The sequence below is a fragment of the Thunnus albacares genome, chromosome 23 (assembly GCF_914725855.1).
Source record: "Thunnus albacares chromosome 23, fThuAlb1.1, whole genome shotgun sequence".
NCBI lineage: Eukaryota > Metazoa > Chordata > Actinopteri > Scombriformes > Scombridae > Thunnus > Thunnus albacares.
The window spans coordinates 12,868,306-13,079,705 of NC_058128.1; the positions used below are offsets into that span (position 1 = coordinate 12,868,306).

The window sequence follows — 211,400 nt, forward strand, 5'->3', positions numbered from 1 at the left end:
TTTACAAGCCAATTTTAAAAGTCTACTTCACTGTCCTAACAGTAACAAATTCCATCTGGAAATGACACAATTTAATGTATTTGGGGTTTCTTAGCTTTTGAAAACTCCAGACTGACTTTATTGGGTGCAGTTTGTCAGTTGTCAGGATGGCCGAGCGGTCTAAGGCGCCAGACTCAAGGCTTGACTCCTTCCTGAGCAAAAGGGACTTCTGGTCTCCACATGGAGGCGTGGGTTCAAATCCCACTCCTGACAAAACGTTTACTTGCTGGTTTTTCATCCCTGTCGTTGGATATCTCTAACTCTGTTTCAGTGCAAAGCAGTTTCTTCTTGGTTATGTACATGTAGGAGTCTACAGATTGCAAAAATCATCCACAGATTTATAAGTTATACAACTAACTAAAGTAGCTGTACAACAATACATCAGCTGCACAGTTGAGCTTTATTGAGCTGATTTAAAGCAGACTAAAATGAGCTCTTTCTTACTAGTTTTGAGACAACATGAAGCAACTAAGTTGGTACACAGTGCCATAGATACCTGGAGCATCAGAGCATCAGCATCAGGAGCATCTGATCTGTCAGCACTGCTGCTACATAATTTAATGTGTCAAGGAAAAAATCTTAATATTTAGTAAACAGAAATCGAACTGGTCAAAAGACAGACACAGGAGTCAAAGTCACATAAGTGCTCTTAAGAGCCTATTCGCATAGGACTAAAACTTACCAAAATAGCATTTTTTGAAAGGATTTCATGATTTTTTAGTATTTGTGGCTTCTGTTACAGAAAGAAGCCCCTTGTGTATTCAGAGAAGGAGCTTTGGGAGAGGATTAGTGGTTAGAAAAGTTCAACAGACAACTCGGAGACGCTCGCGTACTTGTATGTACAACTTGTATGACATTTACTTTTTTTTTGTCTTTTTACCAACTCGCTTCACACGCAGCTCCGCACATGGCATTGTCGAGATTTAGAAGTTGTGTGCGTCGGCTCTTCTGCAAGCCTCTTTGACCTACAGTTACCCATAACACCCTTCTCTGCACATGTTTGCAGAGACATTTACGTTTATCTACAGAGAAGCATAATTCCAGCTTCAATGAAAGAAAGAGTCACATTAGGGCTGACAGAGAAATAACTGCAATGTGATGCTACATTCAAAGTTGAGAATGATAGTAAATACCATAGAACTTGTAAGTTGTTCACATGTAGCTTATAACATCCAGACTGACTTTGGTGTGCTTCAGTTTTCAGTTGTCAGGATGGCCGAGCGGTCTAAGGCGCCAGACTCAAGGCTTGACTCCTTCCTGAGCAAAAGGGACTTCTGGTCTCCACATGGAGGCGTGGGTTCAAATCCCACTCCTGACAAAATGTTTACTCGCAAGTTTCAGCTTGAATATTCGTATTGGCCTACAGACTTCAGAAAACATGAAAGCAGCTCAGATTGCCAGAGGTTATATAACCACTACAGTGGATTTAATTAACTCTGCCGCTCTATAATAGAGAGATTCACTTAACTGATATTTAATATTTTTGTTCTTTGATTCATCTGCCTATAATTTCAGATCTATGTGTAGTTTCTAAGATGCTTGTGTCTTTGTAATTATGAATAAAGCCTCTTGATAAAAGAATGTGGTTTTAACTAGAAATTTGTCATGTTATAATGAGCAACCAACATATAATTTCAAGTCGGTAATGTTTGCTTTGTCGCAGTGACAAATCTTGCTGTTGCTGTTGATTTAACGTTTTGAATTCACTTGAACAATTAGTAAAAAGTTATGAAGGAAAAAAATGAAAAATAAACATATAGCTAAACAGGTCTTTGTCATGTTCACTGTACTTGACATAATTCAGATGTGTGGCCCGGCTAGCTCAGTCGGTAGAGCATGAGACTCTTAATCTCAGGGTCGTGGGTTCGAGCCCCACGTTGGGCGCTGCAGCTTTATGTTTATCTATAGAGAAGCATAATTCCAGCTTCAATGAAAGAAAGAGTCACATTAGGGCTGACAGAGAAATAACTGCAATGTGATGCTACATTCAAAGTTGAGAATGATAGTAAATAATTGTTGTTATAAATTAGCCTGAAAACTTGTAAGTTGTTCACATGTGGCTTGTAACATCTAGACTGACCTTGGTGTGCTTCAGTTCTCAGTTGTCAGGATGGCCGAGCGGTCTAAGGCGCCAGACTCAAGGCTTGACTCCTTCCTGAGCAAAAGGGACTTCTGGTCTCCACATGGAGGCGTGGGTTCAAATCCCACTCCTGACAAAATGTTTACTCAAGTTTCAGCTTGAATATTCATATTGGCCTACAGACTTCAAAAGTCATGAAAGCAGATGAGCTTGTTGTCAGTTATATAAGCACTACGTTGGATTTAATCAACTCTGCTGCTCTATAATAGAGAGATTCACTTAACTAACATGATAATATTTTTCTCTTTATAAAAGAATGTGGTTTTAACCAGAAATCTGTCACGTTATAATAAGCAACCAACATATAATTTCAAGTCTGTAACGTTTGCTTTGTCACAGTGACAAATCTCGCAGTCGCTGTTGATTTAACATTTTAAATTCACTTGAACAATTAGTAATAAGTTACGAAGAAAAAAAATCAAAAACAAACAAAATAGCTAAACAGGTCTGTGTCATGTTCACTATACTTGACATAGTTGGACTATATGGCCCAGCTAGCTCAGTCGGTGGAGCATGACACTCTTAATCTCAAGGTCGCGGGATCGAGCCCCACGTTAGGCGCTGGATTTTTAGATGTTATAGTGGAGGAGAAATGTTAGAGTGTGAATCCCTGTCATACTATCATGGTATTAAAGTTAGATCCACCAGATAGCTACCAGGGGTAATTATGGACTAACATCACTACAGAGAAAGAGGGAGATGCAGCTGTGAAAGTTGACAATTAAACAGTTATGCATTGCCTGCAAAGCCAAGTATACTTCTGACAAAGTTTGTTTGAAAGGAGAGGTTGATGTCTAACCAGCCAGGGTGATACTTTGAATTGTCACATGAACAGATAATGAGACGGGCAAAGGTTGAGTGCAGGGGCAAAGGGAAGAAATTGTATGCAGTAAAAGTATATCAGGTTCATTGTCTCCTATTGTGAATAGTCTACGTTATCAATAAGCTTTCCACTTAAGTTGTTTTTAAATGTTTTAGCTGTCTAATTGTGGAGCAATTAATGGATTATGTGATGGGGTCGTTTTAGTTTGGGGTAGGATTTACCAGGGCTTCTGTGTGTTGTCAGTGTAATCCTGTTTATCCAGGGTGTGTGTGTGTGTGTGTGTGAGCATAGTGGGGAGTTTGTAGTTGGACGGGGCACAGAGTTACGTCAACAGCTGCCATCAGCAAGGTCAGAGCCTTGTGTGTGTGTGTGTCTGTGTGTGTGTGTCTGTGTGTGTGTGTGTGTGTGTGTATAGGAGAGACAGTCTGGAGACACAGTAACATCTTCAGCTGTTGCCTGAGTTGTAAAAGACTCATTATCACTCACTCACTACTGTCTCTCTATCCTTCTTTCTTTGTCCTTCATTTTCTTTCTGGAAACTGTGTCAAAATTCTTTCTCCGTTAACGAAGAAATTTTTAGATCTTTAGTCTTGCCTTGTCTTTTTGTTTTTTTTCTTTCATTCTTGTAATTATCCAAGTTCCTGAAACTAATAATTCCTGATTTTCCTTTTTTCCCCACTGTGTCTGCAGTAATCACAGTGCCACACTGAATCAGCTGCTTATGAATTCTCTCTCTGTCTCTCTCTTTGAGCCGTGGAGCCTGAAGGTCTAACCTCGAGTTGAACTTACATACATTTGTGTGTGTCAGTGTGTGTGTGTGTTTGTGTGTGTGTGTGTGTGTGAGAGAGAGAGAGAGAGAGAGAGAGAGAGAGTGTGCGTGTGTGTCAGTGCTGTGAACCCTCACCTCTGACCCTCATTGCATACCTGTCTGAACTTATAGCTCAACCTCTCAACACTCAAACTCTATCTATCTATCTATCTGTCTGTCTATCTATCTATCTATCTATCTATCTACTGTCTATCTATCATCTATCTATCTATCTATCTATCTATCTATCTATCTATCTAGCTTGTTGTCTCTATTCTTTCTCTCTCTCTCTCTCTCTCTCTCTCTCTCTCTCTGAGGCCCCAGTGCCTAAGGCCGGATGTAAGGGTCATTAAAGGAGCTGTGTGTGTGTGTGTGTGTGTTTGTGTTTGTGCACTTACTAAAATCGAGGGCATTGGCCCTTCCTACACTGACTAAAAAGGAAATACCAAATTACTGAGGGCATCTCTGTCTCTCTCTCTCGCTCTCTCTCTGTCTCTCTCTCTCTCTCTCTCTCTCTCTCTCTCTCTCTCTCTCACTTATCTCATCCATGTTTCATATGATCTTTTTGTCAGTTTTGTCAAAAAGATCATCAATTTAAACATAAATTGATAATATATGTGATATACATAACTATAACCATACATTGCCACTGTTTGTATGGACACATGCTATATCGATCATATGGTTATTGATTGGATGCAAACATACAATATATATGAATAACATGTATTATACATGATAACTGTCTTAATCACTGATCCTTTCAAATATTTACATACACAGTGACATACAGATGGGTGACACATGGAAATAGGCATAGGCAGCTCCTTATTTTCCAAGTTTCTGAATTTTATTGAAGAGATAAACATAATTCTTCCAAATGATATTCTCTCTGTGGGAGTTTCGATGATGGTGATGTAGAGCACAGAAGAGCTAAAAAACAGGTGTTCCACTGTGTTGAGATCAGCTGATAGTGAAGGTATTTTCTTCAATTTGTCAACTGTTGCATATCACCCTCATATATGAAGGTATACATTAACATGTCCAGTGTGTAAGTGATGGCTGTTTCATCCACCTGGCTGGATCGCCTTTATGTTAAGCATCACAAAAAAAAAATAATAATAATAATCTGATAATACATGATGCTGTATATTTGATGTTTTGTCCTCATTTGGATTCTATTTCCAGTGTCACAATTGTGAAGGGTCACCTTGGTGGCTTGTCAGATTTTTAAATGCATACATTTGTATGCTGTTCCTTGAAAATGTTAATGCTTTTGTTCCCACTTGAGCCGTGGTGAAAGACTTACAGATATCTTACTGGGTTCTGAGCTGGCAGATTCCCAGAATGTCTTACATGGAAAATTGACTCTGGCTGCTGTTCTCTAATAATGACTGCACAGAAAACTTTGCTTTGGGAAAGGAGCCAAAACTCATGTGACTGTGCAGCTTTTAGCACCATCTTCTTTTTATAATGATTTTGATTAAAAACAGTATCAATAACATGTAGTATTGTAGAAACTGTATACATGTGAATACCATATCAAAGCTGCCAAGATATAAAATGCATCATAAACAAATTATTCAGGTTATTTACAGTATTTACCTCTTTTAGGACAATCTTGTAGCACTAAATGACAAAGATGAACAGCAGAGATGCACATCGGATATAAAGAAAAATTGTTTTAAAAAAGAGAAGGACTGAAGGGAAGGCAGGCTGATAGAAAGAAGCGAGACAGAGACAGCAAGCAACTAGAGAAGAAAAAAAGATATGTGTTTGTGTGCGTGTGTGTGTGCGTGTGTGTGTGTGTGTGTGTGTGTGTGTGTGTGTGTGTGTGTGTGTTGGAGGTGTGCCAGGGAGCCTGCCAGCCAGCCAGGCTGAGCTGGAGGGCCCCTGCTGGGGGTGGAGGGTTCAGGCGAGCCCCCTGCCTCCACCGGCCTACTGGAGCATGCTGGGAAAGAGAGGGGGAGATGGAGGGGGGGAGGAAGGGAGAGAGACCCCGAGAGAGAACAGGAAGAGAAGGAGGGATAGAAGGAAAGAGGTGGAGACAGACAGACAGCCATGAGCACGAGAAGAGGAGGAGGTGATGTTGATGCAGAGAGAGAGGTAGAGGAGGTAAACCCAGAGCTGGAATGTGAGAGGAATGTCGGGAATGGAGGAGTTTTCCTCTGGCTGGAAAGAGAAAAGAAGAGAAAGAGAGAGGAGGAGGAGGAGGAGGAGGAGGAGGAGGAGGAGGAGGAGGAGTGGGGATCCTTGAGTCCTAAGGCGCAGCAAAACACTCCTCTAATTTATTCCCTCCCTCCTTTCTTCCTTCACTTTCACTCCTCCTCTGTAAACGCTCCACAGATCCAGATGTGTTAAGCGACTTTTTCACCAGCACTGAGATCTGTTACAGATATTACTGTAATAACACTGATCATTCTCTTCTTCTTCTCTTGCGTCATTTACCCGCACAAACATAAATACTCATGAAAACATGTGGCTTATCTCTCATTTCTACATGATTTCAATTTACCATTGTCTTTCCTTGTACTTTTTTTTACATTTACATGCATTGCATTTAAAGAATGTAGCCAGAGTGACTCTAAATCTACCAGCCTTCCTGGATTTCTCTCTTTTAAATTACTTTGTAAAACTGGTACCTCAAAGATGTTAAGCTGTAGTGTGAACAGGGTCAAGCTTTTTGAGTGAATACCTGCCTGCAGAGACAGACTGTCTGCCTTCCTGTGTGCGTTTGTGCGTGTGTGTGTGTGTGTGTGTGTGTGTGTGTGTGTGTGTGTGTGTGCGTGTGTGTGTGTGTGTGTGTGTGTGTGTGTGTGTGTTGGAGGTGTGCCAGGGAGCCTGCCAGCCAGCTAGGCTGAGCTGGAGGGCCCCTGCTGGGGGTGGAGGGCTTAGGCGAGCCCCCTGCCTTCGTTGGCCTACTGGAGCATGCTGGGTGTATGGGTGGTCAATACTAAGGTATGTAAAGAGAGAGTGTGTGTGTGTGTGTATGTTGTCTCACATTTCTTTCCTGTGATATTTCTACAGCTACCTCTCACACCTTCTTCACATTCAACACCTTTCTCTTCTTCTCTCTCTCTCTCTTGTTGACGTAAAGCTCTACATGCTCTCATCTACTCGTATTTCCTTTTTTGCTCTCTCTCTCTTCATTTTCTCTCTCTTTGTTTGACTGTTACTTGATTGATGCATTGGTTTATGAGAAACATTATTTCCGAAGCAACAAATGTTAAGATGTAATGTTACAGTTCACACAAGCACATGTAGGTAAAAATACTTAACTTAATTTAATAAGCAAAAAAATCCCACTTCATCCCACATCATATAACCACACAGTCATCATGAAAGACTTTCTACATGCTTATGCTTTTAAATGTATCAATCATTCTTCATCAGGAGATGGAGTTGCTCAGTTGTTCAGTTGCCAAGAAACTGTAGATTTTCAAATTTCACATTATTCTGTACTTCTTTTGGTTTCATAATTAATTAATTAATTGGTTTAAAAGCTCAGCTTGACGGAAATCTGATGATGAAGATCGTGTAATATGGTCAAAAGCTCCAGAGCAGGATCTGTCAAGCTCAATCTTTAGGTTCATCCGGCTTTGCCATACAGAGAGCAATGATGAAGCAAATGATGAAGCCAAACTTACTGTGATACAGTGACTTTATTGTACCTGGTTAAGTGATGAAAGGGCAGCATGACAGTACAGAATGTCTCTGTAAATCAAGTACAGATATAAAGGTTGATTGACCCATTTAGAATTATATGCAAAAACATCCTTTAATGTTTAAATTTAAGGTTAAATATGGTACAACCATGGGCATTAAAAATCGAGTCATCTGCATAGAAAATGGCCATTAAAAATTAGATATGTTGATTTATGTTATTTATATATACAGTAATGTGGTGGTTCACAAGGGGTCTCTCAGGGGTTGTTAAATGACTATTGGTGTAGGAAATACACAAAATATGATAATTTTTTGGGACTTTGCTATAATCTCTGCATATTTCTAATGAAATACCTTGTAAGGCCTCTAAAGATTATTCAAATGAAAGAAAGTGAGAATGGAAAATCACTCTTTAATTGAACTGCTCACAACTCATGGACGTGTAACCTGTGACGAGGGGACATAAGGCATAATATGAGGTACATAGCAGTGGACCACATCCGTCACACTGAAAAATGTTAAATAATATGATCAGTGACTGGAGGCCATAGTTTACCCATTTTTTCCACTACCTCCTGAGTAATATAACATATAAATAATGTATTCAAGGACATACTACATTAGTTGGCTTGAAAACATGTCTTTAGCTTTTTCAGATTCTTTCTCTACTCGGTTACATGTACTGATATAAATATAGTAAGTATGTAATATATGTTCTCTAAGTCAATACTTTGACTGTTAAATCACTACCTTACTACCTTGCAGTTATCTTCGACTGTTGTAAGTCATAATCCAATAAGCATGACCTACCAATCTCATTTATTATTGAAGCACATGAGTGTTTTTCTCAGCCTTTTTTATTTGTCTATTTTTTCTCTTTTTGTACCTCTTCATATCTGTATTTTCCTGTTTTTCTTTCTCTTTTGTTCTTTTCTGTTCACATATTGGCATGACGGTAAAGCAGTATTGCCAAAGCTTCTAAACACAGTGGGAAATCTCTGTTTCTTCCTCAACCTCGCTCTCTGGGGGATTGGTGAGACATTCTCTTATTTGTCCTGTTTTTTTTTTGTTTTTTTATCTTTGTATGTAGCCGCTCGGGTGTTATATGTGGGTTTCTGCATGTGCGTGTACCTGTATGTGTGTGTATGTTACATGTGCAGAATTGGCAAAACAAAAGGCCCAGCATGTCTCCCCCGCTTCCATGTCTCCAATCACTGCCTCTCTCATCCTGACAACAATCCTTTTAGGAGGAAAGAGGAAGAGGGGCACAGGGATGGAGGAAAGGGAGGGAGGGAGAGACCATGGGAAGATGGAGGAGTGGAGGGAGCTGAAAAGAGCAAAAGAGAAAAAGGAAGAAAAAGGAAAAGAAGGAGGGAAGTAGGATTAGTAATAGAAGATGGAAGTAAAGGAGCTAGGTGGGGAGAAGACGAGATAAGAGACAGGGGGAGAGGAGGTGACGGGGGAGGTCACGAGTGTCAAGTGTCACATTTACACATGTATAGGGGGAGAGGAGAGAGGAGGACGTGGGGGAGGGAGGGGGGAGGTCACAAAGGTAGACTAGCACTGTATGTGGTGACAGGACAGCGTTACCACAAAAATCAATAGGCCTGTCTGTACTGTGTCTGTGTCTGTGTGTGTGTGTGTGTGTGTGTGTGTGTGTGTGTGTGTGTGTGTGTGTGTGTGTGTGTGGCCAGTGAGTCCCAGCTGTAATTGAAGTCCCGTGTCAGCGCCATAGTAACACAGACTATGGGATGTTCAGTAAATGTATTAACATACTTTCACCTCTCTAACACAGAGCTCTTTGTTCTGTGTGTTTCATGTCTCTCGTTCCTCTTTTGTTTTTTATCTTTTTTTTTTCCAACAGGCATTCACGGTGTTGCCCTCGTTTTTACACACAAAAAGCAACAGAAGTAATTGTATGAAGGATGAAAAAAGAAAGGGAAGTTCAAAGCCTACATGCTTCCTCATAGGTTGTCCGTTTTTGAAAGTTACAACAAGTTGTTAGATACCGGTGTCGGAAAGCTGAGGGACAGTGGAGAATGCTTTTTCATTCCCCATCATTCCCTCTACAGAGGACACTTAACATTTTCTCATTGTTAGATCACAGATTGATCCTTTTTGGCCAAATAGTCCTCGAAACCAAGGAGCCCCAGGTACTCAAAGTCCCTCTTGCTCAAACAGTTTAGCATTATCACCACATCTGAAGTACTGCAAAGATTAGGCAAATTAGACTAATAATACATGGATAAGCAGTGACTTTGTGTGAGTCATTGTGTTGTTCTTTGTAATTTACTGTTGTGTGACGGTCTGATGTTTAACTGGATGTGGAAAAGTAGATGTGCAGCAGAAAGGGTGGAAACAGAGTTTGGGGTCAAGATGCTTGCCCCGTTGCAGCAACAATCTGCAGAGTGTTTTCTGTTTTAGTACAAAAATGCACTTAAACAATGAGCAAATAGAGTTACGTTTCATTTTGTCCGTTCTCTTCTTTTTGAGACTAGACAGGCAGCCAGATGCAAAACTTTGTTTAAAAATTATTTTCTTTACAAGAAATTTCCATCCCTGATCTGAATTAGTCTTGCTTACAGTCTGAGTGAATGTTGGACACGACCTCTGGCAGTCTTGTATTAGACCAGTCAGTACTTCAAACTCCATTTACTACAAGTACTTTGGGAGCAGGGATGTTATATCCCTATAGGTAGACACTATGACCCAAGAACCAAAAGTAGAACTATAGGGTCGAGCAATCAGATTGAAGGTGAACTTCCTGAGTTCCTTAAAAGTTTCAGACTGTAAGTTGCATGTTTCTGTCCTACTTGTCTTTACCTGGATTGATTGTCCCATTGCTTGCCTTTAACCCTCTACATTTGTCCTCCTAAACTTACTTCTTTTGCACGACTGTAAACTCGCCCTTTGACAAAGTAAAGTCAATTTTGCTACACCTGCTCAGTCTGCCTGCTCTGCTTTCAGGTACCAGATCTGTATTCAGCTGTTACAACTCGCTTGTAACAGTCCCCTCGCCTTTTTTCTCGCCTGTCGATCTTGCATTTTCAGCAGTTATGGAATGAAATATTGATAGATTTCCTTCAGCAAGACACTTCCCTATTGATATAACCATACACCAAGGACACAAAACATGAAAAATAAAATACACACAAGGATACCAAGAATGAAGAAAGAGGTAAAGGACTTCTGCTGCTTGTAGATAAAGTCTAGAGAAGCTTTGTCACATGTTTTGTGTGTGTGATCAAACTGGTCACTCATTTGTCAGAAAAGCTCTAGAGAAACAGCTTTTCTGACAAAGGGGAAAAGAGAGAAAAGGACGGATAACATACACTGTTAATATAACATTTATGCCATAGTGGAGAATACTGAAACATGAATTGGAATTGGAAGAGAAAAAGAACAGGCAGTCACTTCTACTCGGTGTATCTTTTTTCACCTTTTTTCTTTTTCTTTCCACCATTCTCCTCCAACTCTCTCTCTTTCCAATCACTCTGTCTTCAAAAATTTCCCCCTCCTTTGTTCCTCTTTGCCTCCTCTCCTCCCTCATCACCTCATCTCTCAGCCTCTCTTTCACTCTGACCTGACTCCCCCTCTTTTCTCCCAGCTCGTCACACACACACACACACACACACACACACACAGGCATGCTGACACTTATACTAAGTGCACTCACACACACCCTATTCCCTTACTCCCTCCTCTTACCACCCACACAGAAACGAGGACACATACAGGCCACAAAACACACACACACACACACACACACACACACACAGGATGGCCCCCCCACACACAGAGTACTTTCAGCACTTTCTTCTTTACCATACTCAGCAAGATCAGATGTCAACTCAACTGACGCAACACACACAGAGGCTGTATTTTTCTTTTCACCACGCTCTGTTTCCTCCTCCCTCTTATAGAATATATGCATTTTTAACAACCCTCCCACACACATGCACACAGCACACACACAGAGTGAGAAATGCTCCACAGCGGGTTAACCTCTACACACATCAGAGTCATGAGAGGAAAATAGATGAACAGATGTTTAGGGGAGTCAGAGAGAGATTGGTTGAGAGGCACATACAGATAAATAAGATATTTCTGTAAACCGGGATACAAGGAAAGATGAAGAAAAAAGAGGATCATGGGAGAAAAAGAGGGTAGAGTTAACCTTTAGCTAGAAATGCAGGCAAAAGTATCTATTAGAGTGTGCATACAGGATACAAAAAGCTCTCTGTACACACACACACACACACACACACACACATATACACACACACACACACACAGAGTGAGCGAAACATGAATAAATGATTTTCATGCAATGACAAAACCTCCACGAGCCAAGACGCTCTCACACACATGCACTCAATGTGTGTTCACATGCTGGCAGCGAACACACACACACATGCACATGCGATTAAATGACATGCATATTTCCATGCAGGCAGCATGCAATGACACGGACACGCACGCAGAAACACAAGCTTGTCCCATGCTTACTGACATGGGAGATGTTTCAACATTACACACATATACACGCTTGTCATATTCACATGCACAATACATGGAATTGTACTACACATATATTCAAATACATACATGTCTGCACTATTTTGTACACGCACACACCATAATAAGAAGAATTTAACATAAATATGACACCTTTTTGAGCATGTTTCCTTTCTTTTTAATCTCAAAAAGTATTTTTTTCATAACCTTTATTACTGTAATTAAAAATTTCTGAGCATATGTGTTTGTCCTCAGCATTGCCCTGCTTCATATTTATTATTGCTCCTTCATTCACACTAAAGCAGTACCAACTTCAGTGCCTAGCTCAAGGGTACAGTGATAGTAGTCGGTGAAGGAAAGGAGAGTTGTTTTCATTCATTCGTTCGGCAGCTTTCCAGTGAAAACCATACAACTTTCACCTTTAGGCAACCACTGCCCCTGATATATATTTAAGTGCAGGCTGCCTTCAGCTACACACTCACACACACAGGGCAGCACGGCCACACACCATGTGTACGAGCCAGATTTGGCTCCATCCTCATGTCTGCCATACGGTTGATTCCTCCCCGCTGTGCACACCCTGCAGGCCAAACACCCAGCACTCATGTGTGTGTGTGTGTGTGTGTGTGTGTTTGTGTGTGAAAGGGAGAGAGCAAGAGATGGTAGAGAGAGAGAGAGAGTATAGAAAAGAAAGAGAAGCAAATATAAAGCCAACAGAACTGAAGAGAGAGAGAGAGACGATAGAAACGTATTTTACCAGGAAGCCATGTGTTGAAGAAAAATGACTTAGTTTGCTCTCTTGAACTTTTAATATTATTTGTCCTTGTGGAGTAAATTCACCAGTAAACTCTAGGACCTGAGGACTATGAACCGGGATATGTTATACACTCTGGATACAGCAAAATGATTAACAGTTACATTTTCTGTCTTGCTATGTGATTTGATAGGACGAGTTCACTATTCCCTTGATTTTAAGAAGTTGTCATTCACAATTCATGCAATAACTCAAAGGAAATGATACAGAAGGTGAATTCTGCAGCAGAAAAACTCAATTTCAGGCTGAAATTCCTTTTTTAGTAAGCATGACAAGACTCCATGTAGCTCAATGTAGCTTTGACACATGACTGGGTTGTGATGACACCACAGGCGCCACTAATATCCACACTAAGGTGGCTAAATTTGAAAACACATCTTTTTCTCTGCTTTTTGGGCTTCCAGCCAAACTACACTGCAGATTTTCACACCCAAACATCTCATAAAACGGACAAGGAACTAACACCTGCTCAGATATATGTTGCTGCTGAGAGGGAGAAAGGTGAAGAAACCAACTATCTCAGCTACTGCCAGTAGAGCCCATTGCATACTGCAGGTGTTGTCATTAACCTTTACTTATGTTTATGTTGTCTCCTTGGTTAACTGGTCACATTTGTAAATCACTATTCTATATGGCATCGGACAGAAACAAAAAATTAGGTCAGAGAGAACAACTGGAGAGCACGAGAGGACAAGGCAGAATTTAAACCAGCTGAGAACAATCTGAATCATAATGAGCGGTCTGTGTCTTATGTTCATGCTGTGTTGGATGGATGAGAAGGATCAGAAAGATTCCCATGTTAAGGACTTGCGAGTTGTCAGATGACTTGTTTACGTCATCTGATGACTCAGGGAGGTTGTGTGATCACTAAGTTGGTAATATAAGTTTGGACACACTTCCTCATTCAAGTGAATGGGAAGTTGTGTCAAAACCTTTGACTTTGGCTGATGTGAGACGTCCATGTTTGAAAAAAAAAATGAGATTCAGCCATTTTGCATTTCTTTTGCCATTTCAGTGTGGATGAACAATTCAAAAACAGTCTGAAACTGTAGTGCTGACACATATACTTTTCAAACATAAACATTTTTTTTTTCAGATTTAGTCAACTTAGCGTGGTCATTGCCTGAGAATCAGCTGAGAAACTGGGATGTGTCTATCTCATTGCTGACCCGGTGTTGACTTTGACGCAGGATTTTGGAGAAGTGGAGAGAGGATGAATAGGATGTTGTCATATTATTTTAGTGTTTCACAGCATTTTTAGATGTCTCAGTGTGAACACAGCCTAAGACCTTGAGAGATCAAAGGAGTATAAATTATTATCTATAGCTTAGCATTGTCATGTTACTGTATTTCAGTCTCACTACCTCAAATGAGTATAACAACATTTACGTTTTAAAATGTATATGCACATCCTTGTGTAGGAAGAAGACAGTGAGGCATATTGAGAAAGATGGAGAAAGCAAAATCAAGATGCTAAGATGCAGAAATGTAGAGGAGAGAGAGAGAGAAAAGGAGGGAGAAAGGAAGAAAGAGCGAGGCTGGATAGACAGCAGCCTCTGTGAACCTGCATAGACAAGCTCAGTCAGGCTGCTTTGGTGAGAGAGAGAGAGAGAAAGCAAGGATGTTTTGACAGCTCAGAGCCATCACAGCAGCAGAAGGCAGGCTGTGTGTGTGTGTGTGTGTGTGTGTGTGTGTGTGTGTCTCCATGGGTGCAGGTGTTTGTGTGTCTGTGCACGTACTGTATGTGTGTGTGCGTGTCTGCATGTACACAAAAGACTAAAGGCAGAGACAGACAGTGACGTTTCTTCTGATTCAGAGACAAAGAGGGAAAAAAGGAAGTCTAGCAAAGAGCCTGGATGAAGGACAAATAAAAAAAGACTTTGTATGGTGTATATAAATGTGGGTATACATATTGATATATGTCAGGGGCCTGCCACCATGTCCCATCATGCATCATTCTGCTCATGACAAGTCAAACCCCCTCATTAGAGGAGTGTTGATAAGCAATGTGTCCGCATAGTTTTTAATGGTACTTTCTCTCTCCGTCTCCCATCACTGTAAATGTAGGAGTGAGCGAGCATGCTTATCAGCCTCGCCCTGCTTCACCTTCATTCAGCTCCACACAGTCGCACTGGGAGCTGCCCTGAACAAACACCGTCTCCCGCAGCTGCCACTGAGCAGCTCAGGAGCTGTTGGAGGTGAGGTGTCTTGCTCAAGGGCACCTTGATTTGACTGTATAATTTTTTTTTTCCTCCTTTTATTTGAAAGAGGTGAGACTGTTTCTGATTCACCTCACCTGCACTTTTACCAGCCAGTCTGGGGATTTGCACCGTTGACCCTTTAAGTCACTAACCTTCTTTCGGCTGCTGCCTGTAGGCTACGGCTACAGCAGCTGACTGTAATTGATAGCTAATGGTTGTCTCACAGTGAAAATGTTTTGCTTCAGAATGTGATGCAACACAAAAACTTTTTGTGGAAGCACAGAATGTTGAAATTAAACATCCAGTAACAGTTTTTTTTGGGTGGGGCACTTAGGGACACCGGAAAAAGCTGCAAACACAACACTTACATGCAGTATATCATCTTTTAAGTTGAACCACAGCTGCAGTGATTAGTTGATTAGTCGATTGACAGAAAATTAATTAGCAACTATTTCGATAGTTGATTAATCATTTCGAGTAATTTTTTGAAGAAAATATCAAAATTCTCTGGTCCCAGATTTTTAAATGTGAATATTTTCTGGTGTCTTTGTCCTTTTATGATAGTAAACTGAATATCTTTGGGTTGTGGACTGTTGGTTGGGACAAAACAAGACATTTGAGGACGTCACCTTAGGCTTTGGGAAACAGTGATTGACATGTTTCGCCTTTTACTGACATTTTATAGACCAAATAACTAATTGGTTAATCGAGAATAGAATCGATAATGAAAATGAACATTAGTTGCAGCCCTAAGATGAGTCTATATTCACTGTCCTTTTAGCTCTTTTTTGATCTTCACCAACTAGCTAACAAAGTGTTACGCCACGAAATGCTCCATTATGTTCACCAGTTAGTCGATAACTTTGTCTGTCTGCCATTTGGTGCAGGGCAGGCAGTGTTTTTAGAGTTGTTGTTTTTTTTTGCTGAAAACAGTTGCCTGCTGCATATGGAAACCACACTGATGAGAGCTGTGAGAGTGAACCAAAAACAGTTAAGTTGCGAGCAGTAAAACCAAAACAAAGAGCTGAAAGTCGCTATAAAGTTCCACAGAACTGAGGGCAACTGTAGAGTTGGGTGATAATTATTTGTGGATTTGTCACTACGAGCAACCTCTATCACATTCAAGTAGTCACGTGATCTATTGTTAATGTATGTAAAAGTATATTGATTACAGACACTTTAAATTTAGGGTAAAATGTCTCTAACATCTAAAACAAAGTATATAGTAGTTGGTGGAAAATCAAAAAAATCCTCAATTTCCAGAAATCTCCAACAGATTACAAGATTTATCGGGTTTGTACAAGACACATGAGTTTCTTCTGACAGTCTGTCTCATACACTCTCATTGTTTCTCCTGCCTGTTTGCCAGACAGCCAATTCACATGAGCAAACAGGCAGAGTAAGTGTGTGCTGTTTGACAAGTGTGTGAGTGTGTGTGTGTGTGAGAGAGAGAGAGAGAGAGAGAGAGAGAGAAGATGGTTGTCATTTTAAGAGACCAAATGATAGGAGGATTGTGTGTGTGTGTGTGTGTGTGTGTGTGTGTGTGTGTGTGTGTGTGTGTGTGTGTGTGTGTGTGTGTGTGTGTGTGTGTGTGTGCGTGTGAGTGCCTGCTTGCATGCTTGCATGTGTGTTAACAATGTACCCTCATGTCCCCTGTGTCAAAGCCTGGCTAAATCAAGTGAACCATGCTGTGTGTGTGTATGTGTGTGTGTGTGTGTGTGTGTGCGTAAGTCTGTGTGTGTGTGTGTGTGACAGAGTGTATGTGCCAGGATCAATATGAACTAATCAATAGGAGAAGACAGCTAGAAGGACCATGGGGACGGCAGATACACACCTGGTGTACACACACACACACACACTCACACTGCCCCTCTTTGTATTCCATCCTCAGTTTCTCTCTTTATCTTCTCTTACTCCACCTCCCATGTCTGTTTCTTTGTGCCTCTATTTCTCAATTCGTTTGTTTTTTTTAAATAAAATCTCTTTCTTGCACAACCACACTAATTATCTGACTCTTTTCTCTTTCATCAAATCATATACTGTATGTCTCTTCCTCCTTTTAGTTTATTTTGTTTGTTAAAATTGCAGAGGCTGGCTTGGAGTTCACGCTTACAATTTACAATTACGCTTCCCTCCCTCGTTAAAACGGAGACACGGAAAATCAGGTCTGACTTTCCGACCACGACTCACGCAGCTCAGTATTAGAAACACGCCGCGTTCGAGTAGCAAACAAACCTGTTACCGCAAGGTTTTTTTCAAGTCCAATCACATCTGTCAATGCAGCAGTGGATGAAATCTGTACCACTCACGGTCAGACAAGCCCGGCTGCTGGCAAATATGTGAGTGCAGCCTTTAGACATGACATGTGCCCCAATTATATATACTGCAAATGCTTGACAGAAATTAAAATACATGCCCCTCTTTTGGTGAAATCTGGAAAATCCAGCAACACAGTATCGATGCAGACTGGAGGAATATTTCCAACACAAGCTTCTGGTCTCCTGCACCTCACACCGGAGACGTCTTCCAGATCTACACACCTACAATTACCTATATTTTTTTATACAAATGTAAATGTTGCTTTTGCCAAATCCTGAATTGGCAGGCTGGTTATCAGCAGGCACACCACAGCTCTCTGGTGGACGCTCTGGGTCTGAGGCACTTTCAGTTCAATTCACTCAACATGCAAATTGAAACTGTAATTCATTTACAGGGAGATAAGCTCGCTACTCTGTCTCAATAATACCTTTATAGATTGAATATTAAATAACCTTTTGATGGAGATTTTCTTATGGTTTGAATGTCCACTTCCTTGGTTAATTGGATTGAACGGGAACTGACCCGACTCTCGACTCAATCAACTTCAGTGCAGGTGCGGACAAGTTCAGACCTGTTTTGGCTCTAATTTCTCTTATTTCCTTTGGGCTTGAACTTCCCTTTATCCATCATTAGTTTATATATTTGATCTGAATTAGAATAAGTGAAACAATACAATTTTCACGGCAACTACGTCAAACTTTTGTCCTCGCAGCTTTCCATTTCATTCTCCGTGGTGTATAATTACTCATAATTTAGGCCCATTTATTTGTTCCTGTCATGAAAGCTAATAATTTACAGAAGTATAATTTGCATTGTTCATTTGTTATTCAAAGTTTTAATATGCATAGTCAGAGGCGTCAGAAAAATTTGGCTTTTTAAAGGATGCTGGCTTAAGAAATGTTGCTGGGGTACCGAGCTTGGACAGAGTTAAAACGCAGCTCATGTCACTTTTTGGGCCCAATCAAACATGGCCTGTCACTAATAATAATGTCATTTAAAAGGACTCCAAGGAGTGATAAAATATTATGATGTTTAATAAAATAACCCTGGGTGATGTCATCTGGGTTATTTCAGCTTTGACTTGAACTTTAAAACTTTAAAGCATTACAAACTGGGGGCACAGAGTTTGAAAAACATGGACATATCAGGCAGGTTGGGTCTAATAAAAAGGTGATTTTGAGTTATATTTTGGAAATTGTAGGATTCAGGGTTTTTGGAGTTTGACCCATACTAGAAGCTAAAACATGTCTCTACCTCTGCTGCTTTGATTATAACTAATCTGTTTTAACGTGTCTCTCACATTAAGTCAAGCCATCCAAATTTACAGAAGTGAAATACTAAATGACGTGATTTTAATATATGACTTACGTGTGGACAGGGATACAACCACCATAACTGCAGGCATATAATTGATATTCAGTAGTTTTGATATGCAGTCAAAAGAATAGTTTGATATTTTGGGAGATACAATTTTTTGTTTTCTCGCCAAGAGTTAGATGAGAAGATCGATACCACTCTTACATATGTCTGTTAAATCTGAAGCCACGGGCAGGAGATTGTAAGCTTAGCTTAGCACAAAGACTCAAAACAATAAGCCTGGTTGTGACCAAAAGTAGAAAGAATTGTTCTATTACATAATCCCCTCTAAAACCAAAACTTGTCATTTTAACACTTTAACACTTTTGTATGGATTAAACATTATTGACATGTTGATTAGTGAGTTTTAGAGGTGCCGACTTTTTAACTCCTAGACAGAGCTAGGCTAGCTTTTTCCCCTTGTTTACAGTCTTTATGCAAAGCTAACCGTCTCCTGGCTACTTCAAGTTACCATATAGACATAATAGTGGTATTGATCTTCACAGCAAGAAAGCGAATAAGAATTTATCCCAAAAATGTAGAATTATTCCCTTAATAGCTTTGTATTGCCAGTGGTGTGCAGCTTATCACAAGTTATAATTGATGTTGTGTCAACGTCAAATGATTGTTTCCTCTGGGGTTCTTTGGTGAATCAAACTAGTCCAACACCGAAGGTTTTAGTCAGGAATCCAATTTTCAACCTCTATCACATGTTCCTTACGCCTCCTCTTTTTCTTTCCTCTCTACTGTTGCCCTCCAAACAATCCTAACATCTACCCCCCCAAAAAAGCCCTAAAAATCATCCTTGTTAACGCGGTGAAATCTCTGTGTTCCACTGCACAGCATCTCCTGTCAAACATGTGATAAAACTCCACTCAACTGTTGCTACAGTTTTCTGTCTCCCTTTCTGCCCATTTCTCCTGTCTGAGAAAAGCGTGACAAATTTTAAACAGAATAAAGATAAAGAAAAAAGTTTCTCTTTATTGATGGTTGAATGACAAGCTGAACTGACAGGAAGGTACTGAGAGCCGGCAGCGAGGCAGAGACACAACCGAGTGTCTATGTACATGCATTATGCACATATACTTTCAATCCCATGTGCACAGACAGGAAGACAAGCACGCACAAGCGCACCACACCTCCCACGCTACCAAAACACTGTCTCACCTGACAAATTAGAATGTGTGTGAGCCTGCCGGTTTTTGACATTGCAGGTATCTGTCACATTTCTGTCAAAGCTTCACGTGGTTTCACATCGAGACAAAGAAACCCAAAAAGAATCCACATGTCATCCCCCTTCTTTCTCTCTCTCTCTCTCTCTCTCTCTCTCTCTCTCTCTCTCTCTCTCTCCCTGTCCGTCCTCTTCCTTGCCTTTCTCCTCTGGGTACTGTCGAATGAAGCAGGAATAGGGAGCAGAAGTCAACATCACATGCTGCATAATTCTCACTCTCCCATTGTAATTGCTGAGGTTTTTATAAAATATTCAGCAACAACGTCCATGGTTTGATTGTGAATGAAGCAGCCAATCTGCTGGATCTAACATTGATCGAGCAAAACTGCCTAGAATGGCTAATGCTAGGTGTATAAAATGCAATAACATTGATGATTTGAGTAACATGGCTCACACAGGTAGAACAAATATTGAAGAAAAAGCCTAAGGATCTCTTAAACCTTGCATTAGACAATCTCTGGGACTGTAACACATAAGAAATATAAAATGGTATCTGCATTGTTACCTAATGAGCAAAGGGCCTACAGCAATAAATGACCTGATAACAGCATGCGATAAATGAATAAACAGCTGAACACCCATAGGAGTTAATGACTGAATGATTTTCTGGTTGAACTGAATGACAGTCCATTTATTTGAAATTTGGAAAAAAAAAATACACCAAAGTAGTGCTGAAACGATTCTATTTTGATAAGCAATTAATCACTTCAGTCATTTTTCAAGGACAAATACGTTCACTGGTTCCAGCTTCTCAAATGTGTAGATTTGCTGCTTTTTTGTTTTATATTATTGAATCTCTTTGGGTGTTGGACTGTTGGTCATAGCTTGTGATGGTCTTTTTCTAAGGATAGCAATGTCGGTCAGCTGGTCCAGACTGAAATATCTCAACAACTGCTGGTTGGATTGCCATGTAATGTCCTCCTCTGGATAAACTGTAATTACTTTGGTGAACTCTTAACTTTATACCTACCAGCATCATTTAGGTTTTAACCAAATCTTTTGTTTTAGGACCAAATACCTGAAAAACTAATGTAATTCAGTATCCTTAGCTATATTTTGTGGTTAGTGCTGCTTAGAAAATGATAGCTAACACAGCCTTACAGAGCCAATATTGTGGCTGTAAACTCTTAGTGGCACTATTTCTTGACATTTTATAGACAAAAAGATTTACCAAGTAATCAAAAACAGTAATCAACATATGTGTTTCCAGAGGAGTTGAAACCATATCTTCATTTATGGCCAGGACTGTTCCCCTAGAGAAAGAACTCATTGTAATCCACCAACTTCAATCTTTTTTAGAGAAAATCATCAGTAATTAATCATCTAGGGGTTGGATGATGTCACTGTTCCTCTTTTGCTGCAAAAGTTTGACTTTTTGAAATGGAAAGAATTACTTGTGACCTTCCCCTAAATTCTTACCTTTGTAGCAAAGCAGCTCATTACTTTCTGAGGAATGTGCAGCTGAGGTGTGTGCGTGTCTGGTGTCCAACTGAAAATAATTAGCTGGTCTGTTGGGCAGCGAAGTATGAGAGAAGAGAGAGAAGCAGCAGCAGCAGGATTTTTGCATAAAGTTTTTTTTTTTATATGTGTGTGTGTGTGTGTATGTGAGTGTGTTGTGCCAACCATTCTTGAATTTGGGGCGTTTTTCTGTATTTTAGAAGCATTTGGTGCTGTATGTGTGTGCGAGTGTGTGTGTGTGCGTGCGTGTGTGCATGCATGTGTGTGTGTGTGCCCAGACGGTATTTTAACATGGCTAGCCGACTTTTAGCAGCCCACAGTCAAACAGTGACTCACAGATTCCTCTCTCTCTCTCTCTCTCCCTCTCTTTCTCACCAACCTTACTTTTTTCTCATCTGTTTCGCCCTCAATTACCTTTTTCTCTCTCTTCTATTTTTTTTTTTTTTTTTTACCACTCTCCTTGATTTTCTCTTCTTCTTCCTCTGCCTTACTGCCAAAACTGTCTCTCCTCTCTCCAGGTTGGGTGCTGACTATAGCAGACTTTAGGACAGAGGTGCCTTTCCTCTGCTCTTCCCCCCTTCTTTCTGTGCCAGCCCAAAACCCAGTAAGTTACATCATGATCATACCATGTTCCTCTTATTACTTCATGATTATTCTGTTGTTTTAATTGTCATTATCCTACATTTTTATGTGGTTTTATATCCCAAATGGCTCATAGAATCTAATCAAACTCATTTCATAATGACAAAATGCATAAAGTCCCACTGACTTTCAGTATGTGTAAAAAGAAAACATTGAACTATCCCTTTAACTGTTGTCCAGTTTTGATTGGTTGAGAGAAGCAAAAAAGCAGAAACTTAGATAGGGATTTAAATTCCCCTGCTATACATAAGCAGGAAATACACTCACATACACACATGCATGAACACTTACACAGCAAAGGTCGTTTCATCATTAGAGACGCCCAAATCAAAAGCAACGCCAAATGTTCTTGACTGGAACTACTGATAAAAAAAAAAAAGTTTCCTGACACACACACACACATACGCAGACACACAGCCCCCGAGGGCCCCAGGGACTTCAAAGAGCCGTCTACTGTACCTCAGCGACACCTCAACACCAGATGCCGCAGAGAGGAGGAAGGAGGAAGGGTGGAGGAGTGGTGGTGGTGGGTAGAAATGGAAATGGTGAGAGGGGGAAGAGGGAGACCGGGCATGAAAGGGAGAGAGAAAATAAAGTTTGAGGTGGAAGGGAGAAAGAAAGAGAAGGGAGGAGGGGGGTGGGGGGTGGGGGGAGAAAACCAAGCCAGGTAAAAAAAAAAAAGAGAGAGAAAGACGAAAGATAAGAGTGGGAAGTTAGGCAGGTGGAGATGAAGACACGGGAAGGGAAAAAGTGAAAGAAAAAGCTTCAAAATGAGGAAGAAAGAAGTTAAGAGGAAAAAGAAAGATGGGGATGAAAGCTGACAAACAGACAGGCAGAGACCTAAAAACAGACCAGTAAGACAGACAACGCGGCAGACAGGAGAGACAGACAAGGAGCCAAAGACAGAGAGATGTGGGGGAGGGCAGTAGCACTCTGCTGCTAATACCCCTGCTGCTTTGTTGTGAAGAACCCCAGTTCCCCTTTTAATGGTGAACTATTCCTTTAATGATAGCAGTAAAACACATACACACACACACACACACACACACACACACACACACACACACGCACACACACACACGCACTGCTGTTCCTCTCTCCCTAACAGGAAATGTGGTTCAGAGCACAGCTACCAACGTGACGAGTCACAGTTCAACTTTTACAACTTACACACCACACACACCAAAGTTCAAATGCAAAAGCAGCATTTATAGTATGAAAAGGTTTTTTCAGCCGACCTATATGTGGCAAAAATGTGGGCCTTTGTATACTTTGGGTTGCCTGCTAGCTTTTGAATTAACTTGTTTAAAAGCTGCCAATCATGTAGACAGGCAGGATCTGTGAGTTTAAAGAGAGACTCACACTGAGAGCAAGATGTATTTCCTAACATAAAGCCATTTGGTGCGTGCTTTGATCCCAGCTGCCTTACAGTGCAATGAGTGCACACATTTTGCGAATGGCTGCCGCGCTGAAACCTGCGAGTTACATTGGAAAAAAAAGGAACCTCCAAACCTGGCAGTGTTGGTGGGGATTCAGACCGAAAACAGCCCAGCAGTATAACGGTACTGGCTGCGTTGTTTAAGGTACCGATGAGATGAAATATGATCCAGGAAGTCAATTTGTAGTAACTTATTAATACGTTTAAAGGATTATCAGGCACCAAGACAGTGAAAAATGCTGTGTGATACTCACAGACAAGATGTTACAACTCTGTAAAGTTATCACGGCAGCAACTATTTTATCTGTCATCGCAAAGTAGAAATACGATGTAAGTAATCCACCATTAATGGCCTCTTGCATGCATGTGATCGGCCAGCAGAGAACCTTGACGTCAGGTCGCAATTGCAGCAAAAGTTGAGCCTGGTTCAACTTTTCTTGTTCAACAGACAACCCTGCGCTGTTTTGCCGGAGCTCTCTGCGTTGGTAGCCCCACTGCGTCAATGACCGGCTTCATTCAAATAAATGAGAGGGCTGCGTTTTTTTTTTCATGCATGGCTCACAAGTGTGAACGCAGCCTTTGTGTCTCTGTCAAACTAGTGACCTGCACAGAAGATTAATCCAAACATGGAGAGGCCAAGTGTTTTGGGAAATATATTTATGTCCTTGCCGATAAAAGATTGGTAGCATGTTCAGTACTTAGTTCACAATTCTTTTCATACACTGTAAAACTTGTTCTGTATACAATAGAGCGATATATCATGCACTGTAACAATGTAATGCAGAACACCCAGCAGTGAAACTCCAGAGCTTAATTCACACTCAGCTCTCTCTATTCAAAATGCAAATTGAGACTGAAACTTATACAATAATGGACGAGTTTGTATTCCCCTCACAGATTGTTCGGGGGGAATTGTTTAATCGGAAAAAAAAAAAAAAAGAGTTTTTGATATCGGAGCAACCGGTGCTTCACAGATGGCCTCCACCACCACCACCACCACCAAGGACTCACAAAGAAAAAGAGAGGGAAGACAGGCAGGCAGGCAGGCAGGCAGGGTGACCTGATGTAAAAACATGACAATCCTCCATACTGCTGATGTGTCCTTGAGCAAGACACAGAATCCCCAGTAGCTCCAGCAGCGAGGTTCTGGAGCTGAGCCTGACCTCTGACCTCCCCATGGAGGGTGGCAGACAAAAAGAGATTTTCCCAATGGGGATTAATAAAGTATCACATTATCATTTGAATGCAGCTGATTGTATCTTTGTCAGTTTACATTTCAGCCTGCGGACCTTTCTGCAGACACGCATGATATGACCTTGTCATGGCAAAGCCTCCTGTATCTTTTGAGAAAGGTCCGCAGACCCAAATGTCAAATGATAAAGAAACAATTGGCTATGTTGTACGCCTCCCACCTCCCTTTTCATCTGGCAATACTTCATTTATTCCAGTGTCACATCGCTTTCCTCTTGTAACATCTAGAGTTTACATCTATTTCTTTTGTTGCCAGTGTCCTGCTGCAACATTCAGGATCCTACCAAACCAACAATTATAAGGCACAACACATATAACACGAAGCAAATATAGCTGATAGCGCAGTTGTTAACTTTTTAACTGTTAAAAAAGTTAGATTTGTTATTCTCTCTTTGGCTTATAGACATGTTTTTAGATGTCTCTGGGACAAAGCAGCACAAAATGTCATATCTCAGCTGCTGTCATATCTCAGTATGCACTCATTGCAGTGTTATTGCACAAGACCAAAGGCCACACTGACATTCTCTCTCGCTCTCTCTCTCTCTCTCTCTCCGTCTCTTTCTTTCTGGCCCTCTCTGTCCTGTGGTCAACAATCCCTCTGCAGGCCTTTATCCCCAAATCCCCATGGACAGAGAGTCAGGAGAGAGAGAGAATGCTTAAATGCTTTGAATGATGGTGTGGAATGTTAAAAAGAAGTGTGTGTGTGTGTGTGTGTGGTGGTCGGTGGGGGTGGGGGGGGTGGGGGGGGGGGGGGGGGCAAGGAGAGTTGGGGGGGGTCTCCTGCCTGGTCTAGGATCTGGTATGCGTGACTGAACAAGAGGAGGAGAAAGAGAGGAAAAGAAGAAAAAAAAAATCCCCCACCAAAACCTGCCTTCCTAACTTCTAAAGACAGACAATGGCTACTGACTGGCCTGGCAACCCTCTCTCTCTCTCTCTCTCTCTCTCTCTGTGTATGTGTGTGTGTGTGTGTGTGTGATGTGTCACTTCACACACAGGACACGTCCTGATGGAAAGCAGAAAGAGGGAAATCTGCTCTAGCCAACTTTAGATCTCATTACTCCGCACATGCAGCCACACAGACGCAGTCCTGCCACATGTGAAATGAAACACTGCAAAAATAACCAAAACTAATACCCCAAAAACCTTCCATTTAAACCATGAAATCCACCAAATACTCTGCTTTGAAACCTTGAGACTGAATGTGAAACTCAACTGCCCTCCCAGTTGAGCTGAACACCTTTTATGTTGCATTTAGGGACGGGGAAAAAAAAAAACCCAAAAAAACAAACAAACAGATGATGATTAAAAAAATCAGCAGGGTAGAACAGCTTCCTATAATAAACGCCTTGGTGATAATTAATTACACAGGCATTGCAGCCAAATCAAGACGGCAAGCATCCATTTTGAATCTCCTCGTAAATAATAAAACAACACAACAGATTTTTTCTTTCTTCAGCCCTTTTGAGAAGCAACACTGGACTGATCAGGGACAATACTCAAGGGATGTGTGGGTGGTTATTAGGAGCAGTACATTCAAATAAATATTGTAATAAATGCACCTGAATATGGACGCTATCATTGTAGGACAAGAACATAACAGTCCTGTGGGAGTCAAATTACCCTTTTGAAACTGATATTTTCACAAAAAAAACAAAACAAACAAGACAGCACAGTGACAACAATGAAGTGCCACACTTACACAAAAGTAGTCCACACCGCTCTTTTCGTTCATTATATAAATATCTTTAATTGTTTTAACCGTAAGAATATAAAACAATTTAATTTTGGGATTCTGCATTTTTTTTTCTTTACAAACACATAATATACAGTACATCTTTTTTATTTTCAAACACACACAGCTTTTTCAGCAGGACGCACATCCGTATATTAATTTTTCTAGCAGGTCATTGCATTACATTAAAGCGCGCGCACACAGGCCTCCGTGTGCGCACGCGCGTGTGCATGTGTGTGTGTATTAGAGTGTGTGTGTGTGTGTGTGTGTGTGTGAAAGAGAGAGAGAGAGAGAGAGAGAGAGAGATGTGGAGAGAGAAAGAGAGACGCATTCCGTTTTGTAACCCGAGACGGAGAGAGAGAAAATAATCGATTGCTCCTTATTCTAAGCATATGTCTCCAAAATGGACTCGGGGCATTTTTATTCAAAGAGAAGGAGGGAGAGATGGAGAAAAAAAAAAACAACAACAACAACAACAACAACAAAAAAACAACAGATATCTCTACCCTCCTCTCTACACCGGTGAGAGCAACATGAATATGAATGCGACCTGTGTTGGCATTAACGTGGGAAAATAAAAACCCTGATTCGTTTCAATCAATAAAGGGTATAAGATATCTATAAAGAGAAATCACTTCAATTTGAAGTACGACACTCTGAACGACATTCGCTGACATTTATTTCCACCAGCATCCCCTAAAAAAAAAAAAAACACCTAAAGCTTAGTATTCCTATAATATACTCACAAGTTTATATATATTGTGTTAAAAAAACAGCCTGATCATGCGTTTTGGTTATGTGTTATCTCGCATTATCACTATTGCATTATCACTGTTATCATTATTATTATTATCATTATTATTATTATTATTATTATAGGATACTCCAGGTATTTCTTCTAAGGGTAAGCTGAGAATCTTGTCTCCTTTATATTGGTCAAAGCTTGAATACAACACGTCTCTAAAGGGCGTTAAAGTTGGACTTTATCCCTAAAAAATAAAGGAAACAAACAATTTAAAAAGCTCTTGCACACAAGCAGAGTTTTTTTTTTTGTTTTGTTTTTGCATAAAGCGTCGTTCTCTTGTAATCTGAATAGATTTTACAGCTTTCTCTCTCTTTCTCTCTCTCTGGGAAATTGTTGCTGTTTATGGGGGGAAAATTAACAAAGGTAGTTAGATTGTGTCCTGGTCTCCTTTCTCCAGCTCTGCTCATGGAAGGAGGGGAGGGAAGGGTGGGGATGGGGGGAGGGGGCAGACACAGTCCCTCTAGGCACATTTTCTCCCAGTCTCTCATTCTCGCTTTCCTTCTTCTCCTTCTTCTTCTTCTTTTTTTTTTCTTTTTTTTTTTTAAAACAGTGTACACCCTTTGAAAACAACCACATACGAGGTAGCCAAATGGTTTTTTAGGCGTGATGGCTGTAGCGGAGATTAGTCGTAAAATGTCTCAAATCCTGACTCACTGTCAAAAAAAAAAAAAAAAAAAAAGAAAGTCTCAAGTTTTAAAACCTCACTTTGCTCAAAATGAAAAATCTGCCGGTTTGTATGGATGCAAGTTTCACTTTCAAGAATTTTCTGGAAGCAGGTGTCAGTAAATTAAGCAGATTATTCTACTGGTGTCAAGAAAATGACACTTGATTTTTTTCTTTTTTAATGTGTGAAACAAGCTGATTTGCATTGCAGCTACTCCAGTCCAATGTCAGAATTTATATTAAAACTCAATAAGAGATCTAAACAATTGTTAACAGGGATTTTCATGAGCTCATAACAAAAGTAAGTTTTAATTGCTTCCTATCAGGCAGAATATTAAGTCATATCAAACACTACTTTAAATCCTGCAAGGCCAACAGAAAGAAACATTAAAAAAAAACAAAAAAACCCATAAAATTCTGGTCACATGGGAGAAGCACACCTTACAGAACCACACAGGAGGGAAAAGGGAGGTTTTCTCTCTTTTTAAATAAGAAAAGACATTTCCCCGCCCATCCAACCCCCCTCCTCCAGCTCCTCATGCCCCAACTCTGTCCCCAAAAACAAAAAGAACAAAACAAAACACAAACCAAAAAAAAAGCATTTCCAATCACCTCACTTTCTCACTCTCTGTCATCTGCCAGAGTCCCAGGTTCAACACTTTAAGGCAGGGGAGCTGTGTGATCCTCTCCAGTCCCCTCTTGGTGATCTTGGTACATCCATACAGGTCAATGCCCGCCAGCTGGGTCAGGTGGTCAGCTATGAGCTCCAGCCCTTTGTCCGTGATGCGTACACACTGTCCAATGTTCAGAGTCCTCAGCTCGTGCATCTGCCTCACCATCCGGTTTATCCCGTCGTCAGAGATGTGGCACGAGCACAGGGACAGGGACTTGAGCTGGTACAGCCCCTGGGCAATGTACGCCAGGGTCTGGTCCCCTATCTTGTCGCAGAAGGAAACGTCAAGCCCGGAGAGCCTTAGGGTGCCCATGGCAAGGTGCATGGTCCCCGTGTCGCTGATGTTGTCACAGGAGCGCAGGTTGAGGCTCCACAGGGAGGCCATGTGGGAAAGGTGAATCATCCCCGCGTCTGAGATCCCCCCACAGAAGCTCAGGTTCAGTACCCGAAGCTTGGTCAGCCCCTTGGAAATGTGTTTGAGTGACAGGTCCGTCAGTTTCTGACAGTCCTGGAGAGTCAGGTACTCCAGGTTCAAGCAACCCTCTGCTGCGCTGCGGGTCATGCCCGCCAAATGTCCAATCCCCACGTCTGACACATGCCTGCAGGACCTCAAATTGAGACTCTTGAGCCTGTGGAGGCCCCAGGCTATCAACAGTAGCCCAGTGTTGGTGATGTTGCTGCAGCCACCAAGCTCCAGCACCTCCAGGTTCTTCAGATACTGGGCTATCCTGCCAAGACTGGAGTCTGTGATCTGCTTGCACAGACTCAGGTTCAAAACCCTCAGTGATGGGATCTCCTGCACAAATGCATGGCCCAGCCCGTTATCTGTGAGGTTGTAGCAGCCGGAAAGGTTGAGGGACTCGATGTTAGGCATTCCTTGGATCACATAGCTCAGGCTGCGGCGCAGGGAGAGGATCTGGACCCTCCGGATGCCCCTGGCCTGGAGGCTGGGGAACAGGGAGGGATTGGCCCGGCGGAGGTGCAGCTTGGCCTCCACCCCCCTCCACACTGACTTGTGGTAGGATGCGTCCCTCCAAGCGATACACACTTGGGCTACCCTGCCTTTGTCCCTCACGTCCAGATAGCTGAAAATCATGGCCAAAATTTCCGGGAAGAGGCACGAAATGTGCGTCTCCATTGTTTTTCAAAACCCAGGCATATAAGAATTAATACTCCACACCCCCAAGGCTGAAAAAGAGAACCCACTCAAACACCCCCTTCTCTTTCAATTATGCAAAAGTATCAACAGTCCCAGTTATCCACAGAAGTAAAAAAGAAATAGGAGTTGTTTGTTTCTCTCTCTTTTTCTCACATTGAACTGTGCAAAATCGATCCAACTCTCTCCAATCCCACGTGATCCGGTCTGGTTGCGCAGTAGGATTCAAATGCATTTAAAAAAAAAAGAAAAAGAAAAAGAAAAACACCAAAAAAAGCGTTTATTCCTGCCTCAACCCCTCTCTCCGCCAAAAGGAGGAGGAGAGGGGGGCGAAAGGAAGAAGGAGGAGGAGAGGAGGAAAAAGCGTCAATCCTTCCCCCTCTCTCTCCCTCTCTCAGACGACGCTTCCTTGTATTATACCTACAAAAAGCCTTCCTCTCTCGGCCGAGCGGGGATCCAGACGGTCGTACATTTCAGTATATGAAAGTAAAAATAAGACCGACACTCTTAGCGCCACCCATTAAAAAACATTTCCATGATAGAAAAGCGGTAAAGATAGACCTAGGTTGGCTTTGAAAGCAGAGTGAGGGAGAGAGAGGGGCGTCCTGGGCTCAAAGCCTTTGTCTGCTCTTTTCAAACCGACTTGGCAGGGACCCCGGCACTCTGCTCGCTCGGGAGGGGTGGCGGCAAGTAGTTGAAGATACATTTCAAATGTTAAAAACGGAATTAACATCAAACAACCACTATATGCGTGTTGTAAAGATGTTCTAAGTAATAGGAATTTGTAGGTAAATATTTTATAGGCGAAATTGTGCGGAATTAATCCGTAGTTTTATCGAATCACCCCTACCCCCTCCGTGTCAGGCAGTTGGTTTGTTCCGCCTCAGCTGGAACGGTGCGAACAGTTTCCCTTGGAAACCAACTTCTTACAATTCAGTTCACTTTGGGCTTTAACCCTTTGAGCGGACCACACAGGAAACACAGGAAAGTCAACTAGAGAAGCCCCTTTCAGTCTTCTAACTTGGCAATGAACGTTTAGTATTTTTTTTATTGCGATTTTGTTGTTGTTATTGTTGTTTTGGAATTGCTGGTAGAGCGTTTCCAAAACGGCCACATAGTGTTCTTTGTCTGGTGTCAACAGCCTCTCTCCCTCTCTCCTCTTTCACTTACTTTATCATTGCCAAACCAGAAAATAAATGTATTACTGCCAAACCATTAAATAAATGTACATTTCCAGAGACTATCAATCAACATTTCATCAGTCCCAATATTGAGAGGATTAACTAGCTGTAAATGTGTAATAAAACATAACACTCATAAAATACTCATAATAATGTTAATGTACAACAAATAAAGTAAAAGTCTTTCTTAATTAATTTTAGCCTTCTTTATTGGCTTGGTACGCTGTTGCCAAAGCCTCAAGACAGAGAGCACACACACACAAACACACACACACATACGTTATAATAATGACTATATGCCACAGTTTAATTTGAGAAGTATTAAAAAATGTGTCCCTGTGTCACGTCTGTGTTGTTACACTGTATGTGCAAGTATACAAGCAGTGGATATATAGTTTTATAAGAGGGTGGAGTGTCCTTAAATGACTGCAGTGATAAAATTATCTGTAAAGCGTAAAGATTTCTCTCATGTGTCTTTCATAAAGAACCAAAATAATCACTTTGAAGCTGTTGTCTTACATCTGGTATCGCTTGTGATCGAAGATTAATTTTAGTCTCAACTGCGAGTATATGAGTGTATATTCAGACAAATATTTTCTAGCAGCAGATATGTTGCATGAATGCATGAAAATGATCAAATATGGTATCAAAGGTAGAGAGAACAGTGTATCTTTTTTTACTCTTGACCAACTTTCATCCCCTGCAGAGGGCATCTCTCACCCCCAGAGTAGCCTCGGTCTATGTGTGTGTGTGTGTGTCTCTGTGTTTTGTTGTGCATGTGCACAGATAGAAGAACACGTCTGTGTATATGTGGTCTTTGCGCGTAAACAGTATATTTTTTATATGCGTTATCTCTGTAGGCTTCTCTATATATATGTGTGTGTGTGTGTTTGAGTGTGTGCGGTGTGTGTGTGTGTGTGTGAGATAATATGACAGGGGAGCCGTTTGCTGAAGCCAGTGGAGTGTGGCGGAGTGGTTGAGAAAGAGCAAAGGAGAGAGAGAGAGAGAGAGAGAGAGAGAGAGAGGGAGGAAGAGCTGATGAGAAACATAGAGGCGAGAGTGAAAACGAGCGATATAGGAGGAGAGAGGCAACAGTGATCAGGTGAGGATAAGAGAGAGGGAGAGGAGCTGCACAAACAGACGTTTTTACATGGGAAGAAGCAGCCGTGCACAACAGCTCTCCTCCTCCACTTCTCTGTTCTCCTTCCCCTTAAAGGATAGGTTTGGATTTTTTTCCAAGTCTGTTTAATTTAGTACAAATCTATATAAATAAAAAAGTTATTGGTCACTGTAATATTTCCTCCTGTCCAAAGTATGTGTAAAGTGATTCCTTTCTAATTTGACTACATTGAAATAAACAAGGAAGAAAATCAAATTTTGTTCAGAAATGCATCCTAAAAGTTCATCCAAAGCTTCCCCATTCTCTACCTCATATCACCAGGCCTCATCCCCACTTCTATCTGTCTTTTTCTAATCCTCTCTTTCTGACCATCTTCCTATACATCTCCCTCATTTTAGGCTCAAACTGGTGGACAGGTCACACAGAGTCTTTTCTCTCCTTTTCCAATAAAATGAATGTTATTGGCATAAATGCTGAATACAATATACATTATCACAAGAAAAATATGTTAATAATGATGATCAGAAGAAAAAATATTCTAGATTTGCAATATAAACCCATAAAATATTGAAGCCAATAGCACAAACTCTGTAATATCACAATATCACTCTATAGCTGGAGGAGACATGGTCATCACTACTCTAAACCTCCAAATTTTGACAAAGCTTAAACACAAAATGAATATGTTTTTGCTCTACAGAAACATTGACCAGAAGAAAATAATGGAGCAATGTGTGGTTGATTTCGATATTCATATTTATTTTTGTGTCTTTATTCCAGTTCTCACAAGGTCTTAGAAGCTATTGTTTATCTACAACTCAAGCACTATATAAATTATAGGTATTAGAACATATAATGGCCTATTCATAGATTCTTGATATTGCATGATTTGTATTACGGGTCATCAGTAAAGTGATACTGTTACTTTACAGTGTTATTTCATGTCTCCAAATGCGCTATAGAGAAAGTTATTGTTGTCAATAGCATTGCAGTATTTGCTGTAGACATTGATGTGAACATTTTAGGCTACATTAAAGCTTAAAATTATTGGATTTATAAATGCAAAGCACTTAAAATCGACCAAATTTGTGTGGTGACAAACATTAATATCCTTCCCTGCTTTTAACTTATATCCTGTAACTTCATCAAGGGCAAAACAAAGCAGTTAACTGCACTGTCCCCTGTGGCTGCCAACACCTACGTCCTTGGTACTCGGGCGCACAGTGTGTCATGCATTTTCAAAATAGAGATCCTGACATGAATACCAAGCTTTATAATGATAGTGCAAACACCTTGAGTTATAAACAGGGTTGGAGATTAACACCGACTCCCAGCTAAATGTGGCCAAATTGTGGCTGTGGCCGGTCAGTTTGCTAGACAAACTTCCTGGGATTTACCAGGGGTGCAGACAAAAAGTAGTTTGCTACTGTGGTCATAAACCATAATGTGATTTGCCTCACCCAAATGCTCTGTTAAACTGTGCATTGTGGCTGATAGTTGGCCCTGGAGCAGTTGTCTTTACAAATTTTATGTTTGTTAGCTTCAAGACGGAATATAAAACCCAGGCAATGTGGGTTTAAATCCGCCAGCCAGACTGCGCTGTGTAGGAGGTTATTAGCAAACTTTTTAATACCGTGTGTGTGTGTGTGTGTGTGTGTGTGTGTGTGTGTGTGTGTGTGTGTTCTTAGGCTGTTACTCCCTGCCAGCAGACTGTACTCTTTTCTATTTTGTCTGTAGAGCGAGATCGTGACAAACAAGTGAGATATGACAAAGAAGGGTGAGGTAAAAGAGAAAGAAATAAATAGAAAAGAAAAGGGAGGAGGTGAAAATAAAGGGAGGCGGGTCTATATGCCACAGGCCCCTCTCTTCAGCAGCAGTAGCTGAGTCTCTCTCTGCATGACCTGCCTGTGTGTGTGCAAGTGCACTTGCTCAGCATGCATTTTTCTGTTTTTCTGTCTCCCTCTGTCTGCCTCATATCACATCTGTGTGTGTGTGTGTGTGTGTGTGTGTGTGTGTGTGTGCGCTGCTGTGGTGTGTCATACCTCTCTTAGAAAACCCGCTGGGCCTTAGCTAGCACTCATACTGAGCGAGAGAGGAGAAAGAGAGGGATGGATGGATGAAGGAAAGGAGAGGAGAGCAGAGGAGAGGAAAAGCGAGAGGGGCGAAATAAGGAACAGGTCAGAGAAAAAAGGGAGGAAGAGTATTTTTAGAGGATGTATCAGTGGAAGTGGAGAGAAAGAAAGAAGGGGCAGCCACATGCTGTTTCCTGAATATGAAAATGGAGATTAGAAAAATGGGCTACACGGAAAAAAGAAGAGCTAGATTGAGAGAACATGATGCCTGGAGTGATATTTGGCGTTTGTGTGTGTATGTATGTGTGTGTGTGTGTGTGTGTGTGTCACGTCCCCAAAGTGCCTCCAAAGATTTTACCCATCATGTGACCCGTCATGTGGCTGATGTATGTGTCTCTTATTGTAAAAAGCTTGTGCATGTGTTTGTGTGACTTTATGTTTCTGTATTTGATGATTCAGGGGAGGGCTCTAACTGGATAATTGCTCGCCTCGACAACGTGCTTCATCTGCACCTGCGGCGATTGCTGGTTGCCAAGGTTACGTAGGCGTGTGTCAACACGTGCCCCCCCCCCCACCCCCCCCCCTCACACACATACACACACACACACCCCAAAGCTGACACCTTCCTGAATGGATATTACCATCACTCTGTAGATTCTCTCTATGTCATACACTCAAGCACACACACATGGAAATGTATGTGTCCACGCACACACCACTCATATGAAAGAGAAAGCAGACAGTAACAATGCCCTACGTTAGAGCCTTTGTGTGTGTGTGTGTGTGTTTACTGTACAGTGCAAGTGATGAATCTTTTATGTTCCTTCAGGTGTTTCCTTCCTTCACCGGTGCTTCACCTGTGCAGTGCTGAAACACAGTCGACTATACTAACAGTACATACTGATTTGGCCAAAATGTAGCATGTAGTATGCAAACAAAAGCAAAATCTGTAGTATGCCAAAAATACCCAGATGTCGTACTGATTCAGAAGAAATCTCCAGTATTTATTCAACTAGTCTACCTTGCCAACCATGTCCCACAATGCAACTGGAACAGTCACAACAACTAGTCATTTTTTAAATGGCAGACAGCAACACAACGTAGATTTAGAGTCAGGCTAAAGTCGCTCTAGGACTGTTAATATGTCACTTTATTAAGTTTTAATATTTTTTCAGATGAGAAAGTGTCCATTTAGATTCCCAATATGTCGTCAGTTTATCCAAATAACGCCTGTTTGGAAATTTGCTCCGATGTTTTTGAAGATGTGAGGAGCTGCTGGCCGGGTGAGACTAGTTAGTCATCTCAACTGTTGCCATTAGCCGTACTATTGTTTACTTCTGCTTTCCAAACCCAGAAACCGGCTAAGCCTGGCCTGGCATACTGCAAATGAAATTGAACGTTCAACAATTTCACATCGCATACTACTATGAAAAGCAGTATGCAGTCTGTAGTACAGACTGCATACTGCGTTCATTGGTAATATGTAGTAGGCGGTTCTGAATGCAGCCTGTGTCTGCTCCGCTCTCTCTCTCCCTGTTTTTTCATTATTTTCAGCCCGCTCATGCCTCCTGTTCTCTGTCATAGATTCTGGTCACACCAGCATTAAAAACAAAGCAAATTTCTTTCAAAATCAGAACATTTAAATGTAAGTTTGTGAGTTCAACTTTGATTAACTTTTTAATCGTTTTGACAGTTCTTAGTTTTAAGGGAGCAGAGAGCAGGACATAGAAATAGAAGCTGTCATAATAGCTGTGATACACCATCAGATTTTATTTAATCCTACCAGAGTGTTAACAGCAAAACACACAACCATTATGCAGACGATTTTAAATATGTATTAGCCATCATGTCTGAACTGAACAAATGCATTTCGCTCTTGTACATTTGGTGTTGGCAGTCGGCAGATAAAATCATACAGTGTGTTGTGTCTAATGATTCGAATCACCTGCCCTTTGTTCTTATTAAGATTGTTTTAAACATGTTTAACACTTACAACTGGAATCGGGACCGTCGACATCACATACAATGAAAAAATAATCATAACAGACAAGGTAAGCAAACGGTAAAATAGTGTTGTGACAATAACTTTATAATCCAGTTCTTCGGCTTTCAGAAGTTCACCTCACGCTGATGAAGCTCTTTCTCATCTAGCTGCTTGCAGAATTTAAAGTCTTTGTTGGCCTTGAGTCTCCATCCGTCACCTCCTCAAATCTCATTTCTCACTCTCTTCTATCCCACATTCTCCCTTTATTCATTAAGAAATTTTAACCAGCTGAAGAGAAGTTGAGGTCTCAGATGACATTGACAATGAATGGTGAAGTATTAGTGAAATAAAGAAAATGGATGATGGGAATACATACAAAGAGAGATGACAAGAAGTCATTGCCAGGAGCCTCCTTCCCTCTCTTTCTTTTATCCTTCTTCATCTATCTCTACCTCTGTTTCGTTCTCCTTTCTCTTTCTTCCTTTTCTTTCACTTTCTCTTCCCTCTCTCTGAAAGCTCGTCATGCTTCCGTCTCGCCACAATGCCTCACAGGCTGTGTGTGTGCGTACATATGTGCGTGTGTTATGCCCTGCCGCCTTGCTCCAGTTTTTGCACCACACAGGCTGCCTAGGTGTGTGTGTGTGTGTGTGTGTGTGTGTGTGCCCTCAACAATGCTTTTCTTTTCTGCCAGCTCTGCAGTCTGACATAGGAGATTTTTCAGCCGCGTGCTCTCTCTCCCTCAGTAGTCAGCATTTTGGCATTTTCTCAATGCACTCTGTCATCTGTTGGCATGAATAGGCTGCATATTGTTGTGTGTGAGTAGGTGTTTTGTGTGTGTGTGTGTGTGTGTGTGTGTGTGTGTGTGTGTGTGTGTGTGTGTGTGTGTGTGTGTGTGTGTGTGTGTGTTTATCCGGCTGGGTTTTACTCTATCTCTCGGTTTGTCTGTGTTTGTGCAGGGAGCCATGAAGGTGGAAAACAGCTAATTTTCAATCTTAGAAATTGCACCAGGGAGGTTTTTGATGTTGAAATACATGTGTCATGAGCAGAGTTTAAATCAGGTTAAAGACCAAACATAGTTTTAAATCCCAAGACCACTACTAATCATTAAGTTTTCAATCTGGTATTTGAGTGTTAGCTATCTTATACCCTCAAGCTTCACTCAAGGAAATCCATTTTGTTTATATGTGTGACAGAAAAAGGAAACCATCTATTTGTGGTCCTAAATTAAAGGAAAAACCCACATAAAGTGTCTTAGTAAGGTGTTGGGCCACCATGTGTCGCCTGACAGCTTCAGTGAGCCTCAGCATTGATTCTACATGTCTCTGAACTCTTCTGGAGTGATGAACACCATTCTTCCAAAAGACATTCCCTCATTTGGTGTTTTGATGATGGTGGTGGAGAGTGTTGTCTAACACGTCGGTCCAAAATCTCCCATAGGTGTTTAATTCGGTTGAGATCTGGTGACTGCGAAGGCCACAGCATATGATTCACATAATTTTCATACTCATCAAACTATTCAGTGACGCCTCATGCCCTGTGAATTGGGGCATTGTCATCATGGAAGAGACCACTCCCATCAGGATAGAAATGGTTCATCATAGGATAAAGGTGATCATTCAGAACAACTCTGTATTGATTTGCAGTGACCCTTCCCTCTAAGGGGACAAGTGGACCCAAACCATGCCAGCAAAATGCCCCCCAAAGCATAACAGAGCCACCAGATCCCCTCACTGTAGGGGTCAAGCATTCAGGCCTGTACTGTTCTCTGGGTGTACGCCTCACATGCACTGACCCACTTGTCGAGAATACGGTGAAAGATGATTCATCTGACTGACTGATCACTTTTTCCACATCTCCGTAGACCAGTGCCTATGGTTTTTGCACCACTGAATTCTCAAGTGTGCATTCATCTTTGTAATGAGGGGTTTATGCACTGCAACCCTGCTATAATATCTATCTCTATGTAATTGTCGACGGACTGTTCTTGCTGACACAGTCTGATCACGTCCTACGTTGATATTCTCAGTCACCTTGTCGCTCTTCTGTTTTTCCTTACATATCACACTAATGCATGAGAATCACGGTCATCAAATGTGAGCTGTCGACCACAATTTCTGTCCCTATTTACTAATGTCTTTCCCATAGATCTAAATGCAGTCACTTTAGTCACTGTTCCTATTGAAACACGAGCAAGTTGAGCAGTCTCAGTGACTAAAGCTCCTGCCATCCGTGCCCCAAAAATGAACCCTCTTTCAAAGTCACTTAGATCTTTTCCTCTTGTCATCTTGATACAAAATCAGAATCAACTGAGCCTGCTCAGCATTTTTATACAAGCCACAGAGCATGATTGGATGTTAATTGCTTAATTGTACCATGCAGTGCGCCTGTGTGGAAGCATCTGCATTCGTTATGTTTCTCCAATCATTTGTTCAGGTTTTTCCTTTAATTTGTCACCCAGCTGTATCAGCGGTGAACTAATATGGGCCCTAATTCATAAATACGAATCATTTACTTCTGCCTGTGCTGTATGTGAGAGCAGTTTAAGATGTCCATGTCACACTTTTATTCATCAAAATAAGACACTGTCTTCTTCCCAACCTTCCTCAGCCTTATACTTTTCTCATGATTTGTGTCGGAGGATTATCTGTGACGATCTTTGGCATCTTGACTCTGATCCAATAGCTTTTCCCCATTGTTACTGCCAATCAGATCCTTAAATGGTGATAACTGTTTCAAGTCCTCTCCTTTCAGTGTCAGATCTCCTGCCAATATCAAACAGATATAGTCTTTTGGAGAGTGTTGAGTTCTTTTTGGGAACTGCCTTGAACTTCTTCTATTTTGTTTACTTCACACAGGTAGAAGACTAAAAACATAACTGGACTTTGGTGAAAATCAAACTGCAAGACCAGTGCTCAAGACAGAGACAAGTGTGAATAAAAAATATTTACAAGGCAATGGCATTTCTCGGACACTATAAGTGAAACATCTGTAATATTGAGTGAAATGCAAACTGCATCAAGACAAACTGCATCAAGACAAACTCATGACTCATGACTCATCAGTGACTGAATGTGCTGCACTCCCACATCAAAGATTTTTTAAATAAGCGAAGACATTTAAGTCCAATTTTAGGTATTAATGTCACATTGGTTGTGGGAAATTTCATCCTTTGAGTTTTCAGGTATTTTCACTGCTTCTCAGGGCCAGCAAGAGATCAACTTTGAGAAGATGAACGGATAACAAATAAATAAATTTGACTGGCATCTATAGCGGTAACTCTATAGTATTTGTATGTGTGGGATTTGGCAAAAGAAATGGACAGATATAGAGAGAAGAAGAGAAGAAGGAGAACTTTGTGCTGATAACCAACCTGTGAATAATTCATCCTTGAGAAAATACATTATTTGTGTCTGAATTAAACATCACAACTCTGCATTTATGACAGAGAGACAGAGAGAGAGAAAGAGAGAGAGCAAAGGAAGGAAAGAAGGGAGGATGGGATGAAAAAAAGATGGATTAAGGAACATGAAGACACTGGTAAAGATTAAAAGTCAACATGCACACACAAGCAATTAACTGAATTTAACAAAACCACCAAAGTTAGGATATATTGTGAGGAAGAATCTTCATGCTTTTACACCTTTGTGTGCACCAGTGTGTCTGTGTGTGTGTGTTTTCTGACCTGACACAGTACAAGGCTTCCTGGGGATTTATAGGCCGGATGAATCAATTCAGAGACGAGCAGTAAATCAGGCCAGACCAGCCGAGACTTGCACCACTTCATCCCCTGATGAACGTGTGAAAGTTGCTCTGATCTACATTGTAGGTGTGTGTGTGTCTCTCTCTTAGTTTAAGTTTGTAGTTGCAGATTTTTTACTCGTATCTCTTTTCTAATATAATATGATTGCAGTTTTACAATGTGTGTGTGTGTGTGTATGTAAAGAGTCAGGCAGGGAGCAAAAATGTGTGTGGGTTTGTGTCTGTGAGAATGCACATGCCTCTCTTTATGCTTGTAAATCTGTTTGTGCATGTTTGAGCATGTGTTTGTGTGTATTACTGTAATTTCTCCAGGGAAGGGATCAGGAGACCAGTGTAGTTTGACCATCGGAGCTCCAGGGCACCAGGGGGGAAATCAGGGGATCTGGCCCAGCCTTGGTGACTTATCCCTGGGCTTCCTGATCAGGGATTCAGCCTCTTCCAGGGTTCCAGTCCAGTGCCAAACGAGGCCAGCCATACTGTAGCTATCTCATTTGCACTGAGGTCTGGGCTGATTTAGTAGTTTAGACTCCCACTATACTTCTTCTTCAATATTTCAGGAAGCTAAAGCCAGTGTTGCACTGTGCATAACCTGCTGCAATTTACTAAAAGGTTAAAAACTCAGGGTTCATGCAGCAGCCAAACAAAATGAGATATTGTATCATGTGACTTTAAGTTGGGCACAATTGATAGCTTAGCTAGTGACATTCAGCCAAGAAACCATCACCATGAACTTAAACTTCAGTTTAGTAATATATCAATTTTGCTATATTTAATGTAGAGCCAAATATAAAGCTAACTTTTTAGTGGCTGTAAATGGCATTAGCTTAGCTCTGAAGCTTAGCTCGAATTCACTTCACTGCTAAAAAAACAGACTAAATGCAGGTCTGTAAAATAACATTTACCATTTTTTTTACCATGTATTTGAAAGAGTGGTTGTGTGTAGTTTTGCTTTTACACTGTATTTTAAATGTTTTATGCAATAATGTGTTGCATTACCTATCACAATTTGTAAATCACAGATGCAAGCAATTTGCATGTAGTTTCAGTTTATAACACTGGTCTAACAATGGCTGTTTTTGTTTGTTTTTTTACCAAAAATGTAGTTACCTTTGAATTAAATCACCTGAAGTGGAAACGTGTTGTCTCCAGTACACAGCAATAATACATTTTATACAAGGAATATGAGTTAGTAGCTCTCAAATTACTTATACACAACCTAGAGAAGTTTACAGTAAGATTTACTAAATAAAGACATACAGAAATGAACAAACGATAGACACTATGTAAAGGCAAGAGCTGGATAACTAACATACAGTATCTGTATATGCATATATCTACCAAGTACAGTTAAAAATACAACAATTAATGTGGCCAAATGGTGTAAAATGACACTAGAGATACTGTGGACTGTATGAACAAGTAGATGTATTACAAGTTGTATCATGGGGAGAACAAGGAGGAGTGAGAACGTGTTCACATCAACACAGTCAAGAGATAAGGAAGGGTGAAAACAGCTTTTCACCCTTCACCCGGTTGCACAGTTGGTGTGAGAGAAAGAGAGGGAGGGAGAGAAGAAGGAATAGATAGAGGGATGGATGGATGGAAACAGGAATGGCAATCTGACTTTCAGATTGACAGCAAGAAACAGAAAGGCGTGAGAGAAACTGAGAGGAAGGGAGAAAAAAGTGCTTCGTAGTGAAGTGCTAGAACAAAGCAGAGAGATGTGGAGAAACAGATGGCAATGCAGAGTGAGAGAAGTGTGAGAGAGACTGAGAGAAAGAGATGTAGAAAGACTGAGGTGGAGAAGTATAGAGAAGATATATTTAGAGAGAGAGGGAGAGAGAGGGAGAGAGAGAGAGAGAGTGAGTTTTAGCCTCCCAGCTAGAGGCATGACTCATCTTCTGCCAGCTGACAGAAGGATGGATGGAGGGAAGGAGGGAGGAGATGGACACAGTTGGGGAAAGAGAGATGGAAGGGTTGAAGGAGGGGAGGGGAGAGCATGCGTGTTTGTGAAGAAGACACAAAAATGAGAAGGGGTGGGGTGGGGGTGGGGGGGGGGGGTGTGAGTGTGGAAGGAAGGGAGGATGATGGAGGAAAGAAGCAGTGAATAAAGGAGAATCGTACATGCAACCACGCATGTAGAAAGAAAAACACAAAGAGGCAGATATGAAGCCCAAGGCCTCTCCGAAGCCCCTCTCAGCTGCTTCCAAGTCCCACTACATTTCCCCCAGGGGTGTGTGTGTGTGTGTGTGTGTGTGTGTGTGTGTGTGTGTGTGTGTGTGTGTGTGTGTGTGTGTGCATCTGTGTATGTGTGTACATACGTGTGTTTTTGGAAGAGGAACAGAAATGGAGAAAGAGAGACAAAGAAAGTCTAAGAGAAAGAAAGAGAGACACGTATCTATGGCAGGTGGAATAGATAGATAGATAGATAGATAGATAGATAGATAGATAGATAGATAGATAGATAGATAGATAGATAGATAGATAGATAGATAGATAGCTTATTCAGGCATTGCACAGGACATTAAATATGCAGTAAATATACATATCAACACTAGAAGAGAGAAATTTATACAATATATATACAAAAACAAATACATAAAGAATATACTAGAATATACTATAACTATAATAAAATATAAACATAGGATAACATACTATATTGTTGAAATTTTAAAGGTAGAGTAGGAGTATAAAGATGTGCAATTTCACTGTGAGCAAAGTTATTGAAGGAGCAAAACAGAGTGGAGTTTGGTTGAGACAGAAACTATAAAGCTGAGAGTTCTCTGTTGGTTAGTTAGTTGATCTTCCCATGTTGGTTGCGTCCTGTTTTTCATCATGTTTTTTCAAAAAAGAAAAACACCGCACACATTAAGTATTGGGGTAAGATAACAGCTGAAAATGTGTTAGTCACTGTTACTGGATAATGTAATATGAGAAAGGTAAAACAAACAATGAGTTTGAATGTTTTTTTTACAGATGGTGTTTGACAGATAGAAACAAGTGTTAAAGGGGACATATCATGCACATTCTCAGGTCTATATTTTTATTATGGAGCTTTATTGTTATATCTTTGCGTGATTTACAGTTCAAAAAACCTTATTTATCTTAACTGACCCTCTACGCAGCCTCTGTCTGAAACAGGCCGTTTTAGCTCCTGTCTCTTTAAGAGTGGGCCCCCTTCCTGATGAGCCCACTCTGTTCTGATTGGTTAGTTTCTTGAAGCTGCCCCTCGGCAGACTTCTATCAGCTCCAGAGGCTACGTCAACAAACAAAAGTTCATCACTCGAAATATAAACTTCTGAAAAACATCTGTACATGTTCGAACTCGAATCCAAGTGGACAACGCCAACAGCCTGTGAACAACCTTAGCAACAAAATACCACATAACAGACGGCCTTTTGTGGGCATGCACTAACGATGTGACATCATCAGGAGGAGGAAGTAGAGGTGACATTGCAAACAAAGCATTCAGCTGAAGCCCTGGCTTTTGACTTGAAGGAAGTATCTTTACGTACGTTCACCTCAACAAAATTAACAAACCAACATCACAGCAGTATCAAAATAACAGGAAATCGCAAGAAACATGTTACGTCCCCTTTAATTACATACATGGAATTCTATAAGTACAGTATTGAACGCTGTGTGCTGAAATATCCTCGAGAAAGACCCCAAATCACTGCAGGGGTCTATAAGTGAACCTGACCTTTGACCCTCAGATGGAGGCAGCTCAGAGAAAAAAGGGAGGAAATGGTTGTGTCTCAAGCACAAGGAAGATGTTCAGGTTGCCAGTTGCTTGTCATGAGTTAGAGTAAAACTCTGTGGCTCATGCTGCAATCATGGCCTTGTTTACAACATGATATTTATGCCTTGTTAGTCATTTGAGGGCTTGGACATTTTAGGATTTGAATGCCCTAAAAACAGCTTTGGTCTGTAAAGTTGCGACAGAGACTGCATTTCCCTCCATGCATCTAGTCTAACCCCCTCTCTTTTATATTCCTCCTCTGCCTCCTCCGACATTCTGAGGATTTTTTTGTTTTTTTTTTCAGCTAGGGGATGATCAATTTTCAAGTGACAGTCATTTCTAAAAATTGATATTTAGCATTTTGGCACCAGCACCTTCCAGGGGATCAGAGCCGACTAGATCAGCCGGCCGCAGCTGGTTTCCCTGCAGGAGAAAGCTGGCTGGTTCGCCCGCTGTAGTCTGGCACTGTAGGCAATAAAAAGCGAGGCTGCTGTTAATCCAGAGAGGAGCTGCCGAGTTTCTCAGGCATTGCTCCCTGTTGCATGGCTATTGCTCATATCCTCTAGGGACTAGTCCTCTCTCGCTCTCTATCCCTCTCTCTGTCTGTCTCTCTCTCTCTCTCTGTATCCATTACTTGGACACTCCCTCTCTCTTTCACTCTCTCTGTTTTACCCTCCTACCTCTTTCTTTCTTTCTTTAGCTCACTTGGTCCAAGTTTTTCTCCATGCCCTCACCCCTCCCTGTCTCATTTTACCCGCTTTCTTTGGCTGCAGTCTGTACTATGGCTGAACTGCTCCTCCTTGTGTTTCAATCGGTACATCACAAGTCGCCAGTAAATCCTGCCGAGCAGTTTGGCTGCTCCAGACCAGTATTTCTGCAGCTCTGGGTCATGTCCCAGAATAAGTTGCTGGCCTGTTTCTCTTTAGTTCCCACATGAGGAGACAATCAGTATGTTTTAATTAGCCAAAATCCCAGTAGGAGAAACCTATTTATTTCAATTTAGCACAGATGTCTCAACCAAAATTCACATCCTTTTTCTCTTGTAATGGAAAAACATCAGCAAGAATTTTAATGAGTCCTCTCTCTAACCTTTACCCTTTTGTAAACATTAGGGGCCACACACATGAAAAGAAGAGACAGAGCTGAATTTCTGCTGTTTCTAGCAACATCTATAAAGCGCAGACTGTACAGTAAGGCAACAGTAGGGGGTGATGTAATGTCATTTACAGATTGTGCATTTTAACAACAGGGCCGCAGCTGATTGCTCTGTCATTATGCCGAGTCACTGCTGTGTCCCGGCCTTTCATTATGCCGAATATTTCAGCTGTTACAATAACATACAGAGACAGGCTGAACATACTTGAAGTGTGGTACAAGGACATTCTGCATGCTGAGCCACAATGTTTGCTAGCTGTATGGGATCCTTATTATGTTTTGTTAAGATCCAATGTCAGTTTGCAAAGCTGTTATATGGGTTCTGGTTTCGTAAAGGACACATTCAAGTCTAACCTAAAACAATAGTCAGGTGCCCAAATGAACATTGACACATGTTTTTTTGTTTTTTGTTGGGTTTTCTGTTTTGTTTGTTTGTTTGTTTTGCCATAATCATTCCTCCTGCTCATACTAGCTATTAAGAGATTCCATAATGCACTTTCAGAATAAGTAATGGGGGACACATTTCATAGTCCTTCTTCTGTGTAAATGTTGTCTTCACTGTAATGCAAACAATGCTGATTTGATGGGCAATGATCTGTCAAAAGTACGAATCAACTTTGATGACATATCAATGTCAGTTGTCAGGATGGCCGAGCGGTCTAAGGCGCCAGACTCAAGGCTTGAATCCTTCCTGAGCAAAGGGACTTCTGGTCTCCACATGGAGGCGTGGGTTCAAATCCCACTCCTGACAGAAGTTTTACCTGCAAGATTCATCCTTGTAGTTTTATTAAGCAGGTTTCTCCTTGAATATATCATGAAGATACATGAAGGAACAGGGTCTAAAGGATAGGTTCACAGTTTTTTTTTCTTTTCATTCCTCCTGTTAATACTGACCATCAAGAGATCCCATAATGCACTTTCAATGTAAGTGATGGGGGGCAAAATCCACAGTCCTCCGTCTGTGCAAAAATGTATTTAAAAGTTTATTTGAAGCTAATATGAAGCTTCAGCCGTCCAAATGAGTCAAATCAAGTTCATATCATTCAAAGTGCCAAATACCTTCTTTTTGTTACAATCCTTAAAAACACTGTCCATCGAGACACAAAGAGAGACATTTTTTACTAAAAAGACTGTAACTGCTGTAACTGTGGAAGATACAGTATATCCACTCTGACCAACTCAGATGGCTGAAGCCTCATATTACCTTCAGATAAACTTTTAAATACTTTTTCTCAAAACAAGGATTGTGGATTTTGTCCCCCATCACTTATATTGTAAGTGCATTATGAAGGGATGTCTTGATGGTCAGTATGAGCAGGAGGAATGATTGCAGCAAGAAAACCCTGTTTAGGATTTAGGATTTAGGATTTGCATTTTTTTGGGGCACAAAATTGATGTCTGCTGGGTCCAAATGGTCTGGTAGAAGTTCCTCATTTTGGTCAACTTAAGTCAATTAAAAAAGTACCTTAAAAGGGCTTTACAATCTGCACAGCAGCCTCCACCTCAGGTTAACAATATGCAGAAACAGACTGACAATATTCAGTCCCATTTTAAATTTTCTGTTTAAATTGATCAATTAACCACTACAAACCTGCCTGATAACCATGTTTGTTCTGTGTAAAGCAGCAGCAGAAATACTGTATAATAAGTCATAAGAAAGTACTTTTTCTAAAAAATCAAAATATGCCCAAAGTAGATTCTGGATGAGTTCATGTTGAGAGAAGTCAATGTTAATGTTTCACCAGATGAAGGCGCTGTTGTCATAGTAACTTCCTGATCACATCAGGCTGACACAAACCACACAAGGTGCATCACTTTCTTTATATGGAGAGAGCTGTGGAAAAAGAGATGATTTAATGCAGTCTCAGGGTTCCTTGCTGACTGAACCACTTTTGTTTTTTGTGTTGCAACATATTGTTGCCTAATTACGTTTCCCAAAATGTTTCTCATTGTTTCATTGCTTATTCAACCTGAATTTGACCCAAAACTAGCCCACACACACACACACACACACTGCAGAATATCAATCAGATGTATATTGAAGGCAGCCAGTTAGATCACTTCACAGAGCTCCGTGTGTGTGTGTGTGTGTGTGTGTGTGTGTGTGTGTGTGTGTGTGTGTGTGTGTGTGTGCGTGTGCGTGTGTGCGGTGTGGTGTGGGGAAGTTTAGGGCCCCCGGGAGATGAAAGGTGTGCGACCTCTGCTTAACATTGCTGCGGGTCTATTATCATGCAGAGACGAGTGACATCCGACTCTGTGCTGCTGAGAAACACCTCTTGTTAGAAATCCTATAGTGAAGTGAAGGATGAAGATGAATCACAACACATCACCTCATATGAGAATATTGATTAGAAATTTTTAAAAATATCATATATTATACACTCAAATTAGCTTTTTAGAGTGACGTTAAACCCTTAATTTCCTCTCAGCTGCTCATTCAAATTTTAAGCAAATCGATCTTAAAACCTACAACAACCTTGACTGTGTTTTTACGCAGGCAAAATATGGATGAATGAAAATCAAAATGCGTTATTGTCGTAATATTGTCATAATGTTCCTACAGTCATTGCTATGTGAGTTTGGGGCCCTTTGGTACTTTATCCTATGACTTTATTCTGTTATTGGTGTAAAAAAGGCTAAACTAAAACTAATTACCGTCTAGGAAGCTTTTTTTAATGAATGTTTTAAAGACTAGGAGACTGGGGGGCCCTGGTCTAATCTTCCCTTTGCGCACCTTTGGTTGTGGACGCACTCTTTTGAGAAGCACTGAGTCAGATCAAAGAGTCTGTTCCTCTGCAGGTTCACCGCCCACCGACCCGGCTTCAGTTTGTCTTTGACCGGGTTATGAATTGGGGTAGAGCTCGCTTCAACACGCCTTTTCTTTACTTTCATGACTTTTCAGGACTCCTGACCGTCTATGTGTCCGTGCGTAAATGTGTGTGTGTGTGGGAGGGGGGTGTTGGGGGGGTTGCCCTTTATTTTCGCAGACCAAAGGAGAGGGGATTATGTGTTTTTGAAGCGCTCACCTTTTATTCAAACAAATTATTCACTTCAGCTAATAGAAGGAATTTGACGCACGTGAACTTTGATTGAGGTTTTCCAAAAACGCTCAACCCCCACCCCAGCTCGTGCTTGTAATTCTCCCGTCTCTCTGTTTTGGGGATACACATAGTCCAGACTAATTCTTCTAGTGCGTTTTATTTTATTCTTTACCACTCTGTCCTGTCCACGTGTTACTCCCTTTAACCTGAACACATTAATTCCAAGTTGTTTGACGATAAAATTATTACCAGACTGTAACTTTATATGGATTCACATAATTATGATTCAGGTTTTAAATGTTAGTACAATGCCTCATCTTATAGGGTCTCTGTGTGGACAATTTATTGATCACTGACTAGAGATAAAAGAGATGCCTCTTCAGAAAAACACTTATAGGAAGTCATCAAGGGAATCGATCCCCAAAACCAAGAACAGTGTCATACGTCCTGAATATTTTTCCATGATCATAACTGACTTTGTCCATTTCCAAACCCTTTGGACGCAAGGTCACCAGCATCACAGGTGCTCCCGGTCTTGGCTCAGCGTTGACTGTGTCCAAAGCCCATGTGGTGTTCTACTCTGCGCACGCGCACAAACACGGGCGCGCGCAATGTATGGCCGTAAAACAGGGAGGGAGAGAGGGCAGAGGGTTTCTGAGGTGAAGTGGGGGTGAGAAGAGGAGGAGTGTAGTAGAGAAAGGGAGAGGGAGATGTGGAGTGGCCGCGAGGGGACAGGAAGGGAAAGGAACAGTCGCTTTGCTGCTCAATTAGCGTTTTAATCTCCTTGTTAATCTTTCCCCGAGACAACAACGGATCGCACGTTTCACATTGTTGCTTTGTTTTATTTGTTTCTTTTTTTAGCGACAGAGAAGTCGCTCCTGTTTCGCTTCTCCCTTCATGTCTAAGTGCGTAAAAGCCAGCTGATACCAAACCATTTTACGCACGACCTGGGATTGGACTTTAACTGGATTCATATATTTTACAAGCAGGCTTTGACCTTTTGGAAACATGCTGCTCTAATTTCAGATACACTAATACCGACCAGGGCTCTGCTTGTATTTTCTCATCCTTAGTGAAACTTTCTGAGGATTACAGAGTTGCCCTTCTATGGTTGACTTTTTAAGGCTTTTATGGCAGTTTTGTAAACACCAGAAACTGGTTTGGGAGGAGAGGAAAGACTGCGGACTGATAATATAGATTAATAACAAGTGTGGAAAACAGAAGACATACGTGAATCGGATTCGGACCCACTGCGGGGTTTGCGTCCTGACCCAAAGATCCAGCAGGACCGAGCAGGACGCCTCCTTACTTTCTGCCCATGTCTCAACAGCAGAGCACTTTCCCCAGGACCGGCTGTGTGGCGGTGACGCGGCGGACCATGGACAACAGGCCTATCCGGAGAAGGCGAACCGGTGCCGTCCGACATCTGCTGCTGGCAGCCGCCTTCCTCGCCTGCAGCTCCCAACTGCTGGTGGTGGATGCCAATTCATGGTGGTGAGTAACTGATCACTGGCATTGCATTGATTGTTTTAAAAGATAGGCTCAGCGTTGTGATTTCGAATAAAACGTGGATGAACTCTGGCCTCCATTTGGTGATCATTAGCAGCACAGATAAATCAGATTCTCAGAGGACTTTTTTGAGTTAGTTAAAAGCTTACACAAACTTCTTATCATATAAGATTTTGCCCTATAGTCGAGTTTCATTGTGAATTTGCACCGGCTTTAAAATGCGCGCATATGAGATTTTACGCACGACTTATGTTCACATTCTCACCATAACCCCACATCTTTTTTGCCTTTAGACTACTAATAAGACGACAAATGGAAAATTGTGAGCTATAGATGTCACTCTGTGTTGCCTCTTGTGTCTGTGTGTGTGTTTTGGGGGGTAGTTTTGCATCATGCCGCGATCCAGTCGTGTGGTGGAGCGCTAACAGCGACTAGAACAAATGTGAAGGCTCTGTCACAATATTTACCCTGCTGAGCCCCAAATGGCCCGCACAGCAGCCTGCTGCCCATAGGACCTTCAATCAGCCACACTTGTTCTTGACTTACAGAACAACTAATGCTATTCAGCTAGCTTTGTGATAATGTAGTGGAGGGTGTGTGCAGGTCAGTTTGGATGTTTGAGGACGTCACCATCCTGTCAGTTTATGTAGAATTAGAGTAGGATTAAAGTTTGTAGGATAAAGTGTCCATTCACAAGATTACAGTGCATCAAAATGTGCCCCTCAGCAGTAAACTTAATCATACAAATGCACTCTTACTGCCAAAATAGTGCCATATTTTCATGACTGTGTTATATCTAGGAAGCACAGAACTGAACTCCTTTGTAGCTCTCTGGATAAGAAAGATATTCACACAATTTGTTTTCTGTTTCTTCAGAGAGACTTTAAATGACTTATCTTAGTCACAAGGAGTTAACAGATAAGTGAGATTATCTGTTACACGGTATTTTCTGTGTTTTGGAAAAGTTGTTGCTTCTGTCATTTCCTTTTAAGGCAAACATGATTCAGAGTGTTCAATTTGTTGTTTTTGTTGGACAAAAGGTAACATGAGGTGAGTGCTTGCAGACATGTACACCAGGAGAGTTTATTTATCTACAGTTTATAGGTCAGTTTCACAAATAAAACGTGTGTTTGAACTTTGTCCTCCCTTAACAGGTTCATTTTATTAGCTTAAATTTAGACTTTATATGGCTTCTGTCTCACAGGTCACTAGCACTCACCCCGATCCAGCGGCCAGAGATGTACATCATTGGGGCTCAGCCTCTCTGCAGTCAGCTGTCTGGTCTCTCTCAAGTAAGTTCCTGACTGTGGGAAACACTGATAGCGTTAGACTTCTACTTACAGTTAAATATAGTTTCAAAGATTATAAATCACACACAAGACTCTGGCTAAATCATGTTAGCAACGCTAGAATACAAAAGTTCATTTTGGTGTGACAGCATACAGGGCTTAAAGTTCTCAGACAGCATGCCTGATTTCAGGCATAGAGCAGTTTTAGATTCATATAATACTTAATTCAATACGTTATAAACATTTCCTCCTGGACAACTTTTCAAGCTCACAAATCTTTTCTTACTTTAAATCCTGAGCATAGCCTGTCATCTTGAGACTCTACAACATCATCACCTTCATTGATTATGGAGAAGCCCCTTAGTTTAACCTGTTACATCACAATATAAAGGTTTCTCCCTCTAGTTTCCAGCACACCTAGTTCTGTCCCTGCTTCTGATTCTGAGAAAATGATGAAACAACAGGAGAATTTCCCCACAGGGACCAATAAAGAATCAAACCATTAACCTACTAATCTCTGATAATCTCTCCTGCACTGCCCTGCGATCCACAGGGACAGAGGAAGCTGTGCCAGCTGTACCAGGACCACATGATTTACATCGGAGACGGAGCCAAGACTGGCATCAAGGAGTGCCAGTACCAGTTCAGACATAGGAGGTGGAACTGCAGCACCGTGGACAACACATCAGTGTTTGGACGGGTCATGCAGATCGGTGAGTTTGCTGTTCAATGAGAACTGAGAGACCAGAAACGGCATCAGAAAAGATTGTTGTTGCTGTTTTTTTTTTCTTCTCTTGAAAGATATGTCAATCAAATTGAGCGCTATGGTAAATTCTAATCTGTATGTCAATATAGCAAACACTTCAGCTGTAAGACTGCAAAAGCAAAAAATACTGAATCAATTAATCAATTATGCATCAGCCCAGAAATTAATGTTAACCCCAATCAAAGCACAAAGACATAATAATAGAGGCAAATGTCAATGATAACAGTGTGATCAGCTGTTCTAATCATAAAGTCGTATGAGAGAGAACATAGGTCCACCCTGATGAGCAGTCTATCTATTAAACTGCCGTCATGGTGGCAGTAATGCAGCAATAAAACGTGTTTATCAGTGGAATAAAAGGGTCAGTGTAAACACAGCCAGTGTTTTGATGGCTCATGTAGATCAGGGTGTGGACGGTTTGACAGGGCAACAGAGGTCATTTGAGGTCAGTCAAATGACAGGCAGGAATAATAAAATACTGTAAAGTATATAATTGTTTTGACAGGAATGTTTAATAGTTGAACAGTGGCAGAAGTACTGAAATTGAATGAATTAGAGTGTGGTGAGTTGGTAGAGACACAACTGATCCGGTGAATAGACAGATCTGACAATAGCGGACATCATGATAAGATATGAAAACAAAAAGTTACTGTAAGAAGGTCAGTCAGTCTGACAGTGATAATGCCAAGGCCATGTCACTATAAAGATTACTAATGAAAATTAGTAACACTTCAACTAGTCTAGTTTGCATGATCTACCTGGTGAAAACACAAACAGGATGCACAACAAGGACTTTTAGTTCCAAGTGTAGTTCCTGAGATTAGTTCCTCTTGTTCCAAAGCTACCTGGAACTTTTGGTGGAAAAGGGGCTTTAGTAGCTACAATCATACTAAAAGTGCTGTGTAGTTCAGTGGTGTAATGTACACTTTGTGATTGACAGTGTGAAGTGTGTTATAGTGTTGCTGTGGTACTCACCTCTGAGGTATTGTAGTTCTGGTCTTTTTGGTCTATCATCATAATATTACTGTAATAGACTCTGAGGCTTTATCTGCTCTATTATATCCGATAGCATCACTTTTATATTCAGGCCTAATGTGGCTGTAATCTTGCAGTTTTTGTGATGTAGCTACTCAATACAAACTTTATAGACTTCTTATTGTAGGATACATACTTCACAGTATTTATATTTCAGCTTTATAACATCTATAGAATTAATCTTTTATTCCCAATTTTGACTGAATATTTTTCATTATCAATTGTATGTTCAAAACAACTTAAATTTTGAATATAATGTTTAATTTTGTCACTGATGTGATTGTTAATGGAAACTGCAGTGAGCATTTGCTCAAAACATGAATCCACTCCTCTTGTCTTTCCAGCTTTTACGCACGCGCAAAGACGCGGAAGGTGGTCGAGTTAAAACGAGGACAGAAACAAGTCAGAGAGGCACTTATGAACACGCATACAAATTAGGACCAAAACACGTGTCATGTAGGCTATTTTAGTTATTTTAATAAATGTCCGCCGGTGGCTCGGATCCTGTATCAGTATCATATGCGTCTAATTCCCAGCAGGCGATGTGGGAAACTTCTCATCAACAAGTAAGTGTCAAATCCGCTGCGGGCAGCCAGACGAGGTGTAAGCTACTCTTTCTCTGTCTCCGTCCCTCTCTGCCTGTCTCTCTATTGACAGTCAGTCTATCTCCAGGTTTATATGGAGGTGTTAGTCGGTCCATTGTCCTGCGGCTCCTCTTTTGAAATGCGCTGATGAGCTGACACCGAGCCGGCAGATCCGGACCTGCTATTTGAAGTCTGCGCTCCGCCGTCTCATAAACCACTCGCCCTCTCTCTCTCTCCCTCTCTCTCTGTGTCTCTGTCTCTTTATCCTGCTGCTGCATAATATGTACGACCATCCTGACTGCTCCTAAAACCGGGGATGAATAGCTCACACGCCTCAGACTTGTATGCATACCTGCCTGTCTGGCTAGCTGGTGTTGATTCCAGACTACAGCGACCCTATAATATATTATGGAGTGATACTACAGGCTACATATAACACAGAAAAACACCTAAACTACCTGTGGAGTAGTAGCACATTAAAAAAACGAGGTTAAAGTCGTCACATACAATCAACTAACAAACAAACTTGCATTAATTGGAATTCTATAGCCTTCTTATAGAAGATATAAATACCAGTAGACTTTAAATATGATAACATAACATTAAAATCACAATTAATAACAATGGACACACTGTAATCTTCTGAAAAAATGGAAGATAAATAGGAATAAATATGATAAACTAACAGGAATGTTAATATTCTAACATATGAAATTACACTACATTTACATTATACTAAACCTGAGTGTGATCTATTTTGTAGAGGTCTATTATAGTATTAGAAATGCATTAGAGAATGCATTATATACCATAAGAAACATATATGATGGATTAAGGGGCTTTATTAAAGGAGGTTTTCACATACAAGGATATATCACTCATTTGTTTTCTCTTCAAATCGTCATCCAAAAATGATCACAAAAGGATAAAGCTCTATAACCAAAAGTACCGTTAAGTATAATCCATTAAACTCAGTATTGAGTCTTGTATGAGGAAATGTTGAGTTGATTTCTCAACAACAATGAAATCAGGCTTGTGGGGTATTTTAAACAAAGAAAACCGATCGTAAGTCAAACGCTGAAATTAAAACTCTACACTCTTGCAGCCTCAACCAGAAGTACCACAAGGCTCTTTGCTACTGTTCACATGCAAATTGTGGAGTTTCAGAGCACTTAACCTCCTACAGTACCTGTCAGGCAGTTTTCTTTGTGCTTTTTCCTCTTCCTTGTGTGTTGACATGGTTTGTGTATTAATGCAGCGAATAGGACATGCAAGCTGTGTTGTGTATTCCACGGTGTTAGATGGTGTTAGATGGTGTTAGAGTGAATAGAAATCATTAATACGGACTTGTCTGTTGAATGAAATGCATCCAGGCAACTAGTAAGAGTAACTCCATAAGTTCAGGAAACTGGTATTATGAGCTGATCACAGGTCGACTAAAAACCTCTATGGCAAAATATTGGATATATTCCTCTGATAAGTGACCGTGCAGCTACTTTCAGATGGTGGCACAGTGCAGTGAGTCAGCATCAGAGTCTGAAGATGAAGTTTATCTACTGACATTGGCCCACCTCCTCCTCCAGTGTTAATAAATATGATATAGTTACCCTCATTACTTTTACTCATCTCTAGTGATATCTACCCATGCAGATAGTTTTGGTTTAATATGTCCAGATTTTGAGATACATTTGAGATTCTGCCTCCTCGCCAATACAATGAAAGTGGTTTAAAAGCAACATATCTTTCCTTTCTTTCACTGGAAAGTAGGTCCAGAAAAAAACAGTTGACAATGAGGACGGTAGATTATCCAGAAGACAGGGCACACTGTTTCTTGAAAAGCATGTTTAGACTATTTTGATAATTGATTAATGGATCAAAGTCATTCTTTAAGAAAAAAAATGTCCAAATTCTCTGGTTCCAGCTTCTTAAATGTGACTATTTTCTGGTTTCTTTAGTCTTCCATGACAGTAAACTGTTGGTCAGGACAAAAGAAAACATTCGAGGACGTTATCTTGGGCTTTGTGAAACAGTGATGGACATTTTTCACCATTTTCTGACATTTTGCTGACCAAACAACTAATCAATTCATCAAGACAACAGTCAACAGATTAACTGATGATTTGTTAGTTGTTAAAAAGGTACATTTTTTAAAAATCTGAATGAACAATCCTTTAAAATAAAGTTTGACCGGCCAGAACTAGGACAAAAAGTATTACCAAACCTAAAAGTATCACCAAATTATGTTGGAGAAAGAGATATTTTAACTTTATTAAATCCTGTTCATGTATGTTGGACACTGAGCTGGTGTTTAAAGCTACTTAGTTTTACCAGGTAAAGAGTTAAAGCCTAAAATCACATCTATTGTCGATTGTTAGGTCAAGCAGGGAGGGGGGGGGGGGTTGCTGTGTGTGTGAGGGGGGTTAACCTGAGCAGCTACCCCTGTTTCCTGTCACTGAACGCACACATGCACACACACAACCATAAATTTTTTTTAAAAAGAAGGTAACAGGTAAGGTAATAACAAAATGTAACTGTGTGTGAGAATTTAAAATGCTTAAATCCGTCCTTCACTTTGGTTCCTTCTGTACTTCCTCTCTCCACCAGGCTCCAGGGAAACAGCCTTCACCTACGCCATCAGTGCGGCCGGCGTGGTCAACGCCATCAGCCGGGCGTGCCGCGAGGGCGAGCTCTCCACCTGCGGTTGCAGCCGAGCGGCTCGACCCCGTGACCTGCCGCGCGACTGGCTGTGGGGCGGCTGCGGCGACAACGTGCACTACGGCTACCGCTTCGCCCGGGAGTTTGTGGACGCCAGGGAGAGGGAGAAGAATTACCCGCGTGGTTCGCCCGAGCACTCCCGGACACTGATGAACCTGCAGAATAATGAAGCAGGGAGACAGGTATGGAAGACAAAACACGTGCAGAATATCATCACACACTTTTTGTCAAAGAATAAATATGAAGTTTCAACATCTTGGGAGTGAGACTTAGTGAAGGAAGTGTGTGTGTGTGTGTGTATCCTCTCTTCCTAACCCTTTACCGTAAGGAATGTGTGTATGAGTCAAGGTGGCCCCCGATTGCCTGACCTGGCAGTGTTTATGTGAGCGTGTGTGTGTAGGTTATTTATTGGGAGGGTCCAAATGGTATAACTGCTAACGCCCTTGGAGTCTGGCTAGGTCACCCAGTCAATGCACATTCCAATAGAGTAACATACACACACAATTTTACACTTAAAAACACGCAGAGACACATATCAGTGCAGCGACACAATGGACGAAAACATGTTTAATTGTACGATGAGATTTCAGAGTAGAAAAAGATTCATGGATGGAGAGATAGATAGCTTGAGATAGATAGCTTGAGCATGTTTGGGTCTCTGAGGTTTTTGTACCTCGCTGGTTGCCATACACGAACAATTAGGAGATCCAAACTTGGTGTCGGAGCTCCAAGTTGTTTTAGAATGCTTCCCTTACATAAAATGCACTAAAAGAAACCTTTCACCTTTGACTGAGCCGTACACACACACTCATGCTGGCACACACGCACACACACTGTTATACACACCGCCCTCGTAAAAGGTCCATTTGCCCGTTCTGGCACACAGTGGATCAGGAGAATGTGTTTATCTTCAGTTAGAGAAGCTTTGTTTAAGCTGTTTACAAGACAGAGACGCTTGTGTGTGTGTGTGTGTGTGTGTGTGTGTATGTGTGTGTGTTTGTGTATGTGTGTGTGTCAGAGGTCAAAGGTGAGGGTCTGGAGAGGTTGTGTTTCTGCTGAGGGTCCCGTTGGGGCTATAAGAGAGTGTATGAGAGAGAAAGATCTACTGCAACAGCCTCGTATTAACACACACACCCACACACACACAGTTTCTCTGCCTCTCTGCAACATACACACTTTTTGGACTAACTTTTCCTCCTCTCTTTCTTTCTCCTGTTTGATCCCTGGTGTTCATTGTTGTCTGTCCAGCGACACGGAAGAGAGGAGAAGAGAGAGATGAAAAGGAGGAGAGCAAGTGAGAGGAAGACAGTTTCTCTCCTTCTCTGTTTCTCTCTCTTTCTTTCTCCTCGTGGACACGCCGGTTTGTCCTAAGCGGGATTTGTCTTGCTTGGTTGAACAAGGCAAACCACAGGGCTTTTGTAGAGGTGACAGGGGCGTGCCGCTGTGTGTGTGTGTGTGTGTGTGTGTGTGTGTGTGTGTGTGTGTGTGTGTGTGTGTGTGTGTACGCTCAGCTTCATTTGATTTGTGCGAAAGGCGGACAACGTAGTCGTCTATGTGTGTACAACTGTCTGGAGACAGAGACGCAGGGTGAGGGATGGACCTCCGTCACACTCCCCCGACTCTCAAAGACCTACACACACACACACACACACACACACACACACACACGTACACAGCCACCTAGGCTCACTGTCTCCGTTTCACACAAATCAAATGAGGCAGTGCTTGTCACATAGAGACGAAAACAACTAGGTGTTCATTCCCAGTCTAAAGACAATAACAGGCTGTTGTAACTGTTAAGATTTGGGAAATAAAATAAGGCGTAGCAAAAGAGAAGCATTTCATCTTTGTTTGGATCCAAAAAAAGCACAAATGTGTGTCTACTTTTAGCACTGTTCTTCACTTTGGTCCTCAGGTGAGAGCGAAATATCATAACTGTCTCAAACTTAACATGTTGGGCAGCAAAGTAAAGTACAAACACTTAGACATTTATTTCAAATTTTATTCAGGATTACTAGGTTTCCAAAGATGCTTAATTGCATAGAAATGTGCAGAAAATCAGGCATGAAACTAATAGAAAAAAAAATTCTGTATGATGTAGCTATTAAAAATGGCATCTTGGGGTTAATTATTTCACTCAATAAAAGTGTGATGAACAGACGCCTTTAATGTTGGCACAAGCAGATACAGACTTTATGGATTGAAGTCATACAATGTGTAAAAATTATGTTCATTTTTTCCCTTGATGCTACTTAAATTTTAAAAATTTAAAAGGAAAACTTGTTCCAATGTTATTCTCTCATGTCACTTTCAAACATGACTTTTCTTTACATGCAGAAGTTAAAGTGAGTTTTAAACATTTTAATGTGTTTCTTGGTATTGAAGTGAGGTAGAGCTGCAACAATTAGTCAATGTATTGATTAGTCCAATTAATCACCAACTACTTTGCTAATTGATTCATTTTTTGTCATATTTTAAGAAAAAAGAAAATGCCCAAATTCTCTGGTTTCAACCTCTCAAATGAATATAATATAATACAAATGAATATTTTATTCTTCTATTACAGTGAATCTCTTTGTGTTGTGGACTGTCAGTCAGGACAAACATTTGAGGATGTCAAATTGGGCTTTGGGAGAACAGTGATCTTCAATTTTTTACTGTTTTCTGACATTTTATAGACTAATCAAGGAAATAATCAACAGATAATTAATGGATAATGAAAATAACTGTTAGTTGCAGCCCTAAAGTGAGTCAACAACAGTTTTAGAGAAACTGTTTCTTCTTTAGGTTTTTTTAATTGTTAGATTGAATCAGTAGACCAATGAATAGTGTTAAAGTCAGTTTCCCTACAACATCTTTCCCTCTTCTTCATTATTGTTCCCCCTCATTCACTGCTCACAAAAGGTGGGTTATTTTCTCTATTTCTGCCCTTTTCTGTTTCTGATTCTCTCTCTCTCTCTACACACACACACACACACACACACACACACACACACAAACACGGCTCCTCACCCCTAACCCTGTCTGAGCAGAACCTATTGTGCCTGACACAGAGACCGTGTCTCCACCACGGATGGCTGAACGTGTGTGTGTGTGCGTGTGTGTGTGTGTGTGTGTGTGTGTGTGTGTGTGTGTGTGTGTGTGTGTGTGTTTTCATCAGGTCCAGTGACTCTGCGCCCAGCAGGCACGACCCACCAAATAGCTCAGTGTGATTCTGGACACACACATGCATGGTTTGATTTGACAGCATGAGGTTATTGGCAGCTAGTAAGAATAATAACAATAATTAAGTGTTACTATAGCACTGTTAATGTACTATAAAGAATGTGGCTCAAATTCAAGAAAAAAGTAAAGGTCACATAGAAAAAAAGTATTATATTAGTAAAACTATTAATAGGAGCACAAATTAAATTGCTAAACGGATGCACAGAGACAGAGAAGAAAACTGAAAACTAACGGAAGTGCATCAGTTTTAGGCTGTTGTTTAAAAAAACTCACAGATTTTAGCTCCTTAATATCCTCGGAAAGGTTATTTTTAGTTTGGGACCATAAATGAATAAAGTTAAATTCCTAATTTTCTTATTACTGTGGTCCTGACCTTCTAATAAACCTCACAGTGGGGGATCTGAGCAAACATGAAGGCTCATAAAACAAGGAGTCATAAAATATAAGGATTTCCTCCAGGTGATATACGCTTGAAACCCTTTGTAACCTTAAAAAACACCAAAACTTTCCATGAGCTCCACTCTCGTTCTGACAAGCAGACAGATAGAAAGAAAAATATTCAATACGCTGCTCAGTAGCAGTCAAATAATGTTTGAAAAACACACTTTTTATTTTCTACACACCCTCGAAACACGGCCTCTCCTCCTACAAAATGTCATTGTCCCCTGTCTGTCTGAGGGGGTCACGGAGGTTGAATCAGGGGATTGGAGGGTGCCGAGTGCTATGCCTGCTGGCTAGGAAAGGAGAGGAGGTTAGAGGTGGGGGTCGGGGGGTGTTTGGGGGCCAGGGGTTAACAGAGGTGAGAAGGTAATTGAGATCAGGCAATGTGAGGAGACCGAGTGATGGGTTTGTGTGAGTCAGGGAGGGGGAAATTAAGAATCGGAAATAAGGGATTCAGACGGTACAGTATGAGTGGACTTCTCCCACTGGCAATGGTGCAAACATAACACAATCATGTGTGTAGGAGTGTGTGTTGAGGAGATGGAGGAGGAGGAGGAGGAGTCGAGGGGGGGTCATATACAACTGGCTTGGGCTCCACCTAAAGTTCACTACTGCTAGGACCATAAATCTTGTATTTCCTGTTCTGTTTTTTAACACCCATATGTACAAAATGCTTCATAACGTTAAGACGAAGCCATTTACAAAGTCATGAATCAAAGTGAAAGTTTCCTTCCCACCTTCCCATTCACTTGAATGAGAAAGTGTGTCCTGTATATACTAATATTATATGAATTTGTAGTTCTCTCACACATACTCTTTTAAATAACTCCTTTCTATATACTGTGGGGACTGTGTGGGAAAGTTGATTTACAATAGAGCCACATTTCCTCTGGTTAGTCGCGTCTCTATTCTGAGTCAGCTGTTTGTTTTAGTTTGGTGGAGCAAAAAACCTTTTCTTTGCTTTTCTTTGCTGTGCGTTGTCCCTTTTGTTTATCTGTCTTACTGCACATTTTTTTTTACAAAAGGGAGTTCTGCACTGCCACACAATGATGATAGAAAAATGGGAAAAAAGGCGAGATTTAAAGCTGTATGAAGCTAATTTTAGAAGCAACGTCCCTCAGGAGCTGAATAAGTGCACAGCTGCCACATTCAAACCACTATTCAACATGTTTTTTTTTCATCCCGTTTTTATTTGTCGACAGCAGACTTAAGATATTGTCATGCATGTGTTTAACATGAAAAACATGTGGTCAAATCAAGACATGAAAAGACATAAAATGAGAGGAGCATTAACTAAATCTATATAAAAATGAGTGTTAAAACATTACACATTCATCCTTTTATTTCCTCCACTTATGATTTATTGCTAAATGTGAAGGGAGGGAGTAGTTACATGTAATCACCACTAGATGGCAGCAGCGTAGTAGCAAATATAAACCTGCAGTCAAACACACTCAAAGTTTAAAAACTTTCATATTACATCAAATTTCTAAACTTTTGTTCCTGTTTTTTTATCTTTAGACATGTTTTGTGCAAGTGTTACGACAAAACAGCTCAGACATTCAGTTTTTGGCTTTCCTCCTTGTAGGGATGAGAAATAGATGAACTGATATATAAAGAAACAAAGCTTAGTACATCTATATGTAGTAAAATGGTTTTGTTATTTCAGCAAACTTTAAGTTAGTGAATAATATCCTGTGTGTCTCACTTGTCTTCCAGTTGGTATTAATGTAAAAAAATCAAGAGTATTATTAACATATGGGAGTTATTTTAATGTTATTAATCCTTGTTTGTAATTTATTTTGAAATTCTTTTATTTTGGTAAATGGTGGAAGTAGCTCAGTCCACGGTTGTTTACAGAAGCAATCTGTGTTTCTCTCAGTCGGAGATGTAACTGAGAGAAGCAGGTACGTAGATGCAGTGTCCAGATGTGTTGTTGAGTTTGTTGCACTCTAAGTGCATTACGAGAGAGAGAGACACCTGTCCACGAGGGGTTCTTTGATGTTTATTGTGTACTGCAGATCCCAGGAAAGATTCTCAAAGATAGAGCGGTTGTGTTGCTGTGGTTTTGTGACTCCTTTACATATATAACATCTGCATCTCTTTCTTACCCCTCTAGGCGGCCTACAATCTTGCGAATGTGGCCTGTAAGTGTCACGGAGTCTCGGGTTCCTGCAGTCTGAAGACCTGTTGGCTCCAGCTGGCTGACTTTAGACGTGTTGGAGAGTTTCTGAAGGAGAAGTACGACAGTGCTGCCGCCATGCGTATCGGACGAAAGGTGCTTAACTCATAGTGGATGCGTCTCTCCTCCCGAAGTGTGAATAAGCACAACACTAGACAGAATTACCTTGAAAAATAATCTCCTTTTTGTTCACTGCAGGGCAAGCTGGAGCTGGTAGACAAGCGCTTCAACACCCCGACCCCGGAAGACCTTGTCTACATTGACCCCAGCCCGGACTACTGCCTCCGCAACGAGACCACCGGCTCGCTGGGCACGCAGGGCCGTCTCTGCAACAAAACCTCGGAGGGCATGGACGGCTGCGAGCTCATGTGCTGCGGCAGAGGATACGACCAGTTCAAGACCTACAAGCATGAGCGCTGCCACTGCAAGTTCCACTGGTGCTGCTACGTCAAGTGCAAGCGCTGCACAACGCTCGTGGACCAGTTTGTGTGTAAATAGCACGCTGACAGATGATAGACGGACAGAAGGGGGGGATGAAAAAGGAGGAGAAGGAGGGGGGAGTTGACAGGGAGGGAGAAGGTAATAGGGAAAGAAAGGGTGAAGGATAGATGACAGGATTTCCAGGGTTTTGTTCAGGATGAGTTCAGACACATCGCTTCAATTTTTTTGACTAGTTTCCTTCTCTTCTCTGTTTATGAATCTCCTGCTTTTTCACATCAAGCCACACAAATTCTGTGTAGCAGGTTTTTTATATGTTAACAGCAGAATGATGGACGGGTAGATTAGGAAGAAGAACAGATAGATGGGGATGAACAAAAAGTAGGAAGCAAAGAGGAATCTGATTTTTTTTTTTTTTTCCAATGGAGATTCCCATTTTTCCCACCAATCAATAATCACTCTCTGCTCTCCTGCATAACATCCTGATCACAACCCTGACGGAGGAAGGGAGCTTGAAGGACAAACAGAATGGATCAACAAGGAAGGACATTAAGGATGAACGGACCTAGGAGGTGCAGGTGGAACAACTGGATCCTAAAAAAAAAGAGGGACACATAGTGTGATGACAAAGTAAATGAAATAAATATATAATTAAATAATAAATAAACATACAACTTTGATCGTTATTTAAAGAGACTCTTCCAATGAACCTGGGACACAGTTTATGGACCTGTAACGCTCACGTTGTTTTTGAGAATCCCACAAATGATTTTGGAGTTTGGACCCCTTTTGAGTGCTGAGTGACATCACCGTGCCTGTTTCAAATAACTGTTTGACCTTTAACCCCTGCAGGGGGAAAAATCCTGGCATCAGTGAGTTGTGCTGACGTTGCTCAAAACACACTCGCGATACATATAGAGAACACCAGATAAGCAGAGTTAAGTCCAAACTTCAACAACAGAGCAAATGAGCTGAAGAGGAGTCACTTGTTTGGGGGAGCAAAAGAGAAACGGAGGGAAAAATTAAAAGAAAAATACAAATGAGGATGACTTTGGATCATGATTTTGTAAAATCCCTCAAGGGACAGTTTCACAAAGCCACAGCTGATTGGGAAACTCGGGCAGAGGAAGATCAAGCTGGAGATTTCTGTTCATAATAACAGATAGGAAAAACACTTCATCTTCTTGTCAAAAAGGACTCTATCCGTTCGTCTCGGTGTAACTACTGCTGTTAGTTCAATTACCTGAGCAGATTTCCAGCGCCTGTGACCTGACAAGTGTGTCTGCGCAGGTTAATGAGGCTTGCTACTCGCGGCGGCCATCTTGACACTGCGGCTGTTAAAACAAGCATCTCACTATGGCAGCCGGGCTTCGTGACCTTCATCTGACGGCAAAGTGAGCAAAACCTCCATTAGTGAGATTAATGTGCTGTATCTGCCTTAATGAAGCCGCACTAAGAGACACGTTCACTGCGAGCGGACCTCTTCATCTCATGCTGTTATGCAACTTGTTCAGTCAACAAAAAGAAGATGGTCAACAATTTCTTTTTTTTTTTTTTTTAAATTCTGCAAAGAGTTTTCTGATAAATTATTTCCATTCCTGAAAGCAATCAAATCAATTCACAATGTTTATTTCAATTTCAGTGAAGCAGAAGAAGTTTTATTCACAAATTTTTGAGGTTCCTGTTGGTTTTTTGGTGGCACTGTTCCTCATCCAGTTTGCCCAAAAAGAAATATTGTTTTAACAGCTCCTTTCACATCAGAAATGTACACTTGAGTTGAGAATATTGTAAGTTTATAATGTAATCCGGTCAATGAACACAGGTGATAACAAACAGGACAAAGTGAGCAGAAGAGGACTCGAACATGCTGTGGAAAAATGAATGTGTGAGCGCGGACAATATGAAACAGAGTGGACTGCAATTTATTATTATGGGCTACTTAAAAAAAAATAGTAGATCAGAAAAGAAAGTATATTTTATTACTGTTTTTCATTTCCTGTTTTCTATGTTTTATACATGAGCATTATTGTGTATTCTTTTGATAAACTAGTCTTCGACAATGAGGCTTTGTTCTGTTTTTGAGTCTGCTGCAGTTCTTTTAGAAGAGTTTGGCCCCGGCCAATGTTTTTTTTTCTCTGTTCCTCACCAACTTGACAACTACAGACAAGTCTTTGTTGTTCGGTGGCTGTTTTGGAAAATGCAACTGCTAAATAGGGTTAGGAAGTAAAGCATCGCAAAAAACAGAATTACAGTAGTGCCATTGATGAAACAAGTTAAGTAACTGAAAAGCTACTGAAAGTCTGAAATGTACAAATGGAACGAGTCAGCTGCAAGTAATGTAACAGTAGGTGAAAAACAAATCAGAAATGGACTAATAATGACAGGAGCACTGCCTTAAAGTCTGTAATTTTACAGATTACGGTTTATAGCGAGTTATTTGTAATGTTATGTACAGTATATCTGTTTTTACTAAACTTTTCAAAGTACAGAATTAAATTGTGTAAATCTTTCAGTGATCAGAGATGTGACAGTGAAGCAGAATTGGCTTTTAGAATCAATTTTGTAGACTTGCTGTATTAAATGACACAAAACTGTCACCACAACTCTCTGATGAAACTGGTAATGAAATTCAGCAGAAATGTTTTTGTGTCTTTGGTTGGAGTGACGAGGCCTCTAAATGAACATAATCATCTGACACTAGCACGCTACTAAAGAGTACAGTTAAAAAGATATTTTAGGTCACTAAACTTTACTTATTTCATTCTGATTCTTTAAGCCTATATATCAAATACAAATAGGCATCTATTCAACCTTTCACTTTAGCCAGATTCTTCACATAAAGTTAGTCATAGCATCTTACATGTGCACTTCCTAAGTCAGTTTTTCTCATGTGTAGAATCAGAGCTGGGCCACATATTGATATTATATCAATATAGTGATATGAGACTAGATAATATCTTAGATATTGGATATCATAATATGGTGATATGGCAAAGGCTGCATTACAGTAAAGTGATGTCATTTTCTGAACGCACCAGACTGTTCTAGCTGTTCTATTATTCGCCTTTACCCACTTAGTTATTATATCCACATTATTGATGATTATTTATCAAAAATATAATTGTGGAAACATTTTGTGAAAGCACCAATAGTCATCCCTATAATATTGTTGCAATATCAATATCGAGGTATTTGGTCAATTTGATTTTGTCCATATTGCCCAGCCCTTTGCAGAACTAAAGATCTCACCTGCAGACAGTACATACATCATTAGAGACATCAACCATGCCCACACATCTGGTGTTTATATTTACTTTAAATACATACTTGACATATTCAGACAATCCCCAAACCTAGTATTCATGGATATTTCTATATCGCTCCAGTTTGTTAGTCAAATTCACCAAATGACACTAAATAACATAATGTATTTAGTGTCAACATAATGTATGTATGTTGATATGATATCCTGATCATATCAATATTACAGTATCGACATCAGCAGATAATCAGAAAATTTTCATGTTTAATAGAACATCACATTGTGTGTACATATACAGTATGTATTGTTTCCCATATAAAAAGATAAAATATTAAAGTTATAGGTATGACTGTGAAGTTGTACGCTGTCTTCTTAAGAATGTGATTTTTCACAGTTGATTCCTTAGGGTTTTTTTTTTATTCCCATCACTTCTTATAGTCATTCATACTTTATTTTCTCACGCCTCCTTAAGACTTCTGTTCCCGTCCCAGATGGATATCCAGCTTGTTCATCCCTTCTCTCCTTCTTTGTGGACACCAGGCTGCTTGCACAGTAACTCTCTGTGGAGACTTTGTGTCTCCAGCAACATTTTTCTACATATTTTTACATTAAAACCATTTACACTTTATGTTATACCAGCAGTATGACTTCATCTCTTTTCTATAACACTATATAAAACGCTCATCCGCTATGCTAAACAACCTCTAACAACTCTAATTACTGAATGTCAGGCACACAGTCATGGCTAAGCAGGTCTGTACAGTGGCCTGACTAACAATCCCATTACTTTTAGCTGCTCACCACTAATTGGATTAGACCAGTGACCAGAGCAGCATGACTGTCCTACAATAGTGTGTCTGTGTAATCCTCCTCACCTGATAGGGGACTCTGTGTGTGTGTTTGTGTTTGATGTTCTTTCTCATCAAAGACAAAACTCCTACTACTGATTATTCCTAAAAAGACCACCTTTAACGTGTTAATTTTGCACTGATGGTGTGTGCGATGTAGTGTCAAGACGTGCATGTGCAGGCTATGTGTGTGTATTTGCTAAAGATTAGACCAGTGAAAGTGTAAACCTGATGGTTTCTCTAATCCTTGTCCCCTGACAGCCATCTGTTGTTGTGATGCCAGTAATTTGATTGTACTCGTCTCTGAAACAAACAACTAATTTTTAGTCAGGTGATCTGTCTCTTATAAGGCCTTTTCTTGCTCTTATGTTTCTGGTTATGTTTGTATGCTTTAGATAAGTTTGTTAGTGAGCAGCCTTTATGTGTCAGATGGAGAGAAGTGTGGATGCACCTCAAGTCAATTTTACACATTTTGCAGCATTCTCAGATACAACTAAAAGGAAGCTAAAACAACACATTTTCAAAGGGTTTTTTTTTTTTTTTTTTTTTGCAAGATCCCTTTCTAAATTCTTTTTTTTTCTTTCTGTATCAATCCAATGTGTTACAGACTCCCTCAAGGGGTGCTTACTGCAAACAAATATTCAGTTTTAGCCACCTTTAGCACCTTGTCTCCCCAGGTGTTTGGCAATCTGAACCTGTCCTGCAGTTTTGATTCATTTTAAATGTTTCCCCCTATCTTCCTCTGAACAGCTTTGACTGTGCTCCTCCTGGAGACACAGCTAAGCAGCAAATCAAGACTTAACATCCAGCTGCTTGTCTTTTCAAAAGACCAAAAAAGTGTTGAAGTGTGGCATTAATCCTCCTGTTGTCCTCGGGTCAATTTTGACCTGGGAAATTTTGTACAGGTGTCATTATATGTTGTCATCAAAAGAATTGAAATGGTTTTAAAACAGTATCCTGACTAAACTTTTACATATACCAGTCTGCCATAATCCATCAACATATTTTCCTCTGATCTCAACTATAGTTAAAATTATTCATAATTTCTTAGTCAGGATACTGTTTTGAAACCATTTAAATTTTTTTGATGACAGCACAGAATGACACCTGTTATCCTACCGGGTCAAAATTGATCCGAAGACAACAGGAGGGTTAATGAGACCCAGCTGAGTACTGATCTGGCCCTCAGGTCCTTACCTGAAGCATATTTTAGAGTTTGGCTGCCAGCTGGCGGATTACGTAGCCAAACGTGCTTAGCAGCATTAGTTGCTTTGCTTGTAGTTGGACTAGATTTCAGAAGAGAGACTCCTACAATTTATCTTTTCTCATTTCTGTGCTGTTCTGGCATTGAGCAATGGGATCATTTTCTCTACAACCTGTTCTCGCTGTGTTGAGGCAGAAGAGGAAGAGTTGGGAGCTGTGGTTGCTCCCTCTGCTGTGTCCAGTGGGGGGAAAAACTTCCAGCCACACAAGGCTGGACTACATCATGGTTAAAACAGAGCACTTTGTACCCTTGGTGAAATTATAAATAGTGTGAAAATTTGTAAGGATGTCACTGGGATATAGCAGTAATTTTGATACCATTTATTACTCAGTACTGTCTGCTACTTTTGACTTTCATTTAACTGTAGCTGTACATAAAGTCAGAGTCAAACTATACAATGGGGTCTTGCACATGGTGTGTGTATGTGAGTGTTGATTAGCCAGCAGCTGTTGTAGTTAAGACATCCATAGGTGAACTCACTAATCTGAGTTAGCTGAAGTGAAGAAGACACAACTTAATTTTCTTTCTCACACACACACACACACACACACACTACATTCATATTCTGTTGCTTTCCGTCTTTTTCAGTTTTCTCTCTTCTCCTGTCTTTCACTCACACACACACACACACACACACACACACACACACACACAAACACATGCAGAGCTCAAAGACCAAGTCGAAAACAAACGCTCAGCCACTTATCTATAAGCTCATTCATCCATATGCTTTCTACAAGCTTTGGCAGGATGGAGCAAAATGGACTGGCTGAGTCCTACTAAGCCAGAATATGTAATCCTTTCTGGACGGTACTGTAGATGTGATAAATGGACTGTAAATTGAAAGTTCAATTCCCACAGCAATGCTACTTTTTTCATCCTAATTGGTGTCTTTGAAACCTGTCCAGTTTATTAACCCTTCTGCTTGTGCAAAATGATCCAACAGTCTACAATTTGTTCTTCTTTATCACATAAAGCTGCAGACAGCAGCTCAATGAATGTATGTATGGTAGCATCACTGGATTTCTGTTGCAATTGGTGTAAATTAGACACACCTGACACACAGAGGCCACGAGCAGACAAACAAGGAAGAATCCCAGCATTTGTAAAAAGGTGAGCATGCAAATCACTGACCAATAATGCAAAATGGACTACTGCTGCAGGATCAAATGGGACTTGTGCCAAAGTAATAAATATATATATTATAACTTAAGACCATCCTGTTTTTGAAAACGTTTTATTTAAGTGGTCAATATTAGACAATTATTAATGGCTTCAGTTATTTCTCTCAAAGATTATGCAGTTTGTGGCTGTTAATCAAACAAATTGCAGATCTAGTTTGCCCCATCTAAATGTTCAGGTTGCTTTTCATCGCAAAAACACTTGAAAAAGTGCTAATGCAAACTGCAAATGAAAATGTTAAGCATCATCACCTGCAAATGAAATGTATTAATGGAGCTATTATCAAACTGCTTTGAGGAATTCAGGGCAGCAACCATGAAAAGTGAATTAAAATTTAACACCAGGAGATATTCTAAGAGTCACAAAAGGCTTCATGAAAACGTTCCGATAATTTCTGAACCATTACAAGCAGCAGGTGAAGACATGGCGTTATATGGAGTCATCCCTCAATACCAATGAATGCAAAAGAATTATGCACTTCATTGGTTTTAAGCCGTATACCATTTAATAGATGCAATTTGCATAGACTGCATTATTCATGTACTAACTTACACATGATTAACAACACAGTTAACAATTTACAAGGTGTTCCTCTCAATGTGAAATCTCTGTTTAAATAACGTGGTAATGAAACTTTCCATGACCTGTAAAAGAGAGAATGAGGTGTGGTGGCTGTCAAACACATCATGTGCTTTTCTTTACTGTCACACCCTGTATGTGCACATGTGTGTTAGGTCAGGATGTTAGTGACAGTGCATGTGATCATGAGTGTTACATTCAAGCTGGTTTTGCCGAGGAGGTTATCACTGTTGCTGCATCTATAGTTTTAATACTCTTTTCTATACAGTTTACAGAAGATGGATTTTTTAAATTTTAGATTTATGAAGTTCTCAGCCTTTATCTCCTCATTTGTTCAGTGTTTGTTTGTGAAGACAAGTTAAAGACCCTTTTTGCTTTTATATGTCTAAAACAATCACACAATTTGTAATAGATAGAAGAATTAACAATTTTCACCTTTTGCTGATGCTGCTATCCAAATCTTCAATACAAAAACACAAACACACCTGATGTAAGGTGTGATCTGTCAGACCTACCTGTTGTGACTTGTCAGAGCTGAGTGAATGCCAGCATCCCAGCAACACACACACACTCTCTGACTCACACCACTTTCACTTACTGCTAGCTAATGAACCAAAAGTAACCAACATGTTTTAAATTATGTCAATTAATAGTGAGCGGGAGTACAAAGAGTAATTTGATATACATATATTAACCTAAAAAAATCTTTTCAATTAATCTTTGCAGCTATAAAGCAGTCAAGTCTGCTTTGTTGTTCCAGTTGGTACAGCAGCAAGATTATCTAAATGTCCACATTACCCAAGGAGGGGCTTGCACAAATGCTACCCCACATACACACAAATAGAGCAACACAGAAACATTTAAATGCTGGATTTGCAATGCGAACGTGGTGCAATCAGAAATCAAGGTTATGCAAACAAACTGTTACACCCTGCCAACTTCAGTGCATGATACTGCTTCACTGAGTTCACTGTAGGGCTGTGGAGCTGAAGGTCTCATGTTGACCGTGATGCTGGGATATCTTGTTTCCTTTTCCATCTATCCTACTATCAGTCATTCTGTATTATCTGCCTTTCCTGGAGGAAAAATGGATAACTGCAGTGAACGTTTAGATCACTTAATAGTAATAACCTGAAAAACAAGTTTGACGGAAACTTTTTGTATTTCAAAGCACATTATGCTGAATCTTCACAGAAAAACATTTGTTGAACCACACTATCTGTACCAGACGAGGTTAAAAATCACATCACAGCATGTGACTGTGTACACTGAGTCCTTGACACAACACTCTGAAGACATGTCAGTTATTGTAAAAGAAATCAGTGATTTGAACCATGAGGGAGAGAAACTCGACACCAGCCAGTTCAATCGATTAGTTGCAAAACCCCTTAGTCAATAAAACTGTGTGTTGAGTAAATGATGAATTATGTAAAACATAACTGTCAAGTCATTATAAGTTATGTGAGATCCGGTCACAAGTTCAAAAATATTGTAAATCAGAGCTCTTTGTTTTGTAAATTTGGTGGTTGGGTGGAGCAGTAACATCCAGTTTCTTTAGCTATAACTATAATCATATACATTTCTACACTATATTGTAAAATTTTATTTTTTTCCTCCACAAACTGTATAGAGTATAATTAAACCAATACACTGCCATTTTAGATAGAAGAATATAAAGTCATCCACTCATCATTAACAGTTCTTATCAATCAGGCCAGATATGATAAGATGAACTGATTGCCCGAGGAGGACACAGTAATAATCAGAACAAAGTACTATAATGTAAGACAGTGTCTCACTAGAAATACAATTATCCTCATTGGTGCAACAATGGCAGCAAGGTTTTCAGAGTCACTTTGTTATGTGGAGTGGAGCAGGTGAACCCAAGTGCAAACGCTCAACAGTGAGGAAACAGAGATATAATAAGAATAAAGTGTTTATTTTGAAGGCTGGGGAAAGGAAATGCAGGCCTGGGAAAGCTGAGAAACTAGGGCTGGAAGCTGGGAACGTGGGGCTGAAGAGGTAGCTGGGAAATTGGGGCTGGGCCTTCAGGAAGCAGAACCAGAAATCAGGGGCTGGAAACCATAACTGGAAGACAGGGCAGATGGGCGGAGTTGCTCCAGATGGTGACTGGGAGGCAAGAAAGATGGGCATAGTTGCTCGGAAGGGTGACCAAACAGGCAGAGCAGCTCTGGAAGATGGGCAGGAGGATGACCAGATGTGTGGAGCTGCTCTGGAGGTTGACCAGATGGCTGGAGTGGTGGACCGGAGTCCGGCGACTGGAGTGCAGGTCCAGAGTCCGGAAATTGGAGTGCAGGACTGGAGTCTGGCGGCTGGACTGCAGGACCAGAGTCTGGTGGCTGTGAGACAGGTGAAGTGAGCCGTTGGAGCCAAGAAACAGGAGGCTGCTGAAGCACAGTTGCAGGAGACTGATGCAGCTCAGAAACAGGAGACTGCTGCAGCAGAAGCACAGGAAACTAAGAGGGCTGCAGCCTTGGGCCTATGGAAAAATGGGGTGGTAGCTGAGAACCTGGGGCTGGGGCTTGGGCAGATAGCTGAAAAATTGGGGCTGTGGCTTGTGCTGGAAGCTGGGAAGAATGGGGGTCCAAGGCAGGGAAGCAGGGCTGACGAGACAAGATGAAACGAGATGAAGGGCTGGAGACAGAGCAGACGAGATGGTGCAGAAGCTACGATTTGGCAGGGTGGTAATGGCAGAGCTGGGTATTTGTAGAGAGCTTGATAACAGTGATAAGGTGCAGCCGGAGTGGCTCTGCTCTGACTCCAGCACACCTGCTCACACAATAATACATACACACAGGGAGAAGGAGGGAGAGAGCCACTGGGAGAATTAGGGAGACACAGGATCATGATACACTATTTCCAAATGGTATTTCTGAGGCGTCACCTCCCCAGAAAACAAAAAGGTATCTGTTGAAAACATTGTTGAACTTGTTTAGCAGTGATACTGTGGACCTGATCAACCAGATCAGTGAAACTGAACTGAACTGTGTTGAACTGTGCAACACGCCCAGCCGCCAGAGCCTTGCATCACAATAAATCCATTTGCACAATCATGCAATCACAGTTAACCATAATTACAGCCCAGCAGGGTGTTTGTGTGTGTGTGTGTGTGTGTGTGTGTGTGTGTATGTGTGTGTGTGTGTGTGTGTTCTGGCAGGATACACCCATGGATGTGTACACCCCAGGCCAAGGGAGCAGAGAGGGCAGACAGCAGGTGATCCAATGGTGGTGTGATTCTCTGTATGAAGTAATTTTTATTACACTGCATACTTCCATCTACACTCTCAGATAAACACAGGAGATAGGCAGCTATGGTGGTTGGCCTGTCACACCACCCGCATCTGTTTTTAGTTGTCAAAGTCAAATTAAGGATTTAAGACGTGTCTGTAAGAGCGACTAATGTACCGTTAATAATAATACTATTATTCCTGCTACAAAATAATAATTACTTTAGCTTTTTTTTTTTTTTTTTTTAGAAAATGTGTGTGATATGTGTAACAATGACATGATTAGTTGATTAGTCATTCCAGAGATATTTAATCTTCAACAATCCTAATTAATTATTGAAGTCATATATCAAGCAAAGAGACAGACATTTGTTGATTCCTGCCTTTTAAAATGTCTTTTTCATTTTCCTGGATAAGAGAGATGTCACACTGCACTCTGAGAAATTGTGATGGGCATTTTTCACTTTTAAAATTGATGGACTAAACAATCAATTGGATGAAAAAGACTAACTTTCAGATTTTCTTGAGACTTCTTTGTTACACATTGACCCACTAAGGAGGTTTAGGCTATGGACATATTTATACATGTAAGAAACGTGTTATCCAGTAACTGATAGCAAATCCTGGGCACATACGACACAATAAAGAAGAAAATGACAAATATATGAATAACCAAAGAAAAGCACCCAGGTAAACATTCAAAAGTTAGTTAAAAGTAATTATTTTAACAAACTTACCTCCTTTATGTTTTAGTATTGATTATTACTGCTAATTAAAATAAACAATGGTTGCAGCCCTAAATCTGTACAACACAATGTGTATGCAATGTATATTAAATATTTCCAGATGACCTGATATCAGTCACTACTGTTTCCACGTTTAAAAGAAAACTTAAATCCTTTCTGTTTTCTCAGGCTTTATGACTAACCAATTTCTTATCTGAGTGTGTGGCTGGACAATGTTTTTCAACTTTTTATCGTTTTTACTTATCTTTTTCTATTATTATTGTTATAATAATTATTTCTTGTGCAAATGTGTGTGTGTGAGATTGATTTTGTGTTTATTTTTGATTGTTGTATTTCTGAATATTTAAACTTTGCTTTAAAACGATTTTTGTCATGTGGATCAATTGCTTTTATGCTCATGTTAAGCATCTTGAACTGTGTATGAGGTGTTACACAAATAAAATTGACCTAACTTGGATTTATGGTCTTTGGCTGACCAAACTTTGTTGAAAGTTGCCCAATTTCCACATGGCAGCTGCTTGCCAAACAAGTTTCTAACTGAAAGACTGCTGGCAACGCAGTTAAAACACCATTTGTAGCAATTACAGACTGGTATAACTCATTTCACTGCTTCATTTACTTGTTTCAGCTCAGAAATGTTGCTCTATCCACTTATTTCCACACTTTTCCATTGTATAATTTGCCAAAACGATTAAAAACTACAAAAATATTACCAAACATCGCTTCCTGTTCCTGATCGTCAACCATTGGTTATTTGGTTCCTCCCTGAGCGATCTGATTGGCCAGCTGGCGCTCATGCGAGGGGCTACGTCGTGGAGTCTAGTCTGGTAGCGACAGTCAGAAACGTTCAGAGTAGAAAGGAGCAGAGCAGCGACTACAACTCTGTCAACTGTGTTTCATCACCAAGAGGACGGATTCAATTAGAGACACAAGGACGAGGTGAATAACACAGCTATTGTTTGTCACTATTTGTTGTTATTGTTGTTGTTCTGTCTTGTTTCAGTCTGTTAAATTCACCGGGACTTTCCGAGCGTAATGTTAGCGCCTGGCGTTATGTGAACGTAACCTGCCAGCTAGCAGCTTTGCTATCCAGCTAATTCTGGCTGTCAAAACAAGAGAGGAGCATATAATCTGCTAGCCAGCAAGAAAGCACAGCTCTCCTCTCTCTTTACGAAGCGTTATCACTCATATTTTGGATGTATAAAGGTAGATAGTTCAACGTGGGAAGCTGTCAAAATACACACAATCTCAGATAAAGAGTTATCTGGCTTCCTTCGGGGGTTGTGGCAGCTCTTGTTAGCGGACTAGCCAGCTCGCTAGCTCGGTGTAAACAAACCATCATCATAGCCTGTCGATGGGCTGCAGTCTGCTTCTTATTTTACCTGTGACAGCACCGCTTTTGTTAAATGTAAGGTGACATTTTTTCGCATAACGTTGCACAAATAGAAACGCTTCTCTGGGTGCGAGTTTACGCTGTCAACAAGAAGGGAGTCTGCCTGGAGTTTTTTGGGTTTCTTTGTCTTGCTTGCTCGCCAGTGTTGTGTTGACTCCAGTGTACTCTGTGCCTGTCTGAGTTTACAGATGACATTCATTAGTCAGTTAGGCTCCATTTCAAGGTATTTTGGCGCATTTCAATAAATTTCAGTGGTTAAAAGAGCTTGGAAGAACAACAAGATACACTTATTTGCTTCTAAAGCAAATTTATTTAATCACTTGACAGCCGTTGTTGGATCATCTAGTATCTAAATGCATGTTTTGGAGTCTAGATGCTGTATTTAGATGTTTTGCACAATTTGTGAAATCTGCAGAAAATCAGTTGTACCAGAGTTGGCAGTGTTTTTGTAACATTTTTTTTTTACTTTTTAAATGATTAAATGTATAAATAATCGTGTTGTGACTATTCAGATCAAGACAACATGGCTATCTTTAGGTTTTTGTGGAACTTTCCCTTTGGACTGTGCAGTAAATATTTTCATCAACAAATGAAGTTCCTGTCAGCTGTTTTCTGAACCCTATCCATGTGATTTATGTACAGTACCAGTCAAAAGTTTGAACTTCCCATTCCCTTGAATAAGAAAGTGTGTCCAAACTTTTGACAGGTACTTTACGTCTGTGGGGGTTTTACATCTATTTCACACAATTTTCCATTATAAACGTATTATTGTGTTGCGTTGAACAGCTGCTTAAACTCATCAGTAAGAGGAGAAGCTAACATTGTCATCACTGACCAACCAACATTCACAATTTTAGCAAAGAAATATGATGCTTAAAGTGGTTTTGTTACCCATCTGTCATCATCAGGAGGAAATTTAGGCAAATTTAGCAGCTGTAATAAAAACTTACCAGCACTTGACTGGTAACAATTGAGTATTAATTTCTGCACATCCGGTAGACTATGGGGTGTTCATTTCTTATTTTATTGCTACTTAATATTTCTGTTTAGCTGCACTGAATACACATACTGCATATATGCCCATCCCATTTTAGTGTTTTTTTTTTTTTTTTTGTTCGTTGTTCGGTCTGCCACAAAGCATGAGGTCATCTCATAAATATTTAATGGATTTGGTAGCTGATAGCCTATTTGTCTTGAGCCTAAACTTTATATGTACAAAAAACACTCCCAGCTGTCCCCTAGCTTGAGATTAGCCCATGGATATTTCATGGCACAGTGTCTTAGTTGGTATTTGTGTTGAAACCTGTTTTGCATTTTTAATCAACTGTCTTCTTGTGCAGTTTGACCCTTTGGGGCTTCACAGTGTCACTATTTCCAAATGCAGGTTTACTCCTAAGCGAGTTAACAACCCTGGAAAGAAACGTTAAACTGTGATCTGTAAATATAATTAAATATACCCATCCGGCTATTATTCTCAAGTTACACCCATACTTCCTCTTGGGTTTGGTAGGTAGCAACGCTGACAACATTTTGATAATAGTTTCTTTGTTATCAGTGTGAATGTACTTCCATGTCGAAAGCTACACAGGGATGTAAAACAGAACCATCCATCATTTAATATTCTATTGAAAAAGTAAGTTGTGCACAGACTACAGTACTCCCTTACTGAAGACTAATAGATAAAGTTTGCCACATAGAGTCCATTTATCTAATGCGCGCCACTATAGGAAATTTCCAGCAATTTCCTGTTGGAAGATATTGATTTGCAATTATACAAAGAATGAATTCAGAACACCCATTTGTTGAGTTGATGTGTGCACCAAGTCTCACCCTGCCAGGCATGGCTATTGAGCAATACGTCATGTTTTTTACTGGAAGTACAACTCTCTACAGAATTTAATGCATAATGAAGTCAGTGTTTGACAGTGTGCCAGGCAGTAGAGCAGCTAAACATAGCTTCTAAGAATAGTAGAGAACTGTCATTGCAAAAATTGATTGATCATAAGACTGCGTAGCTGTCTGTCTCTTTCTTTTATATCCTTCTTGTCTCTGTCTGTGCTTTCTCTCACAACTCTCAAAACAAGCCTGTGTGTGTGTGTGTGTAGTGTACAGCAGAAAAAGAACAAAACATGCCTTTCTCTTAAATGGTTTTATGTTTTTATGTTGTTGCCTAAGTGAGCATGTCCACAAATAACAGCACAACGAAATACGCCCAGCTAAATAAGCCTGTCACTAGTTAATTACTCTGTCCATAGGCACAGTAAGTATCTTACGCCCTAAACACTTGGGAGCGTAATCAGCATTAACAGACAGAATATGTTTGTTTCTGTTTGTGTGTCTGCAGGAATGCGTATATGTGCAAGCTGCAACGGCTTTTGCACATGCTACAGTTTGCGTACAGTATGTCTTAGTTTTGTGAATGTTGGTTTGTAAGTGGACAGGCAGACATGGGTGTGTATGTGTGGATTAATTTCTGTTATCAAGTTCAACCAAAGCATAAAGTCATGCAGGATGTCCTGTCTGTACTCCCTTCCCAACCATAAGCAAGAAAACCAGAGTGATGAGAGCTTTAGTAAATACAAGACATAGTCTGAGCCACTATTTTTCACTATTATTTTCTATATTTTATAAACACACCAACCAAATTTCCCACCTTGGTGAGCAGTCAAGAGGAAATTTACATTTATGCAATTGTAAGTATAAACTTAATAAATTGATTTGGTGACCTCTCTCTGAAGCTGAATGGTAGAGTTACCCTTGTGTGATTTATTCAGCCCGTTTCACGTTGCAGAGACTAAAGGAGGCACTGATATCTTTATATAGTCAGTAGCTTTAGGTTCCCTTTTCATCAGAACATTTAGGGGGTCTATTTTTATCTCCATGTGACCCACCTTTGGATACCACCCAGTGTTTTAAAACCACTGCATTTGGTAGCGCCATGTGTGTTCACCAGCAGCGCCAACAGCGCTCTGACCTTGTTGTGGTCTCTGTCAGATGGTTGGTGGTCCAGCACCACTCAGAGACAGGATTTGGCTTTGGCATTTTGTGGTGGTGTCCTGGAACAATTCGACCTTTTTAAGGACAATTTGATATGTTAAGTGATTCTTAGTATTTTTCATGATTTATTTGGGGTCAGAGAGAAACAAAATCTGCTTTATATCAGATATAAAGTATTTATATTTATAAAATATTCTCTGGTGAACATTTGATCTCACCGCCATTTACTAACTACTTTACTTAATACCTGCTTTTTGGGAGGGAGACACTGCTTCAAAAGAAGCTCAAGATTTAAGAAGACTTACAATTCTTAAGCTCACAATAGTCTGTCAACCTTTTTGTTTAGTTTTAGAATAAGACAGAGCGTTTGCCAAGACGCTGATGCTTTGTTTAAAATGTGTGTGTGTTTGAAAGGTTGTGTGTTCGGGTGAATAACCTTCGAGTATCTAACAGTGACTATGAAAAGCGGTCCGTCTTCTCTTGGACACTTGAATGTCACCTAGCGTGACCTGTTCTTGTGTATCTAAGTGTTATCTCTCATCATGTTTTTTTTTGCTTGTCTTCTTATGAAACCAGTTTTGCAGGAATGTAATTTTAGCCTGTGATATAGCCATGAAATATCAATGGATTTATTTTTATGATAAAATATTTCCACCTTCCTCCATGTCTGTCAAGCATGTGAGTGTATATACTTCATAGAGATTGTGTAACGTGGCTTTCCGCCTGTGTGTAAACTGTGAATGAGAGAACAAGAATGTGTATATGTGTGTGTATATGTGTGTGTGTGTGTGTATGTGTGTGTGTGTGTGTGTTTCACTTCACACTGGTTCTCTTTGTTTATCTCTCTATCATAAGACTGCTGGCAGCCCCAACCAGTAACTCACTGTTGTACCAGGACCAAGGGGTCACCAGGGGACAAACTTACACAAACACACCCTAGATATCATGTTTTATTGAAATTCTAATAATAGTAAGTAAGATTAATATCTTGCTGCTATTCTTGCCATGTTTTTCTGGTCCGTGTGATATAAAATAAAAAAGCAACCAAGACTATATTTGATGTAGAAAAACATGTGTAACTGGTTTGCAAGTACTATTAAGTCTCTACTGTTCATTTGCTGAAGAAACAAACCCCACCCATCTGAATCTGCAAGTAGGTTGAAGCATACACGTTGAATTATTTGCACTGACTAGCCTTTAGGTGTAGCTGCAAGGAGACAGAGAATCCCAAGGTGTGTTTTCAGTAATATTATAGTAGGTTGGGTGTGTGTGTGGTTATGCTTAAGTGCGACCACACAGTCCCAGTGAATAGTAAAAGCAGTCATGTGGTCTCCAACAGCAGGTTTACATCATTGTAAAGCTCTCCTAAATACAAAGGGAGGCCTATACACTGACCTCCTGACACGGGGACACATACAGCACAGTGAAGTGAACTCCAACTAATTAAGTTGTTTGGAGTTTGACTCCAGTGTGAAAAAATTTAATATTTGGGAAAGCAAATGTGATGCCCATCCCTGTAAAATGGTTCATTGCATCACCAAAGTAACAAAAAATGATCAGCCAGAGCTTCTGTTTTCAGTTATTTCCATCGATCGATGTATTTTAGGTTGCCTTTTTCACCAAATTTGATATTGAGAGTTATGATTTAAATTTTTCTTGTCCGCCAGATGAAAAGATTTGAGGTCATTTCAGTGCAGAGGCTTACAATGTACAGGATTAATTGCTTTGTGAGACAAAGCCACTGGCACACACACACACAAACAAAAACTATAAGTAAGTTATTGACGTCAATATTACTCTTCTATCTAGATGAATAAGCAGGTCAGGGGTTTGAGATATTGACAGTGTAATGAGAAAAGAGTCTCCAACGCTGAAAAATTCCCACGTTGAATACAAATACTCCCATGCACCCATCTCCCATCGCAAACACCACCTCACATGCACTCTGACTTTTCAAGTTACAGAGACAGAGACAGACAGATAAACATGGCAGCAGGTCAGGAACTATGTCGAACCATATTGTCGAAAAGGCAAAGTGCAAACTAAATGTGTTGTAACAGTTATTAGTGATGTTATATAATGTTTTCGTGGCTTCTGATCTCTGTCTAAGGTCTGAGTGTCTGCGCTTTCGATTGTGCGTCGGTCATTGAAGTCAGCTACTTTAAAAGAAAAGGTGACGTCATCGTCAGATAAGCTGATTCATTGATTTGTAAGAGCTAAACGAGAACAGCAAATTTTCCCAAAATGTAGTAATATGACACATTTGTTGAATGGTCTACTGTTCATTCAGATGCTTAATTATCTTTATCTGTTGTGGTTTAAGTTGTAGAAACTGTTGCTAGCAAAAACTTTATCTGTAAATAAAAGATACAGATCAGCGTAAATTCTGCTGAATGGCTGATCTTAATCAAACGCCTGTGTAACCTGTTTTTACATGCACCTGTCTCCTGTCGACTGTTACGTCCGTTTAACCTGAAAAACCGGTGGGAAGGTGGGAAGTCATGGAAATGCTCAAGGATTAGGAGTTTGATGGCATTGCATCATTATTTTTGCTGCCCTGAGTTTAAAAAAAATGCTGATAATAAATAATAATAATAAAACTTACCTGCGAAAGGGTCATTAGAAAATATAATGACAGATTTAAGAAAGTGTGATTGAGTAGATCGTCATGTCACAGCTGATTAAAAATTATACTGTAAAATAGTACAAATGTTGTGTGTGTATGAGTTTGTGTGAGAGAGAAACGTAGAGAAATGTATGCACTCCTGTGTGTGTGTGTGTGTGTGTGTGTGTGTGTGTGTGTGTGTGTGTGTGTGTGTGTGTGTGTGTGTGTGTAAGAGAGAGAGTAATGACAGAGCAGGTGACAGGCCTCGGGCCATATCTGACAAAATGACTCAGACGGTGAACACACACTGTAGGGGAAAAGTCATGTTGGTTTACAACCGCAAATGTCCACAGAACTAGCAGACTATACTGAGAAATATAGAGGAAGGCACATTGCTTAGTAATGTAACACGTAGCGTTGCTTCAAATAGTCATCAAAAACCAGCTACATTGGATAAACTACGTCTATACTTTATAGTTTACTGTCAAAACCTTTTCAGCATCCTGGAGCATTTTTGGTTAAAACTCAAGCAGTGTGGTCATTATAATGTGCTGTAAATGACCTAAAAATAAACAATCACTCAGAGATTACTCCAATGGCGCCTACAGACTGTGAGATTTCAGCAATCTTATATGTTAATTGCCATCCACACTGTGCGACATGGATCTAATAAACTTGGGTACGACATCAAGTTTGATGTATGTAGACTGTACAATGATCACATCTACGACACAAGTCAGTATACAAGAAAACGTCATCAGCGTGCGTTGCTATAGTAGTAAACAATGAAGCTAAGTAAGAATCGAGCCCTTGCATTAGTGGTATTCTTGTGTATGGAAAAAAATCTGAAGAAGAAGAGGAGGAGAATGTGGACCTGGTTGGTGATAGGGAAAAGAGGCCAACCTGCGTTAATCAGTGTGTCATTTCATGCTGTATTCCTATTGGTTGGTTATTAGATGTCAGTTGTAGCAGCAGTCACATTGTGAGATGGTTATCCTAAATTTCTGACAGTGTCAGAATTTTGTCCCAGGCTGTCTTTGGTCGCAAGACCGCGACAACGGCCATCTTTAAAACTCACAGTGCGACGTAGGACCACCGTTTTGGAGCCACAACCATAGATCACCACGTTTCTCTTTCGTCTGGGACAGCCCAAAGTCACACAGTGTATCGCCAGTCTAATGAGGCTCCAGACAATAAAGTATATGTATCTGACGCACTTGTTCTTAATAAAGCGCTAATTAAGAGTCCCCTTTGCACCTGAGAGCTTCCTAGTTAATAGGTACTTAAAGATTCAGGTGAAACACTCCCAGCAGTCAATAATGGGAGGCATGTTGAACATTTTTGCTTAGAAATGAGCAAAAATCATAGTCTGTAAGTCTGTAGGGTTTGTCAGAGCTATAAACCAAATCAAACAAGTTCACAAGAGTCTCTAGCTGGCGTGAAAGAAAGTTCCTTGCACCAGTCAGGAGCCGAAAGCGTCTCTCACCAAAGTGAGAAACTGTTAACTTGTGTGAAATGAAATCAAAACCGTTAAAATGTAGGGTGTTAAACTCTCCCAGTGAATGGTACAGTAGATGTTTATAATGCTCTTCGCCCGATCCTTCCTAAATCTGTCACTTTATCTCCCTCATCATTTATCTTCATCTCTATTTTCATATTGCTTATTCCGCTCACTTGGGTTTCACAACAATGTCCAGCATGTCTCCTCGTGCGCCCTTTGTCCTACATTCGTTTTCTGTTAAATGAGAGTAAACACCGCTTTTCTTCGAATAGTCTGTGACCTACAACATAGCGTGTCATCATGTAGTCAGTCCTCAGGCATAGTTGCATGTCTGACAACCAGACAATGCTGCAAACAAATTTACTGAGTCATATCTTCCGTCTTTCCTTCTTCTTTCTTGCTCTCTCTCTCTCTCTTCGTTTCTCTCCTTCAGTTAGCAGAAGTAATACTTTCACCCACTTCCGTCCATCGCCTTCGTCTGAAGTGAATTTCCTCATAAAACCTTTTTTTTTTTTTCACTCCCTTGGCTCCTTGAACCAAATATATTAGCGTCGTATTTACACGGCACAGTAACATTTTTATCGCCGCCATTTAGGTCACTTGCCAAAGCCCATTCTGTACTACACATAATTTATACACAAAGTGATTATTGGTCGGATTTTATAGTACAAATGGTCACAGCCGTCATGACAGATGTGTCACTTGACCTAATTTGGGTCCCCAGCCCACAGTTTAAGAGCCAGAATTGGGTATTTTTGTTTCTTTTTCACTCCATTTCCACTTTTTTTGTAACTGATACCCACTTGTTCTTTCCCTCGAGGAGAAAAAAACTACAGAACAAATCAATTTCCATTGACATTTCTTTCGGGGGTTTTTTTGTTGTTTTTTTTTTTTTATTTTGTCTCCGTTCGTCGGTTGCCAGGATTGATTCTTAGAGCCTCTTCTTCACGGCTCTACAGTGACAATGACTCCATGCTGGTTTGGAGTGGAGTCAGCTGTCTTCCTGCTTGTGTGTGTGTGAGAGAAAAAGAAAGACGGGGTTATAGTGACTACATTTACATGCACAAAATATTCCCGTTTTTGCCCTTATTTGGGAAAAAAAGAATATTCCTACTAAGCTGTTTACGTGGCTAATGAAAATGAATATTTCACTAATATTCCTGTTTACATGCAGAGGGTTTTCAGGGTTTCCCTCTGCTCCAGTGGGAACGGGAATCACAAGATCTCCGCAGGCAGTGAAGTAAACCAGCGAGGTGGAAAACATTAGCGAGCTGCTGCCTGATATTTATAAGTGATATTGATATGACTGATATTATAAATTTATAGTTACAGGCACATCCAGTACTTAGGTTGTCCCATGATGATTACTAGACTGCTTAGTGTTTTTGCTTCATCACACTGAGTCGTCACCGTCAGTCCACGGTTTCATGTCAGGATAATAACCAATCCCCTCCGTCCCTGTCGTGGAGAAGGCGCATTTTGTTTTTCCAGCCCTCCCTGAACAGCTCTCTGCTCTCCTCTGATTCCTCTCCTCTGTCTGCCTTCCTGCTCCAGCATATGTCATTTTGCCTGCGCAGGGGTGCGTTACACAACCAGCCCGTCATGCATCTCGGTCCCAGCCTTCCAAACTGTTGGCTAGTCGGTTTGTTTACAACGCACAGAGCCGACCGTAAACAGGCAAGAGGTTGTGTGTCGCAAACTGCTGTAAAAACCCCCAGCTGGGAGGCATATTCTGAATGTGCTGTATACATGTCCAAAGAACGCTCCTAAAACCAGAATTAATTGGAAAATGATACATTGGGAACATGGCCTAATTCGGATTATCCAAATGGAATATGTATCAAATTTGGAATAAATAATCTTTAATAAATGACCTTGTATGTAGACTCACTGTAAGCAAGCATTCGATCAGCATCATTCTCAAAGTACAGCGAAGTCTCACAGAAACTGAGTCACTGGTTGTAGAGATATATGGCCCATATGTGTTGCTAGATACAAGGTCACAAGATCACCAGAGTCATTATTCATCCTCGGGAGACCATGAATGTCTTAACCAACTGTCATGGTAAGATATTAAATAGTCATTGAGATAAAGTATGTCACTCTGGACCGTAGTGTTGCACCAACACACCGATGGACTGACAGACACAGCGATCCTAAGAGCCTCAATGTGGCTTAAATGTGGGTGAAAGATGATTAAAGATGGTCGTATCATTACCATTTATACCAGATATATACAATGAAAAGATCGCTTTCTGTGGCTGTACGTGTGTTATAGTCATTTACAAAAATGTATTTTTCCCCTCAGACTTTTCATTTTAGGGCAGTTCATTGATAAACATTACAACACACTCAGTGACTTGGACATCAGGGTTGTGACGGAGTTTGCTTTTTGTATAGAATATCACAGGTTTGATCCACTCAAAAGCCAATCAATAGCCTTCAACATCCTGCTGTAGTGTCCTTGTGCAAGAAGCTGCTTCTTCACTTTATGATAAATAATTAATACCAAAGATCTGCAGGTTTTATAAGAATGTTATAGGAAGCCTGTTAAATAAAGACTGTAGCAACTCGAGCAATCTTCCATCTATTGTCTTGTAAAGCAATCCAAAGGACAGAGGCATCAGACGGAGAACAGGCAGGGGCATGCAGTGCAGATAAGATGTTCTCTATAAAAGGTAAACCAAAACGAAAACACACAAAGTCAGAGCTGAAGAATGTTTCCAGTGTAGCGTCGTCATCACAAACAAAATCCTTTCACCATGTTTGTTTTTTTTTTTACTCTTCAAAACCTTTAAGTCTCACAAACCCATCAACATCCTATAACCTGAAGATGTTTTTTTTAATTGAGATCAAGGGTCACATCAGTGATATCACTATTCAAAGATCAATAATGTCCCTTGTGTCATGACAAGGTTTTAAATTGCCTATTCCCCTCATGGCATCACAGCCTGCTACAGTTATTATATTATAATTATTATATACACACTGTATTGTCAGCTGTAGTAGATACACACTCACAGTGTTGCTGCTGTGGACCTTTGGGTCAAATCAGTCACATCAATATTAAAAACTCGATAGCATCTATCATGAAAAGACAATAATGTTTATTAATGGCATTGCTATTGTAGCCTTGGGGCAGGTTCATAATGTCAAGAGAACAAAAATTTTAAAAATTACACAGGAATTATATCGGAAAGGTATATTGAAAGACTGCCTTTAATATACTGCATATTGCTGACAGCACAGTTTTGATTAGTGCTCGGTGTGTTTTATCTGTTTGGGGAACGGTGAAAAAACGCTGAGCAGTTCCATGGGATGAAAAAAGGGTGGTGTGCTCAAGGGCACACCAGCAGAGTTTTTTGTGTGTGCAGAGAGCATCGGTTAATCCCTTCCTTCACCCCGGTTTACTCAGCAGGTCACAAACCAGGTTCCTTCAGGCTACTGCTGCTTTTTTTTTTTTATCCTCCATGTCCACTCCTGTGTCTCTCCCTGAGGTTAAAGTGTCACCCAGGGTTAGCTTGATGGTATTACTCGTTATTACTCGCAGAAAATACAAAGCAGATGGTAAACGTGTCTGTGTGATCAGTTTGTTTTATGTTTCATGGGGTGCGGAAGCTAACTGAGCCTCACACAGGGACTTAAATGGGGGGAAAAATAAGGCTATATGGGACCTTCACAAGGCTCTTACGAGCTGAGAAAATTGCGATCATACAGTTGCCCCACATGAAACCTCTTGATGAGTCATCCTGCATCCTGTTGTCGACAGACATTGGGTGCCAGCTGTTCTCTCAGAACTGAAAACTTCAACATTTGGAGTTGGCACCGACCCTGGGAAGCCCCATTTGGTTTGGGTCTGCGAAAATGATGAGTTTTTTTTCTCTCTATCTTATGTTCCAACAATGCGAGGCCTTTAATCTCAATATGGGGTCAGTCTGTTCTGTTCTGCTACTGTGGTCATCCAGTTGGTTCTTGCAAGCAGTGCCAATGAGCGTGTGTATGTGTGTACTCAATGTTTTTGATCTCCCGTAGTGAATAATGTACTGTATGAACTTGGCTACACAGTAAAAAGGACTGCAGCGGAGCACCAACAATAAAGCAGCGATTGTTGCCGTGTACACCGTCCTTTATTCGCCTCACCAAACATTTCTGGCTATCGTAGCCTTTATCAGGGTGGTGTCTGAGGTTGTTTCCGCTTTTCTCATACACAGTCTGGTGATAGTCAGCTGTAGACTAATTAGTTAAAGTAGGGTTACCCTTGTGGATAACCCTACTTTAACTAATATTCAGAGAGGGAAGAGATTTGAGATGTATGTTTTGAGTAATGAGGTTGATAGAGTGCAGAATTTTTTAGTTATTTAATATTTGCTTTAGCAAGATCAGAGATTGTATTTGCTAAAGATGGTTCTGATATTGTATGTTTTGTATTTATGGATGTATGTTTCTTGTGTATCCACAAAGTGTAAATATGGTATCTTATAAAAAATGTTTTAAAAAGATGATGATAATACTTTGAGTCTATGTTGATCTATATATCTAAGTCACATGATTGATCAATAGAAGGAAACTGTACACAACCTTAAACGCCGCTCTGATGAAGGCATAATTGTGGAAAAACATTCGGTGAGGGGAAAATAGCATACCGAAGTGTGCGATTTAATTCAGATGGACTTGCACTGAAGCACAGTACGTGCTCTTAAAACTGTAGGAAACTGAGCATATTCTGTGTGTGTTTTTCAGAGGGAGATGGTCACGTGTAGTCGTCCACGCAAGTTCTCTAAAATGTTGTTTTTTTCCCCTTTGCTGCCATATCAGGCTCACACAGAACACAACTTCTCAGCTATTTCAATTGTCAAGAGAGCTGTTTGTTCTTGTGTGGCAATCAGGCCACAAGACTGTTATCTTGGGTTATCTTGGGAATTGACTACGGCTGCAAAAAAAAACAAAAAAAAAAAAACAACCAAAAACCCTCCATCAAAAAGTAGTTTGTTCCTCTTATTCCCCAGCTAATAAAGGCCTGGCATGAAATCTCACTTTTCATCCTGACAGAAAATGAGGTTGCAGTTACTAAAGAAGTGCATCAATATAATTTTCAAAAGTAGTCGATCGGGGGGGAGAAAAGAGGAGCGAGGAAAAGCGGAGAGATTGATTGGACAATCTCTGAGTGTAGAAGTGTTTGATTTCGATTAGGGATCTTACGCACAGGCCGGTCGTCTCAGTCGGGCTCGAATAGTCTTTATCATCATCGCAGCATAGAATAGCGGTTCTGTCTGCTGGTCGATGTCACTGGATTTTGAAGCTCTGTAGTTTTCCGACGACGCTTTGAATGATTTTCTCTCTCCTCCCTCAGAGTTTGTGTTGTCTTTTCTTTCTTGTCTCTTTGGCTCATTAAATTTCTCTTCCCTTTCTCCTCTACTAGTGGAAAGTAAAACCTAAAAAAAAAACCTAAAACAAACCTCAAAAACAATCACATTCTGATTTGTTTGCTAATAAGCAAACAATTGTAACTCAAGCAGGAAAATAAACAATGTCCTCAATGTCAGAATATACTAATTAGGGCTGCAACTAACAATTATTTTCATTATCGATTAATCCGCTGATTATTTTCTCAATTGAATCACATTAAATGGTGAAAAACGCCTGTTATAATCTTTTAGAGCTATAGTGATGTCTTCAACTGTCTTGTTGTGTCGGATCAACAGTTCACAAACCAAAGACACATACATGCTTCAAATTGTTGCATTTGTGAAGCTGCTGTCATTTTTGCTGAAAAAATGATTAAAATGATTATTTGATTCGCTAAATAGTTGCTGATTAATTTTCTGTCAATCAAGCTAATCTACTTATCATCAAATTATTGCTTAAAAATAATGTAAAAGTAACTTTGTGCCTTGGACATATAAGTGATCGTTATTGTTACTTTTAGGACTGTTTAGGGTTGTGGGGCTATTTTAATCTTCATTATGTAATACATTTATTAGGGATTTATTAGTTTGCTCTTATACATTGTCTTAATAGGATAGTAGTGCATTACATTATTTATATGCTTTGTCATGCAAAGAAATAGCATGCCCACATTAAGGTGACTAAATATGAAAACACATATTATCCTCCCTGTTTTATAAGGGAAAAAAAAGCTTTCCAGATCTGAAAATCCTACTCGCTCAGACACAGTCAAGTGCTGAGAAGCAGTCAACTTTCTGTCGCCTTCAACTCTCTGAACTCCACTGTTTTGCGTGATACTCCTGATGGCTTTTACAATAGAGGAGTTATGAAAGCAGTTACCAATGCTTATCACTGTGCAAGTGAAATTAGAGTAGCATTCAGTTGGTTATACAAAAAGTAGGCATTAAATCCAGTTCAATGCATAAATAAAAGCACAAATAAAGCAGTTTCGGTATGTTTTCGGAACAGCATATATTTTTTAAAAATGTAAACATCCAACAATGTCTCACTGGCCGTAACTATGACTGAAACAGTTTAGTTGTGCTGCAGTGGAAAAAGAAAACAACTTTTCTGTTTCTTGCAAGGAGTCAGGACACCACCTGACAGCTGTGTCGTGCTGATTTATGGTGACTCTCAGAACTGGTTCTCAAGACGTGCTGTCTGACCACGTCGGAGATTAAATGTGTTTATAGTTGTCCTGAACAACTTCGCTCAAAGGCAGAGTGAAAAGCCGACTGTCACAGAGAGGGGAAGGGAACGTGGGGGAGACGCAATATTGTTCAAATACGTGGATTACGACACATATTTTAATAATAATGACAGCAGCAACACTACATAAGACTAACCAGGCCAAGTTGGCTAAGCCGGCTAGCATGCTACAGCTAACTGGTGCACCGTCAAAATGTTCCTGGTGGAACTCAAGTGCTAAAATTATTGCTCCACAGGTGGTTTATTCAGTAATTGTTTGGGTCATAGCCAACCGAACATCCTTACCGAAAGGTTCGGGACGAATACACAAACCCTTACACCTCCACAGTGTGCAATCCTAAAGTGTGTGTCACAGGGGGTGATTTAAATGAAGTGGTCCAGTGCCCATGTTCACATTGACTTGGCAGCCCCCCCCAACCCCCTTGGAGCTGTGTGAGAAGGGAGAGAGAGGGGAGATATAAAGAGAAATCTGACAGAGCTCAGCATGTAAGATATGCTGATATGAATGCGCAGCTGCTGTTCTCATCATTTACGGAACATTAAGGCTTTAGTTTGAGTGTTTGGAAACACGTTGCTGTAAAAGCAGGCAGATATGAAACAGTCTAGGTACACATGAGCATGTTTATCCCAGTGGAAGCCTAATGTCTTCATAAGGATAGAGAAGTACCTTTTAGGACTTTTAGTGGGTTTGTTTTTACATGTAATGTCAGGTTGTGGTAAACACCTGCACGCTTTTACTTCTATTGCCATCATGAGAATTTCCTCCCAACTTGATTGAATGATTTATGTCTGAGTATATAGATGTGTAGTCGATTTTAAGTTGATTTGATCTCGATGGAAATGTCCCACCTTGCTCTTGACACTGTTTTCAAACTGGGATTTTAAAGGAAGTGATATTTCCCTGTGAATAGACGTATAACAAGGCAGATAAACAGTGAAGTGATCAGAGAGAAACGATGAAAAAAAGGGATCATAAGTTCTCAACAGGGAACACATCTACTTCCTGTGTGTGAATCGCTTGTTCCTGTCCTTTACACCTCCCGTCGCTAAGCAACTCACCATGACAGCGAGTTGGCAGCTTCTAATTGGCTACTGGTGTTAGTAGATAAAACTGTGGATGAATTTTTAGAGTGACAGAGATTAAGTGACATCTTTATCTTATGTGCAGGACACTTTGTGTATTGCCTCCACTCATCATATATTTGGCCTTGGCTAAACATCATTTAAAGACTTCCCAATGCTTTTGCTGTGATATGTATGCAAATCCCAAATTTTACACCATATATCTGTTTTAATTCCTCTGATTTAAAGCCATGTCCCACATTTATCGGTTATATTATTTGCTAGTATTTTTTATTCTTTGGGAATCTGTTATACAGTACACTTATTACTTGAATGTTGTAAAAATATTGTGTAATATGTGAGGGTTCCTTCTTTACTGTTTTGTTTTGTTTTGATCAGATATTATTACTTTAATTTCAAATTTGAGGATAAACAGAATGAGGCTAACTTTTTTCCTTCTCTCCCCATATTTTCTTCTCTTCTTCTTCTTCTCTTTGTCTCCCTCTCTCTTTCTTCCTCTCTCTCCAGCTCTGTACCATCAACGGTGTCAGTCCAGTTCCTCCTAAGTGGAGTCCAGGTTAGTAAGTCACCCACGTTTACATTGTTATCTTGTTCTGCTGTTCTGTTTTTCCCTCTTCAACTTCCGCCCATTTCCGCTCAGTCCAATCAGGTTTGGTCTCATCTGGATTTCGTCAACATCCACCATCCAGCCTTCTGTTTGGTCCCAGCTGAGTTCCTTCCAGTTTCCGGTGGGGGTCGGTCCAGCATTTCAAGCTGGACGGAGGAGAGACGAGTGGGCCCGAGGGCCCGGCCTTCGTGCTGCGACACAGAACTTCAAATCTCTTAGAACACACGTCGGATAGCACGCACACAGATCCCATGAGTCCACGGGAGAAGGACGACACGCCCAACTCAGGTTCTTCAACCAGTCACCTCAGCACCGCCGGGTGCCCCTCACACAATGGGGTGAGTAGCAAACACACACACACACACACACATGCTTTCATCTGGTTGGTTCAGAGCCATGTGGTGTGGTATGGGTCGACTGGTCACACAGTAAAACTATCCCACCAAAACACACGCCCTTATATAAATAATTAAATAGATGATGTTAGCAGAGACGTATAATATTCTGTAACTGAGAGTCTTTCAGTATAATAACGTAGCATAAATATAAATTATGCAGTGCAGGATTTTAAACTTTAAATTACAATGTGCACATTTTTCTCAGCAAATTACAGTAACAAATTCAACATCTCAGATATCTTTTTTTCTTAAATAGTTGCAGTGAAAGACATGAAAGAATATTGAGTTTTACTTTTTTGCATCAAGACATCTCCAAAGCAGCTCGTGATACACATGTACGCACACACTGGGCCTCATGTGGAGCTAAAAGCAAACTAGATGTGAGTCATACAGGACACACACTGATGTTCATTAAAAAAAGCAATTAGCTTTGTGGTTTAATAACTTAACACAGTCGGCCCCCTTTTTTGTATATAACATGTTTTAGCACCCTTGAAATCATATTTCCCCAGATCAAAAAATAGATTAAACACTGTTTTTAAATGATACTTAAACAATCTTGACACAATTAAGCCTTACTTTGAACAGGAGGAAAGTAAAGTTGGTTTAAAGAGGATTTGGGAGAGTTGTGCACCACTTTGAAAGGCTGTGACCTGAAAAGTACTGCATGGTGGTGTTTATTACTACTTTATTTGTCTTGATGGGGGGATTTTCCTTAGAGCCTTAAGCATTAAACATAAGTACATACAAGTATGTAAAACAAGACGCGAGAGTCATAAAGTAAGATCATTACCACTTCACCCAGCATTTAAATGCAACGCAGAGAGAATTTACTCATCACTAACCTGACAACATTAAAAAACAAATCAACAAGATATGTGTCATAAAGGGGATAAATGACAAGCTCAGTGTAAATGAAATTTAAATACAGAGACACAGAACAAACCTTTAAATGGCTTCTTCTACTACCGCCGAGCACCATAAAAAGAGCAGATAGGTGGTTAGTGCCTTGCTCAGGGGCACCTCAGAAGATGGAAGCAGTTTCTCAGGTTTTACTAGAAGGTTCTTGGAATTTGGTTTTGCACAGTTCGATCATCAGCCTGTATCCCCAGCTTTTCAACCTCCGCCACCTCCACTTATTGTCGACACCCCCACCACCATCAAGGCTTTTCGTACTTGACGATGAGTCATTCTGCGCTATAACAATTAACAGTGCATTATGATAAGTTTGGCTCTGAGTCTGCTTGATGTTCAGTTTTAGTTCCACTCTCAAGTCTAAAGTGATGTGGATATCGAATGTGTGCAAGATTCCCTTCCCCCTAAAAATAGACCTGTTATGTCTATATGCAGTCGGTTTCCTGGAAGGAAAACAAACATAGTACCAAAAACCTGCGTGAGTAGCGTCCCATGAAGGCAACCTATTGAACTGATCAAACAAATGTGCCAGACACTTTTCCCTCAGAGGCATCACTTGTGTTCCCTTTTAGACTGCGTGTGTGTGTGTGTGTGTTTACAGACAAAGCTGCTGCTCTGTTGTTCAGTGTGAAAGGCAATCAGCATAGAGCTGCTGAGCTGAAACACAATAGTGCGTGTGTGTGTGTGTGTGTATTGTGTCTGCTTGTGTATGCTCTTTCTACCTGCTGTAACACAACACGGATACCTGAGAGGACACTAGGGGCCCCCTGCCCCAATCAACAAGGGCAGGCTGTCTTAACACCCCACACACGGCCCTTTTGAATTTTTTAGTGCTTTGGGTAGGTGTTAGTGTGTGTCTCAAAGTGTTTTTGAGCGTGTTGTATAGCTTCAGGGTTGGTATCACACATCTTGTTTGTCAGATTGGATCAGCTGGTTTTCTGCCTCTTTATTTTGGCAGTGTGATGTATATTTTTGTTTGTATAGGAACTATTTCTTTTTTTCAAACTTGCATTTTTTGTTTAATGTTGGGAAGCCTGATCAGAGTGGCTAGGAAGGTGGTAGTAGGTAGACTCAGACTTGAGTAAAATGAGTAAAAAAAAAGTAAATCAAATGTAACTGGCTTAACTCAGGATAACTCAAACTAAGGCATGATCACGTGCACACAACTACAATGTCATCCTCTAATTTCTGCACTCCTAAACCAACATCTCTGCCCCTAAATAGGCCCTCCTATCTGCTAGACAGAACCACATTTCTTGCAGGGGTATCCTTTCCTTTATATCAACAACTGCTGCCGTGGTTACTACATTAATGCGGTAACGCAGTCACGTCATGCCCACCGCAGAGTCAAGCTAATCACTGCCTCACCGCTGCGCTGAGTGAGCAGCTCAAGTGATGGGACATTAGTTATTCTCTCAGGCTTGACATAAAGAATGACGTACCAACAGTCCTGCTGCAAAGTCGGCCTCTTAATGACAACACTGGAATAAAGATAAACATTTAGACTATAGAGGCTATAAAGAATAGACAACTACAGGAATAAATGAGTTTACAGTATTTAGGAACCAATTATTTTATAACATTTGAGGTTTAAATCTTTATTTTTTTTATGGTGGTTTGAATGGCTTCGCTAATTAGTGCGGTAAGGAAAAAATCAATACCGCAGCAGCTCTACTTGTATATGACAATGCTACTTGTATTAGTCAACATTGTTTACACAAAACACATCCACAGCATAATTGTCATCACAAGCCAAAAATAAGTATAAATCATATTGATACTAAACCAAACATTTAACTAAGTAAAATAAATTCCTCCCCCATGACATCACTGGTGACATCAGTGAGAGTTTAAAAGCAGGAAGTCATTGGGTGACTCGTTTTTTTTCCGCCTGGTGAGTATGGTGAGAAACCCAAGCTAATCTATGACTCAAGAAACTCAGGACTTAAATTAAAACAATTTTTGTATTAATTGTACTGTATTGAGTAAGCTGTAGATGCAGGTGTAAATGTAACACAATGCTAAACACAAACAAAAGCCACGATACTCTGTGAAAGCAATGCTACGTTATAACGGCTAAACAAACAATTGACAAGTATGGAAATAAACACAAACTGTGATGGGGACAAATGGCATTGTAAAAAAGAGAACTATTCTTTTTTTCCCCCCAAGTTTCCTGTTTTTCAGACCTTTTTGACATTGTCTCCATGAGGTTCTGGTATTTGCGTGTCTTCCTGATCACACCCCACAGATGCACAAAAGAATTTTGAAACAATAGCTGTTTACCTGCCAAACAGTCTCGGCCAAGTATTTGATATGGGAATCAAAAATTGTTTTAGACAGACCGTTTCAGTTAAAAAAGCGTCATAAAGGTGCGTCTAAAACACACACCGGCACTATAAAACACTGTATTGTTGCATTTATAACTGCATTGATTCATCAGTGCCAAACTTTCAGTGACATTTTAGTTCAATTAAGTTTCTTTTACAGATTGTTTCATTCAAGTAATTAAGACTTGGTATAGTTGTAGGCGACACTAACTGTTAAATTAGTTTCAGCTGAAAGTTTGTTCTGATGCAACTAATGAAAATCAGATCCTGCTTAGAACTAAAATTAGCTAAAGAACCCAATAAAGTCTGATAATGATATTTTGTCTTTTTTAAGGAGTTTTATCAGTATGACTTCTTGTATACTACTGTCTCTGGAAACATGCAGCTCAAACTGTGAAACAAATCCACCATATAACTTACATTCAGATAAACTACAAGTGGAGACCATCAGCCAAAAACACAAGCTGTGGGATTTTATTACATACACGCACTTCAACCCAACGCCAACAACAAAACATGGGAAATACCAATAAACAGTGAACAAATACCAGTGAACAATGCACGAGATTTTGGACCTTAATGTCCTCAAGACATCCTCTCTTTGTGCCGAAGGTTTTTATTGCTTTCATGCCTTGTCACCCAGCCACAGGTGGATCTGACACCAAATTTCCTCTTATTGTACCTGTTAACCACAGTCACAATCCCTCAGTTATTCTAGCAATGTTATTGTCATTATGACTTGAACCTGTAGATATTGTAGGGGGGGGGGAAATGTTTTTCATCAGTGCAAAACAATTAGTCATTGTTTTTGAGGAAAACTTTTAAAAAATCATTCAACATTTAGTGAAATACAGTTATTCGCTTTGATGCCGATGGTTAGATGAGAAGATCGACCACTTTTATGTCTATATGGTAAATATATAGCTGGAGCCAACAGCTAGTTAGCTTAGCTTAGCATAAAGACCGGAAATGGAGGGAAAATAGCTAGTATGTCCAAAGGTTACAAAACCCCTGAAGCTCCTTCAGAAAAACTGGAGTGTTACACAACAATCGATCGTTTTATGTGAGGTAATGAATCTGACTATTTCATGTTCAGGACTCCGTTGGTTGCCTGGCAACTGGTCTGGGAAAATTAATATTTCGTGTTAATAATTAGTAAGCTTTAGAGGTGCTATCAGTTGGATTTGTTACCTTTGGACTTAACCAGGCTAACAGTTTCCTCTTGTTTCCAGTCTTTATGCTAAGCTAAGATAAATGGCTGCCGGCTGTAGCCTTCATATCTATGACATAGACACAACAGTGGTGTCAATCTTGTCAGTTAACTCTCGGCAAGAAGGTAAATAAGAGCATTTCCCTAAATTTGATCTGCATCAGCCACCTTTGTTCTTTGTATGGATATAGTAAAGTAAACCAGTAAGGGGCAGTTGAGTTGGATTTAAATAGTAGATAGTAGATAAGTAATCTGAACCTTGTTACCTTTTGATTACAGCTTTGCACAGACTACAAACTAGCACAGAATAAGGTTCACATGCTCGTTAGACTTTTAAAATCTCCCAATTCTGTAGGTGATACCGAGTCCCAGTTTGACACCCTTGCTCATCCAATGAGGCTGGAAAAAAACAAAACAGCAAGAACAACTTTGAAGTGGCTTGAAAAGATTGAGGATCCCTGATTTAGGCAACTGTGACCAGTTTGATATAAATCTGTGTTACTTTTGTTGCCATGCAAATGCAGATTTTTCATGCCTCCCTCGTGGTCATGGGCAAAAACAGAGGGAACAGTTTGTCTTGTGTCGGCCTGAGCACAGTGTCTGTTGTGAAGAGTTGGGCACGTGTGCGCTCTTGGAACATCCTGTCTGTTTCTGAGGGTCTTGCGTCTTTTCCAAATCGTTATCATCCCAGGAGAGCATTGTGCATGTGTGAGTCACATGTCAGATCTCTCTCCCGTCTGCGCTGTGCAGGGGTTACAGTGTACAAGGGTGAGCTCTTCCCTCTATGGTTACAGCTTCAGACTCTGCACTCATTGGTCAACAAAGTTTTAACTCTACCCCTGTTGGCTGGCACGCTGTTCCCCCTTGATCCCGCCCTCGGACCGAGCTGCATGTGACTTTGTTTACATTAAGTCTAAAGTTACATGTTTCAGCTGAGATTTTTCCTCGGACCTCTGTCCTCCTTCCCTTCCCACTCAAATTTATTTTCTACTAGCTGACTGTAGGAGTAACTGGAGCAAAGGATTCCTCAAAACACACACATACACACACAGTGGCTCAGGTGTGTGTGCATGTAAGGGGTCATTAGTCAGGTGAAAGTCATTAGTCAGGTCTACATACAGAATAGTTAATGAGTCTGAGGGGAGCAGGATATATGTTTTTTAGTTGGTGTGTGTGAGACGGAGGGAGAAATTGGTCTTTAGGGGCTTTTAAGAAAAACTGCCTCATTTAATCTTGAGTGGACCTGCGTCTCGAGGGATTTCCTGGTCCCCCTCTTGTTCTCACGTCTGTATATCATCCACGTCTACATGCTTAGCTAATGCTAATGTGAACGTCTGTGCTGTCCTTGTTGTTCCTGACTTTGTCCTGCACACACGCTCTTCCCTGTAACATTTTATTATTGTGATTTATTCCATCATCTGGTTTAAGAGGTTTTGTTGTGTCGCTCTTGTGTTAAATACTTTGTGGTTTCAGTAGCACAGAAAGGAAACATAACTTTTAATTTATTGTGGTTGTTGGCAAAGTTAGCAGACTTAAACACATTAAAATTAAACAACCATTCCAACTTTTGATCAGCTGTACACCAGAATATTTCAGGGTTTTTGAGCCGTCTCATGGTTAATTGACACACTTAAATCATCATAGTATATATGACCTTTATATTCTTCACGAAGATATTCACTCCACCTCCACATTGCCACCTAAAGATGAGACCTTTTAAAAGTAACAGAAAATAAAAATAAAACTGATTCATTAAAATAACTGAGACACCCAATTGTGCCGCCCAAACTTGCGCCTGCAACATACTGATAAGGCTGTTTCCCCTCTTTATCAGTCACACAATCTCCTAAAGCCATACATACACTTTCTCACGCTCACATATACAGACGTATACAAACACACAGGCTGTACATACAGGGCAAAAAACACTGGACTGTGTAATGTTACTTAACTTGGTTTCCAAGCAGACTTAGTAAAATTCCTTCAAAGCCCCTAAAAACTTGTTTACTCTGGTAATAAACCTGCTGCCCTTTTTAATTGGTAGAATATAAAATCTGTTTAAAGGACCAGTGTGTAGGATTTAGTTGCATCTAGCTGTGAAGTTGCAGATTGAAACCAACTGAAAACACTCCCCTTCCAAGCGTGTAGAAGAACCTACAGTGGCTGCGAAACTCGAAAAATGCGTCTCTAGAGCCAGTGTTTGGTTTGTCCGTTCTGGGCTACTGTAGAAACATGGTGGGCTCTCTGGAAGAGGATCCGCTCCCTGTGTAGATATAAAGGGCTCATTCTAAGGTAATGAAAACATGATTATTATTTTCATGTGATTATACACTAATTAAAACATATTTACGAATATTATATTCCATTTCTGCTAAGTCTGTTCAGCTAGATGCCACTAAATTCTTCACACTGCACCTTTAAATACATTTCTGGAAGATTTCTTCAGACGATTCACAGGAAATTATTTCCTAGAAAAGAGGGAGCAGCGCTCTGCAGCAGAATGACAACAACCGAGACGATTACCCGACACGTGTGATTGTGGCTTTTTGTCTGCTTGCGTGTGCTGACCTCCAGACTGTTTTAATCACACATGATGAGTTGTTATATAGTCATATCCTTGACCACATACACATCATACACATACACACACACACGGAGTGAAATTTGACTCCGTAACCTCTGCTATAATGAGTTGTTGGAGACCAGGCAGCTGAGTCACGTGCGTCTGACACACTGTATTTGTCCAAGTAGTGTGAGTGTGTGCCTTAATGTAAGCACATTAGTATGTCAGGGATAGCCCGTATTTCCAAGAACCTTAATCTATCTCGCTCCTCCAGTCATCCCGTCTGAATCTTCTCTCTCCCAAGTTGTTATTAGATCTGATTACAGCACCTTCAGCTGAGCAGCTGACAGCCGTACCTCCTGCATCACCTGCTGCTAAACCTCAACAGCGTACCGTGGCTTTCACAGTCTGGGTTGAGTTAAATGCAGCTGAACAGATGTTTCATGTGAGAAAAGCTTTTCTCTCAGGCTTGCAGTTTCATTTTCAGTAGGAAGTAGGTAGAATTTTCTCAAATCATAAAAGAACACTTCATCCTTTGGTTTATCTATGAATTCAAAATTGCCAATTTTGAAGTTTTAAGCAGGTCCTCAAAATGATAGTTGGAAGCTGCAGGAATTAGTGCATAAATTTAAACAAGGACACAGAAATGTTTGTCACATCTACTAACTGGGGTCCAACTTCTGACCTTTGACCTCCTTACTTACAATTAGCAACCAGACATTTGAAATGTTCAGCTTTTATTATTTCATTATGGATTTTCAGTACCGTATCATATCATAACATGCAGTCAAAATCATGACATGAAAATGATGACGTGGTTCGGCTCCAGGCCCGAGAGTCTGTGGGTGTTGAAACAATTACTGTTGGATCGACAGGAAATTAATTAGCAACCCTTCTGACAATTGATTTAGTGTTTTAATATCTTTGGGACATCACTGTGGGCCACTAAAAACTTGTGATGGGTGTTTCTCAATATTCTTTACTTTGCATAGACTAAATGATTAATGTAATTGAAAAAAAACAAAATAAAATATATTATATGTTGTTTTCTCATGATTATCAAATAATTTAACTCCACATAGTAACAAGCTTCCTGTTGCTGACGCAAATACTGAACGTACTTTCTGCTTTCTGTTACATCAGACTGTCACTGATAGGAAATAGGTCATGTGACATTATCGCAAATCTACCCTTCTTCAGAAATTAAACTGATGTGACACATTTTACATGCAATCTCTTTTTCTCACAAACCTGCAATCCTGACTTAACAAACCCTTAAAAAAATATAACATTTGACCATACAGAAGCCCAACAGCCAGAGAGGTTTAGTGGAAAGGTGATTTCTCGTGAGAGATAAATCACTTAAAGGTGCAGGTTGTAGGCTAAACGCCTCCCATTTATCTCTATCTCTGCTGCTTTTTTTCATATCTGTTAACTGAAGCGGTGTGTGTGTGTGTGTGTGCGTATTACTGTCCCCTATTCCTCTGTCATGAATGTATAGCTATGATCAGAAATAGCTGTGTGTGTAAGTAACATTGCTTCATTTGGCCCAGTAACATCTGTGCAGGTGTGAATGTGTGTGTGTGTATATATATATATATATATATATATATATATATATATATATATATATATACATATGCTGGATTCTCAGGAGGAAAAGATTTAGTGATGGCATATTGAGTACATTTAGAGGGCACTCTGTTGTCCCCCCCTACACACACACACACACACACACACACACACACACACACACACAAACAGCCTTCAAGAACAACCTCACAATCCACAGCAAGACTGGCAGCATCTGGATTTGAGCGTACACCTACATTACATGCATGCATGGACACACAAGACAGGCTATTACACACACACACACACACACACACACACACACACACACACACACACAAAAACCGCAGAGCACACGTGACTACCTGGCAGTCTCCCAGATACCCTCTGCTCGCATAGTATACTCAATCACTGAGGCTTACCCTCACACACACACACACACACACACACACACACACACACAGAGCGATGACAGGTGTCACCTTTATCTCTGCTTTGTAACAGTAGATTTATGAAAATGTAGTTTTTACAGTTGCTTGCCATCAGGTGTGATTGAAACTGTACGTGTGTGTGTGTGTCCTTTTCCTATACACAGCAGCAGACTGAGATTCATCCTCATGCATGATTAAGCAAGTGAAAGCACACACACACACACAAAATATACAGGCAGATGTAAGACTAACAAACTTATACTTTAGGAACCTGAAAGTGTCGACTGTCTACTGTAGAGACATCTCACACACACACATGCACACACACAAACACACACACACACACACAAACAGGGACCATGTTGTTGGAGTGTATTTTGCTGGTGGGTCTTAAAAATGGGTTAGTCATGCATTATAAATACAACAGGACTTCTCTCTCTCTCTCTCTCTCCCTCTCTCTTTCTGCAGTTCTCTTGTCTATCTCTGTCTCGCTGCTTTTCTCTAATTTTCTCACTCTTGTCTCGCTCTTGTCCCCCCCCCCTCCCTTTAAAAAAAAAAAAAAAAAAAAGGACATAAGACACATCTTATCTAATCATTTCCTTTCAGAGGACTGTGTGGAGGACATTGTGTGCTTGTGTTGGCGTTAAAGAAATAAAAATATATATCTATGTGTGTGTGTGTGTATGTAACACCTCTTTGTCTGCATGTTTTTAATGCATGTTTGGCCCTAAGCGTTGTCAGTTTAGTCCACTTGAATCTTCACACACATAACATCACTGTTTTCAGTGTGTTGGCGTGTTATGATGAATGACTGTGGTTTTATCATCAAGCGCTAGCCTATATTACCGTATTTCCTCAAATAAAAGATGGTAGTCACTTTAAAGCCGGGTCTCTGATAATAGCCGGGGGCATAGTCAGCATAAACAAATAAAGGCCGGCCCCAAAAACAGGCCGGGGAAAAAACATGGGTGGATAAACTCTTGGGATTAGATGCATAAAACTCTCTAGATTCATGACTAAAGCTGTGTGTTCGCACAAAGCCAGAAATATGCACACACGTTCTTTTCATCAAATTTATAAAGCCGTGTGTACGCATGGTTCTGTTTTATAAACGTGCACGAGCCTCATTTCCACTTTCATAACTAACCATAAATGGATGAAGACACATCCTGAGCCAGCTGTTTTCATATCGACATGATGCCTGCTCCATCAGTCTGTACACCTGTCAATTAAACAAACAGAAAAGAAGAAGAGGAAGTGCTGTTTCACTGATTGTGTTGCACCAGCGAGGTTCTCCAGCAGCTGTCATTACACACAGCTGTGCGGCTCTTTATAGAGCATCTGGCCCCTGGTGCTTGTGATAAAATGTTCATACCAGTTAAGCATAAATAGTCGTTACCTGGATGTACCTGTGTAGCCCTCTAACCAACCATCACAGAGAGGAGGGGGACGGAGGAGATGCGATATCGTTTAAATGCAGGGATAATGGTGCATATTTTAATAATCATGACGGCAGCAACACTACATGATCAATGGGTAACCAGGGTAACCAGGCTAGAGTTATTGTTCCACACGCCGGAGTAAGTGGACAACTGTTAATGCAGTAACAAAAACTTCTGTTTGCTCCAAACCGAGCAAATGGAAGCAGATCAGAAAACAAAGAGGCTTCGTGCTAAAATATGAGCAAATATACTTATCAAACAGAGGGGATTAGGCATAAAGGCCTCTCTCTAATATAAGCCTGCTTCCAATAAAGGCCTGGTTCTCTCTGCAGTTGAGGTAAATAAAGGCCCCAGCCACTATTAGAGGAAATACGGTTATTCTGTCCCTGGCTGTGACAGCTATTGTGTTTCCATTTGTAAATGTAAGATTGAACAGACTGTCTTCATCTGACAAATCAAAAATTAGCTCTATGTTTAAAAATGTTGGATTAACTTTATTTAGCTGTGCACAGTAAAACAAGACACCAAAATGACTCCACAACAGTGTTGTAATGAGAATTAATTCTCCCTTCTGCGCCCTTTAAAACTTTAACATTTATTTTTTTTACTTGTTCTTGTTCTCTTTAAGAGACTCTTTAAGATGGTGTTTTCCAACCTAGGAGTTGGGACACCAAAGGGTTCGCAAGATAAATCTGAGGGGACATGAGATGATTAATGGGGGGATAGAAAAGAGTCAAAAATCCACAGAACTGTGTTTATTTTTAGACTTTTCTATCATAATGTTTAGGGTGAGCCCCCATGTAATATTTTTGTCTAAAATTAAACAATCTGAGAGGGGAAAGTCACTCATACAATAGGTTAATTCATACCATATAAATCTATTACAGGGGACACGAGTAGACTTTGCTTTGACACAAGTCTAACAGGTTTGGAAACACTTTTTCACTGGTCTCACTGGTCTCTGGTAATTATTTGAATCTGAAGAGCATGAGAAAATGGTCTGACATGGCAGACCTGAGCACCTGTTAGGCGTCTTAGTTCAATGATCTAACACCTCGCAGCAAGCTTGCCGTCACAGTCACAGTGTCTTTGGTGTAAATTCCCAAAAATGTGAAAAATGCTTAACTGATGCAGCTTATTGCTCACAGACAATTTAAAAGAAGTAACTTGAATCCTTCCCCTACGGCCCTCACTACACATAAACTACTGTTTCATACTCTTTGTCGTATTAAGATCATACAGAGTTATATGTTTATGTATGTTGTATGTTGTGAGGCATCTCTGCTCAGCAGCAGGTTATGCAAAATGATGAGGAAGGAAGTTCTCTTGTCATGTTGAATTTCCAGTTGAAAAGAGGATGATGCAAGCTGGGACCAGTAAAGTCTCACACGTCTGCAGTGGGTACCAGATGAAATGTCACCTCCTCTGTCTTCCAGTCGCTCTCCCCTTCATTCATCTAATAAAGTGGAAAAGCCCTCATAAATATTAAATGACTGTTTTTTCAAGCTTCAAAACTCCCTTTAGCTCTTCTTTCCTCTTGATAAAAACGTCTCGGGTGTCATAACATCACCAGTCCTCTAAAAATCCCTCTGTTTGTGTTTCAGAGTGTCCCAGAGTGCGATGAGGAGAGAAGAAAAAATGAAGAGGACGACAGAGGAAGAGAAAGAGAGGACCAGGAGGTGGAAGAGGATGAGAGGAGCAGCGATGAAGGTTTCATGGGAATGACTCCACTGCTGCAGGCTCACCATGCCATGGAGAGGATGGAGGAGTTTGTACATAAGGTAAATGAACACACTTACTTTGCTTCAATCACTCCCCTTAACTTATCTGTACAGACGACTTTAATCCCGCCACCTGATACATTTGTTAATCTTCCTAAGTGTGATGTTTGTTTTAGAGAACAACACACAATAAAACCGCACAGTAAAAGAAAACAATAAAACCAGAAAAACACACATGTTGTCCTGAGCAAACTTCACGTGCGTAGGTTTATCAGTTTTTAAATTATTTTTCAAGTTGTACTCTTTTGCAGAACATGTTTCATGAGCCAAGTTAAACTGGAAACTGTCCAAAACACACAGCAGCCAGTTGCCAAAATCAACCAGTTCATTAGTGATAAAGGTGTTTTTCAGTCTAGGTGTAGGGTCTGGAGTTCATTAAACAAAATAGCACGTTATTGGTTTCTTCATCTGCGGTTTCGTTCGCCCGAAACTCTCACAGTATGGTTACGGCTTCGACGGGTTTCGCAACAGCTTCTGAGCGGCTAATTTATGTCCTCTGGGTTCTCTTTGTCACCTTTGTGTAATTGTTTTAAAATGAAAAGTAGGCAGACACGAAGAGTTAAACTGACTGCTCATAAGATGACACTGTTGGACTGGAATGTGGACTCATGTGAACTCAGAGTCCACCAGCTTGGAATAATATTCACACACACTCACACACACACACACAGACACACACACACACACACACACACACACACACACAGTGGGAGTCTCCTGAAATTGCAACCAGCAGGTTGTAAATTTGGCAAATTAATCACTCTGGAGAGAAACTGTCAAAGGATTCTCTCTCCTCTCTCCATCAGGGGTATCTGCCATATCGGACTTCAGTTTATTTATTTACATCACTTGACCCCGATGCTGTTCATTTGACACTGACACCTACACTACACACACTCGTGATCTTTTACTGTACAACACACACTCATCTCCTGTTACAGGTTAACTCAGTAAACAACCACCAGCTCCTTAAACATCAGAGTTAAATGTGATTATAAGTCTTTTCTTTTGTTTTGTTTCTTTATCAACCAATCAGATGTGGGAGGGCCGGTGGCGCGTCATACCTCACGACGTGCTCCCCGATTGGCTGAAGGACAACGACTTCCTGCTTCATGGCCACAGGCCACCCATGCCTTCTTTCCGCGCCTGCTTCAAGAGCATCTTCAGAATCCACACAGAGACGGGAAACATCTGGACACACCTGCTAGGTAGGACACACAGTGAAACTTACAGATGTGCAAGAACACACACACACACTGTGTTACAGCCTGGACTGAGGACTGTAATATGCATAAATGTTTTTATCCTTTACTTAACCTTCGTATTAAACCAGAAGAGTTACACAACACATTCTTCTGTAAAATATCACAGTGGCAGGCAGCAAAACGCAGCTTATTAGCTTTTATAAGCAGCGCTGTGTTGAAAGCTGGGCTGATGTTTGTGCAAGAAAACTAAGGTTGTTATTTTTGACCTTTTCGGCGAACTGCTCGGAATTAGTTGGATTTGGATTTGCTAACTTTGGTTTCCATCCCATTTTTAGAAAGAAAGTCAGTGCAACATGCTTTTTAAGCCAAAGCATCTTTTTTTTTCTGCTATAACAGTGCAAGTAAAGTTTCTCTTGACATGGAAACAACTTTCTGATTTTCTGCTCCCACCTAGTGATGAAACAGAGATACTGCAACTAAATGTCTGTGAGCTCAGTGACATTGTGTGAACAGTGAACACTATTGATGCTATTCATGTTGTTTTGGTCTGTTTTATTAGTAGGAACTTTAAAAACATCAGCATTTCAAATTTGGGCTTCATTTTACCTTTAATATTATAATAATCTGCAGACATTTTGCAGAGAGGCTGGTGCAATATGGCACAAATTATAAGAAAAAACTGAAAAAAAGTGTTGGTTTAGTTGGTAAATACCCACTCAATATCAGGGCTGGGTATCACTTAAATAATTACAATACCAGTACCTTTAAAGTGATACTGATACCAATAGAGTACTTGACTACTTCATTCAATATCCATCATGTGAACAGAAGCATTCAGTTGTGTAAAATGTCACCGCTCCTCCCCATCCAAATGATTTTTTACATGAATACATTTTGAAAGTGTTAAAGTTGTTGAAATATTTATGAAATAACTGTACAAAGCTGTACAAGTATTATCACCACAGACTGCATGAGTTGTAGCTGCTGCGGTAGCGGGCCAATCACACGTTGCATTAAATGGAAGAACGCTTGCTGTGATTTGCTGCGAGCAAAACCACACAGATAGTCATTTTTTTTCTAGTTTTGGGTACGAAAGGGATTGAATGCAGGTATCGTTTCACTGGAGAAGTTTCGATACTACTTAGTACTGGGTTGTTTTGGTTTATACCTTAAAGGTATCTAGTACCAATACCCATTGAACAGTTACGCAACAGCTACTTTTAGGAAATTATTTTTTAAAAGGTCCTGGAAATCAGCAGGAAAGTAAGGAATCCATAAAATAAAGTGTAACTGAAATTGTTGAAAGAAATGGAGGAAGGACATGTTTGTAGTTGTTTATCTAGATTAATATAATTACTTCTCACTGTCTTCATTTCGTCTCTCCCTCTGTCTCCTTCTCTTTCAGGCTGTCTGTTTTTCCTCTGTCTGGGTCTGATGTACATGTTCAGGCCCAACATGTCGTTCGTGGCGCCGGTCCAGGAGAAGGTTGTGATCGGGATGTTTTTCCTGGGAGCCATCCTCTGCCTCTCCTTCTCCTGGCTCTTCCACACAGTCTACTGCCACTCCGAGGGCGTGTCCAGAGTCTTCTCCAAGTAAGATAAACAGGAAACTTTATAATAAACTTAAGTCTCATTCCAACAGAAATTGCCACAGAAAGATTATTTCAATTTGAGTTCCTGACAGACAGTTCACTGCTTTTTTTTTTTCCCTGCGTTTAGGTTGGACTACAGTGGGATCGCCTTCCTGATCATGGGCTCGTTCGTGCCCTGGCTCTACTACTCCTTCTACTGTTCTCCTCAGCCCTGCTTCATCTACCTGATAGTGGTGTGTATCCTGGGACTGTCCGCCATCACCGTCTCCCAGTGTGACTTCTTCGCCACGCCGCAGTACAGAGGAGTCAGAGCAGGTACGAGACAAATTCAATATATTTATCTTCTTCTCTTCTAAAGCTTCACATCTGGCATTCAGATGGTTATGTTTAGGCTTAAGTATTCACAGCCTCTCTTCCTGTTTTAGGTGTGTTTGTGGGTCTGGGTCTGAGCGGCGTGGTTCCCACCCTGCACTTTGTCATCAGCGAGGGTCTGATCAAAGCGACCACCATGGGTCAGATGGGCTGGCTGCTGCTGATGGCGACGCTCTACATCACCGGAGCCTGTTTGTACGCTGCTCGCATCCCGGAGAGGTTCTTCCCCGGCAAGTGTGACATCTGGGTAAGTGGACGCAACCTCAAAGCTGTTATCTCGTATTTGTGTTAAATCTAAACGCACATTTAATTTACCTTTCTCTCTCTCTCTCTCTCTGTCTTTGTCCCTCTCTCCCTCGTAGTTCCACTCTCACCAGTTGTTCCACATCTTGGTGGTCGCCGGGGCTTTCGTTCATTTCCACGGTGTCTCCAACCTGCAAGAGTTTCGCTACACGGCGGGAGCGGGCTGCGCCGAGGACGGCACTCTCTAACAGACAAACACATACACACACACACACACACACACACACACACATACTGACTCACTCATTCACTCACACACATTTTTACGGGGAGTCACTGGTTCTAATAATATGCACAGAATTACACACACATGCTCCTCAAACAGGCACACACACGCTCTCCCCCCAAACTGAAGGCCCGAGCGGCTCATCTGGTGTGTGTCTGTGTGCGTAATACACAGGATGGCCTCCCAGGGGGCGCTATTAAAACTGACTGACAAGGGGTTTTTTTTGTTCTCTCTCTGTCCCTCCGTCTGTCTGTCTGTCTGTCTGTCTGTCCACACCCTCACCTCCTCTGGCTCTTTTTGCTCCGACTATAAATCCACTTCCAAGACGGTGTGTTTTCTAAACCAGTTTTTGAGACTCTTTCCAGGAAGTATCTCCGTTTGTTCGGGAGGAGCTCAAAACCTCCCTTCAATAATTCTTCACTTTCTTCTGTGTTGAGTTCTGACTTTTTCATGGTTTGATTTGAAGAGGAAACATAATTGTGGCTTTAAAAAAAAAAAAGAGAAAAAAAAGACATTTTTGGGGTGTTTTCTTGCTGAATGCTGTTTTCCAAGTCACACTTCAGAGCATTCAAATATGAAAAAAAAAAAAGAATCAAGTGGAAAATGTCTTTCTTCCATGATTGTGAAAGTTGAAGGGGGAGATGGGGGATTTGTTGGGGATGAGGGTTGGTTTGTGGGGAGGCTTAATAGTCACTTTTAAAAGAAAAAAAAAACTTTTCCATGTAAATAAGATTTCTAAATTTTGGGTTATAGATTTGTATGAAATATATATTAAAAAAAAGAACAAAAAAAGATGTTATAAGATGATGGCAAGATACTGAATAAATAAATATGTTAGATGATGAATCAGTTAAAGACGAGAAGGAGCAGTGGAAAGAATATTCTGCGATTGGAGGGAAACGCTTCAAACAACAACTTCATTTAGTCTGAATATGCAAAGATAAGCAGTGAGGATGAGGAGGAAATATAAGGCACAACATCTGAATCTGATCTCCGGTGCAGGTGTGAAATGAGCTCAGAGTCACTTTTTCTGATCTCCAAACAGAATTATTGTTTTTTCTCACCTTTTGTCTTCAACCTGCGGCCTCGTGTTCGTCGAGCATCACAAAGTTGGATCACTGATTTTAAAATCTCGGGGGGGGGGGGCCCTCACGAATAAAATGTTCTCATGTGAACATTTGTGCTTGAAACCAAATCTTAAGTCTATGATATATAAAAGAATCATCCTAATATGTAGCCGTTTTCATTTATCTTTTTACTGTAAATTGTCTGACATGTCTAAAGATAAAACAGACTTCTATGCCACCAATATAAGTTTATTCTTTTCTTTTTTATTCCTTTAATCACATAAAGACAACTAAAGGATATTTTTTAAAAACAAGGCCCCAAATCTGCAGCATCAATACATAAATCATACAGTTTATTGTCGTCCTGACGTCTGTGACAGTTGATAAGATTCACTTCCACACAGAATGATACTGAACATGTTTTTCTTTTTGATTGGTATGGATTGTATATTTTAATTTATCCACTGTTGTTTTTGGTATTATTATTATTATTATTATTGCAAGCTTTAATTTCAGTTTTTCTTTTCTCTCATCCATTATCTCTGTCGTTCGGCCAGAGATCATGTGAGGCGAGGGCCCCGACTAAATAAAAATAGCAAAAAAAACCCAACATGAAGTGTCCTCAAAAACACCCGGAGATGTTCTCAAAAATAATTTAAGGTTCACCTGAACAGAAACAGAGACTTCACTTTGAGATTAATACATGGTGATGTTTTTAAAATGTTATTGTTTTCTGGCAATACCAAAATCTTGCACCTGCACAGTGGAAAATGCTTATATTCTGAGCTTGTCTTAAACTGTAATTCTATTATTGTTTGAAGTTAAATTTAGGTTTGCGAGTTCCTGTTTGATGGCGGCAAATTGAATTACTATTTGAGTGATCAGCGTCTCTTCTTTGCATCACACTTTGCTTTGAAGAAAAAAAAGAAATTTCATCTACTTCTGTCTCATTTTCATCTACTATCTTCAACTACTTTATGTTTTTTTTTCTTCTTCTTCTTCTTTTCCTCATTTTCTGTTTTTATTTGATCTGGCTTATATTAATTTATTTCTCTTGGGGAGCGCATATTGTCTGTTGAAGCACACGTTCCGTTCTGATGGGAGTGTTTGATTGCAATAGACCTTTATATCTGCTGTATTGTTCTAATAAAAAAGTTTTTTGAATCTGTCATGTTGTCTTATTAGTGGTTGGTATGTGTGCGAAACTAAAACATGACTTAAAAAGCTGGTCTCCTGTACACTGTTGTTCTTAATATGAGCTAAATAATTGACCTGCATCTGCTAAAACAACCACACAAAGCAACAATAGTTCAGATTAGTTCTGAAACAATGACGTAGATTAATTGACAAATTGTTCATTTAAAAAAAAAAATTAACCACCAACTTTTTTGATTGGATTTTATTGATTACTGTTGCACAATATTTGCTGGTTGCAGTTCCAAAAAAATAGATTTTCAGAAAGACAGGTCACATAAATACACAAATGACATTGCACAGCAATAACATAGGACATATGTAATATAAAAATAAATATAGTGATATAGAGTATTTATTATATACATATATATCAAATCAAACTCTTTGAGAATGCGGTTTTTCTGTTTTAAATAATTGTAAATTAAATATATCTGACTTTTGGACAGCTGGTCGGACCAAACGTCACTAACAGCTTTGGATTTATTCTTTTTTTTTTTTAAATATATTTTTAAAAACAATTTTCTGCCATTTAATTTTAGATTTATCGAAAACATATTGACACATTAATCGATACTAAAAAAAAGTCTTGCTCTGATGTTTTGTTTTTATACTTAAACTTCATTTTTATTTTCTGTTTTAAGCTGCTGGGTCAAAGGTCATTAGCTTAGTTAGCTTGTTAGCTTTGTGAAAATAGCGACACACCAGACTTCAAGTAGCGTTCAACGGTTCATGATAAACCCGCATATTTGGCCGGTTTTATCACCATAAAAGTCCAGGGGCTTTATCACAAGTTACTGAAAGAAATTATATTTGTTTGTATTGCGGATTTTGGCCGCACAAAACACATAAACTGTTTGGAAAGGAGTGCAGGAGGCGGCGCGGCGGCTCCACCCAGGTGAGTTTTCTTCAATTAGCCAAGTTATTTGTTACATAAACATATTTTATAGTTGCAGCTGAAGGTTTGTCCTGACATAGTGGTATTCTCTCTGTCCAACCCTCTGACTCACGTACACACTTTGTTTTGGGATTTATTGGGTTGTTGTGTTGAGTTAAATTGATTTAGTGCACCTTTAGCTATTAGCTCAAACAAACCATTTGGTTTCTCGTTGGATTAAACTTGGTGAGCATGGCTTGGTGCTCAGTCACTAGTTTTCAAGTTCAGGTTGTTAAAAGCTCGTTTGGCTCAAATATGCAGTCTACAGTTGTCAGTCAAACAGGATGAATTACTGTGACCCTAACTACATTACCTAGGCTAAATTTTTGATTACAACTGTCCAAATACATGATTAAAACACGTGCAGTCACAATATAGCCAAAAGTCAAACCCCCAGGGGCCCTTAAAGGACAATTTCATAATTTTTCAAGTCTGTCTTAAAACAACAGTCAGGTGCCCAAATGAACATTTGTTATATTGAACCAAAACAAAGTACCAGGTACTAGATTGTATCTGACATCAAAAACCATCTACATGTTGATACTGAGATATTTTTTCCAGTTGATGGAACAAATCTTCATCCTTTGATGGGATAACTCTACATTTAGTGCCTATTTTACTGGGTAATCCAGCAAAGGCATTGAAACCAGCTTTATTCATTTATTTATTTATTTATGTGGGCCTACGCTTCAGCTGTCGATCAAAATGGAGTCTGAAACAGTATTTTTGATTTGATGGGTAATTCTGGTTATACTTTAAGTTAATCAGCGCTCCAAACTGCATTTTTCCAGTATTCAAGTCATGGAAAGTTGTGTAAACCATCATTTCTGGTTTTACTGTGTTGTTTTAGTGCTTTGGTAGACTGATTGGCTCCTTATTAACTCATCTGCCATCAAAGTATGCTTTACAAACATCATTATGGTTGAATTTTTTCAAAAATATTCACAAAACATCCTAAAGCTAAAAGTTTCTCCTAAATGGCCAAACTTGGAGAAACTCCTAAAAAATAAGGGGGCATGTCAGTCCTTACTTCAGGACTCTTAAGTTTTGGTCTAAAACTCATCCACAAAGCATTTTAGAGCAAACAGTAGCTCCTACGTCTGGGAGAAGTTAGAGGAAGTCCAGAAGACTCATTAGTCACTAAGACCTCCTCAACGGATGCAGGTGATGAGCCTCCTCGCAGCAGGGTTTTGGAAAATTCAACTAATCTCATCACGTTCCTGTGTGCTGATGAATATTTTCCTGAACATACACCGACGGTCACCTTAATCATTGTGGAGATAGTGATTAAGTCCATTCATGAGACATGATGTCATCTGTAGCAACAACGTCAAGCCCTCCTCATCTCTTAGCTTCAGAGTTTTCTCAGTTCCTCAGTAAAAGTTTATTACTCTCAGCAGCTTTATGAATTTGTCTTTAGAGGAAACTAATAGGAACTTTTAGTGCCACTTTGTGAATACGGCTCCTGGACGATCTCCAACTTCTCAGACTTAGAGCTGCTTTTAGCACTAAAATGCTTTGTGAATTAGTCTTAAAAGTCCTGAAATTCGTACCGACACATCCTCTATTTACCAGAGTTTTTCCTCACTGTGTTAGTTTGGATGTTTTGTTCTGGTATCTGCACATATATAGAGAGTCATAATAAATCATAGTACGGTGACATGTTTTGTGTAACTTTTAATGATTCTCTCAGTACATTTAAATCATGTTTCTTGTGCCTTTAACATTCAGCAGGTGATAATTGCTGATTGTTTACACATATTAAAACCACAGTGAATGAATGACAGCAGTTTTTTACCACAAACTAAATACTTTTCATCTCCGTTCTCAGGTTGCGGCAGAAATTACAGACATGGAAACCAACTTAAACCCAAACTGTCTGCATGACCAGATACCACTGAAGGTAAGAATATCTGTTCTTATATTGATTTTTTTTTTTATGGCAACGCTGAAAATTTATAAAACCATATCTCATTCTCAATCTCGTTTCATCTCACTAAACATTTATATCATTTAGAGATTAGCTTAATTTGTCCCAAACTCTTTTAATCTTGTGCCTGAATATATTATAAAAATGGAAATGGCTGATTAATGGTTTACTAAGACAGTTTATGTTTGGTTGCCACCACGACTTAAATGCTCCTCTGTCACGTAATCTTCTCTTGATCTATAATCAAGGTCAGCTGTGTCCTTTCATCATTTTTAATCACAGATCTTTGTAGGATGTTAATTGCTTAGTTAATATAATAATAATAGTTGTATCAGCAGTATGGAAACATCTGCTTTTGTTAAGTCTCATTTATTCTGTTTTTTTTCCTGAATAATTTGTCTTTTAATACTGAAAAGACGAGAAATGAGCCAGCATGTCAACATCCATTTCTTTTTATTTTCTTATAAAAATGTAGACCTTGTGGACAGAACAGTTCACAAAAAAATCTAAATCTAAATATTCAGACTCTTTTAAAACAGAATCACAACATAGAGTCCTTTTACCTAGATTCATTTTCAAACATTTCAAACTTCTTTGTTCCTTCAAAAACACAGTAAAACGTGCCTCTTCTTTCCAACGAGCGTGAGGAACAGAACAACCTTTACAGATGAATAATGAAAGAACAAAAAGCGCAATGCCAAAAAGAAAACATACGATACAACTTAAAGTATTTCCAAAGGGAAACAAATAGATTTAAAGCATAACGCTGCAAATACATTCTTTTTCCAGCAGAGACAAACAAACACAGACAGTAAAAGTAAGCACTTTGGTCTTCCTCCTCAAACACACGAAGATGATTATGCTAGCATTTTCATGTATGAAGTTAGTTCCAGTTAGCAACATGCTAACTCCTTAACCGAGGCAACGACTTGTGTGTCAGCATTTTAATCACATTTTAAGATGTTTTCTGAGGGCATGATAACTTCACGTACCATGTAGGATCTACTTCAGAGAGTGATGCAAATTGTTGATACAATATTTTGAAGTTCAGAGCTAGCATTGGCTTTAACAGCAAACGCTCAAACAAACACACACACACACACTAACACACTGTGCCAAGCAGGTGAGGTACAAAAAAAAAAAATCTCTTGACAATAAAATAAGATGTAACTTCTTTTCTTCCTCCATTTTTAAAAATCTGTCTTTTTAAAGTGCATGTTTCATTCACGTTCAGACACTTTTTTTAACTGCAGTGTATAAAAAGCCTTCAACAGGCAGACGCTAACAGACTTGTCTAATGTCATGCACATGAATCTACTTGAACTGCAGGAGTTTGATACCAAAATCCACTGAATTTCTGAACTGTTTGAATTGATGGAACAAACTAATACTGATGGACACAAGACTGACCGACCGAAAAATGTTTGAATCTAGCAGATGAATCAGTCAGTCAGGAGGTAAAACTACTTTCTTGTCATTATGATATATGAGATACAGCATCAAGCCTCGACTCTCAGTGACAAAATACATTTCAAGGTTTTAAACTGAGCTGCAACACAAATATGACACAAAGAAATCCAGAAAATTACACTAAAATGTCGCCTTTTTTGTCAAAGAAGAGCTCCAGAGAGCAAAGATTGTATTATTTTATGCAGGTACTGTAATCGGACTCCGTCTTCATCATTAATTTTTGAATGGAACAATTCAACAACAGATTTCCCAAAACCTGACTCTCCCTGAATAGACTGAGTCTCAGTTTGACAAACAAATCTGTGTAAATTGACCAGAGCTGCAACTAAAGATGATTTTCATCATCAATTAATCTGCCAATTATTTTCTCGATAACGTGTTTAATTAATTAAATGCCAAAAAAGTTTATAAAATGGCGTTCAATATGTCTGAGTGATGTCATTAATTGGCTTATTTTGTGTAACCGTCCAAAACCGTCAGATCTTCAATTATCTGTCATATATGACAAAGAAAAATAACAAACCGTCACATTTTTAGAAGCTTGAACCAAACAGTATTTTGCTTCAAAAATGACAGAAAAAAAAGATTTATTATCAAAATAATTGCCAATTAATTTTCATCGTTGCAGCTCTAAAATTGACAGAAACAACAAATCAAGCAGAAAAACAAGAAGTTCTGATCAGATTTCTCTTTTAAACCTGAAACTAAAGACTTTTTGTCCTTTCGTCAAGGATAAAAGAAACAATCTTGTTGAGTAATTTAGGAAATAGTTTCACACGCAGGAATAAGGCCGACGTCCTAAAAGAAAACTAAAGCCCATCAAGCTCTGCCAACATCTGATTTGTTTCATTACCTGCGTGTTTAAACGGACGTCACATGAAAATGTCACCACTTACACGTGTTATTGGAAATACTGTCAAACCCACTGAGATATGAGGCATGAAACTTAAACCCAGTGAACTCAAAAAGCAACAAAATAAAGCAGAGTGATGACGATTGAGACAGAGCGCCGTCTGTGCGGAGAAAATAAAAATAAATAAAAAAGGGATTTTCTTATTTCACGCCGGCTGCGATGAAGAACCATTAACTTTACCTGTACGTCTACATACAAGCCTGCACGTCTGTAATGATTATGTTTACATTTTTTAATGTAAATGTCACATTTCTGCCATGTTTTGTTATTTCCATTAACTGGATGATTGTATTTTTTGCAGTGTCGACCAGCATGTCATCTTTTCCCCGGTGAGAACAAAACTCTCAGGTACGTCAGTAAATGAAAAACGGAGCTGTGGACTTTAACGGATATGTAAATGTCATAATTTACATTTTCTACTTTTATATCTGGGCTGCGGCGTGAATCAGGGAGTAGACAGTAGCTCCAAATTAATTATGAGAAACCGAGGTGACGAGAACTCACAATACAGACGGATTATAGCAAACATATCTGTCGTCATTAATCTCAGGTGACCGTTTTCTTTGCCAGACCAGCCAGGTTTCTAACTGTAGGTGGTTCATGTTTTGTTTTTTTTAAAACATATTAATACTTCAGCGTAAAAATGTCATAGAAATGATGGTCTCGATTGTTTTGCCGTTGGAAGAAAGCCACTGGAATAACATGTATGTACTTATTGAAAACAGGTAACTGTAACAGAAACTGAAGTTTTTGCTTTGAAACTCACTCGACATATAAATAATAACTTTCAGCAAATAAAAACACAGAAGTTACACATAAATGATGTTTGCTCTAACCGCAGCTTAATATTGCAGCTCATCTTGACTTCAAACATCCGACGAGCTGAAATGAAAACCGAACTGTCGCAAACACAGCTGAGAACCTAAACCATCACAATAATAATAATTTATGCTTTATATAATAATACTAACACTTTTTGTTGACAGTTAAAATAGAGCATTGTTTTGTGTCGTAAAACACAATATGAAACAAACTAGAATTCAAATAAAACCTAAGTAAAACACTGAGTGGGTAAATAAATAGTTTGTGAATTGCACAAAGTGGGAACGTTGAAGGTCAAAGCACTCTGATATGTCGAGACTGACGTGCAGTCTTTCAGTCAGTGAGAGTGAAGGGTCAACGCCGTTTCTCTGTTCACTGTCACGATTTGATCTTCCACAGCTGTGAACAGCAAGAAAAGACAAAAACATGATTTACACACAAAACTTCTGTTTGATTTCTTAACTGATATGTAATATACAGTAAATGTTTGTGTCCTGCTGTAATAATGAAAGTCTACAGTAGGTGTCCAGTTTTCAGAAATACCATGATGTAAAAGTATAGTCCCATTACAAGTGTTTCAAAGCCCGAGTGGTGGAAGCGCTCAGAGCCTGACACACGTAAAACGGAGGAAAATAAAAGACTCAAAGCATAAATGAACACTTCAGGTTGCGGTTACGCTTGTGAAACGTGAGCCTGCATGGAGCCGGTACAGACAGCTGCATAGATTAAAATGAGAGCGTATCTGTTGCATGTGAAAAACGTTTCTGACACGCTTGCTGTGCAGAACTGCGAGTGGCCACTGGGACAAACTGCAAGTCAAGTTGCAGCATCTTATCCAGCTATTCTAATACATCCAATAACAGCTAATAAACTATGACAGCATCCTCCAGAAAATAATATATTATCATTTGGCTGTTGCAGCATCCAATTTGAAATAACCCTCCTTTATCTGAGTATAAATGGCTCCAGAAGAGACACAGATTTGTCTTCAGACAGTTATAAAACAGAAGTGGAATAAATACGTTGCCTTGAATGAACTTAACTAATTGAACTTTGGCGAGAGAGAGCAGACAGTCACAGACTGGGCGTAAACTATTGAGTCAGAACATTTATTGATTTAAACTAAAATTAGCCTTTCAACCTACTGAGAACAACAAAGCTCTCGGTCACATATTTACCTTCAGGTTGAATCCTAATAGGTCAGATATGACTCCCGACACGGCGGACAAGATGACCACCTGGGTGATGTTGTAGAGCAGAGGGTTCATAGTCAAACCGTACAACCTGAAGGGAGTGTCCAACTCCTGGTGAGAGGAAGAAAGAGGATAAATTATTAGACAAATCTACAAGTTACTTCTAAAAAGTTGCTCTGTGGTTTTGAAGGAGTGTCAGTCTGTACCTTGAGTAGTTTGGTAGCCAGTTTTAAGACGTTGTTGACCAGTGTCAGCTCCTCTTTCTTATTGGGCTTCTTCTCCATCTTCAGATACAGGTTGATCTGTCAAACACATCATTGATTGATTGATGTCAAGTGTTTGAAGACATATCTGTGTAGTCGTGCGTTATTTTCTGTGTATTTTACCTGTTCTGTGAGCAGTATGGAGGTGTTACTGTACTTCTTGCTGGTCTCAGAGCCCAGAGTGACGAACCTGAGCAGGAACAGAGACAGACTGGAGCACCAGATCACCAGCTCCCAGTTATAGTGACACTCCAGGAATGTTTCATGGACGTGGAGCAACTGGAGGGAGAGAGGTAAGAACATCACACACGAGGGAAATGCTGAGTTTGTTGTCACACAGCATGAGGAGCATAAATAAATCACAGGTTCACAATTTTTCAACTCTAAAATTTAGGATAATAGTCAGGTGCCCACATAAACATTGTCTAAAAAAAGAGTTTATCTGAAGATAATATGAGGTGTCAGATGTCTGAGTCAAACAAAAAAAGTGGATATCTGCCACAGTTAGTCTTTCTTAGTAAAAAGTGTCCCTCACTATGTCTCGACAGACAGAAAGATATTGACTTGATTTGACTAATTTGAACAGTTTAAGATTCATATTAACTTCAAATAGACCTTCAGATACATTTTTCCACAGGAGGAGGACTGTGGATTTTGTCCCCCGTCACTTACATTGTAAGTGCATTATAAAGGGATCCTCTAATGGTCAGTATGAACAGAAGGGATGCTTACAGGAATTGTGAATCTGTCCTTTAATGCTTCCTGTTTAGAGGCACTAAGCAAACCAGTTTAATATGGATATACTAGTATTACCTGGGCACAGCAGATGAAGACGACAGATAAAGTGAGCAGGAAGGCCGATGACACGATCACGTCCACTGACCGCTGAGGACCCCGTCTCTGCAAATACAACAGTTCAGAACTATTTAGTCTTTTTGTTTCCAACTGTTTGATTTGTTAGAACTGAATTTGTCCAACTCCCAAATCAACAGAAATGTTGCGAAAGCAAACAGTGCTGCAACTAACAATTATTTTCAATTAATCCGCAGATATTCTCGATTAATTGTTTTGTCTATAAAATGCTAATAGTGAAAAATGCCTGTTATTGTTTTGTTTCAAAATCCAAAAATATTCAGTTTACTATCATGTGTGACACATAAAAGCTTCAAATCCTCACATTTGAGAAGCTGCTACCAGCAAATATCTGTTTGTTAGTTTTGCTGATTAATTTTCAATCGACTGATTGATTAATCGTTGCAGCTCTAAAAGCAAACATTAATGTAAATTTTTCCAGTTTAACAGCATCTTTACTTAATTCATTATCTACGATTGTTGCCAAATAATCAGTCTTGACTTAAACTTGACTAAATCTAAAAAACACTAAAGGACACTTTACAAGAAAATTGAGAGTGAAGCACCTTGAGGTAGGAGCGTAGCGACAGCCACATCTTGATGTTCTGAACTTTCTTCAGTCTAAAATGGGGAACCTCAGACTTCCTGGCTCTGCGGGCCGAAGTCAGGTGACCAAACAGTTTGGCAAACAGTAGCCTCTGAAACAAACAACAAATAAAAATGTATAATAATTAATAAACTAATATTAAATTTTAAATACTGCAGTAAAATCTACACTGTTTATTGATCTCACCTGTTTGTAGGTCCTCTCCGCTACGCTGAGCAGGAAGAAGAAGAGCCATATAAGGCAAACGCGCACCAAGAAGCTCAGTGTTACCATGGTGATAACCAAGGCATCTGATCCGGACCCGCCCCCCAGCGCCACAGACAGCAGCTCATTGGCTGAGAGTGTGGTCAGCTGATCCAAATCGCGGTACTGAGCCAGCCTGCAAGAGAGGAAATGTAAGTGAAAGACTGACGTAAGTGAAATATGACTTATTGTCAAAAATAAGACTTTCAATGTCAGTTTTGATGTAAATATGAAGAAAATTAATAACTTTTTCCATCAACTGAAAACATTTCTCCAGTTCAATTTCTTTTGTTATTTTACTTGTTTTTAATTACTAAAAAGGTAAACTTTGTAAAGGGCTAGCTCAGTTTGTTTTGTACCTGTAAGCAAAAGGCGTGAGGCCGAGGGTCACAGAAACCAGGTTCCCAAACACCTGGTAACCAATACCTGGAGTGTAGAGATTCACCTGCAGAGAGACAGATTTTATTTCCTTTAGTTCCACACAAGTAGAAAATCCAAAGTATGAATTATTTTAGGACAACAACATTTGTCGCCGCCTTTGTCTGTCACTCACTCGGTTCATGATCATGCCGCTGATCTCCAGGACGGACATGTCGGCCTTCTTGCACTCGTTTCCCTCCCACACGATGGCGCTCACTCTCTCCAGGCCGGGGTTGGAGCTGTGCAGCCAGGGAACGTGACCCTGAGGAAGGAACGTACACCATGACATTTACTTATTACTCTAACAGGATCTACGGGAAAGCAAGTAAACAAACTAAAACGCTTTTTTTTTCTCTATACAATTTTTCATTGCTTATAATGAATAACATCACACTTTCATACATGCTTTGCACTGTAATTGTAATTTGCACCTCCCTTTGATTTACATGTGTAATTGTTTTCTATTTTAATTTACAATATTTGACACGCTTGAACTTTGAGTAAAAGTGATTTCAGTGCAAAACAGGTTCTAACTACACATTGAAACAGCTGTAAAATGTACCACAGACATTGAAACTCTTCTCGACCGAATTTAGTTGTAACCCAGATTTTTATCAAACTGCAAATCATCAAAATCTTACTGAGCCTGAGAAGTTCATTAGTAGCTTTGTGTAAGCCATGTGTGTTATGTGAGTGTGTGTACAGACCTGATGGAAAGGGTCGTCTCTGTATTCCTTTTTAGCCGGCGCACAGACAGGTGTGCCTCCTCCTTCTCCCTCTGTGGAGGAAGACAGTATCAACAGTAGTTTTAATACAATAACCTGCAGATATCTATTTATGAAGGATGATTAATTAAATATATGTATTTTAATCTCTGACCTGTCTCTGAGGTGCAGGATGATCTGCACTCAGCACAGTGCAGAAAGTCTTCCCACAGCAGGTCCTCTGTCTCGGATTCGTGTCGAGTGCTCTCTGAGTCCTGAGTTCTCAGACTGGAACATCTGGAGCTACAGCTGGTGCCGGACTTGGGGACGTCCTGACAGACAGTAGACGAGACGGAGATAAAAACAAAAATATGAAATGGCCTGTATGTCCTGTTTTTATTTATCAGACACACAGCGAATAAACTGAAAAGTTAACACGTCGCCTTGTGTTGCGTGTGTGTTTACCTCCACAGCGTAGTGTTTCTTGTAATGGTGTGCGTTCTTGCGGTTTCGGAGCGTACAGTCACTGTTCATTCTCTCTACTCCCCTACGGAGGGCGCTGTAGGACGCTTCGGGGTCCTCCTCACTGGAGGCCTCGTCTGACGCTGGCTCCTGCAAGACAACAGAAAATAAGTCAACAGCTGTTTTGATGATAGATGAATTGTAATATTAATCAGTGGTGAAAATAAAGCATCACCTTGTTGCCGCTGGCCAGCATCAGTCCCGGGCTGCGCGGTGCGTGAGCGTGCGCGGGTTGGACGTGCGAGTTCCAGCACACCTCGTCGGCTCTGTTTAGCGAATCGCATCGCTGCTCGTGGAGCTGAAGCCCTTCCTCGCTGCTGCGATTGGTCACACGGCCGTCCAGTGACACGTAACCGTTGTCGGTCTCCGTCGACTTGTCGATGGACAGCTTGGACTTCTTAGATCTTTACGGGAGGGAGGAAGAGAAGGCGTGGAGTGGGAGGAAGGGGCGAGATGGAGAGAGCAAGAGATTGATAGAAAAAGAAGGACGTGTATAGACAGATGAATAGATATTTAGATAAAAACAGAGGGAGCAGAGAGGTGAGTTTACTAGTAATAAAGTTGAGTTTTAGAAGCAGACATGCAGTTAAATCAAACTAACAGGATGCGTTCAACACAACACTGTGGAACATTGATGCAAAATCAAAACAACATTGGAGAGCAGTAGCTAATAATTGAGGTACAACACTGAGTTCTTACATGCATGAAAGCATCAATTACGGTAAATATAGCATCTTAAATGTGAAAATAATCAGTGATGTTCTTTTCTGTCTTGATTCTCTTGTGAAAAGTGATTTTAAAAAGTCTTAAAATCTCACAAACAAGAACTATTTAATGACTGAGGAAAATTCACTGACTGTCTTGAAGTGATTTTGGCAGATAATCAATAGATCAGCAGTTATTTGTACTCAGAAATGTTCCACACTGTTGTAGTCTGCTGAAGCCGTTTTAAATAGAAGAATGAGGAGCTGAAACTGCAAACAGATGTTTGAGCAGTGATCCTGATGGCAGCTAGAAGATCATCATTCATAGCTAGTAGTTTTTTTTTTTTGTAAAGACAGCTCCTCATGCTTCCTTTGAACATAGTCAGCATGCCTTTTACATAAAATCAGCTGCAAAACAGGCAGCAGGAATGAGACAGTCAATTAAGTTTAAGAACTAGAAGTTCAAAATATATTGTTTTCTGATCATCCAATTAGAATTTCTTGGTAAATATTCAGTCAACTGAGGATAAAGATTTACAATATGACAGAAAAAGAAGTGATGTTGCAGCCCAGTTAGGTCCCAGTCAGGGCTGAGATTCAGTTTCTGACACACAAAAGGTAAATTTGGTGTTTTAATTTACAGTGTAATTCAAAGATGTAAAGTATCTCCCTTTTTTACCAAGAGAAAATGTCATTATTTTCTTTCTTTATGTTCATTTATTCAATCATTCATCTAAGATCTGCAGAGCTAATTTGAATCTGGATCGTTTTGGAAACTGAAGCCCAGCCCCGTCATTGTACATCATCTCGTTTTAGGAAGATGGGAAACGAAAATACACACCCAGCTTTACAGATATCATGCCAGAAATCTTGGAAGAGAGCGCCCAGGCTGTATGTGGTGCTGGCTGAGTGGGAGTGTGGCGCCCCCTCCTGTGTGTTATCGGTAGTGCTAGACCCGTCGCCTTCCCTATGCACCTCCATCTGAGATGCCTTCCTCAACTTCCTTCAGTTTGGAAAGAATAGAGGGTGAAGAGAGACTTAGACCTGGAGACTACCAAGACTTGGAGCTACAGCAGTGTGTCCACCGGGAACCTGGCTGCAATTTACTGTCGTATTAAAAGATAGTTTTCAAATTGACGCAGTGCCGAGACGCACAAGTTACCGCTGGACACAGTGATACAATAAAAAGGTATATTCCACCAAAATCCTCTTTTAGGTTGTTATTCTGCAAAAGTAGATAATTTTATACAATTCTCTTACTGACAGTCACTTTCACGTATTTATATCTTGAACACAAAATCATTAAAAATGAAAACCCTTAATTAAAATCAAGTAAACATTGGACAAAAGTACAAAGAAAATGTGTTTAGGGAGACATTTGTTTGGGTAGATGCAATTACAAGATACAAGAAATTTTAGTTCCATGTCTACTTTTGCAGGATATTAACACAAAAGTTGTATTTAGCAGTTTCCTAAAAGGTTTGGTCATTAAAGGACAGAGAGGAGAGAAGTGTAGGACAGGAGTTGTGTTCTAAGATTTAAAGGCAGGATGAAAAAGGATGTTGATGAAGATTTTCTCTCACCTAGCAATGGTTAAAAAATTAAAAATGTGTTTCCCCACAGGAGATCCATGACATGTTAACCATGAGTGACTGATTTGTCTTTCTGTCTACGAGATAAAACGTCTATAAGAGTGAGCTGAAGAACAGGGAGAGGAAAAAAATAGACAAAAAAATGTACAGAATCAACTCTGTGTCAAATAATTGTACCCTTTTCATGATTTTTCCTCAACTTAAATGAAAAAAACCCCAAAGTTGATTCGATGAAGGAACAAACTGTGTGTTTCACTCTCAAAAACAACCCAAAACCTCTTTCCAAAACAGTGGCATGGTCCAATTTTCTTCCCAAGAGTATGAAAATTGACATTCTGGACCAGAAACAGCAGCCGCAAACTGAAGCTTTGAACCAACACAGAGAGAATCACAAGCTGCAAATCTAAACACGACAAAACACACAGAGTAGCCGACTACTTTCTACTTTCACACGCAGTAAATACGCTCTGTCTTGTCTCAAGTGACAGTCGAGTTATCAGGGAGAGATTTCAAAAACAAAACAAAAAAAAACCACATAAGTCAAACCAGAAAACATCGTCTTAGCCGGTTCTTATCTTTAAAAGTCAAATCAAATCCACAAAAGATTAAATAGAAAAAAATTCTTCATAGAAAGATTCAAATAAATAAACAGTTTAAAAAGAATCTGATGAGTGTTTTAATCAGTGGATGTTTGGATTTTTGAATCTCTCCATGATAAACGTTCTTTAATCTGTTTTGAGTTTTAGTGAAAGAAGCTGATGAGAAAACAAACAGCAACAAAAGACACATTCATTCATTTCCACAACTTTCTTCCCCCATCTTGTGTTATTTATATCCACTAATCTCTCCCTTTGTTATCTCTGTTTCTCTCTCTTTATCTCTTCCTGTGCCTCCTTTTTTTCAGAGGGGCTCTTGGGTTTCATCTCTCCGATGACTCATCACCGCATCCTGCTTTCATGTTGTCCTCCTTTTTCTTGCCCTCCTCGTCGTTAAACTCGTCTATCTTATCTATCTGTCTACGTTTCCCTTTTGTCTTTTCTCCGTGGTTACCTGCGTCTCTTCCCCCCGCTGCTGGAGGCAGGTTTCGGGGTCCTGGTGGAGACGATCTGACAGTGGACGGTGCCCAGCAGCAGCATGAGCCAGATGGCTCCGAACACTTCGGTGGCCGGTATCCCATGAGGCTGAGGGATGGTCACATACAAGAACGCTGCTGCCACTGCGAGGAATGAGGAAATGGCATCAATACAACATTTCAGATCCAAGAAATTAAATGACAAGTTTCAAGATTATGATTTAAACCTTCATTAGGAAAACCTCTTCATGCACACAACTCTGCATGTTTTCACTGATTTTAGCCTCTTACTTGCAGTTTTGGTTTTCCAGCCTGCATATTTATTAACACTGATTATCTAACAGCTACTGACTTAAATGGTTTTTTTCAGGGGTTGGTAGAGAGAGAAAAAAAAAAGTGTGAAATAAATAGTACTTGAATTAATGAAGTGACCAGAAAACAACTCCAGTTGGATGCTCATGTCGTGTTGTGTCTGGCGAATGTGTAATTAAGCAACTGTTTACTAAAATATTAGCCAGAGCAAATTCAGAAACTGATGTCAGGTTTTAGTTTGTCTAATCTTCCATCTTGCCTCCACTATCAATTCTGCTGTAAAGGCTTGTTTGTATTTCTTTAAACCAATCACAGTTGTCTTGGGCGGCGCTAAGGCCAGGATGCAGTGACGGTGTCCTGAAGAAAAACGCCGCATAAAACAGTAAAAGACGTATGTTGACTGTGTTTTATGACTTGTACTGATAAAAAAGACAAACATAATTTGCCATTTTCAGTGTGTAGGTTCCAGCTCGGAGGTTGTTGTTGCTGTTGTTTCACCTAGCGACGGAGATTTAGAAAACGCACGCAGACAGAGAAGGGGGAGGAGAATGCTGACCGAAATAGGCTTATACACACAGTCTACATCCGATTTATTGATACAGTTAATAAGCTGAATACACATATCGAGCAGGGTATTTGTGTGATTTACACAGCTGCTTGCTCAGATTACGCTTCACTGAACGCGACAGAAACAGACTTGGAGTGTAAAAAAAAACGTTGGGGGTCTTTTTCAGAACACAAACAGAATCGTTGACTTTACCTTTAAATTTCTTTTGCTGTTACCCAGAAGGTGTGAGGGTGTGTGTGTGTTTTTATGTGGTATGTGCGGGAAGTGAGCAGGAGGGCGGCGGGTTGGAAGGAGAGATGAAAAATAACAGTGTTGAGTCTGTTTTCATCAGCGCTGAAAAGGGCAACGTGACGTAGGTGGTGGAAAACACTTTTCAATAGTATTCGTCGGAGTGTTTGTGCAGCGAGCGTGTGCGGCCCGTGTAGGCGTTGCCAGGGAGCGCACCGTGCTCGCAAGACATTGTGAACTGCGTGTGTATTTTAAGAGCAACTGATAAGATGCTCGGGAGCAGCTGTTGAACATCTAAGAGATTTAAATCAGGAAAACATCAAGATACTGGATCAACCGGCTTAAATAATGACTACAGGGAAAAAATGAGGACGGTTTTGCTATAACCAGACCTGTATCTCATATTTAAAAGGCTGATATTGATCCACAGTTTAGGAAAAATCTGGTAATAGTGGTCATGTTTTCCCAGTTTGACACTGTTTTTGTGCAGTCAGGTGTAGGAAGGGCTCATATTAATGTCTCAGTAAAGAAGAACTGTTAATCATTTATCGTACGGCCTACCTAGAGTGACGTCTGTCTCAAGCCAGACCACAATGAGAGAAACGAAATTGTGGGGAGGCATTTCGACATTACAAACATCACACACACACACACACACCTTGCAGCAGATAGAGAGCCAGCAGTAAGAGGAAAATGGCTCTGGAGGTGACCTGGATCCACCATCGATAGAAGAACGGAAAGAAGACGACTCTGACGATGCCCTTCCTGGTCAGTGACGTCCAAGGACTCTCTGGTTTGGCTTTCGCAAACGCCGAACCTGGAGAAAACACACACACACACACTTAGTTTGATGAGAAGAGGCTAATTAAGCCCCACGGCGAGCAGAAAGGATCATCACTTCACACATCCTGGAGTCGAATTAAGAGATGTGCGTTTTATCTTTTAATCTGCTTCCGACTCCTCATCCTTCGCTTCCTTTCTCTTCTGTTTCTCTCTTCCTCTATCTCGTTTATCTCTCCGTCTCCCTTTGCAATGAAATAACAATGAGGATACATTCGGCTGATTTGATGAATAATTGAATATGAGACAGTTACGAGGAGGAGGAGGAGGAGGAGGAAGAGAAAGAGACGAGACGGATAGACGAAGGCAGCCAGGATGAGGATTAACGGTGACAGGAGGCTGGCACGGCGACGCTGGCACCTCGGGTTCATGTGTGTGAGATTTACGTCGATGAGCAGACAGACGACGACGATGATTTAACAGACGGGCTTTCTGCTGAAGCTAAAAAAAAAACACACATCAAATGAGCTCGTTTTCTCACCTCTAACCAAATCCACATCTATGAGGTCCGGTTTGACGTGACCCGTCTTCTTCGGCTTGTTCCTCAAGCCCTGCGGGGGGAGACAGAGAGACACCGAGTCAGAGAGAGGGCTTTATAAAACACATATTCACACATATTCACACACACACACACACACACACACACACACACACACACACACACACACACACACACACACATTTGTCTACAGGGACTCGACTGCAGGAGGCTTCTCGTGCGCTTTATGCCTTCAGAAACACAAACACACACACACACACACACATCCAGTGTTTGAGGAGGCACGCCGTGCATTCAGGCTCACACAGCTACAGGCTCTATTTGATATTTCACTGCGTCTACATTTCTCTCTACATATTCAGCCCGGTCTGGAGATCTAAAAACAGCAAAAACGTCCCTACAGACCCTTCAGTCTTTGAAACCAGCTGTTATGGCTCTCATTCATCCTGTGAGCGTTACGATTGTAGTTCTAAAGTTGGTGCTTTGTGCAAGTTTATGAGCCTGGGAATAACGTTCCCCTGTGGCACTCTGACTTCCTGTGCCAGTCGCTCACTTCCTCCTACGACACACAGTTCATGTGCTCTGCGTGTGCGTCTGAGAGACAGAGAGAGAGAGAGAAAGAGAGAGGCTGCTCCGTCTGCTGTGATGACAAACTGCGCTGAAATTTTACGAGCGAGTGTAAATTACGAAATGCGGTGTGTATGACAGCCTTTGTACATGTGTGTGAGTGACAGCGAGGGGTTGTAAATAAAATAAAGATGGTTTTAAGGTGTGTGTGTGTCAGAGTTACTATGGTGAGCAGACTGACAGTAGTTTGGTTTTAGTGATAGCACATATCAGTGACTCTGGGTAAACACTTGGCTTTATGTTCAGTACATGTGCACAGCTGGAAGTTCAACACACACATGTTATCTACTCAGAGTTTCCCCACACACACACACCTACTTTCTATTGTAACTACAGGAATGTGGAGGAAATACACCATTTCACAAAAAAACCTGTCAGATTTGGTGTATTTCTTTAAAAAGTCCCCCTACATATCTTTCTTCTTTTAGTGTGATAGTGTTACAGAAGTATATACAAAAACATTACATTTTATTTAACACTGATATGAGTATCAAACACTGTCAAATACCCAAAGCTGGCATGTCTGCATGTGTGTATTTTAGTTCAAGTTTTTGGTTACATGTCTGTTTGATTTGTGCAGCCAATCCTTTGTCCTTTGAACAAGACAAATCTTTCATAAAGGAATAATAAAAACACTCTTGACTTAGATAGATTTGTAGTCTTGATTATTTTTTGTATACTTATCATTTAGTAAATATATTCCAACTTTAAATGAAAAGTTTGCAAGTTATTGTCTAGTTTATGTAGGCAAATTTATTTCCTTAAAGCTACATGTTCAACGTGTGAAACCTTTGGCTTCTATTGTTAAATAGATTTCTTTAATATTTCTTATAGGAAGGTATAATAAAAAAAAGTTTTGTTCTGGTGTCTTTACTGATTCAGGTTTCCAAATATTTAAAATGACATCCTGCTCTACTTGTGTATTTTCATTAACAATACAAAACCATAAGAGAAAAACATAATTAGTACTTTCAAAGATTTAAAATACTGTAGTTTTTAAACTTTGTATCTGTCATGAGTTAAATATCACAGAAAACTCTCTAGTTAGTGCTAATATTGACATACAGGACAATCAACTTGTGTCTTATCAGTCAATGGTCTGATACAGAGGCTTGATGGACGTCCTTATCTTTAAATAGCACAGCCAACAAGCAAATATGCTGTGAGAGACAGACAAACTAGTGTGTGTGTGTGTGTGTGTGTGTGTGTGTGTGTGTGTGTGTGTGTGTGTGGCTAAAAGAAGTCGATCAATATCTTCCTCTTGGCAGTAGATTTACCGCAGCAGTAAGTCCTTCAACATCTCGCCTGGCTGCGGCTCTCTTATCTCGGAGCTTTCTATAGCTTCTTATCTTTATAAACAAGTTTCTCCTCCAAGTTACAAGTTATGATGTTGCCTCGGTGACTGATGTGTCGGTGCCAGTCATTCATTTACTGTTTGCACTTTACATTCCTCACTAACGTCGCACTGTTAGTCATGTTGAGGGTTCAGGTTTTACTTCTTGTTTTACTTATTGTAAGTCACAAAGGAAACAGATAGCTACAAATATAAAATGGTAGATATGAAAAGTATTTTTTTGTTTTACAATGTAATCTGAACCCAAATCCAGCAGACTATACTGTAGTTTCCTGTTTGCGCCAGCAGGTGGCGGATGGCTTTCCTGTGTAGAGTGAGTTGGTATAAAACCTCTCTGCTGAACTCACATCACAGACAGTGAACAGTTAGCGGTAAGAGCTAAATACAAATATGCTCTCCTTCCCAAAAAGGTTTCACTCAATGTCATAAATCAAACTAGAAAAAAAAAGAAGTAAAAATCTTTATTTTGCACATTACACATAGAAAACAGCAGAATTGATATAAGCAGTGGTACATTTTTAGCCAAATGGTGGCATAAAACTGCTGTAATTCTCTTGTGTTATTTGTTTTTATCAAAGCTAGAGATCTGAAGGGAAATGCTTTTAATCGATCTATTTCTGCTCCTGATCCTGCTGATCTCCTACTGAGCTCATCCCTCTTAAGAGCTTTCAGTTATGAGACATCAATCATGTTAATTTTGTACATTAACAACACGCTGAACAGCATCTGCGCATCTTACAAACAACTGGTTTCTCCTGGATTTACTGTATGAGAACAATTGGTAGTTTAAGCTATTTATGAGCCTATAAACAGTACGAAAGTTTGTAGAGGTGAGCAGGTGACACGTCGTGCTTCAGTACTGTGCTTAGATAAACTCTGCAGTGTCTGCGGCAGAAAGAAAGGCTGGGAAACCATTTATGTGACAGATACAAGGAGTCAAGGTCACAGCGCTGTGTATGTGTGTTCATGAGAGTGTGTGTGTGTGTGTGTGTGTGTGTGTGTGTGGACTTTGAGCTCATTAAGTAGAGCAGAAAACTTCTCAACCTCTCATTTAGATCTTCCGGCACAATGATTAACTTGAAATAAATAAACTAAAAGCTTCCCTTTAAACGCTTTAAGAAGCATTATCAGGTCTTCGAAGCCCACGTTAGGATGTCAGAGAATCTCTCATAAAATCTGAGAAGGGAGGGATTACGCTGCCGTCTTTACGGGTCAAAGGTGAGAGGTGAGAGGTCACGGCAGACAGGTGAAGAGGCTCTGATTACCACTGCTGGGGGCTGAGAGGGAGTCTCCTAAAGGCATGCCTTCTCACACACACACACACACACAATATCGTTGCACTGAGCTCTAATTTGAGCCTGCAAAGTGATCTGAAGCCGGAGTGGAAAAAGAGGTCAACTATGAAGTATCCAAAACACTAAAGAGGAGGACTGTTGCTGATCTGTGCTGTTAAGAGGAGTGGGCTCCTCGTCAGCCTGCTGGACAGTTAAAACTAGCAACTATGAGACATAAACAGCCTCTTAAAACTGACCAATTCATGTCAAAGTTGCCATGATAACAGGGCTGCAACTAATGATTGTTTTAATCATCGATAAATCAGCTAGCCTAAATATTTACTCAAATCAATTGATGGTTTGGTGTATAAAATGTCTGAAAATAGGGATAAATGTCGGTCACAATTTCCTAAAGTCCAAGATGACGTCTTTAAGTTGCTTGTTTTTATTTACATCTGGTATAAAAGTTTTTGTTTCTCAGTTGTGCCAGCATTGTGATCGGATCTCAATATGCAAATTAGTCAAATAAGCAAAGCAGGCAGATTTAACTACCTGGGACTCAGCATGATTTTTTCTTTTTTTTTTTTCCATCCCAGGTCACAGGAAGCAACACGGTGGATGGGCGAAGACTTTTAGCTCCTACGGCTACTACTTTAGGCTTTTTGCAGGGCTTTCTTCAGCTGCCTGGAGGAGGCCGAGTTTAGTGACCTTTCAACTTGGTGGGTGGATTTTTTTTTTTTTTTTTTTTTTTAAGTATGTGGTGGTGCTGTACAGACTGCATTTACACGTGGCTGAGATCCAATCACGATGTGAGTCTGACCACCTCCACATGTTGTCTGGCTGATCCGATCGCAGCGTTAACATGTGTTTTTCTTTATCCAGATACAGATCTCATTTTAATGCCAGGTGTAAATGGGGTCTAACAATCCAAAACCCAAAGATATTTAGTATAAACTGATATTTAGTATAAACAGAAGCTGGATCCAGTATATTTTTGGCATTTTGTGCTAAAAAACAAAAACCTTAAAGGATTAACTGATTATCAAAATAGTGACGGATTAATTGTCTGTCAGTCAACGAATTGATTCATATTTATCAGCTCTTCATGTACGTGTACCTCATTATTTACATGAAACACTTATATTGTACTAGACTGTGGTGACAGCAGGTGACTTTCTGCATCACAAAGAAGCTCAAGACACAAAACCTGAAAGCTGACAGTTTCAAACTGATGAGTGTTGAAGAGGAAGGACACGGCTGGGAACGTTACCACCATGCGTTAAGTTATTATGTCTGTTCCCAGAGAAACACACAACATCCTCTAGAAACTGTTTTGTCTTGCATGAATCTTTGATCTGAACTGGCCTTCAGTCACTCTGTTGCTTCAAGAGATGATGTTTTTCTTTTAAAAAAAAAAACTCACAGAACGTCTCACAAACTACCTGCTGCCTGATCACATGACTCATGCTAATCCAGCTGTGTTCACACCACAGACGTCTCCACAGCTGCTCAGTTCCCTCACTTATCTACGAGGAAACGTTGGCCGCAGTTTAACTTAAACAAATGACTCCTTCCTGCAGCCAATCACGGAGCAGCGTGCTATGCTAGTGGTGTGAACGCAGAGAGGGGGTTAATAAAACACACCAGGATCTGACCAATCACAACCTCTAGTCTACAGTGTGGGTGAGCAGACGTGCACTGCGGGGAACAACAAGAGGGGACGTCCCGCTCCGATGAATACTCACCAGTGAAATAAACTGTAGAGAGGATGAGGAGGAGGAGGAGGACGAAAAGACGGATGGAGATGAAGAGAGGAGAGATGGGCAGGTGACAACCAGCCGAGAGGGCAGAAAGGAAAGAGTTAAAAGAAAACACTAGAAAAAGAACTGGTGGCATGGTGCCAGACAGAAAATAGAATAAAGGAAGAAGAGAGAGGAAGACGGAGGAGTGAAAGCAGACAAAACAGATCAAGACTTGACAAAAGGAACCACAAGAAACTGTGCTTAAGGAGAGATGTTTTGAATGAGAACAAAACAGGAAAATGGAAAAAAAAAAAAAAAAAGTATCAACAGTGAAACAACAGAAACATGGAGGCATGGAGCAACAAAAAACACAACAAAACAAACAAAAGTAAACAACACTAGACAGACCTTTATTTCTCGCTGCTCCACAGATTTCTCCCATATTTGTTGATCATAGGCGCCGATCTGGAAACACAGAGAGAAAAAAGTTCAGTAAACAACTGTGTGATAAATAAACCAGATATGATGAATCATCATCATCATTTAAAAACAGATTAAATCCCCGTTATGGCGTTACTGACTGATTTTTCAGATTGTGACGATGGTCAATCAGCTCATGGCGAGAGTTCAAGATTTAAAGCTCTCGCTTCACAATCGGGAGCCGTGATTATGATCTCATAAAATGTTTTCACAACTGAATCTGGATCAATCAGACACTGTAATTAAATCCTAAATCCATTTTAAGTAGCTTTAAAGTGTTTTCTATGGCTGCATGAAAGGGAAACGATGTTATATTGTTTTATGACTCAGTATGTTTTATGATTTGTTGAAATGAAGGGGAGGACTTTGTATAAGCCCTTTGGGCTTCCTTCCTCTCCTGCACAGTTTAATACAACTTTTTACTGTGTAATATATTTATTGTATCTGTGCAAATAAAGTTTTAGTCTGGAATATTTCAGTTATCGTCTGCATCATTTTATAAACATTCCCCACCTGACACACTGTATTTAGTGTCTTTGGAAACTTTGCACAGGAGTTTAAACAAAATTCTGTGTGTTTGAACCAAGCAGCAGTTACCATATCTCGAGGCTGAAGCCAATATGGACGTCCCTTGAAGTGCAAAACCACCGACAGCCGCTAGATACTGGCTCTAAAATATCCCTGGTTGCCGTTGACTCCCATTCAAAAAGCATCAACTTCTCTAGAAATACTAAATCAATCTTTTTTTTCTCCAACAAGTCATTATGGTCTCCATCGCTTCTGGTCCTCTAATGAGTGTGCTGGTGGTCATTTTGGAAATTATAGCTCCGTTAATAAGATTTGAAGAATTATAGTAGCTTTTATGTCTGCCATCACCATAATTTGATAAGTTAAATGTCACTTGATTACGATAACCGCCCCGTAGTGGGGCATCTCCAGAGCCTGAACAGAAACACCCTGCACTCCTTATTTGGTCCTGCCTCCAAACAGAAAACCATAAGCAGAACTCTGGGCTTCAAACCAGCTTCTATGCAAACCAGTGGGTGATGTCACACCTCGCTACATTCATCTTTATATAGACAGTTTACAGTCTGTGGTCTGAAACAAACTTTGAGCTGAGTTAAGTCCCACCAACAAGAAAAGGCTACTGTACCTACAGAAAGTGTCTCTTTTGCTCCCATATTTACTCTCAAACCCAGCCCTCATATTTTCTTTTTCTTTTTTCTCTAAAGTGGAGTTAAAAACCTGTGAAACTGGTCCAAAAAGTCAGGTTCAACTACAGTGCAGTTTACAAGAAACCTCTGACAGTGTGATCTAGTGCTAAAGCCAGTATTCATCACTGTCACACACACACACACACACACACAAACAGAAGAAGAAGGGAGGAGTGTGTGACTTCGGGGTAGAGAAAGTGTGTATATTGTGTATAAGTGTGCATGAGTGGCTCTACAACACACACATATGCAGTGCGTTTCTAGCAGGACGGAGAGTCATCTGATGTTGAAAAATAAAAACAGACAATGATACAGGGTGGTGTTACCGTGGGAACAAGATAGATTTGTACCTCATGCAGACATCTGACCTGGGAACACAAACACAAAAGTACAAAACAAACCCTCTCAGAGATCAAACTGTGCTGACTTCACCCTGCCAGTGTCTTGTTTCTCCTGCTTTTTAATCGACAATTAGCAGATAAAACTCGGCCTGGAGATAAAATAAAAGGACACTGGGAGGATAAAGTCACATATTTCTGTTGCTTTTTCCATAGTGAGTGTTTCAGAGACATAAGAGGATCAGCTGATGATCTGAGCTCAGCAGATCAGTGTATTTATATGTGTGTGTGTGTGTGTCTCCAAGGCATTGAGTCTGGGTCACCCCGCGAGCTCGCCAATGGAAACTCTGCATCTTTAATGAGTCTTCATTAAACATGGATAGAGAGGGAAGGAGAGGGAGGAAGAAGGAAAAACATGAAGAGAGAGGGAGAAAATGGGTGAGGATGGAGAGAAAGTGTCTCCAATGGAGGTTAAATAGTTCCTTTATAGATCTTGTTCTCCGTTCTTTCCTCTTTTTCTCTCCTTACAATCTTTTGCTGGGCAACAAAACTTAATATTTTATGAAGAGAGCAGAGACTTTTTCTGTCAGTATTTTTTAAAATGTCTGTAATTAATCTGAATCCACGTAATATTTTCCTGAATTCAAACATCTGGACAGCTCATATAAAAAAAAATAATAATGAGTAATGATGACGTGTGATATCCCACACAGATACGGGATGTGGGTCAGGCAGTGCGTCACATTGTCATCATCCCAAATTACATCCCAACAACATTGATCTCAAGATGGATCGTTCCGCGCGACTTTCACATGTTGTTTGTGTGTCATGTTCATTGTGAAATAGTGATTTCTCCTGCAGCATACGGCCGTCATGACACCATCAGCTTCCCCAAAGTTTCTGATCATTTCCAAACACAGCAGTTCAAACTTGTTCAACTTATTTAAATTGTTAAGTAGTTTTTTATTTTTTTATATAAAACAGAACAAAAACATTAAGTTAAACAAAGACGTAAGCCGTAAAACTTTGGCCAACCTGCAATTACTCAAGAAAGTGACAGTTCTCTTTCTTTTGGCACATTGGATGAGTATTTTACATGTTACGAATATAAATATGCCCTGACTTCATTCACTTACATCACAAATGAATAGAAAACAAATTAGTTTTTAAAATGATACTATACAAACTCTGCTTGGAATAATAAATTGTGTCTGACATGTTTTGTTTTTGTTCCACAAAAAATGTTCAGTTACCTTGTTAAAAATCCAGAATCGATGAAAATGCAAATATTTTTAATCTCTAAGGTTCAATTACTGGACACAAGATGTCTCTTACTTCACTGGAAAATCATTTATAAGTGTCTGGAGGCTCCAAGTTTCCACATTGTGTAAGTTGTACACAAGCGTTTTGATTGGGTCAAAACTAGTTGTGATGTCACAAATCATGTTTGTAGATCCCGCCCTTTAAACTAAGAGAAACTTTCCCACTTTCAGCAGATGAATGTGAAAACAGTCTTCTGGTGTCAAACTCTGCACAAACATTATTCTGCACAGTGAAACTCAAACATCCAACTGAGGGAACAAGAAGAAAAACATATTTTGACTGGAGGGGAGCTTTAAAAAATAAATAAGCCAACATGACGGAGGAGGCCTTAAAGAGTTCAGAAAAGTGGAGAAACAAAAGCTAATAAAGTGGACTTTGCTTTGGACTGTTTTTGTAAGAACAATTAGTCCATTCTTTCTTTAAAACAACAAAATTAAACATCACTTCAATATTTTATGATCTGACATAAAACATTTAAGGTTCTTTGAACTATTTAATGAAATATTTCTGCAACTGTAGAGACTTGACAACTTTATTCTGTCTTATGATGTATTAAGTGACCGTAGATTGCACCTCTTTACATGTTACAAAAAACAAACATAATCCAACGCTGGAAAAGAAGCAAATGTGGATCACGAGTCTTCACCAGTTAAAAACAACAGGCCTATTCTGAGCAGCATTTACTTCTAACGTCTGACTGACTGATTTACTGTGTTACATTTGGCCTGACAGTTAATTTTCCACGTTACTCAACCTATTAAAAAGTACAGACACACACACACACACACACACATATATAGAGGAGAGGATGTTACGAGTACACGTGGAGGACATCCAGATTGCAAACATGACCAGACTACAGAGCAGAGAGATAAAGAAGGATGATGTGTAGATAAGGAGGAGGACGACGACGACAGGCATGGAAAGAGGAGTAAATTTACCACACACAAAAACACACACACATCCTGTGTTACATCATGGAGTAGTAAGGTAACTGAGCTCTAACAGAGTGGAATTAGCGGTGCTGTAAATCCTCTTATCCAGACATACACACACACACACACACACACTCATCCTTACATCACTATCTGTTTACCTCATCACCTCCTGAAGAGTAAATTAGTTCTTCAGCAACAAAGCACTTAAATTACAGTCTCTGTCGACCTACCTCTCGGTTTTGTGATCATTATTTTGTCTTTCAATTGTAAAAAAATTGAAATAAAACAGAATAATTCTTTAGTAGGAGCCAGAAGTTTAATATTTATGTTCATAAACAGCAAATGAAACAAGTGAGACTGATTTCACTGAGAAAAACCACAGACTTCAGCGATTTGACAAGCAAATCAAGTGCTGAGAGTGAACCAGATGGGAAGATGACGAGGCCAAGTGTGCCGCTGCGGTAGTGCGAGGGTCACCATGACGACGGATGGAGGGGGAGAGAGAGAGAGAGAGAGAGAGAGAGAGAGAGAGAGAGAGAGAGAGAGAGAGAGAGAGAGAGAGAGAGAGAGAGAGAGGGATTATGTCGGTAAAGCAACAGTTATATAACAACTGCCTCTGCAACAGAGGGGGTATCTCTCACACACACACACACACACACACACACACACTAGTTGGGGTTCAAGTGGCGTCAATTACCAGCTACTGCAGAAGTGTGTTGCCTTTTTGAAGGCACACTCCTCTGCTCAGTCTTTAATGTTTGACCTTAAAGCTGCTCTAAACAATATTTTTACATTGACAATGGATCAGATGACTGAGAGTTTTATAGAAAGGTGTCAATCGAAGTGATTTGCTGCCCGACTCTGCAGCTCTATGTGGCATTTTAGCATCTTTCAGCTCTTTGTCGTTTTCAGGCGCAGCAGGAAAGGATCTTAACCCCGACCATACACGACCTGCCCAGCACCAAACAGCAGATGCTTAGAGTCAGCCAGTTGCTGGTGAACATAGTGGAATATTTAGCTGCTGACGAGCAGATATTTCCCTCAGCAGACGGTGGAGACCAAAACAAAGCTAAAAGGAGAGTTAACAAACACAACTCCAAATCAAATCTGGCCTCTTGTCTCTGGATGTGTAAATACAACTGTTTGCCAATAAATTTGCTGTATTATGAAATCCATAAATGCAGGTTAAATGTCGTCTTTTCCAGGTGAAACGATTAGTCCACTCATCAATTTGTCAATCAACTACTATCTAACAAAACATTTGCTGTTTTGAGCCTCACAAAATGATGATTTTCTCCTTTTATCTGTTTTATATCATTCTAAATTGAATATATTTGAGTTTTGGACACTTGATCAAACAGATCAAGTAATTTAAAGAATCGACAATTAAAATAACCCTTAATTACAGATTTCAAACTTTTGGCTGTGACCCCAAAATGAGTTTTCAAATATTATGTAAAGTTTTTAAATGACGTGGAACTACTGGTTATGTAATGCTGTCCCTGCTGTGTGTCTGTAGGCAAGTTAAACAGCCAAACAAAAAATCTAAAAGGCCAAATCTATTTTATGTCTTCATATAAATTATTCATCTACCTTTTCCTGCCTCTTTCCAGTTTGACAACCACAGCGTGAGACTGGCCGTGATGGTAAATCCCCTCACCCGTTTGTGGAAATCACTTATTAACAAATGTCTGTCCAGGTGTGGTCGACTCTTGCACACCAATTAACCATCAACACGCCTCAATGGAAACACACAGAACGCTGCTAATGAGATGAGAGATACTTTCAGTTTCAGTGTGATGCAGGTGAACAGATGGAAAATTTCACAGAGAGCCATAAATGAATAAATGAATAAATGAAGGTTTCAACTTAAAAAACTCAGAAACAGAAATGTATCATTTTGCTTATGATTACTTTTATTAACCATTAAACATTTTTAAATTTGGATTAACCAATCCATCATTTAGTCTATGTAATGTATGAAAAATGCATATCAAAAATGACCAGTGGCCGGTTGCACCAGCTGTTCATAAGTTCAAATTTAGTCTAGTTATAACATAAGAGTTCACTAAGTGCAGATTTATGCATCATTAAATTAAAACTGGTTGCACCACAGACTAGTTCCTGGGCAGAGATTAGCTCTTACTACACCCACTCACTGCCAGGTGGAACTGTTGTGTAAGAGAGATAACTGTACCGAGGAAATATAAAAGAAGGAAGGGTCATTATGTCATAATACCAACGTTGTAACGCTCTGCTTGGTACCAGATCTATTGAAGCCTATGAGAGAAGCATGGAGAAGCACACTTAAGCCAAACATATCTACGTCGTCTGACCTTTTATTCTAATGCTCGACTAAATCACCATGAAACGTCAGTTAGGTTAGTTAATTGAATATTTCCCTCTCACTGTAAATTACATTAATACTTCTAATTAAAAAGAAAAACACATATTTCAGATAAGCAGATATAAACCCACCACAAAGGACTGACAGGTTTATTAAATCATCTGGACCCTAAAACTGTTATTTGGAAGTTATGTTACAGATTGTGATGCTACTGTGACTTCCTAGCAACCAATTTACACACTTAAAAGTGTTTACCAGACAAGACACTTTTTAATGGTGCAACCTGATTTAATAAATCACTAGAACTAGTTAGTAGTTATTAAGAATTTAGTGATGGATTAACGATTAGCTGGTGTAGGATGACATGTTCCAGTTGCTTGTTTTGTCCAACAAACTGTCTAAAACCTGAAGATATTCAACTAAAACACAACTCAAGTCAATGGACAGCACTTCTGATTATATTGTGAATAAAAATTGTGAATATTTTCACCGCAAATCCAAAAACAGAGATTATGTCCTAAAAATCCAACTACATGCTAATCTACAGTTTTGAGACAACTCCTTTATTTAATATTAATCTCTAATCACACCAACAATCATCTGTCAGTGTTTTAAGATGAAACCTAAATTTATGCAATCAATAACTGCATAAAAATGATCAATAAAAGCAAGAATTGATTCATTAAGCGAGTTATTTTCTACAACAGCAGCAGTAAAAGTGTGAATGAACACAAAAAACACACAAATAATCAGTGAGTGAATGAATTGGTGAAAGAACAATTAAAAGGTATTTGGGTCAGACAGCTGGCTGTGGCGCAGATTAACCCCTGTGGTGTGTTTTCATGTGTGACCATGGCAACACACAGAGAGGCGTTACTGTAGAGTGTGTGTAAGGTCTATTTTCAGCTCAAACAGGTGTGTGTGTGTGTGTGTGTGTGTGTGTGTGTGTGTGTGTGTGTGTGTGTGTGTGACAGATGAGGAAAATCTTTGCATCAGCCAGAACCACAAACAGATCAAATGAGTGAGAGATTCTTCACTTTTATTTGCTCTGCACAGGACGACTAAAGGGAGGTTCAGTGAACTTATGCAGGTCAGTCATGAGGTCACAAGTGATCACTTTCCTTACTGGAAATTCAGATCACAAATATATTACTATCAATAATAACTTTCAAGAGTAAGTGAATGTGAATCAACCTCAGTTTTCTTTGTCTGTTTAAATCTGAGAAGCTGTCGCAAAATTCAGGTTGGAAGTAAAAGCTACAAACATTTATTTACATTTTCACAAATCCCAAGTTGATATATTCAAATATTGTGTGCGACCGACAACTCAAAACCAACAGATACAAGAGATTTAATATCATAGTTGACTAAGAAAACCAGCAAATATTCAAACTGGAGAAGCTGGAACCAGAGAATATTTGGCATTTTTTCCAAATTGACTTAAACGATTAACCAATTAGCCGATTAAGTTTTATGTCGATCATCTGAACAATTAATTGACTTATTGTTTAAGCTCTACTGCATTAAGAGAAGGGGATTTTCTTTGTGAGTTTGCTGTATTTTTTCATGATTTGTCATCTGTGGTTTGACTGATAAAACGAAACAACAGCAGCAGCAGCAGCTCACTTTGTGTCCTACAACTGTCCTCACAAGCTCACTATATTCACAATCTTCGCTCCAACTTTCTGATCTTATAAAGTCATTAACACCCACAGATCTCGCCCACGTACCAAGGATATGAACTGTGTCACATTATCTCTTAAAATAGGCCTTAAAGCACCATGCAAATGAGCTATAAGCTGATTTATTACAGTGCAACTTTTTAAGCTCAGATACATCCCCCACATGCCAGGCATGCAAGTTACGTTTAATAAAATGCTCACAATAAAGCTGACTAATCCCAACAGGAAGCTGGCAAATGGCTTCCTACTTGGCAAAGCAAACGCTGTGTGGCAGACATTTAAAAAAAAAAAAAAAAGTCTATCTGGTGCTGTAGCAGATGTAGATGACATGGCTGCGTGTCCTCACTGTGATATGGGTTTGGCATGGCACTGTGGTGAGAAAAAAGGCAGCTTCCACACTACATAACACGGAGTCTATTTGCAGCTTCTCTCCAGACATAGCACGGTCAGAAATACACCGTGACTCATGTGGGCCGCTGCCTGAGGACCGGAGAGAGGTTGAAGAGCCGAGGATGACGAGGATAATTCCAGCTTCATAGAGCTGTTTGGAAATCTGGACGTGTCTCTGCAACCTGAAATCTGTTGTTTCTTCTAGTTAACAGATTGATGTAGGGCTGAAACTTTCATTAATTAATGGTTTGGTCTATAAAAACATCAGAAAACAATGAAAAAACGCTGATCGTAATATCCTAGAGCACAAGCTGACATCTTCATATTGCTCTGACTTACAAAACTAAAAAAAAAAAAACACTTAATATTATTCCAAGCCAGAGTCGTCCCATTTGTTTGATGCGTTTTGCACCATTTTTGTACATTCACGCATTTAAAATCAACAGAAAAATGCAAAACAATATTAAGCTGGCATGTATTTCTACGTTATAAAAGCTTGTTTCACCAAAACCATATAAAAACGGTTTTATTTCATGATTTTGGAGTGCTGCTCGGAAAAAAAATATGACATGTCATGACTTCATCCTTGAGCTCTACTCGTTTTGTATTCGAAGGCATTTTGCAGTGTTTTCTGATGTTTTAATCACCAACCTTCTATTTGATTAATTGAGAAAACCATCAGCAGATTAATATATAATGAAAATAATCATTAGCTGCAGCCCTTAAAGCAAAAATCTGCACAGCTTGTCACCACTGAACGGTCATTTGGGTGAACGAACAATAATTAGTCACTGACTCATGATTACATTACAATAATATTATCTAGCACATAACCTGAGCAAAGACCTGCTGGTATATAAACCACCACTCTTAAAGTCAAGGCTACAGACACAACAGGTTTTTTTTTTTTCCACAGCAGTCATGTGAAGTCTGTCAGGAGACACCTCAACACTCTCCTGAGGGCAGCGTTCATTTATTCTGCAAGGTTTCAGGCTCAGAGTGTTTTTCATTCCCTCTTGTATTTTTTTCTGCTAAACCAGCACACAGATTTGACAGAATATAATAGTTGAAAATTACCCATCCTTCACCTCCAAGGCCTCGTCTATCTACTATAATACTGGCCGGCTTCACGGATGCAACAAACAAGAGATATTTGAATAGATGGAGATGAATAAAATCTGATCGTCCTGGTGACTCAACCGGCTAAGACACGAAAATGATGACGTCTATCAGAAAAGGTCTGAACACAATCTTCAATGGAGTATCTTTGTCTTATCTCATTTACATTCAGGTAATCTGAGAATTAAAAAAAAAATGTCTAAATGAGACGTCAGAGATAAAGGAGTCCTGAGGACAATCGGACAGGTTTGATCTGCTTCCGAGGAGGAGTTTTGTTCAGTCATGACTCAGCGGTTGTCATCAGTGGTGCGTCTGCCCAGACAAGCTCAGCTAGACACACACACAACACATAAACAACCGTGCATGGTTACTGAATACTCTGACGGGGCTAACAAGCCTGAGCTTAAATGATTTAACGCATTTTTTCCCCACTTTCTTTTAAAAAAATCTAATTTATTTGTCTTCTCTATGGAATCTGTAGATTTTAAAAGTCTTTTTAATGTTTCCTGCCATTAAATTGGAGATAATTTAAGAACCAAACTAGAGAAACAAAGCTGTGAAATTCTTCAATTTTTGTTAGACAACAGCTGATTGTCTCATACACATAGTGTTCAGACATTTATTTCAGTTTGTATCTAGTGATGTCACTCATGTTCAGCGTGATCATGTTCCACAGTGAAAGCTTATGTTGATGTCTACATCTGCCAGGTGCGAGCAGAAGATCAGAGACAGACAAACGAGATGGGTCGATGTGATATGATAGACAGATGAAAGACAAAGATGAAGGCAGACAGACACGGAGGTTGAAGAGGAAATAGTAACGGGATGACAGACGGGCAGAAACAGCTTGAGGAGAGACAGACGGGGGGGTCATCACGACAGGTAGACAGGTTGTGTAAGCTGAGAGCTGCAGGGGGAACAGCGCTGGAGTCCAGCGGAGGATCTGATATCGGAGACCATGGAACAAGACGACACACAACACCAGTTTGGTTTCACACTGTACCAAACCGCTCGACTCTGCTGCTGCTGCTGACAGCACTGCAGAGTTTATTGTCAAAAAGACTCTGCACAACCAAATATCATAATGTCTTTTAATGCTGCTTCACTAGTTTTCTATTTGAGTAATAAAGGATTAAACAGCTATGCCTTTGTCATAGTGCAAAAACAGAAACTACAGAGACAAAAGGCTTTTGAACTTGCTTGACTTCACTTTAGTTATGTGCACACAGCTTTCTTTTTGTTCTTGGCTGAATGCAAGGTTAGAAAATATCCATAAAAACAAATAAACAACCTTGAGTTCATCATTGAGCACCTCTAAACACTCTCCTAGCATAAAATTTTGTCCAATCATGGTTTAAATAATTAAAAAGGTGCTAAAATAGGACTCATTTCACACTGTTCATTTTTTGTGTGATCTTTTACAACTGAAGTAGGCAGATTTGCTGTCACTTTATTGTATATCTTTTTGTATTAGAGGTGAAACAGTTGGTTGATTCATTGATTAGTTGTTCAAAAGAAAATTAGTCAGCAGCAATTTTGATAATCGTTAATCGTTTCTTAGCAAATATGCCAGAAATTCACTGGTTTCAGTTCCCAAATGTGAATATTTGGTGGTTTTCTTTGTTTTCTGCAACAGTAAACAGAATCTCTTTAGGTTTTAGACTGCTGGTCAGACAAAACAAGCAACTTTAAGACGTCATCTGGGGCGTTTTTCACAATTTTCTGACATTTTATAGATTAAACGATCAATGAAAGTGGTAAACGGCACCGGCTCGAATCCTGCTGGTGACCTTTGTTGCAACTCTCTCTCCCCTGTTTCCCATCATCTCGCTACTATGGTTATCTAATAAAAAGAGATAAAATCCTCCCCAAGTTATTAAAAAAAAGAAGAAAATCAGCAGATGTTTGCTGTCTGCACTGTTTAGGCAAGATATGCTGGGGTTTGTTTTACCATTTACAGACATTTAGCTGAATCTTAAGACATCATATATTTCTGCACATCTGTACATCCATATGTGTAAATAAAAGGGTCAAGTTAACACATACGGCAGACGAAACATCCTCAGGCTGATGAAGGATTTACAACAAACTCTTCCTCAGCAGAAACAGGCTGCAATGATTACAGCACCTGCTTATTAGAGTCAGAATTACCAAACTGTGCCATCCAGTGTGAAGCACGGCTCTCTGGTGTGTGAGTGGTGATGCCGAGTTCAAATATTTAACGAGTAAATGTCGCAGCATAAATAACTACCATTCAGTCTCATGCTGTCCTTTTAAATTTCTCATACACTATGAATTTTTTAGAGACCATTATGCTGCAAATGCTTTTTAAAAAAAAGCATAACCAGGTATAAACAGTCAGATTTTCTCCTCATATTATGTCAAAAGCAAAAACCAAGCCAGCGTGAAAATACAAGAAATACAGAGCTTCTTACCTTTTTCTGGTACCACACCACAGCATCTTTCACTTTGGAAGCCATTTACATTTCCCTTCTCCCCGCCTAGGGCATCTTAGACTGAAAACACACAACACACAGCCAGAGAGAGAGAGAAAGAGAGAGCAGTGTGAGTGACGGAGTAACAAGAAGAGGAGGAGGACTGAGGTCTATATACCTGGTAGGCAGGTGTGTCCTTACGACTGATGACGGAGAGAAGGGGGGCCGAAACACACACACACACACACACACACACACACACACACAGAACCACACTCCTACACACATTTATGCTGATTTGACTGTCCTCCAACATAAAACACAGACACACACACAATGTATACATCTTCTTCTGATGTTTATACTCTTGAATCACAGTCTGCCTCGTACACACACACACACCAGTAATTCGCCTCAAGTCACTTTTACAACTCGTCTCCATTGACACCAATCTTACAACATAAACAAACAATGTCCCAATAAGCAAGCGTGGGCCTTCTTACTTTAATAGTGGTTATATTGAATCATACTCTGACACACACACACACACACACACACACACACACACACACACACACACACACACACACACACACACACACACACACACTCTCCTGGAAAGATTTGGGTACGGCTGTGGGTTGGATCCCTTGCAGTGGTTTGGGTGTGTTGGCTTGGAAAAAAAAAACAAAAACAAAAAAAACACATAATGTTGCATTCAAACACCTGAACTCCACCCACGCACACACACACACATACACATACACATACACATACACACACACACACACACACGCGTGCTGGTGTTCACATTAATTAAGTGTTGCTGTCAGTGTATGTATACTGTATGCTATGTGTGTGTGTGTGTCTATAGGTGTGTCTGCTGATGAATAACACAATGTAACATGCGTGTTTGTGCCCGTCCGTGCAGGTAGAAATCTGTCTCACAAATCACATTTATTGTGAAAAAGGAAATGACAATCTTCTACTTCTTAAAACAATCTTAACTCAAGGTCCACTTACTGGCTTTTTCCAGACTGTTTGATGTGGCTAAAAGCTCTGCAAATATCAGCTGTGAAGGCGAAACTGTGCAGGTCTTACAGAGTTATCAGAATCACGTCTCCATTTGTAAATCAAACTATCTGAGCTCATTGGTTTCCATTTACATTCTCGGTTTCTAACACACATACACACACACATATGTCTCCACCTCCACTTTACTGACAGTTTAACAGAAATCAGCCAATTTTTACTAACAGATATCAGGTTATTTCTCACCTCTTGTGTAACTTGTAGCTCTTATATCAACCAGTCTATTGATTGTGACCAAGTTGATCCTCTCTACGCAGTGTAATAAATATAACATTTCACTAAACACACTCACTACACTCTCACTACAACTGTTACAGTCAATATATGATTTTTTTTGGTCATATTCACAGCTGACCACCACTAAAATGAACCTCACTGTTTGATTATCATCTGATAATCGATATCTAGGTCACAGGGCACATTAGACAGTGTGTCAGTGTTACAGTCAGTGTGTTATTACAGTAAGTTGTCTTTGAAACTGGATCTTCTGGTAATAGAGTTAATGTGAGCTTCTGTTGTGGTTAAAAAAAAAGGAGCAGAGCGACAAGCCGGAGCTTAAAAGTTATTTAATACTAAGAATAACAAAAAGGACTCGTTGTTTAGCTAATATTATATTATATTTAACTACTGCAAGCTTCGTGTGTGATTGTGCAAAATGACAGTTGCCTACCAATACTGCAGGAGATTCAAATAATTAGCCACTACTAGCGTAACAAACCTGAATCTCCAAACTGAATGATCTACTGTGGAGTTGCATTGTGGGTGATGTAGGCTCCAGGTTTTAACAAGGAAGGAATCTCTGGTCCTGCTTTTACTGTTATATGAGCGCAATGCTAAATTGATGGAGTACTGCTTGAAGTCGTAGGAGGCAGGAGAGGAAGACAAGAAGAAGTGGATGCGGTTAATAAGCCGTAAAGTGGAGAACATGGAGGCTTCGTGGTTAGCCACTCTCCTTCCCTCTTCTCTCTCTGTTTCAGTATCTCTTCCTTCCTCTTCAGCCTTTCAGTCTCTTTGTATTTCTTTATATTTCTGTTATGTAACGCGGCGTTGTCCTGCAGTGTGAGTGGGGGGGGGTGGGGGGGGGGGGGGTGGATGGAGGGATGGAGGAGCAGATAGATGGAGAATAATGGAGGGTAGCGGCTGCAGGCCAGGCTGACTCAGAGGGCAGAGAGAGCTTTTGGCTTTTCACTTTGGCTTCATAAATTATCCTTCTGTCCTCTGAAATATTACAATAAATATGTGATGACGTTTGCTGTTTCCATTTAGATTAGACTTTCTGCGTGTGTTTTTTGTCCTTCTCTGCTGCACTTTTTGCTTTTTTACCTTCATACTTTTCACTCAGGTTTGATGCTTTCATTCTGCAGAGTAGTGGTGTAACAGGACGTAGTTGGTCGTAGGTCACACTTTGTTTTATTGGAGACAAAGTAAACAAACTGCTGTAGCTATAAGTCACAGACAGACAACCTGACGCTAACGGCATCTAACAGGTCCGGAGTGACATTTGCAGGTATGTTTACATGCTCATTAGAGGTGCACTTTTCCCCAGTGAATGTTTGTTTGATGACTCTCTCAACACACTAAGCTGCAGGTCAAGACGTGTGTTCATGTTTGTAAGTTATCATCAAGTTTAGATGATGTGGACACGAAAGAGAAAAGAAGATGGTATCATGTCTTATAATGCACTTTAATCTAACAATTGAGAATTGAATATTTTATATATTTTAAGATTGGATTAACATTGGACATCTTGAATGTTGTTTTCATTTAATACCATGGGCTAAAGTTCCTTGCTGTAAGTGTTTTACAGAATAAATGGAAAGTAAAATGATATTTGACTCACTTTTTTCTTCTTCCTGATCTGAAAAATGATCCGATTTGTGCCTTAAAACCGTGATACGATCCGAACCCTGAGTCTTGTGATCCGTTGCACCCCTACTGCAGAGCGATGTGAAGACATCCGGCTTTGCATGTGAAGGCCTGTTTCAGTCTGTGAGGTGGATCTCTGATTCTTCTACGGGTTTCTTCTTGTAAACAGTTTCTCTAAATTCATCAGAGTAGCCCCACCATCTCTGTGTGTGTCATCGTTTCCAGTGTGGTTACTTTAAAACATTTTTCAAGTGTTGTTATTTCTTAGATACTTCTCAAAAAAAAAAAAAAAAAAAAAAAAAAAAAAAAAAGGCTCACTGGTGTTTGATGAGTCAATGCTGCAGCCATCTGCAGTTTGTGTCACAGTTCACCTTCAAAAAAGTGTGTATGTGTGTGTGTTCCAAACCACAACGCTTAAATGTTTATAAGTGCGATGAACTCACCACTTAAAAGAAATACACGTGTATTAGTGTGTGTCAAAGTGTGTGTTTTCAAAGCCGCGGTGGAGTGAGTCCAAGTTCAACACATCAAGAATGTTCAGAAGCAGGAAGGAGAGAAAAGTTTCTACTCAAGTGTGAATGGTTTCTACGTCAAGCGCACACGTCTGCTGGTTGCAAAAACTAAACACACACACACACACACACATCAAAACCACCAGTAGGCTTAACGCACCCAACTGGAAACCAACTTGATCCTATAACCATAAATGCAGCGTGCATACTGCTCATAAAATGCAGAGGTGCTGGTGTGTGTGTACACATTTCTGCGTGTGTGTGTGTGCTTTTGCCCCAGAAGGCGAGAGACATTTTTAGCAACAGGAAGAAAGCCACTCTCTTGCTGTTGTCTACGATTACGATCATCACTCCTCCCTCCATCTTCCACTACTGAAGCACTCTATTCCTGTCTACATACATCATATACTTGCTCTTTATTTAAAACTTCAAAGTGAAACAAAGAGAAGGAGAGAGAGAGAGAGAGAAAAAAAAAGAGCATGGACTATATGCTGGTTTATCATTTTTTATGTGTAGTTTAATGTGTTTAAAGGGTCTATAAAAGGCCTACATGTTAAAATATAAGTGGAGAGACAGAGATAGGGAGGTGATAAGAGGTTGTAAAAGAAAGGAATAATGGACAGATTAAGAAAAAGAGAGAAAGAAGAAGCGTGCATGTGAAGAGCGAATAGCAGATGGAGGGTGAGGAAGCAAGAAAGTGTCCTGTCCTTCTTCCTCTGTTAACACAAACACAGAGATTTACTGTAGTTATCTCTCTCTCACACACACACACGAGTAACCCGCCTCACATTCACACACTGTTTTCACTGCTCTAACGCCTTGATTTCACCAGACACGGTGAACATGTGTCATGTTCCGGCTGCAGCGGGGTTTTGTTCCGTCCTCTTCATGGCGTCATACTCCACTGGGAGCGTTTCTGGCGGTAGCGCCGGAGAGAAGAGAGCCGCCCCTCTACCTGGACAGGAAGTCAGGGACCGGGGCAGTCATGGTCTCAGCAGTGGTGTCATAAATACTTGTGATTTTCCACTTCCAAGATGAACCTCTCCTCGTCCATGGTGACAAATATCCTCTGACCGCTTGACTGCTGGCCTGGTGCCACCGGTTATGACGTAATGTTGATGTAGTGATGTGACAAACGAATGAAAACTGACCTGATGCTCTGTGCCGTTCCTGTGTCTGACTTCCTGCCCGGCTCATCTGCTCCGTGCAGCTTGACGCGGCTTCCGTGAAAAAAAATGGACTAGGCCCGTATGTATAGTGGAGCTGAGAGCTGCTTCTGGGACACTTCTGAAACGTGTCTGGTGGGATCACAAGCGTTGACTAAAGTGGCCGCAATCAGATCTGGCGGCCGTGTCGCAGCTGGAACGTGACGCAGCCGCGCCCGGTGGAATCGAGCCGTAACAGAGACTTAATGAACGTTTGGCTCTGTGATGAGAAGAAAAAGGATATTGACCTTGGCTTTCTAACCTACCACAGGAGGAAAGCAGGATCACTCCAAATCATTTAGTCTGTAAGATGTAAGAACCAGAGCCAAATATGACGTCTTTAAAGTCCTTGTTTTGTCCAACCGACAGTCCAAAACTCAAAACGTACAGAGTTTATTTGGGGAGCTAGAAGCAGACACTGATTAATTTCACTAATCGATCAACCAATTTTCACCCATCCTGCTTTTAGGGCTGGTCTGGCTGAATTATAACAAATTAATTATATTTGATCATTAGACTCCTGCAATGTCTCCTGGATGTAATATAATATAAGATAATAATATAAGATATCTTCATGGTTTCAGCTGTATGTAGTGCATTGAACCTGGATTATTTTATAATAGGGTGTCTTTTTTTTTAAATGACCACTACAGCTAAAATGATCAGCTGATTAATTGATAGACAATTGGAAACTATTTTGATGATGATACATTTTTAAAAAAATGTTTCTTTTTCATAAATGAATTCTTTGGGTTTTAAACTGCTGGCTGGACAAAACAAGACATTTAGACACCACTCTGTGCTCTGAGTGCTTTTAATGTGTATTTTTGACATGTTATAGAGAGATTAATCGACTAGTTGCAGCCCTAATGGCTACTATGAGGAAGTGAAAAGATCTGTGTCTAAACTATCGATAAATATTTTACATCTCGCTAGTGATAGCAGGCTGTGAAAGTCAAAAATAGTGCTAGCTTCCTGTGGGCAGAACAGCAAGTGGTGCAAAGTTAATCAGCTAATCCTTGCAGCGCTACTTTGTTTCTATTTCTCTTTACAGGACACGTTTATGTGAATAAGCGTGACCTATTTGTCTGCAAATAGCGTAGGATGTCCGTCATTTGATGTAAAATTAAGATTTTATGAGCTCAAATTACTGTTAAGTCTGCAATAAAAATGTCTCATTGTCCAGTTAGTATGGAGCAACAGCTTGTAACAACTAGACGCATACTCCTGCTGTGACAAAATGACAAACTGTCAAATTGTGCAACCGCTAAACGACAATCTTAAGCATAACCAGAGAGACTAAAAACAGACTTTTATCCAGACAGAGAATCCTGAAGGAACAACACCCCATCATTAGTGGAGTTGGACTACAAACAGCAGTGTTTTCTGTTTTTAACTCTCACACACTGTGAGCCAGACTCTCTGACAGCTTTAAGACCTCAAATCCTCCCCGTTCAGAGACAGAGATAATATCCTCCCCTTTCAAAGCCTCAAAATCCCCTCATTATACCTCAGTGTGATGAGATTCTGATTCACCCATATTATCACACAAACACACACACATACCATTGCCTCACACGGCTTTATACAAAGGATTAGTTGTGAACTGCAGGGTTATTATTTATGCTGGAAAACATAGCAATAAGAAATAGGCTGGGAGTTCTTTCCAAACAGACTTTTTCCAAAACCACACACTCAGTGTTCCCAAAATACACTGTGGTTTACTAAAGGGTACTTAGGGAACGGAGCCCAGACGACACACACACACACACACACACACACACACACATACATACATACATTATATTCTGATCACAAGCTGCAGAATTTACAGACATTAAAAAGAAAACAAAGTCATCTTGCTCCCTTTTATTCATCTTTCTTAATTTTTCAAATAGCGACTTGGTGTAACGGCAAACTCGTGTCTGCAAGGAAGCTTCGTTTACAAATGCACTCCATTACAAGGCTCTCAAAGAATTTAACGTTGACAACAACCAAACGCACACACCCACACACACACACACACACACACGCATAGATATACACACTGGGTCTGCAGCCCTCAGGGTGTGCCAAGTCTGTCAGACCAGTGGTCTATCTCGACTGACCCATTTACAGAGAGAGGGCGGTCAAGGAAGATAGCATGTATTATGCAGGCCACAGTGTATATGAAGGCTCTTTTTGTGTCTATGACTGTGTGTGTGTGTGTGTGTGTGTGTGTGTATATATGTGTATGTATGCACATGTGATCACCACAAGGCTTCGTGCTGCCTGCATCGAGGGTAAAAGATAATTTAAAAAAAAGAGAGCGAGAGAAGAGAGATACACTTAGAGGAAACCACACTGTTAGACCATCTAAGGAGGTTTTTTTTCCGTCTAAGTCAAGACCTCAAATGTTTCTGAATAATGCAAAAACAAATGGACTATTTTTTATTATAGAAACCATATGTGGTTATTAGTGTTGCTGCTACTGCCTGTCTAAAAACATATTTCTAGCTAACATTATAATGTATCAGATCTGGATTGTTTTTGTCTTGCAAACATAACACACATAAAGAGGATATATGCACATTTCCAGGTCTATAGTTATATTCTGGGGCTCTACTCTTATATCTTTGCTTGATTTACAGTTTTAAAAACTCCTTATTCATCTTAACTGGCCCTTTATGCAGCCCCTCAGTTCAGCCTCTGTCTGAAACAGGCTGTTTTAGCTCCTGTCTCTTTAAGACCCCCCTCCTGATGAGCCCACTCTGCTCTGATTGGTTAGCTTTTGGAAGCTGCGTAAACAACTTCCAAAAGCTCAAGATGTCAATTTCTCAAATACATCCGTACGTGTTCAAGTCTGAATCCGATCTGAAATATGCGAGTGGAGGGAGACCATAGAGCAGACGGCTGTTTGTGGGCGTGTGCAAACGATGAGGAAGTAGAGGTAACTTAACAAACATGGCAGACTGAAGCCCTGACTTTTGACTTGCAGGGAGCGTTTTTACATACGTTCACCACAAGTTTTGGAACTTTAACCAGGTTTAACATCTGACATTTTAACAATATATAAATGACAGAAAAATCACAAAAACCATGATATGTCTCCTTTAATATATAACTCCCATAGGTATGTACAAGAGTAGAGCTGCGATGATTAGTCAATTAATCGATTAGTCAAGCGACAGAAAATTAATTGGCAACTATTTTGATAATTGAGTAATCATTTTGAGTCATTTTTTAAGAAAAAATGCTAAGGTTTCACCTTCTTAAATGTGAACAAATTCTGTTTTCTTTAGTCCTTTATGATAGTGAACTGTTGGAACATTTTTAGTTTACATCTTGGGTTGTGGGACACAGTTGTCAACATTTTTCACCTTTCTCTTGACATTTTAAAAGAACAAATAACTCCTCGATTAATTGAAAAAATAATCAACAGATTAATCCATAATGAAAATAATCATTAGTTGCAGCCCTACATAAAGTGGATTGTGATCATGGATGTGTTTTTGTGCTCAGTAGTGCTGGGTATCAAACTGCAATATTTTTTTTGGTACTGATCAGATTGTGTCTGCAGCACAGATTGACTGATCGAAGACAGTCAAGTACAGAAAGTTTCCTCATATTGGTGGTCTTGTTTACTTATTTCCAAATCTAAATCTTTAAAGGCAAAGTTCTGTAGAAAAACATGTTTATGTTCCTCAAAGTCAGGCATCAGTATCAAACTCGGGCGTCATGCACTTAGTGGTATCAATGTAAGATAATACCCATCCCCTGTGCTCAATGTTTTTCTTTTTTAAAATAGAGGAAAACGTTATTTTAGTACAGTGCTGATAGCTTATCGGAATCTGCGACAACAACAACAATAATTGCATCAAAACAAACACTTATCTAGATTCTTCTGTTTGCATTTATATGATTTGATAAGCTACTATTTTTAGTGATTCAGTACTACATGAGCTGCGTGTCCTCTGTTTGACTTTTAGCTCCACTTCTTTTAGGTCAAATTCATCTCTGAAATCCCAATGAGGAGACCAGCAACCCGGCACAAAAACGCACATAAACACACACGCCAAATGCGAATGTTAAGCACGGGCGTGGTGTGTGTTTGCTGGATGGAAACTGTGTGTAATGTGGAAGTTGGTGTGCGTGTGTGTGATGGGCAGGATTCTTTGAGAATGGTTCTCTATTTTATATAATTATAAAATCTGCAACCCTCTGACTTTTTAAATCTGACACCTTACAGCTGATGAGCGTCTTATTGAATCTTTTATTTTTCTTTTTTATTAGCAAAAAGACAAGGGCAAAGATCAGACAGTCATTTAAATAAATAGCAAATATGTAAACTAACCAGCAAAGCCTGTTATAAGTTCTGTAAACATTTTAGTAACTTTTTAGAGGGCTTTCCATAAAGTATGCAGCTTAAAATAGTTGCAAGCTAAATCTAAACAGAATCAGTAAGTGGATTCAATATTAGATTCTGACTTCATTAATTGTTATCAAACCACAAGCCTACTGATGACTTTGTTTCTCTATTTTGTAAATAAAGGTTCCTGCTTTACCCGTTTATACCTTAAAAGTACAACGCTGTGTCTGTGAAGGTTTCTTAAGTTCAGCAGAGCAGAGGAGAAACACATTAAGGTCAGCCAGTACAGCATGCGTTTCCTCAACCTTGTGATGTGTAACTGTATACGCTGCCTTCATCCCTCCGGTCGCCGCAGCAACATCACAGGTTTTACAAGCTGGATAAACTCTGAAATGAGTTATGTTAGGTTTTAAATTTAGTGGGAGGAAGGTTCATGTGACGGGGCTTCATTTATCTTCCATATGGAAGCCGGGAAAGCTTGAGCTGTGAAAACGGCTCACTAATATAAGACGCTTTTTCATTAAATTCGCTTCGAGAAAACAAATTTGCTTGTAAAAATTGCATTGTTACGTGAAAACCATGCTGCTTATTTTGGCCTGAGAGAGGCAGAGAGCGATGGTAAAAAGGAAACTGAGCATGAAGCAATACTGATAACAACTCCACAAGATACGATGCTTATCAGAGTTGACACAAAGCAGGTTTTTAGAGAGACAAATTAGTCGTATAGAGTATAGTCCTACTTTTTAGACATGCGTCAGAAAAGGATAGAAAATGTCAGATTTCAGTGATTTTGCCTCAAATACAGAGGCTGAGATGAACGATGAAAACATGAATACAAGAGGAGACCTCCTTCATGAGTCCGTTAACTCGTGATATGTAACTCTAGCTGCTCCTTCTCTCTCTGGGTGCTCTATATTTCATGATGGGCGCAGGTTACATGTCCGTGCTGGTGTGAGGGAGGGGGCATGTGTGTGTGTGCGTGTGTGTTTGCATGCCTATAGGAAATATGACGCTGCTCAATCAACGATGACGGGTTGAAGTGTGTGTGTGTTGGGGGGGGGGGGGGGGTCTGTATGTGAAACACAAGAGGGGCGGGCTGAGGAGATCATGCTTTCAATCATGTAGGGTGATTCCCTGACAATCTCAAGTAACACTAAACAACTCTACACTTGACCTATACGGGGCTTGATATATAGAAGAGCACACACACACACACACACACACACACACTCACACACACACACACACACGCTAGAAATAAGGCCAGTCACAGTGTCCCAATAAGCCAGCCTGGGCATTATTATTACTTTAATAGAGCTGGCTGTTTCCACTGTTATGGATGTGTTATGTGTGTTAGAGCTAGTGGTTCCCAAGTGGTTTAGCCTCAGGGTCCAAATTTTTCCTTAGACATCGGGTCACGCTCCACAAACAGACTGATTTAACACACCTCTGGTTTGTTTCACTCCATCTATTTCACAAATAAAAACTAATTACAAAAGTGGGGCTTTAGAATCTAATGAAATAGGAAGCATTGCAGCAAAAGAGTGCAATTACGGCTTAAAAGGCAATATTTCTTTCAAGCTTGAGGTTGATTAGCAATTTTATTTGATTTCTGTTTGCCTGAAAAATGCAGGATTGAAACATTATTTCAGACAGTTGTGCAAGAATATTAAAAACACCTGCACCACCTGCAAGGCTGTCATCATTACACATTAAATGCAGGTTATCCCACGCAGCTATTGACTGTCAGAACCAGATGCTTCAAATAAGTAGATCACATCCAGTTTGATCATCATTTTCAGCACAGACAGAGCAGAAAAGGTCCGCTCACTAATTGATCTGCTGCTGCTATCTGCAGACTGCTAGCTAGCGCTGCCAGCACTTCAACTTCGGTAACCAGAGATGATACCTTGTCAACTAACTACAAATCAAGAGCGCAGATCAGTGTGCAGTGTCATCTTCATTCTGTCCTGCTCATAGATTAGATGAGTTAAATTCACTACGAGATAGCCACAGACAGCTAGCCACCTGGAGACAGTCCCGTAATCAGCATCAGGTGAACGTGTAGCGTTACAAACACGTCGCTCGCGGGACTCCTGGGAGTTTATCATGATTCAAAACAGCTAATGTAGCCAGCTACAATCTAAGTTACTTTTTGACTAAAATAACCTTTGTGCATCTTGTAACAACTCGATTTCACGATTTACACATTTTACATATCATGCAAAAACAAAATCAAAGTTAATCAAATTAATAAGAGATATCGTCCAGCCCTACATGCTACACAATGGCAGTTACAACTAGCTGAGGCTTGTTCAGGCTACTACAGCTGTTTTTACAACAGGACATGTAAATAAGCCTGATTAAAAGAACATGGCAACACAACAGCTGCAGTGCTGAAACTGACAAAGAAGAAGGAAAGTTGTTTTCAAGCTCAACAGATACTTTACCCACAAAATTCAGAATTACCCACTTGTGGACTGTGGGACGCCAGTTGGGAACCACTGTCTTAGAGAATATTGATATACATTAATCATGCCAAATAATTGTCAATAATGATTGATGTTGTTTACTTTAAAAGTGTGTGGGATTTGTCAAATTTGTACATTCAGTAAGACACATAAATGGATAGAACAGAACAGGGAAGAATTCTTGATAAAATTATAGACAGTTATGATTTATGTTGACATGGAGAGTGTTTGTTGGAAAGGAAACCAGTAACCGCAGACGAACTAAAAGAACTGAGTCACACAAACACACACGCACACAGGCTGCTACTGCTGCTGACTATAGACGGACCTAACGTCACAGTCTACAACACACACACACACACACACTCTATAAAAAGACCTGCGTTTTCCTCTCATACTCTCCTCAGAGGGGAAGTATGGCCTTTTTCACATTCCCTTATTTTTCCATCAGTCTTTCTCTCTCAGACAGAGTGAACAGTACTCATGAACTGTTGCTGTCTGAGCAGGGTCTCTGTGTGTGCGTGTGTGTGACACCGTCACAGCAACAGAACAAGGGGCGTTGAAGCATGGAGCACACAAACAAAACAGCCTATGTGGAGTTTGGGGAGGGCTGCTAACTAGTAAACACAATGAATTCACTCTCTCCCACACACACACACACACACACACACACACAGGACTGGACTCACCTCTGGTCAGGCTGCGTAGCTGACTGGTGCTTGATCCTCACAGCCAAATTAGGACAGGAGCTGGACATTTGGAAAGCAAAAGAGAGAGAGAGAGAGACAGAAGGTCAAGACAGTCTTGCTTGGGATGATCACATTAGAGATTCAAAGCAACAACAGCAGCCTGTCTATGTGTGTGTCTGTGTGTTTATGCGTGAGTGTTTGAGCTTGTCAGGCCCTCTTATACCGGTGAAGCCAGTTATTCAGGAAATAGAGGCTTCCTTTGGTCACTCAGACTCATAATTTACAACTTTCTGTGTAAAAATAGGTAACCAGGCTTTGGCTGATGTCCACGTAATGAGGCTTAAAAAGCAGCTTGTGTCTCTGATAAGATTCAAACACACACACACACACCCTCTCTCTCTAGGCACAGAATGAACTCTGAGAAACAATATGAATAACATCAGGCAGCAATAGTGAATGATCTAGCTCTTGGGGAAAGTCAGGATACTGACCACCATTATCACTATCATTATCTCCTCTTTTATCATCATCATCATCCCCAGCATGTCATGTTTACCACCATCAATTATCCTTCAGAATGACAGATTAACATGCCAGGTAACCCTGTAACTCATGCAAGTTAAAAGTCACACACTGTACGTCTCCCGAAGGCGTTCCTCGGGGCAAATAGTTCAGCGTAGCTTTGCAGTAGGCCGATCGCACGACGGCTGTCCTTTTCTTCACAGTCTGACAAACCTACATCGTATCAAAGTGACAGCAGCAGCCAAAACACATTAGCTGAGTTTAAGGCTGACTAGTACCACTACCTCGGAGATTCATGCAGTGACCTCCTTAAAGTCTTGTGAAAGGAAGAAGGCGAATGCTGCTCGACAAAATGCAACCACAAGTGCGATTTCAGAAGTGAGTCTGTAGAGATTTTCTGGCTGTTTCCAGTGAATCCAACATCTATTTGAGAAAAAGGAACAGTGACGGAGATGTCAGGGGATCACTAAAGTTATTACAATTCATCCTGAGGGGGACATAAAAGTGTGTTCCAAATTTCATTGCAATCCATCTCGCAGTTGAGAAATTTCACTCAAGACCAAAAAAACACTCAGAGTCCCCGAAGTCATTCGAATAGATTATCTGCAAACCATTAAAGTCTGTACTTAACTATGTGCCAATACGTCAAGTAAATACTGAGATATTTCACGTATTTTGATGTATATACTGCGTTTGTTTGTCCTGTTATCATTTGTTCCACCTAAAAGGTGCACCAAAAGCTAACTTTAATTAGCACATGAGTCCGATGACCTCACTAATTGCTAACATAGCTCCGCCCACCTTCAGCCTGGGCAGAAGTCTAATTAAAAAAATAACTAAAAACACCTGTGAGAGCTATGAGAGTGTTCGCAGATTTAAGAAAGACGACAATATGATAATATTGGTCCACTCTTATACTTAAAAAAAAGAAGGCTGTATTTCTAACTGCTGATATTTTGTGTAATTGGTCTTTTTTGTTAATTGTATTTGGTGGGAATATCTAAAAGCTGACTTGTTTTTTGCATCTGCACCTGCAGTAAAACTACAAAAATGTATATAATAATAGGCTTTTTTCACAGCAGACATTTTAACTTGTGATAGTAAGAAAAGCACAGGTCCCAGTAGGCCAATGACAGTGATCCAGCGTGCACAATTATCATTAATTTTATTATTTACACCTGTGCTTTTCCTCCTGTGACGTGTCAAAAAATGCCTGATATCAGTAGGATAATACAGACTATTGCTATTTGCTTTGGCTTCAACAATAACAATAATAATAATAATGATAATTATCAGACATAATTAAAGTGAACGGCGACATGTTATAGACAACACAACCTGTCATTGTACTGCAGTGCAGCTCAACTCGTAACGTGGCATTTGTCTAGCGACTGCGACACCGCTTGACCTTTCCCCGCGACCTTTTTGCCTGCGCTCGACACTCAAATTGCCACATTTCCATGAATTAAATCACTGCCCGTTCTGCTGCTGTAACACAAGATGACAGTCTAGTGTGTGATGTAACGACATTGCAGCAGATGATGTAACCGGCTCTGCGGGCAGATTCAAGCTGCACAAAACACTGAGCGTCGTCTGAGAGCTCCTCAAAGAGACAGACAGAGAGAGAAAATAATACAAAGGAACACGCTGGTCAGACAAAGACAGCAGTCTGGATCTGTGGATGCTACACACTCATACTGAGATGCTCGGTCAACCACCGCATGCATGTGTATGCAAATCCAAACACACACACACACACCGCAGACTGACCTCGGCATTCTGGACGTAAAAACACTCATGAGCCTTTTTTCACAGAATTACTGTGCAGCTATGTGGACTGACAAGTACTACTAGCCTAACTGATAGTCAATGAATCACTGTCCATCTCAAAGGCATACACACACACACACACACACACTGTGCAGCTCTCGCTACAGTGTGTGTTTCCTGGGATTCTCAGGTCTGCCAGCTGGGTGTAACACAACGCCAGTCTTATCAACATTCAACACACACGACACGGCAACAGTGATTTCATCTCTCATCTCCAATCTGTCAACAAGTAACAAACACTCTCACCACCTTTTTTGCAAACATTTGCAAAGTGCTCTTGCAACCACAGCTTCCTACTCAACAACTGCATTAAATGCCTTGCTCAAAGGCACTTCATGGCACCTTATAACAGACTCAAAACCATCTGTAATCTCACTGACAATCTTTTTCTGATGTATCTGGGTTAAACTGTAATGTCTTGCAGACTTGGTGAACCATTTTAAAATCAATGATTTCTGTATGTTCCGCGCCCGTTACATAAGCGTGACACTTGTTATAAGTTTCTCCAAATAAAAGGCATCACCAAGTTGCCTGAGATATAAAAATATGTAGGTAAAACAGCTTAAATTAAATTACAGGTTTGCTTCATCATAATGTAACAGTAGTATTTCTAATTTTTTGAAAATACTTCTTTAAATATAATATTAAAAGACATAAAACCAGCAGGAATTTATGCATATATATACATTCACATTGCACAGTGCTACTGTATAAGTACCTGTTGGCTGCAAGTGAGATTAATATGTTAAACTCTTGGCTACAGTCCAGAAATAGTCAAGTCAGTTACACATTTCTGCTGATGTCACTGTTTTATAACAGGATTTAAAGGCTAAAGACGTATTCAGGTTTACAAGGAATCTAAGAAATCTGTATGTGAGAACTAAAGGTAGATGTTAAGCTTCAAAGTGTTATTTGACTGACCTGACTGTGTGTCAGCTTTATGGATTTATACAAAGCTTTGCCAGTGCACTGACGGAGGTTAATTTACGGGTTGAATTATGATTGCAGTGGAAAATCTGGGTGAGTGATGACAGTGTTAGTCAGACATTGGAACAGACAGGCTGGCTGGATGGTAAACCATGTTGGATAATCAGATGGCCTGCCAAACTGAGAGCCTGAGCGCCTGCTGATGCTTGCAACAGTTTCCCCTCGCTGACACGAGATAGGTAGAGAAAACCAACACTGCCATTTTCATTTCTTTTAAAGCAAGAATGCCAAGTCTAAGACAGAGAGAAAAAAAAAATTCAACGCTTCCAGCCTCTAACATGTTCAGATATGCTGCTTTTCTATGATAATAAACTGAATATGTTTGGATTTTGGAGTGAAGGTTTGATATAGGGCTTCAACTAACATTTATTTTTATTATCAATTAATCTGTTGATCATTTTCTTGATTAATCGATTAGTTGTTTGGTCTATAAAATGTCAGAAAATGGTGAAAAACTCCGTCACTGTTTCCCAAAGGCCAAGATGACGTCCTCAAATGTCTTCTTTGGCCCCCCCCCCAACAGTCCACAACCCAAAGATATTCAGTTTACAGTCACATTTGAGAAGCTGCAATCAGAGCATTTGGACATTTTTTAGAGAAGAATGACTACAAACGATTAATCGATTATCAAAGTAGTTGGTAATTTAATAACTGGCAACTAATCGATTAATCGTTGCATCTCTAGTTGGATAAAACAAGCAATTTGAAGACGTCAGTTTGCGTTCTAGGGAAATTGTGATGGACATTTTCCAAACGATTAACTGAAGAACTAAATAACTTAGAAAATGATCCCTCAGCAGATGGACTGTTTAGTAAAGGTGGTACGCCACCCAGATCCTGATGCAGGTCTGTGGGAAGACAAGCAATCCAATCTTCTAACCAAACAATGTTTTCTATCGTTTATGGATTGCCACTTTAACAATTTAACAACAGGAAACCCAGGAGATTGTTTAACCAAGGTGGTAAGCCACCTAGATCCGGATGCAGGTCTTGATCAATTTTGTTAGAAGTAGGGATGCAAAGACGAACTGATTTGACAATTAACTGCACTTTAAAACATCACGGTTTTGTAACCATAAAGACTCAGCTACACCGAGTGTTTCTGTTCTCACTCTCAAAAGAAAAAGGACATTATGGTTGTTATTTTTCTATGAGCAACAGTTGTACTGTGAGAAAAATTAAACAAAACTAGACAGTTGTATTAAAAAGTATATATAGGCGCAACCTATGCAGGCAGAACCAAAACAAACCTGGTGCACCAGCTTAAAATGCTGTGCTGCAACAAGTTCAGGTAGGGTGGGGTCAGCTAAAACGGGCCATCAAATAAAATGGGCCAGATAAGGTTGGCGCATCATAGACCTTTAAAATTTTACAGCCACACACACAATAACTGATATTGCATTGTTGCTACAACATTAGTTGACAGGTAACATTAGTTTTGATTGGTCTGAGGTTGCTAAGGTGGGCGTGGCAGAGTGTTACACAAAGTATGTCAGAGAATTCATATGGTAAGTGAGCATGACATAGCAAATATTACTCATGTGATAAAGCATAAAGTAAGTAAGCATACCAACAAAGCAAATAGTAACTTTGATTTTTGTGAGAGAAGTCATTTTAAGTACTGGCCCATTTAGCTTGACCAGCTAGCTAAAATGGGCCACGCACACACACACTCTTACACAGAAATTGAGGGCGCAAAAATTGTTCACAGAATCTTAATCTTTTATAAAATGATAAGTTACAGACAGCAGGAGGACAGGCAGAGAAGGGAAAAAGATAGAGAAGAAGAGAGAAGAGAAAAAGACAGGAAAAGGAAGGAAAATGTCAGTATAACCAGTGGAGAAACAATAGAATGACGGGTGCCATTAATACAAGTACCAGGAGACAGTTGAGACACCAAATGTTCGCTTTGTAGCAGGGGCTTCCAGAGACCACTTTGCAAAGGCGCATTAGCGGAGAAGTTGCTGGCTCTGTCTATACATCTGGGAGGAAGAAATACCTGCCAGAGGAATCCAAGAAAGAACTGCCAGGTCTTATTAAGCTCCTCTCCAAAAGAGGTTTCCCCCTTACCAAAAGAGACATCCAGGGAATTGCATTTAATTATGCAAAGGCCAATAATATCAAAGGCTTCTCTGAAGTAAAAGGCCCTGCTGGGTATTACTGGTTTCAAAATGTTTTGAAAGGGAATCCAGACCTCAGCATTAAGAAACCAGAGGCTCTTTCAGCAGCAGGAGCAGCAGGGCTGAACCCTGAGGTGGTAGGAAAGTGGTTTCAACAGTATGAAGACCTGCTGGAGGAACTTGAAATCAAAGATGTTCCATCACATCTTTGGAATTGCAATGAGTCTGGCCTGCAAGACCAGTTTCGCTCCACACGTGTGATTGTGGAGGCGGGTAAGGAGAGACCACGACAGTCCTTGCAGCCTTCAACGCAGCGGGAACATTTAGTTGCACAATGGTCGTCTGTAAAAAGGCAAGCGACTAACGTGTAAGTGGTTTTATGGTTGCCCAGAACATGTTACCGTTAGGTTCTCTGACAACGGCTGGATAAACAGTGACCTGTTCCCGGAGTGAGGTCAGATATTTACAGAGCAGCTGCAAACGGATGACCCAACGCCCAATGTCCTCCTGTTGGATGGCCACAGTAACCACGTCTACAATTTGGACTTCATACAGCTGATGAAAGCCAAAAAATGTGCATGTGATGACCTTTCCATCTCACACCACACATGCACTCCAGCCTGCTGACAAAGCACTTTTCAAACATTTGAAACACAACTGGTATGAAGAGGAGTCGAAGTGGACAGAGGAAGAAGGAGGATGGCAGGACAGACGCTCCGTAAAACGCTCTGTTTCATCAGGCCTGGAAGAAGACCGCGACAGTTGAAAATACCCAGGCTGGATTCAGGGGCACAGAGATGTCCCCTGTTAAAAAGAACATAATCCCTGATGAAGTGTACGCACCGAGCATGACGACAGAGAGGGCCGCGCTCCCCACAGAGACTGAGCTGCCCGTAGTAGAGGATACAGCAATCTTGACTTTCAGTGAGGATGTGGTGGTCTCTGAAGAAGTGCTGACCATCACATCTCAGGAGGATATGGAGTCGTCCTCATTCCATGACTTCACTCCTGAGCAAGACTCCTCAAACCATCAGGAGGATGAATATCCTCTATTGAGGTCAGCACAAGACCAGTCATCTCAGTGACCTAATACCAATTCCAAAATGGGAAAGAACAAGGCCCAAGCCCCCCCCCACCTACCATTTAACAAGCATAGACCACATTGATTACATTACTAACAAAAAGAACGAAAAACAACCAAAAGGAAAAGAGAAAAAAGAGAAAAGAGCACAAAACAAGAGCAGCAATAGAAAGTAATAGAGTATATGGTGATGTGAGTGACCTAAAGGCCACAGAGGACTGGGTGTGCTGTTGTCAGTGCATCTCATGGTACCACGAGAGCTGTGGAGAAGATAATGGCATCTGTGATGATGATGATGGTTACATCTGCAAAGACTGTGTTTGAAGAGAACGCAGGACAAGACCGAACAAGACTTGACAAGATGAGATGTTAAGACCTAGTTACAGGAAATGTTAATGCTTTTTGGTGTTTTGGGGTTTTTAACAAGATGTCTGATAAATGTTTGATACAAGCATACATCTACACACACACACAGCTACACGCAGTCCCACAAAGACACTGTTAAAATTAAAATGATTTCAGCTGAAATTACTGTGTTGTTCTCTCTATATATTCACGTTTTACCTGAACACTGTGTTGTAGCTCAAAAGGGAACCTGCTGATACTCTAACTCTCATTATTCCAAAACAATTATACTTTTTCACATTTTTTAAACAAATAAATATTTAAGAGATCCATGCCAATTTACAAAAAATATCATTAGATCTCATGCATAGCTCACTTGATGGTCTCCCTTCATGTGTGTTTGAGGAGGGCTACGTTGGCTAAGGAGACAACACATGTTGACAATGGCTGAGGGACCCAACATTGAAGCGTTGTATCCAGTGGTCAGTGGGAGTATCATGGTTAAATACAGAATTGCCAGGGGGGCGTTCACGAAGAAGGATCTCCAATTTGTAAAACTTGCCAAAGAAAAGTCGCTGCTAAAAGGATCCAACACCTCAAACATTATGCAACATCTTTGAGATCACCCTCCAGCGATACACGCTCAAGGGAAGGTAATACATTTAGTAATAATTATGTTAAAAATCATTACTTTAGTGGAAAGTTACTTAATGACACATTGTGCTGGTAGAGAATTAAATATAAAAGTGTCACTTATAGTCAACAAAGTAGTGGTGAATTAAGAGTTGGGCTTTCAGTGCAGCAGCCAACGGCAACAAAGCAAGAAAAACTGCATGTATTCCCCTCAAGGGCTTCAGTGTAACCACATCCTGTTGCTTCGTCCCATCTGTGTTGAGCAAACGCTGGTCAGGTAGGTAAATATCCCAGATGTAAAAGACTAACTTAACGTAGGATCTTGTAGACTTCCAGTATTCTACTTTGGGATACCATGGGATCTAATTAATTGCATTTGGGTGATTAATAACACCTGCATTTTTACTAAAACTGCAAAAAAACCAAAAAAAAAAAACCAATAATAGATAGAATTTTCACAGGCCACATGTAAAATTAGATTAAGTATTAAAATAGATTACTAAAAATGAATTTAAAAAAGGCACAGATGACAGTTGATGATAAAAACAGTTGAGTTTATTACCTTCATTAGTAATATTTTCCCCTTGGGGATCAATTAAGTTCATCTTAATCTTACATTAATATTAATAATTAAAAATACTCTATTTTAAATATTATGAAATCAACTAAAGTAATTACAGCAATGTCCAATCGAAGTTCATCTTGCGTGGATTATTTTCATTTTTCTTATTCACTTTTAGCCTAAGACGACCTCTTGTACTGCTGCAGAATCCTTGGTGAAGTGTGTGTCTTATGCTTCCTCTTCAAAACAGAACAAGCTCATGTTATTTTATCCATTCGTAGTATTATGAAATACATTAATATACAATAATTGTGAAATCGTGATTTTTATCAGACTACAATGGTACCATAAAATCTATAATTGCTGCATCCCTAGTTAGAAGTAGGACTGCAACTAATGATATTTTTCATCTGTCGTCATTATTTTCTCGATTAATCGATTAGTTGTTTGGTCTATAAAATGTCAGAAAATGGTGAAAATTGACTATAACGGTTTCCCACTGTTGCCAAAAATGCAAACTACAATGTCTTGTTTTGTCCAAACTCAAAAATACTCCATTTCCTGCCACAGAGGACTAAATAAACCAGAAAAACATTCACATTTAAGAAGCTGGAACCTGAAAATGTTGGCATATTTTCTTTAAAAAAATGATTCATCGATTATCAAAATATTTGGTTTAATCGATTTATCGACTAATGGTTGCAGCTCTAGTTAGAAGCCTGAATAAAAGTCACATTCATACACATGACACTGCTGTGTGAAACTGCAGGTCTGCCCGTTACCACTTAAGATTAATGTTTTATTTGACATAAGTGTATTAATTTCATTTCCCCTTCACACACACGCACACTATACAACACTGCGGGAAACCCTGTAATGGAAATAATAGTTAGTTGCAGCCTCCGGTAGTATTTAAGTGGAAGGATTAAAGTGAGTAGAGCCAATTAAAGTAACGTAAAACATGCTACAATATAATATTTTAAAGTCGAGGTGAGTCAGGGATGTTACAGTCGTGAAGTGTACAACTGCAAAATCGAGCTATTGTGTGTATTTTCACTACTAAAGTGGACACAAGCTGTGCAGCGCTATAAGTCAGTTTTAAAGGCAGCTAATCTTGCAGCTAGCCTCCATGTAGATGCAGTCACAGTGTTTTCAGACACTGCTCACGGTTCAGTTCACACAGCCAGTCGTCCTCCTCCACCTCCTCCTCCTCTTTCTTCCTCCTCTGCTGCTGGCTCATGTCTTGCTAACGTTACCTAGTTAGCTGAGCTCCCCGGCAGGCACAAAGAGCCCACACGGCTGTCCCTTCTCAAACACCGCTGTCCAAACATATCATGCAAAGCTGCTCAATCTTACCTCGCTGACTCCCGAGTCCAACTCTCCACACACAGAAACAGTGCTTTCTAGACGTGGTTTAAACTACACGGGTGCTAGTGAAGCTTGTCCATTGTCTGGTGAGAGATGCTCAGCGTCTGCTGCTCGCCGCTGTTTGGAGCATTTAGCTTCTCGCTTTCAGCCTCTCACTGTAAAAAATACTACTTCAGTTCATGCCCGTAAACGACAGTATAAACGCGCCATTACATTTTTAGCCAAAATGTCACCAACGGTTATTAACGGTAAATACAAGAAAAGTAGAGCGGGATCACATATCAATAAGGAAGTTAACTGAAAAAAGAAAAAAAAACTTTCCTTTTTCAGGTAGAGCCGCTGTGAATCATATATAAACACAGCCAGCAGGAGGAATAGACAGAACTTTACTTACCCCTAGTGGACGTTGAAACGCACTACAAGAATATTTGAAAATAAACTTGCGCCCGTGCAAACACTTTACGGTTAAATATCGAAATGATAGACGTTGAAAGTGAAAATGACGCTGCAACACGGGAACCAATTAGCTTCCAGCATGGGCGGGACCACCACAGATAACGGACCAAAGTCTCCCTCCGTCTGTTGTCGTTAACGGATACGTCTGGTGATAATTATGTGATTAAACGGCAGAAACACTGTAAATATTAGCATTAGTGTGTGGTATAAGAGCAGAGGAAAATGCTGGTCACCGATTTAGAAACACGCTGAGGTGAGTCAGACGTTGTTTTAAGTTAAAGCCGGTTAGCTAAACGCCATGGATTGTAAACGCTAACGGTCATCGTAGCGTTAGCTTAACAATTTATGAATGAAAAACCAATTAAAAGTGATTCCAGTTAGTGTTGGCGAAATTTAGTTTGATGTACTAAACAATATCATGATAAATACGTTTTTATTACGTAGCTATTGCAGCGTTACTGCCTGTTCTTAGCTGCTATTTATTGATTTTCTTGCTAGAATAACGTTACCCCACAGAACAAAACATTGATCATAACATTGTTTTTAACATTTTCTGTGTCTGCCCAGCTTCTGTCTGTCTGTTTCCCGGTCTCCTCCCCTGATCTTTCCCCAGTCGATGACATGTCTCTGGCTCAGCGGGTTTTGTTGACGTGGGTCTTCACCCTGGTCTTTCTCATCATGTTGGTACTCAAACTGGACGGGAAGGTAAGTTTTTGTGTCCTACTTGGTATCCAGGTACTTAAAATATGTTTAAAAAAATCCATCTCTTTATTTATAGAAAGCGTCACTTACATCATATGTGACATTAAGACCATAACATAACACAAGAAGGCATCATAATGAAATAAAGATAACATAAAAAACTTCACTTTCAGTTTGATCGAGTCAACATGGTAACAGGACAAAGGGTAAAAGCAATAATAATAAATACATAGACAGAAAGATAACTTAACAGAAAAGGTAGGTAATAATATCAGATTAATTTAAAATAAATTATTGTAGCATACTAACTGTATGTGTACATTTTTTATTGTTTATAAGTTGAATAGACTCAAAATATTTTCTAAATTCAAACATGAAAAGTTCAACTGATGGGCAAGACCTCGAGAACTTGGATTTATGAGTGTGAAATTTTTCCACTAAAATTAATAAATTGACGGTCCTGAACGTTCTGGTGTTTGTTTTCATAGTGTAGTATTACATCTTTGGCTTCCAGCTTAATTGAATGGTTGATCTGAGCATCAGAATAATCCTGATGTATACTGACATTTATAAAATACACGTTTAATTGTGTCTTCAGCCAGTTAAAAGTATTTCATTAGCTGATACCTCAGCAGTTTTTACATGGCTAGCACTCCTCATCAATGTAATTGTGAATTTATTGTACGTCTCAGTGAGTGTATTTATGGTATTTTATATGAATCCAGTGCATTGTTGCTGCGGTAATCCATATTTTCAAAGTCATCACATAGTTAAGTTTCTCTGACAGCCGTACTAGAAATGAACTCATCACACTGAAGAAATTGTGGATAAAAAAAACCTTGACTATAATCCTCTCCGTTTCCTCCCTCCAGGTGCAGTGGAACTGGTTCCTCATCTTCCTCCCGGTTTGGGTCTTCGATGGCATCCTCATCCTCATGCTTGCCATCAAGATGGCGGGCCGTTGCAAGCCTGGTTATGACCCGCGCAACGGTTCGCCGGACCTGCGCCTGCGTGCCTGGTACCTGGCGGCCATGCTGCTCAAGCTGGGCTTCTGCCTGACACTGTGCGCCAAGCTGGAGAAGCTGGCCGACGTTAAGCTGACGTTTGTTTGCATACCACTGTGGACCATGTTACTGGGGGCGCTGGTGGAGCTGGGGCTGAATATCTTTCCCGAGAGGAGAGAGGCTTAAGAGGGATCAAACCTCATCATAAATAATCACATCAATCAAAACACTGTTTAAAAAAAAATCTGAAAACCAGTGTTGGGAACTAATTTGTGTTTGTATGACCATGACTTAGTGAAACCGGAGCTTTTTCATTGAATATTTCCAGGACTGACGCTCATGGAAGAATCAAATCATTCATCTCAAGAATAAGAAATTCTGTGTTGAACAAAGATTCATGTGTGTTCAGACCTCAGCGGACCGCGCTGAGCTTTAGCAGAGCTGGGTCTCTGCTGTCTTTGCTGCTTAGGAGATGCTAGTGAATCCATCACGTTTGAAAATTTCAGAACAGCTCAACAGAGTCAAGTAATAATTGCATTTTCGTTATGAAGAAAAAACTGTCATAAGAGGATCAACTGTATCCTTGTAAAACTACTGTGAAGCTTAAACTGGAGGAGTAGATTCCTCCAATGTTTGTGTTTTGTTTCCAAGTGTTGTTTTCTGTATATAAGCCAGCAGAGCTGCTCTTTAACTGGAAGGTAGTTGGTGAATTTTCCTTTTTCTTTAAAGCATAAGTTGTCACTCACTGCAGAGTGACTGTACGTATAGGTATGAGGTTTTTTTTGTAAGTATTGTTGATATTGTGCGGCTGTATTTACACTACATTAGTTTTTCCTCTCATTCCTGACCCGTGGAGGGTTTCTGGCCAAATATTGTTTTACAAGTTATAAATTAACCCAAAAAGAGTTCATGGTAAGAGCTTGTTTTGGCTTCAAGCACTCAAGAAATGAACAGCAGTTTTAAGAAACTGTTCGGTACACAAATGCATCCTGGAACAACTTGTGATATTCCTCCCTCTGCCCTGTACAAGGTCTCTTTTGTACCATGTAAATCATCACGTGTCACGCGAAAGTCAGTAAGCTCTGATAATGTCTCTGCACCGAGACTGAAGGTCAATAAGACAGAATCCTTGACGCATGTTGCACTCGGTGACCGAAGTACTTTACTCATACATTTAGATAAATACGTTTTTTTATGTCAAGTTAATTATTGTTTCACATTTTGACTTCAACAGCTGACACTGTGCATGAGCGACATTTGTTTTCGTGCCATTTGATTGTTCAGTATTTCAAATACATTCTTTGCATTATTTTGCACTGTGTTGAAAAGTGAATGAATACTTGTTTTTTTGAGATCGAAAGTATTTGATAATTGATGCATGTCTTGTAAAAAAATTAAATAAATGAAGGTTCTGCACTAGAACTGTGGGTATCTATGTCAAGCAGCCATGAAGATATTAAAATTGTACCATTTAGTGGTAGCAATAACAATACAAAGTCACATCTAAGTATTTCCATATACTCAGACAGGCTATATTAGTTGCAGACTATGCAAAACAAAGTATTGTGGTTGGGGAAAAATCCTGCTGGGACATAACCTAAAATGAACTGAGAAGCAACCACAGAGCCGGCAGCAGTGTGTGTGTGTGTGTGTCTGGTCAGACAGAACACACTGAAGTCTGTCTTCTCTCTCTCCATTAGTCTGCTGGCCATGTTAGCTCATTATATAACACTTAAAATATTGTAAGATTTTAAGACTTTACCGAATTTTTAAAGTGTAACCGGATGGGATCAGCGTTTACAGTTCGCAGTGTTTGTTTTCACACACAAGCTGTCATGACGTTGCCATCGACAGCGGCGGGAAAAAGCCACCAGAGGAACTGAAAGCGTTTGGAGAAACGATTTACAGCAGCACAGTTCATGACTGACGCATCCACAGCTCACCTTCAAGCAAGTTTCAGACACCAAACCCCTACTGACCTTCAGCAGCAGAAGGCAGAAGTGCTTCAACTGTATGTACAGAAACAGGAACAGTTGAAACCAAGCAGGGTTTGATATATTGGATGTAGAGCAGAAGTGTGAAGATGAAAAATGAAAGTTTGTGTTTGAAATTAGAAAGTAATTTGACTATAAAGTACAGTATATAGCCTACATGCTAGCTGCTATTATAATAATGATACTAAGTACTGAAACTAGAGGAAAGAGTAGATGTATTTTCAGAATTTCTAACCAGGTAATTTAACTTTTTTATGTAAAAACCATAGCAGACGCCAATTATTATTCAAAAAGGGTATTTTCACGTCTGGAGGGGATCTTTAAGTACAATCTTGAGGTTTTTGTACTTATCTAGAGTATTTCCACTTTATACTCCTCTACATATACTACATTTCAGGGAGAAATATTATACTTTTTGCTGCTTTTGAGGCTGGAGTTACTTGTCACTTTACAGATAATGTCACAGAAAAAGCAAATATAAGAGAAAAGTCCAAAATTTGAATATAAATTTGTATAGCAGAAGTTTTTCTTCTTCTTTTCTGCCCCAATCTTCATCTCCAACCCCCTCAGATTCATCTTGTGACCCTTTAAAGGAGTCACGACCCCTGTGTTTCTGGCACAAACACAGACTGTACATTCAATTAGGTTTTTTTTTTCCTTCTGTGCAATCCCTCCCAAAAACCCTTCTCTTTGTCTCTGCTCAAACTTCCTGCCTTTACGCCCACTCCCGCTCTTTAAAAGGTCAGCTGAGCTCCTCTGGCATTCCTGCTGTGTGTGTGTGTGTGTGTGTGTGTGTGTGTGTGTGAGAAAGAAACAGAGAGAGACAGTGCATGAAAGGATGAAAAGAGAGGGGGAAAAGGCTGTATTTGAGTTGTATTTGACCTGACACACTCCGGCCCTGAATTACGGGGCTACTGCATTGTGGTGTGTTATGTGTTGTCTGCTCGAATCTCGCCTGGTAAAAACTGCTGAGCTCATTGCTGCAGACTACAGAGAGTGTGGGCGGCTTACATTAGCAACAATACAATGAGAGAAAACACAGGCAGGTATACATCAGACAAAGGTGAGAGGTACGGCCTCTCAATAACACCTACAGACATCTACCACGGTTGCAAACGTTTTCATACATTGAACCTTTTATTAGCTAGGCTCATATTTAAAGTAGAAACCACACTACAAGTTTTTTTTTTTTCCTCTTTACAAAACTTCTTATGTACACTACAGTGCTGACAGTTAAAAATCACAGAAACAAAATAGGAAAAAAAAACAACAAACCAAACCTTGAGATAAATAAACTCTGTGAAAACAACGCTAGTCCCCTGAAGACTTTTTTTGTTTTCAACCATAATTTTTGTCACATTTGTACAAAAAATATATAAGTTCCTGTCCGGGTTTTTTTTTTTTTTTTTTTTTTTGTGTAACATCTGAAACCCAAAAGCATAAAAAGAGCTGCAGAGAGCGCCTTGCAACCGGCATCAAGTGCTTAATTATCACCTCGATCTCTCCAGAGCCACACAGCGAAGAGTTCTGTCAGTGAAACGAAGCCCTCAGAGGCAGACAGAGAGCTTTATCTTTCATTTTCCAAAGATTTTCCGGGCAAGCGGTGAGACTAATGATGAAAAAACACAAACCCTGCTTTTAGGCTTTCGTCCCGCTGAGCTGCGCAGTTTGACTCATCCCGACTTACACCGCAGATATTTTGGAGATGTTTCAGCAGCTTTAGAGACCAATTTAAGGCTTGACTCTCATTTTCCAGTGAAAAAGTTAAAATTGGGACTCTTGAAAAACTACCAACGTAAAAAGGACAGAACCGCTTCTCCGCATGGCTCTGGACCGCTTAAGTAGTTCACAGTTAAGGACAGGCACTGGGGAAATGTTGTGGGCTACATTAGCAAGTGGGCTGTACTCCAATATTGATTCAGTAAAGTCAAGACATCAATGGCAAAAATAAATCAAGTTCCACAAGTGTGGGACGAGCATGAGTTCGACTCTGTAATCAGATATTCACCATCTGGAAAAACATATACTCCTCATAGTTGTTGCTAAAAACAGTTTCAATAATTTATTGTACTTTTTTTTTTCTTTTTTTTTTTTTCTTAAACACAGGAGGTCACTTCAGTCCCTGGTTGATAAATAAAACATTTATAGACAGGATGCTCCACACTGTAGAGAAACTGGATAAATAGTGCTTCGGGAATGACCTCTCGACAGAGTACCGTCTGTTTTAAAAGTGTCCATAAAGAATATAAAACATCTTTTCACAGAAGGCCTGAATGAACCAAAAAGTAATAATCTTGGAAGAACCTGAAATTGCCCTGTTGAGACAAGAGTCGGACATAATCTGCGGATTCACGACCCAGAGTGTCTTTCCGTAACATCGACTGCTCTCGACTTATTCACAAAGTGCTGTGATGAGTCACATGTAGGAAGTCTTGATCTGCTGCATCTGTATGATATTGCTCTTCTTATTTTGTCTTTAATCCAGATGTTGTGAAAGGTAACTCTTAAATGGCGAGCTCTTAATGTAGCTGCACAGGTACGAACATAATGTACCAGAGTTTTGTTCAGTGACCCTGAACGAGTAAAATCAGTGGATCAGGTTTTAGGTGTTTTTTTTTTTTTTTCTTTCTTTCCAGGAGACCAAAATATTCATGAATGTGTCCTGATTTTTTTTTTTTTTTTCTTCTTCCTGAGACTCTGAAGGCTTGTTTGTGTAGCAGCCTTGGCTGGGTCGAATTCTTCCTTGGCTGAGAAGAAAGTGCTTGGTTTCCAAAATTAGGAGACCTTGGTACACATCCAAAAGACACTGAAAACACAGCAAAATTACACCAAGAGCTCTGCCACTGCTAAGGAGGTACAAGATCATCTAAATACTTTAAACTGTGACTCTCTTTATGGTTTCAGTACAGTGTAAATGTATACTGTGGGTTACTATACTGATTTATAATTTAAAACAGGGTTCTCTCCTTTTGTTTAGTAGCACAAAAAAAAAACACTGGAACTGATTAAAAAAAAAGACACCTGCTAATTCTGTTTAGACACGATGAATCCTCAGTGAACATCTTTCAACAGGACATTACTGGCTTTTTATCAGTAGCTTTGAAATTAGCATAAAAAATACTGATATTTCCTGTCGCCATATCAATAAATGGGAAATGCAGATTATTGCAGAGCATTATTGCTCAAATTACAATATTAGGGAGAAGTACTGCAATATACTGTATTGATGAAGATGTGTCAATACAATATAGTAGAAGAAATGTAGTAATATTACATCAATACGACACTATTGTGTAATATCACAGTTTGACCCATCGTTATTTCAGAAACAGTCTTGGGCACAAAGTATATATACTAGAAAAAAAGCCACAAAAATGGAAGCATTAGCTGCAAGTTTCACGAAAAGGCCGTCCTCGTGACCTTTTTCTTTTTATATAAATATGTCTGCAGAAATTTACCTTTTTTTTTTTTAAAATTCTCTTCCTACCTCTGATGGCTCACAGATATTCTGATGATATTTTAGAGGGTTACTCTGACATCAAAAAAAACAGAACCAGACAGCAGTTTGGCAGACTTGACAAAACTGGGAGCACATTCGAACCTTGAACCTGAACCCATACACGACTAACCACCAAAACTACCAGTAAATGCAATAAATTCTCATTATTTTTGAACTCGAGCGCAACCAAGCATCAAATTCAGTACAATCGAAACCAGTCCAGTTCAGAGGTCTGGGGGTAAATAAAGTCCAACTCTGCTTTATAAACTACGATACTGTCTTTCCTTTTTACATCGTTTTACAACAACACAACCAAAATAAAACCCTGTACATGTACAGTCATTTAGAAACAGCATCATTATGTACAAAATACTACTATAAAATCTGTTTCTGCTCCTCTTCATGCTTTGGGGGAAGGGAAAGGACAGACAGGGAAGGCTGGGGAGGAGGAGGTGGAAGTGGGGGAGGAGGTGGGGGAGGCGGAGATTGTGAGGAGGAAGGCGGAGGAGGGGGGTGAGGGAAAGACTGAGACGGAGGGGGCTGAACCTGCGCTGGTGCTGAGGTTTGGTACTGTAGCGGGAAGGAGCTGGGTGGGGGAGAGAGGAAAGACTGAGGCGGGAGGAAGTGGTGAGAGGGGAAGTGGGGATGCTGTGGGGGGAAGAAGGTTTTGGCGTACTGGTGTGGGTGAGGGAGGTGAGAGTGTGAGCTGGTGAGGGGAGTGTTTGGTTGAGAGGGGGAGGTATGGGGGGCGATTAGGGGAGGCTGGGGGTAGTAAGGTTGAGACTGGGTGGTGATATTCGGTTGGTGCAGGTGAAGCTGGCTCATGTGAACTGAGTGCGGTGCTGGTTTGTGACTGAGAAAAGAGTTCAGATTTTGGGTTTGGGAGGGGAGAGAGGGGTTGGATAGCGGGTTCGGGGGGAGGATGGGAGGTCTGTGAGGGTGGTGGGAGTGTGGCAGGAGAGGGGGGAAGGAGGGAGGGAGCATCTGAGGGAGGTGAGGGTGAGGAGGAGGAGGTGGGAGATGCTGGGGTGTGTATTGCTGCATGTAAAGTCCTTGCCTCGCCGCGTCCTGCGGCGGAAGTAGCTGCGAATCCGATTCGGCGCTGCTGTGAGTCCATTTCTCCGGGAGCGTGTGTGTCCGTGCATCCGTCGCCGTTCGAGTGTGTGTCTGTACGTCCGCGGCGTGTTTTCCTTTGGCCTGCGACCTGTGCGATGCTCGAACCTCTGACTGTGTCCGTGTGTCTGAAGGGATTCTTTGCGAGTCTTTGTCCTTCGGTTTGTCTGACTGAGAGGAGGGAGGCAGCGAGGAAGACGAGGAAACGGTGGAAGGAGGGAGTGCGGAGAGATGCGAGGGTGGATGATGTGCGGAGTGAGAGTCCACCGAAGGTTTGGGACTAGCCAGGGATGATGTAGAGGAGGTTGACGATGAGGTGGACAGAACAGGAGAGGATGGATTGGGAGCAGAAGAAGAGGAGCGCATGGGAGTGACAGTAGATCCAGCTGGAGGTGATGAAGAAGAAGAAGAGGAAGACTTGGAAACAGATGGAGAGAGGGGGGATTTGGGAGCTGAAGAGGAGGAGGAGGAGGAGGAACTTGTACTGGAAGACGTCATTTTGCTGTCTGAATGATGTTGATGTAAATGATGTTTTGATGATGCTTTGGGTTTTGTGTCCTGATGAAGAGGATGAGAGGCGGGAGGTGACAGAGGGAGGGATGAAGGGGATTTATTCTTGCAGTGAGGAGACGCTGGAGGTTCTGCTTTCACCTTAGCAGGAGGTGAATCCTGCTGTTTGGGTTTTCCCTCCTCTTTAACCCTCTTCTCCTCCTCTCTGTCTCTTGCGCCGCTCAAGTCCGAGTCCACTGAAAGAGCAGGCTGAGACGAGACAGCTGGATGTTGAGGGTGAGGAAGACCATGATCCCCTTCCTCTACTTTAACAGCCGGCAACGTCCTGTTTTCTGCCACATCCAACTCCTCGTCCTCCTCCTTTATCCTCTCCTTCACTCCTTTTTCACCCTTCTTTTCACCCTTCCCCTCCTCCTCCTCCTTCAACTCCACCATTTCCCTCTCCTTCTCCTTCGACTCAACCGACTTCTCCTCCTCCTCTTCCTTCACCTCCTCCCCCTCTTCCTCCTCCTCTTCTTCTTCTCCCTCTCCTCGGTGGTACTGCTTTAAGCGCACGTGCCACGCCAGGCTGCAGACGGCCGACACGGTCTTGAACTGGTGGACCACATTGCGGGGGATGAAGTAGACGTCATCGTGGCACAGGCGGATGCGGGCGTAGCGGATGCCCTCCCGACGCAGCTGGTTGAGTTTGGCATCATCCACCCACTGCACACACTGCAGAGAGAGAGAGAGGAGGAGAGGAGGAGATGAGGGTTTAAACAGAGGTAATCCATCTTTTAACACCGACTTCTATTCTACTCGGAATGAAAATAATCTCATTAGAAAAACATGAATGATTTTCTCTAATAATAATAATAATGATAATAATACACTTGAGGTTATATGGAGGTGTTTTATTGTAAGATGCAGAGTCCAAGCCAAGATTTTATTGTCATAAGCAAAGCAAAACATATTTTCAAATTCATTTTACTGACTAGAACAACACATTATGTGATACAAAACACATGTTTTTTCAGTCAAGGACAAAAGTTAACTATGACAATTGAAAAACTACTTCTTTTACAACGCTGTGAGAGAAAAGTTAGAGATGTAAAGGAGGCTTTGTAATCAGAGATAATATTCTGTAATCTGAAGGTCACAGGAAGTTAAACACAGAGAGGTTGAAACGTCACATTAGAGTGAAAGTTTGTCTTTCTATGAATCTGGCCCTTTCACTGGTCGGGTGTGTGCGCCTTCATTTCGCTTCTTGTCCTGCTACCATCATGTTAAGGAGGGCAGGAAAAAGTTAAACCAACTCCTCAGTCTATCATTAAAATATTACAATAAAAAGCTGAGGCTATAAACCCAAAAGTATGAGCTTCAGAGGGAACATTAAGAGCAAAAAATATAAGTGATGCAGTGATACAATTACTTTTGTTTATGTGGATTATTACTGGTAATTACCTAGATTGAGTACTGAAAGCATTCACATAGACTTCTTATTGTTATAGTCATACATGTAAAACATGTTACTGCAGTTCAACTTTGCTCCACCAGGTGGCAGCAGCCAACATCAGTTTACATGAACGAACCAAGTGTTGGATAGTAAACAATTCTGTCTAATTAGGAACATTATAAAGATGATTCTGCTGTGGAGGTGATGTAATGTGTGAGCGGTGCTTATTGCTATGCCGCCTGTGTGTGTGTGTGTGTATGCGCATGTGTGTAATGTAACACCTGAGACAGAGGAGGTTCATGTAAGTCCAACTGCAGCCTTTGAACTACATAGGAGAAATCAGCGGCGTGGAAACACACGACGTCTTTGGTTACACAAGGAGGCTCCGAGCTGAAAACAAGAGAGGAAGGGAGGGAGGAGAGAGAGAAAGATTATATGATAACTGTTGGTGAATAAGCTGTGTAAATATTTTGTGTGTGTGTGTGTGTGTGCTGAGGATCATGTGTTGCTTTGCTGCCTACCCTTCTCCGAAGCAAACGGCCTTCAGCACGCCGACGGCTGCTGTGGTCTGACGTTCAAAACCCTGACCGATGTGATCAGCGTGGGCTCGAGTCCGATCTTCAAACAGCATCTCTCTGGGCTCGCTGGTCCTGGGCAGAGACTGAAGCAGGTTCTTCACCTCATTGGTGGAGCTGCGAGAGGACAGAAATGATTTCTTCTTCAGAGAAACATTAGAGTGAAAATAAAAATAAAAAACAGTTTGAAGAGGAGCTTTTCTCCCGTTTTCACCTCTGCTTCCCTGCTGTCTGAATAAAGAAGAACATGAGCAAAGGTGAGCGGACTGCTCACTCTCCCGTCTTTGTTTATTTCTTTCTTTCCTGCCTGTTGTAGAAAAATAAATCCAGCAGGCTTTATCTGCTGGCTTTCTTGTTATCTTGGTTGACTGGCCCACTGATGCAATCCAGATGCCACTGTTAGTATGACAGAGAGGATGTTACGGAGGCTATGATGCAGAGGATGAAAACATGCATCAGTGTACACAATATCAAACATCCTAGTAGTCTATTCAGGGAATGTTTTAGCATTTTCAGCTAATCTAACTAAATGCTTTATAGCACATTGTGAAATCATATTTATTGTCTGCAGATATCACAATTAGAGTTGCAACTAACAATTATTTTCATTATCAGTTCATCTGCTGATTGTTTTCTAGGTTCATTGATTAATCGTTTTGTATTTGTATTTTTCCAGAGGCGACATATTTAAATTGCTTGTTTTGTTTTTCATCCAAGAACTTATTCAATTTACTATAATAAACTGGATGTCACACATTTTAGAGGCTGAGGCCAGATCATTTTTAGCATTGGCGCTTTAAAAAGTTAAAAAAAAAAACAATTTTATCAATGATCAAAATAGTTGATGGAGGCGCCCTGGTAGCCTGTTTGTTAAGATGCATACCACATAACCACATCCGCGGTTCACTTCCAGCTGCAGATCTTTGCAAGTCTTACCCCTCTCTCTCTACCCCCATATCTGGTCTGTCTGCACTTTCATCTGCTATATAAAAAAAGGCAAAAATGCCAAAGAAAATATATTTTTCAAAAAAAGAAAGTTGCCAATAAATTTTTCTAATCGAATCCAATCTAATCTCATAATTTCCATTCTAATCCCAATTTTACCTCAGCTTTTCCTCCTTTTAGAGCAACATTTTTTTCTTTCAGTGCACTTTATTTAATGTTTTTCATGTCTCCTGTTGGCAAAGATTATTCTCCTTGTGTGATTGATTAAATATTTATAAGTCAAAACACAAAATAGCAAGGTAGCAGGAAAATGAGAAACAATTTAAAATGTGTAACATCCTCTTGGAAAAACACTCGGGCTTTGCGTCAAAAAAAAAAAAAAAAAAAAAAAAAAAAAAAAAAAAGTTGCATTTTAAATAGTGTAAAGTAAAAAGAGAATAAACAGACAGCAGTGTGAGAGCGCGTAAACACACAAGTACACACTTGGCTTAACGCGTACAGACTGAAAAGCCGAGGAGTAAAAGCATAAAAATGAGCCATGTTGTCAAACAATAGAAGTACTGCAGTCAGCTCACTGCTGGATCAGTGACTCACACTGGAGCTGCAGTCAGATTCAAAACAAGAGTATAGACACACACGCACCGAGTCTGCAAGAGATTCCTTCGAGAGTGTAACACAGACACACACAGAACAGCAGCGAGACTACCCGAGCTGAACACTGAATTGTGCATTCATTCATTCAGAGATAAGAAGAGAGAGGCAGGAGCCGGTAGAAGAGGAAGAAAGAAGCTGAGGAAAATAGTACAGAGTAGGGGGAAATGAAAACACACACACACACACACACACACACACACACTGAGCTCTGTGTATGTGTGTGTGAACTGGCTGCAGGCTGACAGTAATAAATGTAAAACCAGGAAAGCTGGTAAGTGAAACAGTGAAAAGAGAGAGTGTAAAGGAAGGAATGCTAAACGTACACATCTAGAGTGATATTTGAAGTCTACCACCTCGTGCAACTCTTACACTATCCTCTGTGTGTGTGTGTCAGTATCTACAGTGTTACTGTGCGCTGCAAGTAGGCGAGATTCCTGTGCGTTTATTGGCTAATAAAGTGGCAAAGAAGACGGGGGGAGGAGGAGGAGGAGGAGGAGGAGGAGAGGTAGAGGAAAAGCGAGACGGATAGGTGAGAGGGGAAAGGAGTGGCAGGGAGGGAGAGGAGATGATGGAGGGAAAGAGGGGATAAAGAAGGAGAGAGGTGGGGTGTGGAGGGATAAGGCTGTAAAAGGAGTGTGGAGAGGAGGGAAAGGAGAAACAAGAGACGGAGGGAACCACCTTCTCTGACGACGAACACCGTTAATGTGCATCTTAAAGCTGCAGCACGCTTCTGGAGAGGATGTACTGTACTTTATATTCACACCTCACACACAGAGCTAATGCTCTTAGAGCTGCAACTAATGATTTTCACCGTCGATTAGTCTGCCAACTATGTTACTGATTAATCGTTTAGTCTGTAAAAAAGAGTAAACATGCAAATTACATTCCCCAGAGCCCAAGATGACATCTTCCAATATCTTCTTTTGGCCAAACCAACAATCCAGAGACTAAACAAAACAAATCCCAAAGATATTCAGTTTACTATCATTCAAAAACTAACAGGGCTTTCACAACGAAACCACAAGTTCGACATTATTCAGCTGTTATTTCCGATAGAGAGAGCAGGCAGCTGTGCGAGCCATTGCTGCCCACGTGACTTTGATTTAAACCCTGAATACGCTGACCTCCACAACACGAGTCCGATGGGATTCATGGACTTAAAGCAGATGGAAGTTATGGAGGCAACAATTTTACTGTGGAGAAGAAAAGTTGATTTTGTCATGTTATTTCACCTACGGCAGAGAATTAGGATCCCGTGTTGGAAAACTAATAATTTTGATTGTTTACATGGTGTTGTAGTCCTGAGAATTGCAAATATTCCCATTTAAGTAGCTGGGAAAGAATGCTTTTGGCATTTCTGCTTTAAAAATGACTTTGATAAAACTTAATCTACTATCAAAGTTGTTGCTGATAATTTTTTGTTGATCGATGACTCCTTTAATCATTTCAGTTCTAGCTCTTACCAAGACAAACTTGGAAACTTTGTTACTGACCAGACTAGAGTCTGACATCTTACTGAAAGCCAGCAGAGGCTCGATGTACTCACCTCGGCTGCTGCCGTCACTCATCATGCAATTTTTATCTGAACAGTGCAACAGCAGCATGTTCTTCGTCAGGCCTGGCGCTGGCCGAGGCTACCGCTGTTACTATGCAATTATTGTAAATCTCTGGAAGCACGGCGCTCGATAGCTGAAAGCTGAAATATTTTTGGTTTATTTTCATCGTCTGACCACTATAATCAAGCTGAATTCTCAGACTGAGAGTCTCAGTGCTGTCAGAAATGCATAACAGCTTGACCTTTTCACTGAAACCACCGAGAAAGAGAAGCAACTCTGTGAAGAGATGTTCCCCAAACACAAGCAGCCTTCCACACGGCACATGTTGAATCTGCAGACAAGGTCTCGCTGCAAACGAGAGCAAGTCTTTCTCTCTTTCTGCGTTTCTTTCCGACACACATTTTCAGACACACATAAACAAAACACTTTGCACTGCTTTGACATAATTAAGTTATGTGCTTTCTTTAAACACACTTCCTGAAAATAACACCCCAGTAACTCAAATAAATCAACTCAAAGCAGGAAAGAGGGAGGTCAAGAGGAGGAAACAGAAGACAGATTGTGAGAGAAATAGAGAGGGACATTTAGAGGTGGGAAGAGGGGACAAGGACAGAGAAAGGAGGCCGAAGTTAAGGGAAAAAAATGAACAAAGAGTTGGGAGGAGGGGAATGAAATGAAGAGCGATGTGAGAGAGAAAAAAAAGGGGGGAAATTATGATAAAAGTACACCTTGCTTTGTAGACACAGGAGAAAATGAAAGAGGAAGAGGAGGGAATGGTTGAACCACCTCTCTATTTCTCTCTCTCCATCCATTTGTATCTCTATAAAAACAGATTCTTTCAGCCCCAGCTGTTGCACAAGTGTTTCTGACAAGTCAGCACACACATAACACTCACACAGACGCAAACACTTTTCTTGACAGCCACCATTTCAAACACCGTCTAGATGCCCTGCACCAACCAAAGCATAACGTGTATAAATGTGCGAGTGTGTTTCCTTTATTACTTCCTTTTTTTTTTTATCCAACAAAGAAAAGTCTGGCTGAGTAAATAATTCGAGGGCGAATTACAAAAATCCAATCAACGAGGGATAAGAGAGAAATAAATGATGCACAGAAGGAATGTGTGTGGTGTGTCGTCCCGTGTTTGGCTGGCTGCCATGTGAAGTAGCGTCTGATGTCGACTCTATTAACATAACGATGATCTCATCTAAGTGGTGAGCCACATGCCTCTCGCATCACACACAAACACACACACACATTCACTTTTATCTCACTCTCTCTCTCTCATGGTTTCACTCGCAGAAATCATGTGTTTTTGTGTGTGTGTGTGTATGCGTGCGAGCTTGTGTGTAAGCAACAATGACACCGTGACAGAGACAAACAGAGAGGGTGTAATTGCTTCATCCGGCTCTGCTCAGCTACAACAAAGCTTCATGCTGCTACAGAGCTGCTGCTTCAAATGTGTGAGTGTGTTTTGCTACTGTTTTTTCCCCTTTTTAATCAGTCCTCATGGGCTGTGCAGAGAGTACAGAGGAAAGCACGCTCAGTAAGTTACACACACCACTGAGATTTGTAGCCAGTACAAACAACATCCCTGCTAATTCTTTCTCTGTCTCATTGTAGTGTGTACAATATTGTCTGGCTTCATTTGTGACTGTATTTATGTAATGTGCAGTAGAGCTGTAATGACTTTGATGATCGTTTTAGTCGTTTTTAAGCAAAAAATACTGAACATTAAGCTGGTTTCAGCCTCTCAAATGTGATGATTTAATGATTTTCTTTGTCACACAACTGATTATTATGTTTTAGACTTTTTTTTTAGACATATGAAGATGTCGACTTTGATTCTGGGAAATTATAACTGGCATTTTTCACCATTTTTTCAGACATTTTATAGTCAAAAGGATTCATTGAGGTAATGAAAATAATCAGTTGCAGCTCTAATGTGCAGTAAACTCTGCTGGACTCACCGCTTTCTTTTAAAAGGGGACTTGGGTATATCAGCTACAGGTATCATCTGCTCTCCTGGCCTGACCCACATTATGGGACCATCGTCACTCTCTGTGGGATCCATCAGCCTCAGACTGGAGAACGTTCCCCATGGAAGAGTCCGCTGCAGCCAGACAGAAAAAGAGAAAATGAGGACATAAGGGAATATAAACAAAGGACTGTATGTTTGTCAATTTCTCACTGTGTCAGTTGTCCATGAAAATCTTATTTTCTATTCCAGAGCTGAGCTGAACAGAAAACGGCCCCTCTAGCAAAACTTGTCACCGGCACCCGAGATTTTTTCAGAGGGTTCCGAATCAGAGCCAAAGCCCTCGACAGATAGGAAGCGCCAGAGGATGTGGGCCTTTTGATATTCAGCATATGACGCCACTCCTCCACACTGCATGCAGGAGATTTGAAGTGTCAACATAAAATAGCAAGCAGAAAGCGTGTCACTCCTGCATTTCAGGGACAGTAAACACAGTATTTTGGTGGCTTGTCCCTGCACTGACATTTAAAAAGAGAAGCAACTTCTCAAACTGAAGCTGGAAGCTCCGTCACATTGTTGTGACACTTAATGGCTCGTTTGCCAGCCTCCACTGAGAATATTAGCTGCATCGTTGATGTTAAGTGTCTGCCACCATCTCTCCATCTGTTCAGCTTGTGATATTTCTGAACAGTCAGTGGTGTAAACGAATCAGCATACTTTGGCAGTTTATAACTGCATTAAGCAGCATTTTAGAACAAATAGACTATTTATGAGTATAAACATGTAAATTGTAACTGGAGAAACTAAAGCCTACTTTAAGAGCTGCAGTAATTAATCGATTAGTTGATCCAAAGTAAATGAATCTGCAACTGTTCTGATAATCGAAAAACTCTTTAAGTAAAAATGACAAAAATTTGATGGTTCCTGGTTTTAAATATGAGAATTTGCTGCTTTTCGTGGTCTTACGTTATAGTTAATTTAATATTTTTGGGTTTTGGACTGTACGTCCAACAAAATAAGACATTTGAGGATGTCTCTTTGTGCTCTGGCAGATGTAATAAAGCCTTGGCAGACAGGTTCTGCTGTTGCACTTTCATGTCTACCACAGAACAACTAAAGCTTTATCCTCACAGCACAGAAACATTTTATAAGTTGTGGCCTCCACGTTTATTCCAATTAATGTGCTAAATATAAAATACAGTAGTTTATCTTCTTCATCCATGCAATGAAAGAAAAAAGCTTTCTGAATCTTACGTGCCTATAGAATACCGTCACCTTTCCGTTCATTGTCCACCCACCCATTCTGTCGCCGTTTAGCATTATTGCCATTCATCCCAGTCCTCTGCATCATCTCTGACTCACCTTCAGGAAGGGTGACTCCTCCAGCATGCTTAGGAATTCTGGGAAATAATTCCCGACCTCTTCGTCCACAGCTCCCACCAGGCTGATCTGTCTCATTGCCCCAGCTCTGTACGTACCGTGACTGTACGTTTTCTTCACCTGTAGCAACCACGAGAGAAACAAACATAACACAATTAAATGATAATATAATGTTACTGTAACTCAGTCAGACAACAGATGCAGGTGTAAATCTTTACTATATTATTATACATCAAAAGGACTGCACTCCTTCTGCTTTAGCTACTATCACATTACAGCTCAAACACAGTGAGAGAAAGCTGTCCTCTCTCTCCAAAAACAATAGGAGACAACAAATCATGCAAGAATCTCCAAAATATTAGATATACTGTTGTGAGAGGGATAGCATGTTCTGGTTTAATTGCCCCCTGGTGGTGATGAACCCCTCTTGGTGATCAAGATCTGCTTATGACTCCTCTTGAGAGGTTGCATTTGTTTACTGATTCTTACTTGTTTTTGAGTAATTTATGGAGGGAAATTTCTTTAGTAAATCAGAAAAAAAAAGAGTTAATTTGGTGCAGCAGGCTTTCCTCTTCCAACCCCCCAGATTGGGAACCACTGACTGGCCAAAGTGTCACTGTGGCAAAATATGAGATGTTATCTGATAATGTCTGCATTTTCACTATTGGTATAAAATGGTACAAGATGCTACTAATGATGGATATCAATAAAGGATAAGTTTAGATAATAGGTTTATTAAGATAAGAAGTTTCCACCTGGATGCAGTTTACAAGTGCATTTCATGAAAAAATAGTTGTTCCTTATAAAACATTGAGTTACATGAGGTTGTTATATTGTATATGCACCATTACAGCCTTGACTAATAAGTTGCAGTGTAAACTATCAATGATATAATATGATATATACTCTCTGTAGAATACCGTGTGCTCACAATGAGACTCAGGGGAACACGAAACTAAGACACTGCAAAACTAAAAATATACATGGAACTTGGAAATCATTATTGGGTGTCAAAATAGACTGTCTCTGTGTGTGTGTGTGTGTGTGTGTGTGTGTGTGTTGTGGCGTTCTCATTTGATGTTTCTGCTCCACCAGTGTGACTCAGACTGTTTGCTGCTCTTTACTTGTCTAACCCATCTCCCATACTCTTGGCTCTCAACAGTATCTTTGTGTTAGTGTGTGTGTGTATGTGTGTGTATGTGTGCGCAGTACGTGCAGCATGTGGCCTGCATGCTGTACTCTTGGCAGACCAGGATGTGTGTGTATGTGTGTATGTGTGTGTATGTGTGTGTGTGTGTGTGTGTGTGTGTGTGTGTGTGTGTGTGTTGGCCAGATCACTGGCTGCTCGCCTCTAGTGAGTCACCACTTGACAACAAGGCAGAGATAAAGAGAGAGAGGGGGAAAAAAGGCAGACCAGAGGGAGGAGAGAGAGCGAGGATAACACAGGAGAGAAAGAGGAAAAGGGGAAGAGAGGGAACGAGTGACAGATGGACAAAATTGGTAAGAAAAGGAGGGGAAAAAAGTTTAGGAGGACAAGCTGGGAGAGAGAAAAAAACAGAAAGGAGAGAGGGAAATAACTCAAAAGGGGAGTATGCAGAGAATAAGGTGAAAATGCAAATAACATTTTTTTGGAGGGTAAACTAGAGATCAAGGACAGGGAAAAAGGGTGAGGTAGAGATGTGACAGATTAAGAATAATCAAGAATAATTGAAAGGCAGGAGATGTTAAAGAGACAAGTAGAGGGGAGGAGGAGAGTGTTACAGGGAGGGAAGAAGACAGATGAGGGAGGAGGAGTAATGAAGGAGTAATGAAGACGGAAACTATGAACTGGAAAAAGACTGAAATGGAAGGTGCTTGACAGCTCCCAGGTGCGTCTTTGAGCAAGGCATTAAATCCCCAAACAGCTGCTCACAGGCAAGTATATGGATGTATGTGTGTGTGTGTGTGTATGTTGCATCATTTCCTGCAGGACGATGCTGTTAATAAGGAAATGTTATTGGTCCGGTAGCCTGGTTATTTATATAGGCAGGATGATTAATAGAGATTGACCATAAAAACTTGTGTATTGGGGGTCAATTACAATAAAATGTTTTTTAAAAGGTTGAGATCAAAATAATTTCAACAAAGTTGAGGCAACTTATCACCACAGACAGCATCAAGTCATTCATAATCAGCTTTAGTCACTGACAATTGACATTTATTCACATTTATTATCATGTAGAATGTGTTTAACTGATGAAATAATGATGTGCTATTGGTGGATCAAGCAGTCAATCACACACTCACATAGGTTAAAACAGTCATAACGGGTCAGACGTGACGGTTAAAGGACAAAGAGTTGATCCCCTAAAAAGTCAATGAGTGTTTTGTCAGAAGTAATGTGTTTTGTTAAAAAAGCCATTAAATACTGTAAGTTCCTGAACATGTTTCTTGTATGGCTAAAATTAGTTTCAAAGTTTCAATATTGATTTTTTGATTAATAAATGTATTGTTATTTGCCAATCACAAGTTCTGAAAACTTCAAAAGTCTTACTCAATCTGACCAACAGTCCAAAACCCAAAATATTCAAGTTAAAATGATATAAAAGTGAGAAAAGCAGCATTTTCTCACATTGGTAAGAAAATATTTATCACTGTTACGTGATTAATTGACATGAGCGATTAATCGTTCATCACAATGGTTACAGATTTACTCGCTGTTGATCAGTTGTGTTTCTATGCATGCATAAGGTGCCTTTACTTTTTTGTGTTTTGTTTTTATTCCATTTTGTGTCTATTGATCTAATTCAACATGTCAAGTGTGCAGAGATCCCTCGGGTGATGTTGCACTACAAATAAACTCAGGTTTTATGTTTATCAATTAATCAACTAATTGTTTCATCTCTACTTAACCAGTAAATTTGTCTAAATACACACATCAAACAACTGCCTGTTAGAGTTCAGCTAACCTGCCATAAATAAAGAAATTAAGTCAATTATTATGCATTAACAGGCCAAGCCGTTTGGCTGCGCGTGTGTGTGTTTCTTCACTTCATTTCACTGCATCTGTGCTCAACACTGTGTAATATCGTCATAAGATGATGATGATGACTAAAAGCTGGAAATACTCAACACCCATAAACACATCACATATCCACACAACACAATTTTAAACAGTCTCAGAGTCAATGACCTAGATACTGGGAGAAAAATGTGTGTATTGTGTGTGTGTGTGTGTGTGTGCACATGGATTCCTCCATGCTTACAAGTATTTGTGTGCATCCACATTTTTTCACAGCCATTGTGTGTATTTGTGAGTGTATGCATCCATCATTCTGCATACTTATAACTCTTTGTGCTTTTTGAGTGTCTATTTTCTGCGCCTGCGTATGTGCGTGTGTGTCTGTGTGCGCGTGTGCGTGTTCACAAATGCATAATTTAACAGCAGAATAACCCCCGCGCTGTCTGCAAAGAGAGCAGGCTCACTATCACAGGAGGAGTATTAGGAAACACTACCTCTGCTTCAAATAATTGGATAAATTTAACAGTCTGTGATTCACTCGCACGTACACACACACACACACACACACACACACACACACACACACACACACACACACACACACACACACACACACACACACACACACACACACACACACACACACACACACACAGACACTGCTCGTCTAAAATAAGTGAAAGCAAACACAGAAGGAAACAGGAAATGTGACAGACTTCCTCTGAGCGGTACTGCTGAAGATGCTCCAGTCCTTCCTTGCCTGTGTACGTGCCTGCGAACACACCGAATGGGGAAATGTGTGACAACAAATGACTGACATCATATTTAATTGTTTCTTTTACTGCTGAGCTTGTCATAATAAGCTTCTCATTACTGAAGGAAGGTTTTTCTCTGTATCCGTCCGTCTCTCTTTCTGTACCGTTTATCTCCACAACCGTTCATCCGATCGACTTCACACTTGGCGGGTGTGTTGCCGAGGACGCGAGGGAGTGCAGTGTCGAATTTGGTGCAATTTGGACACGCGACATGTTAAATATTAATAAACTTTGAATAAACCAGCGCTTAGCGAGCCACTTAGCTCTATGCAGGGGCAGGGTGGAGCTTCAGGGCTCTGCTGACTGACTCCAGCATGTCAGGGAGAGAGCAGAGGCGAGGTGTGACATGAGTCAGAGAAAAATGCTCTAAAAAAGAGAAAAGTAGACAGTAAACAGAGCTTTTAATCTAGAATGGACACTCTTACTCCATGTCTAGACAGAAAGCGAAGTGTTAGCAGCACGTTTAGCAGATCAGAAGCGAGCGACTACACAGGTGGCGTTCAGGTACATGGTTGAGTGTAGGTCACCCATGTTTTGGAAGCACTGAGAGCCCAATACACAATGACTGTAGCTACGCGTGTAAAACGGAACAAATACTTCCCACAGGTAGTTCAAAACCAGTTTGTCTCAAATGTTCCGAGACCGTAGCAATTGTCAAGCGCCACTACAGACAAAGCACAAATCTTTGGAGCAAACATACCCGCTCAAAACAGATCTGAAGGCACAGAAAATAAACAATCTAAGAACCCAATATGATCGATCCGCTTTATTTTAGGATGCACATTATTTTATTTTTAAATGCAGCCCTTATTTTACTTGGAATGACAAAAGAACATTTATACTATTAGAGTACTTATTATTTATAACATCTGTGTATAATAGAATGTTAGTTTCTTTCATGTTGTTGATGTATATACTCATTCACACCTCACATCAACTGTATTCATTTTTCTATGCAATGAAGTAGCAGCTGGAGGCCAAGAAATCAGCCCATTCTGGACAGGCACTGCACTAGTTATTTTAAAAAAAGGGAAGTCATACTGTTGCAAAAGTCAAACAATGAAAAAAAAAAAAAAAAGGCAAATCCGCTCCTCTCTAAACCCTGTAATATCCTCTAAATTTACTGCATCTCATTTGGTATTCCAAGTCCACAAATTCAGATTTAAAAGCCGATATTATTATATATAATTATCATTACTGTCATCTCTCCCTTGCTGTCACTCTTTGACTAAAAGCAGTATATTATTAACAGATCATCTCACACCCTCTCTCACTTTCCACTTGCTCACATTATCTATTTTTCTCTTGTCTCTGTCAGGCTCTCCATCTCCTCCTCTGCCTCCTTCTCTCATAATACACATCATGTCCCTCATGGGAAGTCTATTAGATCAAGATTCTCGCTTTCTTCCTCTCCTTTCCGTCTCTGGTTCACCCAGTGTACCCACTTGTTTATTCTATAACGAGTTTCCTTCCTTGCGTCAACTCATCCTTCACTTTTTCTAGTTGAGTTCATATCATCTGACCTCTTCTCAACCCCTGAATGTTTGTCTGCTTCGTTTTTCTCTTTCCTGCCTCTCTGTGTCTCTCTTTCTTCTTCTCCAGGGTACTAAGTCTATTAGTCTATTACTGTGCATGCGTCACAACAAAAGCTTCTGGCTGCTGACTGGTGCCTCAAACACAATCACACACACTTTTTTCTTACATAATCTCTCTCTCAGCTTGCCAACAAAGAGAGCCACGTGAATGCACAAGCACATTTTGCATTAAAAGCGATGTAATTGTTGCTTTCCACTTTTATTGTTCCTCGATTAATTCATTTCACTTCGTACCAGGACTGTGGCAAAGCTTAAATGTGGTTTAAAAGCTGCAATGTGAGATGATGCAGACTGGGACTGTTTTGTATGGTCTATATATATTTCAAGGTCTATATTTTTAATCTGGGGCTCTACTGGAATATATTTGCATGATTTAAAGCATCTGTCTGAAGCAGGCTGTTGGCTCCTGTCTCTTTAATGCCTCCCTACTCTTTTCTGATTGGCCAGCTTGAATGGAAACTTCTCAAATACATCTGTACATCTTCAAACCCGTATCTGATCCGAAATATGTGGGAGGACAACACAAACAACCCACAGAACAATGTTAGCAACAAAGGCTACGAAAAGTATGTGGGCATGTGCGAACAATCTGTCGTCACCACGTGGAGGAAGTAGAGGTAACTTTGTAAACAAAGCGTTCAGGGCAGACTGAAGCCCTGGCTTTTTACTTGCTGGGTTTTAGACCTTTGACATGTTTAACATTGAGGTCCAACATCATAAAACCATAAAAATAACAGAAAGTCACAAAAAGCACAATATGTCCCCTTTAATAAAAGCAGCATGGTAGTTTACATGCGGGGTATTGTTGTGAATGAATAACACAGCTGTGAAAGCGTGTGAATGAGCACAATGTGATCAGAGATTAATAAAACACTAAAAAGCCACCATCTATTCTTTAGCCTTGTATTCACCTCCTCATGTCATAACTACATTATTAAAACCATTGACTAAACAGGAAATGACCAAATTACCTCACTGTCTAAGCATATCATGTATTGACTGCCAGGCTGCGTTTGCCCTGAGAAAATGGAGTGCTGTAATCTTCCATAATCCTAACCACCGCTGAAAACGCCTTCAGTCAGGTACTGAATACAAAATACAGACACAGACTGAACAGCAGCAAAGCAACTTTGATGCCTGCAGTGATATTTTGATCATCAAAAACACACACTGCTCATTATGAATTACAATATGCTAGATACACATGGAGAGGTGCGTAGGCGGTTGTGTCTCACACTCCAGGAGCCCACATATGGAATTGAATGCTAAAGGTTGAACTAAGAAAATCTATAGGGGAGAATGACCGCACACAAACTGACATATCAAAAAAAAAAAAGATGATTGCAAGCAGTTTCAAATGTTTTCCTCCCCCTTTGTACACACATACACACACACACACACACACTACAAAAACAAAATCAGCCGTCCTGTTTTTCTGTGACTGGAACAGAGAAGCAAACAACAGAGCAGAAACATAAAGAGCCGAGGCATAAAAAAAGAGAAAGAGAGAGAGCGAGCAACACAGAGGGAGGGAGAGAGACACAAAAAGATGGAGAGAGAGAAAGAAAGGTAGAGAAAAAAGTCTAAGAAAAATCATTCATCTGTGTGTGTGTGTGTGTGTGTGTGTGTGTACACCTGTGCCTGTGTACATATATCACATCTGTGTGTGTGTGTGTAGACTGTATGTCTAGCTCCCAAGGTCACTGCTGAAAGCTAGGAGGGAAGAAAAAAAAAAATTAACAAGACCAGTGGACAATGACGTTAGCCCTGCAAGGAACACTACTCTTAAAGGGACAGCTCAGGAGACAGGTTTGCAGAGAAAACTTAATTTACAGACAAAGAACATTTCAGATGTTTCACTCGCTCATTCATTATCTGGATTTAATATATTCAAACTCACGCAGAGATCAAGGATCTTTTTGTTGGTTGACGCAGAAACTGGCCGAAGCAGAAAGAAATAAACAGAATAACATTATAAATATTTCATGATAGGAAAAAAGAAAAAAATAGCCAGAAGGAGAGTGATAGAAAGCATAAAATGCTTTACCCCCTGTGGTACCACACACACACGCACACACACACACACACACACACACACACACACACGCACACACACAGACAATGTCGTAGCTGGTTGCCTGCACTCACGCTGAAAAAAGCAGACAGTATCTCAATACAAAGCCACTCAGGACGTTTGAGGCAACAAAAGGCTTTTCATTAGCGAACTATAGACATGGGACAACTCGAAATGAAGAGCTCTAGCTGTGTCACTGTGTTCAGAGGAGACAATCTAGACAGACACCACCAACTAAACACACACATTTCTTGGCTTTTCCATTTGGCCTCTAAACGCTGTGTAGTATGTAGAGCAGGCTGCTGCTAATCATCTCCCACAGTCTATGTAACTTCACTTCCTTCTTTCCCATCCTCTTGTTAACTTTTCCGTCACTTTCTTTTTTATATATATATACACATCAATTTATTTTTCTCTTTTCTCTGCTTCTTTTTTTTCCTTATTTAGCCTCTTGCTTCCTTACCATCTTATACTTTTTGCTCGCACTCCTTCTCTCCAATGGTATGTTTGCAGTCTTTTCCTCTCTTAAAGGACCTCTTGCTTCCTTTTTCCTGTCATTTAACTAACTTAATAGATGAAGTGGCACTGGAGTGAGAGCAGTGGCCACTTGTGCACTGCAAATAATTCTGCCATTGTTGCATTAAACCAGACATCCTTATAAAGTATATAAATGGCAAAAGCTGTTTAACTCTGGACAGATGGAGGCAGATGCTCCTAACAGATGGTTAAAACTACAACAGTGCAACTTTTTCATCCACGCGGAGCAGTCTTTTTCTTCAGTTGATTGCTCTCCATCTCCCAACATCCCTTCGTCCTCTCCCTCAACATGAACCCTGATCCATCCTTCTCTCTATCCACCCAGGGGTTTCTTATCCTCACTCAACCTTCAAACTATCAACGTTCGTGAGCGCATGCATACACACAAACACACGTATGGACAGTACAGAGAGACACAAACAGGCCTGGCTTAACTCACATATTCACTCACTCTGCTATGTAACTGTTTGCACACATATCCAGAAGACAATTTATTTACATAAATGCTTGTGAAATGCAGTATATGTGTGTCTTGTAGAGATAAAAGCTGGTCACTGACATTACATTTTTCTTACATGTGCAAAATATTTCCCCAGAGGTCAAGCCAAGCCTTTCATAAGCAAATACTCCTTCTGTTCCAATGTTGTACAATAATAATACATTGAGAAATCACACACCAGCTTAATATCTTTTAGGTAAAATCTTTCTGAAAACCTGCAGTTGTGAAGACACACACGGGTGCAACATTACTAATCTGAATTTGTAAAATGCACAAAACAACATAACAGACACAGAACTACAAAGCCAAACTCCACTCAATAACTAAGATGGTTAAAACAACATGACACGTTTCAAGCAGAAACTCAGGTGTGTGTGCGTGTGTGGTAAAGAAAATGACATAGTTGTATTTGTAGAATGTCAATGTCATCACTTCATCATTTTATCCTATTAGACATTTGTGTGAAACTTTGTTTATGAATTCTAGAGTTATGGCCAAAAGCCTGTTTTGTGAGTCTACAGTGACCTTTGACCACCAAAGTCTAATCAATTCAAAAGTGGACGTTTGTGCCAAGTTTGAAGAAATTTCCTAAAGGCGTTCCTCAGATATCGCGTTCACAAGAACGGGACGGACGGACAACCCGAAAACATAACAACCTCCCTTTGCATGAATCACATAAATCTACCAGGAAAAAGGCTGCGGTATGACGGTTTCTCAGTTGGTACTGTGTTCATTGACAGTTTTGTAAAAAGCTGATATTAAGCCAAACAGATGACATATGTAGAGGACAGAAACTAAAAGACAAACTAGACCTTTGCTATTTTGGACTAAAAGACTTTTCTTTAAATTTTTCATCTCTGAAAGCTCACCATCTGCTCTCTGCATCTACAGCTACAGAATTGAATTGAAAAACAAAAAAATGTGTAAATCTGTGATATGTCAGCTTACAAAACAACATTGTGTTTATCTCACCCACCCACTTGCTGTTTTTACCATCTAATTGACGTTCCCCTGTGTGTGTGTGTGTGTGTGTGTGTGTGTGTGTGTGGGTGACGAACCTGAGAGTAGAAATTAGCCATCGTGGTGGTTTCTATGTCCTTTTTTGCCAGTATTTCCATTTTGACTGGAGTTGATGGAAACTTGGCTGAGAAGTAGTCCAAGAAGTCGGGCAGGTAGCTAGCTTCCCCGTGAACAATTCCCATAACATAATGCGACGCCTGGAAAACACAGTCAGTAAAAAAAGAAATGTAGCAACAAAACTACAGTATAAGAGCAGAGTAGTGACTTTCAGATTTAATAATTAATATTGGGTTAACAGTGTGGGAATGCATTGAACTCAACATCCATCAATCAATCTGATCAAAAGCTACAGTATGCTGTACCTGGGATGAGTCCTCGCTGAACGCCAAGGTGACAAACTCCTGGGCAAATCTCTGCCTCTGGCCCATGGAGAGAGAGGAGAGCTGGGACATGTAGGCGTGGGCCACCAGTGCCCCTCCGTTCGGCTGGTTCTCTATGTGGATGTAGGGGGCAAACTCCAGGCCTGACATGCCAGGATAGGTGCACTGCGGCAGGTGTTTGGTTGGCGAAGGTTGCGGGGTCTTGATGGAGGACGATGGAGAGTTGAGAGAGTCAGGTAGAGAGGAGTTAAAGAGGGATTTTGAGGCAAGAGGAGCGGAGGAGGGCAGATGTGCAGTTTTGTTGTTAGGTGGAGGGTAAACAGGTAGCGGGGACTTAAAGGGAGACGGGGAGGAGTTCTGTGCGGGATTGGAGGATGAAGATGATGAAGAGGTGGGGGGCGGGGAGGAAGACGGGAGGAGAAGCAGGCCAGCGCAAATGGTTTGGCAGGAGCGGTGGTACATCTTCACTCGTTTGTGCTTCTCCCCCTCTTTGTGTTTCTTCTTCTTTTTCTTCTTCACTTTTTTGATTTGCAGCTCCTCTAAGTTGGTCTTGGCTTTCTCTTTTTCATCTGGACAGTGAGAGAGAGAGAGAGAGAAGGAAGGATGGTGTAAGAAAAATGAATACATCCAGGCATGGGTGTAGATTTGGGTATCAAGGACATGTCCAGACCATTATTTTTACTGATCTCAAACAATCTAGCTGCTTTAACTCCATGTAATGTTAACGGTAGAATCTTGCCAGGTTTGTGTATTTTCTGCAAAAAAGTGTGCTATTATGATAAAGAGTGAACGAGCAGGATATGGGGGACAGTGGACCTAATGATCTGGCAACCCTCAACTTCAAGCTGTACACATTGTGGACAAGCAGCAGCAGCAGTAAGGGAGACGGTGAGGTGGTTAGTATTTATAGTTTAAACGTTCCAAACATCACAGAAGTGATAACGACTTCACTGGACAAAACGAAGATCATTTGATATTATGTTTAATTCCAGGCATTAGGTGTTGTTAGCTAATTAGTGATTGTTGCTCAGACATGCTCTTTAATTAAACAACTTTATTACTGTTGGTGAAAATTCCTCCCAAAAGCAAATGAAGACATCTGGTTCTTTTTAAAGAACCACAGTGTCAGCAACAGCTGAGCTTAGTTAATAAGAACGTTCTGTAATCAAACATGAATCTTTTCAATTAGTGTGAGGAATATTTACTATTTAATGTCATCTCTCCCCTTTTCCATGAGTGGATAAATTAGCCACAGCTTGTCCAACTGATCTGTTTGTGACTGTCGGGCATCATTTTATTATGAAAATCCTGTCAGCAGCAGCCTGAGCAGCACAGAGACACACAGACAGGTGAGCTATGATGTCATAGTGAAATATCGCACCATAAGTTCAGGAGTTTAATGAAAAATAATACAAATAAAAGTTTTTGAGATGATTTAGAGAGGTTTGAGCATCACTGTGGCTCTGTCATGAAACTCTTGAGTTGTGTTGCCCAAATCCACCAACTGAAAGAAGGACAGGATCTCAGGTGAGGTTTGAAAACCTTTAAGCAGCAAGATACAGAGCAGCAAGTTACCTACAGGTTTCTACACATTTATTGTGACAGTCTATGATATGTTATTTTTAAATAATAACTTTGGTCTCAGATTTACTGTTAAGTAGTCTATCGATAAAATAAAATGTAAAAATCAGAGAAGAAAGTCATGATACAAATCCAGTTTCAGGCAAGTCAGCCAATGCATGTTCAGTAAATATTTTGCAGAGTCAGGCTATTTATGTGTGTTTGTTTGCACACATGTGCCCATGAAAGAGAAACGAGCGATAGAGAGCAAGTACACATACACAGTTATTTTGGCCGTCCGACAAAAAATGTCCCCACCAAAGTTAAAACATAACCTACGCCCTTGTATCCAGGCAGTTACATCTACAAGGACAGGAAAGGAGTGTGTTGTTTTGAAAAGACTTGAAGGGAGTTTGGAGACACATAGTATATGAAAGATTTAAATATATTCAAATCTGCCGTCTCATGTGTGATGGATGAACAAACCATCCTCAGCCGCCTCTTCATCTCCCCGCTGTAAGAGGACACTCCTAACTGTACTTACAGTGAATGAGGTGCTTGCAATGACAACAGCTCAGAAAGAGCGTCCGTTAAAACAAAGTAAAGAGAACAATGGGGGGAAAAAATACGCAAATGAGGTGCTGATTATGCTCCAGAGTCTGTCAAAACAAGTAAAAAATAAACATACAAATCAACTACAGAAGACTTAAACTAAAACACTACTTCTAAAATCTTTTACCCACATTGTATTTTTGATTTTCACTGTTTTTAATGAAAAAAAATAAATTCACTAGTTAGAAAAAAAACACATTAAACAGAAAATAATGAGCTCTAACTATTTTTACGTGTAGACAGATGAGTCATAGTTTCTCCCAGATGGTGTACATCGCCTGAGGTGCATACATAATATAAATTGAAGAGCCCTGAAATGGAATCCCTTGAGAAAAGCAGATATGACTAAGCCAGGAAACAAGCTTTCGAGTGGCATATCTGAACAGAGATAATACTGTACATGGTAGTCCGTCTCTTGAACGCCTCAGGCACGACAAAGTGGAACATGCAAATTTATGCACAGCGCTACTGTACGTATTTATATGTGTGTGTGTGTGTGTCAGAGCTATTCACAACGATTTGCAAACGTGTTGCTGGCTGGTTCTTTTCCAGTGGTTGTGTAAACAAGTGGAGATGTATATATGTACTGTATATGTGTGCGTGCACACGTGAGTCACTTTGATAGAGGTGCTGCTGCCTCAGCATAATTCCAGCATCAGATATCATCTTGCTCAGTCTAGTTTGTACCCCACACACGTTCAATGCCAGATAAGGCAGGAATGAGAGACAGAATGAAAAAGAGCAGAGACAGAGAGAGGGAGAGAGAGAGAGAGCAATAAAGAGAGCAACACAGAGAGAGAGAGAGAGAGAGAGAGAGAGAGAGAGAGAGAGAGAGAGAGAGAGAGAGAGAGAGAGAGAGAGAGAGAGAGAGAGAGAGAGAGAGAGAGAGAGAGAGAGAGAGAGAGAGAGAGAGAGAGAAGGTATTTGCAGTACAATACCCAAGCTACTAATCCAAAAGCTCTTTAGCCCACCAGTCACCCCTCCCCCAATTCTCTCTCCACACATGCACACGCACTTTCATCCCCCAAATCTCACCCTTCATCAATCCACAGAAAAGCCTCATATCAAAAAATATGTAATGTGTGATAAATTTGTAGGATATTGTGATGGCGAGTGTAATGAACAGCTGTAAATATATTATCACTTGTACAATTGTACAAATGTTTGGACACACTTTCTCATTCAAGTGAAGGTTTGTCCAAACTTTTGATTGGTACTGTAGATACTGAAAATGATTCTTGCTTCTGCGGGAATTTTAAACTTATTTTCAGATTACAATAATAATATTCAACCATATTCTGTTCTGATCCGTGGACCAAAAAGCACAATTATAGTACATATATAGCTTTAGAGTAACTTTGACAAGCAACTGGTTAGTGTCCTGAAGTATGTCAGACATTTGTGAGTATGTTGTTCCTGCAGCTGCTTCTTTACATTAAAAGCCCTCCAGCAGTGGCTTCTTTCTTTATGGCTTATTTTGACTTTTACTGAGGAGCCCACAACATGCATGTGTATGTGACTTGTGAGCTTGTGTGGTCATTTTTTAAGCATACATTTGATATATTTTAATACAAGTTTAATGTGTTTTTTTTTTTTTACATTTTAAGTTCAAGTCTAGTTCTGCGTTCCACTTGGCTGCACGACAGATTACTCCTTGGGGACAATAAAGTTAAGTTGAAGTGAAACGTACTTGAAAGTTGTTGACAAGCCCTAGAATGATAACTCCTTCCTCAAAAGATGGTCTGAATCTATAATTGTACTATTTTTTTTGTCAGGGCCAGAATATTATCTTATCTCAGACATACTGTATCAGTATTAGGACATGTTGGCTGATAAAGAACAAGAAAAATTGCAGAAGAGAAAGATATTTTTTATGATTGTTTAGAAACATTGTTGTAATTATTTTCCAACTGTAAAATATCCCCACTCGCCAAGTATTTTGGTCACTATTTTTTAATTACCAAATTTAATAGATATTTATCAAAAATGTTCTGCATTTAACAAATATGGTCCGGTAAATAATAAACACTCATATATAGATATTGGTATCAGCCTGTAACATCCAGCCTGTGTCTTTTGTAGAAAACCATATCAGTCATAATAAAAAATAAATAAAATACAACACATTTTAGAGCCTGAATGCACAAACTTCTTCCACATTTGACTCAACTTGGATCTAATTAGTGAGCCCAATGTTGAGTCTGCAACAGCCAGTGTTGGTTTAAGAGCCAGACGTCCTGTTGAAGCATCCCTGACGATAAATCCCTGCCTGTTCACTCACTGTCAGCTACTATTACAAACATGTCAAATGAAGATTTAAACATTAAAATGACGTCATTATGGTTTCAAAAAAAATGTCCAGAATTATGATCATTTTTATTTCACATTTAAGAAAGAACACCCAAGAGTGTACACACAGGGGTCTCTATTTTTTCTCACACACAAACACACACGTTCGTACTAACGTGGGCCATTTGGCTAGTCGGTCACAATCAGTTTAAGGTCAGATAAGTTCCCAGTCTCGCACACGCACACACCACACACAAACAAATAGTCTCCGTGGTAGTAAAGCTGCCTTACTGTCAGAACGGCCGTTTGCTGCTTATTGATTTCCTATAGATGTTTCCTCTGGCTGCCTCTCTCTCCGTGGCCCTTTTCAGATATAAACTTAACACTCTCTCACTGATTAAATTTCACCCTGAAAAACTTCCCCTCCCTGCCACTGTCACACCCAACATTTGCAAACTTAACACATTCTGATTAAACGCCTCACTCTCTGTCACTGAAAAGCTACTCTCTCTGGTGGGAAGAGCTTCCTCCTCATTCCCCTCTCGATTCAATATCCCACCATGGATCCCTGTGTGTGTGTCTATTATCGTAAACACACAGGATTAAATACCAGGCTCTCTCACCGGATGGCTGCGGACTTAACACACACTGACACTTTTTATATTCCTCTCCCTCTCTCGCTCATTTCACCGCTCCCATTCTTCCTAACGCTACGCTCATACTGAGAAGATGAACCAACATTAAAAGGCCGCCTGTCCGTTGCACACGGAGTAGGAAGACTGAAATAGTGCGCCAAATTATCCATCTGCGATTTTCATCTGTGGCCACTGGCTATGGTACGTGGCCAAAGCTCCACTAAGACCTTGAAATGTCACAGTGTGGTCATGACATACCAGCACCGAAACACTGCAGGTCTGACTGTAGCTTCAGAACAAATCAAATCAATCAGCAGAACATTGGCAGTCGTGTATACGTGTCAGTGTGTGGTGTGTGTCTGTCTAAAAAGGTCAAGTCTTATAAAGAAAACACCCACTGTTCACAAATGGGGCGCTGCAGTTCTACGACCGAGCTCAGATTACTCAGAGAGGAAGACAGAGACGACGTCACGGCGCTCTGCAAATAATTTACAACTGTCGGAGGGTTAACAATGAAACCGGCCATCGCGTTTATTAAGTGTACACACAGCACAAAAAACAGCCACAGTACAGCCCAACTGATACATACTCCAATATATACTGTAAGTATAGTTATCACTGTTACTGTACAGTACAATTACTGTAAAGAAATGTTTAATATTATTAATATAATATTATTATTTTATAATGTATATAATTATAATTTTTTTTCTGTAAAATGTTTTAATGTTATGTGTTTTTATGTGTAGTTATTATCCATGTGATTTACAGTGGAATTCAAAATTTACTGTCATGTTATCTATACTGTTAAAAAGTTTCTGCATCAGTACATATTTGTCACAATTCTTTAATAACAATTTTTCATGTCATTGCAAAAAAAATGAATAGGTATAAGAAAATAAGGATTACTGAATACTGATATTTCCTCATTTTGTTAACTCAACGAAAAAAAAAAAATCAATTTTGGTTTCAGAAACCACAAATTGGTTTGGCACCAAAACAGCAATAGTGTGTTAAAGGGAACGGAAACTAATGCTTCACCAGAGAAACAGTCAGAGAAAAAGAGAGACAGAAAGACAACTATATTTAGGACTGCAACTACTTTCATCATCTATTAATGTGTTGTGTGTTTTTTTTTTTTTGGTATAAAATGTTAGAAAATTTTGAAAACATTTCCTAGAGCCAAAGGTGAAGTCTTCAATTATTTTGTCTTTACATCAGTCCAAAATGATAAAGTATTTAGTATTTATTTAAATAAAACAACATATGTGAAGCTTGAACCAGCAAGTGTTTTGTTTTGCTTGATAAGTAACTTTTAAATTAATCAGTTTGCAAAATTGTCATTGATTTTCTGTTAATCGACTAATCGTGTCAGTTCCTGTTTTTCTTCCACTTACATCACTATTAATGTTGAGATTCTTTTCTTAATGCTATATATATATACACATGTTTATTTTTGTAGGAATTGCATTATACACAAACTGTCCCGGCTAAACCTCTCCTGTTACAATCACAGCGACCAGAAGCACAATCAGCGCACACACAAACACATACAGGTCAGACTAAATAAACCCAAAGTACAATTTCTCCATGTGGGGAGCAGCGCAGTGTCGAGATTCACCAAATGTCAGGGTTCAAATACTCAAAGAAATAAAAATTAACAGCAACAACCACTGTCACACTTACAAAGTTTTCCCACCACAGATGCTGTACTGTATATTAAGATAAGATAAGATAAGATAAGATAAGATAAGATAAGATAAGATAAGATAAGATAAGATAAGATAAGATAAGATAAGATAAGATAAGATAAGATAAGATAAAATAAAATAAGATAAAATAAGATAAGATAAGATAAGATAAGATAAGCAAAATATGAGTAGACAGACTTAACGGTTGAATTCACATTACTGCACGTAGGAAATATTGATATTGCACATGAGGGAATTGTCAGTTTTGGTGTGTGCGGTCTACTGGGAGCAGTGTTGATTGTACAGTCTGACAGCAGCAGGAAAGAAGGACCTGCAGTATCTCTCCTTCACACACTGCGGGTGAAGCAGTCTGTCACTGAAATAGCTGCCCTGTGCTGTCAGAGAGTCCTGCATGGGGTGGGACATGTTCTCCACCAGGTATGACAGCTTAGCCATCATTCTCCTTTCTCCCACCGCCTCCACTGGAACAAGGGTGCATCCCAGGACAGAGCTGGCCCTCTTAACCAGTCTGTTAAGTCTCTTCCTGTCAGCAGTCGAGATGCAGCTGCCCCAGCAGACCGCTTCATAGAAGACGGCTGATGCCACCACATAGTCAGGAGTACCTCCTGCACTCCAAAAGACTTGAGTCCCCTCAGCAGTTACAGGCTGCTCTGTCCTTTCTTATTAGGTCTTTTATGGCTACCACACAGTATTTTCAACACCCACTGGGATGCTTAGCAGTTGTGTGTGCTGCTTGTGTGTTACAAAAATAATGATGATATACTGTACAGCGCGCTGTGAAAGTGGGGCAGTACTGAGCAGCAGGCTTCTCTCTACTGAGCTACAACACATGCTGGGGTACAACAGGGTGCATGTGAACACATTGTTTCTAACTCAGTGCAGTGCTCCATTTGTGATTAGTTTTACCTGTGTATGTGTTTTTCTAACAGGACTGAATACAATGAATGTTATCTGGGATGGTGTGTAATAATAGCTGGGTCTAAGATCCTGTAAAATTTTAATTTCTAGCATTATCATAACATTTATTTTTCGTTTAAACTGCATACCATGGAAAGTCAAAAGAGAGGGAAAAATGATGAGCTTGTGGGGTGTGTAACTTAAGACCACTGATACACCAACAACTTTTAATTTTGTCCTCATTCTCACACCAAGAGACTGACATGTAAAAATGCTTCTAATATATTTTCTTTTTATATACAATCATACATTTTCTGGGGGGGGTTGGACTTGTGATGGGAACAAAAACTATTTAAAGACATCACCAGAGACTCTGGGAAATTGTGATGTGTATTATCCCCTATTTTTATTACTTAAATAAACAGATTCATCAATGAGACCTAAAACTACTTTTAGCTCAACACAAATTAGATGGTATGTGTGTGTGTGTGTTTCCACTGACCTTTAATCGGCTGCTTGACCTCTCCGTTCTCCCTCTTGATCTCGTTCATCACTTTGTGCTTCTTCTTCTCTCTCTCTCTTTCCTTGACCTTCTTCTTCTCCCGCTCCTCTCTGTCTCTCTCCTTCGCCTTGTCCTTGGTGGAGTGCTCTGTAGGAGGCAGAGAGAGAGAGAGAGACAGGAAGGTTTCAGGTCTCTCGATGGTACAAACACATTAGCACAAGCGCCCTGATTTACTGACTCAATCACAAACAGACACACAGACGTAAAAAAACACTTGTCCGCACACTCCATTCACTTCGATTTTTTTCATCTAAGCCCTTAATTGAACTCTCTCCAAGTGCTTCACCTTGGCCATCACCCTCAACTTTTCCTTAATCTTATTGGTCTTCCTCCTACATGCCTCTGCTCTTATCTCTCATGTTTCCTGAGCAGCGTAATTCCCTTTAAGACCGCAGTGACTCTGTAACTTCACTCATAACCTTAAAGCTACATCTGATCGAGATACACCTCACGTTTCCTCCCCCAAACTCACCCCTTTCCTATGTTCTGTTGCTGCTAGCTTCAATATGCTCTGCTCTTAAAAGTCCTATAATTCTCCCTATGCGTTTCAACTCATTTTATTTCCTTATCACTTATCATTTGAGTGTTGAGGGAATATTACAGATCTAGGAATTGGAGTACTATCACTGCAAATCGCCATGGATGAGAGCGTCAGTTGAAAATGTAAATACCATACCATCACACACACACCTCTTCAGTTGTCAAGTACTTTCTGAAAGGCACGGCATGTCTCAGTGCGGATAAGAGAGTGAAACCTTGCACTCGTTGTACAGAAGAGTGCTCCGGGTGCAGATTTCAGGCTATGATCTTAGGCTACTGAGGTGCCCATCATTCCTGCTTATTGATCAGAGGTGCTATTATATTGTTACTTTTGGTGCACAGAATTTATATCCTTCCCATTTTTGTTAGCGGCCTTGTTATTGTGGTGATACACTGCTTAAATTCTTATTCTAATCTGCTTCCAATAGTCCCCACCGACTGAGGATGCACCTTCCTGTAACCATTGTATCAGAGTTCCTGCAATAAATACGAGAAAGAGATACCGGCCTCCCGTGTCTGGACCGACACCCCGCAGAGACAGTCACATAGTGTTTCCTAAACCAGCTACCTAACAAACCCCAACACTCGTCTTTCTGTCTCTTACAAACACACTTCCCTCCAGCTGAGCTAAGAAAGCCTGACCTTTCTTAAAATAACTTTCGTTTTATCAAATCTTTTATACACTGTCTCCTTTGATTCTTTATTTCCTTTCATTTCCCCCATAAAGAAATAAAAACCTTCCTTTCCACAGTAGGTTTTTTTTGGGGCTGTTTCTTTCTTTCTTTTCCTTCCGAAGAACTTCTGTTCTTTGAACTCTGTCAGATCCATCTTTAAAAAGGAAGCTGTGTTTTCAGACTGCTCGTTCTCCCGTGGACGTGGGGAGTGGAAAGTGAACACAGTGGGGTTGCACTCACTGTTTGCAGGATCAAAGGAGAAAATGCTTTGAAAACATAAAGGCTTAAAGGAGCAGTAGGAGAATAAGAGGTACATCGATGCGTACTTTTCAATGACCGAATGATAATATTTAAATAATTACTTTGGCATTTTGAATTTTAGTGGATCATTTGTCCTCGCTACTTAACAAACAGTTAGGTAGTGATGCCCGCGGTTAATAGGAGGAACGCCAAGAATGTTAATAAACCATTTTAGGAACTCTGTAAAATAGATGCTGTAAAAATTACCAGACACCATAAGCTGCCAGGTGGAAAAAAACAGCATTTTCAAAACATCAATTTAGCTCCACAGGAAGCTGCCTACAAAGGAGGTCTTATTCAGATCTGTTGCCAGATTTATAAAGACATGCCAGACAGTTATAAAGTTAAAATTTAGGGGGAACGGGAGATAAATTAGCTTGGGTGATTAATCACAGCCTGAGAGGCGTCTCGCTCTTAAAATTTTTAAAAAAAACTTTCTTTTGAACTACACAAGAACCACAGTGAAGAAGACAGGATGGTGCTTCAGTAGTTAAGGATGTGATATGAGGGTCACAAGTTCAAACCGGTTCATGACTTTAATGTAAAACACTGTGGTTTCCCGGTGACTCAGAAATTAACTGAACATGTAACTGAAACTTCTTGTCTTTTTTCATTTTGTTTTCTGGCTTTCTAGCAGCAGCTGGTTTTGAAGGGGGAACACAGCAGGTGGTTTTCACTGTGTGGCTGATCACAGGAGAGAAAACACTTTAAAGGATAGAGAGCCAGAGGCAGGCGGTTTGTAAACTTCAACTACACCAGTGCTCACTGGCATCAAACTTCTACTTAGATTTGGGAATGTGAATCAAAAATTCACAGAAGCGATGAGGTATCCACATTTTGATTTTTTTTTTTTTACTGCAAATTTTAAAGTGACACTCAGCTTCCTTCAATCACCTGTCCTTAAAATTAATTGTCCAACGTGTCCTCCCCCTCTTGCCAAATGCAAGCTGGGACAAGCTTCAGCCCACTGTGAAACTGAACCGGATAAGTTGTACAGTTAACTATCACATAACACAAAAAGAAGGAGCAAATCCTCATGATTCAGAAGCTTAAAATTGGTAGTGTTTGACACAAACAGTTTGATTCAAAATATTTCAGGACATACAGTAAGTCTTTTCTTTTAGCAGCTCAGCAAACATACCGAGTGAAGCTCACGGGGATGGAAAGATGACTTCCTGACATGTGATTAATCTTTTTGGATGTGTGTTTGTAGACTCTCTGTAGGACCAGAGGTAGACCTGCTTCCCGAGGAAAATCCTGCTACTCCAGATGGTCAGCTCACCCCTGCTGGTGTAGCAAATCCGTGCTTCACCAACCAAAAAAGATCTCAAAGTGATTTAGCAGTAAGATTCATACAGTCTGTGTCACTGTGACCTACAACTGCACACGCAGAGTTAAGTGTCTTGTATTTTACACGACTGAGCAAAGTGACGGTGAGTCATTTGGGTGCTGATTGCAGCTATTTTATATTGCAGGGATTCTGTAAGCGCAGGGCATTTACATGCACACAAATAACCTAATTAACGCAATTCAGACATTTACATGATTCACATTAACCTGACTTCCCCAATAAGCCGGGTTTATATGACTTGTTTTATAGTCAGAATGGCGTCTAGAAAGATGTGAGACTTTGTTGATGTTCACTGTTTTCTAGGTTGATGTGTTAAAGGAATACTTGAATGCAAACTCCTGTTACTGTAACGCTACTAATAACATGAAAGGCTTGAAAGCTGTTTTACCATTAACCACTGAAATCAAACTACATATAACTCCTTTATCAAACAAGCTGTTCATTTAATTTCTGTGGCACACGTCCTTAATCGAAACACAGAACGAACCAGACTAAAGAGTTACACAACTAGAGCTTAAATGGTTCGTCAATTAATCAATTACTTAATCCACAGAAAATTCATCTGCAACTATTTCGGTAATCCATTAATCATTTAAGTCATTTTTCAAGCAAAAATGATAAATATTCTCTGACTTCAGCTGCTCCGATGTGATGATTTGCTGCTTTTCTTTGTTTTAAATTATAGTGAACTCATTATTTCTGAGTTTTAGATTATTGGTTGGACAAAACAAGCAATCTAAACATATCACTTTGGATTCTGATATTCATTTTTCACTATTTTCTGACATTTTACAGACCAAGCGATTAATGGAGAAAATAATCTGTTAATCAGTAGTGAAAATAATCATTAGTTGCAGACCTTTCTATGGCAAGAGGTACTTAACCACTAGCAATTATTCCAGCTTTGTTATTGAGTTATAATTTCTCTAATAACTTGGTGAAAGTTGGATAGCCTATTGGAGTTTACAGCTGAAATTACTGGGAGTACTGCAGTTAGTTATAATTATTTTAGACTGCATGTAATGTAGGAGTGTCACAGAAAGGTCACCCAAACGAAAACTTGGCTTGACTTTCCTTGTCTTGCCCCACTTGTAACCAGCAGTCTCTGCTTCCTGCCCTTCGACATCGCTCCAGCAGCAAACCTACACCACTAATAATATTACTGTGATGATGTGATACTCTTTTGATCCCTGTAGGAAAATTCTTCCCCTCCAGGAAGGTCAGAGCATAATCTGCTTCAGAGCAGCACTCCTGAAGCTGGCAGGGACTCACTGTGTAGCTCAAGGACACTTTTTCCGGCTCCGAGCCTCAAACTCATGTCCTCTTGTTGAACACGGCAATCTGTCTTAACACGAGGCCAACCTGCCACTCAACGCACATCGGGAAAAACCCTGTGTTATTCGATCTTAAGGATTCAATTCAAACGGAATTATTTCAGCGTCGCCTACTGCGGCTGACTCACCGAGTCAAGGAAGAAGACTGACACCCTGTTACCAGTATTTACAGACAGGTGCAGCTGAGAACGGATCATTTTAATCCTCCTTAGAAATATTCTGCTATGGATTAATGACGTTTTTCCACATTCATATTACTTCTCCACATTTGAAGCTATTCAGCACAATTACAATTTCCTTCTGCTGGCCACAGGAGCGGTTAGAGATTCAGCACCTCAGTGGGACTGTTGAAGGAGCGCTGTTATTTCCAATTGCTACATGTGTTCTGAAATCTCTGTTAAGTACTGCCTGCCACCTCTTTTGCCTTGAATAGAGTAAAACTGACATTCAACAAAGCCTGTTTACAAGACTGTGGTTTCTGATGGTGTGTTCGAGCTACAGTCCAACAACACGTCTCGTTTTGGTGTTCTCAACGACTGCGGTGGCTGCTCAAAGCACGCCATGACCTCTTAAACTACCCAACTGGAAAAAAGGTGACATCATGCACTCCCAAACACTCACATGTGTCCACTGAGTACTCCTGCTTAGTGTCTAAACACACACGCACGCACAAATAACACTTACACACACCGGCAATGTGCGCATTCACCGGTTTTTGAAACGCTGCTGTGGTATGACAATGTCAAAATATCCATAAAGGGAAAACAGAGCACAGAAAATAAATAAATAAACCACACACAATCCCAGTAATGAGACATATGAGTCATAAAACAGATATTAGCGGCTTTGGCTGTGACCCTATCACTCAACTGAATATAATAATTTCTCATCGGGAACTAATACAATTAACCTATCTTACAAGATAATGTGTAGGGCATTATGTGTAATTTCATGAATGACCTGATGTCAATTATGTTTATGATGGGAAATAATACTGAGCCACAACATACATTTATCATATACAGCATTTCTTTCATTTATTTGACAAAAAAATATAATAATTTAGCCTTTTATGGGATGCATAATTAACATTTAGTTGATATACACTTAGGTACACCTGTGCAATCTAATACAATCCAATACAACAGCTCTACTTTTACAAAGCTTATAAATTTTCAATTATTGTTAATATTGTAAGAAAGGTGATAATTCTACTTTATGTTTATTATTGAGGTTGTAGTGGGTGGTGTTGCAGTACTAGAGTGCGTTATATTGAATGGTGTTCCTAATATCTTGCCCCCCCCCCCCCCCATGTTAATGGAGTGGACAAAATATTAGGAACACCATTCAATATTATGCACCACCACCAGCCACTATAACCTCATAATTAACATAAAGTAGAATTATCACCTTTCTGACAATGTCAACAAAAACTGAAAATGTAAAAGCTTCATAATAGTCGAATTTATAGCAGATCTGATGTGTTGGATTGCACAGGTGTACCTAATGAAGTGGCTGAAGAGTGTGTGTGATATCTATGTACAGTGAAAAGTTTGGACATGCTTTCACATTCAAGTGAATGGGAAGGTGTGTCCAAACTTTTGATTGGTACTGTATGTATTATTCAAATATGTTTAGATTTAACACCTATGTAGTAACATAATTAAGTGAAGAGACTAGATACTTTATTGTCTGGAGTTGGGGATACTGAAATACTGCAGTTTTATTAATAATCGGTAATTATGTAATATTGTTAAATGTTTAAATTTGGTCTTTTCTTGTTTTTAAAGGTTGCGTTGCAGCAAACTGAGACAATTACTCATAATTTATTTAACTTGCTGTTCTAGCAGAGAGAAATGATTTCCCTCTGAGTTACATAAATGTCATGTAACAACTCCAGTCAATCAGCCGCAAAACACAACTACATGATACGGTGAAACTTGCTATGCTAATGCCGTCCCAAGTATAATTACTACAGCGCTATAATAAAGCTCTCAGTGTTAAAAAAAGAAAAGAAATTAGAGGAGAGGCTGAATGAACACAACATGTTGTGGTTGTCCAACTGCGGAACATGGAGTATCAACAAGCCGCGGAGCTCCCTGTCTGCTTCCCATACAGCCTGAGGTTACAGAGGGGGGCGTGGTGCTCCACCAAAACAACACTTACCCTATAATGGCGGGCGGCTGTCATATTGTTGTGACAGCAGCGTGTAGTTTTAACACGTATACACCGTTCAAAAAGGCAAGCAAATAGTTAAATCAATGTTACAGGATATATATTAATCTTCTTGTATACATATTACCATCCTAAACGAGATTATAGCTTCTGTATAACATATTAATTCGACTCAATCACGTTACTGTTAAAACGTATATAAATATATATGATTAAAACGGATTACATTTCGGCCAGTGCGACGTAACTACGTAACAATTCCGCAGCAGCACGAGAGCAGCTGGTTACCATGTAACAACCAGGTCGCGCGACTACTGCCCTGGAACGCTTGTTGTGGAGCTCGAGGGTTCACGAGCGGGTGAACAAGCGACGAAAGCAGGCAGCAACTGAGCCACAGCCCGTAGAAACATCGACTAAAACTGCGCTTTATAACCCACTAAACTCGATGTAAATGTTTTTAAAATGAATATATTTAGATTAGAGCAACACTTAAATATACTAAGGGTTTTTTTCACGCACAGCGTTTTAAACAGTAGCGGGACTGTCCAGACAAATTAGGAGGCAGACAACTGCACACAACTATAAAAAAACGGACTAGCCTACTTATAATAAACACAACTCAAAACTTTATGAAATCGCTTCAATATTAAAGTGATATTTAACCAAAGACAGTACATTATGATGGCCTACCTTTTGGTGGCAACGTGACCTCCCCATTTTCTCTCTTCACTGCAGAAATGTTATTAAATCTGCTGATATCGTTGTTGCTAGCGTTACTCCCGGTTCCGGAGGTCAACAACAACGGCTGTTGTTTATGTTTCTTTTTCTCCTCTCCGCCTCCTTTCCCCTTCTCCCTCTCTTTCTCCCGCTGTTTGTCTTTACTCGGCTTCTTGGGTTTGGAGGAGGAAGAAGAAGGCGGCTTGTGGAGGAAGAAATCGCTCTGTTTGAAGACTTTGTGTGTGTTTGTCGGTGGTTGGGATCCGCCGGTGGCAGGCACCGAGCTGAAGCTGCCGTAACTCTGCTGCTGCTGTTGCTGCTGCTGCTTCGTCGGCTGCTGGAGTTTCTCTTTGCCGCTGCCGTTGAGTTTCTTGGGTTTAACGCTCCTCTCCTCGACTCGGACCTTCTTGGGCGGCGGCGGCGGGTTGGAATCCCGGGAAGTGTGAGAGCGGTTGTCAGGGGCTCCTTTCCCCTCCGTCGGCTTGGCGAGCGGGGTTTTCACGGGGGCGACCGCCGGGGCTACCGCAGCGGCAGCAGCTCCGGTGAGGTGAACGGAGCCCTGCGAGTCAGCCATCTTGAGGCTTCTCTCTCTATTTACTCTCTTCCCCCCCAACGGCCGCCGCTGCTGTTTTTTTTGCAGGCAGCGAGGGGGCGTGGCTGAAGTTTGACTGACAGACGGGCAGGGACGAGGGGGGCGGGGTTAAAGCTTGACTGACAGGCAGAGAGGGGAAAACTAAAGGCGGGGTTTAGCAGCTGTGTATGCAGACTACTGTATTTAGTGAAATAATAATGAGGAGCAACACTCTTCTGTTAAATCACAATCAATGTGGAGAAGCATCATTGGAAATATTTCCCTTCAAAATATGTTTTTCTTCGTGTTCCTACAGTTTTATGTTGGAGCTTCATTGTGCAGAATGATGCATGTGCAGAGTTTCACACTACGGCAAAAGGCTGTTTTCACACTCATCTGGAAAGTTTCACTGAGCTAATTGAAAATCTGATTTTTAAAGGGCGGGCCTACAAGCAGGATTTGTGAAATCACAACTAGTTTGAAAGCCAATTCTGGTCCAATATGCAGCTTACACAAGTGTGATGTGGAAACTTGAAGCCTCCAGTGCACATGGACTTCACAGTGAAGTCGGAGACATCTTGTGTCCAGCAGTTAAACGTCTGAAATTAAATATATTTACATAGTCATAGATTATGCGATTTTCAATGAGGGAGATTATATGATAATAATTAACTTTTTTTTGTGGAAAACCCACATCAGACACACTTTATTGTTCTAAGCAGAATATTTTTATATGTCTTCATGCATATGTGTGTGTATGTGTGTGTGGAGAGGATCTTTAAAAATTCTTTTTGAAGAAACATTTTATTAAACAACTAAGTATCTATGATATCTAATGCAAATTTGAAGGAAAGGAACTTCTGAACCCTTGTGGGTGACATTATCGGTTAACAACCACTCATTAAATCACTTATTAGTCTAATTACCATTGGGATATTATTTTTTCATTAAGGATCTCCTCCAGACATATTTTAAGACATAAATATCCTCTGCTTACATAAATAAATTGTCTGAAATGCCCCTTTCCACAAAAACCTTGTTAAAATCCTTAACCCTAAAACCCTACTTGTTCTCCTTCTTCCTCATTGAAAAATACAGCATCTATGAATATGCAGATTTAATTAAAAGTTAATTTAACAGCTTGGAATAAGTTGTTTCCTATTTCACTGTAAAGTCCATGTGCACTGGAGGCTTCAGGTTTCCACATCACACTTGTGTAAGTTGCATACTGGACCATGATTGGCTCCAAACTCGTTGTGATGTCACAAATCCTGCTTGTAAATACACGCCTTTAACTCAGATTGATTTTCAATGAGCTCAGAGAAACTTTCCTCTTTCAACGGATGAATGTGAAAACAATCTTCTAGTGTCAAACTCTGCACATACATCATTCTGCACAGTGAAGCTCAAACATCCCAACTGACGCAACAAGAAGAAAAACACATTTTTGACTGGACAGGGACAATTTTTTGACTTTATGTCTCACCACAGTGTCCAAGTAGCTTTTCTGGAGCTTTCAATCATATCACACTGTGTTTGTCAGCAGATAGCATTTCCCAGTTGTCATGGAAATGTAGATGTTCACATTTTTTAGCAGTCTTTGACCTCTCGTTTTTTATTTATGTCAATAAATAATTGAAAAATGTTGCTGACAATTTCCCAGAGTCCAACATGATGCCTTAAAATGGCTTGACTGGTCTGATCTGAAGTCCATCACCTAAAAACATTCAATCTGTAACGATATAAAACAGAAAATATCAGCAAACTTTCACATTTGAGAAGCTGCTGGAATCGAGGAACGTTTGACATTTTTGCTTGACAAATTATCACATTCATGAATATTTTATTTCATTCAAGTTAATATTTAACTCACACTTTCTTTGACTGGATTTTTCTACATTTGGATGTGAGACTTGACACCAGCTCTGTGCAGACTGACCATCGGTACATTTTTATCCATTTTCACCAGTTTGTTTAACCAGTTTTGGCATTTCCTTCCCGAACACAACCCTTAAAGACAGCATACCAGCCACAAATGATTGACAGAAAATGTTGAGAGGTGTACGTAATGATGGTGGTAGGCTGTGTGTGTGTGTGTACGTGTGTGTTAAAATGGGAAACGCTCCCATCAAAGGGATAAACTTGCCTCTTTCATCTAATCTTCACAACTGGATTATCTTATCACTCACATACACACACACACATACACAGGACACATCATTATACAGTGTCATGAATGCTCCGGTGCTGTTTACACTTTGATTTACTGAGATGAAAACATTTTTCCTTTTCACTCAGACTGATTGGCGGAGCTCTCAGTACAAGGACTATCAGTGTGTGACAGCCAACCGTGAATACTAAACATGATTAGCGGCTGAACGAGGACAATTGTAAAGTCACAACTGGCCATAAACATTGTGATAATATTAATGTATGAAGCAAACAAGAAGAGGAAATCTGATGAGGAGAACAACATGTAGTAAAATGTGCATCTACTGTATCTGACTAATATATTTAAAATTAATCAGCTCCAACACGTTTTATATTCTGGGCTTTAAAAACAGAGCTGACACAGTTTTCAATTTCTTCAGATGGCAGCACAGCCTGCTGCGACTGCTCGCATACACTGAACACTGATTGGCTATATTTATAAGCCATTACATAACATGTTAAACTGCTCCATGGGAAAACTGCGGTGACCCAGTTAAGACGGCAACCTGGCTCAATTTATACTACACAGACAGAGAGAGAGAGAGAGAGTGTGTGTGTGTGTGCATTCATGCTGTCTTGCTGTGCGCGTAGGTGTGCTGCACGAAGGTAACACTGCACGGATTATCACGTGTGAAGGTTAGAAAACAGTAAAGGAGTGAAATGAACGTGAGAAAGTTAGAAACTGTGTATGAAACACTGAAGTGGTGAGAGGCCTGTGTGATGTGTGGACTTGATTCTGCCTTATGATGCAATGTAATGTATTTTTAGTCAGTGTAATGTGTGTAAAATGGAATAATTTCTGTTTTTTGGCATACAATGTTAATTAATATGAGCATATTAATATATATAAAGCAGTTTTATATGTAAGAACGTGTAGTTTTGTGTTAATTCCGGCTGCATGTTGTGAAAAAGTGAAACTGATGGATAATTTGTGCTGAAATTGCAGAATAAAGGCAGAAACCTTCCTACATTGAACATATAAATGTGTATTAGTTACAGTAAACCTTTATGGGTTTATGTTTATCAGGGAAGGGGACATACTGTATATAATACATCTCAACATATTAAAATGTGTCTCATTAGTTATCATTTTGCTTATTATTATTGTTTCAAGAACTATCTTGAGGCATCAGAAAATAGCTTCAGCTGCAGATTTGTAAAATATGAACTGCAGTGGTGGAGAGAGCATCATATGAAACCATGTTTAGTGGATTAAAAGGTAATCTGGAGGATGAGATTTTCTTCTGAGACCTTTTTTTGGGGGGGGGGGGCTTTATAAAAAGCTTATTTAGATTTCAGTCATGGCTAAAAAATCTCTGTGACACGTTTTCTTTTCATTGTATTCTTGACTGGGTCTCTCATTGCTGTACAGGGTGCTTATTTTTTATTTATTTTTTTATGTCTCGCACC

At 40.2% G+C, this 211,400-nt stretch overlaps 6 protein-coding genes, 1 long non-coding RNA gene and 5 other non-coding genes across 19 annotated transcripts in view; 9 read left to right on the forward strand and 3 right to left on the reverse strand.

Annotated features, from left to right (window-relative positions):
- Positions 1 to 64,470, forward strand: part of wnt5b (wingless-type MMTV integration site family, member 5b) — an 86,681-nt gene extending 22,211 nt beyond the window's left edge. The window contains exons 2-8 of one of the 3 annotated variants that reach the window (XM_044342995.1): positions 21,892 to 21,977; positions 49,121 to 49,284; positions 50,504 to 50,591; positions 51,142 to 51,301; positions 55,578 to 55,870; positions 61,474 to 61,632; positions 61,735 to 64,470. In XM_044342995.1, coding sequence (XP_044198930.1) covers positions 49,169 to 49,284; positions 50,504 to 50,591; positions 51,142 to 51,301; positions 55,578 to 55,870; positions 61,474 to 61,632; positions 61,735 to 62,034 — 1,116 coding nt within the window. In that variant the 5' untranslated portion in view covers positions 21,892 to 21,977; positions 49,121 to 49,168 and the 3' untranslated portion in view covers positions 62,035 to 64,470. Of the gene's footprint in view, positions 1 to 21,891; positions 21,978 to 49,108; positions 49,285 to 50,503; positions 50,592 to 51,141; positions 51,302 to 55,577; positions 55,871 to 61,473; positions 61,633 to 61,734 lie in introns of those variants that run through there. The other 2 variants (XM_044342993.1, XM_044342994.1) reach the window with 2 other exon arrangements.
- Positions 141 to 252, forward strand: trnal-caa. The gene is made up of 2 exons: positions 141 to 178; positions 207 to 252. It is a non-coding gene; the product is annotated as a tRNA-Leu (tRNA).
- Positions 1,246 to 1,357, forward strand: trnal-caa. Its single transcript has 2 exons — positions 1,246 to 1,283; positions 1,312 to 1,357. It is a non-coding gene; the product is annotated as a tRNA-Leu (tRNA).
- trnak-cuu lies at positions 1,851 to 1,923 on the forward strand. The gene has a single exon. It is a non-coding gene; the product is annotated as a tRNA-Lys (tRNA).
- Positions 2,144 to 2,255, forward strand: trnal-caa. Its single transcript has 2 exons — positions 2,144 to 2,181; positions 2,210 to 2,255. It is a non-coding gene; the product is annotated as a tRNA-Leu (tRNA).
- Positions 27,120 to 30,370, reverse strand: fbxl14b (F-box and leucine-rich repeat protein 14b). Its single transcript, XM_044343011.1, has one exon. The coding sequence runs from the start codon at positions 29,713 to 29,715 to the stop codon at positions 28,513 to 28,515; it is 1,203 nt and encodes a 400-aa protein (XP_044198946.1). The 5' UTR covers positions 29,716 to 30,370; the 3' UTR covers positions 27,120 to 28,512.
- trnal-caa lies at positions 45,390 to 45,500 on the forward strand. Its single transcript has 2 exons — positions 45,390 to 45,427; positions 45,455 to 45,500. It is a non-coding gene; the product is annotated as a tRNA-Leu (tRNA).
- Positions 64,471 to 73,928: 9,458 nt separating the features above from the next.
- Positions 73,929 to 108,518, forward strand: adipor2 (adiponectin receptor 2). The gene is made up of 9 exons (XM_044343012.1): positions 73,929 to 74,042; positions 89,844 to 89,892; positions 89,977 to 90,281; positions 102,409 to 102,585; positions 103,622 to 103,793; positions 105,196 to 105,382; positions 105,509 to 105,696; positions 105,807 to 106,000; positions 106,116 to 108,518. Exons 3-9 carry the CDS (start codon positions 90,195 to 90,197, stop codon positions 106,242 to 106,244), a joined length of 1,134 nt encoding a protein of 377 aa, XP_044198947.1. The 5' UTR covers positions 73,929 to 74,042; positions 89,844 to 89,892; positions 89,977 to 90,194; the 3' UTR covers positions 106,245 to 108,518.
- A 691-nt stretch (positions 108,519 to 109,209) lies between these two features.
- LOC122974933 lies at positions 109,210 to 116,296 on the forward strand. 2 transcript variants are annotated; one of them, XR_006400494.1, is made up of 4 exons: positions 109,210 to 109,441; positions 111,312 to 111,383; positions 114,095 to 114,141; positions 116,210 to 116,296. It is a non-coding gene; the product is annotated as an uncharacterized LOC122974933 (long non-coding RNA). The 2 variants fall into 2 exon arrangements; XR_006400493.1 differs by lacking the exon at positions 116,210 to 116,296 and having other exon boundaries at positions 114,095 to 114,442.
- On the reverse strand, positions 111,847 to 164,392 carry LOC122974901 (protein PHTF2-like). 3 transcript variants are annotated; one of them, XM_044342979.1, is made up of 22 exons: positions 164,117 to 164,392; positions 154,681 to 154,740; positions 142,498 to 142,578; positions 130,640 to 130,696; positions 130,235 to 130,246; positions 125,217 to 125,286; positions 124,554 to 124,712; positions 122,766 to 122,931; positions 120,965 to 121,126; positions 119,595 to 119,823; positions 119,363 to 119,509; positions 119,073 to 119,229; positions 118,901 to 118,971; positions 118,327 to 118,455; positions 118,133 to 118,218; positions 117,717 to 117,909; positions 117,490 to 117,621; positions 116,885 to 116,971; positions 116,195 to 116,350; positions 116,015 to 116,110; positions 115,794 to 115,919; positions 111,847 to 115,014 (listed from the first exon to the last, which is right to left on the reverse strand). In XM_044342979.1, the coding sequence occupies exons 3-22, from the start codon at positions 142,540 to 142,542 to the stop codon at positions 114,994 to 114,996; spliced, it is 2,301 nt and encodes a 766-aa protein (XP_044198914.1). In that variant the 5' UTR covers positions 142,543 to 142,578; positions 154,681 to 154,740; positions 164,117 to 164,392; the 3' UTR covers positions 111,847 to 114,993. The 3 variants fall into 3 exon arrangements, with proteins under 3 accessions (XP_044198914.1, XP_044198915.1, XP_044198916.1); XM_044342980.1 differs by lacking the exon at positions 130,235 to 130,246; XM_044342981.1 differs by lacking the exon at positions 120,965 to 121,126.
- On the forward strand, positions 162,156 to 167,712 carry LOC122974929 (transmembrane protein 60-like). 3 transcript variants are annotated; one of them, XM_044343032.1, is made up of 3 exons: positions 162,156 to 162,218; positions 165,152 to 165,289; positions 166,159 to 167,712. In XM_044343032.1, the coding sequence occupies exons 2-3, from the start codon at positions 165,206 to 165,208 to the stop codon at positions 166,474 to 166,476; spliced, it is 402 nt and encodes a 133-aa protein (XP_044198967.1). In that variant the 5' UTR covers positions 162,156 to 162,218; positions 165,152 to 165,205; the 3' UTR covers positions 166,477 to 167,712. The 3 variants fall into 3 exon arrangements, with proteins under 3 accessions (XP_044198967.1, XP_044198966.1, XP_044198965.1); XM_044343031.1 differs by lacking the exon at positions 162,156 to 162,218 and adding an exon at positions 162,243 to 162,475; XM_044343030.1 differs by lacking the exon at positions 162,156 to 162,218 and adding an exon at positions 164,492 to 164,837.
- A 1,676-nt stretch (positions 167,713 to 169,388) lies between these two features.
- LOC122974891 lies at positions 169,389 to 207,867 on the reverse strand. The gene is made up of 9 exons (XM_044342951.1): positions 207,182 to 207,867; positions 200,058 to 200,204; positions 191,833 to 192,419; positions 191,509 to 191,667; positions 181,912 to 182,049; positions 180,542 to 180,684; positions 175,363 to 175,533; positions 175,123 to 175,231; positions 169,389 to 174,120 (listed from the first exon to the last, which is right to left on the reverse strand). The coding sequence occupies exons 1-9, from the start codon at positions 207,780 to 207,782 to the stop codon at positions 172,159 to 172,161; spliced, it is 4,017 nt and encodes a 1,338-aa protein (XP_044198886.1). The 5' UTR covers positions 207,783 to 207,867; the 3' UTR covers positions 169,389 to 172,158.
- Between the last annotated feature and the right edge of the window lie 3,533 nt (positions 207,868 to 211,400).

Excerpts from the sequence above, each read along its gene's own strand:
- LOC122974891 (XM_044342951.1), bottom strand. The coding sequence starts at position 207,782 with ATGGCTGACTCGCAGGGCTCCGTTCACCTCACCGGAGCTGCTGCCGCT. Across the intron at positions 200,205-207,181 it reads GGTCACGTTGCCACCAAAAG|AGCACTCCACCAAGGACAAG; the intron begins GTAGGCCATCAT and ends TGCCTCCTACAG. Across the intron at positions 192,420-200,057 it reads GGTCAAGCAGCCGATTAAAG|ATGAAAAAGAGAAAGCCAAG; the intron begins GTCAGTGGAAAC and ends CTCACTGTCCAG.
- LOC122974901 (XM_044342979.1), bottom strand. The coding sequence starts at position 142,542 with ATGGCTTCCAAAGTGAAAGATGCTGTGGTGTGGTACCAGAAAAAG. Across the intron at positions 119,510-119,594 it reads TGCTGGCCAGCGGCAACAAG|GAGCCAGCGTCAGACGAGGC; the intron begins GTGATGCTTTAT and ends GTTGTCTTGCAG. Across the intron at positions 117,910-118,132 it reads CTCACGCCTTTTGCTTACAG|GCTGGCTCAGTACCGCGATT; the intron begins GTACAAAACAAA and ends CCTCTCTTGCAG.
- LOC122974929 (XM_044343032.1), top strand. The coding sequence starts at position 165,206 with ATGTCTCTGGCTCAGCGGGTTTTGTTGACGTGGGTCTTCACCCTGGTC. Across the intron at positions 165,290-166,158 it reads TACTCAAACTGGACGGGAAG|GTGCAGTGGAACTGGTTCCT; the intron begins GTAAGTTTTTGT and ends TCCTCCCTCCAG.
- adipor2 (XM_044343012.1), top strand. The coding sequence starts at position 90,195 with ATGAGTCCACGGGAGAAGGACGACACGCCCAACTCAGGTTCTTCAACC. Across the intron at positions 102,586-103,621 it reads TGGAGGAGTTTGTACATAAG|ATGTGGGAGGGCCGGTGGCG; the intron begins GTAAATGAACAC and ends TCAACCAATCAG. Across the intron at positions 105,697-105,806 it reads GTACAGAGGAGTCAGAGCAG|GTGTGTTTGTGGGTCTGGGT; the intron begins GTACGAGACAAA and ends TTCCTGTTTTAG.
- fbxl14b (XM_044343011.1), bottom strand. The coding sequence starts at position 29,715 with ATGGAGACGCACATTTCGTGCCTCTTCCCGGAAATTTTGGCCATGATT.